At 38.7% G+C, this 288,358-nt stretch overlaps 1 protein-coding gene and 1 long non-coding RNA gene across 2 annotated transcripts; both read left to right on the forward strand.

Moving 5' to 3' along the window:
- The first annotated feature begins 67,819 nt into the window (after nucleotides 1-67,819).
- On the forward strand, nucleotides 67,820-187,304 carry LOC124162455 (nose resistant to fluoxetine protein 6-like). The gene is made up of 13 exons (XM_046538995.1): nucleotides 67,820-69,391; nucleotides 128,416-128,657; nucleotides 134,577-134,803; nucleotides 139,155-139,240; nucleotides 140,011-140,213; nucleotides 141,202-141,362; nucleotides 143,034-143,202; nucleotides 144,647-144,840; nucleotides 146,800-146,941; nucleotides 151,156-151,345; nucleotides 178,290-178,432; nucleotides 180,333-180,442; nucleotides 185,729-187,304. The coding sequence occupies exons 1-13, from the start codon at nucleotides 69,160-69,162 to the stop codon at nucleotides 185,802-185,804; spliced, it is 2,175 nt and encodes a 724-aa protein (XP_046394951.1). The 5' UTR covers nucleotides 67,820-69,159; the 3' UTR covers nucleotides 185,805-187,304.
- A 72,498-nt stretch (nucleotides 187,305-259,802) lies between these two features.
- LOC124162360 lies at nucleotides 259,803-262,338 on the forward strand. The gene is made up of 3 exons (XR_006865544.1): nucleotides 259,803-259,844; nucleotides 259,949-260,019; nucleotides 262,076-262,338. It is a non-coding gene; the product is annotated as an uncharacterized LOC124162360 (long non-coding RNA).
- Nucleotides 262,339-288,358: the final 26,020 nt, after the last annotated feature.

Consider the following 288,358-nt stretch of genomic DNA (forward strand, 5'->3'; position numbering starts at 1 on the left):
TTCTTTGAAACATGATCTGATTTTGGTACTTACCCGTGACGCCAGAAAAAATATCACAAAAAAAACTATTTTCGATACATGGTCGGGTTCTTTCTGTTTTATTGGTATCCTTTTTAATCATGTTTACGTATTAAATATTCAATTGATTTTTTTCATCACAATTTTGGAAGACAGATGAGGTCAAGATTTTGAGGTATTTCAAATGAAGCTATCATTTGCATGATGATGAATGAAGACTGGAAGTATTAAATGTGGTAAATTTTAATTGTAATCTGAAAAAAACTGGAAAATTCATGATGGGACTAAGAGCGAGCACTCGAATAATGCCGGCACTCTGCTTGAACGAGCACTGATGAAGCTACTCCCACCACAAACACTCCTCTGAGAGCACGGCAACTCGGCAATAGAACACCAAAATAGACTGTATAAGCAGCCATGGGGGCTATTCCATACCTCTAACGACGAATATTACAATGGAGGATCCTCAAGTAGGCCTCATAATGTGTCGTCGTCCACCACGCATTTAAATGGGTTTACAGAAGTCGCCACTCGCGTCGCTGACGGACTAATTGATCTGAGTTTCACGGGGAAATAAGGTATAATAGTGGTTGTTATTCGAAAAGTACATTCGTGATGATGTTATTTGTCAAATTCATAACTCTTCAATGCTATACCTTGCCATTAAAAACATTGCACTGTAAAATAATGGAAAAAAGTGGATCGCATTGCACTCTTCACCGCTCTGCGGACATTTTTGGAAACCGATTAAAATAAAATCTAAGTGGCAACAAACATTAAACTCTATGCAGTCGCATTGCCTCTCACGCTATATCGTTCGCTCCAATCACTTTCGACTTTTTTCTTAAATAGTTGGCTGTCTCCCCGCGAGCATTGTGCTACGCCCAACGCCACAGAACTGCTCACTATGAAAAAAATTCGCCTGAATCGAGATGGGCCAATGGAGGAAGTACCGCAAAAGCACCGAATAATACCGCGATATTTTTCTAATAAACCTTAACTCAAGGAAATTACCTTACTATGAGAGGGATTTAAAAAAAATCATCTACAAGATTTAAAAATTATCTTCACATTTTTCTTGGGTTTCCTTTCACAAAAAATACAGATATCAAACCATTTCCGGAGTATCTTTTTTCTAACGCTCAAAATAATGTTTTACTGACATATTCTGCTCATGCCCTTTTGTAAAACCCCAAAATTTATTTTCTACATAGTTAATCATGAATTTATGAACTGTCATATAATTCATTATTGCCATTCCAGGACATAATTTTTACCATGATATAAATATTCGATTTGGTTCACCTGCCACACGCGGAGCATGCAGGCAAAAGGAAACAGTTGAATTTATAAATGCGTGCTCCTTGTATACTTTTTTGCGTTAGTTTAGAAGCTTATAGATTTCTTACACTCCGATCTATGAATTATTGCGAATAATTTAAATATTGTTTTTATCTTTTATTACTACATTTTAGAAACAGTGATACTTTTGCATTCAATTTCTCATACATTTTATCTACCTTTAACAACCTTAAAGTACCGCAGTAATTAGCCTGAAATAAATGTTGCTGAAATTAATTGCGACGCAACGATCAATGCTAGAATTGTATGATAAAAGGGATGAAAAAATGGTCAAAGACGAGGATAATGAAGTTTATAAATGAGTAAAGATAAGGGTTGAATATAAAGGGCTCAAATAAATCCTTCAAAATATTCCATAAATATGTTGAAAAAATATAAAATCCGAGTCGGAAAGTAGTACATTAATCTCTCGTTAACATTCTATGCTACGACAAGTCAGCAAAGCCGAGAACGAGTGCTATCTACGAGGTCATAACTACGTCAAAAAACATCAACAGTAACAACCTAAGCACTGAAGTCGTTTTGAAGACATTTATAACGTTACGATATATCTTGATAATGAATAATGATGGCAACGCTTGCATTTTCCTTCTATCGACCATCGTTAACACGAATCCACTTACAGCTAAACGGAGACGTTTTTTGCATAATGTGGAATATTCCTCGCGCTCGCGGCTTCAAAGAACCACCTGACGCTTTAAAGATCATCCGATGCCATTGGCGGATAAGTTTGACTTCGACGACTACTCCGGAGAAAATCTATCCCGGCAAAAATATGTTATCACCAAGTGTCTCACTTTCTAAACCTGCACTCCTTCATGCTTTTATGTTCCGGTTGCTCACAATGCCGAGAATCTTTTCCGTTACAAACATCATGACGTGAAGTGACTCATCGTACCAATCTCTCACCTGTTGACTGCTCAAAATTGTGAGAGTATAAATCTTTTTTGCTTAATCCGTGTTTTTTTTTTTGACGAAGGTATTATGCATTTTCTTAAAACCTTTCATAATCATTATGAAATTTTTACTTTATATGGAAAATTTCCTCATCAACATTTTCCTGTGCGTTATTAACAGTGGCGCCGACTCCATGGGGCCTGAGGGGGCCCGAGCCCCCCCAAAAATTCGTTGTGGGTGTGAGAAAAAAATGTGTCAGGTTTGTCGATTTTCCCCGGAGTGTTCGGATATCGAGATTCGAGTTATCAGGGTTCTAATGCTGATCATATGACTCTTCTAAAATGCTTAAAAAACTTAAAACTCACTTCTATAAAATATCCCGGGGCAATATCCCCGGTTTGGGCCCCCCCAATATTTTTTGTAAGTCGGCGCCTGGCGTTATATATGAAAAACCGTGCCCGAGAATTGTCTCAAATATTTTCTAATGTTAAGAAGAGGCAAGTGAGTGATTGGATTCTTTAGCAAATTGAGTCACGAGAATTATGAACAAATTTACCGGAAAAATACGCTTTTTGGGTTGGAATATGATTCATCACCGGTATTGATTTTTCACAACCCATTTTCCCTTTGCGTTGTCATATTTTTTGTTACTTTTCTAACCGGCCACGTTGACGATGGTGAAATTCACAAGAATTCCCCTTTTATAAATTCCCCTGCGCCGGAAATCGAATCACGGACCTTTGGATTTCTGGTCCGTTGCGGAGACTACTATGCTATAGCTTCAGTCGGATCCGTGGCTCCATACCCAGTACAGGGGAATTTTTTCTCATGGCAACTCTAGTGAATGCCACCCTTGTTAGACGGCAAACCTAGAGCAATGAATCTCTTTAAATTGCCATGCGATGCATGAAAAATAGCCCGGAAAGCAAAATGACACAGGATAGATTAACAGATCAGTGAATTTTTTTACCATGCCAATACCCTTTCACTCAGACCCAAAAACTCAATTTAATAAGACAATTTATTTTCTGTACAAATAATGAGACAGAAATGATGCATTCTTCAATGAATAAAATAAATTTTCCCAAAAATCAGTTACAAATTTTTTTATGTTACATCCGAAAATAAAGCTTTCATCGTAAAAAGTACGCATTTGAAAGTTGAAACGTCTACAATTATTCGGAATCCGTTGTTAAAATAAGCAACGATTATCTTTATGGATAGCATAAAACGAACGAAAAATATCTCAAGCATAATCAGCAAAAGATTCGGATCCCTTCCATCTCTGCACGTTACTATATTCAGTTTTTTTTTCATTCATGGTAACTGCAAAGTGCAACCAACAAAATGTTTGCATTGCCATAGCTCAGTAACTAAGGAATTGCGACCCCATGTTTATAGGTGAAAAAATTCTTAAAATTGTCTCCCATACCACCTCCTAAAGCATGCAGATTCCCCCTGAAACACCCTGTATGATAAGATAATTCGGTAGATAAATAGGAAATATGAGTTATAACGAAAAGAGTCGTTCCCACTCAACCATTTTCTCATAATTTAAAAATGAAGAAATACAACACCTTTCTGCCCATTTCATGAGTAAGTGATGCATTCTCACGGCTGAGCTTTGTGCCACCGATTGCGTGCAATGGCTTGCGGATGCTAGGTTGAACTCTAGATGTAGCGGTTGGCTACGAACAGGGGCGCCGACTTATAAAAAATATTGGGGGGGCCCATATCCGAGGTCTTGCCCCAGGAAGAGGTTAAATTCAAAGTGTGTCGCAGCACCGAAACACTATCATGATTCACACCACCTAATTCAGTCAACCTGCTTCACCTTATAATTAATTGTTTTAACACATTGTTGAATTTATTTTAAAAGGTAACTATCGTCAACCACGGGAAATAAAAATTACCAAAATATTTTTGTGATTTCACAAACCATAATATAACTTAATTATTTTCTTGAAATATTGAGGGGGCTCCGCCCCCCCAAACGAATCTTTGAGGGGGCTCGGGCCCCCTCAGGCCCCATGGAGTCGGCGCCACTGGCTACGAAGTAAGAGAGCCTGCTCGTCTGAAAAACAGTCGTGAACAAAAGGCAACGGCAATCTGAGGGGTTATTGGTTTATACGTAACATAACGGTAATCTTAAGATTATTGACTTTCCTATGATGATGAGTGACGTCGTTAAAGTTCGTCGTAATTACATCGCTCAGAAGGATGTGATTATTGACGGAAGGAATCGCTAATTAGGTTGTTTATTACAAGGAAACAAGTGAGAAGAATACGCGAGGAGGAGAAGTTGCGGAACAGTAGTGAGCCGCTCGGAAAGAGTCAGTGACGTCATGAACTTATCAGCGAACTGGGTCAGTGCGTAGATACATCGACGCAAATAGCTCGAGAAGTAGGTGACGGACCGAAAAAGGGAAAAGAACGATACTCTATTTTTTCAGCTCTATCGTAATCGACAATAACCGAAAAATGGCGAACGAGCAAAATTTGACCAACAATGACGAGGAAGATTCTAGAAATACGGCAAAAGTAATTGCTATTATTATCATCATCATCTTTTTTCCCTCTTGCTATCTTGAAAGATTTCTTTACAGTCTAGACTAGGTCAAGTTCAACTGTGTTTTGTCCAGTTATTCTACGGAAAGGAAGCGTCGGACAATATGACAGGTGCCCAGGATGACTGATTTTTTTTGTATTTTTGGTAGCATGCTATCCAGGTTTAGTTTTTTGAATTGATGTAGCGCTACACATGGTGTGATTCCTATTGTTGTTGTGACTATAGGGCATAAATTCACTGACTACATTTTCATAGCGCACACGCATGGGCACAATATCTGCAGCAAATTCTGCATATTTATTAATGTTGGAGGAGTGTGCATTCTGCACATTGGTTTTGAGTGCCAGCCGATTTTATAGGTACTACGCTAAAAGTGCCGAGGCATTTTTGCTGATTTTGCAGTAGGTTAGGAAAAAATTGCACCTCAAAAACTACCAAAGGGATATATTAAAAAAACTTTAGGAAATATTTATTATAAGTGGTTTCACCTTTTTAATGTATTATTTGACGAGTTTTTGTTAATTTAAAAGAAAATAGTTTATGTTAAAATAAAATGAATGTTGACTTCTGAATGATTAGTGAACTACCAGCATCTAAGATTGACATTGCAGGAGGAGCGCTATCGTGCTCCTGGCACTTTTTGCGAGAGAGATGGCGCTACCCAGCACTCTAAGGGTTAATGAGATAGTTACGTCTATGAGCGTAGTGTCGCTCTGTTTTGTCTGTTAAGACTATACCCGGTCTATTGCTTCGATTTGCTCGGTCAGTTCTGATTTCAGCATCCCAGATTGGTACAAACAAAAGAGGAACGACAGACCGTTCGATAGGTTACGAAACACTAAGTAAATTCTATCAAACCAAATTTGCATAACAATGTAGAGTTTGATAGTTTTTACCAAACAAGCAAGCACCTTCGTAAAATTAATCATAACTTCGATAAAAGTTACCAAACTCTGATCGTACCGAATTAATTCAGTTATTTTTACCAAACTCTTTCTTACAATTGACCAAATTATGAAATATCAAAATGTTTGATGATATATATCAAGAGCGTTTGGTAAAATAAATCAAGTGCTTGATAATTTATATCAAAGTTTAAGTATACTTAACAAAAATACTCCCTCTCACACCAGTTTGATAGTTTTAACCAAATCTTTTTTTTCCGTGTAGGTGGGTGGTATTTTCAGTAGGGTGTATCGGTGTCCAGGAGTACATCTTTATTTACTATTATTATTATACGGTATGTCGTCCAATTGATACACCAATTTTCTGTTCATATGTCCCTAATCGCCTCGCATTCTTCTTCCGCAGTTGCTCAAGTCCACGGGAGAGACGGTGTTCACCTTTATCATGGCTCTGGCCCTGTACTTGATGGTCGAGGCGCCTTTCCGGGACATCGGCCGTCTCTTCGTGCTCGCCGCCAACACCAGGTCAGGGTCGATTCGCCATCCACGGATCTCCACGACAAACCACCGCGGTTCTGACGCAACCGCCGCCGATCAAACAGCACAGGTTGCAATCGATTAAACGTGCTATCAGCCATCGCAATTTTTAGGGTCCCACAGATTCATAGGTATAGACATTTCAAGATGAAAAATGGCTGCCTACACTATGATGGAACACTTAAGTTCCATTCAAGTATTCTATGACGCTAAAATCCCTGTAAATTCATCCATCACGGATGCTTTGTGGAAAATGAAAGGATACAATTTGTTAGTTTCACTAATATATTTGAAAAAGCCCGACCCGGGTTTCGTAACATACTTGAAACCTGAAGATGACGATAATCTGAAAGATAACCTGACCGATAACATGAACGATGGACCTTACAATTTAAGCATGTAATGAAACCCGGGTCGTGCTTTTTTCAAAATATTAGTGAGCCTAACAAAGTTTATTCTTTCATTTGCACACTGGAAAGGTGTCACAGAGTTAAGCCTGAATTCGACAGTTATATTATTTACACTTCAGTAAAAGGGTGTTTATTTCACATCATGACCCTCATTATCCAGTATGGGGGAAACAATTTCACTTCTAGTCATCAGAGGGCAAAAATTAATGGGTCTCAGTGGCGTAACTAGGAGTTGTCTTTGGAAGGGATGGGTCCGATTGAATAACAAGCCAAACCGGAGTGCTATTTTATCTGATCCTGTCCTGGGTATTAATTAAAGAAACTTGTTTGAATCCGTTATCTATGGGAATAAACTACTAATTTTAATACATTAGAGAGAGAAAATTAAAACAACAACATATAATTACTGTATTTAAAACAAGTAGGAGTGCTGCGAAATTAATATTATTTATTTTAGATTTCTGGGGAAGAGTTACATCCTCCTTAACCTCCCATAGTTACGACGCAGATGGTACCGTGAAAATAATCAGGTTAAAATAATATATTAAGTCTAAACTTAATACACCTCTTTTGTCCAGTTTTAGGATTTGCATCCCACGTATGACCTAGTCAGCTCTTCTTTAAAGATAATCTGCTCACTTTAAATTCATTACCTAGGAGCTTAATCGAAATGAATTTTCGCTTCAGATCCCGAAAGATATCTTCTAATTTAAAAATCACGGAAATTTTATTATAAACGTAGGGAACATGATGGTCTTAAAAGCACATAACATTTTCAACGCTGCCAATTAGCTCAAATATTTCCATAGGCCGTAAATTTTCTTCTTATGTGCGACATAAATGCAAGGATATTCATTAGCAAAATTATTCACTGGGCGCGAGCAACAATCAATCTCTTAGCTTTATTGCTTGAAGATTATCATAAAGAAGTTATCCATGAAAGCGGGAAGTGCGGAAAACTAATAATTGCTTGTAAAATAGCATCTTTATATGATGACTCGAAGTAATTCACCAGCTAGATAGTGATTTTTTTGAAATAATTTCTAGAACACCGTATGAAGTAAACATCTTTAATAAGTGACGGAAGTGTTAGAAATTAATATGAATATCGACATTTCAGTTTCACGCATCTTAAGTATGACGTGCAACAAGCAAAATAATTTAATCGTTAAAGCTTTCGCGGGTCAATACTGCTGTAAATGATGCTGTTAATGTGTGCCCCGCGCACTTGTTGCGTTTCTTACCCGTCGTTTCGTGACCGTTGCTGGCCGCTTTTTCTGAGGAAATAAGGATAGTTTTTCGCAAAGGATTTTTTTTAGGTGTTCGTGAAGGGAAGGAGGTTGAAAGGGCTGAAGGAGTTGTCATTTTATTGTTGCACGATACGTATTACTTCAGCACAGGATCCCACGTGAGGCTTATTTCGAAGCCACAGTCCCTATTGAAGTCTTGGTCTCGTTTCCGAATTCCCGACGCCTCGCACATTAGCCGGGTTGTGAAGCTTTTCACCTTGGTGACTACTTCAGCATATTGAAAGTTAATCGCATGTCCCGACTTCATTTATTAGGAAAAATAGTGTCACTTGCGGCATTGGCTATCCATTGAAAAATTCATATTCATCATCATTGTCGTCATCGATAGTCATATATTTTAAAGCCCTGATGACACTACCTAATTTATTGGTCAATCTATTGGATATTGGATTGTGGTCCAACTGACACACACCAATTTCCAGTCAAATATCCTTTTCACAATATTGGACACAATTTCTTGCCCAATTTGTAGTTTGGAACAAGTTCTATTTTCTCGCAGCCAATCTCCAATCAGAAGTCAGTTATGTTGACTCGTATTGACCAAAACAAGAACCTTTCGGCAAAACATCAGGTTTGGCCGTAAAACATTTTTTTTTTCAAAACTTCGCTTGGAAATCTAAAATATGGATGGAAGAAGTTGTTTCACTATTGATTGAAGCATACAAATCACACGAATGCTTATGCAACGTAAAATTATCGAAATACAATGGCGTTCTCTAGCGGGACATTAGAACACTATTTCGGTCAATATATATGCAAACATTGATACGATTCGTAACGCCCAACATTTTAAACAATATTGTATGCCAATTTATTGGCCAATAAATTGGAAAGTGTGATTCGGGCTTAAGATTGATTTGACCAAGTTCTTCATTCAATCATCCTATCAGCGTACCTTTCAACACCTAAATAATTCTTCTTTTTTACATCCTCTATCAACCTGCTTTATGCATCTCATCCGTGACTTACCATTGCTGTTTTTCCCTTCCGCCATATCGTGAAGTAACGGATATGCCTTTTTTTTTTAGCGATTAAAGCATGTTAATTAACATTTAATCTTTCATTTCTATCATTAAAGGAATGGTTTCACAGCATTAAAAAAATGAAAAGTGCATACAATTGCAAACAAAAAGATGTAGGTATTCAGTATATGAACGTATTCTTCATTTTTCAAATGCGTAGTAAAAAAATCGAGGTTATGAATAAGATGTAAATATGATGACGTAAAATTTTAAGGTAATACGGAGCACTTAAAGACAGAGGCCTTCGATTGCCTCACGAGTCCCATAGATTGTCAACAACGACACGGTTTAGTCCATAAGCTGTTTGAAATAGTTTCATTAAAATTGCAAATTAATCTCATAAAACATTCCATTATTATGATTTCACTTGAGCGATTAAAGAATACCACCGACGCGCACAGAAAATGTTATGTGATTTGCTAATGAACTGGTGATTTTGCAACACGCTGCACTTAAATATTCCCTCAAGTGTTATTCTGTGATAGCTTTGTCTGAGCACTTATGCGACGGCAAGATAAGGCCAAACCGCAATCGCACCACAGTCATGGAATTCGTTGAAAGATGAATCAGTGTTATAATGAGGAATAAAATTCATTTTGTCGAAGTAAAGATCTTGCGGGTTACCCGCACCACAATAACATGCTTTCAGGAACAAGATAAAAGGTCATTTTTTCGATAGTTAAAAGCAATATGGCTGAAGTATATGGTCTAAAATATCAATTTAAGCTCAAAGTTATACCCCATTGCGTTGCATTATTAACATTTCAAAATTTCAAAATTTTAAGCGAAAATGGTGAAGAGAAGATATTAATTGATTTGGAAAAAATCATATTTGTAAACCCATCCGGGTAGGCAACTTTTGCCGGGTAATACGATTCGCTCCTTAAAAAAGTGGCAAAGCGATGCACTCTATTTGGCATACTTCAATTCAGGTCCGTGTAATGGCGGTCTCAGAATTTTCCTCCAGCATCCTGAAAGTTTTAAAATGTGCGGCTGTACGTCTTAGATAGTTAATTCGTAATTAAACAAGTATTGGATGCGACTGTTTCAGCGCAAGTGTTTTTTTTAACGTTTTTCTAAATTTGATTTTTGTCGTCATGTCCGGATCAAATCTTGCAAATCTATTTAGGTAGCTAATTAGCTAAAATTTTAGGATGACTCAGAACCAGACGACAATGCAATATTCTAACACTTTTTATGATTGGAACTGTGTCTCGATTTAAATTCCAACGAAAGTATTGCATTGTCACCTGGCCGTGAGTTATCCTGAAAATTTCAGCATGATAGCTTATCGGAAAGTGAATTAAAATTGAGTTGCAAGAGTTTACCCGAATATGACGGCCAACGAACAACAAAGCGAGTTTAGAAAAATGTTTTAAAATGTCCACCAAAATCCGATGGCCACGCTGCGATCATTAAAAGATAGGAGAATTCTAGAAAATTGCAACAAATTTGTTTGCATCAAATTTTATTGAAAAATTGATTGAAATAAAAATTTATAAACAATATTATAACTTAAAAATAAATTTATAAAAAAAAGTTTTTCTCGAGAAATAAAAAGAACCAAATAAATTTTCGACGAGCCTGAAGTATTCTTTAGATTCTCTCTTCATATGCTACGAAAAACGTTGGGTGCATGCTCTACTATGACACGAAATTAAGGCTTGACATCAATTAATCCAAATTTATTGTTTCTCTCCTGACCAGACGGAAGCCGCGTTCAGCAGGGGAAGTGCAAACGGCCTCAGCTGGCCACATCGGGCCAGCTGCGACACCTGATGGAGGCACTCAGGACGACGCCTGAAACGTCGTCGTCTCCAGACAGAAGACAAAACACACACTGCACCTACGCAGCGAGTGAGAAGAGAGAACTTTCGTTCGCGATTCCTTTGTGATAAGTGGACTCGGTATAAGTGGACGCAAGCAGAAGATGTGCCAGTCTTGCACGAATGTAACAAAAGAGGATCCTCTAGACGGCCTCTAAATGTGTTGTCACCCACCGCGCATTTAAATGGGTTTACAAAAGTCGCCACACGCGTCGCTGACGGACAAAGTGATCTGAGTTTCACCGTGAAGTAAGGTAAAATTGGGGTTTTAAATTTATATACATGATGTTGTGATCTAAGAAATTCATAAATTTTCCATGATATTCCTTGTAATTGCCAACACTATTCAGCAAAATATTGGAAAAACCGGATCGCAGTCATCACCGACCTTGCGGACATTTTTGAAAACCGATTTAAATGCAACCGAAGTGACAACAGAAATCAGCCTAGTATGTAATGGAGTTGGGCCTCCTCTTCGCAGTCCCCTTTGGGTCTTGTCGCAGTGGCCGTATGGGCATCTTGTCCGTGTAACTTCTATCCCGAGTCTATCCCGGACAAGAAGTGATTTGTGTACATTTTGCTTGCGTTGTGCTAATTAATGCAGGCATTTGTCTCGAGTGAAAATATCATGGATTTGAAGAGAATGCGACCAGGAAGCCATTGGATTGCAAGCCGACAACTTCCGTAATCAGCCAAGCGAGTCAATAATGCGTGACTGTTGCTTAGGGCAATGAAGTAAAACGACTTCAGATAGTTTGAATACTTTTAAGAGAATATTTTCCGTTCCTTGCGGTGGATGGCTGTTAAAAATATATGATTAACGCATAAAGTAAAAACAATACTTCAGAGATGTTTACAGTTAATCTCTTCGCTTACTCCATCACTGAGCACATCCATTTTTCTCACCCAGAAAAGAATGCGGCCCTATTCGGCCTTAAGAGTGGTCGTAAAGTCGCGCTCCTTTTTCAATAAACAAATGAATATTGAAGAGAAGGAGAATCGCATAAAAAGGACGGGATAAATGATAGTTATTCAGAAAATGACTGATTGCGTGGTAATTTTCATAGTCCCTGAAAAGCTATCGCTGAAAATTGTCTGAAGATAAAAAATACGCATTATTTATTTTTCCCCAAGTAGAATTTTACAAACGTTAACTAAGTAAATATTCTTGATTCCTACAAGAGACTCGCTGAAGTGTGTCACTGGTAACAAACATCAAGCAATGGGCAACACTAGCTTTCGACATATTTTTGTGAACTTAAACTTTTCCCCTTGTTCTTATGTGAAAGTGATTTGCACTAAAATTTGGTATTTGGGATATAAAAAGTAACCTTCTGATAGAAAGTGGATTTATCTCACTCTGCATAGCTGCGCAGAGTAAAAGGTACCCCTTAAGGCGACGTGAAATGCGAAATGTTTGGAACCACATTTGATGCGCTGTCCAATGTCTTGATGGTTTTCTTTCGCATGTATCGAAAAACCCTAATTGTAAGACTAGGAGGGGAATTCACCTGTGAATGTTCAAGGAAGAAGATTCCATGGTATCAATTCGAAAGTAGATTATACAAATGTAGATTACACAAATATGCACACTGAATTTCCGATTTTCGTCATCAGCCCATAGATGTTCCTTAACACTTTCCATTAAAATGACGCAAAATAAATACACCACGACGATCGCAGTGCCACTGATGTAGAACTAAAAGCAATTGCTTTTGATTTGTATGCTTCCGTAGGATGCAATTTTCACTCCTCTACCGCCACAAATGCATATCAATCAGTGCAGTTTTGAGCTATTTATTTCTTTTCGATCACACTGCGAAGCGTGATTTAAAAAATGGCGGAGAAGCACCTATAGGCCAAACAGAGTCTTGAGAAAACCTTGGATACATCAATGTTTAAGTGTTGGAAGCTTGGGAATCAGCCGCTCATGCATAAGCCTCCTTCCGAAGAACATGTGATGTTTATGTTAGTGATTCTTGTGGGAAAAATGAATGATTGGTCAAGAACTACCGCAAAGTTTCCCTTGAGTGGAGAGCACCTGGATCCACCTGCGATTTCCACTTCTGCTTCCCTTCGGCTGTTTGATGCCAGCGGCTGATTCCATTTATGTTTCGCCAGCTGATGCCGTGACATTGGTGGCCAATGGAATGCACGCTTATAGGGAGCGAATCGCCCTCATTTCGCCAATCGAGCGATGAAGGCAGCCGTGAATATATGTGGAGCATGGCAGCGTCGATCATTGAGTGGAAAAGCTGGCCAAAACCGTAACTTTTTACATTAATCGCAAACAAAATGGAGCAGTCTGAAAGTGAAATGTCAAATCATTAAGAAACTGTGGTCATTTCATCAGTTATTACACCCATTGGCCCAGAAAAACATTTAAAATCGACATTTTAAATAGTCATTTCTCATAAAATAAAGCTGTCACCCGCCCTCATAAGAAGTTGAGCTGTTTTTTTTGCGGCTTTTGTTGCATATTTTTTACAATTTCACTTTGATAAGTGGTTATAGGAAATTAAAAAGACACTACTATACGGCAAAGTGTTTTTCCATAGAATGAAAAAAATCTTAATAAGGATTACGAAGCTCGCTTGAAAACCATACCTAACGATACGGGAACATATCAACCACGTATTGAAAGGTACAAGTTCTCCCCGAATTTGCTTCCCCCTTATGAGAATGGGACAAATACAAGTCGACAAAGCAGACGCGCATTGTTTACGATAGATATTTGCCTTCATTAGTTTGTAAATATTTACATTTATATTTATAAAGAACATTAATTCCACATTGAAGCAATGGATCCAAATGGGTTATTGATTGATCTGTGAGCATAATTATTCACCTCACAAAAATGCCTTTCAACGTAAGGAAATTTATCTCATTCATGAATGTTTCGTCCATCCCAACTAATTCGAAGCATATATAGACGCCAAAAAATTATCGTTTTCGTGTGGTTCATTCGTCATCGATTGAAATTAATGGCTCAATATATCCTATTTTCTGGATATTAAGTTACTCTCTTCGGCAAGGTGCATTTTTTGAGATCCCCGATAAGACTCCGTAAATTATCAAAGATATGGTAGGTACCTTCGCTCACCTACTTCAACAAAAACTGATTGCAGTTCAATATCATAGTCTGTCCCAAGCTCCGGTTCAGCGACTCATCCGTCGGTGATGCAGTGATCTATTGCTTGCCTTACACTATGGCGAAGGCAATTCAAAATTATAGCGGAAAAAACTAATATCATCGCATCAAAGTGACAAAAAAACAAGAGATTAATAAAAAAATGTGTATGACCATTGTTGAGCAGAAAAAAGAAGAGCTGTGCAGAAGATTTAGAAAGACATAGAGTTTAAGAACTGAATTTTATGTACATAATATGCGATGTAATTGTTCATAACTTAATAATATTTATTGATACTATTTTTTTAGTTTTATTTTTTTCATAATTGGTAATAACCACAAGTAGTTCAAGCATTATGACCGACGTATGAGCAGCCTATGAATTTCAAAGGTGCAAGATGATACCACAGACTAAGGTTATAGTTAATATGACATGTTTTCTATGATATAATAGAGATAACCTTACTAACACATTTAACTAGTTTTAATGCCTGCATTTACGGGAATATTTAGAGTTTTTATGTAATGCAAGGCCGATGCATTATATTTACGCAAAACTCATTCTATGTAATTGTTATGTACTTTATTCTACGTGATTCTAACGCACTTTATTCTATTAAATTTACGTAAATATAATGAATCGCACAGAATTTTGCTAAAAGGTGAGAAACGAAATCGATTAGTGTTACTTTTCTAAATAATTCCTTAATTTATGAGTCAACTTTGGTAAAAATATTTGACTTCTAAACGATTCTGAAGTATCATCGGCATTTTGACAGCCATAGTACAGGAAATTCTTCTTTACACAGGGCTTTTTTTATAGCTTGCTTGATCATGTCTGATTGGTAGAGGGGCTTGGCTATCTAGAAAAGTAGCAACAATTGATTTCATTTCTCTCCATTCTGTAAAAATGGTGTGAAATTGTTTCATTTGCGTGAATAATGTACTGTCATTTCAAAAGATAAAATAATATATTCCTTCAACCCCATGCATATTAAAACTTGAAAAAGTGTGCTTTCTATTATATAAGATATTTATTTACAAAAAAGACAATAATGGCTACCACGTCAAAACAGAGTATTTGCGAAACTGTGGACCGTTTTGACCTTCAATACCATCATCATGTGCAGATTGTCATCCTGACGACGGCGATGGCGGATTTGGCCTTCGAAGCAATGGATATTGCTCTTCTTAGGACGTTAGCTTTAGAGCCCCTGACTTGCATGTACGAATACGACCGACATTCAGTTGATGATTAAGATTTGTCAGAGCTTGAAATAGCAATGAAACTTGATGGGAAACCAGCAGACTTTTCGTATTTCATTATTTCTTAAATGAAACACCTAGTTTTAAAATCCAACCTTCTTCATTTAAATCACTCAATTAGTCAAATGAAGCTCGGTAAAAACTTCTAGGTTATATAGATATTACCTGGGTTATATAGATATAATATACTAGGTTACTAGATATTACCTGTTAAATATGCGCATATTTCACACATAATATTTACTACATAAATATTACGTGTGAATATGCGATGAAAAAATTGATTCACACAGAAAAGTACTGTGACCAATTCACTCATAGATAGTTTTAAAAGAGGGGTATGGATTGAAAGACGACCTCAATTGGCATAATTTTTTTCCATTTACTTTCATCAGCTGAGAATATCCAATCGAAGATGTAAGAGTGCCTGCCATGATGTAAATAAAGCCATTGTTTTAGAATAACAGTCGCGCATTACAGGCAGAGGGCCTATTAGAATCTTCTGAAACTTTTGTTGATTTGATGATGAAGATATGACTTTGTTTAGCTATAGATTGGTCATAACCTCACCTGTTACGAAGCCCACAATCAGGGCCGGATGTACCGTAAGGCGAAATAGGCACGTGCATAGGGGCGTCGCAGTCCAAGGGGCGCCTTCAAGGGCGGCAGTGCATTCAGTTACAGCAGTAAGTAATGCTTTTATTTTTGAAGTTAATCTTCTTTTTGGTTGCATGAATTAAGGATAGACACTATATTTGGAAAGAGTATTCATAAAGTGTTTTAGTTGCATAAAAGTTAAACTGTTTCATGTACATCTACATCTACATAATACCCTGCGAGCCACCTCTAGGGTGTTTGGCAGGAGGTGATATAATCACCTGCATGCAATTGGACTCCAAGTTGTTTTTCTTTAATTGACGATGTTTTTCTTTGATTGTCTATGTTTTCCCTGCGTAATAATTCAAGCATAAACTTATGCTGTCAGCCATATATTTATTTATTTCTTTTTTTCGAACCTTACCTCATGTGAGTGGCTATGCCTTGTCATAAAAATCGGGGAGGGGGGGACTCAAGTGAGGAAGGGCGCTCAATGGAGAGGTGGATAGGGCGTAAATTTGGGTAAATCCAGCCGTGTCCACAATATCAAGGTTAATTTCTTATTCAAGAATATCATAGGTCATATGCGTGAACGGAAATACCATTCATCATTGTGGCAGTTAGTCCGAAAATCTACTTGAGCAAACGACGCCATTTTAAGCGGTTTAATTTTCGCCTGAGGATCCCATTCATGCCATAGTGTTTAGCTACTTCTTTTTGGGGCAACGAGATTCATAAAGCGAGCGACGTTTCTATTTCATAGCAAGCCTCTAATGGCAAGGGCGTACCTATGATCAAAACTGGAGGCGGGCAACCCGTGGCCGTTTATGGTGCGAGGTTTAAGCACAGAAAAGGTTAATGAAACCAAAATTTTAAGGAACTTATGACAGAAATTTATTAGTTTTTATTATTATTTGCTTGGATAAATGATGATTTTTACTTTAATGTCTTACACTTATATCATTTTTCTTCAATAGAAAATTTGTTCGAAACTTTCGATTTGAACTAAATTTATTTTCACCTCTAGGGGGAAAAATATGGAACTTAGTTTTCCATACAAAAACGGTAGGTATTAAAAATGTCACTAGAAAATTAATTAGCGTTAAGAGGGTGAGCATTCAATTTAATGTAAACAAAATTTCCAATCCGAAAAAATACAAGCAACATGAAATCAAGCGTTATTGTCATAGTCAGCCAGCCACACGCATCATTTAATTTTAGATTTTGATATTTCAATCTTGTTCTCATGATCGGAAGCCGATAATCGTTTTTGTTTTCATTGAATATGGTGTGTCCGCCACTAATTGCTCGCTGCGACCAGCGTGAGACGATTGTAGCGGAAACGGCGCATTAAGCAGACAGAGTGGATTACGCGCTCGGAAATAGCCAAGCGAAAGTGAAATTCACGGTCGAGCCGGACACGACTGACGCAATGAGTGCGCAAGAAACACGCCAGAGGGCAGAAAGGTCGTTTCCGTCGTCTTCTCCGCCAGACGGAAAGCCAACGGCTCAGACGAGTTGGCTGCAGGGCGGTGGGTGGAAGGTGGAAAGTGAAGAGCTATTGATGGAAATGTGGGAAATGCCCATCGCCCATACACCCACTACTTTCCCTTTCAAATAGTATAGCATGGCATTTGGAGCACGGATGGCAAGTGAAACGAAAAGAAAATGTTTCGTTTCGACCCGGAGGGAAACGAAAATACGAGGCATAGGTTTAGTTTAGTTCCTGCACGAAATTAAAATCACCAAGGAGATTATTTTCGACCCGGGACGAAACTTAACTCCCAGGAACGAAACTAAATCAATCGAAAATCCGCTGTTCATAGTTAAGTTTCGATCCCAGATGTTGAGTGGAGGGGAATAAGAGGTAATAGTTTCGACCCATTACTTTTGACATACGTGTAGAGAGGCCAAAACATAAAAATATGAGTGCCCCTAGCATCTAATGGCGGTTGGCCGAACCTCTACTTCATTCGACCATACTTCGTACTCGGTGTGTGGGTCGAATCTAAACTCTTCGAAGATAAAGCATGTGGTCCCTCCGGTGCGAAACATTATCTACGTTTCATTTCGTCCCGAAGTAGATCTGACTCCGATTTCGTTTCCATCCTGAGTTTAGCTCCCCGGGTTTAAATCCATTTCGTTTCGTTTCTACATCTCACTCCCGGTAATGAAACCAATGAAATTTTACTTGCATTGACTTTTGTTTAGTTTCGATTGCCATCCCTGATTTGAAAGAGGCGATCGACAGCTTAGATCAGGGGTTCCCAAACTGGACAAATAAATGTGCATATTCATGTAAAGACAAATCTTGCGAATGGTTAGTAATTCCTATAGTTATAAATCCATGTAAGGTTAGGAAAATGCAGTTAAAATTTAAAAAGCATTCAATGAGTCGTCGTAGCGACTGTCGCCGTTAATTCCAATAATTGAGACACCGTTGCTATCCTTTGTAGTACAAGGAAAGAATGATATTTTAAATCTCTCATCTTAATTATCAATCATCAGCATACAGCATGCAAAAGAAATTTCACGTGCATACCATGCGGTCATAAAAATATTACGCATATTAACAAAGTATGCTGCCATATTCTCGCAAAAGCAAAACTTGTAAACTACTTATGAAGGAAATCTGACTATGAAGCTAAAACAGGGGTTCCCAAACTGGGGGGCGTGGAGAAAGTCCAGGGGGGGCGTGAATCCCAAATGAAATAAATTAAAAAAAATTACAAAAATAATTTCCTCAGATCTTTGAAATAAAGTCTTCCTAAGTTTTCATAATTGTTTTTGCAAAGTTTCAACAAAGTTGTAAACTTTATCAAAGGAGGTTACAGTACTGGTTAAAGTACTTAAAAGTTTACCCCAGTGTTTCAGAGAAAGCTGTTCAGATGTACTTGCCTTTTTCAACAACATACATGTGCCAAAAAGCGTTTTCAACTCTTGTGGCGATCAAAACCAAGTACCGCAACTAAATTATATTTTATGTTTTGTTTTTGTAAGTAGGTAGGCCTATTGTTTCACCTTCCTTAAATTGAAAATGTATCTGTGTTACAATGTTAAATTTTGTATCAGTAATTATATTCGTTTTTCATGTAATACTTTTTTTAATTTTCATCATACGTACAATTATTGAATCTTTCCATTATGCGTTACTGCGTTCAACAGTGAACAAAAAAATCTACCTGCTCACCGTATCAAGTAGGCACATACTTGCACGAGTACAAGTACTTGTACAAGTAGGAGTTGATATGTACGGCACCGTGGAAATAGGGTATTGCAAAATGGAAAGATGATCTGTGTAGCGGGGGGGGGGGGGGGAGGGCGTGGTACAAAAAAGTTTGGAAACCCCTGGCTTAGATCATTAGCACCATGAGTGGAGGATGGTGAGAAACCTGACGAAGGAATTATTATTAAAGTATTCTACCGATTAAGCTAGGTTTGCAAGCAGTATTTTAGAAGTATTCCGGCAGCCTCCACTATCTTTCATGCACTTCCCTCTTCAATTCACAATAAATCTAAAAATCCTATTCTCAATAAATCTAAAAATCGTAATCTCTACCTTCCTCTACCTCGTTTACACGACATCGTACCCTCTAACACTGTTTTCAACATCCCCTCCCCGCTAAGTACCTACTCGCTCCATCCATACCTTCTGTCTCCTAATATCGCATTAAAAGCCCTCTCTCTTTCTCCACCATATTCAGCCTTTTGTCCTTTTTTATCCTCTCCGTCCAATTAAACTTCTCCATTCTTGTCCAGACCCTCATCTTGAATGCCTGTTGTCTTTTCTTCCTTCCTATGTATCCATGTTTCTGCACGGTAAAGCGCCACACTCCAGATCAGACTTTCCACGAACCTTTTCAGTAAATCTATGCATAGCTATCTTCTCATAATCTTCTTCCTGTGGCTATGGTATTGCTCGAAACGAGAGGCCAAGGGTACCGCGCTTTAGCATCCCATTGTTGCGACATAGTTCTGTACTTGAAGTAACCTCCGTAAAGCATTCAAACTGGGACTGGGGTAGTCCCTGTAAAAATTTCTGATTCTGCCGAAATTTGAACCCGGCATCACAACAATTATTATTACAACAAAAGCAACTAATTATCAACAACAGGCATATTGTTACTTCAACATTATATTTTTTTAAATATCGACCGGTTTCGGCTGTAACAACATTATCAAGTACAGAAAATATATCTTGACAATGGTCTAACAACCGAAACCGGTCGATATATTTTTAATACGCTGTGGAAGTAACAAAGTCTCTGTTATTGTCAAAGTTGATAATATGGAGCCCTTCCACCACTTACAAGCTTCAAGTTTCGATTTAAAAGCAACTAATCTATCCATTTCAATAAAATTTCTAGGATTGCAGGAGCGAGAGCTCGCCATGATAACAAAAATGGCTGTGCCACCACGTTGCCTCTGAGGTGATCCCAACGCTTCCCAATCGATGATAGTCGCTCTGTCAAGAGAAATGAATGGGAAAGTTTTATTCATATTGAATTTGTACAAAAATTTTTATATTAATTATACATAATTTTTTTATTCATATTAAATTTATACTTCAGGAGATGGAGTTGAAGGAGAGGGAAGTGGGATTAGGTATGGATTAGTGAGGTGGCAGATTTTTTGTATTGCTGGTCGAATAGCTCTCGAGAGGGAAACGTCAAGGATTATGTGCAACAAATATTTATGGCTAAACAACACTGCATGCGTTTTTTTTTGGTTTCTGAATAGCCGTCAATATTTCATGCCGTCGATGCAAAAAGTTAACCCTTACAGGTTTTCATCTATGGCTTTTCTATTTATTATTATTATTATTATTCTTATTCTTAATATTCGAGAGCATAGATCGATATTAGAGTCTTGAAAGCAATATTTGGATATTTAAATTCGATTTAAATCGAGTTCGAATTTTCCATCAATATCTCTGAGCGATCTCTCTCCCCTTAATGCGCCCGCCTGATTCACAGACACTCCGGCTGTCATATCTACTCAAGCACGCGAGGGTTACTTCAACGTTCTTAAACGTTATTATGGAAGCGTGAATCAAGAGATTAACTTCCAAAAGTCTCACGATTTAGTAGGATATTTTGAGCTAACAGATAATTCTTAAGCTCATTTTTAGTCGATTATCTTCCATAATATCGTTCACTGGTCCAAAGGAAAGGTATAACAAGTGGAATGATCAACCTTAGAGATGCTTTCATTAGGAAAAGTAACGTTCCGCTCTTAAATGATCGAAGTTTTGCCTTTTTAACCTAACCTATGATCTGACTTGCAGACTTCTTAAAATTTTCACAGGATAAAACTTCAGCCACCACCTCAAATCGGAATAAAGTTAAAAATATTTTCGATAAATTACTTTTTTTTACCTTTTATAAATCACAAGCAGGAGAAAAATGCGCTTTTGCAGTTCGACAGATATTCTTGATTGTATCACATCAAAGCGATTTGAGGGTGAAAAATATTTTAAAGAAATAAACAAATGCAGAATATGTTGGCTTAAAATACAGGCAAGCAATTTTACTCTAGGAGCATAGGAAAAATACATTTTTTTCAATCTTATGATACACAAAAAGTAGCGACAGTGACTTTCATATTCGGAGAGAAAATAGGAAAGGAGTGTCGGCTTATGATTGGGCTATTAATAAAGAAAACAAATCAATCTGGAATTAAGTAAACATAATTTGAAAGAAAATTCCAATTACTTATATCATTTTTAAATGCGTGATTTGAAATCTAGAAAATTTTTCACTTTTTCCACCGTAATCGTAAATATACGGGTAGATATCGTCCTTTATAAAATTTAAAAGCGAAATTTGGTCACCGTCTAGATGGTTACACTACCTATGGTGCATCATATATACTTAATAAGAACGCCTCGTAGATATTTTTAGGCAATGCTAGGGCGCAATGCGGCTGGGACTTTATCCTGGACGAGTAGTTTTTCGGACGGTCTGCCTCTAGTGCAAAAAAAACTCTAACTACATTATCTTTTTTTTTGAAATGGGAGCTTTGGAAAGATATAAATGAATTACTTGTTGCCTTTTTCTCTTCCACAATCGTACGTGTATTGGCAACGTGCATTAGCAAATAAGTGCGTGAAATTTGGTCACCTTACATACTTGCACCACCTATGGCGCATCACACATGTTAAACGAGAACTCCTCGAAGACATTTTTAGGCAATGGTACTACGCAACGTGACTGGGACTTTCTCTTGGACGAGGAGTAGTTTTCGGGCGGTCTGTCTATCTAATCTGTCTGGCTATTTTCGCTTGTTCCTTGCCTGCGGCACTGACCTTTCCAATTCCGAGAGCTAACCGCTCCACATAACAAAACAAAGGAAACTCGCGGCGGCGCGGCAGCTTCGAAATAGACAGGAAATGCCCCCAGAGGGAATTACGTGCGCGAGGACAGTCACGTCGAATTTAGGAAATACCGGGACTCATTTTCACGGAGGCAATCCCAAAAGCAGTGGGTCAGAACAGGGGACGTCTCAGTCCATCTCGTAGAAGCTCAATTTTTGTCGCCACTTGGGGCGTATTTTAATCTGTTTCCAAATACGTCCGCAGCGCGGCGTTGAACGGATTATCGATCCAATTTTTTTCCTAATATTTGCAGCACAACATTTTAAATCGTGATGAATATTTTTGAAAACTTACGAATTTCATAGATTATATAATCATGAATATACAGGGCGGAAAAAAAGCGCCGCGAAATTTTAACCGTGGATACCTGATGCAAAAATAAGCTCTTATAAAAAAAATTTTTTTAAAAACCAGCCTTTATATTTAGATTACAGGGGATGAGCAACGTTTATATATGACACAAAGCAAAAAAAACTCAGTGACCCCGAAAAACCAAAAGTGACGTATTAAAAAAGTCACTATATTTATTAAATTTTCAGTGAATGGTAAGCCCCCTATGTTTCAAAATGCCACCCCTATGCTTTTAAATGCCTACTATGTGGATATGCCTAAAGTGGATAACTTTTACTGTGGTCGCAAAACACGAAAATCGACCATTTGGAACTTCTTAGATCAAAAACATGTTTTGGGGGGTGGTTAAAGGGGGGTTGGAGAGAAAAAGTTATATTTTCATCTATTGTCATCGGAAATGAAGAAGTGTGCAAAATTTCAGCGTTTTTGCTTCACAGGAAGTGAGTCAAATTTGAGTTACAAGATTTGTACCAGACAAACAGACAGGTTGGTGAGTTGATATAAAGGCTGGAAAAAGGATAAATGGAAAGCTATCAGATGTCAAGTCTAAATACCAGTCTATTCCATCTCCTTTAACTGCTCCCCTCCACGCGAGGGTGGGCATAGTATTTTTTATATTTATTTTAAAGAAATATAACCACATACAGCATATGCCATTTTATAGTGGCCAGGTAACAATACATAAATTAGAGGACGAAGACGCAATATAACATGTAGAAAACAATAATTACATTTACAAAAACAAAAGGACAACAAGAAACTGCAGTGACAGACTACTTCGGTGACAGATAGGATAGGGAAAGGCTTATGAAGGATTTCAATGGAAGTGCAAAGGGGTCGATGTGTGGAGGGAGTGAGTTCAACACAGAAGTAATGCGGTATAAAAACGAACGTTTAGTGAGTGAAAGTCTAGGAATGGGCATGTGGATTAGGGGATGAGAACGGGTAGGGCGGGGTGGAACTTTAAAATTGATCAAAGAGAGCAATGCTGGGCAGTCGATGGTGGAATTGAGAATCTTATAAATAAGTTTTAAATCAGCTGTGAGCCTATGGGTAGTGAGATTAGGGATGAAGAGGGAGGAGAGAATAGCATTAGTGGACATGTTGCGTAAATGCGGTATTCTATTTTTTACTATATTGGTAAAGAAATTGCCGACACAGTCCAGGGATGAGAGGTTGGTTTGTGAAGAGATAGACCAGATGGGACAAGAGTAGGTAAGAATTGGAAGAATGATAGATGAAAAAAAAGTTCGAAGTGCTTGGGGGTCTTTTATTTCAGTGAAACGGAACAGGAGTCCTAAGAGGGACATTGCTTTAGGATTGATGGATTGTATGTGCGGAGAAAAATTTAATTTATCATCAGTGATAATGCCTAGGTCCTTGGATGTTGATACACGTTTCAGCGAGTGATTAAAAATACTGTAGTCAAATTGATGAGTTCTCTTCTTTAGGGAAATGGACATCACACTACATTTATTTGGGTTTAATGCAAGATTCCAGACATTACACCAATTCGATGTCTGACGTAAGGCATCTTGTAGGTCTTGGCAATCAGATGGTTTTTGAATTTCCTTGAACAATTTACAATCGTCAGCATAAAGGAGAGTTTGAGCTTGGGAAGAAGGTAGCAAAGAGGCAAGATCATCAATATACAAGTTAAACAGATAAGGACCAAGGACACTCCCCTGAGGAACCCCAGATGTCAGAGGAGACCAAGGAGAAGATGAGCCAGAAAGAATAACCCTTTGAGTTCGGTTGTTGAGGAAGCTAGTTAGGAGACTTTTGAAATTACCAGAAATATTAAATCGTTCACCTAATTTGTGGAGGAGGAGGCTATGATTGATAGAGTCAAAAGCTTTGGAAAAATCCAGGAAAATGGTGTCTAACTGTGATTTATTATTAATGGAGTTAATGGCATTATGCTGAAAGACGGATAAGTTGGTCATGCATGAGCGGCCCGGAAGAAAACCATGTTGATTATCAGAGAGATGAGGGGAGGTGAAGTAGTATAGTCGATTTAAGATTATTCTTTCACAAACAGAAGAGAGAACTGGAAGTAAGGAGATGGGTCTATAGTTTGATGCAACATTTTTTGGCCCGGATTTATGTATGGGGATAACATTAGCAGTTTTCCATTGTGGTGGAAATATGCCAAGGGAAAAGCATCGGTTTAAAATCAAAGTTAAAGGAATGGAGAGTGATTCAGCACAATGGTGAACAAATATCGGACTCAGGCCATCAGGGCCTGATGAACGTTGAAGGGGAATTTTGCGTAAATATTTAAGAACTTCAAGCGGGTCGGTTCGGATTTCACAGAGGCAATTACTGGAAATGGGTGCAGGGAAGTGATCATGGGTGAGAGGTGGGGAAGAGAGGGGCGTCATGCATTCAGAGAAGAATTTGTGAAAGAGGGTCGTCCTGTTTTCTCCAACGGCATTAGCATTACCGTAAGAAACTATTTCAGGGATTCTAGGTTTACTGCGGCGGCGATTTACAAATGACCAAAAATAATCTTTAACCATAGAAATATATATGTATATGTGGGGGCTCATATTTTTAACTTTGTTCCCCTTATTTCAAAACTTAACAAAGCCAATTGAAATTAATTAATTCATTTATATTCGGATTTTCAAAAAAATAATAAAATATTTTTTTCCGCAAGGTATGCCACATCGCGGCCTGCGGTCTCTTCTTTTCTTCCTTTATCTCCGGGTTTTCTGTCGACCTATCCATCAAGTAGCTGCAAGGAAAATTATAGAAGATTCTTTTTCTTTTCTCTTTCTCCCTTCTTTCTTATCTCTTCTTTTCTTCTTTCTTCTTCTTCAGAGTATCTTCCTTCTCCTATCATCTCACTTCAGGATTTTCTAAATAATATTTTATCAGGAGTCTGTGTGGAGAATGAGTGCATATTGATAGTTGATGCCAGAAGGAGCCAAAGTTACTGACGATATTTTGGTCGAAAATGCACCATTTTTAAACTACAGAAACTTTGAGCTAAATGCTCCGATTGGCAGCGATGTTTCCCTGTAGCCGGATGCTTTGGACGACATATCGCGATCTCCGGCAGGGAAAGCATACTAAGTCATAAGTTGTCCAGTCTATCCGGCAGCAGGGCAAACTCGCGGCCAATCAGGAGCGCTTGGCTCAAAGTTTCTGTGGTTATGTTAGAACGTAGGTTTCCGCGGCGATGGTCTGATATCTGCATTTCTTCAGGGTTTTCTTCCGCGTAAGCTTGTTTGTAGACAACAGTTTCGCTGGCTATCCTGCCAGAGTCTTCAGGTTGAAGGCGTCGGCTGTTGGTTTCTGCCCCGCTTATATACCGTAGGGTGAATGGGAGCTGCTCTCTGATTGGCTCTCTTTTTGATGACTCTTTTCCAAGCGCTGTGAAGGAAGAATCCATCTTCTCTATTGAAATTCAACGGTGTGTTTTTTTTATTTCTATTGCTTCCCTGATTTGTCTAGGGAAGTACCGCCACTCCTTAACTAAAAGTTTATTTTCTCTAAATTGTATGTCGTGGCCAGGTTCCAACCTTGCACGTTCGGCTGTGGTTAAATAATGATGCGTTTTTGACCTCAATATCAATGGAAAATAGAATTTTTAAAAAGTACTTTTTCACCTGTGACTTCCCTGTTTATCACAGTGTTTTTTGTGAAATTTAACATTAAAAACTGAAAATACGCCAACATTCTTCGATTTCTCCAACTATTTCAACAGCTTATCATCAATTTTCTATCGTGCCATTTTAAAATATCTCAAATTGATGAACTAAAAAGAGCAAAAATCTGTAACCTTGGCCCAAGCAGGAAAAATAAACCTTCAGCGAAAACGTGCAACAGATAAAAATTCTCTGGCGATAAAAACGTTTGATATAAAAACTACGGATAAGAAAAATTGGAACAGCCACTCTGAAAAAAAGAACAAGCGATAATTTGTTGTTAGTAGATCGCAAATAGTAGGCAAAAGTAGAGCCCTAAGTAATTCCAAATAGAGGGATAATTAAAAGGATAAGTGGGCTAATAGCTCGTTTCCTATGCGGTCACAAGCATTTGTAATAATTAAAATTATTACTTTTTTCTAGATCTCGCTTTATTTACAAACGAGGTTCGATGGAAGGTATTATGGATATCAGCAATTAAATGAATGTCCTTTTACGGTCTATTTAGTGCGCGTTCAATTGAAATACTTCTCTACCATTAAAACATACCCTTATGAACACACGTAAATTGACTATAAATGCCACACTGACGCAATATTTAGAAGCTAGGAGTCTGCACTTTCAAGGTTTCGCCTAATGGTGGAAAACTACAAAAATGACGACATAGTTTGCGCAGATGCTGCTGAATGAACGATGTAGTTCATGCTTAAGGTCGTTCTACTCTTATTGAACAGCTAAAAGCAAACATTAAACGTATATCGTGTGACAAAAGTTTGACGGCCTGCGTAAATGAAGTCCATTTTATTGTTTTATGCTTTAATGTAAGATTTAAGTTTAGATAAAAACTTAATCAAATGACTGTTACATCGTCACAAGGAGAAAAAATTGACACATAAATTGACAAATATTAACGAACATCTGCATCTTGATAAGCCAAAAGATTGTCACCAGGTGCCACCACATTACATTATAATAAGGTGACAAACGTATCGCGCTAAGACTAACATAAATGTAAGCATTGATATCAAAAATTAAAATAATACTACACGGAATTTTCACAATGTAATGGCGATACCTATTCTAACTTTACTTATTTATTTAACTCCATCGCCCCGAAAACAGCTCATTTAAGGCCATTCACATCGGGGGAAATACCATGTAACAACGACTATCACGCACAACCATGCCCTGATTAGGGGCAACGTATCCAGGCTCGAACCAGCGACCTTCGGTTTGGTATGCGAGGACTTAAACCCGCCGCCGAAGCGTTATGTGATTTTCATATCCATTGAAAACTATCCAAACGGCCACCTCTACTCAATAGCGACCTCCGTGAGCGACCTCTTAATCCTGAAACTAATTTCTGTAATACAAATTCCTCCTCTTTCCAGCGGCCACCCCTTTCAAAGACCAGCGGCCGTATTTTTTATGGCCAACGGCCAATGGGGTAGTTTCCTTCATCACAGAAAATGAAAGGCATTGCTTGCGATTCGTTACCCACCATTAGTGTATTCATAATATACAAATTATTTGGTTTTAGATATACCGGTTTAGACGAATGGCAAGGGTCAATTTTATCCTCATTTGAAAAAGGCCAGATTGGCGCCCATGCGATGCTACCCCACGTGACGGCACAGGGACCTAGTTTCTATACGAGTAGATAGGAGTTTTACATCGTTTGAGGTTACCAATGCATGCATGAGGCACAGAGCTCAGGGAAACATGTCTTAATAATCACTTATTAAAACTGGCTAAGGTCAGAAAGTTTTCTTCGTCTGATAAGGTATTAATAATCCTTATTTTAACCAAGAACTACCAGCTAGCATGGTACTCTGCTACCTGCTAGCATCCTGCGTCGTATCAGCGCTCAGAGCCTCGCCCCAAGGTCACCTCACTTGCGGCAGCGGGAACCAGAACGACGTCACACGGGAGTTTTCCCGGCATTCATACTTATCCGTCGCGTTTTCGCGCGCTTGAAAATTTTCACTTTTCATTTAATCGCGAAAAATAGATATCGTCATTTAAAAATCCAAAAGCGTGAAATACGTACTCCAGGAGTAATAATCTTTCGATTTAGGCAATAAAAAAATAATAGGAAACTACCCTATTCTGAAGCAACCAAACCCCGATTTTTATTCACACAAATTCTTTGGAATATCGATTGAGAAGTGAGGACCAATTTAGGAACACTACTTTTTAAATAGTTTCTTAAGATCGTTTTAGGGGATTGATTTGGTGTGTTGGCTGCACATACCGAGGACCCATGTTCAAATCCCAGCGGAGGCAAAGATTTTTCTGAAGTTGCCCGATCCCGGCATTGCATCCCTTGAGGAGGGTACCTCAAGTTTAGCGCTCCGTACGCCGGATGGGATGTTATGCCGCGGTCTCCTATTGCGCCTCTCGTTGAGAGCAGCCTTATACCGACGCCGGGTTTCTCTCCATCCTTCCCCCACTACCCTTCGCGTGACGTCATGTCACCATCAAATAGAGGTTAAGGACACCACTACCATTATTTCCAGACGTCACAATAAGACTGTTGAGTATGTCATATTTACCACGTTCATTGAGTTCATGTATTCCAGTTGAATGAAAGCGGCGCGAAAATTTACCAAAGACATAGAAACTTGCCCGTGATAATACGTTTGTTGGATAATACGGTTCATATACTGTAGATTCAAAGGCATTTTAGCCCATTTTGAAGCATCACATTAGAAAATAGAATTTTAAAAGCGTATTTAGTACGGTAGGTACAGCCGGCATATGTTTTGAATTTCTTGTTTTTGTATAGAGCACATATAATAGAGCGCAATGCAGGAAAAATAAATTCCATTTTAAGATCTAATTGTGATTGAGGCAAACATTATCACTGTAGTGAATCATATCTGAATTCGCGTTACTTTTACGCGGTGACTCGCAGGTGAGCATATCTGCCAAGTCACCAGTTCCTCTCCAAGATATTTACTCTGCCATCCACAAGCCACTTGTGACGTCAAAAAGAAAAAGAAAATTCCTTAAAGATCCCACAAGCTGTCATTCACAGCATTGCAATCCTTAAATAGGCATATTTCCAGCCCTCCATTTTGCCCTATACCTATCCACGGCGTTTAGTCCTCTGATATTCATATTATTAGTGTCCTTCCTTACCTACCTCAAGCATTCCAAGAGAAACTTTTATACGCAGTCGTAATCGTATTTCGCACATTTTATGACCGTCAAAATGGGTTGGAAATAGGTCCACTAATCCGTAAGTCTATTCCAAAAATGACCAGTAGCTAGTTGCAGGGATGGCAATGGAAAGTCAAAGTCAAAGAAACTCAAAAAGTCAAAACTCAAACTATGCTACTTTTTTCCTAAATTTTTACAACAAACTAAATCATCTGTGAGAAATTTATTGTAAAATTATCTATTGAACAGTATGGACAAGTTTTATACCGAGTAGCAGGAATTGTAACCGAAATCTAGGGTCTCCATAATTTTTGGCTGACTCCTACTAAACTCAATCGAAATATAAAAACAAACAATTAAAAAATCTGTATCCCATTGAATTTATAAATCATAGATAACAGTAATGATAAAACTTTGACCCTTTGCAAAACTGCGGACACCATCGTGCGCCCAAAGGTTTCACGGAAATGCAGGAAATCAATCAAGGTTTTCTGAGAATACGGCACTTGTTAATGTTCTTTATAAAATTTCCGAAAGCCCAAGAGTATTTATTTAAAATTTCGATTGTATTCCCACGACCACGGGTTGGTTCTTCAATGCACGCTTTTTCGCCAAAGGGAAATTACCGGTATCTGAAGGCAATTTGTTGCGGTCATGTGGGTGCCCTTGCGCCGCTCGAAAGGCCAAAAATCTCCGCCAAGGGCGAAGTCAGATGAGTGAGCACAATTGAGACATGACCGCAAACCTTTCGGTGCGAAGCGGGTGGCTCCTCAATTTGTAACACTCGATTTCACGTGCCCACAGTCGAATTCAAAAGTATTGCTACGAATTGAGCGGAGCCACTTTCGCCACAATTCAGGAATGGAGTTTCAGTATTTCCCGTACTTTCGGAAGTAGAGAAATTTGAATAACATTCTCACCTGCCGAAATATTTTTATTGCTATATCACTTAAGGGAAATTTATGAATGAAAGTTTGTTCATTCTCTGAGTTTCCACATAAAGAGCAAATGCAAAGTATAACAATTTCTGCTCAAACAGCAAAAATAAAAAGTACACCTGACTCAATTCTGCTTACAAAAAAGTAAAAAAAATGCATCGAAAGAAGAAATAACCTATGTAATAAACAATGAAAACATACAGAATTGAACAAGGGAAAGATAAGATTTTAAAAAAACTTCAGATAATTGTGACAGCACGCCATAAGAATAAATTTAATTTACTGACGAAGGTATATACAATTTACAACATACAAATATAATTGACGCCATAAAAATAAGTATTATTCTTTGACTCAAGTATTCCCTGAGGTAATAATTAAAAATATTTTCTTTGAAAATGGATATAGAAGAGGAATCTATAATAAATGATGGAAGGGAGTACCAGAGATAAGTGTTTGTCCGGGGTATAGGACTCAGGAGGTGGGAATGCGAATATTTGTGATGTGCGAAATGTTTAATGCTACATGAATTCTGCGGTTAATGCTAGATAAAAAAATCCACCTCCAGAACTTCAATTGGCCGATCCGTCGAGGTATATTTTCCAACCATTAGTGCTGTAATATTTTTGAGACATAGAGAAGATAAAACATATGAAATATCTGCCGCAATATCAATGCAAATATTGCCACAGCGTGTTACAATTAAGTTTGATTTTGTGACACTAGAAAACTGGTGAGTTCGCTGTTTAGTGCCCGTAGAACGACTTGAGAAAATTCTTAATGAGACCTTACCAGTTGTAGTGAGCCATGCGTACTTCACATAAAGGAGAGCTAACGCAAAGACGGAATGAATACGTGCGCATTGCGGTTTGTTAAATTTTCTGCTTTATTGTAGGCATTAATTCTAGGATGGATCGGTGGTAGTGGGTAGCGTGTTTGACTTCTATTCCGAAGGTTGCATACTTAAATTCTTACGATGAAATGTTTGAGCACAAATATTTCATTAGAGAATTCTTAAGTCCGCCGCTAAAAGTGTTGTCGCTCCGCACGCATTCAAATCAGATTACAAAATCGCCACTGGCGGCGCTACCAGTCATCGACACCCACTTTTCACGAAGAAATACACGGTGGTAATATGTAACTGAGCTTATAGATGTAATAATATAGAGAAAAACTAGATGACTCTAGTGTGCACTCACTTAGAATATATCGCAAGCGTGTAGAACCCTAACGAAGTTGGACAGACAGCTGAATTCAATGGACTACATGGTAGGGCCGCCAGGTGCGTGATGAGATGTTACGATAAAATGTACAGCGTTTCCAAAAATGTTAAGTGAGAAAGGATTGGGATATTTACAAAAGCGTAGATCATAGAATAAGCTAAATTCACTTGATAAATTTGGAGAAGATTTTTCTCAGAAGACGTGAAATATATCATTCGCTTGCCGTCGTGCTATGGTAGACGTGATCACGAGAAGAAAATAAATGAAAAAGGCAGCAAAACAGAGAGATTTATAATGTAAATATTTCCTCGAGCATTCAGGGATAAAAACGGTGTCTCCGTTAATAAAATTAATGGGGTCATCCGATAGGACGACTCATTGCCTGTTCATATGCCTCCATTGTTCTAACCTTTCATGGTTTTGTCATGGGAATAACCAGTCGTTTGCAAGTTTTGCCTTAGCATGACTGTGTGCACTTATTTTTTTATTTTGCGCAGCATTTTTATGACCGTGTGGTACGCACGTGGGGAGTGTCTTGCATGCTGTATGTTGGTGATCTGATACCCCCTACCATCCACCCTAGTAGTGGCTTGTAGAGAATGTAGATGTAGATTATGTAGATGTTGATGCAATATGTCCTACCCAGAGATTAGTGGGTCATTTTATCTTCGGAACATTTGCCGTGAAGGATATCGTCATGTCAGTAGAGGATACAGAAGGAACTGAAGGGGGGAGGGCGCAAAGAAATCTTGAGCTATCTTTGCTTTTATCGAAATAAAAAAAATCAAGTCACATGAAAAGTTTGAGAATGTTTTATGTAAACTGATTGTACACATATGCAAGAGAATAACATCTTACGATATGAAAAAGTTAAAATTGTGGTTCTGCAATGTCCGGCAGTGCGGGCGGTCACTCAACGGGGGGGCAATATGTATCCTCCACTGCATCATGTTATACTTTGAAATCAAGGCTATCCCTTTTAAGGGTGGTGATACGTTGCGATTTCCCGTCGCCTTCCACATCGCAGTACCCCAGCCTCTTACAAGGATATCACTCTCGCGTGCTGCGCTGACATTTATTGATATTATGCGTAATATTTTTTCTGACCTTGTAGTGTGCATGTGGGAATTGTTTTGCTTCCTCCATGCTGGTGATCGGTCACCCCGTGTTAGAAAACCTATAGGTGGCTCGCAGGGTATTATGTAGATGTACGGGAGCCGTTTTTTTTTCAAGCTCTGATGAACCATGAACAAGGTACTGAATGAATGAGCGTGGCTGAAGTGCTGGTTTCCCATTCTGCGGGACTGGGTTCTAATCCTTGGTTGGATGGAATTTTTTCGGAGACCGATGAACTCCTGCTTGAGTAATTGTGAAGTACTACTAGTACCAGTGGCGTATAGAGGGGGGTTTTGGGGAATATAAAACCCCCAGAGCTCAGAGAAATTTTAAATTAAAATCCATTTTACTTGATTGCATTAATACTAATTATGTAATAGTGTAAAGATTTATAAAATATCCCTCAGAAATCCATAAACTCACTATTAATCCTAAATTTTTTCTAGGAATGGCCCCCGCACCTCCCGTTTACCCTGGCGGATATTTCATACCCCCAGACACCCCAGTATTAGTTGCGCCTAAAACCCCTCCTAGCCTTAATTCCTAGGTGCGCCCCTGACAAGTACTACATGGTTATTATGACGCCTCTCGTTAAGAGCAGACTAATACCGAAGCCGTGTTTTCCACTCTTCCTTTCCTACCCTTCCCTCATGGTGCAAATGACCTCAGTTGTTGGTCGTCTTCTCTATATACTATACCATTCTCAACTATTGTATTTCGGCAACTTACTCAGCTACCTTCTTGAGTATAATCTGAGGTTTCAGGCGAGATGGAGTGGAAACGTGACATAATGAAAAATGACAAAGCAGAAGCAATTTCCATAAATTTTAAATTTAATAGTACTACCGGTTTCGCTTTACAGCATCATCAGGTACCTGATGATGTAAAGCGAAACCGGTAGTAGTATTAAATTTAAAATTTGTGGAAATTGCTCCTGCTTTGTCATTTTTCATTACCTTCTTGAGGTTCCAATGTATCCATTCTTCTGGTACTACCGCGTCCGTTTTTGGTTTAAGACAACAGTATCGCTGGCACTGCTGCCAGCGTCTTCAGGTCAAAAAGACCTTCTTCAGGGTTGAAGTGATGTGGTTAGGGAATCAGCCTTTATATCTGCAAAATACCCTGCGAGCCGCCTCTAGGCTGTTTGGCCGGGGGTGATCAATCACCAGCATGCAGCATTCAATAGGATACGCTCATGCACACCCCACGGTTATAAAAATATTACGCATATAACAAATTATACCTCCACATGTATGCAATTGCAAAACTTTCCGATTAAGTAAAACTATCTTTGAACGCACTTGACGGTCGTCAGTAAAAATAAAGAGTCAGCAGAATATGTCTGAAACCGTATGATCCCTGCCAACTTGTTTTATCTAATATGGACCCGCAATGTGAAAAATATGAAAAAATGGTGGCTTATGATAAAAATTGTTACAAAATTTAATTCCGTTTTTGATGCGAACGGTACCAATATTGAACGCAAAAAAAGGTTTTCGTATTAAAAGAGCCTATAAATCAATAATTTGACTAATAAATGCATGCCTAAAATGTTTAACTATTTACTAATGAGACTAAAATAACGAGTGTTTGTTTGATTCATGTAAAAAAAATGTATACGTCCTTGATTCCTGTGATGTCATGTCATGCGATAAGTACAAAGCAAAAGGAGAGTCTCCAATGGCCGTCAAATTTGGCACTACCCGTGAAATAAACTATTACTCTGTGGCATTTTACGGGTGTATCGCTTTCTCGCCAGGGACTGCCACGGCCGCAGATACACCACCCGAATGAAACCTTTGCAAGGCTGTAGAGACATCGCTAAGGTAACATTGGGTGATAACCTCGGAGCCTTCGTAGGGCTGATGGAACCCCACCAAGGGTGCCAGGATATTACCACAAACATGCTACATGTGATCCTTCGCAGAGCAAATGGGACCCTGTTAAAGATGGTAAGTAATCACGCAATCACACTCCCACGCACTAAAAACATTCGCACCACCCAAATGAAATCTTTGCAAAGCTGTAAGGACCTCACTAAGGAAACCTTGGGTTGCAACCTGGGAGCCTTTGTGGAGCTGATGGGACCACATGCGAGAAGGTAAAGTTTTAATAGGAAGTTCTCAAGATGGTATGTTCCAGCAAGAGCAATATATGGAATGTCGTAACAGCAATGCTTAACCAAGCAAACTATTTTATAGCAAGCTTGTCCTCATTCATCTAAACTGAAGGTGTCTTTTTAAGTGGCGATCTATGGAATCTGCGCGGTCTACTTTGGAAATTAAAATTATAAAGAATTCTATCAGAGATGGCAGGTGAAACGAAACGAAAATGTTTCGTTTCGATCCGGAGGGAAACAAAAATACGAGGCCTTGGTTAAGTTTCGTTCCCGCACGAAATTAAAATCACCAAGCAGTTTAGTTCCAACCCGGGACGAAACTTTACTCCCCGGAACGAAACTAAATGTATGTATGTATATATATTTCACACAGGTGTGTGTATATAGCTTCAGAAGAGATGCATAATTTATATTTTGTATTTTTTCCCTTGTGTATAATCTTGTATGAATACCTAAGCATGTTTTCACTGTCATGTAATTGGAATTTTGTCTATGTTAACATATGTATACTCCTTTATGAATATCTACGAATGTTTCTATTGGAATGTAATGCACAGGTATGAAATTCAAATAATTGGTATATTGTCCATTTGCAGCACCAAAACTAAAAAAAAGGTTAAATTGTAATCCTGTTCCATAGGACACTAGTCCTCGAACAATAAAATTCTATTCTATTCTAAATTAATCGAAACTCCGCTACTCATACTTAAGTTTCGATTCCGGAAGTTGAGTGAAGGGGGATAAGAGGGTATAGTTTCGACCCATTACGTTTGACATGCGTACAGTGGTTAAAAAATTGAGCATAAAAATCGAGTGGCCAGTTTGCGTTCACCGTTCTCCTGCTAGTGGTAAAACAATGAGTGCCCGATGAATCTAATGGCGGTAGACCGAACCTCTACTTAATTCAACCATATTTCGTACTCGGTGCGTAGGTCGAAACTAAACTGTTTGAAGGTGAAGCACGTGGTCCCTCCGGTGCGAAACATTACCTGCGTTTCGTTTCGTCCCAGAGTTTCAGTTTAGTTTGGACCCGAAGTGGTTTTGACTCCGATTTCGTTTCGACCCTGACTCCCCGGGTTTAAATCCATTTCGTTTCTACATTTTGCTCCCAGGAACAAAACTATTGAAAATTTGCTGGTTCTGACTTCCGTTTAGTTTCGATTTCGATCCCTGGTCTCTTTAGGTGGCGATCTACCGAATCCACGCGGTCTACTTTGGAAATGAGCATTATAAAGAATTCTATGCAGGATGAAAAATTTTCTAAAATTCACGATAATCTCTTATCGTCCAGCACACTAGTTTTAAACTTTCAGGGTCAAGAATGAATCATGCACTAGAGGAGGGATTATATTCAAGGACGTTGAGTGGGAAAGGCGAAGGACATTTTTCTGAATGGATGAGCATATATCGCTGGACGTTCGTCGAGAGCGACAAGAGACGCGCTTCCGGGAGGCATTTGTTTTCTCGAGGGCGCCACTCGAAATGTGGAATGCTGACGATGTTGGCGGATGCTTACTCACGCCCATAGAGTTTATATTACTTCTGTATTTATGATCACGCCGTTTGGCCGGGAAGGGTCATACACATAGGCTTCGAAGACTTCAATTACGTTTCGAAATTAAATCGTCAACTCACTTTTAATGAAATGGCCACGAGATAATTGGATAATGTGGTAGTAAGTTCAACCATCTGTGTAGCTTATATTATTAACTTTATTGAAAAATTGTTGCAAGCAGTCTATGACATAAAGAAAATAGCCCCTCTTTTCCCAGCTACCCTGCCTCCAAAACACTCGAACTACAGCTAACAATACTTCCATGACCGCTGTTGGTCACCTTCTCCAAGAACAATACATTGTATCTACACCTACATAATACGCTGCGAGCTATCTCTAGGGTGTTTCGCAAGTAGTGACCAATCAGGTGATCAATCAGCATGCAAGACGATTCCCACAACCCACACACAAGACGATACCGCACGGACATTTAGCATATTACAAATTCATGCAAATGCAAAACTTTCTGTTTTCTCCCTTTATCCTATTCTCTTGTCATACTTTTAAGAAATGAAGACGTAGATAATCAGCGGTCGATTCTTGCTACATTTTGCACTGTACCGAAAGAGGACTCACAAGTTTCTCGCTAATTGTTTCGTTTTGTAAAAATATTTTGATTAATGAGTCCACGAAACTCAATCATGGCTACGTTGATGCGGAGGAAATTGGCCGAAAATTTGCTGTTCAAGATTAAGGGGATACGTCACATCCGCTAAATCGGTCTTCTTTCGCGACAAATTAAAACTTATGCTATCATCTTAAAAATTCTCAGAGAATATACACTAGACACTTTTCAACATTTTCCTATATGCTTATGTGGAAAAATTCACCCCAACGTTTTCTTAGATGCAAAATTCCCGTTTTGGAATACACGCGAATTTTGATTAAGTATTACTCCACATGTCCTGAAAGTTTTAACTCGTTACGTCGTTTCAGGAGTGAATTTAGTAATCATAATAAAAAAATACTGATGATAATATTAGTGGAATCATTTTAGTGGCTTCCAAATACTATTTGCACCAATCTAGTAACTGATATCAAAGTCACAGATTGTTGGACTTAGCAGCATTAGTAGCTAAGTGCTTTTATTCAAACAAAATAGTAATTTTTGGTAATCATTAATACAAAGTGAATCGAAAATCCACGCCTAAGCAAATTTTGGAGAGTTTTTATACAATTTGTAAATATATATCCTCGCTTCACGTGATTAAACTTTGAAGACATAATTTTCTGCGAATTTTCTGTGTATCTTTCGTCCACTGGTGAGTTTTTTTTTTCTGGGCAAATGCAATCCAAGGGTTGTAATACGCGTATGTGAAAATGCAGACGGTGAGAGAAGACCAAGGCCAGCATCAACCTTGGAAAACGAAGAAAAGAGTCGAAAGAATTCGGTTACCTGGGGATACCAGTTATTGGTGATGGGTGAAGCTAGGCGGAAATATCCGGTTTATTCCAGTCAATGGGGAACTTACCTAAGAAGAGGAATCGGCTCACGGATGGGAATGAAAGTGCTAAAGTAACGTCAAGACTGACGTGGTAATAGGCAAAAGATGCACATAGCCCAGTCAAAATAGACACTGATCCTTGCATAGATTCCAAACAAGCTTAAAATTTACAGGAACGTTAGAAATACCACTCTAATGAAATCCCGAAAAGTCCCTATCGATCTCGAGCGTACAGAAAATTTTATTCAAGGCCAAAGGTCACAAAAATGGGTTTTTTGCATTTTTTGACCAAACGGTTAGTTTTTCGATAAAAATTGCTCCACCAAAGTTGTAGATCAGGAAATTACCTACAAAATTGTAATCGTATATTTTTCTCTAAGGTTTACCATTTCTGAAAAAAAGCCATTCGAAAGTCAGCTGGAGCTGTCCAATAAAGTTCGGAGAGCGCAACAACATAGTCATTCGAATGGGTTTTTATCAGAAATGGTAAATCTTAGAGAAAAAATTTCAATCACAATTTTGCAGAAAAATTTTTGATCTACAATTTAGGTCAGAAAACTTTTTATCTTAAAAATAACTGTTTGGCCAAAAATACAAAAAACCTATTTTTGTGACCTTAAACCTTGAATAAAATTTTTTGCACACACGGAATCGATGGGGACTATTCAGAATTTCATAAGAGTGGTATTCCTGGTGTTCCTATAAATTTTCAGCTTGTTGGGTATTTATACAAGGGTACCCCTATTTTTTGGGATAATTTGACCGGGCTAACAAGGTTTAAATAAATTCTTTTCTTCTTTTAAACCAAGTAACCAGAAATGGAAGATTAAGCAAATAAAAAGGTAGTAAAATATCGAAAAATTCGAAAAGAATATTCTAAGAAATAAATATTTAATCAGCAGAGGGAACTCATGGAAGAAGTAAGGACATCATAGATTAGGGCTCATATCTGGAGTATTCGTCATAATTACCTTGAGGCATGGGTATTAGCACCATCAGTAAAGTCAAGAGTAGGAGCATTCAAAATGTGGTGTCACAGAATAATGAGGAAGGAAAAATGGATTCACTGTGTTAATTACGAGGAAGTTCCAATGAGAGCGGTAGAAAAAAGGAGGTCTTTTGAACACCAGTGCACCACCACCACCTGCTAAATCGGCCGCAATGTGAGGTAAGAAGCAAACAAAAGCGCAAAAATCAGTAAAATAATCCTTTTTGGCATTTTTATTGATACTGCATCACGAAATTCACTAAGGAGTGCAGGGATTGAATTCAGCACCCTGAAAAACGTGTGAGGAGGAAGAAAATATTAACCCTTTGCGTGGTAACCGATTTTAAAGGTACTATATGCTATTACTGCCGAGGCTTTTTTTGCTGATTTTGCTGTAGTTAAGGAAGAAAACTGTCTCAAATACAAGTGAAAATATTCAAAAACTCAAGGAATACTTGATTGTATACGGTTTCTCCTTTATAGTATATTATTTTTTTAAATTACATAAAAAACCACAGGTTGGGCAGAATCACAGTTCACAAAAAATATAAAAAAACACTCACAGTAAGTACTAAATTTTCGGTGGCGTATTACCACCCTCCTCAGAGTTAGGTAGGAGACTGTAGGTAAAGGATAGCTGAGGGAAGGGGAAGAATTTTTTAAAATTATGTATTCATCAATAACAAAAAATACAAAACGCTAAAATAAAATTATTATCAGCTTGCAGGAGGAGCGCTATCACACACCTGGCACTTTTCGCTAGAAAGAGGAGCACGACAGCCCTTATTCATCGCTTGTTCGTGAGTTTTTTTTTGCCAAAAACAATACTCTAACGATGTCCCAGCCTCCATATTCGCCAGATATCCCTACGTGTGACTTTTTCCTGTTTCCAAAAGTAAACAAAACCTTAAAGGGCCGTCGTTGTACCAGCATAGATGACATTGAAAAAAATCGCTGAAAGACCTAAAGGATATCCTAAAGATCGAGTTTTGAGAAGTGTTTCGTGAGTCGGAAGAAGCTCTGGCACCGACACTCTAAAGTCACTCCGCAACAATTCCGGTGAAGGAACATTTTGATTGGACCAATTCCAGCGATTAAGTGACGTGACGCAATCCGCTCTGATGCGCGGTTTTACGTAACCACCGTTGGCCCCCTTCTTCGATGACGTCAGAGTTTCTTTCGACCGCAGGTGAGGTCTTGGCTGAGACGCATTCCAATTGGGGGGGATTCCCTCTGATTCCCTCTCCCAGCCCGAAATTGCTGCGGATCACGATATCAACCAGGGTTGGAACAAAGGTGGGGCCCAAGGGGCGCGGGCCCTGGACCACCCACACGGAAAAAAAGATTTGATTATAACTATCAAACTGGTGCCATAGGGAGTATTTTTGTTAAATATACTTAAACGTTGACGTAAATTATTGAGCACTTGCTTTATTTTATCAAACGCTCTTGATATATTTCATCGAACATTGTAATATTTCCTATTTTGTTGCTACCACGCGGGGGGCCCACGTTCACTGCTTCCTGCAGGCGTGTTTTTTTCCACTTTTTTTTAATTTCTTTTGCAGAAACTTACGTTAAACTCCTAATTTTATGATGACAATGAGAACAATGTTTTTCTAGGTGGAAAATCTTTCATATGTGCAGCCTCAAAGGTACAAGCACCTGTAACAAGACTGCTTTCCGTCAATATCTATATGATATTGGTGATATTGTCATGCAAAAGCTGAAACTTTCCTAATTTATGCGAGTTTGTGAACAAGGATAAATATATGCTTTTTCATGACACATCAAGCTATATTATATAAGAAATTAACATGCTATCTACAATTAGTAAAATGACATGAGTTACGAATCTAATACAAAATTTAGATTTTATTTATGATTAGTATCCATTCCTTCAGAAGCTTTAGATTTTTTCTTTTGTTTTTGAAAATTTTAAATACCCACTAAATAAAAAAAAATAGATTTTAGATGGTTTATCATTTAATAGTTTAGGTCCTAAGCAAACAAAGGAACTCTTAAATTATGGTAGGCTTGGTAAGTAATAATCATGAAGTAACATCTGGAGCGCCAGTGATGCCATGAGAGAGGCAGCCTACTTCATCAGTTGCCCCATTTCGACTGCTTCTGAAAAAGCGAGCGAAGGGCAAAAAAAACGATCCTCTGTTAAACGGCATATTCACATATTTAATTGAAAAAGCGTCCTCGCTCCTATTTTTGAAATTTTCCCTAAGAAGGAAAAAAATTGACAATTATTATTTAGAAAGGATGGCCGAGAAGTTGTATATGTCGTGTATATCATGAAAGTCTTGTCCCTCGCCATTGTCTATCAGAGCTAAAATGGTATGTATTATATTAAAGACATCAAGTTCCACCGATGACGAATCGGAATAGTACGCTCGTGTAAAGAATGTCGGAGGAAAAGCCAAAATCGACAATCGAATAGTCTGTTTTCCTCAAAGTCTCACATCATTCAGGATAATATAGCCAATTTTAAAAATATCTCGATACTCAAGTGCATTTCTAGTCATCTATCAATTCCTAAATACCAGTTACTTTCCTTAAGGTACCTAAGATTAAAGATTGGTTGTTACCCCATCATGATGTAAATGTTATTTTTTATGCGTGTTCCTAACACATGTCTGCATAAAAAGCGAAATATTTTTTGTCTATTTTTCAGTTCCTGAAACGAAAATGTAACCAAACGTCTTGCATGCTCTTATTTATCTCTTCTTTTATCTTCATTTCTTCACATGATACGTTTTTTTGCCACGTGTCATATTTAACGATACACGTTTATAATTCATAAAAAAGTAATGTACGGCATAACTAGAATTGCATTAAATTTAAGGATGGTAGTTTCCATACTGGTGTTTTAATCACTGAAGCTATCCTGATGCTACTTCATTTTTTGTTACTATAGTTGTATATTAGAGAATTTTGGAGTAATAAAATTATTATTTATTCAATTGGCCGAATAACTCCCACGAATATCTGAGAGCATTTTTAATTTTGCTTTGCGAATGTCTAAGGTTCCTATTTCAGCCTTTGTTATATATCCACGATGAAAGAATAGCATCGTCCCATTAGAGCTCCGAGGGAAGTTAGGCAGGCAGGTGGTCATGGGAAGGAATGACCCGTAGACCTGGGTTTTTTACGCATATGCACACCCTCACCTATTCAAACCAACCAGGCAACCAATTGATATGCTAAGGAATTGATGCTTGACTGATGAATTACAAGAATTAGTATAATGATAATTTAATGAACGGTATCTTGCCTTGAAGAAAAAACTGATCAAACTTACGCATTGCACTAGAAATAGAATTCATGAAGGAATGAGAAAAATGTCATTTACATAATAAATATCTATACCAACCATGGTAACAATTTTCTTTGTAATGTAAGTGCGTGTAAAGCTACAATTGTGACAGTAAATGGTAGGTTCATGAATTCTACTGGATGATACATTACACATATTTTCAGGAATACTCCACCAAAATTATGGTACTTGAAATATGTTTTAATCAAACATCTGTAATAACTCGAAAGATAATTTAATTCAAATCCACCCAACTATTACTTATAGAAACCAATATGTGTGCTGAAATACGGCATGACTGGCGCTTCACTGATGAATCAGAGATGTTACAGGGATGAATATTAAAACACCTATGATTCATATAATAAAACCAGATGATGGGAAAATAACATAAATTTTGGCAAAATAAATTTACTCTGGCCAAGTACAATGATGATATCCAAAGCATTACTGACATTTCACTCCATCAGATAATTGCTCCATTTCTTTGAGTCGGCGGCAATATACCCCATTAATTGACAAATTTGGCTAGCTGATAAATTTCTCTGTCAGCCATTCATTTCTCTCTGCGGCCTGTCTCACAGTCCCAGGGGTGGAGAATTTTTTCCCTGCTATTGTTTTAAATGACTTTTTTTTTGGGGTTCCTTTCGATTTTTACCCCAAATAACAGTTTTTTACATATTTATATTTGAATTATAGTCGCACATTGATTATGGCCATGAAGAAAATTGCAAAAAACATATACATCGATTATGTTGAATCAATTGCAATTATTTAATATGATGTATCGAGATTTATATCTATTTAATCTTATTTGTGCCGACATCAGGAAGCGCAGTAGCACAGTCGGTAGAACGTTGGACTGCTAATATTAGGGTTTTGGGTTCAAACCCTACGTGAAGCGATTGAACATCCCAAACTATATCCTCAAAGTGTAACGTGCCTCACGAAAAGAAACTGGGCCCTCTAACCTGAATACACGAATTTGACACGTCTGTGTTTTAAGCTGAGGTGATCTCTACCCCTACACATAGGCGGATCCAGGGGGAGGGGGGGGCACGGGGGCACGTGCCCCCCCAGACCCTCAAAAATATGCAAGATTTTTAATACAGTCCCATTATCATTGCATTCGTTTTGTATTACGAGGTATCCTTGTGCCCCACCCAGAACAAAATCCTGGATACGGCCTTCCTTGTGCCCCTCCCAGAAAAAAATCCTGGATCCGCCCCTGCCCCTACATATCCATTTTAACTTCCGGATTGAATCACAGAGCGATAGAATAAACACTACAATCGTCTTTGAATAATTTATTAGATGCATTTATTAAATAATTACAGCCTTTTATCATTTTGTGTTGCGGATAGAAATGTCATGGAATATGCAAAAAAATAACGGCTTCATTTTTGGTAGGACGATATTTATGGTAGCACGTGTATTACAATTGACGGCCCTAAAAAATATAGTTTGGTAAAACGATCGTATCTGAAAATGGGACATAGCGAAAATGTACTTCCATATTTACTGTTGCACAAGGGCAATTTACTAAAAATTATCACAATCATTAAGCAAGTTAAAGTTTGAAAATTCGGGTAATTATTAGTGAGGTTAATCGAAACGCTTCATGATGCTATCAGCTATTGCAATTAAATTAATTTGAACTAAATGGCGGTTGGTTTCTCTTACTAGCCTCGATGCTTATCAAAAGCCGGTGGGAGAGTGCAACAGATATACACAAATGATATCTGAAAGAATATTAAAATTGATGAAGGTAACTGAAGCCGAAAGATAGGAATCGTTTGTGTGAGAGAAAAGAATCAATTCAGAAAGCGTTTGTAATTGCAAACCATTATTTGAATTCACTGAACACATTAATTGGATCGTTGAATGTCATGAAATATTTTCTAGAGGTTTCACAATAAACAGATGAAATCGTATTCGTGAGGAATGTCGCATAAAATTTATTCAGTCCATTTCACATCAATATTAAAAGAAACTATAGTTAACCCTTAAAGGTGACTGAAAGCGTTATCGCGCTCCACCTGTCTCTCGAAGAAAGTGCCACGTGTGCGATGACGCTCCTCCTGCAAGTCAATATCCTTTTTCTTTTAACATCATATACTTTGGAAGTAAGGAAATAAAACTTTGTAAGGTTCACTGTTATTTAATTATGGGCACAACCCGGGTTTCGGGGAACTTGGTTACATCGTCAGGTGACTGATCTTGCATGCATCATACATTTATACACAAAGTACACACGTGACTGTGAGGACATCTATCGGAAAGGAAAAGGACTGGTTGAAAGAGCGGGGGTGAGGGTTAAACTCGGACTGAAATAGGGACCTCTCTAATAACCCTCACCCCCGCTCTTTCAACCAGTCCTTTTCCTTTCCGATAGATGTCCTCACAGTAACTTGTGTAATTTGTGTATAAATGCATGATGCATGCAAGATCAGTCACCTGACGATGTAACCAAGTTACGAAACCCGGGTCGTGCCTATAATTAAATAACAGTGAACCTTTACAAAGTTTTATTTCCTTACTTCCGATATGGAGAGGTTTCTCAAAGTAAAGCTTGAAGTTATTAGTTATATCATATACTTTGACGAGGAAGTGGACTGAGAGGAGGAGGAATGACGAAGATATATGGTGGGTGAGAAGAGGCAGCTTTTAGATGAGATACGGAGGAGACAGAAGGTATGGATGGAGCGCGAACTTAGCGAGGAGGGGATACTGAAAACAGTGTTAGAGGGTAGAATGTTGGGTAAAAAGGTATATGGAAGGAAAAGAGTAAGGTTTTTACATGGAATGAAAGGATGTAGGCCTTTTGTGAATTGAAGAGGAGAGTACTTGAAAAAAATATGACAGAAGCAGGCGAAATGTAGTAGAATGACATCCTATAAGTATTAAAAGAAAATAGAGATGGCACTTTTCCGCAGGTTTGTGGAAAAACCTGTGGAATTTTCTTTTAATAATTATACTTGAAAAAAGGGGAGGCTGATAGAACGCTTCTTAAACACTCCACGGAAACCAACCTTATTCGGTAGAATTCTTGTGATAAAAAATATTTTATTACCATAGAAGTAAGGAAACCGTTTATCAGAACTTACATTCGGAGTATGCTTATCTTAGGATTGTTAACCAGTGATTATGAGAAAAGAGTTTACTGACGAGCTCTCTGATTAAACTTCAAGAAAGTGTTGTGATCGGTAAGGAAATAGGTAGAAGCGATGAAAAATAAATGACGGGTAAGGGCCCAGAGAGGAAAAGTTTGCGAGGAAGCAGATAAGAGGCGAGGAGGAAAGATTCGATGGAACGTGATCACCACACCTCATTCCAGATCATCGCCAGTCCACGCTTTTCCTCTGTCCCGTTCTTCCGTCAGCCAATTAAACGTCACCTCAGCCACTCCACTGCCTCTCTTCCGCTATTCATCATCTCACCCTCTGCTCATCCTCTACGTCATATTTTCCTTTCCCATCATGACAACAACACAGAGATCAAATCATTGACGTAGCCAGGAATTTCTTTCGGGGGGGAAACGAAACCAGGCGGAAAATTTTTGAAAATCGGATATTAAATAATGAGTTTTAAACTAATTTTAACACTGATTAAAAAGAAATTCATTAAAAAGCTAGTCACTTCAGCAGTTGGTCGCGGAACGCCGGGGCAATCTCCATTACGACACGCGGCATACACCCGTATGTTTCTCTTTTTTAATCACCATAGCCGCGAAAGCTTCAATCAAGTAATTTCAACACTTTTCATTATCGAAAAAACTTCATTTGTTAAAGACGTATTTTGTAAAATCATGATTTTTCAATATTATGTTTACTTTTATAAAGTAAAATAATTGTATGTTTGTATTTTATGTCCGGACCCCCCGGACCACCCCCCGGACCACCATGTCGGCTACGCCACTAGATCAAATTGATGAATGTATTCCGAGTTAAGTCCGCGTTGATTCATTTTAGTGGACGACATTTCCGGGCGCATTCCAGTTAACGTCTTTGGGTATTAATGGCCTGCTGAGATTTGATTCCTTTAATACATGGCGCTTCAGGAGGAACCTACAATAATTTAGGAGGTGGTAGGGGGAGGCAAATTTACGCATTTTTTCAACAAATATAAGGTCGCAACACCTTAGTTACTCATGGCAACGAAAAATTTTTTTTTGATTCACTTTAGAATTACCATGAAAACCTTTTTTTTCCTTTGGTATCCAGCCTTGTCGGCATTTTACTTAATTCTCTGCATTTTTAATTCCAAACAATTAATTTCAAAATGGGAGATTTGCGAAATCGTATTGTTGATACTCACAACTCTCGTTTAATTAAGTTCAAAGATGAATTGTTTCAGACAATTATAATCGCAAATATTCGTCCAAATTTAACTATTTAATTCCTTTAAAAATCGAAAGAATTAAATAAAATGTCGAAATGGATAGATGCCCAAGAACAACCGTTTTCATGTTAATCCCAAAGTGTATCAAAAAAATGTTTGCGTTGCCATAGCCCAGTAAATAAGGAGTTGCGACCCCTCGTTAACGGGACAATAAACGCTTAGAATATTCTCGCCAAACAACTCTGGAAGTATTGCAGATTCCTCCTGAAAAACCCTAAATACAATTAGTCAGGCGCGCTCTGATTTGTTCTTTTTACATTCGATTGTTGCAAGAGTAGTGTGAAAACTGAATATAAAAGATAACCCTCCTTACACTTGAAGTTCTCCCTTTGATTTACTATTTCTATTTCCTCCCTTATCAGCTGAGTAAAATATTTATTTTCTCTAGCGATGATTTTTGAACCTTGGAATTTTATTACGCATCCAGTCTCTCACAAAGCATGCTCTGCAACTGCGGAAAAGCAAAATTTAAAAATAAAATGAATATCTTTCCCGGCTTATAAGGAAGGAAATTGATTATTCTGACCATTCTCGCACATTACGCTTCAGATCTTTCAGCCGCAGTGACTCACGGAATGATTCAGCCTGAAATTCAGTTTGGACAGATAAAGTTTGGTTTTGTAGAGGTACCCGGACTAAGTCACAAGCTTGTGACTTTGCACTGAATCAAGATTTGGGTGTTAATTCCTTTCCCTGGGCAATTTCACACCTCCAATATTTATTTATTTCCAAAGGATTACTTCATTTTAAAATACTGATTAACTGAATAAAGCATCAAGATGACAAAAAAATAAACAAAAACTTAATGTACAATATGTAATTACTTCACAAAATCAAGTCTACAATAATCAAGTGACTCCATGCAAGGCAAATGAGTGCTCGATGGCTGTAATTAGATGGATAGCATGAGACATAAAAAAATTGATGCAAAGTTTACAATCTTTCTGATTTTCAGTGATGAGTTACGATACATGATTTTGAGCCAACATCTGCTAATATCCCATCCTTTCTTCTGAATGGAGCAGCATATTCGTGGAATAAAACCCGGCGCGTAGCAGCAACGCTGCCAGTTTTGAGAGGACGGCAGTGCACGCTGCGAGGGCGTACCCAGGAGCAACACTAGCGGGGGACGTGGTCGTTCAAGTTGTAACATTTTAGCAAAGAAAGGGTGAATGAAACCGAATTTTTAAAAAAATAATGACAGCAATTTATCAGTTTTGGTAATTATTTGCTTGAAAAATAATGATTTTTATATCAGTTCCCTGTCTTAGTACACAATTATATCATTTTTCTTTAAAAGAAAATTTGTTCGAAACTTTCGTTTTGAACTAAATTTATTTTCGCTTCTAGGGGTGGGGGAGGGGCAGCTGGCCCCTCCTTCCCCCCCTGCTGGGTACACCCATGGCAGGCTGTATTATTAGTTGTTTGTTTTGTCCACTGGAAAGCTTCGCTAGGGACCCTTCTATTATTAGCCGAAAACTCTCCTCCCTGGACCACCTTTCTGCCGCCAGCTTTCCTCGCAGACTCAATTGACTTATCCGAACCACTTAGCATTCCGCTGAGTCACTCTGCACATCTCATTCACCCGTTTGCTTTGGCGGTCTTCTGCGGTGACGACAACGGCCAGATGCGGAACTGGATCGGAAAACTGCCAACGTCATGCTGAATTGAAAAAAAATCTGATATTTTTCAGCACGTACGTGGGTTTTCAGATTTTTATTTCCGGCCAGAAAGAGAAAATTGTTTCCTAGGCTGATTTTGCTTGGGAACCATACCGAAATATACTTTGAGCGAGTCTGAAAACACTTTCTACGCGTGATGTCAAAAGGAAATGTGAGATGATTCAGTACCAGGCGCGATAGTTGAAATGACCTCGGATTGATAATTGGTAAGCCGATTTGTTTTTAAAATATGGATACTACTTATTTAGTTCTAGATTATAATTGCATATGCAAAAATTTCCATTCTTGACTTAAGAGAAGTCTAAAGTGGAAGCATTCGAAATGTGGTGCTACCGAAGAATGATGAAGATAAAATGGATTGACCGTGTGAGTAACCAGGAAGTGCAAAGGAGAGTGGGAGAAAAGAGAAGCCTCATAAAACCATTAAGCAGAAGAAGGGACAACTTAGTTGGCCACATTTTGAGGCACGATGGTCTGATGAAGACAATCGTTGAAGGACAAGTGGAAGGGAAAAAGGGCAAGGGACGGCCCCGAATGAGTTATATAGGACAAGCTATAAAGGATGTAAAAGAGAATAAATATGTAGCTATGAAGAGGTTAGCGGATAGGAGAGAGAAATGGAGAGCTGCGTCAAACCAATCTTAGGATTGTTGACTAATGATGATGATGATGCAAAAATTTAGGGAAAGGCTTCAAAAATATTAGTAAGCCAAAAAAAAGATTCATAAAATTCAAATAAAAGCTCACATTGCACTTTTAAAAGAAAGTTCAACTTAGCATAAGTGCCATTACATTGATCTGATAATAATTTTAATACTGGCCATAGGACCGACTATGACACGTTCCAGAGCATTTGATTACGATGGCGTTCGTATACCCCGCATGTCCAGAGAGTATATTGTCCAAAGAAGGGGTTAATTGCACACTCGGAAAGTTTAAAATCATTCAAGTCAGGAGTAGAGCTGAAAGTAGGTTTTCTGAAAACGCTTATCTTAATTCAGAATAGAGTGTTAAAAATTTGCAGAAAACTTTCAATATGAAAAGTGGATACTACTGATAAATATTTTACATTAAAAAAATCAGTTCCCGGAATCAATGCATTTGAGCCATCAAAATATTCCTTTATTGTCTTCAATAGTTGTTAAAAACATTTTACTCTACTGACGACATTTTTTTCTTGGTCCGAAATTACTCTTATCGGCTCTTGTAGCGATTATTCTCTGTGCATAGAAAAATTTGCATTTAAGCAGAAAAAAATGTAGCCAACTTTAAGTGCAAAAACTCCGAAGGTTAACTCAAACTTATTCATTCAACCTAATTATGATAGGCGAGTCGTCTTTTGAAATGTTGGTGATATACAGCTATTTAAACCTTTCAGTCAAATTGTCCATTAAAATGAACATGAATTTTAGAGGATTTTAACCACTCAATGTGCATATTTGTCCATAATTATACCCATAGACCTTATTTACCTCACAAAAAATATTCAATCCCTTTTGCAGAGTGTTCATGACACCATTATTAACGTTATATAGCGAAAATAATAATAATTTCCATCAACACGGAGAAAAAATATCTGACTCAAAAGGTTAATTCGGTGGAAATCCCGAAAAGATTTCACACAAATAATTCTTAGAGAATGAATGACGTCACATTATGTCATAACTACCATGTAGTGAATCTTTATTCGAAAACCTAACTTCGACTCCTTGGCCTCAATCTATTTAATGTACAGTCAAAACCTGCCTTTTGGATGAGTCAAAATATATAAATTAAACGAAAATGGAGGAAACTCGTCTCGCATTTTGGGGAAGAGACTATAAATAACCAATATATTTTACTTCCCTTTTATGATTCTTGACATCGTAAATGTCGGATGGAAAATCAGCTTTTAAAAAAAAATATTTACAAATATTCTGGATTCCTCACGTATATGGAATCCCAAAGCCTCGGCTGAACCTTCTTCAAGCCACTGAATCGATATAGGTTTGTGGATTTAAAATGAATTATTCACTTAATTTGCGGGTAAGTACGAGGATCATTCAATAAGTAATGCCCCTAATTTTTTTCTCAGAACATATTCATAGTAAAGAGTCAGAATTCGGTAACAAAATGCATCAACATGTCTTGCCCATGCCCTATTTTTCTACGTAGTACCCATTACGTTCTAAGGCCTAGCGTCAAAATTTTGGGGGAGCATGTATTCCCTAGTGGTAAAAGCTCTTGTCTTGTAGGCGTTGCCATGCCGAGCGTGGCTGATCATGGTGCTCTGTTTATGAATCTCCTGAGGCTGTAATATTCTTTACCCATCGCCCATCTTCACTACTACCAACTGCAACGTTGCCATATACTGTACACAAACGTCTATGGACGTTCACCACGTCTTCTTTTTCTGTACAAACATCTGTTCAATAACAGCACGCTGCTTCTAACGTGAGTCATATGTAGACGCCATTTTGTACGGTTCTGTTGTACCATACGGTTCCGCTATCTGCTAGAACGGTGTCAAATTTCGTCAGCGTAGAGAACAAACATCAATTGTGAAGCACCGACAAGGACATTGATCTATGCACATCAATGGCTTTTTTAAAAAGTGTGGGGCATTACTTATCGAACGACCCTCGTATAATCCAATTATTAAAAAAATAGCCCAGTTATTCATTTCATTTGAATATATAAATGCAATAAAATTAACAATCTCCTTAAAAAAAAAGCTTATTTTACACTATTTGCATAAGTGGAATGGCCTTGTAAAGTGATTATCATTGTTACTCGACGATCGATTCGCTGAAACCACAGTAATGATTCATAAAACGAAAAACGCGCTACACTCACACGATGACTGGCTGTAATGGTAAACATTTTCCCGTTGGCTTGGCGTAATTGCCGTGAAATGAAGAATGCCCTGTTGCGGTGGCGCTTTTTGGAACGCAAATCACTTCCCGTTGCCTTCCACGCAGGCCGCATGAACGCACACCTTAACTCTTTTTCGCGCGTCGACCACTTCCTCCTTCCTTCAACAGGCACTCTCCGCGTAGAAGATCTCTTTTTCAGCACCTCTCTGTCGGAAAGAATACATTTCAAACAGTTTAAAGCATACTTTCTGGCAAATATATTGGTATCAGTTTGAGCGAAAACTCCTCAAGTGAAACGGAAATAAAATTAATAAAATTTTAAGCTCAAGGAGCTATGAACTTAAAGTAAGATTATTATACAAAAAACTGATCTGTCACGTTCTTTTTCATGGATGCCAATCATGGAGCACAGACCTGAATCTCTAAGCGATATCTGAAAGAAGATTGCTAAGGAAGGTTTTTGGCCCGATCCTTGATTTAGAAACAGTAGAATGGAGAAGACGACATAATGAAGAATTATGCAATCTGTATCAAGAACCGAACATTACAGGAGTCTTAAGGAGTAGGAGATTGGATTGGGCTGGACATGTGGTTAGAATGAGGGGGGAAGATTTCTAGGATAGCTATGAATACGACGATAGAATGAAGGAGACCAGTGGAGAGACCTCGCAAGAGATGGATAGATGGAGTAGGAAAAGACTTGCAACGGCTAGTAACCTGGCGGAACATAGCAGAAGACTGAAGAGAATTGGAAGCCTTAACCAGTCTGTAAAGAAATGCAAGACACCCTAGTTTGAGGAGCTCTAGCGTCTGAACGAAGCAATCAATTTCAATTCAACGAAAAACATTCGAAAGAGAATTTATTTATACGTTAGATCATGTGCTTTTTAAAATCTTCGACTCCATAGTATTTCCTTTACTTAACTTTTCCTCAAAAAGTACCCGTCATTTGCGCGTAAAATCAAGTTGCCCAACTTTGAGCGCTTGGTATTCCCGTCGTTTTTGTTCCAGTAACTTGCAATTTTGATATGAGAAAGTCAGATTTAGTATAAATAGTTATCAGAAAACAAATTAGTCGTTGTATCATCGCGCCGTCCTCTGGGCCTAATCGCGTACAGTAAGTACTTTCTGGCATTACTTGGTGGAACTTCTTATTTAAGCACATGGCGATTCAAGAGGAATCTGCAATACTTCAGGAGGTGATAGGGGTTACAAAGTTAAGTATTTAATGTCCTATAAACATGGGCTTGCAACTCATTAGTTACTAAGCTATGGTAACGCAAAAAATTTTTGGAAAGTACTTTTCAGTTACCATGAAAACTGTTTTTTTTAATGGTATCTAGCCTTTTCGAAATTTTATTTAATACTCAGGATCAAAATGGGTGGTGTTGTTGATATTCGCTCAAATATCTCGTTTTAATAAGCTAAAATATTCATTTCATTATCCATACAGCTGCAAAAACAAGTTTGATGCCGTGTAGGAAAACAAAAACCAGCAAATCCAAAACAGAAAAGTAAAAAAAAAAACATTTGGTTCGGCGATTAATTACTAGTACATTGATGGCACAACTGTCACTATCCCTCATAGTGATAGGAAACGATGACATCTTAAATCTCTCTGTTTTGCAGCCCATTTCTTTTATCTGTCTGATTAGTGCGATATTTCTCCCTATCGTTAGCAGCTTTAATAAATTCCTCTTAGTAAGCGTGTTCTTATCCGGGTACTCAATGTCTAACTTGAATACTTGAATACAATCAGGGTACTCAAATACCGGTATCAAAATCCATTTGGCAAACTTCTACAGCGCCCCTTTGTGCCCGAAGCCCCCCTCGCGCCTTGAATACTTATATACAAACAGTTTTCTTATCATACAACATTTACAGTGATCTCTTATCACAGTGTCAGGGAGGCAGATAACATATATACATCTACATAACCCCCTGTAAGCCACCTCTGAGGTGTTTGGCAGGGGGTGATCAATCACCAACACACAGCGTGCAAGAGGACCGCCACATTCACACCTCACAGTTATAAAATATTATGCATAATCATAAAAATGTAGTGCACATTTATGAAAAGGCAAAATATGCCGATGGTTAGAAATTCTTATAGCAAATCAAAGAAAGAGTAGAACAATGGAAAAATTAAAAATATGCAATCAGTCTATCTAGCGAGTGCCCTACGCCAACAATTCTATTGATCGAGATACTGTTGCTATCCGATACGGTACGAGAGAAAAATGACATTTTAAATATCTGTGTTTAGCAGTCTATTTCATTCTCGTAATCACGTCAACCATAGTACGACGGTACCATCTTGGTGCTCAAATACCGGTATCAAAATTCCACATGGCAAGCTTCTACAGTCCCCATTAGTGCCCGAAGTGCCCCTCGCGCCTTGTTTACGTATAATCAAGCGAGCAGTTCTCCTGTGGTACAGCACTTACGAAGATCACTCGTCACAGTGTCAGGGAGGCAGAGGATACAATGCGGTCCTCTTCCATGGTCGACGATATCGCCGATGAATTTATGTGCCCCATTTTCCTCGCGGATCCACGCGAGAGTTTTGGTTGAAGTTGAGTGATATAAAACAGGTGATGCAGGATGAAACTGGATTTATTCGGCGAGGTCAGCAAGAATAAGCAGCGCATCCTTCGAAAGGTTGTTGGCCCCGGGATATCGCAGGTGGTCATGAAAGGCGGAGACTCGAATTCCTAAATTGCAAATGATGATCTTTCAATCATTGTATTACAATAAAAAATAAATATACTGCAGACCTCTAATTATCTCGACCTCAAGCTATTTCTTTCAGTTGCGTGATGTAATCCCTCCTTATTTTCCTTCTTAAACTGCATCAGGTACTGGAGAACCAACCATCAATTTTCTCCTTCGTAATACCTTCGCGTGATGGTATAGATTTATCATGAGGACTATCATCATCACTGGTAAACAACCCTTACATTGGTTCGACGCATATTTCCACTCACTTTTTCTATCAGCTTATCTTATCATACCTGCGTATTTCTTCTCTTACACATTACTCTTTACCTGTTACATGTACCTATTATATCCGCACTCTTCCTTTCCCGTTCTTGCCATCTACTTGTCCCTCGAGGCTTGTCTTCATCAGGCCATCGTGTCTCAAGATAGGTTCTATAAGGTTGTTCCGACTTCTTGTCAAGGTTTTCATTAGGCCTCTCTCAATTTTAACCACTCGATCGATCCATTTGATCCTCATCATTCTTCTGTGGCACCACATTTCGAAGGCCTCCACCCTCGATTTCTTCGCTGCTGTCATTGTTAATGCCTCAATTCCGTGGAGAAATATACTTCATAATATGAATTTCCGCTGACGGCATAACGCGAGAATTTAAGTAATAGTTGAATCTCATAGAAAAATTAGTATTTTTCGGCACTTAGCGTATTATATAGATTTCAAGTATTAACTATAGTTTTTCACTATGCTCTGAAATAGAAAAAATTAAGAGCAGAAGGCACCAAGATTAATCAATATAGATTCCATAAAAATTCACCCAGAAATACCAAGAGGATTGTTCGTGTGAAATTATAACAGGGCTATAGTTTTCTTCGAAAGATCATGGATCCCATGAGTTGAAAAACAATGGAATATCACAATCGTGAGTACCTGGGCCGAACTTTCCTCATCCTCTGGCATGAATCTATCGATTTATTTTTACATTAAGTGGCATTTACAATTTAATGTAGGTAATGTTGAGCTTATTTTTGAGAAATAACCTTTAAATTGTGGATTGATGTCCATGAAGTGAGAGGATAGTGCGAGAATACTTAGTAAATAACCCATGAAAATATATCTGAATCGGTAAAATACATATTCTGATAAATTTAATAAGTTTAATTCTAATAAATGTTTTAATAAGCTGAATATCAAAGATTTCCACCGCATCACGCCGGAAACTGTATCTTTTATTCTGATAAACTGTTTCCTCACTTTTATGTTCAACTTTCCCGCTGTAAGTAGATCATGAAAACTATACGGCGTCGATTAATTGGTTCGATCGATTGCGCTTGATTGCTTTGCAACAGTAACTGACAAGCACCACGCAAATATGCTTTCGAATTAATTGAAGGGCCGATGTCAATCGATGGATATCGGTGGCTCACCCTATCGAATTGTGTTAACAACTAAATCTACATATTACGACGCAAGCCCCCTCCATAGGCGCATGGCGGGGGGTGTTAGAAAACCAACCGTTAACAAATAAATGGGGTAATGCTCGTACGAAATTAGCCCAGAATTTATTAAAGGCCTTTAATGTACGAGTGAAAACACTATTTCCTACCCCAATCCTTTCGGTTAAATATCTCTCTTCATTTTCCGTTTCTGTCAGACCTGGATACATAGTGTGGCTATAATATCGTGTTCTCCATATCGCCCTAAAAGATATCTGTTCTTTATTGCTCCAGCAGTCTAAATATAACGCATAGGTATAAAATCGTTTCAGGCTTGATTTTGTGGTATATATTGCTATATCCATGATAAAAACAAAAATGGTAATTTCCACACTATTTAATTCACCTCTCAACGATCGACCATCGATCGACGAATCGATCGATGGTTTCAACACGTTGTGTCATTTTCATGTTCAATTTTTTAAATCATGGACGTAACGCGTAGCTTTTGAGTCTCCAGCGGCTCCCAGCCTAATTCGTTTAACATCTGTGTCACGCTTTCTGTACGCCCCAGCAATTTTTTACGAATTGCACAGTTTTTTTTACTAAGTTCACGGATTAAATCTTTCTTTGAGCACATTAAGTGCAATCGTCTTGAGCGGGAAACAGCTAGAGGCCTGCAAGCGAACGTAAAACCTTAACTCTCTCCATTCAGACCCTCTGAGTTCGAGTTCGGAGGTAACCTGATAAAGGAGGTAGCCGAACGCGGTCGTATATGTATACATGCTCATTTCGTCCCTGGAACACTGTTAGCACTACCAAACCCTAAAGCAGTTTTTCACCTCAGCGCTAAACGTAACAATTGGACCCTTTAACAAATTGAACTGCTTCAAGGGCAATTTTGTGAAATTTTTCAATGATGGGAATAATTAAAACTTGTATATTTCACTTATTACTTTTAATTACGACAAATCCAAACCCGGTTGGTATGATAATTAAAATAAATAAGCGCAATTTGCAAGTTTTATTACATTTATTTTAGTATTTTTAAAATTTTATTTTAGTATTCTTATATGTAATGACCTGCTAAGGGGATTTTCCCTAGAGCTAATGCTAATCTCCTTATAGACTGCTTGGCGGTCACGCGGAATATCGCCTCAGTTCGTCAGAATACGATATCTGAGGCATTCGGAAACTTTCGGAAATATTCGTGAAATACCTGTGGGAATGCCTTAAATAATAATCCCGGTTCGGATTTTGCATTCGCCTCCACGTCTCCAGACCAATCTCATACTGATGGGACCATATTTGACTTAGTAGGCGATTTCCGGCTTCTACTAATACGGTCGAGATTGCATTGACAAAATTCCAGATCATATTATCCCTCTTATTGGATTGGATGATTCCGGCATCATTTATTTTGATTGCAACTAATGTTTCCATTAAATTTAACGCTCACAAAAGAAGCATAATTTTATATAATTTCAGTAAAATTTCTTTAAAAGCATTAAAGGCGCTGCCTCTTCTTCTGTCCCCACAATAGTATTGAAGGCGGATATTTCGAGGTTGGCAATCGTGTGGCTACCTTGAGCGCTGTATTTATGTTTACCATGAACGTCTGATATGACCGAGGCACCTTACTCAACACAACTCATTGACAATAGCCCATCGCCGAGTGAGGACGAAACAGATGTTGAATGTTTAGAAGACGTTGTGCCTCTCACGGATGGCCTTCAAGAAAGAGCGGCATTGTACTCATGCAAAATTCATAAACATTCATAGCATTTTTCTCCAGATTAGATTATTGATTCGAAGTTTTTGCGAAATCCTACAATCAAAAACGTGCTCAGAAACCTGACTGTATACAAAGGTACCATTTAGGTACATGGAGGGGATCGGGTTGGTGCGGTGGCTAGTGTTGGCTTCCCACCCCGTGGGCTCAGGTTCAAACCCCGGCGGAGGTAGGGAAATTCCAGAAACTGCCCGATCACTGCTTGCATATCGTGTGGAGAACATTTCAAGCGCAACATCCCGTCCGTCGGATGGGACGTTAACCCGCGGTCCCTTTGGCGCCTTTCGTTAAGAGCAGGCTAATTCCGACGCCGGGTTTCTCTCCACCCTTCCATACCTACCCTACTCTCATGGCGTAAATGACCTAAGCTGTTGGCCCCCTCCTTCAAATACCATACCATACCTTGGTAGAAAATAACCTGTGGCTTCTTTCTTTTGCCTCGATAAATGTCTTCAGCGCTAATTTTTGTCCACTTATTAAATAACGATTTTATTTGATTATACAATAGTAATCTCTCGTGATTTTATAATTTATTTGGGAACGTTGAGCCGTGGTATCCTTGGCATCCCCCAGGCTAATGCCGACGCCGGGTTTCTCTCCACCCTTCCTTCCATACCCTTCCCTCGTGGCGCAAACGACCTCAATTGTCAATCGTCTCCTCCAAATATCATGCCATATCAGGTACAGGAATACTGGTATGCAAATACGTTTGGCACACTTCTAGGGCTGAGGGCCTAACGGATGACCCGGAATGCGGCCTGACGACGCATATCGGTCCAGAGACACTGAAAATAAGGAATGGACGAAAATATAAACAATAAACTCAGGTTTAGTTTGGCGGAATTTTTCAATCACGATGAAAGAAGAGCGCAAAGACATTTGTAATTTCCACACTTTCATTTGTAATTTTCACACCGACCTCTGTTTCAAGGATAAGCATTCCAACCTTGAGAATGTACATTCGGAATAGGTATTCTGAATGAAAGCCAATTTTATGATGACGTAGGCGGCGAAGCCGAGGGGAAGACTCAGCGGTACCGCAATTCCGCCGTAGTCGGCATGATAATGGTCTAGATGGACGGCTTAGTCTCCGAGATATACGACACGGAACATCCCAATTTCGATTGTAATCTATTTGAAATTATAAGGCCTGTTTTTGTGCTTATCATTATGGAAATACCATGAGTATTTTCTGAAATAACGTTATTTGGGCAGCTAATGCTTGGTTAATACAGTACATTTCTATATAATAAATTATCGTAGCTAATTTGCAATCGCTAATGATGGCTCATTAGGTGTTTTATACCATATTCATCCAATATACATTAGCTATATCATTTAAAGAAGTACGTTTATCGGAAGGTTTCTTTACTTACTATTTGTCTGGTTAATTTTTTCTACAAAGTAATTCATTGATGTTTTAAATGACAGAGAAGCAGCCTGTAAAATAAGCCGAATCAGTATGTATACTTGTTCACGTTTCTCAAACTCTGCTACGACGGGATAACTAGATGACAAAACAGGGACGCGAATACTCCGAAATTGTACGACTAGGAATACTTAATGCCGGAAATTCGTAAACGAGTGCTAACAAATAAACTTCACTGTTTACTTAGAAAAAAGTGACCCTTGTTTTTAAGGAACGGGAAGTTGCTAAGGTTCTGCACGTCTATTCCTAATGTGTGTTTTTTTACCCTATGGTAGGAAGCTAAGAAACTTTTTTTCTGGTATTAATCAGTGGTGTCATGGTGCCGGAATGCGCCGGAACGCCATTCCGGCACTGGTTAGCAAAAGAAATAATAGCCAAATAGCACATTTATCAATTTTGTTGCCTCAAAAATTCTAAAATACACCAAAACAAAAAAGTAATAAAATGTAAATAATAACTTGTGATAAAAACACATAATATTAATTCACTTCTAAAAAAAGTTACGGAAAGTGCGTTCCGGCACTGCTAATTTTAAGAAAGAACATTTAAGTGCTCACAAAAATAATAAAGATGAAAAAATTTTGCTAAACACTTAATATGCAACTGCCATAGGAGCGATTTTTAAATTAATTTTTTAAAATTATGCAATGACCGCCGTGAATTGGACTCCAGAGAGCAGTTAGAAATTACTGAAAAAAAATAAAAAAGTTAAAAATTACTGAAAGCCAGGACAGTACTCTGATAAATGAATATCTTTACTCATCCTTTTCCCCTATTCTAGCGTCCCTTTTAAAATTCATCAGGTAACTAGGTAACAAGAATAAGATATATCATAATTTGCGCCTGAAGATTATGATAATCCATCGAAATTCGGGTCGCGCTATTTAAAAAAGAAGTGGTACAAGTAATAACGTAATATACTAGGAAACTTACCGCTAATTTTGCCATTACGTCACTGGTAATAACTGCATAGTATATTCCGTCTTAATTACTGATAATAGTTCCCCTGGTGCAAATAATTCAAACGAGTTTCACTCAGCACATAAAATGAGGTGTGCGACAAGAAAAAGTATTTAAACTTCATCGCACTATGACGTGAGAATACCATTTGAGGCGCATTTCCCGCGAAGGCTGTTGGAATGAAAGTGGTGAAGGGTAGTGTTCCGGCCTGCGCATGTCGGAGACTAACAGCATTTAGCATTGCGGGTGCTTAGAAATATGGCTATAGTTGAGCACGGCTGGCTGTTTCATCCCGCACCTAGTTAACCACATCTCACATACGCCAACATACTACGAAGTAGGTGAGATTTAAAAAAATAAAATAAGAGAGACAGACTGTAAAACAGATAGATTTATAATTTATTTTTTTCCGCAATGACGGCAGTGGTTGAGCAAGGAGTTAGTTTACTGTCGGTGTAACTCGCTAGCTCATGTATTCCTTAATGCATGCTTATGAATTTTCCTTGTGTTTCTTAAGTCCGTTTTATGCGGGACACGTCATCTACATCTGCATCTACATAATACCTTGCGAGCCACCTCAAGGGTGTTTGGCAGGGGGTGATCAATCACCAGCGCAATCTGACGTATGCACTATGGCGCAGTCAAAATTGCGTCTTGTAAAGCGAAAAATTGCCAGAACGCATGCTAGAATGCATGGATACGAGATGGTAAAATAGCCCCTGTTTTAAATTTATGTTCAGGGCTAACCAACGCAATGACGAGCCCCGTGTAAAACGGGCTTGACAGCATGTTTCGCATGGTCTAAATTCACAGGCAAATAGCCTTCATGAGTAGGATAAAAATTTATGCAATAGCTAACATGTCGTACGTAGAATACATTTATTTATTTATTTCACCACCAAAAACGGCACAAAGGCGTTAATATTGGCTATTTACGTAAATAAATAATAGCTAAAAGATAACAAACAATAACAGAATAAGTGAAAACTAGCAGAAAACAAAATTTTTGAACAAAAAGATAACACAATAAATAATAACTAACAGAATTTTTTTAAACAATAAGAATGGGCACCATGGATTAGACAGCGGTGAATTATTCAAATGGCATTTTAAGGAGGATTTGTGAGTAGTGGCAGAGGAAAAGAGGTCGAGGGAAGGAATTTTTGAAGCCATGGAGGAGTTAAGTTAGGACGGGATTCGGTAGAACAGAGAGCGTTGAGAGATGGAAAGACGGAATAACCTAAATATATTGCGTAATGTTAGTGGAAGTATATTTAAACCCTCTAGAGCATGATGGTGATGGTTCAACCCCTGCCAAACTCCTCTGCAGGTGGTTCGCAGAGTAATATGTAGATGTAGCTGTCTATCTGCCCCGAGGGGAAGAAATTCTGCGACTGCGACTAATAATAGCACCGCATGAGCACTCAGTTGACCTTAGAGAGCGAGAACCAGAAGTGAAACACCCAACTCTCCGTTTCTATGACTATGAGGATGAGGACGGTTGGTGTGGTGACTGGAGGGGTGACGGGAGATCACATGACCTGCTCAGAGCCGTCGCTGAGGAGTGCGCGGAAAATTAAAAAAACAGTCAATGGAAGTACGTAAACACGCGCGGGTTACTGGATGACGAAATAGTATATTGCTATTAAGTATTGATATATGTAATGTATTTTAGCAGGTGAATTGTATACGATCAGTAATTTTACTTTGCTATCTTATTTATCTACGAGTAATAACGCTTTTATTTTGCTTTTTTGCGCCAATATTTTGCTCAATTATGCTGAATAATCCACCACTGATCTGTCGGCATAAATGCGAAAAGTGAAAGGCTCCATAGAGCGTGCCAAAACAAAAAGCTACTATTAGCGCCAAGGGACTATGCCACCTAGTGGCTGGCAGATATGAAAAAAACCTAGCGCTCTGTCTATCAGATTCATTGCGCCCGACGGAAGGCTAAATATTATGCATTCGTAGGAGTTTAATTCAGCGTAACGAGGCATTTTGTCGGACAAAATAAATTACCATGCGGAAAAAGCCAATTTTTTATTCCTTCAACGCCTACGATATAGGATTTCCACCAAGTTACGCCCTCTACTATTAATTATATTATGCTTTCAATAATTGCTGTGTAATATAATAATGGAACGCCCTGACAAGCTTTATGGTTTCGAATGACCAAGTTAGTAAAAATCCAAATGAAGAAATTCTCTCATTAAAAAAATGAGACCCTTGTTTTCAAGGAGTAGAAAGTTGGTAGGCTTCCCTAGGTCCATTCCTACGGCGTTTTTTAGTTACCAGATGCCATCACGAAACGTGGTCGATGAGGAAAAAGAAATGTCTGGGAGCGTTTGACATGTGTGTATAGAGGATAATGGAGAATTTTAGACAGCCGGAGAGGAGAAGGAACGCGAAAGTGCTGGAATTAGAAAGGAAACTTCCGGAGGAAATTCGTAGAGATTTGGAAGGAGGGAGGACTTAGCGGGGATGTAGAAAACCGAGTTAGAGGGAATGCTATTAGGTAAGCGGAGTTGGGGAGGTAAAGAATAAGGATTTTGTATAAAGAAAATAGAATAGGTCTGATCGTGAAATGAAGAGTGTAGTTCAATAGGGTAGTTTCCTTCATCAAAGAAAACGAAAGGCATTGATTGCGATTCGATACCCACCATTAGTGTAATTATAATATAAAAATTATTTGGTCTTAGTAATCCCAGTTTAGACAAATGTTAATGGTCAATTTTAACCTCATTTGAAAAAGTCCAGATTGGTGCCCATGCGATGTCACTCCACGTGACGTCACAGGGACCTAGTTCCTATACGAGTAGATAGGAGTTTTACATCGTCTGAGATTACTAATGCATGCATGAGGCACAGAGCTCAGGGAAACATCTCTTAATAATCACCTATTAAAACTGCCTATGGTCGGAAAGTTTCCTTCGTTTGATAGGGGAATAATAATCCTTATTTAAGCCAAGCGCTACCTGCTAGCAGGGTACTCAGCTACCTGCTAGCAGCCGGCGTCGTATCAGCGCTCAAGCCTCTCCTCAATGTCACCTCACACGCCGACAGCTGGAACCAGAATGACGTCACACGGACTTTTTCCCATCATTCCTACTTAGCCGTCGCGTTTTCGCGCGCTTGAAATTTTTCACTTTTCGTTTAATCGCGAAAAATAGATATCGTCATTCGAAAATCTAAGAGCGTGAAATGCGCACTCCAGGAGTAATAATCTTTCGATTCAGGCAATAAAAAAATGATAGGAAACCACCCTATTGTTGGGACGAAAACCGGGAGAGAAAGGCAGGTGGAAATCTTAAAATGCTCCATGTAAACCTCCTGTAAGCATGTAAAAACTCTTCTCGGGATACCGCGCGGGTAAGATTATATGAGAGCGCCGACGTTTCGCGTTTCGGCAATTTAGCCTTGAGAATGGATATCGAGTCGGTACCCGAAACGTCGGCGCTCTCATACAATCTTACCCGCGCGGTATCCCGAGAAGAGTTTTTACATGTTGTTCGCCGGGAAAGTGTTAAATCATGCATCTCCTGTAAGCATTTAGATAAAAGCAAAAATAACAACTACGAACTAATCTTCTCTTTTTAGGAGACGTTTTGCTTAAACAAGGAGACAATGCGTTGAAAAAGGACATTTTTCAATTCACAAAAAACTGTATAGCGTCCAAACGCAATTGGAAACTGCTCTTATCTTTTACTGAAAATATTGATAAAAAACAAAAGATTGGTAATTTTTCTCGTCTTACAGGTCATTTTTGGATTGATACAAATCAACCCTTGGCCTCGGAAAGGAAGTGGAAGGTAAGGAAGGTAAGTAAAGGAAGAATTGTGTACAAAATTTTCGATTTCGATCGTCACAGAGAACCCTAGACCGCGAAGCTTGCTAAATAATTCTTCTCTCGGCGAATAAACAGAAAAACTTCAGTTCTGATTTTAACAGATACATATACATTTCCCAAGCAAATCTTTAGTTTAAAGCTCGTGTTTTAGAAACCAGTGCTGCCAGTGTTAGTGAACAGCTCTCTTCTTAGACCACTATTGAAAAATCCGAAGTTTTTTAATAACTGAATTCTATTAAAGAGCGTAGCAATTAAAATTCGGGGGAAGTTATAGAGAGGGTAACATTTGGTGAGGTTTGAACTGAAGGGGTAACACTCGAGGCATCCTCAAAACATTTTGTGGGCAGGATTGAAACCCTTATATTCCTTGCGATCGCTGTGAAATATATCTTTTCCGATGAAAAATATGATAACACTAACAATTATCCGAGAACGAGTAAAATTTATTTACATCATTATGATGGTAAATTCAACCAATGAATACTGATTACTTTTATATACAATGGCAGTATAAATATTGGTATAAAATAATCGAGGAGAGTATTGGTACGGCAGCTGTTCAGACAAAAAATTATAAAATAAAACATTATATTATCAACCAATTTTCACAAACATTTATTATTTATACCATACGTCCTAAGTCTTCCACATTAATTTTGATTATTTCACTTCTTTTGAAAATGTAAATGTATTTCCAAGCGTCCTGCATTGAGTGTGATTTTTTTTACAAAATACAAATTACAATAACTGAAAGAGCAATTAAATAACAGGTCTTCCGGTGAAGTGATGCTCGGTAATGATAATCAGCACTTAAAAAGTGGTTGGCGATGAATGACGGAGATGTATATAACGATAGCTTACACAAATACTGAATTTTATCAGTTAAAGAGAGTAAAATGAAAGGAAATTTCAGCCTTAGTTTTCCTGAAGTAGAGGACTTTATGAGCAAGTGAAATATCGATTCATAATCTAACTAATGATGTTGTTTCCAAGTAGGCTTCCGCGGAGATTATGATGATATCTGGTGATTTTTTCGGGTATTCTTCCGCGTTTATCCATTTTGTAGGACACAAAATGGATAAACGCGGAAGAATACCCGGAAAAATCACCAGATATTAACTAATGATGTTGTCTGAGTCGTCATATTAGGCTCGGAAGTTGTTCTTCCGTCTATTTTGATGATTTCACTTTGTATCATTTAACAAGAATCATCGTTACGTGAGCATTAAACCGGTTTTGACACCTATGAGTCACACATATACACTCCAAAAATGGCAAATGAATAGGAAAAACCTTTGCATCTCATGATTGAAAAAATATGCGACATAGCATTGGCAGGTTATCGGAAATTACTAATAATAATAATAATAATAAATAAGAAAAGCAGACCTTTATAATAGAAATAGCAGTTCCGGCTGACCACAACCTTAAGAAGAAATACGAGGAAAAGAAACAAAAATATCAAGACCTCGCAAGGCAAATAAAAAATATCTGGAAACAGGACGTGGTCACCATCATCCCCATAGTAATATCATCAACAGGAATAATACATTCATCACTAAATTTTGGAATTGAACAATTAAAAATTAAAAGAAACACAATATATAACATTCAAAAATCTGTAATACTGGATACATGTAGAACAGTTAGATTGTTTTTAAATGAATTGTAACTTGAGGCAGCGTCTTGGCAAGGCCCGACGCTGGCAGACCTCCAAGTAAATCTTGTGGAATAAAGAATAATAATAATAATAATAATAATAAATTCGTTTATTTCGTGGGCCTCGTGGCCCATGAAAAAATTATTGTACAACTTTTACAAGTTCAGCATGGCATTACAATCATAAAAGAAAAGAAAAAATTAAAAGAAATACAAAAGATTCACTCGTTGCAGACCGCCGTTAACATACAGACAATTCGGCAAAACAATATTAACGCAAGGAAAAATATCATACTGCGGAATAACCGACTAATTATTGCAAGAAATTAAGGCGACAATTTATTATGACAATAGTGTCACGCAAACAATATTTTCAAAAAAAATAAATGACAGATTGGTATAACACTCTAATTCAACACAATTTTAAACTCACAATCAGTTTTCTGCAACAATATGTTTGAGCCAAGAATATGTTTGAGAAGATTATTGTACAACTTATACAATTTCAGCGTGACATTACATTCATAAAAGAAAAGAAAAAATGAAAAGAAATACAAAAGATTCACTCGTTGCATCCCGCCGTTATAATAAGTCGGTTAGTCATTCATATGAGATTTTACGCTAACGATGAGGAATGTCCTAAAGAATCTGTCATCCTGGCCATATTGGAAAATGATTTGGCAACATTTTTGCATCATTTGATTGAAAAATCATGCACTATTTACATCTAGATAATACATTGAGATCCACCTTAAGGGTGTTTTGCAGAGGGTATACACATCAACATGTAGTATATAATACGCTATGTCTTCGTATTAATCGAGAAAAAATGGCCAAAGCAAATGCATATGCCAGCAGCGGTGTGAGCTCTCACCGATCATGCAATGATCCATGCAAGCTGACTCCAACCATGCAAGAAATAGAAAATTATTTAAAGAGTAAATATCCAAGCAGCTGCATAAAAATATACCTACATAATATCCGACGAGCCACCTCTAGAGTGGTCATAATAACTAAACACACCACTCGGTCACAAAAATGCTACACATTCTAACTAATTATAATTCCATATTCATGCAAAGGCGGAACTTGCCAATTAATTATCAAGGCAATCTACCTCTGAAACTAATACATGCTGTTAGAAATAGTAGGAAAATTAAAAAAACATGCCTCAAGAAGTAGGTAAGCTGCACTACCAGTCAACAAACCTATTTCAAAGTCAAAACACTGCAGTTATAGCCTCTCATCGATCGCGGAAAAATGAAATTCCAACTATATCTGTTCTACAGTGAATCTCTCTTATTTTATTTTTATGACCTGATTGACCGATAGCAAATATATGACTGATAGCTGAAATGAATCGAGTGAAGCGCAGGGCGGCCAGATTTGTGATGAGTTGTTACGACAAAAAGTGCAGCGTTTCCAGTATGTTGCACGAGTTAGAATGGGAATTTTTACAGAAGGGTAGATTGAAATATAGGCTAAATTTACTTTGTAATTTCGAAGAAGATATTTTCTCAGACGACGTGAAATATATCCTTTTTTACCGTTGTACTATGGCAGACGTGATCACGAGAAGAAAATAAAAGAAATACACTGCAAAACAGAGAGATTTAAAATGTCATTCTTCCCTTGTACTATTAAGGATAGCACCCTTGTCTGGGTTTATAAGAATAAAGACGTCACTCGCTAAGATGACTCATTGCATGTGATTTTTTCCATAGTTCTATAACCTTGCATGTATTTGCTATAGGAATTACTAACTATTGGCAACTTTCGTCTTATGAATATGCATGTATATTTTGCTATTATGCATAATATTTCTATGACCGTGCAGTGTGCATGTGGCGGTCCTCTTGCATGCTGCATGTTGGTGATTGGTCTCCCTCTGCCAAACAACCTAGAGGTGCCTCGCAGGGTATTATGTAGATGTAGATTAGCGTAGTTTACTGGCATTCGTAAGAAGTGGCTAATTTCTTCGGAAAATAAACTGCTCTAGGATTTACATAATAGGTTAACCCTAGTTTCCAATCTACGGTCTAACAGAGACTCCCATCCGAGTTGTTCTCATCGACCATTAACACTATAGCATGACTATCGTTAACGACTTGGTAACCTGGCCACTCTTTTCTGTACGCGTTCTCTGTTTTCAAGCCTATTTCATGAGAATCCCAAACACTAGCATTGTATTCCAAATGGGGTCTAACGAGGGAGAAGTACGTATTTTCTCTCGTTTTGTCGTCGCATTTTCCCAGTATCCTTTTATCAAAACACAAGTTACAATTAACTTGACCCCGATTATATCCCAAATTGTTTATTCCAAGATAGATAAAAAATTGAGTCCAAGTCCTAGGTATTTTACTCATTCTACAGTCTCCAATTGGGGACGCCGAGTTTTTCTAAGTGGTCAGTAACACCAGCATGACTACCGTAACGAATTTTCACATACCTGGCAGCTCTTCTCTGTACTCGTTTTAAATCTTTTTTTAAGCCTAGGTCGGTGCCTAGGTAGATGCGGCTATAACATCTTCCGCATTCAGGATTGTATATACGAAACGACTAATATGACGATTATTCAATTTAGGCATACTGATGAGACTGAGGAAGCGTGAAAGCCTAGTGAACATGCGACCGCACAGCCAGACCTAAATAGCGTTTTCATGTCGGTCCGGCTGGGAGTGACGTCACACAAGCCGCTGCGCCCACACTCAGCGGTGACGATGAGTGCCCGGATGCAAACGAGAAAACTTCCCCCCCTTCCGCCCTTCCACACTCCTTTGTTTTCTGCCCTCCACACCCCCTCCTCTTCTTCCTCGTTCCCCTCTCTAGCGAATAGGAGGAGGAAAGGGAAGGGGGCGTGCCGTCAAGGAACTCATCACCAACCCCCTCCTTCCTCATCCCCTAGAGCGAGAGAGAGGGCATAGCATCGATGCAGGGCGAGGAACAGACCAGTCCGTGAACTCGAACACACAGAACACTCGCCACTGCCAGCACAACCATCCTTGCGACTAGTTCCGTCCCGACCAACGGCGAATTTAGCAGCGGGAGAAAATCACCCCACGGAACATCGCGGGAATTCGGCAGCTGAGCGGAGACAGGTTTCCTGACCGCCGGTGTGAATTCCTCGCATCCCGAGCTCTGTGTTCTCTGAAGAAAATGCAACCAAACGTCCCAGTGCTTGGTTCTTGACAGGAGAAACGGACCTGGAGATGATCTAGGGGACGGAATTTGACGCGCGGAGTCTTCTGTTCATCATTCGTGTGATTTTATTTGGAAAAAGTTACCGTCTTAGTTTCCCGCGACCTACATCCTAGGTCGTTTGGGTTTATTCACCGTTAGGTACCGATGGAGTAGTGACGAGAGTATCGTGCATAAGAAGACTTCTCTCCTTCATCATTCAAGAGTGTATTTTCAGAGGAATAATATCCGTCTTCACCGAAAATACTCTCGAAATATCTCCATAGTGCTAAAGGTCAATGCGAATTCTCACAGTTGAGGGGTAAGATTTGTGCGCAAGAGAGCCTTTTGCGCGCTAAAAAATTCAATGGTATTTTTTAAAAGAAATATCATTCACTCCCACATTTATAGCGACTGATCTTCAGGGTGGTTTGAGCTCATCCCCAGCGAGCAGCAACCGCTGAACGTGCGACGGAAGAAGGCATACAGCCTCCGCTGGGTCACCGTTCCATCGGCACCGCTGGAGAAGATCGCGGAAGGAGACGAGGGTGAAAGATAACGTCGCACTCCCAGTGCGTCGACGAGGCAGAGTTCTCCCACAGATGGCGCTCGCATTTGCCCCACATGCTGGCTGCTAGTGGACGGGAGGCGGTCGAACTTTCAATTCAGTGCTGACATTGAACCTGCTCCGCTATAAGTGTTCAGGAAACATCTCCCATCCATTTAGGTGCTCCGAGGGGATATTGAATTTTGAATTTTCTTCGCAGGAGGCATAAACAACGAAAAGATTAGGGAGTTGATGAAATTTGTTCCTCGGACAAGAAAGAACATCAAAAGGACTGATATCTCCCGGGGAACTTAAGAAAATTGTGAAAATAGTAAATCATCTTACAACTCTGTTACAAGTATAAGTTTCTTAACATCTTTCTACGCTGGAGATCTCAACGATCGAAAGGAAGACGCACAGAGAATAGAGACATTATTTGGACGAGTTCTTCCTGAGGGAATTGAGGAAAATCGTGCCAAAATCAATATTTTTGGCTCACATTACAGAAAGTAGTGTCACAGAGCCTTGGGACAGTAGCCGTGGTTCACCATGTCTGCCGGGAGATTCTTCTGGGTGTTTGCCGTGGTGGTGTTGTTGTGCGCCGGGTTTCCATCCGGAGGCTGGTGCTCTCAGGTGCCATCTGACAACCATGTGGAGATGGGAAAATTGGTGGAGCGGGCCTTCGGTGAGGCCCTGTCTGCGTTGGACACGCCACTTTGCCGTAACCACTCCCTGATCTTCCGTCAGCACCTGAGGAACTTCACCCTCTGGGCAGTGCAAAGTGAGTACTCGCTAACACATCAAGAACTCCTTTCATGATTCAAAACATTCACTACATATCTACACTATATAGGGTATCCGATAATGAATTGAGAGCGGTATTTGGCCGATTTAGTAGTCACTATCACGTATCAAGACATCTGCATCTCTTGGGAATCATAGACTGAGACAGATGCAGGTGTAGTGAGGAGGGGTATGATTCAACGGACCTGTCTGTAATGTGGGTTTTCCGCAGCCATGATTCTGAATAGGCACCTGGGCTCACATTTATTGGAGTCTCTGGAGGGTTCGCATTAAGGGGAAATATAAAGGAGGGGATACATAAAGGAGGAGCCAGTCGATCCCCTGTAAGCTTGATTTCTTTTGCCACTTGGAGTGCATTTAATCAGTTATAAAAAATGACCGCTACGCGCCAATGAGGTGAGAACGATCCATTTATTCCCAATATTTACCATAAGCTTTTTTCACTGTCAAGGAAAAACATTTAAAAGTTATGAATTTGATAGATCTCTAGGTTAAATTATCTTAATTCGTTGCGTACCTGGGCATTTTAATGTAGAGGAACGACGTCCCTGGGTATAAGTATTGAAATTGAAAATATGTATGCGCAATTTGGGCGAATTGCCTTTGGTTTAAACATGGTTCAAAATCTAAAGTTTAAAATATAACTTTACATTATCAAAAATTACGATACGTCCATGTATGATGAGTAACGAACAACAATTAAAAATTCACTTCCAAACACCTATAGAAGGTTTAAAATTGTTTAAGTTGACGCGCTTAAATGGCGAGAATCTTTGTCATCCGCCCCGAGCGCTCGGGAAAAAGAATGCCGAGAATCCTCACCATCCATACAAAACTTGTCAGCGTAAATAAGTTTAGGCTACCAGTCTAATTATAGCAAATTTCTCCGTAAATTTGGGATCGTTCCACCCGTTAGAGACGCAAGTTGCGTCTTTTGGAAACCCAATGAAATGCGCGGTGAGAGACAGCATATTTTGTGGTCGGCTGAACTATCCTCTTTAGTAATTAAATGGTCATGATTTATCCGTTTGGCACCAATTGGACTTAATAAGGACATCAGTCTCTATAGGTATCATCTCTTTTGATTTATGCTAATGCGAATTTTCGCGATTTCATTATTTTTCAGTTTTTATATGATATCAAAAGGTCTAAGCATCTTTAAAAATCGTGGAAAAATCTTAAATGGCGCTGTAAATACTAAACACAGTATGATACCAGCAAAATTAAGCAAACCACACTGGAAAAAAGTTTAGTGAGAAATATCGAATTCTGATGAAATTTATCAAACTTTTCCGTCCGTATGGAACATTGAAAAATTCGATAACAATTACCAAACCAGTTTGATAATTTCTATCAAGCTAGCTTGATAATTTCTATCAAACTGGAGTGGTAATCGTTACCGAACTAGCCAAGCAGTTTCATAAAAAATACTAAAATCAAAAGGATAATAAAACCGACGTATCGTGCATAAATGAAAGATTTTACACACAGAAAAACATTGCTCTGATTGAGAATCATAAAATTAGGAGTTTGACGTAAGTTTCAGCAAAATAAATACAAAAAAAGTGAAGAGAAATACTCCTGCAAATGAATGTAAGCAAAATTAAAACGTTATCGCCAGAACAAATACTGAAAATAAAATCATGTCTACCAACTTATCTTTTAAGTAAGTCCTATTTAAGAATCTTTCAACTGCAATTGTGTATTGGTATAAACAAAAGAGGAACGGAAAGTCGTTCGATAGATTACGAAACACGATTAGTAAATTATATCACACCAAATTAGGTTAACAATATAGAGTTTGATGATTGTTACCAAACAAGCAAGCACCTTCGTAAAATTAATCATAACTTCGATGGAAGTTAACTCTGAATCGTATGGATGTAATTCAGTTACATTTTACCAAACACTTTGGTAAAATTAACTCAATTTTGAAATATCAAAATGTTCGATGAAATATATGAAGAACGTTTGATAAAATAAATCAAGTTCTTAATAATTTACGTCAAAGTGTAAGTATATTTAACAAAAAACTCCCTATCACGCCAGTTTGATAGTTTTAATGAAATCTTTTTTTTCCGTGCACCAAAATTTGTTTGTGAAAATCAAGGAACTATGGTGATCATCCTTTGAAGGCTGGCATGCAGGATCCTTGTGAATCCGAATTTCCTTGATAGCTCAACTACCCCACTTCTAGAACTATATATCTACCTATCTAGAGAATCCGCCCGCCTTAATTGGGAAAAGTGATGGTAATTTTTCGATGCAGAAAAACCCGGGAATATTACAAAAACACCTGAAAAATCTCACTAGATACTCATACCGAAGAAAACCTCAAAGTAATACTTCATCTCCTATGCACATCATGAAATATTCTGCTTTCATTGATACTTCATGCTATGCATAGCAAGAGACTTTCAGGAATAAATCCATCCTTACATTTTTGATTTGCTGTAGTCATACAAATGTTAAATCTTACCTAAAAATTCGGAAAACCTGGAAAAGTTAGCATAGTAATCCAATTTGGAAAAACTAGGGATTATGCTAAAATTTCAGGAAATTTATCTGATACAATAAAGGGGAATAAAGGTAAAATTCCAAATTACTTAGGATTTGTATGGAATTCAGGCGTAGCTGCGCTTAGTGCTGTGATAAGAAGCTTTGCTCCATCTTTATTTTATTTGATAGAGCCAATAGTTGAAAAGTTTTTACCTTCTTTATTTGAAAAAGTGAGGTAAAACGATGGCGAAACAAGGTCAACGACGAAACGGTAGAGTCTCCCATTTAGTCACAGACCGAAGATATCTTTTTCGATTTTGCTGCTTTCGCTACAAAGAGAAGTTCATCTTTATGCAAAACATTTTCTTTGGAAATTAAATAAAACAATTCCAAGAGTTTTAAAATGGCAAAAGATTTTGTCTCTCAAATCGTGGAAAATAGTCATCGATTTAAAAAATTGAAAAATGCTTCAAAAGTTTTCATCAAGGAAATTTAGTATTTCCTTACTCTGCCTTGCAAGAAGCCATGAAGATGAGACTCTCCCAGCGGCAATGAAAAATAAACTTTTGCTCAACTTCTAAAAATTGATTACATGGCTGATACACTGGGATTTCATTTTCAAGACGACTGATCCGCTCGATTTAATAGCTCAATTAATATATATTCATCAACAACTCGCCATTATTCTTTGCCAAATAACTTGTGCATCATTACATGAGGCGTATTCATAAAGTGAGGGCGGTTTGGTTGCAAGAAAAACGTACTCATATGAAGCGCATTTTATTGGCACTTTTAGTTGCCTACAAACCTACTTTACCTCCCTACACAATCGCCGTTCGCTTTTAAGCATTTTTTGTACGGCTGCACCAGCTTCTTTAACCCCTATGCAGAGAAGCTCGCCGCCTGAGAGTTGAACAACGCCGTTCTTGAGTTCGTCTTCGGTATCGTAACGTTGTCCACCGCACCACTGTTTCAAGTGCAAGGTGTGGAACCCGTCGCTAGGTGCAAAGTCAGGACAGTACGGTGGGTGGTCGAAGAATTCCCATCGAAAAACCTCTCGCGTACAAGAATCGTATGTCGTATCGATTTGCCGGCCTCGGTGGCGGCAGGGTAACGTTCTCGCCTGCCAAGCAAGAGGTCGCGGGTTCGATTCCCGCCTGGGTAGATTACCCCGATCCAGGGCATGGTCGTTTGTGTACGTTTAATTGTTACATTTGTTGAACACCCCGGTGTAAAATGGCCAATACGAGCTGTATCCGGTGGTTTGAGAATAAAATAAAAAATGACAGAGCGCACTTCACAGCTTTCGGGATCAACGTCTGTCGCGGACATCGTTTTTTTGCATGCACGGGCAAGCAAACGACTTCTGAAACAAAACAAATGCTTCTATACCTTCCCAATGGATCAGTGGATGACGCTGAAGGAGTAAAACTGTGTTCTTAAGCGCCAATATTTAAATATAAGCAAACGGCCCTTGCTTTATGAATCTGCCTCGTGAAATTACTAAAGGTTTCGCGGTCCATGTTTGTAGATTTATGGTTTTTTGGGAATATCCCGCGTCTGGTTATTAAAATGGCCGACGTTTCTTCTCCTATGCCGGAGACCTCATCAGGGCAAATGACCGTGTTGTCTTTATTTCGCATCAATTTATATAAATATTAAAAAAAATAATTTTATAAATTGATGCGAAATAAAGACAACACGGTCATATGCCCTGATGAGGTCTCCGGCATAGGAGAAGAAACGTCGGCTATTTTAATAACCTGACGCGGGATATTCCCAAAAAACCATAAATCTATGCCTCTTAATTTATAAAAAAGAGACTCATCAGCAGAGCAGTACACATATGCCTATCTTTGCATCTCTTCAGTAAATATCAGGTACACAAACTGAAGGAAATAAGATATTTAGTATACTTAAGATACCGGACTAAGGAAAACTTTAATCGTTAGCGGAAAAATGCTTGAGAAGTATTGGTCATACTTGTACCGACGATAAATCCAGATTTTAAAGACGTCATTTATCTAAATTATTTATCAATCTGAATGCTTGTTCTCATTAAGGTCTAAATAATGTGTTGATTTTTAACTATTGTCTGTGATTATTCTTTATAAAAATAGGAGTGAGGGATAGATTAGATAATTGCTTATGCTAAAATATATGTTAATAGTATGATTAAATAACATTCTACTGACAAGACACTTATCCCTAAAGAAACTTTATTATTTTCTGAGTTTTAAATAAAATGAAACATTCATCTACATCCAATACTATCCCTCATGCCAAATCAATAAGCGAATTGCGGAGGGATATAGGTCACCATGTGCTAACAAAACGACAAATCAAACGAAAGGAGAAATGTGTATTGGGTCCAACCAAGAATTTATCGAAGTCCTTCATTGTTCGAGGGGAAAACCAATTCCCATACCTAGTTATTCGAAAATATATCTCTCTTAATTTGTGTCTATCAAACCTAGAAATATATTGAGGTTCTAAGATGCTGTTCTCCACCTGAGAGATATCCATTCATAATTGTGTGGCGTTACGTCTTTAAATCTTGCACATTCGTAACGTAAGCCCCAGAAACAGGGAACTCCGATCGTCTGTCACTAGCTGGATGAGGAAAAGACTCCACAAACAATAATAATCAGCAGTCAAAGAAACAAATACCACACAATTACGAGTCATTTTCAATCAAAATCTATTCCAAATAGAAATATTCAAAATCAAAATTATTACATAAAACAACGATGATAACTAATAATGTCATAAGAAACATTACCAATACTTGAAAGAAAAAAACTTTGCAAAGAAAAACTAAGTACAAAACTAAGTTTTCCTGCCACCACCAAAAATAATTTTTAAGAAATCACTCTCTCAGTTGACCGAAGAGTTCGTCGCGACCGCCGAAAAGCAAGAGAGCTGTCCGACCCCCGAACAGTGGCAGAGTGGAGGGGGGGAATTTTTCAAAGGAGTGGGGGGCATACAGCGATGTCCAAGTTAGCTGCATCGGTATTTAACTCCCAATAGGCGCCCGTGATGACTGGGACCTCTGGAAAACGTCTCGTCATCCAAGCAAGGGTTGGGGGAAAACAGCGTACCGCCGGGTTTCCTCTCCTCTATCTCCTGGGTTGGAGATATAGCCAAGTGATGCGATGGTTGGTAGGGGCAAGCCATTGGAATTCAAGGAGGGGAAAGACATAGTAGGATGAGGTGTTGGAGGGAGAGAGAGTTAGGACATGATAGGACGAAGTGGAGTACTTCTCACTCCAAACTGCATTCTTATGCCTCAGCACCCACTTCCCCTATATTGCCAGGAGTAGGTATTCCTCCGCCGTGCTAGCTATATAAGTCTTGATCTCTAGGTGGGCTTGGTCGGCGGGCTGGCTTAGAAGGGCAGCGTCGAAGGTCAGCTTCGAAGGACAGAGTTCGAAGGACAGAGCCTCCGAGCCTTTGAGTCGAAGGGCCTTTGGCGAAAACCCTTTGCGCGAAAAACCTTAGCGGGAGAAGTTCTGCGGATAAGTTCGGAGGAAGTTCGATTGAATTCGGAGGAATTTCCGGGGGGGTACCAGAAATTTGGGGAGGGGGTACACTAAAAAAATGCCACAATTACTCAAGCAATATAAGCTAAGAACGTGTAGTTCGAGTGTCTAACGGCTCCCAAACAAATTCTTTTGAAATGCATGTAACGCTTTTTATGCGCCCGTGGAAGTTTTTGACGGGTCGTGCAGCTTTCCTTGGCATTTTTTAAGTCCAGTCTTTCTGCGTCGTATCCCCTATACATATTCTAGGTGTGGCCTCACGAGGGCAAAATAACACATCTCTTTCATTTTTTTCATTCGTAAACTTCTTCGTAAGCTATTCAATACAGAGAACATAGAAAGTCACTAAAAATGCGAATTTGGTAACCACGTTAGAAGTAAAAATCTTCTGTATACTCTATTATTATACTTACTTCTTAAGGGAAATTAGGGCAGGGTGAACGCTATTGCCTTCAGGTATACTTCTGAGAGTGAATTGCATCGCTAAACGTAAGGTCTTTAACCGCCTACCATAGACACGTTTTTTATTACTGAGCGGCCACGAGCTAGGATAGAATTGAACCTTAGAAGTACACCTCTGCACTTATTGCCGGTGAGCAACTTCAAATTCATCTTTCTGCAACATTATTTGATAAAGTGTAAAACACTTTCATAGAGAAGTATCATATTAGACATATCCCGTGAACCTTTACTGCCCCACTAATTTGGAAATGTTAGAGCTAATATTCCTCTAATGAACGAACACAAAATTTGCTTTGGTATCGGCCATTTAAGTAACAAAAATATTGAAACAAAGTCCAGAAACCTTGGGAACTGAAGTAGTCGGGCTTCCTTCTTAGATCAATTTATGCAGAACGATTCAGCTTGTCACTATGGGTGAAGTAAATATATACTGAAACAAATTTTTGGTATACAAGGCGTTATAAAAAAAAGATTAATTATCAATATCCCTAGAAATCTGCTTTTATTTATTTTTAAAACATACTCCAGAAATCCACCGAGGAAAATACAAGAAACCGAAAAGGTGTAGATGGCTGAACTTTTCGATTTCAACCTCTTAATGAATTTGAATATGATCGGCTGATAGACATTGCCTGGTGTTGATATTGACGATTGCCTTAATTTGCTGACGCATTTTTATTCATTTTTTTTCAAATAATACCGTCACAAAAACTCATGCAATGGGGGCTCCTATTATCAAGGTACGCAATAAATTTTATTCAGCTAGGGCAAAAAAAACTTCAAAATGCAAACTTTAAAAACAATCCTCTCTCAGTTTATTCAAGCCAGGAGCAATTTTTCATCAATTTTATTGCACGACCCCAATATGGGCTCCCATTATAATACAAGGTGTTTATAAATGAATATCGGGGTTTTGAAGCTTTATAATATTTATTACATTACACTTACAGTAATAAATTATATGTCAAATGAAAGAGCAACTCAAACAGTTTTGTTTTTTAGCAACAATGCATATGTGTGTGAAATGTTTCCGCCGCGATTCGCTAGAAATCGGTAGTAGCAAAGATGGCGTCTAGTGAACAGAAAGCGTTTTGTATTTTACAGTTTGCAAAGATTGAATTTGTACAACGTGCGTTCCGCATTAAATTCGGTTTCGATCCTCTGAGAGACAATAGCATCCGTAGATGGCATCAAGAGTTTGAAGATACAGGCTGCCTTTGTAAAGGGAAGCGCACGGGACGATCAAATGTTAGCGAAGAGACTGTTGAGCGAGTGGGAGAGTCGTTCACTCGTAGCCCAAAGAAATCAGTCCGGAAGGATAGTTGTGAATTAGAAACTCCTGTGTGGACTGCTTGGAAAGTTTTAAGGAAACGCTTACAACTACGTCCTCACCGTTTACAGTTATTACAGGCTCTAAAGCCTACAGACCACGGATTACCTACCAACTTCACAATGGAAATGTTGTTTCATTACGATGATGATTTTCTGGATCATGTTGTATTCAGTGATGAATCGACTTTTCACCTCAGTAGACATGTAAACACTCATAATGTGCGGATCTGGGGATACTGTGCGACACACGTTGCACAGTAACGACAGATTCAGTCTTCGCAAACTGTAAAATACAAAACGCTTTCTGTTCACTAGTCGCCATCTTTGCTACTACCGCTTTCTAGCGGATCGCGACGGAAACATTTCACACACGCGTCATTGTTGCAAAAAAAAAAACTGTTTGAGTTGTTCTTTCATTTGACATATAATTTATAACTGTAAGTAAGTGTAATGTAATAAATATTATAAAGCTTTAAAACCCCGATATTCATTTATAAACACCCTGTATATTGTCATGAAGAAATATTCAAAATTATTCCGCTAGAAAACTACGTTGAAGACGACGCGACGTTCCTCATTAATTTCCGCTCACGCATTTTTTTCTTGTTTGGTGGCTACTTTTATTATTTTTATTTATTTCCAACTTCCCTGTAAACAGCACATATAGGCCTTTACAACGGAGTATTTAACGAAGGACGACAAGAAACATCCATTCCCTGAATAGGGACCACCTATCTAGGCGGGTTTCGAACCCGCGAACTACGGTATAGCAGGCGAGGACTTAACGCCACCACCGTGGCCGACGAAGTGTTCCTCAGCCGGAGATGTTCTCCATGGGCGTTCATGGCTTTGCACTCCTCCTTCCTATCTTCTTTGACCATCGGTCATCCTGTCCTTCTCCTAAATACCAACCTCTCTTCTCTCTTCCGCGCGCCGCATGCGCCCACCCATATTTCTCTTTTTGTTGACCTCCACTTCCCGAATCCGGTTTAGGAGCCAATACTTCACCGGCCATTCGTTCCAGGCATTTTCCATTTTTTTTTTTACCAGCCGCACCTTGGTGGTCGAGAGATTCTTCAGGTTATGTTGACTGTTGATTGTTGTATCTACCGATTCAATCGATGGATTTTTCTTCCTCATAGAATGATCTTCCAAGGTCGTTAAAACATTAATTGCGTTTCGCTTGGTTTCGCTGTTAGTAGGGCCCGCCCGCATTTGTGACGGTGCAGGATTCCTCGTCCCCTCCCTTCCTTTCCTATCCGTCCCCTGGAGGTGTCGTCGGGCTCTCATCGCGGCGATGCCTCCCATCCTTATCCTTCCCCTGTCCTCCCCCTCTCGAGTGGCACAGGCGTATAAGTCTCGGAACTTAGTTCCCGGCCCTCGAGAGCGTACTATCCTTTGCGGGGCCCGCCCTGGGACCCCCGAATCCACTGTTGATTGTTGTATTTATTTGGAAACCGTTAATAAGTTAGCTAGACATTTTTCATTTAACACAATGAAGGTACTTGTCTATTTCCACACTCGCTAATTTCAACCAACGGAGGTTTAGGTACATTTTCGCGGTTGCCTTAAAAATGGCATTATGAGCCGAAACTTGGGTCGGTTTAAATAAAGAAACGTGGAAATAGAAAAGTACCTTCACTATCATTGTTTATAGTATTCTACAGTGTAGGTAGGTTTCCGTTAAATATCAAAGATTTTCATCAAATTACGCCGGAAACTATTTTTGGAAGACTTTTCGTCGGCACTATCAGTGATTTTTTGCACATTTAATTTGCACACATTTGCGAATTTAATTTCATTTTTATTTCCTCAAAAGAAGGTAAGGGTTCATAGAAATAAAATAGAATCACAAGTATAAACGGCAGTTAACATTTGAATTATTTTATTTTTTGGGAATCGGTCACTAATCCCAATAACTTCACCATAAACATGACAGGAATAAAAATAATTCTATCATATTGCCTACACAAATTTCGAAGTATCCATTTTAAGCGCGGGTATCAGAATCAATACGTTTGGAGAGTAAAGTAAATAAAAGTGTCCAATGTAAAACCATTTCTGCTTGCAATTGTGAAGATATTTAGTCACGTTGTACCCATATCCGTCTTTAGCAATCTAGTGAAATATTCTCGTGACTTGTTTATAAGATGCATTGTCAGCGCAAGCATATTCTTGGACGAAGGAAAGTGAAAATTTTTGTGCACAATGACATTTCGTGCTTAATTGCTCGTAATTTACAGAGAGTAGGTATTCGTATTGAATTTCCGTTTCGTCAGTAGCGGATACATATGGGATACATCGCCCCCCACCCCTCGCGGGTGGCCCGCATTGGCGAACATTTCAGAACCACAATTTTAACTTTTCATTATTTTTATTTATTTCCAACTGCTCCGTAAACACCACATAATGGCCTTTACGACGGGGGATTAAGAAAGAACAACACAGACATCCATGCCCTGGATAGGGACCGACTACCAAGGCGGGATTCGAACCCACGGCCTACGGTTTGGCATGCGAGGTCTTTACCCCACCGCCACCGAGGCCGGCAATATATTTTTTCTATGGTAAGATGGTACTGTCTTGTACATGCGTATAATCAGTTTAGACGAAACTTTGTTAAACTTTGCATGCGACTTGATTATTTACTTTTATTACGATAAAATTAAAGGCCGATCAAGGAAGCTTTTGCGCCCCCCCCCCCCCACCTTGAGTTTTTTCTGTAGCCGTTACTTCGTTTCATGCCTGCATCTTTCTCTCAGTGGGCTTATTTCGACCGGTTTCTGTAGCAAACTAATTAGTTATTGCAATCTTCAGCAACTCAATTATGACAATTCGACAACAAGAAGAAGTGCGGGTTTTCTTCAAGATCCTCATATGCTTAAAATGGTAGTATACATATATAGCTATATGGCTACGGTGGGCGGAAATAGATTATGCTGCACCTCAAAGTAACCAACAAATAGTTCCGTTTCACCCGTGATAAATGTCCATACATTGTTTTTATTGGGATCATATAAAATAACAAACGATTCCTAACATCAAAATTTGTTCCCAAGTGTCTTTATTTGATAAACGTCAATTTTTCATCTTCAATCACATTGTTATTCAAATGATTGCTTTAATCTAGCTGAAAACGAAAACTTAACTCTTGTTCGTTAGAATTTATTTTTTCTATTTTTCCTGACAGTTTTTCCAAGTGCTAAGACGTAGTAAATTTGCCTCACCATCAATAGGAATGCACACGAAATAAGTTAGAGCCTCCAAAAAATTTCATGTTTTTTGGAGGTAAAATACGGCGACTGAGTTTTTCTACTCTTACAAACGTAAGACGTCCTCGAGTTAATGGTTTAACACCCATTAACTCAACAGACGGAGTTCCAGACTTGACATTCCCTCAGCACTGTTCTTAAGAAAGGATCGCGTATTCTATGGAAATAATTTTCCATTTGAAGCTGAAACTACAGGTAAGGGGAAAAGATATGATGTTTTCCCCTAGAATAATGCGGGTAAACTTCCCTCGGGTTTCCCACCGGGTTAAAAACTCCATATCTTTAGACGTTTTGAGCTCCTACTCGGAGCTCATCGTCAGGGCAGATGAATTCGTTCCGGTGGGGAAGCTTGCAGTGCAGCCAATACAATACCAAATCCTCTGATCTTAGAAATGGGAAATTGTTACACTTCATCGCAAACTATATCCACACTCATTTCTCGAGACTTATTAACCAGAAGAATGAAAAGCAAATCTTGCAACCAATGACCACTTGAATTGTGCTGACGCTGACTGCGCTATCTTCACGGGAATCCCTGCCCGTGTCAACATTGCATTCAAGATCGTAAAAGTGCTTTCTGAGTTTCAGCCAGGCTAAACACGCACGTTTTCCCCCACCCTGTTCTTTTTTCCAGTATGGTCTTCATTCTCATTGTGAGGACATTTGCAAACGTCATTACTTTAACTCTCATGAATAATTCCATTCGTTATTTGAGTTCCATTATGCATAAAAATTGCGTGCTTTGTAAGTTCTACTCGTGCCGTTAAGGAATTAGTTTTCCAAGTCAATGATGGACAAAGTTTTAGACATTATTATCCTACCTAAGAAAACTGCACGTAATTCATTTCAAAAAGCGAGTTTTGAAATCTTTATCCGGGGAACTTTTATTAATATTGTTAAAAATGTCATATAGATAAAGAATGAACCAATCATATGCCATTTTATATTTCACCACGTTGTTATTACGTTTTTTCTCGCTCTACTCTTCAAAAATTCTATTAAAAACAACATTTTTATTTTAATAAGACATTACAATTCTTTCAGTAACGTCATGATTTCGTCATCAAGAGCTATATTTCACCGCCGAAATATGGACTCGATTTCAATATTTTACCAGCCACCGTGGTAACTTCAATCCGGCAAGTCTCTATATTGAATTATATAGACGAAGTTAAGATTGAAGTTGGGCTTACATTTAATAAGTGAATGAATTAATGAAAGTTAATTCAGTTCTACTCAGGAAAAAACGCCACGTTAGTAATATATTCAATATCAGTGATAGAAAGAGGTTTAAATAAATTGAAACTAGTAGCCATAGGAATGAAATGTTTTGACAACAATACAACACAATATTATATATAAGTAATACAAAAATATGGGTTTTATAGTTTAAAGAAATCGTAAAGAACTCATTGAAGAATATAAAGTTTTGACAGCACCAAAAAAGAAAAACTTGAATCGGGTCTTCATATCATAGTATTATCTTTCTTTTAAGGATTGAAGGGACTGTAAAGATTAGATGTTTAGCGGTAAGTCGAAAATATTAATTGTGTAATCAAGAAAAGACATCATTCAGCGTGACACAGAAGATTTCATTACCCCATCACATTCTCAAACACCTCTAGAATAGACTTGTGTGTGATGGATGTGATATATGTGTATAATGCTCACGCATTAGCCATATATAATGAAAGTTTCATTACCGGTGAAGTTAGGTTTTCAAACAGCATTCAGGGAATCTTACCGATGATTCCCCTCCAAAATAGAACTTTCCTCCATGATAATATACTAGACAGTAATAGAAATTTCCGCAGTTTAATTCACGACTCCACTACGCCCATGGTTTCGAAACATCAAGGTCGAAAAAGTGTCGAAACCATGGTTGGTGGTGGAGTTGTGTATGCTTGAGTGGAAATTACTATTAGTGTTTTATATTTTCTGATGATTATATCGTATTTCCACTTCGTCAGACCTGAAACGATTTCGTAGACCTTTCCTCTTCATAGTCCAGTTAGGGCTCTTCCATTCTATCTTTAAGTGCCCCGTTTTTGCATGCCCCATAGTTCCGCACAGCTACAGTTCAGAAATCATTTACTGTTGTTGCCTCAAAGCTGTGGAACGATTTGCCGAAACAGGTAAAAGACAGTGCATCACAGGAAATATAAAAAAAAAGGATTTTCACCCACTTACTTTCTGGCAACCCATGAATAATGACCATGTAATTCATTTATCTGCTCATTGATGTGACTAATGTCCATTTTTGTGTGAGAAGTAGAAATTTTGTTCTTTTTTCATTTGTTAAGCTAAATTTCCTTTTTTAAAGTTGCGTTATTTGGTTATTGGTATGTTTAATGTTCGTTTTTCTGTTAGAAAAAGAAATTCAGTTCTTATCCAGTTCATTGTTAAATGTTAACATTGCATATGTCTATTGATAGCAATGCATATGACCACTTCCCTCATTTGTTTTCTGATTGGTTTATTACCATAGTAATTGTCTTGCGCTCCACCGTATATAATTTCTATTTTCCAAAGGAGTTCACTGCTAGAACAATAAATGAGTTGATTATTATTATTAAATCCTAATATTTTCCCTTCGTTCGCGGTATATATAACGCTTACTCTTCCCGCTCAATACTCGCTCCATCCGAATCTTCCGTCTTCTCTGAATCTCATCTAGAATGTAATTTAAATATAGTGAATGACTCTTGGTTTAACATAACGTAGAAATTGTGCATGGATGAGTGGTCAAACGTGGAATTTCAATCGATGCAAGAATTGTTCATGCGTTATGAGGTAATCGCGCGAAATATTTCAAATCCGCCTCCATTGAAACCTGAACTCAATACTTTTATGCATCCCCTCCATTTAACTCATCGAGTTTAAACCACCATGGCCAACACTTTATTGTTCCATATCCTATCTACCGATTCGATCGATGGATTATTCTTCCTCATAGGAAAATCCACTAGGATTGGTAGTATATTAATTGCGTTTCGCTTGGTTTCGCTGTTAGTAGGGCCCGCCCGCCTTTGTGACAATGCGGGATTCCTCATCCCTTCCCTTCCTTCCCTATCCCCTCCCCGGAGGCGTCGTCGGGCTCTCATCGCGGCGGCGCCTCCTTCCTTGTTCCTTCCCGTCCTTCCCCTCCTACGGGCAGAGGAAAAAAGCTAGCGCTTAGAATCCCTGCCCCAGGAGTGTAACCCGCGAGCCCGCCCTAGGTGTCTTGTCTCCATTGTTCCATATCCTCTCAGTCCATTTAATTCCTTGCGGAATCCGCTGGACACTTGTCTCGAACGCCTCCTGTCTTTTCTTGTTTTCTTTCCTCAGCATCAAATACAAATAAATACTATTTATATTTAATAAGTCAATATGTGATACAACCATTAATTCTAGGCACGATAATATTAAAATGATATGATATCGTAAGAGCTGGACCCAGGAGAAAGCGGACAATATTTCGAAGCCAAAGTAATCTTTCTACTACGGATCTTAAAGCCTACTTTACAACTTCTAAACGTGACGTGGCTCGGTGTAACTTTGTAGTTGGGGAATTGTGAAGAGCATTGCTAGTTCATAGCAACTTAAGGGGGAGTTGGGCGAGGTGACGTAACCAGTAGGTTAAGAACAACTCGACCTAATGAAAGCTAATAGCAAGGAAGGTAACAACGTCAGTAGATATTCCTGAAAAAAATATCAAAAGTTCTCAGAAATCATTATCATCATTTATGTGCGGTCCGAGAAATGATTGGTTGATTATTTCAGTTATTATTCAGGGCTACTCTGAACCATATTACCCTTGGTTAAGTTGTTGAACTTAAGAGAACGCTTCTCTTGATGAATCCGCCCTTTCTTGTGACATATAACTTACTTAAAGCATCGAAGAACTTTTAACTTATTGAGGGTTCTGGCGCGTCTTTCTAATTTTTTGGACCGGAGACCCACAAAAACCCACAAAGGAACTGCTAAAAAGCTTCAAATATTATCTAGAAATTTGGAGAGAGCACAGAAAGATCAAAATTTGTCAATATATCTGGTATTGTTGCCTCAGATGTAAAATGCTTATGCTGAGGATACCGGGAAATGTTAAAAATGCGAAGCAACTCTTCACATCCAAAAATTTCAAAGACGATAAATATAGTTTTAAACAATCATAACAAGTCATTAAAGACGACAAAGTAACCGGCCTCTGGCCATGGAACTTAGAGAAAATGGTTGGTTAGACATTTCAAGGTTCTTCTGCCTGCTCTGGCATTCAGAAGATGTTAAGTTTTCCTTGATCTTCCCCACCTGCTGAGAGACTAGGGATCTAATTTCCACAGCGAAAAGGTCAACTGTCTCTAGTTCTAAGATTGACAAGCGGTTGGCGCATTATTGCCTTTGACCAAGTGTCAGGAATTAAAAAAATATAATAAAAAAGCTGTTAAAATTAATAAAATTAGTTTCAATTTATTTGCATGACCTCTAAATTTAACATTAAATCAATCATGGAGCGTAGGCCTTGAAAAATTGAATTGAAATTTTGCTAGCGTTTCGACTGATTTTTAAAACCTTCATCGGAGCTTAAAAATCCCATCTTTAAGAGCAATTTTTTGCCTTCTTTTACTATAAGTGAACTAAATTATAGAGCATTTTTGTTATGCTCTCCAGTCATTGAATTTATGAGGTAATCCTTATACCCCCAAAAGGCTAGATATTCTGTCATGGAATCATTAGCCCGGTGGTAGCTTTCTTCGGACTTTAGTCTTCTCAATAATTTCTTCTTTACAGAAGGTAAGTAATTCACAAAATCTACTTTTTCTCTAAAATACAGTCTAACATCGTGGTACACAGCTGATTTGGGAAGCGATACAATGAAATTTGCTAGTGTAACTCCCTTAGCATCAAATCTGTATTGCCTTGGTAAACCTGAAAACAAGTAAAGTAGCGGTATGCGCTCTAATCCAGACAGTGATTTTACTGATTTTATGGCAGCTTTCCAAATCAAACGCGTTTTCCTACATGGAATATATATGTATAAAAATCGCGCGAAATATTTCAAATCCGCCTTCGAGAAATCTCCCCTCCATTCCAGTCAGCGGGTTTAACCCAACAACCCCTCCCCTCCATTTCCCCCTCCACTTCCCCCTCCTCTTGCCCCACTCTCCCCCACTCCACTCCTTTCCACCTCAGGGATCCTTTCTTTTTTATCTTTATCCCTCGCTCTTGACATCGACCTTGATCGCCGAACGCGGCCCGGGGTCACGACTTTATGTTTCTCCCGCTTTCTCGTACGCACACCTTTATCTTGTAAAAGTTGTAACAAATCTAATCTGTAAAGGCCACATTTACGCGGAGAACGTACTTGCACAATCTGACGTGTGTGTGTGAAGGCGCAGTGAAAATTGCGTCGTGTAAAGCGGTGAATTGCTAGAGCACATGCGAGAATGCGTGGTCGTTAGATGGCAAAATAGTCCCTGTTCTAATTTCGTTCATGCAATCGCGCAATTCCACGCCATTTTAGAAATGTACGCAGTTCTAACCGGAGCAATTCCGTGCCCCGTGTAAAATTATCTACCCAGTCCTGTCCTGAGCGACTTGCTGTTCATCCTCAGGACATCAGGAGAAACTTTTCTGCATTTTTTTAAATTTGTTTTTCGTACGAAAAGACAATCACTTTATTTTATTTTTTTGCCAATTTTTACTAAAATTATCAACGTTTTAAAAATCACTAAAAATTTCACTACTGGTATAATTCGTAAGATCGGTAGAACAACAGGATGGTATGGTATTTGGCTGAGGCTACCGACAGCTTAGTTTATTTGCGCCGTTGGGGAGGGTAGAGAAAAACCCGGCGAGAGCATAAGCTTGCTCCACACTGAAGGCACAAAGGAGATCATGGCGCAGAGTAGGGATATATATTAGTAGTAGGGATATATCCCTAATCACTGACCACGGCCTATCGTCCCATCCCATCCAACGGACGGAGCACTCAAGTAGGGACAGGGTAACTTCTGAGAAATGAGAAATTTTTGTCTCCGCCGGGTTTTGAACCAGGGCACGCGGGATGTGAAGCCAAATCCTTAGCCTCCGCACCAACCCCGTCCCCATAAGAAATGTCTTATATATCCAGGCAAGGAATAAATTTGGATTCATAGACTATATCATAGGGATTCACATATATTAACGCGAGAAAAATTTGCCCACGAATCGAACAGAGGACTTTGGTTTTTTTTTTACCACTACGCCATCCAGATTTGTATCAAGGCTCACAGTACCAGATTTTAGGCCCTAGGGGTCCATCAAGGTGCGCAAGGTGAGGGAAACGTGACTTCAATGAAGTCATAACCGGTTAAGAGCCTCAAGCCTGCGCAAAAGCAGCGCATGGCGATTATGCGTAATTTTTCGAGCCTGCCGCGAGAATGGCTGTGAAATTCACATTCATTTCAATGAGCATGAAAGGGAATATGTCTCATAATGAATTGAAGAGGGAAGTTCAAGATAGGAGGGAAGACGGCCGGGGCAGTTCGCAAATTCTCCACACAAGCCTACTTTAACTGATAGAATAATTCAAAACTTTGTGAATCGACAATGGTGGGTAAAATAACTCGCTGGCATGTTATCAATAGAGGTGAGGGATGGACAATGACAGATACGGAGAAATCAAAGATAGAGGCCTCCGAAATATGGTGCTACAGAAGGATGATGAGGATCTAATGGACCGACCGCGTTAGTAATGAGGAAATATTGAGAATAGTAGGAGAGGGAAGAGAAGCATCATGAAAACCTTTTCAAGAAGACGGAACTAACTTATAGGCCACATCTTGAGGATGGTCTCATGAAGATAATCGTCGAGGGACAAGTAGATGGCAGGAACGGAAATGGAATATCTCGAACAAAATATATTGAACAGGTAAAGAAGGATATGAAAGAGAAGAAATACGGAGTGAAAAGATTAGCAGATACATTTCTTACTTCATGCTATACGTTGAAATTACGTTTTGAAAATGTGTATAAAAAATTCTTACCATATTGGATGACGAAGTATGAGGTAATATGCATCTTAAGTTTCGAGCAGCATGTTATTTCGGAAGTGACCAAATGTTTTGAGGCATTGCACTTTGCGCACCTGCACGCAAGATAATTTATTGTTATTAGCTAAAGAATTGAGCAGAGATCTCCGTACACACCAATATCAGGATTGTTGATCAGTATAGGGCGGTTTCCTATTATTTTTTTATTTCCTAAATCGAAATATTAATACTCCTAGAGTACGAATTTCACACTTTTAGATTTTAAAATGACGATAGCTATATTTGGCGATTAAATGAAAAGTGAAAATTATCAAGCGCGCGAAAACGCACCGGCTAATTATGAATGCTGGGAAACCCCGTGTGACGTCATTCTGGTTCCCGCTGTCGCCATGTGAGGTGACCTTGGGGCGAGGCTTTGAGCGCTGATACGATGCAGGATGCTAGCAGGTAGCAGAGTACCCTGCCAGTAGGTAGCGCTTGGCTTAAATAAGGATTATTAATACCCTATCAAACGAAGGAAACTTTCCGACCATAGGCAGTTTTAATAGGTGATTATTAAGAGATGTTTCCATGAGCTCTGTGCCTCATGTATGCATTGGTAATCTCAGACGATGTAATACTCCTATCTACTCGTATAGAACTAGGTCCCTGTGACGTCACGTGGAGTGACATCGCATGGGCGCCAATCTGGACTTTTTCAAATGCGGTGAAAATTGACCATTGCCATTCGTCTAAACTGCGATTTCTAAAACCAAATAATTTTTATATTATAATTACACTAATAGTGGGTATCGAATCGCAATCAATGGCTTTCGTTTTCTTTCATGAAGGAAACTACCCTATTGAAAGAAAAAAATAGTCCATATCCAGCAACCGATTGTGAAATCGTCTGCATTGCATTGCTCGGAAAATAACAATGTAAATTGATTGACGCAACATATGACACGAACGTACTTACGCATACTGCGGAGAAGTCCGTCAGTTCCAGCGGGCACTCGTCGCAGGCATTCATGCCTCGTGACCGAAGAGCCCTCACCGGCCAATTAGCGGAGAAAAAGAGAGACTTTCAATATTTTAAGTAACTCTTATAATCGAATTCACTTAAGCGGAAACATAAATGTCGCCGAAGGAAGTTTGTGATGAAAGCGGCCTTGAGTCACGAAGAGCTTGTTTAGAAAGACAAATTGCAAGAGGGCACCGTAACATACCGACGCGCCGACAATGGATACTTAGAGGATGCCTGGATGGCCTCAGCCAGGAAGGGAAAGCGCGCATCGGTGGACAAATGTAGAGTTGGATCATGGGGCCGAAACAACAATTAGTAGTACACAATATTTGGAGAACGTAGGTATTCTCTGGATATTTTCTTATTTGTGTAATACGACTTAACCCCTTAACGTCCAAGGGACATATATGTCCCAAATTTTTGAAATTCTCTCAAATCCAATTGATACGGTCTATTATTGTATGGATTGGAATTATTGAAGAATAGGATCTTGGCTTCAAGTTTTATATTCTTGTTTTGTGATCCTTTAGATATTGCACTTTTCACATTGTTATAAACTTTCACTTGAAATGCTGTTTACGAAACGGAAATTTGATATTTTATAAAAAATTAATGATGAGATGAATTGGAAAAGGACATTCGGTTTATCCTTTATATGTATCTGGTCTGTGGAACTATAGCCAAAAACTTCGCATTTGTGCTTTAGTTTTGACAAAATTAGTGTTTTTATGCAATGGGACATATATGTCCCTATGGACCATAAGGGAGCCCCTATGGATTATAAGGGAGCGAGACTTGGTATTCTTTCATGAAAACTAGTATATAGTAACTGAATGGCTAACGATGTTAGCACCCCCTGAACGGTAACTGAGGTTGAACACAATGCTCCACATATGGAGAAGGGTTTTAATTTTTGATTTTTTACTGTTCTGGATATGGAAACTTGTTTGCTGTGTCCCAAATAAGAAGTATTGTTTTCAAGTATTTCGACTGTCGCTGGTATGTATTATTATAAACTCCTCTCGGCATCATATTCGCTGGCAGAAGGGAAATGCCTTTATATATATTTAATATATTTTTCCATGTTTTATTTCATGGCGTAGATAGTATTACTATTAATAAAAGTCTAGACGTTGCCCCTTAGAAAAATAGATGTATGCTATACTGACTTGCTGGCGCTGACCCCAACTATCCTCCGTGGTGCAGAACTTCTATGACGTAGTTTGGGAAAGACACATTCGACCAAATAACGCATTAGGCCTGGTATAAGGAGCGAGAAATAGAGGGAGGGTAAAAAAAGTACATTGTAACAGGGGCTTGGGGTTCCTCTGAAGAAAAGGTACACCATACCGCTTTGCTGGTGCCGAATCCCCACTTTCTTCTGTGTCAATAGTTCTCCTCCCACTCTAGTGGGACGGTCAAGGTTCTCGACTTTTAGTCTGCCCCCTGCTGTGTTTTGATGCAGTTCTGTGCATAGAATACCTTCCTACGACGCAACAGCATCTGCTGGTTGAGTGATTCTCTTCGTGTTGCTGTGGCCTGATACTGAGAGTAACAAGGTGAGTAAATATACTTTAAGTATTTATCCCCTTTTGCGAATGTAGTTCATACATTTTACAATAATTGCGGTGCTAATACGCTTGTGGACTGCTTCGTTGCAGTGGTTAGCCAACTGAATAGAATGCCGATAATTGATCGCTTATTCGCCGTATCTGACAATGCTATCGAGCATATTCTGCTTGCTGATGAGAGCGATGATGAAGACAATCTTCCGCTTGACGAAGAAGATTTAGGCTTCCTTGGTGAAGATTCTGATAACGTGGGCGTTGAAATAATCATCGAACGCCCAATTCCAGAATTATCACTTGCTGGTCCCTCTTCTACGCCGCAACCATTCTCATCTGTGAAATCAAAATTGATACCGACTTCTGTCCCACCTGCTATCATTTCAACTTTGCCATCACCTGACGCCCCACCTGAAGCAAAACGAAGCAAACGCCATTCAAAAATAATCCCAAGCAAAGACATTAAATTCACCTGGAAGCCCCGTAAATCACATTTCCAAATGAAAAAAATTGATTATGAATATGGAGCGGTAAACCTAGATGTAGACTTGAGTTTAGAACCCAGTGCTTATGATATATTTAGGAAAGCTTGCGGTTTTGACGAACTGGTTGCTCTGATCGTTCAACAAAGTGAACTTTATATGAAACAAAAGGGGGTATCTTTTCATACCATTGCCGAAGAGATTAGCGCGTTCTTGGGGATGAATTTCGTGATGGGGTATCATGTGGTTCCGAGTTTTAGGGACTACTGGTCCTCTGATCCTGACATGCAAGTGCCGTACATTGCCAATATAATGTCCAGGAGGCGTTTTGAAGTCATTGGGAATGCTTTGCATTTAGCAAATAATGAGGATATGCTTCCCAGAAATCACCCCAATTATGATCGAGCTTTCAAAGTTCGGCCTCTAAACATTTCAATCAATGCTTCCAGAACGCGCGGAAACCATCTAAACAGCAGTCTATAGATGAGCATATGATACGCTTCAAAAGTCACAACATCATGAAGCAGTATATTAAAGGTAAACCTATAAAGTGGGGTTTTAAGATGTGGTGCAGATGTGATTCAAATTCTGGCTATTTGTATCAATTTGACTTGTATACAGGAAAAAAAACTGACCCAGAGTATGGTCTTGGAGAGGGAGTTGTAACGTTGCTGAGTAAATCCCTTGAGTACTTGTGCTGCGAAATATATATTGACAATTTCTTCAACTCACCATTGCTTCAGTTGAGATTACTAGAAAAAAATATATACCTATGTGGCACGGCTCGAAGTGACAGAAAACATATGCCAAAAAACCTCAAGCCAGATAAAGAATTAAAATCTGGAGAAAGCCACATGCTATCAGCAAATGGTGTCACTTGCGTGAAATGGATGGACAACAGATCAGTAATAATGTTGTCAAATTTCATTAATTCAAATAAGTCGAGCACTGTCTCCAGGAGACAACAAAAAATTGCAGAAAAGATACAAATTCCTTGTCCGGAGATAATAATAGCATATAACAAGTTCATGGGTGGGGTCGATCTAATGGATCAAAAAAAATTACATATGAAATTGACAGGAAAGAAAAAATTAAGTTCTACTTGAGAATATTTTTCGATCTATTGGACATTGCAGTGAATAACGCACATTGTTTATACACGCAACTTAATGAGGGCGCAAATCCTGATTATAAGGCAATTTCGCCTCTTCAATACAGACAAATCATTGCGAGGTTCCTCATAGGAAACTATTCTAATAGAAAGAGAGGTGTCCCGGCTGGCCCTGTCCCTAGTAGTAGGAACAGTATGCCTGCACCACAGCCTGAACATAAATTGGTGAAAATGCCAAGCCGGAAAAGGTGCGCAGAATGCGCAAAAAATTAAATTGAAAATTGAACAGCAAATATGTGTGGAATATGCCATGTTTATTTGTGTTATACAACAGATAGAAATTGTGTTATCAGTTACCACTGTGTGTAGGGGGACACAGTCGCAAAAATGATGCATTATGTTTTTTTGTATTTTTGACATGTTTATCTATCAACAAAAATATGTATAAAATAATTTTCTTAATCTCATTAATAAGAACAATATAATGGAAATTTTAATATGTTGGATGTTGATTGATGCCCTGAAAAGCTTCTGAATTCTCATTTTTTCTGTTTTTCTTTTTGTTTATTTGTTATTTTAAATACTTTTTGGACGAAATTTATGTTGCAATAAGTATAAAATGTTAAGATTTAGAATAAGACTTTATTTAAAATACAGGATAACATAATTCACTCGCCAAAATTATGAAAATAAACCATTTCCTAATCAACACACATGATTTTTTCATTTTGAACGAATTTTACCCTTACCGTCCATAGGGACATATATGTCCCAGACGATATCTCATAAAATATTTGAGATATCACTTTGAAATTGATATTTTTGGAATCTACGCACCAATATTAGCCTAAAAACGCAATTTTTGTTTTAATATTATGGCTACATTTCTTATGGACCTTAAAGGGTTAACCCATGAAAACCCAATGTTGCATCTAAGCAACATCAAATAGGTATAAATTTATTTATGCGTTTATATAAGAAAGATAGTTATCCTTGTGTAAATATTTGAAATATCATATTGTAATAATGAATGCAATCGGCAAGATAACAAATAACTGAATGCACAGAAATAAATTTACTTCTCATGTGTGCTAGCACCAGACCTATGTAAAAATTTTCAAATGGTAGCCCCATAACTATTCAATAAGGGGTACCTATATATTCAATAATTATTTAAGTGTTTTCTAATGCAATATTTTTTAATGTAAATGGAATAAAGTTATATTATTATATTATTATTATTTTCTGCTCTATTTAGGAAATATTTAAACTATGCATTATTTTGTGGTGTCAATTGTAATGGCGAAATATTTAGCTGCCACAAATATTATGATCGAGTGAAAAATTTTTCAAGTTCTCAAAATGAAAAATCTTGAAATTTGATTTCTCCCAGAAACAGCTCTGGCTTAGAAAGGGTTAACTACGTTTTGAAAACGTGTAAGAAATTTTCTGGCGATTTTAGGATGATGGAATATGATATAATATGCGTCGTGTGTTTCAAGCAGAAGCATTTTCTTCGGAATTATCCAAATGCTTTAATGAATTACAGTTCTAATACATACATGTATGTTCATTTATCAAGTTACCTAACCTTAAAGATCCAAGAAAACTCGTTACAAAAATTCGGAGGATTCAGAAAGCATGCGAAATTCCACACAGAGGAAAAGTCATTCGCATTGACTGAGATTCAAACCCGGATCCCTCGATTTCCGGCCGAGTGCTTTAGCCAGTTAAGATACCGAGACAAAAATCCAGGAAAGTCTCTGTGATCCCTTCCATTCTTGTCCGATAAAATCCGTGGATTTTTCCTCTGTGGAATTTTACACATTTGTGCGTCGCGGTTGACCACGTATGGTTATCATAGTAAATAGCCCCGTTTTACCAGAATCATTAGAAAATCATGCTTATTTCTGAAAATATATTAAAATCATTTGTCACTAATTTTCGCCAACAGATTATTAAAAATATGCCTGTATCTATGTGATAAACTATGATTGATGAAAACTTAAGCCTTCTAGAAAAAATCCCTCAAGAATGCACGAAGCCCTTAATCTTTATTCTAAATATGAAACGAAAATCTAAAAACATTTCGCCGAAGATGTGCTCAGCGTAATATTTCTCAAATGAATAAACTGCAGGTATGGGAGGTTCAAGCGTTTTTATACCCGAAACCTTACCTTTCCAAAGGATTATTTACAAAGGTGCCAAATTAATTTTGTAATAATAAGACAAGATACAAGTAAAAAAGGGTTTCACCGATGAGAAAAAAATAATTTATAAAGACGCAACAATTAATTTTGAACATTATTCAATTATTACGCACGGAATATAATTTTTACTTTCACAAAAATGAAAAAATAGCCTTTATTTTTATAAATAATTAAGCATAGATAAAAATAACTAACAAACATTTTTCATCAGTAACGCCATCAGTTTCCAAAATGATTCCATCCTTTTGATGAATGGGTCAGCGAAGTACACTGTGTAAAGTACAGGTTTGAAATACTTGCAGAACTTATGAATCATCAAACACTAAAATGGCATTAACATCCTCGTTTCATAATAGGAACTCTAAGAGATTCTATGACTAGATCCTGCGCTGTCATTTGCAGTATGTGTATAATTTTCAAGTCCCTGAGTAAGCAGTATACTTACTTGTATACTCGAACCCTGAGCACCGTCATCCCGTTAAATGACCTTCCTTGATGCTCAAGTGAGAATCGCAAGCAATTTTCACTGGAGGGTAATGATCTTTCTGGTTCCGTTAAACGTCGAAGAATACGGGGGAGGTAAAAAAGACATAACTCCTCGGCAGAAGGTAGGATAAGAAAGAAATTCCATAAGAACCGCAACATTCTACCTCGCGAGCCCCCTACAAATGCGTGTGGCGGGGGGTGTTTGGACACCAGCAATTTAACATAAAAAGCAAACGCTCAAACAAAATTACGACTAGAATTCATTAAAGCCCTTTATGGTTCGGAGGAAAAACGAATTCCAAAATCTATCCGTACGGTAAAATATCTCTCTAAACCGAGTACAGGCATCCCCCGAGTTACGTAAGAGATGCGTTCCGGCAGACTATGCGTAAGTCGAAATTTACGTAAGTCGAACCTTTGCGTTGGCGCTTCAGAGATTGCTGTATAACAAGTTGTATCGTTAAGAAATGAGCGCAACCACATACGCCACCACATCCATCGCTAGAACTGCAAATTTTCACGTTGATTGCTGACTTGGGATTTATAAGCGATTTTTCTACAGAAATTAATGAAATTTCCTTCGAGGAATGACAAAAATGGGTCACTTTGTTATTTTTAGCACGTAAAAAACTCTATAACTATTCGATATTTTTTCTACCATAGGTTGTACGAGCGAATATCTACTTCTTCGCGCTCGCATTCGAAAATTAACGTAATAATTTGAAATACGGTTATCGCTTACGTAAGTACGGATTTACGTAAGTCGAGACATACGTAACTCGGGGGATGCCTGTATTCCCCAGACTGTATGTAGGGCTTTTTACTTCGGTTGTTTCGCATTTACCGATTTATTTTGGCCAAATTAAGATGAATTCCTGGAAAAAAAATATTTTCACCACATAATATATGATTTTTTAAATGCTGCGTACACGCAACGCTGGGAAAACTCCGGTAAATAAATGCAAAAAGAGTAATTAAAAAAAAATAAGGTTATATCATTTATTGTTTATCTTGATTTTTACACTCGAGTTAATCAGTATTCCTTTGGAGGAAATGCCCCCTTCTGCCTTGACGGACATGCTGGGGTATCTCATTTTTCCCAGGGCGTATCGTATGTGCGCATCGATTTTTATGCCAAACGCCATCAGTCATAAAAATACAATTTTATGAATGAAAATGTTGGTGGAAATGACAAAATTAGATATAGATATGCTTAAAAAAAAGTCAGTAAATCGAAGAAAAAATTATTCCGAGGTAGAAACTTGTTCTGAGAATTAGAATTCAATGATGTTGCGTTAACGCAACAATGGGGATTAATGGGTTAATTTATCGATTCTGTCGGACCTGGAACTATGTATAGTGGGGCTCTAATATTTCACCGTGTCGCTCTTGAAAATTCTCAATTGATCAATCGATTTATTAAGCCTAGCTCGCAGTCTCGGAGTCTCTAGCGGCTCCCGGCCTAATTCGCTTAAAATCTAGGTAACACTTTCTGTAGGCCCTCGGCTGTTTTTGACGAAACGCGCAGCTTTCTATTGTATTTTATTCAGCTCACGGATTAAGTATTTCTGCACCGGATCCCATATACTCGCTGCATATTCAAGTTGTGGCCGGACGAGTGCAAAATAGCACCTTTATATTGCTTTCTCATCCGAATACCTTCCCACATACGCTTGACAGTCCTGTGCCACAAATATTCCTTAATGCGTTCCCCACAATAGGTTCGAGGTTAATGTAACTCCCAGGTACTTCACTTTGTTTGTTGTCTTAATACATTAATACCTTCAAAACGCTAATACTTCCACAACTTATTTCCACGATAATAATATGAAGCCGCATCCTTCCACAAATGCATTCCAAGAAAATTCTATTTTCAAGTCTCTTCAACGAGTTGTTTACGCGTAATAGCATTATTCGTCCGTGGATGTGATAAACACGCGATTGTCATTAGCGCGATGACATTTTCTGAAAAACACTAAGAATGATAAACATAGTGAAAAAAAGTCATCAGGACAGTGTTCAAAATTACGACGAAAAATTTGTCACAAATATTTTCATCTCCGATGAGAAGAAAAGCGCTGAAAAACAATCTGAATCGTTTGAGGTATTATAAACTCCTCACCATCAAAAGTCAACAATCCTAAGATTGGTTTGACGAAGCTCTCCTTTCCTCTCTCCCATCCACTAGCCTTTTTATGGCGACGTGTTTCTTCTGTTTTACATTCGAATTATAAATTATTACGTGATAATAAATGGTAGCATTGAAAATTTTACTTTTTTACTTGAATATTCCCTTGAATTTTAGTGAAATGGACCATTGGAAAAAAGTAGACAGAAAAGAATAGAAATATGAGAAACACAGGACTAAAATATTAAAGATTAAATGGATGGACTAAGTGAGAAAGAGCTTTCAAAAAAAAGGAGCAATGGGCGAACGGAGTTTTATTGAGTATCATTTGTCAAAGAAGAAATCGCTGGATAAGCCATGTCAAAACAGACAGCAATGGAGGTTTGAGTAGGAACTCAGGATTGATCAAGACTGAGAGGGGAGTAAGAAAGGCAGGGCAACGATAAAAAATGGCTAAATACTGACGGATATATGACTGGTGCATGGGACAGGGAAAATTAGAGAGTTACTTTAAATCTATCGAACAGATATAATGAAATGCACTCATAGAAAAAATGGCTGTTAACTTAAGAGGACATTAAATCTATATTAGTTAATCCAGAAATATATGATCTAACATAACCAGAGGAAACAGACAATCATTCAGTCTTCAAAGATATTACTGTCATTTGACTTTATGATTTTTCATCGTAAAAGAAGACACTTTGGCCTGTATTAAAGGTGGAGGGCACAGGTTAAAAAAATCAGTAAGTATTTTCTTTTCAGGGTTTCGCAAATCACTCGATACCTTTTTTGTGTCTGCCGCACAGGATGATTGGTTCATAAGCACACGGTCGCGGTTGAAAATCAGGCACTTTTTTCGAGCGCTATTCTCACGACAGAGCACCACATATCAACCAAGGAATCTATTTATAGGCCATTTCATAACAGACCACAATGAAAGGGTACATCGAACAAAAATTCCCTTAAGGAGAGACTCAGGACTGATCAAGACGGATACGGTTATAAGAAACACAGAAAAGCGAGAAGAACATAGTAAAGGACCATCAGAGAGTCGATTTAAATCTATCAAGCGATATCAACAAAATTCAGTCATGGAAAAAATGGCTATAAAATGAAGAGGACATTAAACCTTTAATAGGTCATCCATAAACATACGATCTAGCATAAAGCAAACAACCATTAGGCAGGTAATTTTAATCGTAAAAGAAGGCACTTTGGCCTATATCAAAGGTGGAGACCACAGATTTAAAAAACTGGCAGTATTACCTTTCCAGAGTTTCGCAAATAGCTCGTTACCTTTTGTCTGCCTCCTGTGATGAAAGGTTCGTAGACGCTTGGTCAGGGTCGCAAAGTGAGAACTTTTTTCAAGCGCTATTATCACTGCAGAGCACCATATAGCAGAGATGGAATCCGTGGATAGGCCATGTCGTAACAGACAGCAATGGAGTGGAAAATCAAACGAGAATTCCTTCCATGAGAGTCTAAGGACTGATCAAGACGAATACGGGAATAATAAAGGCAAGAAAGCGAAAAAAAGAATGAAATAGGGAATATTATAGGGCTGCTTAGAATCTATCAAACGATTGTAATTAAATGTACTCAGGGCAGAACGGCCATAAACAGAAGAGAGGTGATCGGGTTGGAGTGGTGGCTAGAGCGTTGGCTTCCCACCCGGTGGGCTCGGGTTCAAATCCCGGCGGAGACAGAGAATTTTCAGAGACTGCCCGATACCTGCATGGATGTTGTGTGGAGGACATTTCAAGCGCAACATTCTATCCGTCGGATGGGACGTTAAGCCGTGGTCCCCTTGGCGCCTTTCGTAAAGAGCAGGCTAATGCCGACGCCGGGTTTCCCTCCACCCTTCCTTACCAACCCCATCCCTCACGGCGCAAATGGCCTCAGCTGTCGGTCGCTTCCTATACCATACCATACCAACAAAAGAGAGCATTATACATATTTAGCAGTTCATAAACCAAACAGACAATCGTTCTGTCTCGATAGGCTTCTCCGTTTTTTGACCATCCGATCTTTCGTCGCGAAAGAACATTGGCCTATATTAAAGGAAGAGGGCACAAATTAAAAAAATGGCAGTATAAACTTTTCAAGACTTCGTAAATCGCTCTATTTCTCTTCTTTTGCCTGCCTCATGGCGATGATTGGTTCACTGGGACTCGGTCAGGGTCGCAAAGCAGGCACTTTTTTCGAGCGTTATTTTCACCATCATTTTAATTGCGAGCCAGTTGGAGTAAGGCTGTGCCCCAATCGGACCATGGCACATTTTGTCACTCTTGGAGCGTGGTATAAAGAATAAAATTGTTACTCGTAAGCTATTTCTTTGACTAAAGATTTGCAATTAAAAAGATTCTATAAAAAAAAAACTTTTTCACCCCGTTTTGAAGGCTTTCATCTAAAAAGTTGTTCGTGGTTACTTGTGGTCAAGTACTGGTTTTTACTCATAAGTGACCACAATAAAGCTTAATATTAAAGCCAATATGATGGAAAAATTAATTTCTGAAATTTTGATCTTAAGTATTTTTATTTAATAAAAAATGAATGACATCTATTCAAAAATAGTGTTCAAATATAATTAAAAGTAGGTAAATTAGAAAACTCATTCTACTGAGTAAGGAAGTACTTCTTCGACGGAAAGACTCAACACTTCGTCACGGCTATTGCTGAAACGCTTATTTCCAATGCAGATTTTATTTAATAGTTAATTTATAAACGGTAAAAATAATGGAAGTAAAAAGTTTTTGATTTTCAGGATGAGGAAATGAATCATATAAGAGATGATGAAACTTTTTAATGTGTGATTTCAACCACGTCGATTCATATTAAAACGACAGTTTCTATTAACTAACTGACCTCCTACCTGACTGCTAACCTGATTTCTTAAAGTGGCGTCTCACCTGGAGATTGATGAAACGGCGGCTGCTCGAAGCCTCGCTTCAATAGAGAAACATACTCCATATGTATCGGATCGGATGAATTGTTACCTCACTTCTGTTCTTGTATTTTCACCTGTAAGTAGATTCCTCTTTTTGTAGAGAGCCCTCTTCGCCTGCGCTATTCTACTGATTAATTCTTCCTTGCTTCGTCCATCGTTGATAATTTGGCTTCCAGGTAAAAAGCTATTTCACCTCTTCCATATTTTTTCCTTGTTTAATGCTTGTCTTTATTCACTTCTCCTTTTCTACATATTTATACCTTAGTCTTCTTTTTGTTAATTTTCAGCTGATAGCTGGCCAATGTCCTTTCACGTTTCATGGATAGTATGATGAATAATATGAGACAGTCATTGCCATATGGAATTGATGACGTAACTTTTGGTCCCATTTTGCGAAATGTGGTACACGTTGCTGTCGGCCTGCGATCGGACCCAACTTTTGGGAAAAAGCCATGGCCAAACTTTTTGGTCATCTCCGAAACGGAAGTTGCTACATCGTCGGAGAATTTCAAGGGCTACGCGTCCGTGAAAATGCTATCGTTTTGGAAAAGCTTTCACTTTAAAAAAATAATTGATTTCCCACTCCGATCAGAATCTCAAGTTACACTCCTACAATTCCTTGTTCTTGAGTCTATTTCGTTGTCCCTGAAGTCTGCTCAAAACTTATTTTTGCGGTCTTCCCGAACATACCTGCAACTTTCGATTACCATCCACCAGGTGGCCTCCGAATTAGTAACCTTTACTCAAAATATACCAAAATCCCAATCGTCAAAGAGCCTTGAATATTGCTGACACCAATTCCTTTATATTTGTCTTTCAATCAATTGTTAATAAATTATAAGAACTCGCCAAACTTTGGTGTCAAAACTAATAATAGTAGATACTCTTATCATTACCACTACGCCTAGTCTTCTTAACGATTGTAACCCGGAGGCTGATTTCGTTAGATGAGGTGAAAAATAAAGTGTAAAGGAAAGTTTTTGGACCCGCAAGAAAAAATGGACCATGGAAAATAAAACATAATAGGAAACTCAGGGATATTTTTAACTCGCCAGACGTAATAGTTGAAGCCTACAGGTGGAGATCGTGATGGGCAGGCCACATCATGAGACGAGAACAAGACACCCTATCAAACAAGTTTGGAGAGTAAACCCTGGTGGAAGACGAGTTCAGGTACAACTGTTAATGAAGCCTTTAAATAAGCATGTAAGAATGAATTTTCCAACTTAAAGTGAAAATTTAACATTTTTTAGCACCGAAAAACTGTGGTACCTAGAATAAGTCACACACATGGCGTTTTCCATTTTAAAAGAAAAGCTTCGATAAATGCTCGAGTTTCGTGTGCCGGTGACCATACAAAGTTTCCCACTCACCGTTAGAGCTTTCTGCTGTCGCCGCCTCGAGCGATTCATTTGTTTGGAAATCGGCAGAACCGGAACTCCGTTCCGACATGACGTCCGCGGACGAGTTGGATGTGGACACATTTTAAACGTCTGCTCACGTAGATTCCAAAAATTCTTATTACGCAAAGCCAACGGAAATGCATGATACAGAAAAAAACCTTGCCCACGAGTGTCAAAATAATTACTCAAAAATCGTTATTTAACCTCAGAACCACCAAAGTTACTGATTCGTCATTCTCCCCGATGAGATTTTTTTTACTAATTTCTACCTGCTAGTCAGACTTGTTTATTTAAATGAAGTGAATCCTGGGAGTTTACGGAATTCAGTCCCAGCGAAAGTCTATGGTACTGTGCAGTAGGTGATCTCAGGACTGGAAGAGTCTATCACATTTAAAAAACCGGTTCTTGCGGTTCGACAGGTAGTATCGGCACGGCGGAAGGGACTTAGGATCTTCGTGTTAGCTGAGGTGGTGTTTGATGGTGGCCACTATTATATTAATTTTGAAAATCGTCAGGAATAAATTGAATAATTCGATCGGCTACGAGTCAGAAGGGTAAACATTACAATTATTGGTTTCCAGCCAAGATAAACACAAAAAAAGAGAGCATCAAAGTGAGTTGAGAAAAAGAAACTATTTTTTTAATACTGACACCTCCATTAATGATATTTCCTCGTCTCTCCATCTCTGGATTATTCCGGTAGATACTCAGGAGACCCATGCATAGATGCATAGACACATCAGGAGACTAATAATGGCACAAAAAAGGTAGAACGCTGAACCTTAACTTCTTGCACGGAATTCTCCCGAAGGTCCATAAGGTCGTGTCATATATCGTTTTACTCATTGTTTATTCAGCTACATCAATTAATCATTAAAAATCGTTTAAGTGGAAACGTTTTGCGTCAACGGTCGAAAGAGTGAAGAAGAACACGCGAAAAAAAAATGAAAACGGTGAAACGGTCTTCTTCTTCATCTTGTCACGGGCAAAATATTTTATTTGTGCATTTGAATGTATTTTTTATAGAGAAAACAACATCTTCGTATAATAAAAAGAATTTTAAAATTAAATTTTACCCATTTCTTGATTTTTAAAATGGCCGAAAAATACATTTGAATTTCCGAGGTTTAGAAGAGTGCGTGAATATCGAAGTTACGTATGCTATATGCAAAAACTATTTATAAACTGTTCATGTAAGGAAATGTTTATTTTGTTCCTCTTACTTAAAATATACCTCAAAAACGAAAATCGCCCCGCGGAAATGTACGCTATCAAAATGGCGATTTTCGTCTTCGTGGGTTATTTTAAAGAATTTATTTATTTATTATGTTTTATGTTCACCCAACATATACATAATTATAGGGCTAATAGGACTAATAAATAGGGTTAGGACTAGGAATAATACTAACATTTCGTTATATGAAAAGTTTATAAATATTTTTTGCATATATAGCACACGTAACTTCGATATCCATGCACTCTTCTAACCTCGGAAAATTTAAATCTACCTTTCGGCCATTTTAAAAATCAAGGAATGGCTAAAATTTAATTTTAAAAAGCTCTTTATTATGTGAAAATGTTGTTCTCTCTATAAAAAATATATTGAAATGCACAAATCAAATATTTTGCCCCTGATAAGATGAAGAAGACGACCGTTTAACCGTTTTCATTGTTTTTCGCGCGTTCTTCTTCACTCTTTCCACCGTAGACGCTTAAAGTTTCCGTTTAAACTATTTTTAATGATTTATTGTTGTAGCCGAATATACAATAAGTAGAACGATATATGATACGGCCTTATGGGGCTTCGGAAGAATTTCGTGCAAGCGGTTAAAGTTCAGCGTTCTACCTTTCTTGCGCCGATAGTGGTCTTTCGGCGCCCAAGAATCACGCTAATGTGGATAAAAGCGAATGCTATGTAGTTGCGTTGGGAATCCACTGCAGGGAAAACTATAAAGCCCTTTTTTCCCAAGGCGAGTAATTACATAACTTAATGCACGTACAAACGCGCGTTAAGACGTTTGATGAACGCGTTAAGACTTGAATTGTATGAATAAATGAGAATATCCATGATGGAATGTTGGAAAAATAGCCACTGATCCAAATGTTAAATGATTGCACGCCCTACTGAGAAAAATATACTGCTTGAAGATGTGGAATTTTGTGCCCCGCATTAAACAGGTTTTGAACCTTAAAAACACTTCAACGCAATACGCTCCGATGAAAATGATGTGAAATGCCTTTTCCTCGGCTTAATTAAAATGATTGAATGGATTATTAGCCTCATTTACGTAACAAATATTATATTGAAATCAATTAGGGCATCTACATCTCTCATATTACCCTAAAACTTTGCCAGCGGAAGTCAGATGACGCAAGTTGGGTATGGAATATATCAGGCCACGCGTCCGAAATGACGTCTATAGGAGGATGAAACACGTTTTCGCATATTCGAGGAAACTGCCGTGCTCCCATTCACGGAACTTAATTTCGGAAATGCCTTTTATTACGGCAGGGGATGAAAAATCGTTTCGAGATGACGACACCCCAGCTACATTGACCATCATGCTGAACGGTAACATTATTTCACTATCACATAAGGGGCACATCAAGGAGGAAGAGACTAGTTCACCAATGTAAGATTGCGATTATTATTAAACTATTCAACCGATTAAGGTAGGTTTCCATGGAGTACTAAAGAAGCAATCTGGGAGCCTCTCTTTCCTTCCATCACTGCCTTCTTCAATTCACTGTAAGGCCTACTCCCTTTCATCCTATCTAAAAATCCTATTCTGTTCCTTCCTCTCCCTCGTTTGCCCAACATTCGATCCTCTAACACTGTTTTCAACATCCCCTCCCCGCTAAGTTCTCGCTCCATCCAAACCGTCTGTGTCCTCCGTATCTCGACGAAAAGCTGCCTCTCCTCACCCACCATATTCATCTCTTCATCGCTCCTCCTCCTCTCTGTCCACTTCACTTTCAAAGTATATGATGTTACTCCCACCATCCATAGCTTACGCTTTTTTTCCGTATCGCATCTAGAAGTTAGAACGCGAGCAAAGAAGAGCTGCCAGGTATGTGAAAGGTCGTTACGATAGTCTTGCTAGTGTAACTGACCTCTTAGATAAACTCGGATGGGAATCTATGTCGGACCGTAGATTGAAAAATAGACTAAACCTTTTAGATAAATTCAAGAGCAGTGTCTTTTTGACGAAGTTAACCAAATCTTACGGACGCCAACATACTACGGAAGATCAGATCATATAAATAAAATAAGAGAGATAGATTGTAGAACAGACAGATTCCGAATGTCATTTTTTCCACGATCAATAAGAGATTATAACGGCAGCAATAGAACTCGTAAATAGATTGCATGACTTGTAGTGTAGCCTACTAACCTATGTAAAAATTAATGCATGTTTCTTAATTCAATTATTATTTCTAACAGCATATCGTAGTATAGTTTGTTAGTATACGGGACGTTTTTTGGACGATGTGGTGTGCATGTGGGAGTCCAAATGCATGCTGCATGCTGGTGATTGATCACCCCTGCCAAACACCCTAGAGGTGGCTCGCAGGGTATTATGTAGATGTAGAAGCTGCCTCCTTCACCAGTGACGCCATGGCAAAATTGGCAGTGCCTGAACGCACTTTCCTTAACTTTCTTTAGAAGTGAAATATTCCTACGTGTTTTTTTTTACTACAAGTTATTAATTACATTTTATTGATAAATTTTTTGTCTTGGTTACGAATGTATATACTAGAAATTTTGAGGCAACAATATTGACGAGCATGTCTTTCGTTAACCAGTGCCGGAACGGCGTTCCAGCGCGTTCGGGCACCATGACACCACTGCTCCTCATACACAATTTCCAGCATTCGCTGTTCCTCCTCCTCAAGGGGATGGCATAGAGGGGGTCCAATTCCATCCCACATAAGGTTGATTTCTATTGACTCTACGGTCGCATTTTGTTGATCGGTTTTCAAAAATATCCGCAGCGCGGTGATGAGTGCAATACGATCCACTTTTTTCCTATAATTTGTGGTATAACGCGTGCAATTGCGAGGAATACCATTGAAGATTTATGAATTTGATAAATAACGTCATTTATCACAACACATGCAAATTTCGGTTGTCACCCCAAATTATTATACCATAATTCCCCGTGGAACTTGGATCAATTTGTCCGTCAGCGACGCGAGTGGCGACTTCTGTAAACCCATTTAAATGCGCAGTGGGCAACAACACATTTCGAGGCCGACTTGAGGATCCTCTATTTTAATATTCCTTCTCCTCCTCTCCGTCCACTTCACCTTCTCCATTATTTTCGGTGCCCACGTCTCGAACTCCTACAGTCTTCTCCCGTCCTCCTTTCTAAGTGTCCGCGTTGTCCTAAGGGTCCTCCTTCCTATGTTTCAGCGTGTATAATGGAGGGATCGACTCCTGGTTTTTGGAATAATATCTTTTTTGCTCCTCACGCTTTCCATGGAAGCTATTCGTGTTACTCTGAGCACCTAATGACGTATATACTTGCGATGTAAACTTTTGTTTCACTGCGCCTTGTCCCCGGCGTGGGCTTAATGCTTAGGAATAATATACAGAAATCAAGAACCCTGACGTTTTCTCAAAGGCGCATCTTAATTTTCCTTACGGCTATCGTTCTGTAAAGATACCACGATTTCCACGAAATTATCCCCTTATTCAACCATTTATCCTCTTTCAACGACTGCTTTATGGTAATAAAGAAGTAATTTCACATTTTTCGCTCACTTGAGAAGACCTACTCAATTAGCATAACGACAATTATGTGTTGAACCGGTTGGGTTAAAATAAAAAGGTAGATTATCTTATAAAAATATTAATTTATGGTTTTATTTTATTGAGTTCCACGAAATATATTTAGAAGCGATGAAATTAATGCGTTAAATTTGATCGAAATCACCATTTTTTAGATTAATTAGAGATTATTATGCGGTTGGTGAGAGGCAAAAAATGTTCATTTTTAGTTGAACGACGGACGAGTCTGGAAATGAAACTGCTTTCCAGGAGATGATTTCCACATCAGGCCGCTTTTTTTTCGGGGTGGATGCCTTCAAGGAGATGACCTTGGATTTCAAATGCATGCATGTAACCCGCCGGCCCATCCAGCCCCCGTTTCGATACAATTAAATAACACTCACAAGTGTCAGAATTTTTGCCCCTTTTTCATTTATTTCCCCCTTTAATTGGTGGGGCTGTGGCAGCGTTCCATCCGCCGCAAGGGCAACATGACCTTCCACGATCGCTCCTCTCAAATTCTTGGAGATGGGTTTTCCACAGGGGGGTTGGCCATGCGGGTGAACCTTACTACATGCTACATAGCTGTGTTGAAACTTATCTGCCCTATTGTCGTCTTTGCAAAAATCATCCGCTAGATGACAGCACGGAAAGTCGCCTATAGAAATAATAGCAAGCATACGAATAGGGTGGTTTCCTAATATTTTTTTATTGCCTAAATCGAAAGATTATTACTCCTGGAGTACGTATTTCACGCTTTTAGATTTTTAAATGACGATATCTATTTTTCGCGATTAAATGAAAAGGGAAAAATTTCAAGCGCGCAAAAACGCGACGGCTAAGTATGAATGCCGGGAAATCTCCGTGTGACGTCGTTCTGGTTCCCGCTTCCGCAAGTGAGGTGACCTTGGGGCGAGGCTTTGAGCGCTGATACGACGCAGGATGGTAGCAGGTAGCCAAGTACCCTGCTAGCTGGTAGCGCTTGTCTTAAATAAGGATTATTAATACCCTATCAAACGAAGAAAACTTTCCGACGTTGGGCAGTTTTAATAGGTGATTATTTAGAGATGTTTCCCTGAGCTCTGTGCCTCATGCATGCATTGGTAATCTCAGACGATGTAATACTCCTATCTACTCGTATAGAAACTAGGTCCCTGTGACGTCACGTGGAGTGACATCGCATGGGCGTCAATCTGGCCTTTTTCAAATGCGGTTAAAATTGACCATTGCCATTCGTCTAAACTGCGATTTCTAAAACCAAATAATTTTTATATTATAATTACACTAATGGTGGGTATCGAATCGCAATCAATGGCTTTCGTTTTCTTTGATGAAGGAAACTACCCTATTCAACGGGAAAATACATATTTTTTCAATTCATTTTATACTTTCGCGGGAGAAAGGAATATCACATACTTTATCTCATACTATTCCTTGTTACAAAAGAAATGTCAACTAATTGTAAAACTTCCATCATCACTACCAGCCAACAATCCTAAGCTTGGTTTGACCCTTTCACTCAAATCTCCATTCTTCTATCCTAGCCGCTAGCCTCTCGTAACGTCATATTTCTTCTCTTTTACATCCTTTATAACCTTTTTTACAGGGGCGTCCCTTGCCCTTCTTCCTTTCCTACTGCCCTTCAACTATTGCTTTCATTAGACCATCATACCTTATGATGTGGATAACTAAGATGTCCCGTCTATTTCTTTAAGTTTTTAGAAGACTTCTTTATTAGCATTTTTATCCATGCTCTAATGACAGTGATTGCCAAAGCACAGAAAAATGCTAAGAACTGTTGGAAACATTGACACATTTTCAGACTTCGTCAAGGACATTTTAGGAGTCTTCTTATACCACGGTAGCTGGAATAGTGGAAACACATCTGAGAAAATGTACACGAGGTCGAAGAGAGAACTCAAGAACGATAATAAACCTCAACAAAATTCACTACGATGTGATACATGGTGATGATTTTTTAAATGCTCTAAGTGGTTGGAAAACATAAAAAATATGTTTTTTGCAATGATTATAGTACCTTGACCTTTATTTGTTTTTGCCACGAGTCAATATCCTTTCCCTGAATTCTGCGAACGGCCGATAGAGGCCGATGGAGTGAGTATGGTATTCGAAGGCTGGGGGCACTCGTGATGACGGGTTACGCGCGATAATAGTAGCGGGAATCCACTTGATTGTTGCAGTTTACATCGGCAGCAATCGTACTACTCACGATGTCATTCCCACACGCGGTCCTGGTCTTATGAATGTCGGCTGGTTAACATTGAAATACTTCCAGCATCTTTTAACTTTCACATTTTACTCAGATTGCACAACTTTATAGTCGCAGGCTTCGTAATCACCCAACTGAGGCTGGATAGCTACGGCCTCGCATGTGAGACTCTACATACTCCTGCTTCTAAACCTGTTTTTGCCATCTCTATTTTCCTGACTGACCGCTGTGCCGGCGCCACCATCGAATCGAGCAGGCGAGGTCAACGACGTATCTTGAACACCGTTTTTCAGTCTAGTTCCAGCCAACTCAACCGGGATATATGATGTTCAAAACCACAAACTGGGTATGAAAATGTCTATCTGATTGTGGTATCTCAGTACCTTTCATCTGGTTTTTCCAACATCTAAGGATAGAAGGAAAGGTTTGAGTAAGCATTTAGGCATAGATACAAGTTCATTTGTTTTCTGTATCGCATCCTCTTCATCAGATGATTGCCCGATTCCATAAAAAAATCAGAATATTCTCCTCCTTTGGCTATGGCTTGTTCACTTAATTATTAAACCTGAAGGTTGGATTTGTAATGGTGAATCTCAACCCTAACTAGTCGAAGACGTGTAAGGTTCACGCATTAGGGGTCCGGTGACCAGTACTTTTCCTTTGGTCGCCGGCACTTCGAGAATATTTTTAGGGATGCAGAAAAGTTTCTCGGGTTTTCCACCGGTTGATGTCGTCCATGTCTCCCGACGTTTCGATCCGCGACTTGCTGATCATCCTCAGGGGATCTTCCGAATGCCGTTGACGAGTTAGATAGACATTTTATACCCAGTTTGTGGTTTTGAACATCATATATCCCGGTTGAGTTGGCTGACGAGTTTATAGAAGACTATAGGAAGATCCCCTGAGGATGATCAGCAAGTCGCGGATCGAAACGTCGGGAGACATGGACGACAACAAACCGGTGGAAAACCCGAGAAACTTTTCTGCAACTGATACGCCGGGAAAACCTAAGATCATACATTTTTAGGGATGCTCGATAGTTTCAGTCTCCTATGCCATGTTAATGGTATTTAATTTCATCCAATTATTTTTCCTCTCAATATCTATATAAAATTCCCTAATTGAGGAGCAAAAACAATTCAGAGGGCAGTGATTTTGATAATTCGTTTTCAAGCCGTAGTTTTCGATCAATCGATCGGATTCAGATGGCATTACTACGTTATTTTTTTGCCAAAAGTATTTCACGCGTAGCTACCCTTATGTTCTTTTGTGAGATGAGATTTCCGGGAAAAAATTTTCGTTTCCATTGATCATTTAGGGACTTTTTCGACGATTGAAAAGATAATTGTAGCGGACGAGTTTATAAAAGACTATGTGGCTGAAATTTTGTAGACTAGAGGAAATGAAAGGCTGACAAGTCTGTGATAATCTTCTCGAATAATGTAGGGAACAAACGATGATCAAGAAGGCAGTGTTTGCGGGTGAGTTCATGCTGGTCTGTGTACCTGAAAACTTGTACACTGAAGGAATGGAAAAGTTGAAGAGTTTATAGCTATTTCCCCGGATCAAGTAGCGACTCTTTCAATTATGTGAAAGGAAGTTTTGCGGACCAGTTTACGAGGTGTGCTCAGATAATAACGAGAATTTTTTAATTTCGCGGGTTTAGAGTCTGGGGAGTCTAATTCTCAATTTTTATATTATGTTGATATACATTATACATGGCCCTGATGTATGACAAAATTTTCAGAGCTCGGCGATTTTCGGCTAACAATTCATTGCTTGTTTGCGAAATTTTGGCAAAAACAATACTGTAACGATGCTCCAGCCTCCATATTAGAAAGACATGGCTTTCTATGACTTTTTCGTGTTTCAAAAAATAGATAGAAACTTAAAGGGCTGTCATTTTACAAGCGTAGATGCCATCGAAAGAAATAGCTGACAGATGTAAAGGCTTTCAGAAAGATCGAGCTTCAGATGTGTTTCGAGGATTGGAAGAAACGATGGCACAGTTATATAATATCTAATTGGGGCTATTTTGAAGGTGGCAACATTTGTGTAGACAAACACATAATTGGGGAATTGTATTTTTGCCAAAAAAATACAATTTCCCTTATTTTCTGAACCAGCCTCGTAAACAAGCCACCGTCTCCCGAACGTATTCTGTCTCAGTTCGGGTACATTTCATCTACATCAACATATTAACCTGAAAGCCACCTACAAGGATGTTTGGCAGGGGTGAACTATCACCAACATGTTCCAGAGGATTAAAATGTATTGCCATTAATATGCACTACACAACGTGCACGCTACATTAGACAGACAGGCTATGGAATTATTCTGCATCCTGTAGGAGCACTGGCACAAGTGGATAATATCTATTGGGTACACATTGGGGACTAGAGTGAAGGCGGAAACATTAATGTAGAATTAATTAGTATATTTTTTCAAAAAACTAAATTTCCCGTAATTTTTACAGAGTACCTCGTTTGTGTACCTGAAATATTGAGACTGTAGGAGAGAAAAGGTGAAATCATAAAAGAGTGCTGTTTTACAAGCATAAGTGATATTCAAAGAAAACATTTACTGAGCTAGAGGCTATTCCAAAGATCGTGTTTGAGAAGTGCTTCGAGGATTCGAATAAGCGCTGGGTAAAGTAAATAATATCTAATTGGGACTATTTTGAAGGCGAAAATATGAAATAATACCGACGGATACGAGTTTTTTCGTTTCGGGGCAATCGGAAAAAATACAGTAACTACTACCAATCGCGGATGGTCCAACGAAACGTGCTGCTCCGCTGCAGCAAGCTGACCTCACCGCAGAGACAACCTTCTCTTTCCGTGAAGCACGATAAACTCCTCTCTCCAACCTTCGCGCTCACCGCAACATCACTCTTCCTTAGTGAATGACTTCCTTTTACGCAAAGAATGCGGCTCGACAACTAACCGCAGAGACGCAGTGCATCCTTTTATCCAAATACAAAGCTGTGAATCACTGGAGTGGTTAAAATGCCAAACCATCGCTAAAAGCAAACCGATATTGAATAGGTACTGTTGTTGAGGAGATAGAAGTGTGATGAATTCGGAACTAATTGGAATACCGTCATCATTTTAACGCATGATTACTATTCTATTCTTCATATTGTATTAAAAATCAAGTATATTGGTCCAATATTTTCAATAATAGGGTAGTTTCCTTCATCAAAGAAAACGAAAGGCATTGATTGCGATTCGTTACCCACCATTAGTGTATTCATAACATACAAATTATTTGGTTTTAGAAATCCCAGTTTAGGCGAATGGCAATGGTCAATTGTAACCGCATTTGAAAAGGGCCAGATTGACGCCCATGCGATGTCACTCCACGTGACGTCACAGGGACCTAGTTTCTATACGAGTAGATAGGAGTATTACATCGCCTGAGATTACCAATGCACGCATGCGGCACAGAGCTCAGGGAAACATCTCTTAATAATCACCTATTAAAACTGCCTATGGTCGGAAAGGTTTCCTCGTTTGATAAGGTATTAATAATCCTTATTTAAGCCAAGCGCTACCATCTAGCAGGGTACTCAGCTACCTGCTAGCAGCCTGCGTCGTATCAGCGCTCAAGCCTCGCCCCAAAGTCACTTCACAGGCCGACAGCTGGAACCAGAAATACGTCACACGGACTTTTCCCAGCATTCCTTCTTAGCCGTCACGTTTTCGCGCACTTGAAAATTTTCACTTTTCGTTTAATCGCGAAAAATAGATATCGCCATTCGAAAATCTAACAGCGTGAAATTTGTACTCCAGGAGTTATAATCTTTCGATTTAGGCAATTAAAAAATAATAGGAAACCACCCTATTGCCAAATCAGTCGAAGTCTCGATCCTTTCAGCCAATAATCCTTTGCGCAGATATTTCCCCCCACCTTCCCACTTCCTCCAGTCGATGATTTTGTAGCTCGTCCCGTTAACGTCCACCTTCACTGTGCTGCCCATACCCTCTCCTCCGCTACCCACAGCCAACAGCACGCCATGGACCGGTTTTGTGTCTCGCGAAGGCCACGGAGCCACCGGAGAGGCGGAAAGTGAGCGCTAAAATCGCCGCCCGATCATTTTTTGTTTTCCTCCCGCGGCGACGGCCGTTTTCTCGGAACAAAAGACGAGCGGATAGCACATAAAAAAAGTGCAGTGTACCATTCTTCCTCGTCATTTTTGTGCGGGGCAGCGAACTGTTTGATGAACGTATCTCGAAAGGGAAGAATCAATTTGCGGGCATTCATCGCTCATGACAGATACCATGGTACAGTAATTATATGATAACAAATGACTGCAGTTGGATAATGGCTTCTTAATGGTCGCTTCCTCAGGTGTCAAGTTTTGCAGGCGCCAATTAATTGTTAGACTTCATGGTCATTCAGCTCAAAATCGTATCGCATACATTATATTAGCGAAGTGTTGGATTTTGTGAATCTTTTTAATATTAACACTTTATGTTCAAGCTCCATTGTCTGCTATTTTAACAGAATACACCTCTATCTCTGTCCAAAGGTCGTTTTTTATCTTAATTTCTCGAAGCACTGCTTGTTTAACAAACAAATTGTTATCTTCAAATTTTGTTGATCAAGAGTGTTGATCCGATCAATAATCACTTGTATTTAAAATAGGGTACGTTTAACACTGTAAAGTTAGCTAGGCAAAACTTTCATGTTTAATGTGTAGAAAAATATTGACTAGGATCGAAAATGTGCATTCACAAACTTTTTAGGCAATAGAATAAGTTTTAAAGAAGTTATGTCAAGAAATGAAAACAAAATGCTACCTGTGGGGCGGGAGTCAAGCGTTTTCTTAACGTAAAAGTATGACTGAAGATCAGAGAGGAAGGAAATTGTTATTAATTACCTGATATCCGTTTACATGTCAGTTAATTACCGATAAACGGCACAAAATGGTGTCCTTATCTCTAAAATTTTATGAGACATCTATGAAGATAGGAAGGAATTGAGGAAATAGGGAGGATGGGAGGAAACATGGATGTTATGAAGCCTTCACTGGTAAAGGCGTGGGAAGCTTGTAAAGCCCCTCACCATTAACACTCAAACGAATTGGGTCCAACTCCACATTCTTCTCGCTTTCTTTCAAGAGTGGGTTTTTATTGATTTGGCGTTCTGATTTTAAAAGTCATATTTTCTCGTCACTTTGCTTTAGATTCTCTCCTTTCGATAAGGTTTACGAATTTCAGTTTTTGATTTACGAGAAGTGACCATCCAACGATTTGATCGATGGATTTTCCTCATTTATAGGGAAATTCTCCATAATCGTTGGCATATTAATGGCTTTGCCTGGTTTCGCTAATAGTACCTAACCTCTCGATGAAAGGATGTACTGCACCTCTGCGGTTAGTTGTCAAGCCGCATTCATTAGCAATTACGTTGGCTATGATATTTTAAAATACTCTAGCAGCAATAGGGTGGTTTCCTATTATTTTTTTATTGCCTAAATCGGAAGATTATTACTCCTGGAGTACGCATTTTACGCTTTTAGATTTTTAAATGACGATATCTATTTTTCGCGATTTAATGAAAAGTGAAAATTTCAAGCGCGCGAAAACGCGACGGGTAAGTAGGAATGATGGGAAAAAGTCCGTGTGACGCATTTCTGGTTCCCCCTCCGCCTTGTGAGGTGTCCTTGGGGGGAGGCTTGAGCGCTGATACGACGCAGGTTGCTAGCAGGTAGCTGAGTACCCTGCTAGATGGTAGCGCTTGGCTGAAATAAGGATTATTATTCCCCTATCAAACGAAGGAAACTTTCCGACCATAGGCAGTTTTAATAGGTGATTATTAAGACATGTTTCCCTGAGCTCTGTGCCTCATGCATGCATTCGTAATCTCAGACGATGTAAAACTCCTATCTACTCGTATAGAAACTAGGTCCCTGTGACGTCACGTGGAGTGGAATCGCATGGGCGCCAATCTGGCCCTTTTCAAATGAGGTTAAAATTGACCATTAACATTCGTCTAACCTGGGATTTCTAAAACTAAATAATTTTTATATTATGAATGCACTAATGTTGGGTAACGAATCGCAATCAATGCCTTTCGTTTTCTTTGATGACGGAAACTACCCTATTGGGAATTTTCGACCCTATGAAATTTTCTGCCCATGATTACGTAAAGGTCTGGTTACACAACAAATTGACAATGAACACAAAAAGTAACTTGTAATGAAACCAACGTGTACGATTTAATTAAATAACACCTATTCTTATTTATTCATGCATTTGTTTCAGCTCCTTTTTGTTCCGTCAAAATCTGGAGTGCAAAATAGATTACTCGTACAAAAGATGAAGGATTTATCTTGAGGATTTCCTGCACAAATAAATTCACACAAAATGAGAAATTGTATGAAGTTTGAGAAATTCAACATATTACTCATCTTCAACTTCATCAATCCGCGCAAGATCTTATGGAGGAGGCAGTAATATATCGAAGGGAGGCTCTTTAATACTCGCATATAAGTGATAAAACTATAAATGAGAAAACAAATTCAATATGTCAAAGTGAAACCATAACTTTACTATTTACTATTTGAGAGTAAAAACATCCAAAAATGGCAAAAGAATCTACAGTGAAAATTTAAGTTTTTACAAAAAAAAATTAGAACAAAAATTTTACCTTAGCACAATGGAAGAAAACTGTTCACCATTAAAAAAAACTTGCAATCCGTCATAGACGTCAATTCATGTACTACATTAAGAAACGAAGAGCCACCAAAAGAAAGTGAGCGAACCTGAAATGAATATTAATGCATTTACTAAAATTAGACCAAAAATTTTATCTTAGCACAACATAAGAATACTGTTCACTATAAAAAAACTTTCAATCCATCACAGATGTTCATTTATATACAACATTTAGGAACATAGAGAAAATGAGAATGTATATTGCACGATACTGCAAACGGTCGTACAGTCTTCTTATAATTTTGGTTGCCTGGGAAGATTTCAACAATTTGATTTATTTGGGAAGCCAATGGTGAAAACCAGTTTGCTTATCCAACATAGGTAGAGAAATGGGAGCCACCAGCTGCCAGGAAATATGTTTGTCCCCGGTGGAGATGAGAATTAGGAAGGAGTGGGTTCGTGTATCCAGTTCCATTTGCCTTCCTATGACCTTCCAACATATCCCATCCCCTCAACTCCCATCGCTCCTCTTTAAGAAGCAAAGGAATGTTTAGTTCCTTTCCAACGTTAACGAGGAGTCGAGAGCTAGAATAAGCATCTGATAATGCTCGACTGATAATAATCGACGCATCGGCGGAGCGTTAAATCCTAAAGAGATCAAATTTCACGTAATTCAGTTCAAGTATATGGAAGTACACTGTATGGAGGTATGGAAGAAACCGATGTCTATCTGCAGTATCATACAAACTACTGCGAGATAATTCATGCGAACAATTTTCTCACGGGGTTTCTTCCGCGTCAATTTGCTTATGGACAATAGTCTTCAATTCTTCCAATTCATCACCTTCCAGCGAAAATGTTGTCCTCAAGCCAACCAACGCGGAAGGAAACCCAGTGCGTTAGCAGCTGAAACAAAAACTACACCTCATGGGTATCCATTTGCTATCACCTATCAAAGTTTGAAAAATAAAACGAGAGATGGTGGTGATACTTGAGGGACTCTCCTTTTTAGCTCGATTGCCAACCTAAGTGCATCGCGGGTAATCAAGTGGCCCCTGCGTAATGCGTCATTACAGCACTCAGTAAGTTTCCAAACGCCATCCCTGCCGATCGCGCAATGAGATCGTCGATTGTTCCCGCACTTCCCACGACAAGCTTTCTCTCCGCCCACTCACCTGTTCGACGCGACCTCTGGAGCCTCAAGTCCACCGTCACCGGGGCAACGAACCACGCACTGTCGACGCAATTACTAGTAGAATGTTCTTCAGCGCAGAGATCGAATATCGAGAAGCGGGCGAACCAGTTTGACGGGATCGAATGGTTTGAGAGACTACATTTCGAAATATGAATATGTGCGTAACATCGTCGCCGAAAAATGACCGCCAAGTCCAAGCGAGAGAAGCGGGCTGCGTCGTGACCTTCACACAGATCTTGACCCTGATCACTGAGGTCCACTTGGGGCTCAAGTTCGCGGCCATGCGATTACGAACGCACTGTACGTTCGCCGGATGAGAGCATTGCGTTAAAGCGGAATACAGTGGAACTTGGTTATAACGGCATCGGCTGTAACGTCAACTCGGGTTTAACGACACATTTTATACAGACCAATCAAAATTGAACATTTTATGTTGTACGAAAACCCGTTTATATCGTCAACAAATATTGCAACGCTCGGGTAAAGCGTCAAAAATTTTGCTATTCTTAAGTTGCAAAAGTGGTAGTGTGATTGTATTATGTCCCAAAGTTCATAGAAACCATGTGTAGAAACATCAAAAGCAAAAACAGGTCACAAGCTGGACGTTAGGCTGGTGACGGGATGCAACTCTTTTGTTTAATTGGTGTCTGGAGGGAGCGGGGGCTGTCCCGCATACCTGGGTCTTGTCCCTTCCTACCCCTACATTCTACAAGGTCACTGACACAGGCACACTGTATTGTATTGTATTCACTCAGATTTAAGGCTGCTTTTTTTATAACGTCACTCGGATATAACGTTAAAAATCTTCTGGTCCCTTTGATGACGTTATAACCAAGTTCCACTGCATTATCAACCTCTTATACGTTTACCAGGGGCAGGAGTGAATTCAGCATCAAATTTATGGGGATTCGGGTAGTACGGGAGAGAGAAGCAATGAATGCAAATAAAAATTTTCTCACATTTGGGACTTGTAGCCATGAATTTGTATATGCACACCCCTTATTTCTTTACAAGCATACAAAAACTATTAAACTAATGAAAGTTAAATATTTTTGATAAAATCTGGGGGATCACGAACCCTGCGAACCCTGAGGTACATTTAAAGCTGAAGTTCGAAACTTTACTCACAGGAACGGAACTAAATTAATCGAAACTCCGCTGCTCATAATTAAGTTGCGATCCCAGAAATTGAGTGGAGAGGGATAAGAGGGAATAGTTTCGAACCATTACGTTTGACAAACGTGTAGAGAGGTTAAAACTAAGAGCTTAAAAATCGAATGGACATTTTTTGTTCATCGTTCTCCTGCTAATGGTCAAAATATGAGTGCCATATGAATTTAATGGCGGTAGGCCGAACATCTACTTCATTCAACCATACTTCTCTTTCCTCCCATTCTTCTTAGCAACTCCTCATTACTAACTAGGTCTACCCATTTTATCTTCATCATTCTTCGGTAGAATCACATTTCGAATGCATAATAATAATTTTTTTCAGTCCCAAAATCGACTATTGCGCACTGTTAATAAACTTCGCAAGCACTTTCCATCGCTTGCCCTATACACTGAGCCTACATTCCCTAGTAGTTGTATTTGGGGATGGAAACCGGGAGTAAAGGTTATTTGCGCCAAAGGATGTGCACGTATGGCTTTTATTTCGATGACTACTAAGACGTAGCGTATTACATGCAGGGATGGCGAACGAAAATGTTTCGTTTCGACCTAGAGAGAAACGAAAATACGAGGCCTAGATTTAGTTTCGTTCCTGCACGAAATTAGCATCACCAAGGAGTTTAGTTTCGACCCGGGACGAATCTTTACTCCCAGGAACGAAACTAAATTAATCGAAACTCCGCTGCTCATAATTAGTTTCGATTCCAGAAGTTGAGTGTTCGGGGATAAGAAAGAACTCTCGACACACTACGTGTGACATACGTGTAGAGAGGTTAAAACATTGAGCTTAAAAATCGAATGGCTACTTTGCGTTCGCCGTTCTGCTAGTGGTTAAAATGTGAGTGCCCGATGAATCTAATGGCGGTAGGCCGAACCTCTACTTCATTCAACCATACTTCGTACTCGGTGTGAGGGTCGAAACTAACCTCTGCGAAGGTGAATCACGTGGTCCCTCCGGTGTAAAGCATAATCAGTGTTTCGTTTCGTCGCAGAGTTTTAGTTTATTTTCGATCCGAAGTTGTTTTGACTCCGATTTCGTTTCGACCCTGAGTTTAGCTCCCCGGGTTTAAATCCATTTCGTAGCGTTTCTACATTTCGCTCCCGGGAACGAAACTATTGAAAGTTTACTGGTTTTCACTTTCGTTTAGTTCCGATTGCCATCCCCGCATACGATATATCCGTAGGCGATATATCGGCATATAAATCCGCCACTGACCATGTGTACCTCAAGATCTGTGTCCAACATAATATATCAGGCACTCCTGTGATCTTATGTGTCCGCTGCTTCTCGGATACACCGGGTTGCAGTATCCATTTTGCCAGCGTTTCAATTGTGTTGAAACTTTGTCTACTTCCCCATCTAAAGTCATTTGTTGTGGAACATGATACGTTCGGTTCCTCAATGAGTTTTCGGTTTCTTCGGCCGTGTTTCTTGACTTATACGGGCAACAATTGATGTAGATGAGAGTGCTACTAATATCGGAGTTATATTATCCCCTCTATTGGTTATACTCTTTGATGGGACGGTAAAATGGTTATCATTTATTATCCATCGCGAATTTTACTTTGAAATAAAAAAGGAGTGATTTGCGTGAAATGCTTTTCCTACAAAGGCTATTTTACACGGGGCACGTAATTGCGCAGGTTAGAGCTGAATTTCTTTCTCAACATGGCGTTGGAATTGAACGAAATTAGACCAGGGGCTATTTTCCCATATCACGCCCATGCATTTTCGCATGCGTTCAAGCAATTAACCATTTTACACGACGCAATCTTGACTGAGCGTTCGTTTACATGTGTCAGATTGCGTAAGTGCGTGGCCCATGCAAAACGGCCCTAAGTGACTTCTCCAAATTGTTAATACTTTATCTTCAACATCTCAGGGCGAGGTGAGTTAGGCGACATATTATTGAATATCCATCTCCGAAAGGGTATTTACAATCAGGGAAATAGTTTTGTGGAACAGAGGGAATATATATTATTAAATAGTATAGGAATTAGATTTCCTCAGGAATAGTGAAGGACTTCAATATATGCTGCGATGAACTTTGGAAAAACCTCTCACAACTCGCTCCTTAAATTTCTATTTATATCTAACAGGTTTTCGGCTGGTGCCCTAACACCTCCCAGCACAAGCTTCAGTGAGGCGGATCGCGAGGTAGAATGTAGATGAACAGTTTTGAAAAACATTCTAATTTCGTCATCAGATCGAACATGAAAGAAATAAAGTAGGACGGTTAAATAAACCTTTTTCCAATGCAACACGTTTTATTGCAGAACAAATATTTACAAATCTGTTAACTAAAACGCAGAATTACTCAGAAATACTTATGCACGAAAGTTTTCTCAGGTTTTCACAATGTAATACATGATTTTGGGCTGCCCTCCGACCCCATTAGTCGACTCGTTGTTTATATTATACTTAGATTTTTCTCATACTCGTAGGCAAGCCAGAGCTTCCCATGGTTATGTATGAAAAATTTGTAAATATTTCTTCTTTGAAGCTCTCTTGGGTCATTGTGGTTGTTGGTGATGTTTTTTTCGGGTGTTCCCCGCGTATTTATTTTACACGGGGCACGTAATTGAGCAGGTTAGAGCTGAATTTCTTTCTCAATATGGCGATGGAATTGAGCGAATGCATGAACGAAATTAGACCAGGGGCTATTTTCCCATATCACGCCCATGCATTCTCGCATGCAGTCGCCCGATGTTTCATGGCTGTTGTTGGCCACTTTTTCCGATGGACATTCCCTCTGGGTAGCCTATATGAAAAATTTAAGTGTACTATAAAGTATTTGTCGAAAATCGAGCGATGGAGAACCCGGAATCTCTAAATAGTCATTTATTACGTCGTAGAAACCTACGGAATCTTTCTTGCATCAGTATTTTCGCGAAATTCTGCCTTTTCGTATAATGGCAAAGGTGTTTTATAGGTAATGCAGGCCTTGTATCCAGATGTTATCTAAACGCCAACAACAGCCCTGTAAACGGACTTCGTAATAATTATAAAACTTCGTCGAATAATCAGTGGAAGAATATTAGAATGGCGATATATACTGAGAATTCGATTTGGTTTAGTCAGAATAATGAAACTCCACTAAAATCCATGGAAAAACTTTAGGAATGAATGAATTGCTCTTAGTCTAGCGCTCCTCGCATATTAAAAAAAAACCGATTGAAAATCGCAAAAGTGACAGCCGAAATCAGGCTTTTCCAAGACGGACGCGGGCCTCCTTTATATAATCACCTAGATCCAGGGTTTGATTTCATGATCGCGCCGTAGCGACTGGAGAGACATCGGCGGAGAATGAAGGAAACACCTTCCACGCACTTTTGCTTCCAACGACTTCCTAACGCAATAACATGATATCATCGTCAATGAGTCTGGACCTGCAATAATCGTCCAATGATTCCTCCCATTTGCATATCTGCTGCGGTAATGTATGCTCAGGGAACGGTAAAATGGAGCCGGGCAGTGATATAAGCATGACAGTTAGACGAAAGCGGGAAATAAAGTCTATTATATTGGCATGCAACCAAACCTGTTTTTGTCTATGTGATAGGAGAATGCATTAAGCGTCGAAGAAATTAAGAGCGGTGAGAAGGTCATTCAAGAGGACGATAAAATAACTATCACGAAGAATCAAAGAAAATAAACAAGTTCGAAAATGCGATGGTGGTTTGCGTAACATGGTGAAACTCCTTCATCATCAAGTTCGAAAATGTAGAAGAAGGATACAGAATGCCAACATTGTGAATAGGAGGAATGTTCTTTGAGTAAGGAATGACTAAAATATTGACACGATCAGGCCATAATTATACCAAAGTTGATAAGAAAGATATAAAGTTAAAGATAGATATATTTTAATTCTTACTTCTCTGCATATCATAGATACAGTTTCTGACACTGTGTGGAAAACTGTTAAAACATGACATTTGACTATACTGGAATTTTTTATTTTAATGTATTCATCTGCAGGCTGAAAAATTGTCCGCCTAAAGTAAACTGTTTAATTCTAAACAATTTTCCAGTATTAAAAATGGTTAAAATTGTATTTCCATGTGCTTCGCGGTCAATATTCCAATGATTTTACTCCAACTGCGCTCATGCGGTCTATAGTACCTTTTATCGATTGTTTCTATGACGGAGGGAGAGATTTGTTGAGGTAAGGTGTAAAAATAACGAGGGCTAGTGATTGTTATTCCCGATTAAAATCACTTTCATCGAAATTATAATACCAACCATTAGATATAGACTACCTTACAATTTTGACGAACTGAATAGTTGCTACCTATATGAGGAACTTACCACCACTGTCCAGATAAGCATACGAAGAAATTTACCGTCTTCAGAAAAAGCTCCTCCGGTTTGGAAAGACGCAATGGAATTTTGGCTTCCTAAGCCCTACGTAGACCGATTTTCTCTTCAGGCATCCCTGATGGACCACAAGGGTGTGAGATCCATCTGGGTGAAATTTCGTGAAATTGTATTCGGAATCAAAAATCATCTATTGCTTGCAAGAAATTGAGGTGTTAATGGTCCATGGTTCGACTATAATCCCATGTTACGTACTTTTTCTCGGGAAAATATATATTTCACCGTCGTCGTGCAGCTGGCTCGAAGTCAAACACCTCAAATATTTACATTACCAATAGAAGTAATTCGCGATTGCAATACCTAGTTCATAAATCCTGATCAATCCATTTTAAAAGAATGAAAATTTTATTTGATGTACTGCATCAAAAACGCAAACTTCCCCGCCTTTATAAAGTTATCTTACTCAGAAAGACTCTGAGGAGTACATTCCCGTATATTTTGGGCTGTTTATGAAAGTACCCATGGTGCAATCTTCTCTTCGTGGATTAACTTAACGTCAAATAAAGATGAAAAGAAGCCATAAAAACTCCGGTAGGAACTTAAGGCCCTTTTAATGAGTGATTATTTATTTATGCAGTGAAGATGACAATGTTGAAATTTCGTAAACGGTCCAATTTATGATACGCATCTTTTTTGATTGCATCTATTTAAACTTATCATTTTGAAATTTTCAGGGAATACGAAATGGACACTTGTTAACATTTTCTTGTAGCTCTAATTTGATTTGCCGACACATTTTCATATATTTATTTTTAAAACGTATTTGTAATTGAATATTTAGTTCGGAATCAAAGATCATTCATTGTATGCATTAAATTGAGGTCAAAATGGCCAATGATTCGATTATCATACCATCATAAGTTTTTTTATCGGTAAAAGATAAAAGAAAATATCTCATTCGAATATTAACCACAAAGCACTAAGGAAAGAAATACATTCTTAGCAATTTTTAATATTGAACCATTGTTTGGAAAAATATAGTTTATTTTCTTCCGACAAGTTCTCTACCTGCTGGTGAATATGTAAGCATTCACAATACAAGTGCAGTCACAGGTTTTAGTCGGTGTAGTCAAAGGTTGACTACCGTTTGAAATTTTAATTTAAGGTAGAGGTATATCTTTACAAGGGGCAACTCTAAATAGTGAATGAAAATTTCAAGGTAATAAATTGAGTGTTAAACGAGTAAGTTATCATAATTCTTCGGTAAAACTTTCGCGTTAAAACTTTTTGAGCTGTTTCAATTGAGTTGAAACAGAAGAATTCAATCAACAGAACAATTTCAACAGGGACAGCAGCATTAAAATTAGCCGTACTTGACAACCCGTAGTGAGAAAAAACAATCAGAAACCCACTCCTCCAACCTCCCGCTCCCCCCCCCACCACCTGACAGAGATACCTATATATAAGAATTTGAATTCCCAACTCTTCAGAATCCTTTGAGAAAGCGATCAGCATCGGTCGGGAAACGTTGGGGCCACCCAAGAATTGACACGGCGACATAGCCCAAAAGTTTTTATTCTTAATGTTCTCCAAAAGTTTGATCCAAAAGTTTTTATTGATAATGAGTAAGTCATCTCCAATTAAGACAACATACAACCAGTTGAGAGGGATTCATGCACCCTTTAAAGTAAGGATGGGGCACTTCCCGCCCAAAGATAGTGCTCTAACCCCTTATTCGTAGTGTCGGCGTCCACCGCAACCAGATTGGCGCGACACGCACGATATACCCTCAAGGTCAATTTTAACGAACCCGATTTTCGGATTTTGTGCACGTCGGCAAGGTTCCAATGGCCAGATACAATGTCACGTGATATGTCTGCATTCAACCTCTGCGTTTCTGGGAAGATCGCCCATTAGCTGATTCTGACTATAAGGTGTTTTATTACAGCGTGTTTTTTGTTTCGTTGGGCGAAACCGGTTGTACACTCAGAATTCAAATTACTGTGTAAGGTAGAAAATTATCATTTATTTTCCTAATTACGCCTGACTTTCAACTAGAAAGGCCTGAAGCCAATGATTTCGTAAATGTGTAAGTCAGAATGACGGAATTAAATTTCATCCTTATGTCAAACAGATTATATCAGCCGACAATTGTAGATCTCGCGTTTGAAAAAAACAATAATCACACTTTTACTGAAATCTCAACAGCGGCGTAACTATGGGGGGATGAGGAGATAAATCCTCCCCAACACCTCAGATAAATAAATAAATTATTTAAAACTATTCTATAGTTTTGGGATATTATAACTAGGGATGTGCGAGAAGTGCTTTTTGATCTCGAGTCGAGTTGAAAAGTACTCGCGAGTATCGAGTCGAGTCGAGTATGGCAATTGCGAACATGGCAATACTGTAATGCATGCTTTAACATATTCTCATATATCCTATATCCTAGTGAATTTACTATTCTGAATGCTTAGATTGATGTAAAAAGGAAATCAAAATGAGAAAAGTTGCTGGAAATTGTGTCAGAAATATGAGACGAATGATAAGTAATGTGTCTCGTCTCGTTTAACCCAATAACCCCAAAAAATTAGAGGAATATAGGTAGATGACAAAACTGTCATAGATAGAAAATTTAGTGCTTCATAATTTTCCAAGGATTTTAGACGATTTGAAGTTAGATTTTATGACCTTTTTTTCGTATCTTGTCTCGTTCACCTCAAACATTTGTATGAGGGAGTGAGTCAGTGGGCGGTCGGAAGTGGATTTTATAATAAATAAACTACGCTTTATGGTTCAATATTAAAGTCAGCATTAAAATGACCTGAAGGGGGAGAACGCCCCCAGGCAAGGGGAGGTCAGGGAAAATTTTTGAAATATGGCGTGCCTGGAAATACAGTTATATTTGGTGCTTTTTATTTTTAATTAATTTAACTTTAAGCTATTTTATATCAGAACTACACAATAGTTAGAAAATTATTATTTCTCTGAGACTTTAGGGGGCGATCCATACTTACGCTACTGGTCGGGATTAATTAATGGTATCACAAGTTCAAGTCTGAATTATTACCGATTATATAACGAATCGGCACGAACTCGTGACGTAACTTGGGATGAGCACAATCGTAGTTCCGTCTTCCTCCTCATGGCGGCGCCCAGTGAGCGGCGCACCTGGCAGTGACGTAATGCGCCGAACATTTAGGATCACGTTTAATATGCTCTTTAAAGGAATGATCGATAGCCGTCCACGTTCTCTTTTTTTCATGGGTTAGGGGGTGTGGAGGTCGACCTTGAAGCAAAACGCCTATGCCTCCGGATGCAACCCGATTATCACGACTGCACAGTTTATTGCATATCCCCGAGGAAGTTGCCTCTGATGAAGCGTAAACATCTTGATTTATGTGGGATTGGGCGCTAGACTAAAAACTAAGTATCCCATTGAATATAGGAAATAAAAATGTCCAGCACAATTGATGGAACGTCGGGGTAGTTATTGATCCGATATGGATTTGCAAGTGAAAGTAACCTTCGCGTATGAATCAATGAAGAGTATTTACCACTCATAGGTAACGACTTTACGGGGGCATAGCCAACGCCACCTAGAGTCTACTCTAGGTGGCGTTAACATAACTCAGTCGATATCAATTGCGCAACAATCAAAGTCATGTTGGTGAACTTTTCTCGGGATTCCTACCGGGTTAAATTTTCCATTTTATGCAACGTTTCGAGCTACGATTCTGGGCTCATCCTCAGGGCTGCTGAATATCGTTTTAATTAACCCGGTGGGTATCCCGAGAGAGTTTTACTCACATTATTCCTCCTGAAAGTATAAAATCTTGTTAATTGACGCCATGTTTGCTATTTTCTCATCACACTTTTCTCGGAAATAACTGGATGGTTGAAAGTAGACGACAAATATTTGCTGGAGTATTTTCTATTAATTGTCTAGCTTCGCTGCTTTTTACCATAACAAATGATCTTATGTTACAAAAATTAAAAAATACAATTTTCCTTATTTAATAATGAAAGGAATCTTTAAAAAATGAAATATAAAATGGACAAAATGTTGCTTGATCTAACCAACTTCACATGAGGACAATGATCATTATCCGTAATAGATGGACTGTCATCATAGACTTCTTTTCAGTTCAGATTTTATTCAATAGCACTTAAGTACTACAACAATGTCTTCCATACTTGTATAAACTGAATAGAAAGAGGCATGATTTTAGAATAATTTTGCATATTATAGTGTGATCGCTCTTTTTAATGCCTGTGTATTAATCCAGTACTCTTTTTATCACAACGCGTGAAGACGAATCAGTTAACACATGAAAACAAGTATGAATGCAGACGTTCGAACCAGCCTAATGCCACTATACGACGGTAACTTTTACGATGGAAAGAAGAGCTTATCAGATTAGCTTTCAAGCAGAGACTTTCAATAGGCCTCTTTTTTCAACTGAATACCAATACATTACACAATCATAGCCTATCCCCAATTGCTTCACTTTAATTGACATTTATCTCAGCAGTCGTGCCAATATAGCTTGGCTAGCGTATTTCAAGATATTATTATATAATTTTCTTCACTAATAGCTTTCTAAATTAGTTGCGATATCTCACTAATAAATCAAATAGTTATTAAGACGCAGATCGCGATGAAGGACAGATACGTTGTCTATGGAGAGAACTGAAGCAAAAAATTACATGCGTCGTTCTTCTAGTTGCTCAAGCTGCCTTAAGTGCTTCTTTAGGAGCTTTATAAACCCTTCATACGAAGGATGCTATTTATGTATCCGGGATAATAAATAAAAACAATAATTTGTAATTGAAAATAGAATTGTTGTTTTTAAATAATAATATTTTCAACAATTTCACTATTTTCTACATCATAAAATTCTCTTCAATGAACGACACTCTTTCGAATACCAATTTTTGTAGTAGTGTTTCCTCTTCGATTGACATATCTCCAAAACATGCATTTTGAACGTATCAATAGCTTCTTCTGGCGTTGAAAATCGTTGACCAGCACCTCAATTATGTAAATGTGACAGCGACGACGGCGATAGATGACCATCACGTTCTCCTATCACGTTCCGCTGTATCGCGCGATCATGTAAGCCACCGTCATCGCGCGTATCATATTGGTACGAGCGCGTGAGGTTGGTATCATTGAGAAATCTGAAGAGCCAATGAAATCCTTCGACACATCTTTGTCCGAGAATGCGTCGTCTGCGGAGTCTTTGAAATAACAATAACAAACAACGAAAACATAAAATGGATGCAATTCAAAGCTAAGTACTTCGCTTCGCCAATAGATAATAGTATGATAAAGTACTCGTACAATGGTAAAGTCATTGGAAAAGTGTAGTATTACTTTCAGATGTGTGATAACGTAATCCATTATGCTAATGCTCGCCGGGAGATGCTGCAGTCATTATATTTACTATATCGTAGAGAATGGCCGAAAAGTCGTGACCTTGGATTGAAACTAATTAATGTTGAAATGATAATGGAAGTGTAATCGCGCTAGCGATTTGAATGTAAGTAGTTAATAGTTGATTTATGATGATTAAAAAATCGAAAAGGAGTTTAACGATTTTCATGGTGAAACAAAACTCAGTACTATTCCACAAACTTTTATTTTAACAGCCTACTACTTTCGACGTTTATACCGTCATTATCAAGACTAACCTGACTGTTAAAATAAAAGTTTGTGGAATAGTTCTGAGTTTTGTTTCACCATGAACATTTCAACGATCCAAGAAGTAACGCCCAAATCAGTTGAGTTTAACGATGTTGACATGTTGGAGAACGTACTTGGCAAATGTTGATAATTAAACTGCGATATAAAGTAATTGACGTTTGAATCACGGATGTACTTCAATTAGCAGTACTTTCCAAGTTGTTGTGTGGAAATAAAGCAGCTCAATAGAGTTCACTACCGTGCGCACATAACAATTGAACAACGTGGACAACTAATAATGTCAAGAGAGCACTCCAGTAGAAATAATTAAGGATTTCATTGGTTTTTAATCGATTATGGGGCATTTTTAAATTAAATAAACAATAATTTTTTCCTAATATATGCATTTCGTGCTCGTTTTTATGTCAGCATATGCTTGTCACCATGGGTTTCGAACGTGATAGGCCGATGACGCTGGCAGCGTGATAAAGAGAGCGATCACGGTTTCATAATCGCTGCTATCACCTTCCGTCGTGGGAATCGCGTTGCCCCTGGCAACGACATCGCTCTCACCCTTCTCACAGTTACATAATTAGGGTGCAGGTAGTTTATTCTTCACGGATGGAAACAAAAATAAATCTTTGGGTCTAATCATGACTGTATGGTGGATGACCTATATATTCGATGTTTTTAAATATAAATTTGTTTGGGCCGATCTGTGAGAGATCGCATTATCATGGTGAAGGATGATTCTATTTCGCTGGTTGTTTTCTCCTCAAAGTCTTTGCGCAAAAGAATTGTTGTATAATATTCAGAATTTACCACATTACCATTCTCTAATGAAAGTAGCCACATGCCCGTTTATCCCAAAAAAGCAGGCGACCATTTGCCTCGAAGCGCTTCTGGCGCGAACAACTTTTGTTTTGGCTTGGATCATCTTTGAAGGCCCATACAGTCGATTTCTGTTTACCTTCGGGCTCATTTGCATGACTATAATATTTGCCTCCTGTGCAAATATTATACACGACTTTTAACGCACCATGATAGTATTTTTTTGAGCATTTATTTGCGCCAATTGACACGAGAATTGTTTTGAGCGATGGTAAAATTATGTGCAATCCGACGCGCAAAACTTTTTTTCACGGCCTTTTCGAATAAAATCTTGTGTATGGTTGTCATACTAATGCCCAAGAATGCCTTAATCCCACGGTGACGATATTGCTTTATCACTTCGTGCACAGCATCGATGTGTTCTGGTACTACAGTCGATTTTGGACGACCGTTTTTAAGTGAACAACTGCCACAATTGAATTCACTAAACCAGTGATTACACTGGTTTCAGATGGTACAAAATCTTGATACTGTAATAGTATGTTTACTGCTTCTAAAAGGGCAAACCATAAAAAAACATACTTTTAATGCAATTTTCTAATTAATTCTTATCTTATGATTTTTTTACAATATAAAATATTAAAATTATCAATTTCTTCCTTCATTTCCAGTGTTCGATGCGTCTGCTAAGTTTCCCCGAGGCGTTGTCTCCGGAAACGTGTACAACATGGGTGACTTTGACGAGTGCCTGGCTGTGAGGGGCCCCGTGGGGATCAAGGGGCAGTACTGCTTGGCGCGCGTGGACGTGGAGGAGGAGGGGGCGCTGAAGGAGGCGAGGCAGAGCGTCCAGGGGACCGCGGACCCCTTCACCCTCGAATACTCACCCTTGGCCTCTGCGTGGGAGAAGGTTGAGGTGAGTGGGGGATGGCGTCAAGGGAGTTATTCAAGAATACTTCATCTCTCGGGTTCCTCACAGGGTCTATTAGACTCGCGCATCGAAACGCGTAATTTGGAACACCTAACCCGAAAAGAATTCCTGCTTCTTCAGGTCGACTATCGAAACGACGCGCAGTGGACTAGAATCCCTCTGCAAGTGATAGTGCATTTCAATGGAAATAAGAGAATATGCCGGCGAAAATACCAGCAAAAAAAAACATTCGCCTGTATCTTTTCGGCAGACCTCTAAATAGGTATGGAGAGTGGGAAGTGGAGACTATGAATCATGAACGGGTCTTGCCTGGAAAGAGAGTTTGTTTTTTAATAAAAGAGTCAGTTTCCCTACGTTAAGCACACGATTTAAGTCCATTCTTCGTAGTAGTATGTGGAATGCAAGTGAAGTCAGGGATGCAAGCTGGTGCAGGATTTTACTTTTGATTCACAATGTAAAAGCTTCATAAAACGGCATGGCATAAGTCACTTGGTGGAAGTCGGCGGAAGAATCTACTTTTACTCCACGTTTATGCAAAAAATGGCTGAAAACAGGCTCCGTCATTTTGTTATTTATGTTTGGTTAATGATGAAAAAAATCTTTAAAAACCCTCAAAATAGAAGAATACAAAGTGTTAATTAAGATGAAATAAAATCTTTGTCAATAATGCTATTCATGAAACAACTGCACGAGGATAAACTTGGCTATCTTCAGAAAAAAAAGAGGGTGTTCTTTTTTCGCTAAATTTGTTCAACTTTGACCTCAAATACATTGTTATCGTGAAATTACAGGAAATAAATAATATGGCACGTTATGAAAAATTTATTTGATCATATATATTCGAAGTTTCAACGTTCTAACAAGAAAATTCGTTTTGGAGGTTTTGGCCAGCTTTTTTCGACTCTAGCTCACTGTGCACAGCGGGCGGAAATCGGAAAAAAACAGGACAAAATTACAAAATGGCTTTTTTTAGTTATCAACTTGAAACCTCGCAGGTATAGTGAAAACTGATTGAATTTTATGGATGTATACTTCATTTGACATAGATCTTACCCTTTACTGAAATACAGAGGCTAAAACGTGAGAAATTTTCCATAAAAACTCCCGTCTTCAATTTTCTCTTAAAATCTTCCGAAGAAAGTAGATGGTGGAGTTATAGATGGATTCTTACGAAAAAAAAATCAAATAATCTGTTGCCATGATGTTTTTTCTTTAATATTCCAAAACATTATAGAATATAATCGATAAATTCCCACTATGCAGTTACAATATGGCGGACACTGTTTTTCGACAAAGGTTTACATTTAGGTAGAGTTTCAAATGAGTTTTCGGCGAAGTCACGCAAAGTAACTTACATGAGAAAATTATTTTTAGATTTCTTGAGGTGTACATGCAGTTCTCTTTGAAATAAGTTTGCGACGCCAGAAATTACGTTGATTTTTCAATCGCGCGGCGGGGTTCGTTCGCGACGGATGGGAAATTCTGACCCAGTGGAAAACCCAAGATAATTAGTTGCAACTGCAAGGCGAGCATTGAAATAATAGCCAGGAAAAAGAAGACGAGGTGAAGAGCTTGAAATGAATTCTTGAAACTACGTGGCAAGCATCGACGCGTTGGCTATGGAAAATCTTACCCAGTGGTTAAACCGAGAAGAAAACCCACTACTTCGATTCGAGCATCGAAACGTCGGCTGGGGAAAACCTGATCCTGTGGATACCCCGAGAATAAATCCTGAATCTGTGAGTCGAGCAATCGAAACGTTGAAACCATCGGCGAATGAAAACTTGACCCAGTGTTGAACCCGAGATGAATTCTTTCCGAATGCAGCATATAAATATAATAATAATAATAATACATCAATGACCTCAATCAACCATACATAGATAAAATCTCATTTTAAAAAATGGTTGCGATTGGGTGAAGTTTATGGAGAAACCGAGGGGTACATGATTGCAATGCAAGACCAGGTTGTCCGCACTAAAAATTATGCAAAGTACATCCTGGGTGATAAAAGCAAAGCAGATGACAAATGTAGACGATGTTTTCCAGTGCCAGAAACAATCCAACACAATATATCTGGTTGTAAGATGTTAGCTAATACAGAATATTTAACTAGGCATAATCAAGTTGCAAAAAGCATCCACCATAAACTGGCCTACCAACACAAGTTAATAGATACCACGACCCCATACTATGAATACCACCCCGAAACAGTGCTTGAAAACAGCGCATTTAAACTTTACTACGATTTTCCGACCTAAACAGATAAAACTATAGTCAATAATAGACCAAACAAAGTTGATTGACAAGAAATAAAGAACTTGTTACATAGCTGATATTGCTGTCCAACTATCGCATAACATCGAAAATTAAATAGCCGGAAAGATAAATAAGTACCAAGGATTGGCAATAGAAATAAAAAGAATATGGAATAGAGAACAGGTTTTTTTATAGCTCCAATAGGGTAGTTTCCTTCATCAAAGAAACCGAAAGGCATTGATTGCGATTTGTTACCCACCATTACTGTATTCATAATATACAAATTTAGAAATACCGGTTTAGACGAATGGCAATGGTCCATTTTTATCCTCATTTGAAAAGGGCCAGATTGGCGCCCATGCAATGCCACTCCACGTGACGTCACAGGGACCTAGTTTCTATAGGAGAAGATAGGAGTTATACATCGTCTGAGATTACCAGTGCATGCATGAGGCGCAGAGCTCAGGGAAACATGTCTTAATAATCACCTATTAAAACTGGCTAAGGTCGGAAAGTTTTCTTCGTTTGATAAGGTATTAATAAACCTTTTTTAAGCCAAGCGCTACCAGCCAGCAAGGTACTCAGCTACCCGCTAGGATCCTGCGTCCTATCAGCGCTCAGGGCCTCGATCAAGGTCACCTCACAAGGCGGGAGGGGAACCAGAAATACGTCACACGGAGAGATTTCCTTACCCGTCGCGTTTTCGCGCGCTTGAAAATTTTCACTTTTCATTTAATCGCGAAAAATAGATATCGTCATTTAAAAATCTAAAAGCGTGAAATACGTACTCCAGGAGTAATAATCTTCCGATATAGGCAATAAAAAAATAAAAGGAAACCACCCTATTACCATCTCTGCTATCAGTATCATCCCAAAACATACACGAAATGGTTTCAAATACTCAACCTTCATCCAAATACATTCATTAAATTGCAAAAGGCTGTAATAATTTCAATCTGCCATATCACGAGAAAATTTCTCAGAGTAACCTTGGTGAAAACCCGTGCTCTTTACAATAAAAAAACACAGTGAAAACTGAAGAAAATTAAATGAAAAAGTAATAATAATAAGATGTTTTTATTCGGGCGAGGTTGAGACTAATAAGTCCCCTCTTCCATCTAACCCCTATAACGGTACTATGCTGTGTTCGGAACCTTGAGAATGACGGTTATTCCTCGAAACCTGGATCGTTGCTTATTTCATTTAAGTTTGGAAAATTACTAAGCTATTGTTTTTCCTCCATACCTACATACATAATATTTCAATCCTAAGAATGGTACATTTCAGCTCTCTAATTTCTCCCTACACCGAGCTAATTCTTTTACCTCCTTTGTTAAGTCTTACCAGGAATGCTCGAAGGGTTGTCGGCGACATAATGGGAGCCAGTGTGGGTAAATGGGCCAGGAAGCGCTATCGTGCTCCTCCTGTATCTCGCCAAAAGTGCCGCGCGATAGCGCTCTTCCTGCAATGTCACTCTTAGATGCTGATAGTTCACTAATCATTCAATAGTCAATATTCATTTTGTTTTAGCATTGACTATTTTCTTTAAATTATAAAAATTAACTCATATTACCAAAAATTCGTTAAATAATACATTAAAAAGGCGAAACCACATATAATAAAGAATTCCTAAAGTTTTTGAATATATGCCTTTAGTTGTTTTTGAGATCTAATTTTTTTCCTAACCTACTGCGGACGCTGGGAGGACCCCACTTATCCTCCGCAAGCGGTCTCCGGAAGTAACTTTATGGTCTAAGGCAGTAGTCTTCAAAATACGGCCCGCGGAGGGCTTTCATCCGGCCCGAGCACTCGTTTCAAGTAGCGCGTGATTCTCGCTCGTTTAACTCTGTGAGACGCCGCTAGTAGCATTGCAGCGCTGTACTGCACGTCAAAGTCGCCTTCAACTGTTCGTAAATAAGAAATACGCCACCGGATACTTCAGTAGACGTTGTAATCTAATACTTCAGTCATCGGCAAATTTGCTATCCGGCCCGCGGGGCGATTCGGAACTTGGAATGTGGCCCTCGTGGCCTAGTAAATTGGAGACCCATGGTCTAAGGAAGCAACTAAAAAGAAAAAAAAAACAGTGGGTGCTCCCAAGCGCCAGCATAAAAAAAACCTCACACCTTGGTGCCCTTCTGCTCCTTATCCTCTTTTACAAGTCCTTGGTACTAATCCTTCAGCCTTCCTCCGAGCACTTTTCCATCAATTTTTCCATCCGTTTTGTTTCCCAATTAGCTTCTACGAGGCCAATCCACCGTGGTCTTCTTTGGCGAAAAGTGATCTATAGTGTTCTTTGTTCCCCTATTCTTCCATATATCTACTCATTTGTCACCCTATTCGTCCATATTTCTTCCATCATAAAAGTTATTACTCGTAACTTAACCCATTTCCACCCAGAAAAATGTCTGTATGCGATTTTGATGATACATAAGTGTTCCGCTCCCGTGTTCGTCTTAAGTAATCGTTTTGAAAATTATGTTGATGCATTAATCGAACAGTTTTCTCAGACCACATAACTACCTTAGTTACGGTGTCAAAATCAAATGTGATTCATTTTCTACCGGCATAAAGAAAGGATTAAATCTTCAGTGAAAGAATAGTCTTGGATAAAGAAAAGTTAAAATCGTCTTTCCAATGTCCTTTTTAATTCTATTATACTTGCATGATATTTACAGAAAGTACGCGTACACATTAAAATTCCGATTTGCATGTGTCACTTTTAGGAAGTCGTATTATATAATAAAGTAAAAGCACTTTGTACTTTCCACATAATTTTGCGACCGGTTTCGACGTGTTCTGCGTCATTTTCAAGCCAGACTGCCTTCTCCAAACAAGTCAAAGTTCTTTTGCATTGCAAGGGGGGAAGAGGGGAAATAGGTAAGATGGATAAGGAGGTTGGGTGGGGTGGTGGTTTGAGTGGTGAAGGTCACGTACTATTGGGATCCGGGTGTGGAATCAATATCCTTGATGGAGGGGGAAGGTTAACGCTGATTTCTTACCACAGAGTTTTGAATATGACGCAATTTCAAAATTTTCTAAAAAGTCCAGTTTTTTTCCTCTTTCACAAGTGTGTTAAATACAAGGATCAAAGTTAGCTTTGTTTAGCATGTCACATAGATGTTTGGCAAAAACAGATTTATTGTCACAGTTTCAAAACAAATTTGAATAGTTCATTCATAGCATATCCAGGCTCTTTAATAACCATAGCTCATGATACTTGGTGTTCCTACATAGCGTAGCGTAGTGGTCTGCGCAGTGGCCCGGAAGGCCGAAGGTCCGTGCTTCGATTCCCGATCCAGAGGAATTTTTCCTCACGTAAATTCTTATATATTTCACCGCCGTTCACGCGGCAGGATCAGAAATATTACACATACCATATGCAACATATTTTTTACTATTTAAAAACAAAATAGTGCGTAGTTTTTCATCAAGAAACTCATTTCCCCACCAGGATAGGGACTGTAGATACATGGCTACGGTGAGTGGTAATGGGTTAATGATCCCCCTTGATTAATTTCTTCCCGTGAATGATGACTCCTTCTAATGCACGATATTTAAAATAAGTAGGACCATGAAAATGATAAGCTGTTACTTTTTTAATGACCTAAGTACCAATGTTTCTTTCCTTTTCGACACCCGCAGTACAAGGGCGACCGATCCAAGCATCGTCGAGACCAGATCTTCTGGGCTGTCTGCTCCCCCGCCTCCTGCTCCACTGAGGACGTCAGGGCGGCACTGGATGCCGTGGTGCGGCCACTCGCCAGGGCCTACGGAGCCAACGCCTCCGTCGTTGTGGACGAGAAGTTGTGCGAGGGCCCGGCCCTGAACCAGGGCCAAAGGGATTGGACGCCAATAGACTGTGTCTTCGTGTGAGTCACTCACCTCGCATGCGCATATATTACGATTTTTCCAAATTCAAAGTTCTTTCTTACTTTTTAATAGGAGTCAATCCCCTCAAAATAAAGGGCTGCTTCTTTTTTAATCGGATGACTGAAGAAAAGATTTTTTAAATTTTTTTATCGAATCTCACTCCCGGATTTTTAGCTGATATATCTTTCATATTTCTCTGCGATCGCTAACATTTCATTTAAATCTATTGATAAAAATAATGCATTGTAGTTGTGAAAATAATTAGGAATTGTTTAATATGTTTGAAACAGTGTGGGTAAGTGTAGTAGCATTTAGAAAATTGTCGTTTGTGCAGTGTTGAGTAAAGGGCATTCTTAAGAATAAATGTTCCAATTATGATCAATATTTATACCAAAGGAATAGAAATATGTACAGGCCTATCAGCGTCTATTGGATTTTGCTAGTTGAACAAAAGACTCACAAAGGTGAGTGGCTAGCGGGGTGGTAAGTGACTTTTGAATTTATTTGATTGACGAATTTTTTCCAGAGTCAATATCGATATCATTTAGAGTCCGCAAGATTGCAATGTCGGCCTCAGATTTCTGTTAATAAGAAACCAAGCCAAGTAATCTTGCCTACATGTTGATAATGAATAGCTTGGACTTCCAGGTTATGTATAATATATTTGATCAACCATGTTTGGCACATAACTATGTGTTTCCCTGTTGGTGACGATCCAATTCATAATCATGTTCTATCAAATAAATAATGTTGAATTAGGAAGTCTTTGCTCTTCATTTACAATGATTATCAAATTCCAACAAGTCAGGCCCGATACTACTAATTTGCTTACAGTTACCAAGGGGTCTAATTCTACACCGGAAATGTTTACGCCATAGCACGGAGCCTGATTCGGATGTCCAATATGGAGGTATCGTAAATGTCTAGGATCTGGATATGCGGAATACTTGTCAATCTTGGCCGGCGGGAAAACAACGCGTGCTAGTGCGTGATCAGGCGTGATGCGAGAAGGTAAGCGCACGGCAGAAACGACAACACGGCCTCACGCAAGGACAAACGCTCTCAACTCAACCCGTTGGCCGGACAACGCAGCCAGAGGGGATGCAAAAAAAAGTAAATTGGCACTCAGAAGAACATTCCACATGAAAATTATCTCTAGATAAAAACATCAATCGCTGCAATTACCTAAGCTCGTCCAATTATTAATTTACGTCCATGTTCAATGCTAGAAATTAATAAACCAGTTTTTAAGCATAGTAAAAACTAGAAGGAAAATAACAATTTATTCAAGAACCATTCTATTTACTGTGGGAATGGAATTTTTGGTAGGTGAGCGTAAACTACCGTTTTAATTATCATTAACGCCGAGAAACTATGCACTAATTAGCCGAGTGACTGTTATTAAACAACATTTAAAAGTAATAAGCTAGTTCATTCCATGGGAAAGAGAGAGAATCAACAATAAACACTATTCCCACAAAATCAGATCAGATGAACATACTTACCAATCCAAAAGAGAGCTAACTTTTCAACTTCGATCGGAATAAATTGGTAATGTGTGGTAGATTGTGGCTTCCACACAGCACAATAAGTATTCATGCTAAATTTAATATCGTTTAAAGACAGGTAAAGTGTTCATCTCTCTTGTTGTTATTGAAGCATGTAGTTACTAGGTATCAATTCTATATTATAGTTAGAATACAGGTGCACATTAAAAAATTCTAGTTGGAATGTCTGAGTGACGCAAATATACACCCACTGATTTTATTCCAAGTAACGACCATGTCCTGTATGGATTTTTCTCATTGACGTCGTTTTAATCGGCTGAAATTTAATCCTGTGCAGCAAAATATTTAACGACTGAATATCATCAAGATATAAAATAAAATTTACTTACAACAACTGAAAAATTAAATGAGCCTGGGCGAATTGTAAGTCTAGACTTTGGGGTGATTAAAGTACTGTCTCTGGTTATAGATTAAAAAAAAGTCGGTTAAGGCGCTGGAAACTACGCTAAAAAGTGGAGATGCTTTTGTGGTGTCCAATCACATTAACGGCCATTGAGTTTCCATTAGAGACCATGGATACGAGGACCATTGTTAGACCATTCGATACGAAGGCACTCAAGGCACTATCGGTATACAGAAAGCGGCTCGCAGATTTTAATTGAATTAGGCTGGTAACCGCTAGAGATTCGGAGGCTGCGAGCTACGCTTAGTTTGATTGAGTAATTACGAATGGATATCTTTGAGACCGACATGGACATCATATTAGAACCAGAACCAGCACTATTGGGGGTTATTATTTTATCAACTGTAAATTGGATAGCCCAGGGGGGGTGCTATAGCCCCCCCTAGTCTCAGGATCCGCCACTGATTAAAATCACACTTTATTTCCAGGTCCGACCGAAACGATAAATTAAGAGAGATATTTTGCCAGAACGGATAGGTATATGAACTCATTTTTCCCCCAAACAATAAAGACATTAAAATGCCATGCGGATATTTGTTAGAGCATTTCATTTTCATATGAAAACGGCTAGTGTTCCCCACGTTACCCGTCTATTGAGGCGGCTTTCGGTGTAGTTTGTAGATATAGATGAATGGTATTCGCTTTATTCCATACACCTTGGCCCAATCGCCATTTCGACATAATTAGCTCCCCAAAATTAATGTATCGACATCAATTTCTGAGAATATCGAAGGACTCCTCGCCGTATAAATGAGACCCCAATGTGGGCCTCCAGAATTACAATCTCGCAGCTGGACCGGAAATATTTTTCGACAGTAGGTCACTCTTTGGATATCCCCAAGTCTGCAGCGGCGAGGATGAAAGCGGCTGACCTTCTTAGAGACCCTGGTCGCCAAGTGGTTAATTTATTACGAGAAAAATGAAGGTCCCTGTCCAAAATAGCCCATTCAAGCCGTGCTACTTTAAACTCCTTCGCAGCCACACCACAGTTTCGCAACACACTAGAATACTTTACCTCAAACTCAATGGTTAATCTAATAAACTTATTAAACAATCAAAATCACTAATTAAAAATTAATAATCATAACTTTAATTACTATTATTTTTAATTTCCATAACTGTCGGTAGTGGATTTATACATAAAATTGTGTAAATTATCATTTCTTGTTTACATATTATATCGGATATATAATATTTCCTCCCCGTCAAGCCTGAAACGATTCCATACGTGCATTTACGGTTGTAGGTGTAATGATCGCGGAAAATATTATATGTATCAGCGAAAAATCCGATAAAACGTTAAAATATGAATTATTGAAATCGAAATTAGGAGCTGGGACTTCCTAGTTCAACATCATGCATTCAATCACCCATATTTGATAGTGATGCATGATAGGGACCCAGTTGTCCAAGTGATTGATTTATTACGAGAAAAAAGAAGGCCCCTGTCTCCAGCAGCTCATTTAAGCTGTTATACATGTATCATGTAGCTCATTCAAGCTGTGATCCACATCCAACCTGAGCAGATCATTAGAGTGATACCCTTCAAATTTACAAAAAATACCAATCTATGTCACAAAAACAAATTTTTCTTATTTTCACTACTGGCTGTAGGTGAAATTCTCGCGGAGAAATATATGAGACTTATCAGCTAAAAATACGTTTCGCGTTGAGATAAGAAGTGCAATCGGATATGCTTTGAAAAATTATAATTTGGAAATTTCCGTAATCAAGAGGGTTCGCACTGCTTAACTTGCAGTTATGTATCTATTTACGGGAATTCTGGTAAAATGAATGTACTTTTCGGGGTGATTAACGAAATCAGTAAAGAGCATAAACTTTCCCAACAACAATATGAAATGCTATTCGAATATCCATGCTTCAAGTTCAAGTTGCGGACACGAATAGTTTAGAATAACCAACTTGGGCTTAGATAATTCAAGAAGGTGAGAGCAAACCTCTTCTTCAGTGTTACACGCATGATATCACTTTAATTTCAGATTCGATCAACCCAGTTATATGAGGTGATTATTCAAACGGGTGAATGGAGAGATTAACGTTTTGTACAGAAAATAAAGGGCCAAAATGAAAGTTTAAATTCGATGCAAATAATCAAAATCTCTCCGTAGTAAGTTCTATCACGTTCACGGGCACTTTCCTGGCATTTCTTGCTACAAGTCCTAGAGGTGGCTTATAGCGGGGTCGCAAGTGGATGGGCTCCTCTCGGAGGCTGTGTCGCAAGGATCGCAATCAGTCATTCACTCTTACCTTTCAAGATTGCGTTGCAAACCTTGAAAGGATGGAGTAATGACTGATATTTGATCCTATGGAAGTTCATGCACGCCTCAGGCTAACATATTTTTATTTTATTAATTCCAGAATCATTTGTGCGCTGATAATACTGTGGTCCATCTCAGCAACTGCTTACGACTTTAAGAGGACAGAAACTAAGGGAGAAAAACCAGGTATTTATGCCGCAAATGACCCAAAAGTAACCTATCAATAAGCTCGATTTGATAGATCGAATCATTATCTTCCCGAGTGACATAGAGATCGCGGGTTCGAATCCCGTCTGGGTGGGTCAACCATCACCCAGGGCATGGCTGTGTGTGATTGTTGAACAAGTAAATTTTAAGCAAGGACTGAATTAAATTTGCTTGAAATAAGAATGAAATTATTATTATAATTAATCATTTTCTTCCTAGGGGTTTTGCATTATCAACACTGATTTTTAGCGATGATATTCCGGACTTTCCGGTGAATTATACACATTAATGACTTTTGTTTCAATTTGTTTCATATGAGACAAGAGGAAAAATAATTTTTCCTTAAACGGGTTCCGTACTCATACCTTCCATATACTCGCGCAAGGTGGTCAACTACCTGAACTAACACGGCATCATCTTACTCTTCACCATTTACTTGAGATGAAACTCCTAACTGAGAAATTGCATAATGTATTAAGAGATAATTATTGGTGACCTTAAGTTCGTGAGCTATTAAAATAATATTTAATGTAAAAGCTGAGAAAAGAGCGGCCTATGACAGAGTTGGAAAAAGGAATATCTAAGAAAACGACGAAATAGAGGAATATTTATGGGGTAATGCTGGAATTTAATACAATTTGTGATTTCTAATGGTGATAAATGATTGTTTTTTATTATAATTCTTGTTACGGTTACAACACTTCAAAAAACGAGACAAACATATTGATCTCATGTATTCTATTCCGCAGGCAAAGATCCGATCCTTAAGGCGCTCTTCCTTTGTTTCTCCGCCAAGAAGTCGTTCACCAAACTGCCGCATTTGACGTCGAACGCCGACGGACTCAAAGTGATCTTCGGTCTCAAAGTTCTCTCGATGTTCGTCGTCATTCTCGGGCACAAGTACGGCACGTCCATCGGAGGTGCTGCCACCAACGTCGACTCCATCGAAGAGGTAAATCGCTCCTTTCAAACCTAATCGCTAAAAAGCATATTCACAGTAAATTTGGATGGAAATGAAATTTTAATGACTGGCATTAATATGGTAAATTACAGAGAGAGAGGCAGGCAGGGTAAAGATTTTGAGAGATAAAGGTGTTTTTTAATTTTTTCCCTACGTCTCAATTTCTAGATAAAAGGAATAAGAGAATATTCAAGATTTATAAAAATAACAACCTCCATAACTTGATGTGTATGTTCTAATTGAGAAAACATTTTGCATGTATTTATGGTACGTATACTTTATATGTGTAGTATATATATAGTATGTACATTTTATAGCGTGCATGTAGCGGTTTCTACACAGTGCGCCATCATCTATCAGATGAACTACCGCTAAAAAAATATCAGTGGTTCAAACTTGCGAATGCGTGCGAAACTTGCAAAGTTTTTTTTTTCGCCAAGTTACAAGTCATTGAAGGTGGTATCAAAGTCCCTCCCCCCCAAAAAGAACTGCATGAATATTTAAAAACACGAGGCTCTTCTTTACGCGGTCAAACTTTAAAATGACGAAGTTAACAAATCCTGATCGTCAAATAATTATTAACAGGATATATTCGCATAATTTCGACTTGATTAAACGTAAAACTGTAAGATTACCTAAAAATTGGAAGTAAATAAATATAAAATTTAACACAAATGATAACCATTCTCATATCTTGAGGTCCCAAAAGCTCTTCATTTGGTTCGTGATTCTAGGTACATGTCTCACATTGTCAACACTTCAAGGAAGTTTATCCTACCTTCTACCTTGTGTATATATCCACCTCCGTTCCCAAGTAATCCTCTCCTCTACTTATACGCGTATGAATAAATTTCTCCATACATATATTTCAGCTCGCATCTTTTACTCTTTTTAACGATCATTTTTTTCTCCTATTCATCCTGCCATCTTCTTCTCAACTGCGTCACTTGCTGAACAACCAACGCCCTCCCCAACAAAGTCGAATAGAGTAGTTCTTCACATGCTGACAATGCACGCGGACCTCGTGGTGGACACATTCTTCTGCCTCGGCGCTTTCCTGCTGGCATACGCGACCATGAGACACAGCGAGCAATACGGCAGCCCACCCGTCGCCGTCATGGTTTTCTTCAGATACGTCAGGTAAGAACGAAGAAAGATGCTCAACATAGTCGAATATTTAAGCATTCGGAATTTGCAATTAAAAAAAACAATCTTCTTCTTCTTCCTTCCAGAATTAGGCTACTAAGCCTGTTCCGGCTCCACATTACCATCTTTTCCTTGGTCTTCCTATACTTCTCTTGCCAAATGGTTGATATTCCATTGCTTGTTTTGGAATTCTTTCATTTGGCATTCGAAGTAGATGTTCCTTCCATCTATGTTTGTAGTCTTGTAGTTTGTCAGTGACTGCCTGGACACCCAGTTCATCTCTTATTTGAGTGTTTCTTATTTCATTCAATCTTGTGCAGCCTTTTACTGATCTTAAAAATTTCATTTCCGATGATTCTATCTGCCTTAATTCATTATTTTTTGGCCCCCAACATTCTGATCCGTAGAGTACAGTAGGGACTGCCATCACTTTGTAAAATTTTATTTGTGTTTCTTTTCTTGTTTTGTTTTTTAGAGTTCTTCTAATTGTTCCACATATTCTCTGGAAAGTGTTGACCTTATTTATAATATCTTTTTCCTCGTCATATGTTATATAGCATCCTAAGTACTGGAAGTGCGACACTTGCTCCAAGACTTGATCCTCAATAACAATTTTTGTTCGCATCGGGTTGCTTCCTAAAAATGCCATAGTCTTTGTTTTGGTTTTTGAAATTCTCAGGTTGTATAGTTAAAACAAACAGATACAAAACAATACATGCCCAATTTCATGTCCCTCGTTACAGTTATGTATTTTTTGAGGATATAAACAATAAAAATTGACTGGTAAGGTAGACTCTTCGGTACTTTTGAAATTATCTGTGAAAGACTCGGATGGACTCCGATATCTGTGAAAGACTTTGCCGGCCTCGGTGGCGGTGGGGTAAAGTCCTCGTCTGCCGAACCGTAGTTCGCGGGTTCGAATCCCGCCTGGGCAGGTGGTCCCTATCCCGGGCATGGATGTAGCTTGTGCCGTGCTTTGTTAATTCCTCCGTTTTAAAGGCATCTATGTGCTATTTACGGGGAAGTTGAAACTTAAATAAATAACTAAAATACTTCAATACCTTATACTTGCCATTAAAATGCATGACGTCAGTTGTCTTTCATAGATGTCTTTCTGCGCACAGGTGTTGACGCGCTCGATGTACAGAATAATTAAAGAAATAACCGGGGAGTACCAAGAAGCAATTGCTATAATTCTTGGCGACTCTAACATGGTTTACCGCTGGCTATATTTTGTTTGGAGACCTTAGAAGCGAAAGATTACAAGTGCATTTTTTATAATTTTTGAGTTCAGTGCAGGTTTATGCTGGTGGGGTACACAATTTTTTTGGAAAAGGGATACAAGTAAATCACTGAGTCTATATAAATAGATATACTCACCAGTGATTCACCTGTTCACAACAATATTGTGTACCCCACCAACCATTATCTGCACTTATCTCCGAAATTATTAAAATTTCACTTGTCTTCCCTTCTAGGGTTCTCATTTCGTTCGACTCGGTGGCTGTTAACCCAGCCTTTCTGGTCAGCACACATTGTCTCATCTACAGGAGGCTAATATCAAACGTAAAGTTTCCGCATAATTATCTCCTTTAGAGGTCTAATTAGTGTACTAGATACAGCAGGCTAAAATTGAGCACAATATAAATTACATTATTTTTACAGGTTGACTCCGGCCTATGCGCTCGTCATCTTTTTCTACGCATGTGTGCTTAACAAACTCGGCTCGGGACCGCTGTGGAACTCGACGGTGGCACTCGACGCACAGGCCTGCGCAGACAACTGGTGGACCAACCTACTCTACGTCAGCAACTACGTCAAAACCAACGAAATGGTAGGAACTCTTATCTCTTATCTTAACTCTTATAAATTTAAATAAAGCAATGCATGCCCAATTTCTTGTCACTGGTTGAAAATAATGTTTTTTATGATCATAACATTAAAAATCTGCTGGCAGCATTAATTCTGATCTGATCTTTCCTCATTTTGATTATCAATATATCTGTTTAATTAGTTTAGTTGTGTGATTACTTTTCATTTAAAAACTTGCTAAATGTTCTCCACCTTATGAAGAATATTACAGTCTAATACGTTGTCATTGCTGAGGTAAGGTTGCCTTCATTTTCGTTTGTCATTGATATTCAGTACATTGGAGTAGATTTAAATAAACGTTATTTATAAATATTAAATAATTTGATCAATTGTGCGTGCAGTTTTCGTACGGCATTAAAATCTGTGTCTTTTTTTGTTGAAATAAAAAGTGCTCTGTATTTGAGGTTGCAATATTTAAAATAGATAGCAATGAAATCTATAAATTAATAGCAGATGGAAATGGAAAATGGTTTAAAAGACAATAATAATTTTTCAAGCTGATATTGTATACTTGTCAATATAGATATAATCTAATTGCCAATTTTAATAGTTTATAGACAAAATAATGTAAATTGTTTTATGGAACGTATGTTAACACTTAAAACATGTAGAAAAGTTTAATTGTTACGAACCGTTATATTATAATAATTTGGGCATGTGCTCAGCGTAAGTTATTCAGCGTAGTTTTCTAATACTCAATGTGTATTTTTGGTGTTTTTCGAATGAATAATAAACATTTTTTGTATTTTTTTTAAAGAACCATTGAAATTTTTCGATTAATCGATGCTTCAAATTTTAATTTTTGTTAAAAAGTCGAGCTTACCATTTTGCCTCCTTCATATTACGATTGTCCGAGCGATCGTCCTAACGATAGTTGGCCAAACTAGCCGTGTGAATGCATATCCAGACAATAGTTACTGTAGTTCCAAACGTTGCCACTTTACGATGGTTAGGCGCCGCGAAACCAGAAGAGGAAGTGACAAGAGAAAGACGATAAGTTCATAAAGCTCCCTACGCTCTATTTTTTCATGGATTTGTCCAAGGAAGGAAGAATATGGGTGGAAGAAAAATTATTCGTTAAATACACGTTGAACAAAGCAATATCTTGACCCTGAATTCCTCAACAGCTTTGCTAACCGTCGATTTCTCCTTCACATTAGATGTCAGCACTAGAGGGCAGCAGAGATTTTAACCATCGTTATGTGAATGCACGATAGTTCCTACGATTGCTGGAACAATCGTAATCTGAACGAGGCATTTCGGTCGAAAATCGATTTCAATCGACATTTTTCCGTCACTGAGCCGAGGGTTTCTTCTCGTCTAAATCCGGCCCTGAAGACGATGAGACAGTGATATTTAATTCTGTGATATGTCCTCACGAATCTTCTCCATTCCTCTCCTTATAGTGCATGGTCCAGTCGTGGTACCTTCCGTGCGACACGCACTTCTTCGTGATCGGCGCGCTGCTCATGTCTCTGCTCCACCGGAGGCCCCGGGTGGGCTTCGCCGCTCTCGCCCTCACCACTGCCGCATCCATCGCTGCACCCTTCGCACTCACGCTGCACAACAAGCACGACGCCACCGTCCTCTTCTACAGAGAGTGAGTACACAGCAGCAGGGGCGCAGCTAGGAATTAAGGTTTGCGGGGGGGGGGGTTTAGGTGCAACTAATACCGGTGTTTGTGGAGGTATGGAATATGCACCAGGATAAGCGGTAGGTGCGATATTGATAAATTGCGGAGGTTTAAGATAAATGATTCAAAATGGTGAGTTTCACGTCATTCTGAGGGATATTTTATTAATCCTTACCCTATCTATTAGTAATATCAATCCAATTAAGTATAATGGATTAAACTTAAAAATTTCTCTGAGCTCTGGGGGGGTTTTATCCCCCAAAACCCACCCTCGCTGCGCCATTGCACAGCAGTCCACTAATTCAAATCCACGTGCATTCTATTAACGCAGTAAAAAATCTTGTGGAAAAGTGCTACGATCTTTTGTCTATTTAAATACGTTTTATTATACTCACTTTCTTGTTTGGTTTTGTGTTGATCGATATTACTGTTATCGGAGCTGGTTGAGAGAAGTTAGGAAATGCTGGTTCGATACTCCATTCGGGTATCGGGTTGGTGTGATGGCTATAGTGTTGGCTTCCCACCCCGTGGGCTCGGATTCAAGTCCCGGCGGTGGCAGATAATTTTCAGAGACTTGGATGTTAAGTGGAGTACATTTCAAGCGCAACACTCCGTCCGTCGGATGGGACGTTAAGCCGTGGGACACTTGGCGCCTTTCGTTAAGAGCAGGCAAACGCATACGCCGGGTTTCTCTGTATCCTTCCTATCAATCCCTTCCCTCATGGCGCAAATGAATTCAGCTGTCTGTCGCCTTCTTCAAATACCATACCCCGGTTTGGTGGACTCTAATCATCAAATTAGGCTTGTAATTCAATTTTTACACCGTGATGCTATACTTGGCATTCTGACCGCTCTGTGCTCACCGTAAAGCGGCCGTGACGTCACACATGATTCATTAAAATAAGTTAGATTCACAAGTAGGTCCATATTATTTTATTTTCCTCATTTTGATAGTAGAGAAGAGAGGCGGTTCCTCCTAAGGCCCCACTTGTACACACCCCATTTCCTAAACCATACCTTTTCTTATTATCTTGCCGGCCTTGTCAGCGGAGGGGTAAAATCCTCACCCTCTAATCCATAATTCGCGGTTTCGAATCCTACCTAGGTGGATTTTCTCCCAGCGTGGGTATGGATGCGTGAGCATGTCTGCATCTATCAATTAAATCGTTATAAAGTAATGTATAGTCCTGAATTACCTAGATATACTAATAAAACATAATTATTATTTTTATAAATTTTTATTAAATTTTCTCGAGTTTTCCCAAAGTTTTTTCATAGTATGAGTTCTCACCAAAGTAACTCCTCACTTATCTGTCGAGTTCAGAAATCTTCTCGTGATGCGGCAAATTGAAATTATTATGGCCTTTTGCAGTTTGATGTATGTATTTGGATTAAATGGATGGAGAATTTTGTAAGTATGTTTTATTTGTTTTGGGAATGATCTGGTAGCAGAGATATAGGCGTTTTAAAAATTTGTTCTATATTAGTTTTATTTCTTTTGACAATTCTTGGTACTTGTTTTTTCGATGTTATGTGAGAGTGGTACTGCAACAAAAACAATATAACAAGTTCTATTTATCTTTTTTATCAACATAATATCTGATCTATTATTGACAATGGTTTTATCTGTTTGGAAAATCGTAATGTAGTTTACCAAGCACAGTTTCAGGGTGGTATTCGTAGTATGGGGTCTTGATATCTATTAATTTGTGCTGGTAAGAGATTTTGGAGAATAATTTTTGCAACCTGAAAATGTCTATTAAGGTATTCTGTATTGCCTAGTATCTTACTACAAGTTTTTATTATTATTGCTATTATTATTATTATTATTACCTTTATCACCTTGCCATCACTATCGACTTACATATCAACCATTATCTTTTTCCCCTCTCTGATTATCTGCCACCTGGTGGTTGAACCCGGCAGCTTCCTGTTTGACCCCCGTGCCTCCGCCTATTTCAACGACGTGTACATCAAGAGCCACATGCGCGCCGGGCCTTACTTCGCCGGAATCATCGGCGGATACCTCTTCTACAGATTCCGACTCTACGAGAGGAAGATACCCAAGGTGAGTGCGATTTGACATTGGACAAAAAGGGTCAGTTCCCTCGCCCCATCTTATAATTACTGCCAATGGATTCATGCCGTTTGTAAATCATAGCTTCATTTCAAGCATTGATATTCTAGTGCATTTTATATTACATCCAAGTCCCATCCCGTAGTAGTTATCTTTAAACAAGAACACCAGATGGCCTGTTCTCCTTCATCACTTAACCTCCCAAATCTCTTGATTGATTTTAGAATACCGGGACAGGCCACGATGAAAAAAATTCGGAGTAATTCACAATGCACCATAGTGCGAAATTTTACGGAGGAAAAATCATTTTCTCTGCCTGGAAATCGAACCGGGAATCCCCCGGGGATTTTAAGCCGGATAAACCCGGCTCACTAATCTCGCCTTCATTGCAACTGAGGTTGCGTACCATTTAAATTCTCATAAGAACGTTTAGAAAAAATTAATGTTGACTTTACTCCTTGCATAAGAAATAGTTTAGGCCAAAAAGATGAGTAAGGTCTGGGAGAGAATAATAGAAGAGATAGAAAAACATTTTACGTCTTTATCTCAGCCACCAGTATACACTGACATGTAAGTTTCCCACAGCTGAAGGGCAAGTCTGGCCTAGGTATCTATTCTCTGCATCTTTACCTACCGTATCCTATGAGTCACCTATTGCATCGCTGCTCCCACCTTTCTTCACCTTTTCCCTAACTCATCCCTATTTCTAAGCACCATCTATTACACCTTGACTTCCATTATCAGGGATCTTATATCAACTGAATGTATCATTGGCCTTCGTCTGTGGATTCCCCGATCCATTTTCCACTAATACTTTTGCCATCGCAGCTCGTCACTACTTGTTTATTTCTTTCTCAAGCGAAATGCAATTACCTCCTCGCCTCGTCTTTTTTCCGTTCCCGACACTAATCGCCGATTTCCTGAGGCATAAATCTCTCCCATTACGGCATCAACTCCAATACAACGCAGCCAAGTATCTCAGAGAAACTGTCCGCAAGAAATAATACCGCAGCTTTTAAAGGTATCTCCCATCATTCTTCTGTCATTACGTAGTTGACTTGTATGTAACAATGGTCATTCCGCGGGGCAGAACTGTTACCATCATGGATGGCAATCGAAACTAAATGAATGTCAAAACCAGTAATATTTCAATAGTTTCGTTCCCGGGAGCGAAATGTAGAAACGAAATGGATTTAAGCCCGGAGAGCTAAGCTCAGGATCAAAACGAAATCGGAGTCAAAACTACTTCGGGTCGAAACAAAACTGAAACTCTGTAACGAAACGAAACGTGGATAATGTTTCTCACCGGAGGGACCGGATGGAGGGATTGCTTCACCTTCGAACGATTTAGTTTCGACCCAGACACCGAGTACGAAGTATGGTTGAATGTATGGCTTACCGCCATTAGATTCATGGGGCACTCACATTTAGACCACTAACAGGAGAACGGTGAACACAAACTGGCCATTCGATTTTTAAGCTCGATGTTTCCACCTCTCTACACGCATGTCAAACGTAATGGGTCGAAACAACTCTCTCATATCCCCCTCACACTCAACTTTTGGGATCGAAACTTAACTATGAGCAGTGGAGTTTAGATTAATTTAGTTTCGTTCCCGGGAGTAAAGTTTCGTCCCGGGTCGAAACTAAACTCGTTGGTGATTTTAACTTCGTGCGGGAACGAAATTAAACCTAGGCCTCGTATTTTCGTTTCCCTCCGGGTCGTAATTAACGTAATGCCGTAATACCGATTCACTTGCCATCCCTGGTTACCATACATGATGAAGACGAAAGATACCTAGAGTAGGAAAAACATCGATTTTGCTCTCTCAAAAATTGTGTTTTTAAATATTAAATAATCTGTGGTCAACTCGGGCTCTCGTTCAATGCTTCATGAGTGATTTTAAAGTTTTAGTGTTTTTAGAAAATATCGGGAGTTTTAAATGTCGTGGTTTTAAAGAGTCCAACTGTCAATATTTTTATTATGTTGGTAAATATGCTCTTGAATAGTGATAAAAAATTTCAATTTGAATTATTATTTACTACGTCTGTGGCAGGCGCCAAGGTTAGGCGTGTTTTTTTAAGCTCAGTGGTTTTTTTGCTCACCCTTCAGTATTTATTTGTGAATTTTTGGCCAATAATAATACAGTAACGATACCCCAGCCAGACATGGCTTCATGTGACTTTTTCATATTTCCAATGGTAAAGAGAACCTTATATAGCCTAAATTTACATTAAATTAACATGCATTAAATGAAATCGCTGAAAGATAGAAAGGCTATTCCTGAGATCGAATTTTAAAAGTGTTTCGAAGGCTGGAAGAAGCACTGGCACAAGCGCTTGATATTTATTGGGGACTATTCTGACGTCGACAACATTAATGCAGACTAATGAATAATTACTCTTTTATTAAAACTGAAATTCCCGTTGTTCTGTGAATTCATCATCATCATCATCATTAGTCAACAATCCTAAGATTGGTTTGACGCAGCTCTCCATTTCTCTCTCCTATTCGCTAATCTTTTCATAGCTACATATTTCTTCTCTTTCACATCCTTTATAACCTGTCCTGTATAACTCATTCGGGGCCGTCCCATGCCCTTCTTCCCTTCCACTAGTCCTTCAACGATTGTCTTCATCAGACCATCGTGCCTCAAAATGTGGCCAACTAAGTTGTCCCCTCTTCTGCATAAGGTTTTTAGGAGGTTTCTCTTTTCTCCCACTCTTCTTAGCACTTCCTCGTTACTCACACGGTCAATCCATTTTATCTTCATCATTCTTCGGTTGCACCACATTTCGAATGCTTCCACTATTGACTTCTCTGCTTCTGTCAACGTCCAAGCCTCGCTTCCATAGAGAAACATACTCCATATGTAGCATCTGATGAATTGTTTCCTTACTGCTATGCTGGTATTTTCAACTGTAAGAAGATTCTTCTTTTTGTAGAAAGCCCTCTTCGCCTGCGCTATTCTACTTTGTATTTCTTTCTTGCTCCGTCCATCGCTGGTAATTCGGCTTCCCAGGTAAGAAAACTCGTTCACCTCTTCAAGTTTATGCTTTCCTAGGTTGATTTTTGTTTTAGCCTCCTCTCTTTTGCTGCAAACTAATATCTTAGTCTTCTTTTTGTTTATTTTCAGCTGATATCTGGCCATTGTCCTTTCCATCTTTGTCAACGTCTTCTTCAAATCCTTCTCTGTCTCGGCTATGACTGCTATGTCGAAAGCAAATCGCAGCATGCTTATTTTTTTCCGTGGATATTGACACCCGAAGCTTTCTCCTTGATTTCATTGATGGCTTTCTCCATGTAAACATTAAAAATTAAGGGGGAAAGCGCACAACCCCTTTTCTTATTCTTGCTTCTGCACCGTTTGGTCCACATTTGATCACAGCTACTTGGTTTTTATACAAACTATGAATAATTCTACGATCATTGTAGAGTACGCCGATTTCTTTCAGAATTCTAAGCATTGAATTCCATTCCACGTTATCAAATGCCTTCTCTAAATCGACAAATACTATGACAGTCGGTTTGTTTTTCTCCAATCTCTTCTCTATGAGCATCCTAAGTGCCAAAATTGCTTCCCTTGTGCCCCTGCTTTTCCTAAATCCGAATTGGTCCCTATCCAGGAATTCTTCTGCTCTTCGTTCTATTCTCCTGTAAATGATTCTTGTCAGAATCTTCGACGCGTGTGTCCTCAGGCTTATGGTCCTAAATTCTTCGCACTTCTCAGCTCTCTTCTTTTTGGGTATGGGAATGATGATGCTCTTCTCGAAGTCATTAGGTAAATCTCCTGTTGAGTACATATCGCAGATAGTTTTATACAGTTGAGTTAAGATCTTTTCTCCTGCATTTTTTATTAGCTCTGCTGGAATGTCATCTATTCCTGGGGCCTTATTTTTTCGCAGATAAAGTTCACATAATACCAATCATTATCTCTGCCACAGGAGTAGTGCCTCATTCAATCCATCAAGGTCTTCAAACTATTGGACTGCTGAAAAACTTATTTACTTTTTATTTTTTACTGTTTATTACAATACAAAAAGCAGCAATTTTAAATACTTGCCGGATTTTCAGAAAATTTTTCAACACAGAGTAAAAAGACGAGAGTACTTGGTGATACCCGTACCTCGCCTAAAACCAGCAAAAATTCTGTGAAAATTTATTAAATAATAATAATATAAATTCTTTTTTCTGCCCATGATAGCTGTGGGCGTGGCTTCTGTTTCTGCTGGCCACCTGTCTACTGAACGCCGTCATGTTCTCTGGCGCCATCTTCTACATGCCGGGCAGACCTGACACCCCCTTGGAGGACGCCACATACGCCGCGCTTCAGAGGTTCGTCTGGGGAGGCGCTACCTGCATGCTCCTCATCGCCCTCGCATCGGGACGGATACGTAAGTGCTGACAAAGTAATATTCATGATTTCAATGGAGGATTCTCCGGTCGGCCACTAAATGTGAAGCCACCCACCGCGCATTTAAATGCATTTCATGGGGTGGGGGCAAGAAATAACTGTTCACGTTATAATACAAAGTATGGAAAAGGTGAATGAAACCAACATTTTAAGAAAACTATAGCAGCGCTGAATTCGGTTTTTAACAGTATTTGCCTGAAAAAATATTTTAATTACAGATCTTTTACTAATATCATTTATCGTGGGTTTAAAGTTTTTTTTTGAAAACTTTCGTGTTAACCCAGTCCTGATTTTCATTCACCCTTTATAACCTAATGTTGCTTCTAAGCAACATCAAAAATGTTTAAATTTTCAGCTCAAATTAGGAGATATCTACACAAAATATTATTTTGTAGTGTAAATTTTAATGACGAAATATTTAGCTACCAGGATAATTATCATTGAGTAAAATTTTCAAGTTTTCAAAATGAAAAATCTTGAAATTTGATTTCTCCCAGAAACAGCTCTCGGTTAGAAAGGGTTAAAAACTTATTAATTTTGCTTCTGGGGGGGGCAACTGCGCCCTCCTGCCCCTCGCTGGGTACGCCCATGGCTCGGTGGTTGTGATGCTTCGAAACCTGGAAACACCAAATCAATGCTAAAGAATGCGTTTGATGATTAAAAAACTTATTATCAATGCAATACACGCGAGTATAGTCAAAGGAAAATTCAAAGATGACGGAAAAATACGGAAAAACTGCCTTCGACATAAAAACCATTAGAGACGATATTTCTCCATCTTAGCTAGTATCAAATTTTATGTATATTCAATATTTTCAATTATAAGGTCAGCTAATCCTTATTACAAGGTCTGGGATTTCAATAGTTGTTTCATCTTCAAAGGCCAAACTGTGTGAAAACTTCTAGTTCTTCTTAGGGATAACTACAAAGAGAGCTATGTATGATCTTAGGTTTTCCCGGCGTATCAGTTGCAGAAAAAATTTTCCAGCATATATACACTCCATCCGAGTTCAGGTGTAACCTGATTGGTTCACGCTTGTTGAGGTTTTCCCGCCATTTTTGTCGTATATAATGGACTTCATTATTGGTCTTCAAGCATTGCTGATTTGGAAACCAGTGTCCCTGTTGAAGTTGTTGCGGTTGATGCGGATATGAATGGCTTCCTTGACAAGGCGGTCCCAGTAGCCATGTGCTCGGCATAGCAGTTTCGTCTCCTTCCATTGCATGGCATGGTCTTCATTTATGCTATGCTCCGCCACTGCAGACTGGCCCAACCGGAAAACATATATACTGGAAAATTTTTGAAGAACGGCATTCGGAAGATCCCCTGAGGATGATCAGCAAGTCGCGGATCGAAACGTCGGGACACATGGACGACATCAACCGGTGTAAAACCCGAGAAACTTCTCTACAAAGAGAGCGTTTTCTTTCGTGACGTTCATTTCGATAGGAAGTTAATTTTCATGGAGAAAAAGAATGTAAGGATCGGAATATAATCTATTATCATTTGAATATTTTAATCTCCTGTTTCCAAATCTAAAATGAGCAATACCTCGTAGGAGCTATATTATACAAATTCATCCTCACCTAACAATATTCTGAAAAATTTTGCGCCGTAATTATGCTTTTCCTAAGCAAGGTCAATTTACGGAATTAGAAATCGTGAAGGTGAAGAGCGTCACTATTCGCCGAGGTAATGACCCCTAAAATGACTCCATTTATTACTCTTATTGAGATGTCAGAACTTCATAAAGATTCTCTTCGCATTAAGGCCCTGATGGATAACCTTAAATATGGGCCATTTGTCTTAAGTCAGTTCCATGATCACAGAGCGTAAAATTTGGGCTCCTAATCATCTAAATCTTTTGGCACTTGGCCATTAGAGACTTTTTAATCCTCAAACCGTCTATATACGTGAAAGGGCCGCATTGAGACAAATATTCCATGGTGACAACGATAAGTAGTATTTAGAGTAAAGAGGCGCTATTCCCACAGTAACAAATTAATGTGCTCCAAAGTCTTTGCTTAGCATTTCCGGTTTAGCTCTAGATAAAAGATACGCTCGAATATAGTATGGAATTATGCATTTCTATTCAACTTTTTTCTTTTAAAATGAATTAATACGTGCTGCAGTATTTCCAAATTAATTTAGCAATATCTGTTGCCTACTCCGGAGAATATAGTTTAAAAGGCAACAAAAGAGATCCTATTTTTTTGAGGATGAGAATGGTCTTTTTTGCGAAGGAAAAGGGAATAAAACATGCTCTAATTTCCAACGCATCATCATTCGCCGATTTTTCCGATTCATACGGTGAACGTGCAAGTTCATTTCGTAAAAACTTGCATAAGAATTTGACCGAAAATATTTTGAGAATGAGTAGTAATTGGTTGTTGTTAGCTGGCAGCAATACCCTTCCGCGATCGACTTGCAGAAACAATTTTTTTGGCTATTTATAACGGAGGCCGGTTACAGCAAGTAACTAATTGCATTAAATATCATTTTACTGGTTGAAATTTAACATCGCAGGAATACTAGTGTCGATAAAAAAGGCGTTCACTTTGATACAATCGATTCTTACCTGTATCTACAAAGACATAGGCAGACAAATGCCTCTATAATCGAGTGGATACCGATAACCTTCGACCATGAGAATAAATAACACACAGATCCTTCAGAAAGCCAGTCGGAAAGCGCCACTTTGCATGCTGTGAAAGAAGACAAATGAGTCTTTACTAATGACCATTTCCACTAAGTGAATGCTTCAATCAAGATTAGTCAGCACAGTCTGAGGTCAAACTCGTTTTCTTCCCTCAAGCAAAAAAAAACGATTCATTTTACGCTACGTCCATCTCGGTCCATCTATCCCCAATACGTAAATTTTCGTCAATTTTTCATCTCCTTCGAAAAGCCTATAGATCAAAAATAGACTGGTTAACTTGAAGAAAGGAGGCTATGGACCAACCGTGACTACCCATTTACTCACTATGACAACCCATTAAAAATAGAATAAAGAACATGATTTTTCCAAAAATAGTATACAATGAATAAAAATTATAAAAAATAAGCTTTTCCTCACTCGGAGAATTAAGCATGGGTGCTAATTAGGTTTATCAATAGTGAGTGTAACAAAACTTGATTGGCGAGTAAGGATTGGGACGTAATCATAATATTTAAATCTAATAAACACCCACGCTGTATTCATGATGAAAACATTTTAACATTGTTTTTGGAAAAAGCGTGCTTTATTAAAAATTTACATGACAATCAGATTATTTTATTTCATAAAATTTTAAATATAATGGCATATTGAGTACTTATTTTCCGGGTTTTCTACCCGAAAAGTCAGAGCTTACCCGATGCTCAGTCTCACTGCGCGCCACTAATACAGCTGTTCCTCTCTCTACTCAACGTGGTGGGAGAAAAAATAGGTAATAATTCCCGCGTAATTTTTTTTTTTATTTAAGAAAACCGATTTTGACGTTCTGACATCATAATTTCGGGTAGTTACCAAAATATCCTTTCCCTTGGGCTACAACCTTGTCGCGGTGGAAAGGCTTGCGCGCTCCTATGACCCCTAGAGCTGCACTGGCGGGATTAATTCTAAATTATTCCCGGTAGGGCCACCCATGCCAGATAGGTCGAAGGGTAGGAGCCAGACGAAAGGTAGTCCGCGTGATGGTGTCACGTAAAAAACACTGTTGGAATGGAAGTGGGAAACCCTACCAACTATCTCTTCCCTGAACACATGGAGTACAACCAAATGAGCCTCGGAATCTCATCGCCCGGGACCCGTCCGCAAAGGGCGGGTGTCGGGCACGGCAACGAGGTCGGCAAGGTCCTCGGGGTCGCCAACATGCGAAATCCTTGCAGAGACTTATCATCATCAACATCAGTGGCAGCAGCAATGAAGAAAGAAGAAAAGAAGACCAAGAAGATGGAGAAGAAGAAGTCTGCTATAAATGTGGGGACGTGGAATGTGAGGACTATGATGAGGGCGGGAAAGTTAGAAAATATCAAAAGGGAAATGGATAAAGGGAGGATAGATATCTTAGGATTATGCGAGGTGAGGTGGAGGGATGGGGGGGATTATTGGAGTGATGGGTATGGGGTTATATATAGTGGAGGGGAAGAAAGCCAGCGAGGGGTAGCTTTAGTATTAAACGGGAAGATGGGTAAGCGTGTGGTAGGTATAGACCAGGTAAGCGATAGGATTCTGGTGGTAGAAATTGAGGCGCGGCCCACCAACCTTGTGGTGGTCCAGGTTTACATGCCCACTAGCAATCATAGGGAGGAAGAAGTAGACGAGGTGTATGAACAGCTCGAGGAAATAATTAGAGACACACCGGGTAAGAAAAATCTGGTAGTGATGGGGGACTGGAACGCCTCAGTCGGGGAAGGGAGGAATGGAAACGAAATAGGAGATTTTGGTCTAGGAATACGGAACGACAGGGGAGAGAAAGCAGCAGAATTTTGTAGGAGAAACAAATTATTCATCACAAACACGTGGTTCAACCATCATAAAGGGCGAAGGTACACGTGGAAAAGTCCAGGGGATGCGGGGAGATATCAAATAGACTACATTATGGTAAGACAGAGGTTTAGGAACAGTGTGAAAAACTCGCGCAGCTTCCCTGCAGCGGATGCGGATTCGGACCACAATCTAGTGCTCATGAAATGCAACGTAAGATTCAAAAGACTTATGAAAGTTAGGAAGGCGAAGAAATGGAACGTAGAAGCCCTGAAGGGGAGTATGAGGAGAGAATATCAGGAACTAGTGGACATTAGTATACGGGAGATTGAAAGTACCAAGACGGTAGAGGAAAGATGGGATAATATAAAAACGGGAATAGTCAAAGCGGCGGAGAAGTCAATTGGTTACGTTGACAGTAGAAGGATAAAGAAGCCGTGGATAACGGAGGCAATGGTTAATGAAATGGAGGAGAGGAGGAAGTGGAAGAACGTGGACACAGAACAGGGCAAAAGAATGTATAGGGAATTGAATAATCGATTACGACGTGAAACTAAGAGGGCAAGGGAGGCTTGGTGGAAAAGACAGTGCGAGGAAATGGAAAAGTTCCAGAAGGATGGAGAAGTAGGCGCGTTGTACGCCAAAGTTAAGTCGCTATCGGGCGGCAAAAGAGGACAAGCCATGTCTAAAATTAAGGCTAAAGATGGGAGGATGCTAACCGAGCGGGAAGAGGTACAGGGTAGGTGGAAGGAATACGTGGAGGACCTGTATGACGGAACGAACAGACCAGAGAGATTGACTCTAGAGGAGGAAAGTGCAGTGGAGGAGGATAATCTTGGGCCGGAGATATTAGATTCAGAAATAGAGAGAGCACTCCGTGATATGAAGGCTAGGAAAGCAGTAGGCGTGGACAACATCCCGTGTGAGCTTCTGAAGAATCTAGGGAAGGAAGGTAAGAAAAGGTTTTTCGAACTAGTGCGCAAGATCTATGAGGAGGGATGTTGGCCGGAGGATTTCGTGAAGACGGTTTTAATTCCGCTTCCGAAAAAGAAGAAAGCTGTGGAATGCGGAGATTATAGGACTATCAGCCTAATATCCCATGCGGCTAAAGTAGTGCTGAGGATATTGAACAGACGAATGGAGGCGAGGGCAAACGAGTATTTGGGCGAAGATCAGTTTGGTTTCAGAAAAGGGAAGTCAACTCGTGATGCAATAGCAATAATGAGGTCCCTCGTGGAGAGGAACCTAGAATATGAGCAGGACGTATATGTGTGTTTCGTGGATTTTGAAAAAGCGTTTGATAGGGTGAACTGGGTAAAGTTAATGGATATTCTCAAGAGAATAGGTGTTGACTGGAGGGATAGACGACTGATTTGTAATCTGTATATGGCCCAGACTGCGCAAGTGAGGATAGCGGACGGAGAATCTGGGTGGGCAAGCATTGGCCGAGGTGTGAGGCAAGGCTGTCCTCTATCGCCACTGCTCTTTAACGTGTATGCTGAAGAGATGGTAAGGGAAGCGTGGGATGAGTTAGAAGCTGGGATAAAAGTGGGAGGAATGATGTTCAAGTCAGTGAGATTCGCGGATGACCAGGCGTTGATCAGTCAGTCAGCAAGGGGGCTTCAGGCCCTAGTGGATGCGTTATACGAACGTTGCGAGGAGTTTGGGATGAGGATTAATCACAAGAAAACTAAGGTAATGCGGTTCTGTAAAGCATCACGAGCGAGGAATGTGAGACTCAAGATAAAGGTGGGTGGTGAAAAACTTGAGCAGGTTGAGCAATTCAACTATTTAGGCAGTACGTTAGAGGAAAACGGATACAGTAGTAAGGACATAAGGAAGAGAATCGCATTAGCGAAGGAGGCATTCATGAACAGGAAGGAGCTTCTTAGAGGATCGTTGTGTAAGAGTTTAAAGAAAAGGTTAGTGAAGAGTTTGATCTGGAGTGTAGCTCTCTACGGTGCGGAAACGTGGACTCTGAGGAAAGAAGACGAGAGAAGATTGGAGGCGTTCGAGATGTGGGTATGGAGAAGAATGGAGAGGGTGAAATGGACGGAGAGGAAAAGGAACGACGAAGTGCTGGATATGGTTGGCGAGGAGAGAAAGCTTTTAGATGAGATACGCAGGAGACAGAAGGTTTGGATGGAGTTAGTGCTTAGCGGTGAGGGGATGTTGAAAATGGTGTTGGAGGGTAGAATGTTGGGGAAACGAGGGAGGGGAAGGAAAAGAATAGGATTTTTAGATAGATTGAAAGAGAGTAGGCCTTACAGTGAATTAAAGAAGGCAGTGCTGGAAGGAAAGGGAGGCTCCCAGATCACCTCTTTAGTACTCCATGGAAACCTACCTTAATCGGTAGAATACTATAATAATACCAAAATATTTATTGTACTATGGTTGAATTTTTATGCGTTTTGTATATTCTGAATTGTACGCACCTTAGATGTACCCTTGAGTATTGATGTACCCTCGCAGAGTTCACATGTACCCTTGATGATGACACAAGAGCGTTTAAAAACACAATGGGTTCCTTTAAAAGCATTGCTTGGATTTACTGGTGCTTTAGTCTACCAGTATGATAATAATTTACTTAGACCTACGCAGGTTATATGCGGGGAAAGCAAGAGAATTTTATCGCATGTACATCAATTATATATTAAAGGTGGAAGCTGCTTTTGGTTACTGCTTAGAACTATCATTTGACTGGTTGGTACCAGACATTTTAAAGAACAATTAAAGATTCATATCGTAGTCAGCGATTATTTTTCTTAACGAATGGAATATTTGAAACTGAAAGGTATGGACCACACGAAAAATATTCACTTTGACTCACAATAAAAGCAAAGACGAGTAAAGAAGCAATTGACATCCGTCGTTTCCCGGGAAAGTTATCTTCGATACGAAAACAAATAACATATTTACATAAAATCGGGTCATCAGTGACAAATGTTATAGGTACTTAAATAGTAACTCATGAGATGGCTTTGTCATCATTTTTTTCACCTAGAGACGCAATTGATAAAGTCATAAGCACCTTCGAACACGACTTCAGGCCTGAGGCCTAAGCTATTTCCACAACTGATATAGAATTTCTCGAAAATTACGTTATCAATAGCCACCTCAGAACTTAGGTAGCTTCTGAGAGGCGCACTCCATTTGTGAGACTCATTTTACCCGCATGAACTTACGTATACCTACTCACTAATCTACTAGCGTCTCGGCCGAAGCATAAATTTCAGCCGATTTATTTGGCAAACGAAAACGGAAAAAAATTCTGCCTCGCATCAACTATGTCCACGTAAATATAAACCACCCGACGTCAAGAGTAGGGCGTAATATTAATATTAGGTGGAGGAGGGGACTTCTTAGTCTCAACCTCGCCCGAATAAAGGCATTTTATTATTAATATTGTCCGCCTGAGTATCGGGGAAGACATCGTAATGTCAACTCGTAACTTTCAGAAACCCACTTGAAATGGCATTTATCTATCTATAATAGAATTTTTAATGTTCTCACCTAAGATAATGTTCTAACATAAGATTCTATAAAGCTAATCCCCGCCAATTAGCCGTAATCATGTCCTCTCCAGAACATATTTACGTTCAAAGAGACCACTATCCCGCCATCCAGCGCATGTAGTTTACCAAAGCTCTGGTAGAGGTCTCTCAAACCGGTTTTCACTCCCGCTTGCAAGGACCAGCCGTTTTGCCGCGAAGCCGCGAAGGGCATTTGCGAGGCGCTGCGGACAATCATTGAACTAAGTCGTATCCTTCATCTCAATTGGCGCGGGATATTTGGTCCGAAAAGATAGCTTTGGAGTAAACTTCATTCGCTACTGGAGTAAACTTCATTCGATAATATCTGATTTGATACAAAGACCTTTCCACAGCGCATTCCGATATCTGTTAAAAATTCTAAAAAAAACATTCAAGTAGTAAATGAGATGAATTGATTGCGAAGAGTATTTAAACTGAAATTAGCAAAAAATTACGACCCGTCGCAACGGAAGTCTTTGGAATGATAATATCTTCTTGTTATTTTAAATATTTATTTAAAAAATTATTCATAATTTTTTAAGCTAATTTTTATTTTTTAATATTTTTATGAAAAAGAGGCATGCGTTACTAATCACTGCATTATAGAGAAATATTTCAAATGCTAAATTTTATTTATCGCGTAACTTGAAATAACAGTCATTTTCATGTGATTAGAATCTTAATTAAAATTTGGTTACTGCCAACTCAGAGCCGTGCCAACATGATTGGATGCCTTGGACTCAATACAATATGGGATAATTACCGGTAAAATCAGTAAAATCACCATTTAAATCAGGTCAGCAGTGAGGTTTTTGTGGGGAATAGTGTATTGGCTCCCTATCCAGAGGCTGAAAGAAACTGTGAAGAATAGGAAAGTATAAAATGGGATACAAAAACGGAAAAACTACTGACTTGGGTCAAGTTGCGCGTCCATGTGAACGTTAACCACCTGATTGCATGATTTGATCATAATGGAACCTCTTTACGTTGAGGAGAAAACGTCCTATTACCCGCATGTCCAAATCAAAGGTTCCTTTTTACATGGGGCACGTCATTACGCAGGTTATCACTAAAAAGAAATGCTGAAATTGCGAGAATGCGAGCTTGGAATTAGTGCAGGCTATTTTTCCATATCGTGTCCATACATTCTCGCATGTGTTCTAGCGATTCATACTACCATAACTTTGCGTTTTAAGGGCAATTATCGCCCAATAAAGTAGCCTCCTCGTTTTTTTGGATTATTTAGAAATGGCAAGCGTGATCAGTGTGCATCAGGATGAATAAAATACTTCTATCTCATTAAGAATTCAAGAAATAGCGTAAAATGCGATGCGATGGTGCTCTTTTGGTTTAATAGCGTCTTCAAACGATGGCTTTATTGCCACTAAGTCGTAACTTAATCGTGAAAAATGGTTTCTCTCCCATCCATTAGCATTACGGGCTCGTAGGACTTTAGCATACGAACTTCGGAAAATGCCACATTATCTTCCTTAAATTACACTAATGAGTGAAAACAACTGTTGACGTTAGCAAGCAAGGATACTGACGCATCAAGTGAAAACAATATAATTAATCTTAACACACAGATTAAAATGGGAGAAAGGACAAGATAAAAACAAACGAAAGAGAACCAGCGCATGAGCACAAGTTAAATTCTGTGACTCTGTATGAGGTCTAATGAGGAATAAACAATCAGAAAAGTCAATCATGGGTTTCATATAGGCATGACAATCAGTCTCGAGGAAAATTTCGTTGCTAACTATGGAAGACGGTTATATAAACTTCCCTCGAAATCCCATTATTTCAAATAGAACAATTTGATTTTCATCCTGGATATTTTGTCATAGTGCTGGTAAAAAATAGCTTAAATCTAGTCCAATAATCATAGAATTCCAATCCTAGTGTTACATACTTTATTCCTCCATTCCTTCCTATCTCAAACAGTTCATTTAATTTCCTGACGTTGTTGCTTCTTGTTTCCTTCTTTATTTGCCACAAGTGCTCACTGATATCTTGGCCTTTTTTGGGAGACATTTCCGTCATTTTTTTCTCCATTATATTTCTCTCGTTTTCACTGCGACCCGTGTTTGAGTTTTTAAACGGAAAATAAAGGATGCTTCAAGGTTTATGATAGTTTGTGTCTGTGGATTATTTACAAGTGGCAAGTGAGATCAGTGTACATTGGGATGAATAAAATACTCCTATACCACAATGAACAGGAGAAACAATGTACAAGGCGATGATGCGCTTCGTGTTGAATAGCGTCTTCAAATTTTCGCCTCATTGACATTGGGGGATTTAAGTCAATGCTGAAAAAGGTTTCTCTCCCATCATTTCGTATTACTACGGCTTATCTAACGCATCCTTCTATGGTTGATAATAATAAATTGTCCTCTTTCTTCCCCTATCCATCTGTATAACGCCTATTTTTTCACCCCATCCGTTTGTTCGATATTTAACATTCTTCTAACGCATAGTTTTCCAATACTTACTCATTTTCTGATCAGATTTTCCCATTGTCCATTCTTCTGATCTATGGAGTGACATTGCCCGCACTTCTTGCAAACTGTTTCCATGCCTCCATCCTAAATCTCCGAAAGCTTAGCAGCATCCTTTTCTTCATGGATTCCGTCATAGTTTGGGCTACACGACGCTTTATGTATGTTGTATTTCCACCATCACTTATGTGCCAAATAGCTGGAAACGGGTGAAGATCTGGAAGAACTTGAAAAAATGAACCCGAGCAATTAATTAACCTTGAAAATATCATCCCTTCAGACGATTTAATAATTATCTAAAGGCAATAGGAACCCATAGAAGCCCCAAGGTCTTATACTGCTATGATGTTGAACTGATTAAATATATTTTGATCGACAATAACACTGAAAATACTAAAGGATATAAAGAAAAACATGCATTGCCAACTATTTTCGCAGACTTCGAATACCCATAAAGCTACATATTTAATAAGGATGTGAAGTATGGTTAGCTATGAGGAGCAAAGCACATATTGGCGGCAATTTGCGAATTAAAATACTTTGGCACTTTTCCTAAAATACAGCAACTTCCCTTTTACGATCGGATTTAATAGATTTTTTTTTTATTATCTTAAGGGTTTGAAATCAACTAAGACCGGTCGAGAAATGAAATTGTAGTATTGATGGAAAATTTCCGGTACCTAACTTTTAATTAAAAAACAGGCCATAAGTAATTCCTCCGGATTAAGACTTATATAATAGCGAATGATTATTGAACAACAAACAGAAAGGCGTATTGAAGACTGAACACGTTAATGGCAAAGTCGATAACGAGACGATAGAAACAAACTCTGACGGGGAAAATCTGTACAAAAGAAGATTGGACCAAAAAATTATTAAATATACAGTATTTTTAAGAGCTTCCTGATTCTTGAAATATTTAATCCATTATTACGATAGAAAATTAATTTTTATAAATAAACAGAGTTTTTCTCGCGACAATTTTTGAAGAAATTTGATACAAACAAATTTTTTGTTGTGATCGTGTATAATTTTTCTTCCTTTTTAATGACCCCAGCGCTGTCATCGGAATTTGGTGGGAATTTTTTCAAACAAAGCTCCATGTTTACTTTTAAATCCTGAATGAAACTCGAGGTACAATACCAATTATAATTAAAAGTTGAAAGAAAAAAGAATTTTATTTTGGTCATGAATCATCCTGAAATTTTCAGATTAATTGCTAATCTGTAAGCGGGTTAAAATCCAGTCGCTAGATTTGACCCGCACAAGAAGACAAACATAAAAGCGAGTTTATGAAAGCGTTCTAACATAGGCTGAAATTACTAGAAGGACATGCCCGTATAAACTCAATCACTCAGAAGGATAAAATGAGCTTATCACGAAGAACAGGACAGGCAATTGCTTAGCCAAGAAATAAAACCAATCTGAACGAGACAGTTAAGAAAGCACCCTGTCCTAACGCTGAGGTCATCTTGAATACTATACTTACTCTGCCCCAAATATCAGCTCTAAAGTATGATGATATGATATAATGATTCTACCAATATTAATGAACCAATGTAATCACTTTCTCTCGGACTCAATAACCTTTCGAGGAATTTAGATTTTCTATGCTCTTCACACAGTCAAAAGACTGTAGAAAGTCAATGAAGAAGGTATATATTTTTAAGATACCGCTAGCGAGAATAAGCTTTGTTAAAAACAGCTGATAATATTGTGCACTCAATGATGAACTACGCATAAAATATTTAAATCTCTGAAGATATTGAGATTCTCTGATGTCCAAAATTACAGAAGTCAGAGAGAAAGTAGAAAGACGGGTAAAGTATGCTTCGGGCGAATTAGATATGAGCAAAGAAGATTTGGTAAGATGAGATAGACGCTGAGAAAAACCAACAAAGGTATTCATGACATCCTCTGAGAAAAGAGAAAATCTTTTGGGAGACTAATTGCCATTCTAATGAAAAAGATGGGAGCGCGCGCAGGTAAATTTAAGGTAGATTCGACAAATTAATTAACACCTCGAATATATAGCAGCAATTAGGATTTAAAAAAATCTCCATAAATCGTTTAAATATTAGATATGATCATTTTAAAATGGGTGAAAAATTTGTTGTCGACGAAGAAATTCTGAAAGATATCGCGTACTACGGCTGATAAGACATTACATATTAAATTAGGGAAATAGATTCATGAAAGAACAGATTCCGAGGTTGATTCTTCCCAAGAACGATAAAATACCTCAACAGAATTCACCGCAATCAATGCGAATCTGAATTAAAAATATAAAAATTCTCAATTGTACAATTGCGGTATTGCACACTACCAAAATGAAGATTTTTGTCTTTATGGTTTATTTTAAGTAAGAGTAACAAAATAAATATTTCATCCTTGCATGGAAAGTTTGGAAATAATTTTTACATATAGCATAAGTAACTTTGATATTAATATACTCTTCCAACCCTCGGAAACTGAAAACTACCTTTCGGCGATTTAAAAGTATAAAATAATTGGTAAAATTTAATTTAAAAAGCTATTTGCAATATGAAGATGTCGATCTCTATATAAAAAACAATAAAGTGCAACTATCAAACATTTTTTCCCGTGACGAGATAATAAAGACGACCGTTTCGCCGTCCTAATAGTTTTTCGCGTGTTCTTTTTCACTCTTTCTACCACAGAAGCAAAACGCCTACGTTTAAACTCTGTTTAATGATTCATCGTTGTAGTCGAATAACCAATGAGTAAAACTATATGTTTCAAGACCCTATGGAGGTTCGGAAGAATTTCATACAAATGTTTAAAGATCAGCGTTCTATCTTCTTGGCGCCGATAGCAGTCATAAAATAGTACTCAGCTATCTGGGAGCTATTATTTTGCTCTGTTTTTCTGGGAGATGTTTGCTCTCGAATAATTTAAGTATACCGGTATTGAGTATACTCATTCATTACATTACATTTTGAATGGTATCGAGTATACTCATTCATTATATTACATTACATTTTGAATGGTATCGAGTATACTTATTCATTATATTACATTACATTTTGAATGGTATCGAGTATACTTATTCAATATATTACATTACATTTTGAATGGTATCGAGTATACTTATTCATTATATTACATTACATTTTGAATGGTATCGAGTATACTCATTCATTATATTACATTACATTTTGAATGGTATCGAGTATACTCATTCATTATATTACATTACATTTTGAATGGTATCGAGTATACCCATTCATTATATCACATTACATTTTAAATTAATATAAATTCGTGGGTGCGGCATCATTCTTTCGGCGGGCATTCAAAACGCTCTCTTCCGTTATGCGTCTACGGGTTGAGAACTGAGAGAGGAGAGGTCAGTGCCGAAGCGCGGTTACCCACCAAAAAAATAAAAAAACCCACTCACAGTGACCTCCACCACCAAAGCGTATCCAAACAGGTTCCACACTAATTCCCTCCTATCTCCACTCTCGATCAGATTGAGGCATTCCTTTCCGAGGAAGTCAAGCAACGTATGTAGGCTTCAGTCCGGATTTCACCTCGTTTCCACTCTCGAACGTCCCACTTCCGCCAATCGCATGGAAGACAGACAGAAGAATGCGTACATGTACCCATAAAAATGGTAGCATTCACTTTCGATCGAATTCCGCGTGTTGATGGTAATGCCTGTCGACGCCACGGAATAAATATTATGCAGTGGAGGCCACAGGGCGTCCCGCGGAGAGGCTTGATTTATGGCATTTATTTATTTTATTTATACTTCGCGCGCTTTTAAATCAAATTAACGAATGCTCGCGACACTGGCGCATTCTAGGGATAGGGACCAAAGGGGTCATGACCCCTCCCCAAATCTTAGCAAAATTTTTAAATTTTTATTAGTTCAATAGTTTTTGTGCACTTGAGGAGGAGAACAGGGAGCGTATATGCAAATGCATGGCTACAAGTCCCAAACGTGAGAGAAATTTGAACTGTATTTATCGTAGAGTATGGCGCTCCCTGCAAAACATTTTACAGAGAACGCCCATCTCTTCCGGGGGGTGGTCGATACTCCCTAATCGATACTGGCGAGATGTAGAGGAAGGACATTCTGAGGTGATGAAAAAAGCTGCATTTTTCCACAAATTGATATAGTGACAACTCGTTTCGACCGTTACATTCTTAAGAACTGGTGCACACTAACGAATAATTACCAAACGGTCGAAACCCGTATTACGTTACGAGATAAATTTGGAAAAGTACTATATTTTTTCTGATTTTTCCTCTTCTATTCTTGACCTTGTTTAATACATTTTATGATATTTCTTGGAGTTCAGGTCAATGTAAAACAAGTTATAACCAACGTTTCGATTTATTTAAAATCATCCTCAGGGCTATGAAAGAGAAAACATTAACAACATAAAAAAAACGCAAAAGAAAATACATAACGCAAAATACATGTATAAAAAACGCGATCGTAAGATTTTTATGTAAAAATATTGTATATCGTTGTCATCTTTGTATTTTATATTGTTCATGTTTTCTCTTTCATAGCCCTGGGGATGATTTTAAATAAATCGAAACGTTGGCTATAACTTGTTTTACATTGACCTAAACTCCAAGAAATATCATAAAATATATTTTTTCTATAACTACACGTTATTCATTCAGTAACTTACAACGCATTTCCACCGTTAAGTCATTCTCAAGTACTATTGCACGCTAATGAAGAATTACCTAGAGGTCAAAACGCGTTGTACGTTACGAAATAAATTTGTTGATAAGTCCTATCTTTTTACATTAACTCTGCATTTAAACAGTCGTCAAAAATATCCGCAGCGAGCAATGAGCTAAGGGCATCCATTTTCCCAATGCTTGCAAACAAGTGATTGCAGCTACGAGAATTTTCATTCAGATGTTATGAATTCGATAGAGTATCCTGCCACGAATATAAATTCCAGTCAACGGCCCGGCGTTCAAACACGTATTTGGGACAGATTGAATAAACACATCAATGTAAAAACTAAATTATTTTCCTGGAACATCGAAAAACATTAATTTTTGCTCATATAAATAGAAAACGTGTAAAGGATTTTTCTGGGATAGAAACCGTGGTGCAAAATGCAGTTATCGGCACTTCGACCTGAATACGCTTCGTGGAATCCAGGCGAAACTATCGTCACCCTGTGACAAACAACGCGGCGAAAACCGAAAAGATGGAGAGATCTACGAATAAAGAACGCCACGGTAGACTACGGTATACTAAAGTGCACGCTATCATATTCGATGAAATTGACACCAAGAATCGACATTGAGGGCTAAATTACATAAAATTAAAAAAACAATCAATTGACCGCTTGCGGTCTTTATAGGTAAAAGCTGACAATTCTCTTGACATGAATTTCCCCCCTCCCCAAAAAGACTTCATTTTCACATTGTTTGTTCTAAAACATTTCAAGTCAAAAACTCTCAGCGTCATTGATCGGAAAATAACGAAATGGTGCGCGAAATAAAAACGCAAACGGTCATTTGATCGCTCCCGGCCATTCTAGTGTTAATGAATTCCGAAACTTATGAGTAAAGGTTGCCTCATTCGCGACTCGGGCTCCCATTGGCTTGACATCACTGTAGACCCAACTTCCAGCGCCATTTCAAATTCTAGCCTTTCCGCGGGCGTAACTGCTTACCGCAGCGAGTTCTTGAAGTTACCCTCTATCGAACACTATAAGCCGAATTTTAAATTGAATGCCGATTTATGAAAATAATGATGTTAAGATTTAAAAAAAGATAAATTCGTGTATTCAGACGATGTAATTTCCTGATGAAGTGATGAAAGGTGTGCGAGTTAATTCCGTGTCCATACTTCCTTCCTGTAACTCTCAAAACACTGTTTTCCTTGCCACTTCCGCAATATAATTTAAACTTAGATTGATATGGCTGGGAGGAAAATACGCAAAAAACGAATTAGTCATTAGAATTAGAATTCCGCCACTTTTTAAAAATAAATTATGCTCGTTTTCATTCCTCTCCTGGCTTTGAAAATATGTAAGATAAAGAAAATTATGCAAGAGGACATTGAAATCCTTTACTTCAATTGGAAGAAAAAAATAAGCATATAGAGTGAAAAGAGTTGTAAATTTACCGTTATTACCATTTTCAAATCATTCGTAATAGGAATTCAAAGTGATTATACGTTAAGCAAAAAATCATACAGATGAAACGGAACTAACTTCAATATTATGCTGAGAGAAATAAGAATTGCCCGGTAAAATAATTTCTAGATATGGAAAATGAACCACCAACAATTGCCGTTATCAAAACAGCACCATAGTTGCCCACTTGAGTGGAGAACAGCCTTCCAATCAGAGAACTCTTCTCTATCTTATATCCTACAGAAAGTTTCCACTGTAGCCTTTGGTCAAAAAACCCAAAACAAAAATGTTTCATGGCACCAAAAAGCACTGCAGGAAACAAATTCGATAATTTTCAGTGATAATTGCTGAAACAAAAACTTAGAATAATGCATATCAGCTATTTGGTCGATCATAAGTCTGTTGTAGAAATTTAGCTCCACCGTCAAGGTTCATTTTGAAGAGGGTATAAATAATAAGACTCAAGAATTTGTGTAAAAGGATTTACTGAACAATTTTTTAAATCTATTTAGTGGCACTACCAAAGTTGCTCTTCCTTGTTGTATTTTTTTGTTCAAACATTCTATTCTTGTGAAGACCCTCTGCTTGGCGTAACATTTAATAATTGCTTTGTCCAAGTTGGAGACACAGCACAGAACATTGGTAATTTGTTGAATTAGTCCCAATTAGAGGGTAGAGTCTACTTCATTACAGTTTGCAGGTAAATATAAACGCGAAAGAGTACATAAAAATATTATATGGTTTGACTCAAGTCAACATTTATAAGTTTATAAAGGCTATTCTTAACCAATTTATTAGTTCGAGAGAAAATATTATGATTAAAATTAACGTAAGTTTCTTTTTATGTGAACTACGATTTAACTCTTGATTCCTGATAAATATTTTTATACACGCTAAAACTTTTCTGTCCTTTAATTCCCTAAATTAATAAACAATTTTGCGCAACCGTGGCCTCGAAAATTTCTCAATAGCTCTCAAAGGCATACGAAAGGACTCAAATTTACGGAATTAGTACTAGAAATTTGTTTACCTGATATCTTACCATTGGCTTACGATGTTACTCATAGCATACAAGGTAAACGATGCATTTGCAAAATAGTCCCTGCATGAATGAGTGCGCAAAATATTAAGCTCAATTTGCCTTTAAAGGGAAGAATTCCTGATTTTCCATTGCAATAGGAGCATCTAAGTTCTTGATTACGAAATCTTTAGCATATCCAATTAGTTTGTCTGACTGATTCACTTTCACCACTTTTTTCACATGTGTGGGGGGCGAGACACGGTCAATGATTCGATTAGTTAATATATACAATAAAAAGATTTTTCAATTTAAGCATCCGCCTGTGATATGAGACATTACGTCCAGCTTTCTTCGTTTTCGACAAGCTGTTGGAGCACGTTGCCACAGTACAACGGGAGCCTGGCATATCCGACGATTAAAGGCGCTCTTCACCCACAAAAAGTTCGTCTTACGAGTAGTGGATTACAAAGACGATTTCCAGTGAAATTGCAGGATAGGTGTTCAGATTCGCGTGAAACGCAAGGCGGCGCAAGGTCTCAGGAACTTCTATCTCAATTTCTAGCGTGCAAACAATGTAAATGCTAGGATCAGCTAGGATACAGGGTCGTCAGTGACGTAACGGGACTTCTGCTGGCGCATGCGCAGTTACGAATGAGGCAACCTTACAGTCTAAAAACCTTGCTCTATAGGAATCCTTGTGGACACACTGTGGGGTAACTTTGCCACTGCTGGAAACTCAATATGCTCAAAATTTCCGCTAAAATATATTGTTTCTATTAATTTGAATTGGTATATCGTTTCGTGGAAAATGATAAATAATATTTATGACGATTTTTCGAAACGAGTTTGACAAAAATATCTATATGAGTTGAATAATCATTGGATGTGGTGCTATATGGATACAGATTAAAGATTTGGAACGGAGAGTACCTTCTGGGAAGCGGAGGGAATACCCAGAATTGGGTGCTAAACTGAGAGCTTTAGGTCTCTGGCCTTAGTATTTCGTATTTTTGCCCTCCTAGTAGTTTTATGCAAGGGATATATCCGGCGTTACATCCAAAACTTGCTATAGCTTTCAGTCGGTTTAGTTATTGTTACCTTCATTAAAACGCCATCTCTTGGATTTTAACACGCTGCGTACCGTGGTATTTAAATGTAGAAGAACGACGAACCTGGGCAGAGGTGTTGAGATTGAAAATATGTGCCAATTTTTGGCAACTGCCTTTGGTTTAAAACATGGCTAAAAATCTAGTGTTTGAAATATAACCATACTTAACCAAACATTACGATACGCCCATTCAATCTAAGTAACGGACAAGAACTGGAAACGTACTGCCAATTACCTACAGCATGTTTTAAAATTGTTTAAGCTGGCGAGCCTAAATGACGAGAATCTTCGTCATCCTTCCGGAACGCTCGGGGAAAATTTATGAGAATTCTAGCCATCCGCACGTAACGTGTTAAAAGGAAATGGCCCGTTCTTCAGGGGCTCCAAAAAGATAGGCCCTCCCCCTACACGATAAAATACCCGTGAGCATAATTTGATTAAACTCTCCATGAAGTACTCCCGTCATGACAGGAGTACTTCATGGATAGAGACACGTCGAGCCTATTGCTTTAATTAAAATGAAACTTACGGCTTTCCAGCTCTCCAGTTCTAAAGATAACTTGAAACTTCTCCTTTGATCTATAATACTAGAGTTTGTGCTATATAATTAGACCTTCCACTTATTTCTTGCTCTTTTTATCTATAATTGATTGCCCTTCCAAAGTTGATCCAGCTATGTGGTTTCACTATTCAATATAACTAAACGTCTCTCGCCTTTCCATATCTTGGCTAAATAGCATCTCTTCTGGCATTTGGATCACTTTTTCTCTCGCTAAAAATTACGTTAACTTTCCCGTTGGAGCACAACAGCATCGTATTAGTCAAGCCTTCTAAGGAATTCTTCTCCACCGATTTTTTGAGCAGCTGTTTCCGACTTACACCTATATCATTTAACACTGTTTCCGTCTCAGGGGTATTAATTTCTTGGCTGCTCTGTCTTCCCTAACTTACTAGGGCTTTTGCCCGAAACCTCAAGCAAGCCTGCCAATTTTCTCATTAGATTGATGCCTCTTTCCAATACTGATCAACATCAATAACATAAGGAATAACACCTCAGATGACGAAGGAGAGATTAATGGTTGAGGAGGAGAGGTGATCTGAATCAGAATTGGCGCTTTTCCGGCGAACAGACTGCGTGAAGTGTTATCGGGATCGCCACCGCGTCAAAAACTACATCTCTGCAGACGTTTCGATGTGCGACACGGCCATCTTCCTCAGGGCTGAGTATCGAGAGAGAATCTTTTGACCTCCTTACATACAGTCAGATTTCAAGTTAATGAATCAGATTTGCAGGCAACATGATAGTGGCTATTGTGGCTAAGGCCGTTATTGTGGCTAAGGCCGTATTACGCTATGCATTTAAGTGCACACGCTGATGCATGCAGTCCTTCGCAGAGCTCAGCGCGCTATAGAAAAAATTGGAATTGGCTATTAACTAGGGTAGCGTTTGCGTATCTCTAGTAGCAACCTGTTACATTGCCAGGTGAAATTATCGCGACGCATCATCTCAATAAATTAGAAAAATTATAATGTACTTGGAGGTACTTTACGTAAAATAGCCGAGAAACGCTGAAATAAAAAAGGTAAAACAATGATGAACAAGGAAGGAAAGAAAGATAATCGTAAGAGATGAAATTCTTGGAAAACAAATGGAATGAGGGTGCATATGAATATTACGATTAAAGAGAGGAGTATCCAACAAAAAGTGGCCGCAGATGTTTCAATAGAGAGAGAAGGACTAGTCAAGCGCTTTTAGCGGAGCGCCATAATTTAATGGATTCGAAAAATGGACCATCAAGGAAAAGATATTAGGATAGAATTTAAGCGTTTGAAATAGCTATGCAGAGGGGATTATAGAAAATCCCAAAGAATAAAGAAGTGCAGAAAAAGGTTGAAGAGGGTAGCTGACTAAGTATTTGATGTCATTCGCAAGAAAAAATTAATTTTCTATGGGCGTTTGCGGCTATATCAATGGAAAAGGTCCCCAACCAAGAATGTTAATTACGAAGTTACCTAATGCAATCTATATTTTTAAATTAAGTGAGACTAGGTGTTTAAAATTCAACAGTAACGAAATAGTTATCGCGGGAAAAAAGCTATGGCCAGAATAATAGCATTCATTCTTTTCTGTAATTCACTGGGAATATTACTACCGAAAAATGCTGGCTAAACTAATTTAAAAGAGTGCACATAGAAAGCTTTGAATAGATCCCTGGCTCCAAAAGAATAAAAAAATGTGTAGCTTAGGAGCACGCCCAATGCGAGATTTGGCTAGGATGCATGCATTTCATTGGTAGCTATTCGTTTCCTATAATAACGCCGAGATTTGAGTTTCAACGTTGGACTCTGCAGTTTTTTACTTCGCGCTGCCTAGCCACCTTGAGCGCTCTTGCATATAATATGTATAACCGTTATATAAAGTTACATATATTAGTTTAAAACGCACTGAACTTATATTTTTTTCATGTTCCTGCCTTGTACAGTAATTCGGCGTCATAATCTGGACATTGATCGACATTCGTGTCATCTACTTTATGTTTTTTAATATACTAGGTGATAGAACGCAGGATATTTTCAGTTTCCATTGCCCGAGGGCAAAGTCGATGCTCGTTTCGAGTAATTGGCTCCTCTGAGAGCAGAACAGAAAACGGATATCATGATAGATACTCCACGCTGCGCGTAAGGTCCTAAACACACGCGTCAGACAATGTGGAAAGGCCTCACGTGAGAATCAACCCTATCCATTCGCTTTTCGCCACTGGCAACAAATTTCACTTAAAAATAAACTTTCTTCGCATCGGTCCAGTGGTGCACAACAACCAAGGGCCCTGGAACCTGGTTCTAGTCTTGTTAGGAGCCCCGAGGGCGCGCTTGAGAGAGGCCAGGAAAGTGATTCAGAATGTCAAACAGTCGCTGAGATAAAATTAGCGCGTGAGAAAAGAGCGAATACAGTAATCGAGAGCCGTAAACGTTCGCTTTCGAGAGGAGCTGCAGGCGAAAGAAATGGCCATGCAAGCAGAATCACTCTCGAATTAAGTGGTTTCAAGCGCTGTACAAAAATTGCCCAAAAAACAGAGAGTAATCAAGCGGAAAATACTCCAAAGAGGAGAATTTAACGAGCTATTATGTTGGGTGGAGTTGTTAAGGCGTGAGAAATCATACTTACACGTGTTTCATTTCTAGATCGCTCACTTAGCGATTCAACCCAAAAGTTGTTTTGGATTATTGACCCAACCCCGGACCAAACCATATCGATACATCCACTGCACATACACTCAACAATCGCGTCCACCGAATCAAATCCGCTCCTCTAGTACTAATAGGGCTACTATATGAGCGGATTTGATTCGGTGGGCGATTGTTGAGCGCTTGTGAAGCGGAGCTATCTAAATCACCATCAACAATCATCAATCCTAGGAAAAGTGTGATGTATAATAACTCTCCACTTAATTCCTTCTTCGACTAATCTCTTAAAACTAACATAATTCTTCAGATTTCAATCATTCATCACCCCCCATCGATCATCAATGTTGAGATTAGTGTGATGCAGCTCTCGACTCAATTCTACTATCCGCTAAACTCTTAAAACTAACATAATTATTCTGATTTCAGTCATTCATAACCTGCCATCAATCATCAACCCTAAGAATAGTGTGATGCAGCTCTTCACCCAATGCTACTATCCGATAAACTCTTATCACTAGCATAATTCTTCTGATTTCAAGCCTTTATCGTCTGCTTAATGCATCCCAACCGTGGGGTAACTCTACCCTTCTTCCTTTCTCATGCCCTCCCTTTACAAAGGTAACAGACGACGTGAAGTATCTGGGAGCAGGGGCGCAGCTAGGAATTAAGGCTAGGGGGGGTTTTAGGCGCAACTAATACTTACGAGAGTGGGGGTGTTGCTTACCGTGGGGGTACCTGCTTACCGTGGGGGTATTGCATACCCACCACGGTAAGCAGGAGTTGCGGGGGCCCTTCTCCAGAAAAATTTTAAGAATAATTGTTCAAAATGGCTAGTTTTACGTCTTTCTGAGGGATATTTGATAAATCCTAACACTATTCTATAAGTAATACTGATCCAAATAAGTAAAATGGATTAAACTTAAAAAATTCTCTGAGCGCTGGGGGGGGGGGGTTTATCCCCCAAAACCCCCCCTCGCTGCGCCACTGTCTGAGAGTTATGATAACTCCGAGCCTATCTTGGGGAACACATATTAGGAATATTTGTGGGAAAGCTCTGAAGAGCTTTGGATTCGTCAAGCGTATTGAGGGAAGATTTTCGGATGAGAAAGTACAAGAAAAGTGCTATTTCACACTCATCCGAACACACCTTGAATATGCACTGAGCGTATGGGATCCGGTTTAGAAAGATTTAATCCGTTAACTGAATAAAATACAAAGGAATGCGGCGCGATTCGTCAAAAATTGCTACGGGGGTACAGAAAGCGTTACCCAGATGCCAAGTGAATTAGGCTGGGAGCCACTAGAGACTCGGAGGCTACGCTCTAGGCTTACATTGTTGAGCAATTGAGAATAGATAGTCTTAAAGAGCAACATAGATAACGTCATATTAGAACACCACTAGATTTCCAGGTCCAAAAGAAGCGATAAATTAAGAGAGATATTTTGGCGAACGTATAGATATGGGAATTCTTTTTTCCCCCGAACGATAAAGGAGTTTAAAAAAAAGGTAGTCGTAATTTTGTTTGCGCATTTGCTTTTTATATGTAGACGGCTGGTATCCAAACCCCACCTAACCTACGCCTTTTTAGGCGGATTGCGGGGTAGTGTGTAGATGTAGATGATAATTTTCATTAGATCATCGTATCTTATAATGTGACCGATTATACTGTTACGTCTACTTCCCAGGGCTTTTTCAAAACTACTCTTCTTAGAACTTCCGCATTACTCACAAGATCCATCCATTTGACCTTAATCATTCGTCTATAAAGCCACAGGCCTGTGGATTTCGTAAATTCAGGATGTAGAGGCGGCACCCTCCTCTAGGGCGCCTCGCATTGTGCGGACATTTATTTTGGGATGCTCGATCGTCACGCCGATAATATATCTCTCTACCGCGCGGAAATAGAAGCAATTAAAGTTGCGAGTTCTCGGCTGGTGGCCAGGGGAAAGGAACTACCCACTCATCCGCATTGTATAATTACCAAAATTAATGCGTGAAGCAAATAAAAATACAAAAGAGAGTTGAGCGAATCCTCAGAAACTACAAGGAGCGAACGGAAAGCGTTATACAACTTTTAAACGAATTAATCTGGGAGCCGCTAGAGATTCGAAGGCTACGTGATAGGCTTCGAGGTAGTATGCTGATTTAGATGCACATCTAGTCTGCAGATATAGATACACGTATAGTCTGGAGCTATATGCTCCCCTATCTAAACGATCCAAGAGTTGAATATCTGAGTGAGGGAATCAGAGCAGAGGATTGTAAGATAAAGATAGAGATAAGATAAAGAAATGTTAATTGTTCTTGGACCCTTGGTCCACTAAGAACATAAGATATACATTAGTATCAGAGCTCGGGTACACAGAAAAAATGGATGCATGCAATTAATGCTATAATAATGGTAACAGAAAATACAAGCATATCAGTAAAATTAATTTTTTTCTTATGATAGCATTTTATTGAACAGGACATTTTTGAATGACATCAGTGATTAGGAGTTTTTGATGAGTTCAGGAGTACTATTCCATATCCTTGTCCCAACAACAAAAAAGGATTTATTAAATGTAGTTATTCGATGTAGTGGGACGATTAAAAAATCTGGTGGCATTCGAGTTGCAACATTTCGATTTTCTCTTTGAACTGAAAAAATTGCATTACATATTCAGGAGGTATACAATTGAAAAGTTTATATAAAAGGAGGCAAGCATGTACTCCCCCCTTGTTTTAGCTTTATGCCATTCTAACTTAGAGATATAAGGGGATATATGTTCATCTTTTTTAAGATCATAAATGAACCTGACACACATATTTAATTGCCGTTGAATCAGGGCGTTAATATCTACAAATGGGCCATGACACACAAGACAGCAGTAATCAATATGGGGGAATATTAGCGAGGATACAAGTTGTTTGCGGGAATGAAAGGGCAAAAGGTTTTAATGAGCTTTTAGCTGAAACAGGATCATGTTAATCTTATTGCTGATGGCTTGAACATGGTTTTGCCGAAACAAATTAAATCCAACGGAGCTTGCATATGACATTTCAGCATCACCAACAATAATCATTGGCAAAAAAACAAAATGAACATGTTTGAATAGTTTTCAGGTAGGTACCGAATAACATCGACTTTGTTTTTCTGGGGTTAAGCACAAAGTTATTGTCTACAGCCCATGAATTGATGGCTTAAACGTCCTGATTGACTTTGGAAATTGCATCATTCAGCTCATGCAAATGGCCGTGAAGATAAATCTGTAGGTCATCAGCATATAAAAGGTATTTACAGTTTATGACACACTTGGGCTGATCAAGGATATACAAGGAAGGTAGGAGGGAACCAAGAACTGACCCTTGGGGGACCCCGAAATGGACAGTGGTCCATTGCGATGTATCCCCATATTGCATCCTTGACTACCTGTTGACGATCTTTTAGATAGGAGTAAAACCAGTTAAGTGACGAATAGGGAAAGTTAAGGGTTTTCAATTAGTGGAGAAGTTTGGCGTGATTAAGAAGATCAGAAGCATTGGTGAAATCAAATAGAATCATAATTGTAACCATCCGTTTATTAATTCCTCGACGTACATAATCCGTCGATTTGAGTAGCGCTCTTTGTGTGGAGAAGTTTTTCCGAAATCCAGATTGATATGGATCATGCAACTCGTATATGGATCGGTATGGATCATGCATCAATTGTAGGAGAAGTTGGGGCAAGGGTGCTATGGAAAGTATGTTTTTTTTATCCTCAAGTAGTGTTTTCGGGTCTATATGACCCGATAGGTTTTTTTTAATGAATTAAATTCTCATTCAGTTAAATATTTTAGCCATTTCCGTTCCATGTATTTTCATTTTTCATTTCAAGTACTTTCTTTCCATGCCATTTTTGTGTCCGCATATGTGCATTATGTGTCATAATTTAGCATTTTGACCCGATGCGAGTGTTTCAGCCTTGAAGAATACTGCTCTACGACTCGTCGCGAGCGTTTGTAATACAAATTTGATTTACGGAGACAGTACTTGCAAATTATCTGTAAAAGTATGCATTTGACCTCAGAATATTTCGTAAATTTTATCTTTTTATTATATTTTATTATTTTATAGAATGTTAATTTAGATTTCGCTACGGGTATATTTCTGTCAGTATTTTCCAAATATTTTGAAGATATTTTTGATTCAGCAGGTCCTCCCTTACTGTTGCCTAGAGTAATTCCGATTTCACGGATTTCCACAGATAAAAATACCCATCCTTTTTCCATCTTTGTACACATCCATTTTTTCGTCCCATTCCGTTCGGAATATATCAGGAAAGATTTAATACTGCATTGGACCTTCAATGGAACGGTAGTGGTTAGAGAAAATTGTGTGCGAAGAGACTGAAAAATATACAGGTGATCCAAACTATAATAGCTAAAACCATCATTTACGTGGTATCATTAAGCTATCGCTTAAGTAATTTCTGAGAAAAGTGGACGGAAAAAGTGGCTGTGCGATGTTTGACTTTCTGCAGACCGTACCGAATCATCTACTAATGTATATCGAGCAGTAATATATCATAACAATTAGTCTATTAAATTTTATATGATATTATTTGCATTCAAAAAACACAAAGTTGACCATAGGCACTCCTGTGCTGAAATAATCAGGTTTGAAGTTGCAACCTTTAGGTTGACGTGCAAAACATCTGACTCTTGCGTCCAAAGCTGTAAGATTGGTATAAGATAAATTTTAAGAGTCATAAACATTTTAATTGTACGATCAGTAGGAAACAAACTAAAGCTATGTAAACGTCAAAAACTAACAAATGCAATGAATACCATCACACGCTGGAGTATCTTCTAACACAAAAAAAAACAGGATATCGTTATGTATAGGAACTCACCAATTGTGCTTAATGTACTTATAAGCTATATTTTTAACTATGGTTTTCTATATATTCTATTATGGAAACTAACTGTTTCTTTCTTTTGCAGCTATCGTATCGAGGATTCTTGAGTGGACTCCGTTCGTGATTCTGGGGAAACTCACTTACTGCGCCTACCTCGTGCACTTCATCTTCCAACTGTTCGTGCTGGGAGGTGACCGAAACCCTAAATACATCACCAACTACTACATGGTGAGTGCATCAATTTTAATTGAAAACTATTGTTTTACCCTACATATTTATATTCCCCTTACTGTCGGGCTAAAACCTTGTCGCAGTGGAAATGCTTGCGCGTTACAGGAATCCGTAGAGCTGCCCTGGACGGAATATTTGTCAATTAGGTACTTCCTGTAGAGCCATCAATGCCAAATGATACTGCGAGGGTTGCCCAGAAATTAATGCATCATATTTTTTTATTAACGTTTATTTATTGCACGCAATGAGAATTACACACGCGAAAGAATGATGTTGCAGCTACACACCCAAATTTCCACGTGATCTCCGTCCCTTTCTATAGTCGTCAAGCAGCGTGAAGCAAGGGTGTGTGTGCCTTGTTGGTACCGATCCTTTTTCTGACCACGGAGCCATTTCTTCACGGAGTGAATCACCTCCTCGTCATCCTGAAAATGTCCTCCACGAATGGCTTCCTTTAGTGGCCCAAAGAAGTGGAAGTCTGAGGAAGCCAGATCAGGGCAGTGAAGTGGATGGGGTGACACTGTCCAGCCCTCTTTTGCCATGTGTTCAGCAGTCCTCAAACTTGCGTGGGGCCGGGCGTTATCGTGTTGAATCAAAAGATACCTAGGGCTGGTATGGTGACGAGGTCGCTGGTAGCATCAATTTCCTCTGCTGATTAAGGGATTTAGCGCTAACTGCCGAGTCGTAATGCGTATTAATTGCTGCAACATGCCAGGTGTGACACCGGCGGATAGTCTCCCCGAACGCTATAAATCTTGGAGCAGCGCCAAATGGCCTTTTGCTGTCCTCTGAGCCCAGGGATTAAATGTACTCCTGTTGACAGGAGATTCTCCATAGTATTTTCTCAAACGATTGCGAATATTTCCCATAGTTTCTTTCTCTTCTATGAGAAATTGGATGGCAGCACTCTACTTGTTACGTAAATCACTTATAGACGCCATTTTGAAACGGTCCTACGGCTATGCTATAAATCGGAAGAGCCAGAAGATTTGCATGCGCATTCATGAAACTTCAGATAATGCATATGTAACGTTTCGAAAACGCACCATTGTGCATCTACATCTACATGCTACCCCGCAAGTCGCCTAAAAGGCTTCTGGCAGGGGGTGTCAGACCAGCCATTTGCACATAAAATGGAAACGCTAAAAAGAAATTACGACCGGCATTTGTTAAAGTCCTTAATTGGTTCGGGAGAAAAAGGAATTCGCATTTCTAACCATTCGACAATATATCTCTCTTAATTTATCGCTTCTGTCGGACCCGGAAATATAGTGGGGCTCTGATGCTATATTCTCCGTGTCGCTCTTAAAGATATCAATTCTCAATTGTTCAAACAATCTAAGGCTAGCGCACAGCCTCCGAGTCTCCAGCGGCTCCTAGCCTAATTCGCTTAACATCTGGGTAACGCTGCCTGTACTCTTGTAGCAGTTTTTGACGAACCGCGCAGCCTTCTTTTGTATTTTATTAAGTTTGCGGATTAAGTCTTTCTGTACCGGATCCTGGTAGTTGACGACTGGGAAAAAAATGTGGTGCATAAATTCCTGGGCAACCCTCGAATTTTTTTAGTTAATGCCTGATTTTTTTAACCGGACCGGAACATATGCGAATGCATGATTCAAATTAGAACAGGTTCCATATCATTTTTCATGCAGTCGCAGAAGTTTGGTTGTTACACGGTGCATTTTGGCGTTCATTTTCGCGTTTATACGTTAACTTATATGAGCTAATGTCAGAATACAGGCCTTAACGGTAGCAACCATACGAAAGATAGTCTGCATGATGACGCAACGTTAAAACATCCCGGTAAAAAGGATAGGGAATATCCTAACCAATTAAAACGTTCCCTGAAAACATGGCAAGATGAAAGTAGATGAAAACCAAAAAATTTTCGTTACAGTTCCTGTTGAGTGCTGGAGAGATTGTGTTTGTCTTCTTCTTCGCCTTGCTGCTGTATCTGCTGGTCGAGGCGCCCTTCAGGGACATAGCAAAGCTAATCATCTTCAAAGGGTAAGTTATATTATCAATGTGATGGGGAGCAGGAATCAAGAGACTTTTTAATATTTTTATAACAAAAATATATGTATATAATTTTTTTATAACAGCCCTTTTCTTTCTCTTTTCCAAGAAGTTGGTGTAAAATTTAGAAATACAATCCCGAAAGCCAATTAAAATTGAATTTTAACTCTCCCAAATCGGTGTTTCGGCTGACTAGGCAGCCATTATCGGGGAGGAGAATGTGTCTTACGTCGTCCCCTTGCAGGTTACGACGCATTCTCCTCCCGTGGGCCTGAGTTCGAATCTCGGCTGTGGAAGACAATTTTATGTGAATGGATCCCTGCTTATATGTTGTGCGGAGGACACTTCAAGCGCATAACGCCATCCGTAGGAAGAGACGTTTAACTGGGATTCCCTTGGCGTCTATCGCTAAGAGCAGGGTAATGCCGACGCCGGGTTTCTCTCTATACTTTTTCCCAAGTATCCTCAATACAATGTGTTAGTCTAACTTGAATCGGGTAAATGTTAAAGAATTTTCTAGGAACATGGTATCGAATGTAACAGGCAATAAAAATAAACCTCAATAAAATTCTTATTTTATAGATCTAGGATAGCTAAAAATGTCGAGTCTCTTATTATTCGTTCCACAAACCTGGATGGCAGTTCTCCTGCCTCCAAGCGTAGAGGAAAGGGTCGGAAGGCAATCATAAAGGTTTTTCACCTGATCTGTCCCTCCCGGCGGAAAGAGAGCCAGACCTACGAATAGTTCTCGCACCCACTGGAAGACTTATGATCAAGCTGACAAAACTGAATTTTTAATCACTAGATGCGAGCTAGAGACCTGCCCAGCAAAAAAACTAGTTGTAGCGAATGAAATATTCTATTAAAAATATTTTCAAGCATATTTTCACCGAAAACAGCACTTTCCCATTACATTTACCGTTTTCAAAAAGTAAACACTTAAATATACTTACCCGAACATTCATGCCCTGGATACGGACAACCTACCCAGGAGAGACTTGAACCTGCGACCTCTTCTGTAACATTTTCAATTTAGAAAATAAAAAATGTACTTTCTTAGTAATGTACAATGTACTACACTAGTCTACATGAACCGGATTTGATAATAAAATAAAGATTTCATTGCCTAAGATTTAACCTGTGTTAAAAATTGGAAGAGAGGTGATCAATGAAAGGTCAATGTTATGCGACATTACTTACTAGATTGTGGATTGAAAGCATCGTATTATAAGTGTATTACTTCAAGTTTCACTAAACATTTCACCATTTTAGTATTTTTATGCAATTTGAAGTGATGAAGTAAGCTTGATTTTCGGAAATTGAAGTTGAAATAAAGATGAAGCCATAAAACTACATTTCATTTTAAGAGAATATTTGTGAACTCTGTCATAATTTATTAGTAAAACATTTTTTTTAACTCAATTCTGTACGTGTAATTTCATAGAGGATTCACGCATTATGCAAGTAATTTCAGTCGACAATTTTGATTGAACAATTTATGAAAAATATGAAGAAGCTATGTAATCTATGAAAAATAGCATCGTGCTAAACTTAACTGGTTCAAAAAACAAGAATTGAATCAATCAGCTAAAATTAGAAAAGGTAGTGCTGCCTTAAGTCATATCCTTACTACAAGGTTACATTCAGCACTTACTACATTATTTCTCACTGCAAACTTCATTTTCTACAAGTTTAATGAAAATCTTCTGCTCTCAAAAGAGAAAAAAGTAAAATGAAAGAGGTTAGCTAATTTGCAGTGGTTAGACCACATTTCCGCGTTGCCACGGGCGTTAGGAGTCTTGGAAATACTTCGGTGGAAAGTTCGAATTTTTTCTATAAAATGCTGCGATAGAATAGAAAGTGTTTCGCAGCTTTGATAATTATAAGGCCAAAAACACTCTAGGGACTGGAATCAACACGAATGACGCAAATAGTAGATGCAGGCACGCTTTCGAGTCACTTAAAGAACCAAAATCACTTGGATTTTGGGCTACATCTCTTTGTTCCAATCGCAAAAAGCACTTCTCCTAGCAATTAAAAACACTTCGTTTCTTCCACGATCTATGTACTTTATAATGACGTGACGTACGAAACCGGTAGTCATTTTGAATTAAATTTTTGAAGTAACGACTGTGTTTTTCATTCATGATATGAAGCCCTTCCACTCACAAGCTTCAAGTGTCCATTTAAGCTCTTCTTTTCCTGATAATATTATTAATGAGTCCATTTTGCCCATGCCCTCATAGGATATACCACGCAGAGTAAATCAAATAATTGAAAAAAAATGTCCATCACGGAATTATCCTGACCCAGTTTGCAACCAGAGAACGTTCATTGAATGCTTACTTTAAAATACCGGGAGTTTCAAAATGAGAATTGGGGTTTTAAAGATTTCTAACAGTTATTACACTAATTTTACGGTTATATTTAAATCATATACCAAATGGAAGAGTAACTTAATACTAGAACCGCGGACGGGACTTTTTTGTCCCATCGCCCTTTGCAAATGTTTACCATTCATGTACTAGTGATTTGATCCCTTTAAAATTTACTGACTTATACTCATTTTTATGCTCTTTCGAATGGTTATATTGAAAATATTGTACAATGTTTGGTTTGCGAGAAAAATGACGATTTACCTAGAACCGCGGGATAGGACTTTTTTTGTCTCAAATGGGGAAAACATACAATTTCAGTTTCTTTCTGTACACTTATTTTGTGTTTAGCATAATAAAAGTTTATTACGAAGGGGATCGATGCACAGATACCGTTATTCTACCAGTTAGAAGCGCAGAAGGGTGCACTGCGCCGGCCGCCTACTCACGCAGCGCCGACCGCGTCACCTCTGCCCGGCGCGTCTACAGGTCTGAGCTTGCAACCAACACGTCAAAATAAGTTTACTGTATTCCAAGTTATACATAATAAAACGTTTTAAACATTACCTAAACACGTGTTTTGTTCACACAAACCACAAAAAAAACCGTCAATTATACTTAAACATGACAGGATCAATGTATTTTGTCAATGGGACTAAAAAGTCCCATGCCGCGGTTTTGGTGGGGTTGGAAAGTTCAGCGGTTCTAGTGTTAAACAGTTTCACAAAAAAGCCCGCAAGTGTTCAATGTGAGAACCATTCGTGACACGGCGCACGTTAATACAATGTGCGAGTTCTTCCCAAAAGATGATTAGCGTCTTTCGAGTAGTAATTGCAGCAACAGCTGCTTCAATCATGTTTCAGCTGGTAGTGGAGGCACAGATGTTATTATTATTGGAGGATCAAAGCCGGACATAATACGGAACGCACGCTACGCGGTTACTATAGATTCCTTCTTTGCAAACTGTTAAACAAAAAACTTTCGGTTAACTAGTCGCCATCTTTGCTACTAGAGCTCTCGAAGGAATTGAGGCGGAAACATTGAGCGCGCATGCGCATTGTTGCGAACAAACGAAACTGTGGGCACTCTCATTTGATGCATAATTTATATCTGTTAGTTAAGTATAATAAATATTAGAAAGCTTTAAAATCCCGCAATCCATTCGAGACATCGCCTGTGCGTGTCCAGTCCATAAAATATCATTCAAATTCATGCCTAATTGACTATTTGACTGGGAGCATTCAGCAAAATAGGGTAGGGCTACTAATTGGCGGAAATAAAGTTTAAAAAAGACTCTCCCAAAGCCAATTAAAATAGAAATAAACTGATAACTAAAAATGGACAATGGTGGCCTCAGAAACCGAAAAAACAGTATCTATTCAAAAATTAATTCCTTTTTAAATCAGTTTAGAACATATACATCCTACTTTCATTTGACTGGCAATATGTAGCCACCATAGTATTTTTACTTTTAACAATTTACATTGTGAATTTATAATAACATACTCGTTCTGCCGTCCCAGAATTTTTTAGATACCTTACAAATTATTTCAATAGTAAAAGGGTGAAAAAATAAGAATCAGTAATACTTGCTTAGTTTGACCTCAGTCACGTGATGATTTAAACATAAGAAATGAAATAAAAAACAAAGAATAACAATTTTTTAAAATCCTTCATGGTTAAAATTTTATCCATTCAAAAATGTTCAGTCGCTATTTATCTTCGAGGAAAACTCTTTGACATTATACTTATGACGAAATACAGTGAATAATCTTTTCACGATATGTCATTTAAACATTCATTATAATTCCTTCTCGAATGATCTTTTGTACCCCCCCCCCCCCCAGAACAAAATCCTGGTTACGGCCTTGCTTGTGACCCCCCCCCCCCCAGAACAAAATCCTGAATCCCCCCTGATGGTATGGTATCATTTTTTAAAGGGAATCGTAAGACTTGAGTATACAAGGTATACACAAGTCATGCGATTCACTTTAACGTAATTGTTGCACCTTCGGCATATCAACATAAATGAAATGTTTTTAGATTAAAAAATGGACTGTATTTAGTTGTTTAATTTCGTCGTTACAAGTGTTTTTGAATTTTTCGTATGGTGTAGAATATGCACCTTCCACCGACCGTCGCTCTCTTGTGACTGCCCTCTTGTGCAGTCGTCCCTTTCATAACACTGTCTCCTCTCCCTTCCCCTTCCGAGGTACTCCTTACAATACAATCCCCTGCCCGGGCACCCCAAACGGGGTCCATCCCCTTCTGGGGCACCACTCAGTCACTCACGTCCATTTCCAACCATTTCATTGCCGCAACAGTAATATTAACGCAATTTAAGGGTATAAAACGATCAATATATACTATACATCGGTCGGTTATTATACCTTTTCAAAATTGGTTATTTTCATCACCCCTGTAGTGAGTAAGCAGTTTATTCGATATTTTCCTCCACACTCGCTCTCAGGCGAAAAATGCTCATCAATTCAAAAGATCAGTGCGTATTACGTTGTTAAAACTTAGTTTTTTGGCCAAGTCTATATTTATTTTTCAAGCACTAGCAGCATTTTTTGGCGTGTTCCCATTTGGGAACATTGTTGAAAACGCATTTAAAACTTTTTTTCGGGCTTTCTTTCATAATATCTCTTAATTAGTTGTAAAATAAATGGTTTATGAAAAAAATATAACAATCAGTTCGTAAGGTTGTTCGGTCTTAAAAGGGTGGAAATACAAAGTTCAAGTTTAATTCATCCAAAATTATAACTAGACGTTAGCCAGGTTCGCCTTCAAGGCTGGCTAAAATTACTCTACATTCTCAATTGAAATGTAATTTTTTGTGCGTAGTAATAAAAATTATTTTTAAAATTATTAAAAAATATCTTCTTGGTCCTTTACATAGCGGCGAGTTCCCGAGCAAGAAGACAACGGACAAGAACGAGCCAGCAGCAGTGGCGGCGCCTGCCGACGGCGTCTGAAAGCAGCAAGAGACGCCAGGGGTTCCTCAAGGGTGAAGAGCAAAACGAATGCAAAGATGGAGACACTATGGTTGGCAGAATGCGGATGAGGAAGTACTCCGACTGTTCATAGATGGCACTGCTGTGAATTCATTAATGTGCACGACTGTTCCGAGGGGACGAAAACGGATACTTGCGGAGTGAGAAAGGAATACGTCATTTCAATGAGTACTTCATAAGAAATGAAATATCAGACTAAGATTTTTCGAATGACTTAGGAAACCATCTTTGGGGAGGAAATTTAGATTTCGACCCAACGAAAGTTCAGAACCTGTCAGTAGATGGTTTTCATCAACTTAAATTTGCCCATCAAATTTGTCGATGATGACTTTGGATGCTGGTGACTTTTTTGAAGTGCGGAACTTGGGCAGAAATGGAAGAGTTGGAGTATATAACATCAAAAATCCTACGCTGAAACCATACACCACGAACGCAAGATATTTTACTCGTAGGGTTAGCAATAAACTCCTCCCCGTAGTTTGTATGATTCAATGGTGTCTAAAATGTTTTTTTTCTATTCCAAGTGGCGCCCGCAATACTGGCATTTCCCCTCGTATTTCAATTCAGGCCAAGGAGATGCTCAGTGTATTTTCTGCTGAATGTGCAATCAAGTGCAATGAACCAGTGCAAAATGATGAGCCTGAGGACTTTCAGGCGTTTATAAGTTGTATTAAAGTCAGTAAGGTGAAACATAGTTCCTAAAAGGACTGTGATTGGAAAAACTAAGGCGACGATTACATTTCCCATCCCCGTAGTAATTTTAACTATGTCCATTAGTTTTTTTCTTTCTAGGAGGGAAATGAGACTTCAGTGGACGTAAAACATGTGTGATATGAACATTGCACAAAAACGAAGTGTTATGCAAGAGATGAAGAAATGCAAACTACTTGATTTATTCTTCTACAAATGTGATGCTCATTATAAAAGTGATATTTGTCGAGTTACTACTGCTTTATCGTGATATAATAGCAAACGGTTACATTGTGAATACGGACTGCATTGTTCTTGCAATCCTCTCATTAGAGGACTGCGATTGCAGAAATATTTTCATCATTAAATCCATCAATCCTGAAGGAGGAGATGATAACTATGCAACATTAAGAATGTTCCTTTACCATATTATCGTGAAAACTTGTGATCAACTAAATCGAGCGTACCTAAATATCAGGAAATATTTCTTGATATGGGTGAATAGCCATTGCTAGCGGAGAATGAGCTAGTCTTGGCTCTTATTCTTAGTAAAAACCCAAAGAAGATTCGAAAATTGTTTAGCCGTCCAAAGGCTTCAGGTTACCCGCAGGAAAACGCACCAAAGGAGATCTTTAAGTTTTACTTACATTCCAGCGAGGCATGGCGTCGTTATCCCGTTTCAGGATAAAAACTTGAATACGAAACGACCATCAACGTGCCATTACCATTTTATGCCATGTACACATTTACCAATAAATGATTTTCTTACAAGCTGATGCCTTTTTTTGACCTCAAGTGTATTTATACAGCCTAGTAATTGGATTTCCAAAGACAAAAATATTTACGCATCTCATCTCTGCTTTGGAAAATTATATGTGTTCATTTTTTCCATTATTTTGGAGGTTTATCATCGTTTTGCAATAACACATTGAGCTAATCTACGGTTTCTTCCAATGTACTTAACGTTCTTGGAAAATGTGAAACAGCAGAAAGAATTTCATTCCTCAGTCAATGGAAATTGTGATAAATTGTTGTCACAAATTCATTATTATTATAACGCACAAAAAATTAACTTAAATCCGAATTTTATTTTTTTCTGTGGAGTTATTCAATGCAGTTTTAACATGCAGTCTAATGAAGTGTGATACAAATTTTCCTGTAAGTCGATTGCGGAATCTCACACCGTTTCCTAAGGAATATTTTATATCGGTATATGAATAACGATTGAAAAACTTTCCAAGAAAAATTAAGAAATCTTTCAGATAATAATATAACGAAAGAATGTTTCTTAAATTAACATCTTTGATCACTTCATCGGGCAGTAGTAAGCAGAATCACGTTTGAAAGAAGACAACAATTTAAGATTATGTTCTCCGAGGCTTTCCCTGCTCGGAGATGACTAATTTATTAATTCTACTTATCTGCCCAGTCATGAACACGTAATTAAATATTTTGGGCGTAGTTATTGATTTGGGCTCTCATTGCCCAGCGATTACTGTTTCAGATAACTGGGTTCAGAGCCTGGGGTGACGACTGCCTTCCACTCCCAACGCAGCTAACATGATTGAGACCGTTTACTTGTCGCTTGAATTTGGGTGCCGGATGCAACCGAAGGCGAAGCAGTCACGAGCCTCAATTATTCTCATGGCAAAAAACAGGATTCTGTGATATGGAACTTTCCTCTTGCACATGAGCAAAGCAGCCCTCTGCTATCGGTGTCGATCTGCTGAATTCGTTCCGAATATTTATTTACTTTCTTTCATCAAACCTTTAACGATACATTTGTCTCGCGTTAATCTGATTGGAAAAAATCAGCAAGACAAATGGACAGAGCAATATTTTGAGGAGGCGGTAAGTGAAATAATCTTGATTCACGGCAAAAGAAACGTCAAATGATAAAATCAATAATAGTTCCAGGCTCATGCTCATACATTTCCGTTTGCAAACATATAATTTGATGTTCAACAACATAACTTTGTTGATGTCAAATATTTAATTTCACACAACCGGTTTCGTCGCGATGCGATATCATCCTGGGGTAAGCAGATACAGGAAATACCAATTCATAAATGCATCCGTGTAGTGGGGGTGGAAGGATAAACATTTCCACAGGCGCCCAGAGAGCGTTTCACAAATGTTAAACAAGTTAGGCAGGGAGCCGCTGGAGACTCGGACGCTACGCGCTAGAGTTGGATTGCTTGAGCAATTGAGATTGGATATCCATCAGAGCGACTCGGAGAATCACAGTTTCAGGCATATACTTTCACATTTTCATTTGCAAATATATAGTTTCATTTCTAATAGAAATAACGTTGTCAATTTCACATATTTGATTTCACACGACCGGTTTTATTGCGGTGCGGCATCATCTGGGGTAGATACACGAACCACCCACTCAGAAATACACAGGGATGGTTCGGGTGAAGGATAAAACAGGTACGGCCGCACAGAAAGTATTTCACAGACGTTAAACAAATTAGTCTGGAAGCTGCTAGAGACTTGGAGGCTACGCGCTAGGCTTAGACTACTTGTGCAATTGAGAATAGATACCTTTAAGAGAGGCATAGAGAACATCACATTAGAACACCACCATATTCCTAGGCCAGACAGAAACTATAAATTAAGTGAGATATTTTGCCGAAAGGATAGGTTTTTTCGGATAGGTGAATTCGTTTTTCTCACAAACAGTAAAGGACTTTAATAAATGATGGGCGTGATTTCTTTAGAACATATCCTTTCAATTTGTGAACGACCAGTGTCCTTACAACCTCTGCCACGTGCCTATTGATCCGGCTTGCGGGGTAGTATGTGGATGTAGATGACAGTGGCAAAATATGGGGGAAGGTTGTGAGAAGGGAAAAGACACTTAGAGTGTATAATAGGAGCATGCATTCTTGAACCCATCAAATTACCTCCAAAAGGGTTAAGATCGTCGATTTTTATGCCACAAATAGTTCATTGAAGAAAGTGATGAGTCAAAATAGTGCAAACAACTACGGGCCAAGCTAGGTCGTTGCACGAAGCCCACAAATAGCTGAGAAGCGGAAACTGCCTCGGCATGACGTTAGTGACGTCATCAACTTAATTCCGAAAGATTGGGGTGAGGTCGTCGGTTTTTTCCACGAGTCCGAGAATCAGAAATGCAAAGTGCATTCCTCATCATATTGACAATTTAAGACAGTAGGGTTGAGGTTGAGTTGGGCGGCTGGAGTAAGTAGGAGGGAAAATTATTAAGTTGCTGAATGCTTGGGAGATGGGTATGGTCTGCCTGTGAATCACACCACGTCGCCAGGTGAAGGAGAGTGAGGGTTCGGGGTATGGAGTTTGAGTAAGGAGGAATGGAATAGCAATAGAACATCATTGAATACAACTCCTTTGGCACAGTTTACAGCGATTTACAGTGTTGAGACAATAGGGAGTGCCAAGCTCTAGGATAAATAAAACTCAAACTTCTCACTTCGCCGTCTCCCATTTTTTTATAAACTTAACCTCATTTCACAATCGAGAAAAATTGGCAAATGAACGCATTGAAATGGACAGTAAGGGATCCGCTAAAGCCAATAAGCTCTTGGAAGTGCGGTCTTTTTTTTAATAAATTTTATGGGTGAAATGATCGATTAAGACCAAAGTCCTCCACTGAGGCGCAGGTCTAAAGAGGACAGGCCAAATTGAAACATGAGTTTCTCAACAGAATGTGTTGCATACTTCCTCATCGCATGGTTTCAGTAACATTCTTGCCAAAGTCAATCATTACCCTTTCGCCAATAAAGTCATAAAATATAATTGCGTCCGCGACCGCTGAATACAGACTCCTCCTTTTGGCCACAGAATTTCTTCTCCTTCGGGCATTCTAAAGCGTATTCCCCATTCTAGAACGTGGTTGCATAACCAAGGGGACTGCGTAGATGAGGTCCCGGTCCTTCCCGGAAACAAAATGGTATTAATTTTGCCAGTTTGAACTAGTTTTTGTCGGATTTAAAAAATATCTCCAACGCGGAGACAAGTGCAAAGCCATCCATTTATTCTCAATAAATACATTTTAGTAACTGTTATCGACAAATATATGATCCAATATTTATGAATTTGATAGATTATATAATTATGAATGTAACTAATCGGTTAATAATTTAAGTTTACCGGGACTAGGCGCGGTGATGAATACAACAGAGTTACCCGCAATACACGAATTTTGCGAAAATTCCGCAGAGGAAAAAAATCATTCGCCATGACCGGTATAGGAAACTGGATCCCCCGATATCCGGTCGAAAGCTTTAGCCAGCTAAGCTACCGAGACACTATTCTTCCCCGTGAAAATATGTGGACTTAACTGGACAGGGGTGCACTTAACTAGCCTCTGTGATAAATTTACGGAGTCACCCGCAATGCACAAAATGTTAGAAAATTCCGTAGAGAAAAAATCGTTCGCCTAGAGCGAGGTTCGAAGCCGGATCCCCCATTTTCCGGCCGAGTCCGCAAATGCACCGTGATCCATATTGTGCGGTATGAACTAAATATTTAGCTTAACTAGTTAAAGTACTCCTCCGAAATTCGGGGGAGCTGAGTTCGAATCCTGGTCAAGGCGAATTAATTTTTTCTCTGTGGAATGTTTGCAAATAACGGTGAATAGCCTTATTTAGAGCTTATTTCTCCATGAAATTTTCAGCGACGCCGGTTTTGACATTTGGAAACCCATTTTTACCCTTTAGTCGTCGCGTGAGATAAAGTTTCGAAACTACTCACGTTGGGTCATATTGACCAATAATTTTAACCTTTAAAGTTACATGATATGAAATATATTTGGGTTTAAAGGAGCAAAAAAATGAAACTATTTAAAGGATTTTATATTGTTTCCAAGATGATTCAGTGCCTTTATGCATAGTTTTACAGATAATTCACACGTACTATGTTCGTATGAAAAATTTATTTAGATATATACCGTTCGCGACGAGTAACAGAGCGGTATTTTTGAAGACACAAACACTCGCGTCGGGTCATTACGCTACATTACGATACATAATGATTGCATCCATAAATATAGCATCGAAAAAAGAAAAAAATTACGTCATGAGATTACGACATGGAACCCAAATTGCAAAAATATTAAACTCACTGTCAGTTTAATTCATAAAAAAACCTCTCAGGTCATATAGACCGGATGCGACTGCTTAAAGTTTAATGTGCAGTGAGTGACAACTCACCTAGAAGCCCACTGGAGAATTCTTAATTGTAACATTCGTATGCGCCACGCTCATTCTCATAATCTCTTCCGCAAAATAACTGTATCACTTTTTAATATCACTGAGTTGGCATGTGGAGAAGGAGACCGACAGGCAGTCGAGGTCATTTGCTCCATGGCAGAAGGATAGGAAACGAAAGGGAAGGAAGCAGCGATGGGTCCTAAAAGTACCCAGCTGCCACTACTAACTGTTCACAGGAATGCAATGTGGGACTGTAGTGTGCAGTGGCGAAGCGGAAAGGGGAGTTGGGGGGACAGCCCCCTCCACAGAGGTAAAAAAAAAATATATTTTAATAAAATAATTTTAACGTGGCAAATTTTGTAACTAATATAATCTGAGGTTTCAGGCAAGATGGAGTGGAAACGGAACATAATGAAGAAGCAGGAGCAATTTCCACAAATTTTATATTTATTTTACGACCGGTTTCGCTTACAGCAGCTTCAGGTACAGTCGGATTCAAAAGTATTGCAACAAATGGAGCGGCGCCACTTTCGCCGCAGTTTGGAAATCGAGTTTCGGCATTTTCTATTGTACCAGTGGGAGGGAAATTTGAACAGCATTCCCACCTCCCGTAGTATTTTTATAACAACATCGTTAAAGGGAAATGTATGCGGAATATGTACAATGTTTAATACCAAATAATTTATGCAGCATCTGCTAGATAATACATCTACGTTCAGAACGTCAATTTACCTTATCTCGTAAGTTGGCCGATCCGTCGAAGTATATTGTTCTACAATTAACGCTGAAGCTATTCGATCAGCGATAGCGAATATAACATACATATAAAATATCCGCCGCAATATCACAGTAAATATTGCCAGTGAGTGTTTAAAATCAGCTTGATTTAGTGACACTAGAAGACCGGTTCATTCCTTGCCTGACAAAGCTCGCAATGAATCCACATTGAAGTCAACGTGTGAGATGGACTAGTGGTTAAGGGGAAGACTTACCACGGCAGCAATCCCAAGTCGGCAGTTCGAACCTCTGCGGATCAATTTTTTTCAGTTACATAGTATAGCAGTAACATTTTTTTCCACTTTAACTCATATTAACTTAATTAAAAACTGCTGCCGTATTAAAATTTTGAATAGAGAAAATTTTCTTTTTGCTTTCCGCGGATATAATTTACGTTTTTACCGAAATATCAGTGCACCAATAATATGGAAAATATTTCAATCATGTAAACCGCTCCATCAAGTCCTTTTTCGTATTACCCGAATATTCTATCGTTTTCAATAATATGTAGACACTCACGAGACCCGCTTAATTGTGGGGCCGGGTCGGAGTAAACTTGGAAGGTTGGCACATGAAGCAACCTGCATTCGTTGCCCTCGCGGCGAGCCGGCGAGGACGGACACGGACGCGACTGAGCAACTGAACCTGGAGTCAAACTCCAGAAGCAAGTGCCCAATCGAAATTAAGATTAGCGGATGGAATGTATTGAGGTAGTTCGCGTCCCCACAGACGTTGGGCTGTCTGTGTGTTTTCTTTCGTTCTCCGTGGCGAGGTTTTTCCTGTCTTTGGATTCATATTCGGACTCACCGTTCACCTCTCATCACTACCTACGTGGCTCCGTGGTGGAGTGGGTCTATACTGAGTGCTGTAATTTCGTTAAAATTCTTGCGAAGGATCGAGTCGGACGTAATCATACCTTTTTTCACGTTTTAAAAGAAGTATTCTTAATATCAACATAATCTATGCAGGTGTCTCGAGAAAAATTCAGTAGTGAATTTTTTAAACGATTAAAGCCATCTAACTAAATGTAGCCTCCGAAGTAGTCCACATTGCGAAAATCCTTACATCACATGAAGTAAACTTAGGAGAAGTAATTCCCAGTAAATAACGATAATTCCAAAGGTCCTACTCCACAGAAAGCGATTATATCTAAATTAATTAGAACATTCAGAGTGATACACTCATTTATACACATTAGCGAACAAAAGAACCAACCGAAAGGCAAAAAAATATGACATTAACTTTGTCGCAATTTATTGTCATAGCGTTATAAACGAGAGTGCTAAAATGGAGTAAATATTTCAGGACGTAGACATGGTCATAGTAACAGAGAATTAACTTACGAAGGATATAAGCGACAGCGAAGTTTTACCTTCAGTGTATAACATCTACAATTGCGATCGACGCGATGGAATAGGTGGTGGAATTTTCTAGCAGTTAAAATACACAGCGCCTTAACTTATATTAAATTAGATAGTTTTTGGTGCTCAATTAATCAACGAAACAATATTATTTTCCGATTAGGAAATCAAGTGTCTGCATTTACTTTTTCAATCCCACGTCTATAATTTTGGATTTTTACACTCTAAACCCTAAATCAAGGAATATATAAATATCCGAAATCTTAGTAAACGCACTAATAAATCACTCACTTGCACAAGTAGTAGATAAGCTTGCTAGAGAAAATAAAAATTAGATCATTGATCAGCACGCCGTCCTAAGATGATAAAACAGATTGATTTCATAGACGGTATATGTGATCACAGGGTAAACATTTTTGCCTTAAAAATTGGAATATAGTCATCTGTAAAACCAAAACGGAATATTTAATTTCGGGCATTTTTTGGGGTAAACGAAAAGGCAACAAATGAAGTGAAGTATCTAGGAGTTACGATTTCTTCGAACCTATTGCTGGGAACACACAAAAACAAATATTTTTTAAGAGCCCTGAAGAAGTTAGCATTCGTCAAGCGTAATAAGAGAAGATTTTCGGACGATAAATGAAAAGAGAGGTTCTATTACGCAATCGTCCGACCATATCTTAAATATGCAACGAGGATATGGGATGCGGTGTAGGAAGACTTAATTGTTTAACTTAATAATACACAAAGACAAACTGTGAGATTAGTCAAAAACTACCACGGGTGTTCAGGAAGCTTTACATATATGTTTAGCGCATTAGGTTAGCAGCTGCACGAGACCCGAAGACTAAGAGCGAAGCTTATATTGCTTGAGCAAATGAGAATGGATATCTTTAACAGTGACACTGAGAACATGATATTAGAAGGCCACTACATTTCTGGGTCCGAAAGAAACAACAAATTAAGAGAGGTATTTTGCCGAACGGATAGGTGTGAGAATTCGTTTTTCACCCGCGCGGTAAAGGCATTTTTATATGGAAGCGGCTGGTGTTCCAATTCTTCCCGCCGTTCGCCTATTAAGGCGGCTTGATGGGTATTAATAGCAATAATAGGAGGTGTATTAAAATGATGAAGATATACTGTTAATATAATACGCTAATGGCCAAAATTGATGCATCCACATCTTCAAACTTATTAATAATGCTCACCCGTGATTAGATTTGATGCATTTAGGTGAGAGAAATGAGCCGGCCGTGGTGTTTCTTTTAAGTTGCCAGGAATGAAATCCGAAGGCAAGGGCAATAGATTTCCCAATAAATATCAATATTTCGGTATGATAACTTAAAATTTATTTAAAAGTTGGAAATATGGATAATATTCATTCGGTATTATATGAAAAGTACTTATGGACGTAGGATATTTAAGTGAAAGAGTTAAAATACTAATTTTTTTCTACCTGTCACTAATATCAAATTAGAGTCATTAATTTAATACCTTTATTCGTCTAAAAATTCATTGCTGATTTTTTCTTCAGCCACCTGCATAGATTATGTTGATATTAAGAATACATCTTATAAAAATGGAAAAACGTATGATTACGTCCGACTCGATCCTTCGCAAGAATTTTAACGAAATTACAGCACTCAGTATAGACCCACTCCACCACGGAGCCACGTAGGTAGTGATGAGAGGTGAACGGTGAGTCCGAATATGAATCCAAAGACAGGAAAAACCTCGCCACGGAGAACGAAAGAAAACACACAGACAGCCCAACGTCTGTGGGGACGCGAACTACCTCAATACATTCCATCCGCTAATCTTAATTTCGATTGGGCACTTGCTTCTGGAGTTTGACTCCAGGTTCAGTTGCTCAGTCGCGTCCGTGTCCGTCCTCGCCGGCTCGCCGCGAGGGCAACGAATGCAGGTTGCTTCATGTGCCAACCTTCCAAGTTTACTCCGACCCGGCCCCACAATTAAGCGGGTCTCGTGAGTGTCTACATATTATTGAAAACGATAGAATATTCGGGTAATACGAAAAAGGACTTGATGGAGCGGTTTACCTGATTGAAATATTTTCCATATTATTGGTGCACTGATATTTCGGTAAAAACGTAAATTATATCCGCGGAAAGCAAAAAGAAAATTTTCTCTATTCAAAATTTTAATACGGCAGCAGTTTTTAATTAAGTTAATATGAGTTAAAGTGGAAAAAAATGTTACTGCTATACTATGTAACTGAAAAAAATTGATCCGCAGAGGTTCGAACTGCCGACTTGGGATTTCTGCCGTGGTAAGTCTTCGCCTTAACCACTAGTCCATCTCACACGTTGACATCAATGTGGATTCATTGCGAGCTTTGTCAGGCAAGGAATGAACCGGTCTTCTAGTGTCACTAAATCAAGCTGATTTTAAACACTCACTGGCAATATTTACTGTGATATTGCGGCGGATATTTTATATGTATGTTATATTCGCTATCGCTGATCGAATAGCTTCAGCGTTAATTGTAGTACAATATACTTCGACGGATCGGCCAACTTACGAGATAAGGTAAATTGACGTTCTGAACGTAGATGTATTATCTAGCAGATGCTGCATAAATTATTTGGTATTAAACATTGTACATATTCCGCATACATTTCCCTTTAACGATGTTGTTATAAAAATAATACGGGAGGTGGGAATACTGTTCAAATTTCCCTCCCAATGGTACAATAGAAAATGCCGAAACTCGATTTCCAAACTGCGGCGAAAGTGGCGCCGCTCCATTTGTTGCAATACTTTTGAATCCGACTGTACATATAACAAGGTGTGCAAAGGCTTAAATAGGAAGGAAGGATGGGGGTGGTAAGACGGGAAGACGGAGGAAGGGGAAGAAGGGAAGGGTGTACAGTGTACACTGTACATTCTTGCTTCTTCATTTTGTGACTAATGTTAGGGGGACAGATGACTAACAAGCAAAATATCAAACTATTCACAGAACCAAATTTTCTGTCTATTATATTATTATTATAAAATACTTTAACTTCAATCCATTTTCCTTAATAGCATTAATATAAATTATAGACTGGTGTCATGGTTAATTAAATATCCCTCAGAAAGTCGTAAAACTCAGGATATTGAACCATTTATCTTGAATTTTTTTATTTGGGAGGGGTCCCCGCATCTCCTGCTTACCCTGGCGGGTATTCCAAAGCCCCTCTCGTCTTAATTTCTGGCTGTGCCCCTGGTCGTTTGGGTCGTCCGACCCTATACCAGCGTCAGTACGTACAAGGTATTAAAGCCCGCAGTTTTAAATAATATTCCCGCGAAATATTTTTAACCACTTCTGTTACCAACGGAAAATAAAGTTAGTTATTTTTACCTTTTAACTTCACCTCGTGATAATTTGATTCTGCCTGAGCCTTATCATTATAAGGAGGTCTTAAGTCCTCACTTGGAAGTCTTAAGAAGATTATAAAAAAGGGATCTCTAAAAAGAATCTGAGAAAAAGATGAAACTATTAAACCGGCCACACCATGATGAATGATGGAAGCGAAGGGCATTGAGGAAGTAGAGGAAAATATATACGTCAATATGACAAGATTATGAGAATTAAGCGGTGAGCTCCATCATATTATTCCAATGAACGATTAAAAATGGTTATGACCTCATTGCGGTCAAATAAGTGAAAATTTCTGAATGTAATCAAATATCCTCCGCTTATACGCGCCTGGTTTCTCTGCAATTTTTCATTTATTTCCATGAAGTAACATTGTATGCTGCTATGTCGTCGCCCTCATATCATGAATAACGTGAACCTGACAAGAGGGAAATGCCTCTGTACCAATGGAATTTCAGTCAATTCTTAAATGCGTTTTTTCAGATACAGATTAAAAAATTGATGCCATTGAAACGGTCCTCAGAGAACGCAACGATCCCGTTTGACTGGTATTTTTTGATTAATTATGACTCGTTTAAACATTAGATTATAATCTTGAAATATTCAGAGATAGTAAATAAGACCGTTGCCAACAGTTACTTCAAACTTAAATTCATAATATTTACCTCATTTTTTATCAGATGCTAAGTTTTTAAAAATTTGATATACAAGCAAAATATTCAGTTGTATAGTGCATGAGTCCTTCAAATTTCAAGGTGGCAACTTCATTTTTTAAATACGTCATATTAGCATAAAAATGTGACCAGTCGCAAGGGAGCAATGCCCTCTCATGATTCATTCACCGTTCTATCTTATGGTTATCCAACTATTCACTTTCGTCATCCGATTTTCTAAAGCCACAAAACCAGGCAGTGAAAAACTTTCGCCGAATCGGCAAACATGATCCAATGATCACATTATTTATTTTCTACGAGTCAACTGTTGTAATATGGAGAGGTTTTCCATCATGTATGTACTAAGCAGGTTCGCCCACCCCAGCAATTCATTGTTGGCATGTGGTCAAAACACTTGATAGACGTATACTTGTGGTGACCAGTTTGCGATAAGATAAATCTATAACAGGCAGGGTTAGAATGACAGAAGCAGAAGGGGCTTATAAAATCCAGGGATGGCAATTGGAACAATACTAAAGTCAAAACCAGCAAAAATTTAATAGTTTCGTTCCCGGGAGCGAAGTGTGGAAAAGAAACGAAATAGATTCAAACCCGGGGAGCTAAACTCAGGGTCGAAACGAAATCGGAATCAAAACAACTTAGGGTCGAAAAGAGATGGAGAACCTTATCCGGTGGGAAACCCGAAATAACTTCAACAACATCATACGCCGGGAAAACCTCAGATCTTTCTTTAAAACGAAACGAAGATTACGTTTCGTACCAAAGGGACCACGTGTTTCACCCTCGAGCAGTTTAGTTTCGACCCACACACCGAGTATGAAGTATGGTTTAATGGAGTAGGGGTTCGCCTACCGCCTCTAGATACATAGGGAAATATTCCACTCATAATTCACAACGCAGTATTCAGTCACAATATGACGAAGGTAAATGCTTTGACCTCTCTACATTCTGTCATGAAATCGGTCGAATGTATTCTATCTTATCCCCCTCCACTCAACTTCTGGGGTCGAAACTTTATCATGAGCCGCAGGGTTTCGATTAATTTAGTTTCGTTCCTGGGAGTTAAGTTTCGTCCCGGGTCGAAACTAAACCCTTTCTGATTTTAATTTCGTGCGGGAACGAAACTAAACTAAAATAGGCCTTGTATTTTCGTTTCCCTCCGGGTCGAAACGAAACATTTTAGTTCCGTTTCACTTGCCATCCCCAGTAAAAACACTGTAATCCAATACGTCGATATTGGCCTCAAGTTTAATTTTGAATAAATATCTTTATTAGCGACACGGACAATATCATATTTTAACCCAACCACATTTCCAGGTCCGACAGAGACGATAAATTATAAGAGATATTTTGGCCGAAAGGATGGGTTTGGGAATTCGTTTTTTTCCCGAGCAGTAAGGTATTTTAATAATTTGCTAGTTGTTATTTCGTTTGAGAATTTGCCTTTTATATGTTAACTACTGGTATCGCAACACCGCACGCCTTTTTAGGCGGTATGTGGGATAGCATATAGATGTAAATCAAGGTGAAAAGAGGCGTATACCGAAGAAATATTTTTCAAACTTGTCATGCTGATATTATACCATTCATTGCCAAGCCAATGCATTCACGTTTGGGTCAAGGGCCAATGCATTCAAGCTTGGGTCAAGGGCCAATGCATTCAAGCTTGGGTACACCAAGCATGGGTCGTGCAACATCCATAATTTGGGGTGTAACAAGCATTTTTCGGCGAATCTCTTACAATTAGTACATTGGGGCTTTCTATGACGAGATTACAAGTTTCTCCTGTGAAACCCATCGCAATACTCTTTCAATATTCCCCCGCACCAAACGGACCAGCGGACAGGAAATCCAAAAGTATGATAAATAATTAATTCTGTTGAATGATCAACTTTATAGTCATTATGTATGTACAATAATCAAAATACAAAACTTATAGATGAATAAATTATCCACTAAAAAATTTGCAAGATGCTTATTTAGTGCTATCAATTTAAATGCACAGTGAAAAATTATTACCAACGCGTTGCTATCGTAAATTATGAACTGAGGACTGAAATTAATGCAGTGATTGCCTTAGTTTTGGATGCATGTGCTAAAATCGCTATATATTTAAATATTATTAGTATAAAGCCATCTCTAGCTTTAACCCTTTCGCTGCTGCTCAATCTCCGAAAACCTTCTCCTCACATGCGGCGGAAAGGTTAAAATGCGTTTCGTGGGCCCATGGAGCAGGTACTTCAATAATGGGCGTGGTACACCCTCCAATGGCCCGCTGATCCGGGGCCATATCCTTGACGAGCTCACCCACGCAGGACCGTCTCATCGACCCTAACAGCCTCCCTCCCGAAAAGTGACCGCTCTGACTGCAAGTTGAAAATCAATCAACCAATCCCATCATCAAAAAATGATTGTTTGCATCGCACTCCTGCCAATCAAGCAATCAAGTACGTCTTTGAACCGTGTTTCTGCGATGAAAAATAACGATTTGTAAATTTTGCTAAAATGACCATTTTCCGGTGGCCCGCAGCCACGTTTTTAGCAAAGTTAACAAAATCGTTATTTTTCATCGCAGAAACACGGTTCAAAGACGTACTTGATTGCTTGATTGGCAGGACTGCGATGAAAACAATAATTTTTTGATGATCGGATTGATTGATTGATTTTCAAAATGCAGTCACAGCGGTCACTTTTCGGGAGGGAGGCTGGTAGGGTCGATGAGACGGTCTTTCGTGGGTGAGCTCGTCGAGGAAAGGGACCTGGATTAGGGTCCCTTCAAAGTGCTTTTGCGAAAGTGCAAGGCAGGGAGGAAGAAAAAGTATGCCGTGCGAACATACCAAGTACGTTCACAACAGTGAAAGGGTTAATTGAACACATACCATTTAAAGTTGGTGTATTACTTATTTAGGGTGATAAAGGGTAAACTTCGTATCCTCCTATTGGCTCAATACCAGAATTAATGGACAATTACATGACAATATGTTAAAACTCTTTACTTTTATATTTTTAACAAAAATAAGATAGGAAAAATTGCAAAACTTATTATATACAAAACATCAAAGCAAATTCGCGAAAGGAATGTGTTAACCAATAATTTTATATGCTTCGTGTGCCGTTTTCCTCCTTCTCAAAAAAGGCAAAACTTCCGCACCAAATCGTTTCGAACTAAAAAAATTATTTTTTTCCCGCCCAAATGTATAAAGCTCTTCGCTATCCGAAACTACGAGTGGCTATTGCTCCGTAGAGCTGACCTAAAGCTTTCAAAATAAAAACAAAACGCGCTTGTGGGGTGGGCCATTTAAGCAGCCTTCCGGGTAACTTAAGTGCTAATGATGACGTGTATCTCCTTCGGCGCCTCAATGGACCGCGATCGAATGTCATTACCGTGAGCGTTCGTCCATGCCATCGCAAAACTCGTTTCAGAGGTTGAAAATCCGGCTAGCGCGCTCGGTGGGGCCACTTTAAGTGGACACCGTCCAGACGAGAGTAAAAAAAAGCAGGTTCTCTCCGAAATAGTTAGTTGGACAGTCAAATATATATTTTTAGTGCTGCAATGACCACAAACTTGAGAACGTGGTACTCTACATCTAGATAATATCCCGCGAGCCACCTGGCTTAGATTGCTTGAACAATTGAGAATGGATATCTTTAAGAGAGACACAGAGAACATAATATTAGAGCCACACTATATCTCCAGGTCCGATAGAAGCGATAAATTAAGAGAGATGTTTTGTCGAACGGATAGATATGGGAATTCGTTTTTCCCCCGAACCATTAAGGACTTTAATAAACGCTAGTCCCAACCTCGTTAGAGCACTTTTTTTATAGTTGTAAACGGCTGGTGTCCTAACACCCCCTGCCACACGCCTTTTAGGCGGCTCGCGGGGTATTATGTAGAAGTAGATGTAGGGCTGTTCATGTGCAAATGGCTGGTGTCCTAACACCCCCTGCCACACGCCTTTTAAGCGGCATGCGGGGTAGTATGTAGATGTAGGGTGTTTGGCAGGGGGTGATAAATCAATAGCATTAACATGCAAGAGGATTCCCACATGCACACCAGACGGTCATAAAAATCTTACGCCTGCTAACAAATGCCGGATTTTTCTAAGCCCTATGGCCGACCTCGGTGGCGGTGGGGTAAAGTCCTCGCCTAAAAATCCGTAGGTTGTGGGTTCGAATCTCGCATGGGTAGGTCTACTCCCCGGGCATGGATGTTTGTGTTGTCCTTCGTTATATGTATGTGTCGGGTTAAAGTGTCGGGGAAATTGGCGGGAATTATGGAGAGATTCAACGTTCAGGCCATCCACAAACCACCACAAAAGATCCGGGACATGCTCGTTAAAGCCAAATATCCGGTAGGATTGAAGACACCTGGCCTTTACCTAGTCCCATGTGAGTGCGAGAAGATATAAGCCGTGTCCCAACTCGTTAGCCATTAGGCATCATGTATTTAGCCAGCCAGATTCTGGGCAGCCAACCACAAGGGAGCATGAATTGGGACATCCTTACGCAGGTGCTGCCATCTACTGGGCTCTTGGCCAATGCAAAACAAGAGATATTCGGAATTATTTCAACAAATGATGAAAAATCCACCCAAAATTGTTAAAATGTGATTAGTCAAGTAATTTTGAGTATTAGATGTCGGAGAAGAGTATTTTATCATAATTTCAGTATCTTAGACAACCTTTTTGTTTTTGTAATAGTAAAGTAGGGGTATACTTTCAGATTCGTATTTTTAGTTCCGTATGGTTTTGTTAAAGAGGTTTTAGCTAAGTTTGTGGCGAAATGTTAGCGTATATTCCTTTTAATTGGTTTGTAATATTTCAATCGTCTCTCAACCAAGTAGTTTTTCGAATTTCTTATATTTTAGCAATTTAATTTCTAGTTTTGTATTATTAAGAACAAGTCTATTTAGTCTATTCAAACGTGTACCGTCTGACTTGGGAATTATTTTCAAAATCTATTTAAAGTATGGTTTACGTACATAAATCAGGTTTCGGTATCATCTTATAATCACTATAGATTTTAATTTTTGTTACTTATTCCGATTCCAATTACGGGACTTTGTCCAATAACATATAATAATAATTGTTTATTCGGCTGTTAACCTAATGTACAAAAACGTGTTACATAAATAAGAATTTAGACATAGTGTTACATAATTAAGTATATATTAGAAGCATATAAACATCAATAAGCATTATTTCACTCGTTAAAAAAGTAAAGGGTAGCAAAAGATAACATGTGATCGGTATAAAAAGTTATAAAATAACATATACACATATAAGAAGCATAGAAACATTAATTAGCTTTAAAATTAACGCCGCCTTCTCTTTAACTAATTTCTCCGTAATTCTTACATTTCTATTAACGCAACTTCATTATTATAAACAAAATAAAAATTAATAATTATTCGAACAAGTCTCAAAATATCAACACTACTTGCAAACAAGTACTATCCCTTGTTGACAGCCATGGAGAATACATTATATAGGAGATTAAAGAGACTGCCACTAGGTGTTGCCATGAGCATCCCGAGCTAACGAAGTGTTGCCAAATGTCGCAGTGTTGCCTATTCTGCAATGACGGGTCGCTGCATGGGGAAACGTATAGTTTTAAAGGGCAATAGGACGGACAGAAAACCGAATTAACCTTTCGACTTGACCACTACCCGTTAATAAATACATTTCAACGAATCACTGAACAACAAATCGTCCTTTTGTCAATTTCCCGCTAACTCCATGACCAGCAGACGACGTATTCCGTAATATATACGACGCCTCTCACAGTGCACAATTACCTGCTTAACATGTCAGAACATCGCCACTTCTGGATTCCCCTACTCTAAGTATTGCGATGTATATCGGTAATGTTATCGGAGTATGACATTAACTTTAGTTGTCATAAGGCACAACGAAGAAAACAACAGAATAATTAAGCGTACCCAGACGGCACAGAACCCTCCGTATCTAATTCGTATGTACATAGTACCCATTGACTAAGGGGATACTATGCCGCTTCGTCGCTTTTCGTCAATGGATAATTTCCGTTCGCGGCCTGTCGACGAAGCGCGTACGCAGCATGTGAATGTCCGCTACTAAGCACGTACGATTGGATACGAAGCGCGCAGGAACACGGCACTCAGGCTAATCTCAATCGATTAGGTCGACATTAGATATATCGTAACTCGCACGATCGAAAAATGTATCGAACGCAACACAATCGATAGCTACCGACCGTAGCGAGAACCTTGATACGAATCATTATGAATTGTAAGTTCTCAATAGGTAAATAACACCATATCATGAATTCTAATTACCATGAAAGACTCACGACCGACAAAGTTTTGTCGGTTGTGAGTTTTTCATGGTAATTAGAATTCATGATATAGTATTATTTACCCATTGAGAACTTACAAAACTTACTCGGCCACTTAAATAACTCTGCGAAAAATGAGATTCTCATGGCTAATTCACGCACCCCCAGCATCCAGCATTGTCAAGTGGCTCGTACTTACTTGGAAACCTTGAGATGTTAATGAGAGTAAATTCTTATTAATTTTGACACTAAATAAGACATCACATAGCCCACGAGCATTAAAAAGCTTACCCTAAAGCCTGACGAAATAAAATTTTTAAATAAAAATTGCCGATGAAACAGGATTTCTGACACATCTGCTATTAGTATGATCGAATTCATCAAAATGCAAGCAAAAATTAACGTATAGTTCAGTCTCAGCTACTAAAACTTACCCATATCAGGCGCTAAAGTATTTGAAAAATTATTTGGGATGAGTAAAAGTCCCTAGGTCACTGCAGTAAATGTATCACCCTATTAAAAATATGAAAGTCCTGCCAAATCACCAGCATAAACACTTGTAAAATAAAACATGTTATCTCTTAGATCACACCTCCGATTTTATACTTACTTTGCATGAAGTCACCACCGCAAGAAATTTTAAAGAGGCAGGAAAGAAAAAACCCACAGAAATACAATACATATATTATGTATTTTCTATTGTCAACCACAATAATATTTCCAATTTTCTCTTCTATCCCACATCTAATTTAGCGAAACAATTACTCTTATTCTCTTTCGAACAGAAAATTATTTAAAAGAGGACTGGTCGATACATACAAACTATCGTCAATACTTTCTCCGATGAACGTCCACTATCACTGCACCAACTTGCACAAATCAAATCCACATCCACAAATATGTCACTTCTGCCACAATGTCTGTCTTCTTGGCGACAGGTAACAGTGAAGCAATGGTACCTTCCTCCAATCTGGGCACCTCCAATTCAGCAAGAATTTTCTCCTCGTCTTCTCGTCCAAGGCCACAGATTATTTTCTGATATCACAAGGTGCGATGTGAAGCTCAGACACCTTAAATTAATAAATAATAAAATACCATGTAACTTATTAGGTCAAATCATTTCCAATTTTTGGTATTTCTGCATGAGAAATCAAATTATTAGGCTCGTAAATATAGTAAATATTTTTATGCCTGATATTTTTATTGTTTTAAACTATAGCATAAGATAATTTGAAATGATGAAAGCCGACGTGTAATATACCATAGGGCAAGCTAAGAAGCAATATTCGAACCTATAAACTTGGCAGCTTATTCCTAGTTTCTCCTTTAACCACACGTTTACCGAATGAATTAATACAAAAAAGACAACTAAAATGCAAGAATTTTCAAAAGAATTGCTGCTACAATATTTTGAATCACCATTTTTAGTACTGAATAGTACTATAGTACTTCAGTACTGAATAGTTCGGGATGTTGATGCATCAACATCCCGAAGCCACTTCTAACTTAAAATTACATCCAAATAATTACAGCGAGAAAGAGTACATACCTCACAGCTTTTCGTAGGGGTGAAATGTTTTCTTCTTATCGCCCAAATGCACTTCTTCTTCAACTCAGGATCTTTTGGAAAGCTAAAACCTTGAACCATGTCCCGGAGTTTCCATTACGTCATCCCGACAATAAACACACGAAAGGCATTTTTAACAAAAATATCTCACAAACACGTTTCTGAAGCCCAGTGAATGAGATTAAAGAATAAGGGAAACTTCACTATTACCAGACACTCTATTTTTCACAAACTTAACCACAAAAATCCCTGAAATGTGGTAAGACGTTACGTAAACGACGCGATCTCCAACGCCTTGTGCTAGCTTGTGAAGACATGTGATCTTTCTAGGAGGATATGGCACGATGGCACCAGATGGCACCACCCGCGAAAGAAAATAGTCCCAGACCGAATACAGTTTCATCGATGAGATACAATTTTATCGATGCATATGAATTTGCCAGTCCTCTTGCATCTATTTTCGTCATTAAAGGAAATAAAGAAACAAAACCTTCTAAGTAACTTCCTAAGCGCGATTTTTGTATCTTGATTGTCCACCCTCGTATTTAGGTACGAAAACTTCCTGTGCCGTCTGGGTAAATAAGTATGACTTTTAGAAAGTATTTGCACGAGAGGGATCAGTGAAAGTTTAGAAATCGATCTTAAACAAATACAAACACATTTCTCTTATCAACGGAAAGAGCGATTGGTACAGATAAAGCTCAAAACCATGGCCAACATGCTCAAAACCCACTAAGCCCCGAACTCTTTTGATTTCAAAAGGAACGAGAAAAAAAGGCCCCGAACACAACCACAAACAACATTTCGGACGTGATGCATCATAAAGCGTTGAAGATATGGCAATTAATGTAACAATGCTCATGGCATTTGCAACGGATGTCACAGTGCAAGATTAAGAATGAAGAATGCCATTGACTAAAAAGCGCTACCCTATCTAACAGTTGTCCTTCACAGAATTGAAATTTGGCATTTTATTATGACTATAACACAAAACTCACCTGTGCATGGATTTGCAAATACTTGCCTCTGATGGGGTGGCACTCACATTAACTGTAACACACATTAGAAATCATGCAATTTGCAGCTTTTACGGGAAACGTGGACCGGACGTCATGTAGACTTAAATAATTATATCCCAATTATTGTTCACAATCACATCAAACAGAAATTTATTGCCAAAATGGTAACTTACATAGAAATGTAGTTTCAAATGTAAAACAGAAATCTCTTTAGTCCAATATCAAACCATAGCTATTCACTGTGTGAGTCACACACCACGTAAAATAACTTTCCTTTTATAAACAGTTTAAACTTAAGATGATTAAGCACAGCGAAAAAATAATGAAACAACACTGAGAACAGTTGATACAAAAATTCAAGCCTTGTATCGTTGAAATCACTTGCACTACACTAACCTAATTGCACTATGATAACACTGACTGCTCCAGAATAGTATTAATTGCACTTCACTTTCACTAATTTAACTTCGCTCCCACCAATTGCACTACTCCAGCGGTCGTTTCTGGCCCAGCATCCTTGCAATCGAAACAGCAAAACCACGGCAATACTCCACCTAAAAGGCAGAAAACAGATGATGTAAGAAAACTGATTTAAAGGATGAAACACAAGGATCGACAATACAGCACACTACAAGAAATAGTTTAACACTCATTACAAATGTTAGAACATTTTCTAGTTACCGATCAGTGAAAGTTTAGAACTCTATCATAAAAAAATACAAACATATCTCTTATCAACGGAAAGAGCGATTTCATGTTTCAAACGGAAAGAGAACTCACTTTACAAAACGAAAAGATATCAAATTAATTCGACGATGCCCTATTTTCACAACGCATTCACTGGCGCGGACATAAATTCGTAGGCATTGAGAAGAGGTTCCTATTCCGCCATTGCGTCAGCGCGTCAATCCGCGAGACATATGCATCATCTAAATAGAAGCATATGGCAGATTAAATTGATCTCTTCACATGTCAACAATTCTGCCTTGAAGTCATTACACTACATCGATTTTCCCTCATTTAAATCCCACTTATTTAGAAGACAAATAGAAAGCTTTCAGTCCAGAGAAGAACATTCATGTATAAATGCCAATAAGGACGCCAAAATGGAGTCGCCCGCGATATCCCCACGATGTGTAAAAAAGGCGATTAATTGCTTACCGGCCGACTTTAAAATATTTTATTCGGATGTAAACAGCAAACATGTGTACTCTAAAAACTTTGGATCTTATTTTTTAATGGTCTTTAGCCAACTTGCATATAGAAGTTGCATTGCTGGCGGGAAGTAACAGCAGCACATTTTCCTCCCCAGTGCTCACTTTCCTCCCACGGCGAATGATAACCAATTGTTATCTCATCACAAGATATGTATATTAACGTCTAATAACAGACAATTTAAAAATATCGGCCAAAGTTGATCAATCCCTCTTACCAACTAAAATGGTACTCACCGTAGCCACACCATGCCATAGCCTTGGACCTGCTTTCTTCCAGATATCCACCGAAGTGTTAAATTTTTGCGTCTTCTTGTAAGCGGTCGTGCATCCCCACACATAACAAGATCGAGAATTGCAAATATTTTCCAAAGAAAATCTCACAAATTGATGAATTCCGGAGCTCTGCACACAAGCGTCCGTTGCCTTGCGTTGGAATGTTATGACTAAGCAACCCAGAGAATAATTTTGTCGCGACAAGTGGCAAAAGAGGGGAACTAATAGACGCGGGAGTCGGACCACAGCGCTTTCGGATTACAACGGGTAGCAAGACAACTAACCTGTGTAATGTATTAATCATGTTGACAGCCATGATGCCCTTTCTCCTGAAGACGCTTTGCACGCTTTGAATCATGGGAAAAGTGGGGCGAAGGATGCACTCCTCGATGCCTAAATCTGGCGGCCGCGTTAGCTGCCTAAATTCCCTCCCTTATGCTGGCTAACGAGTTGGGACATCCTTCCAAGATGGCGTCATGGCTAAATCCTGGAATTGGCATAGCCAAAAGGCCAATTGGGACACGGCTATACATTGGTGAGACGGACCGCACTATAGACACGCAGCTCAAAGAACACAAGCGCCACCTCCGCTTAGGGCAGCCCAAAAAGATCGCAGAGCATTAGATGGAATGGAGAAATACAATCGAGTTCGACAACACCAAGATGCTCTGCCGATCCCATGGTTTTTGGGATCGACTTATCAAAGAGTTAATAGAAATTAGACTGGCATAAAATACACTCAACAGAGATTCCGGATATTCATTGAGCAACACTTGGAAACCTGTGCTCAAAACAATTAAAATGGCTAGGCAAAATCATCACCAACACGCCAGCCAATCAGAGCCACTAATGACAGCCAATCAGCAGTCACCTGACCACGAGTGTCTATATAAAAGCAAGGTAAAATATTATTGTTAAGTTACCACCGTAATCTACCTTGGCACGTTGGTGACTATTTTGTTGAGTTTATTATATATATATTTTATTTGAACCGTGGTGGTCTGACGGTGGTTTTACGGGTTTCCCACCTCCTTAGGGCCAATGCCGGGCCAACACCACTCCCGTACCATTGACAAATCCCCAGCAATGCTGAAGAGGCGCAAGCCTATAACAGCTTCACGAGCTGTTGTTATGTTGTTGTTGTTGTTAAAATGTTATGTACCTGTTAACATTTGCTCGTGAAATAAACAATCTTTGAACTTGAACTTGTTGAGCTTCTCCTCAACAGACTATGCCGGCTACGAAGCAACGCCGCAGGGAGGATCGCAGAGCAAAACCCGCGGCTTTTCAACATCATGTTTCCTGAGAACGGAGTCCTCACCAGATCCATCAAACGGAAGCTCTACTCCGCCCCGAGATTCATCAGCGACCACCTACATCTGTTCCACCCCAATATAAAACTGCCTCCGTCGTCATCAATCATACCAATGATTCCCGCCCCCCCGTCGATGACCATCACCCCCGGACGCCCGCTAAGGCGGAAATACCAAAGGCAGAAGCGGAACAAATCAATGAATCCCCACCCCCAACCCAGTGAGGACGACAGCGTCCTAGTTCCCCCCTAACTCCCCAGTGATACCAGTGAAAGACTATTTATTTATTTATTTAAATTATCTATCAATACCAGTGAAGGAGAAGTAGAGACTATTTATTTATATCAATACAAGTGAAGGAGGAGCAGAGACTATTTATTTATTTATTAGTTATTTGTGAATGTGTCTGTCCTTGTTACTATATTAACGTCGTTTATCCTTGGCACATTAATATTTCAAATTTTATTTTACCGTGGTGGCCTGACGGCGGTTTTACGGGTTTCCCGTCATCCTTAGGGTAAATGCCACGCTAATACCACTCCCGTACCAGTGTTCAACCCCAGTAGCTTCGCGAGATATATATTGTTATTTTGTTATCCTGTTACCTGTTATATTTGATGCATTGTTAATCTCGCGAAATAAACCTTGTTGAACTTGAACACTCGACACTCACAGCCCGGAGGACGATGGCCTAGTCGGACATCGAAACATCGGCAGTTATGCAGTTCCTGACCCGGTGGCGATCCCGAGAACATTTTACGAAGTCTATTCGCCGGGAAAGCACTAAATCTTTCTTCACCACCATGTAGTGTTTACGGGGAAATTGGAAATGAATAAATAAATTATATTTCAAAAAATGACCAGATTTGCCAACTACTTATGAAGGAAATTTGCCTATAAGGCTTGAACAGGCAAAACCTGCTGATAGGGAAATTCTTAAACAAGCACACATAAGTTAGAGAGCTATACCACCAGTCAACTTACCTATTCCTAAGTTATAAAACTACCGTTATGGTATGTTATTGATAGCGGAAAAAACGACATTTAAAGTCTATCTGTCCTGCAGTTTATCTCTCTCTGATTTTTTTAATGATCTGATCTACCATGGCATGTTGGCGCTCATAAGATATGGTTAACTTCTTCGGAAAATAAACTGCTCTTGAATTTACATGATAAGTCTAGTCTAGTTTTCAGTCTAGCATCTGACAGAGATTCCCCTCCAAGTTGTTCTAAGAAATTCTAGCCCACTGGGTACAGTCAGAGGCATCAGCAGTGCCAAGAGGAATGCTTAGAGGATTCGGTCCTTCCCTTAGAAACTGGATTCAAGTTGTCACTTTGGTGCATTTTAATCGAATTTCAAAACTGTCCATAACAGCGATGTGTGCAGTGATATAATTTTAATCTAAATATTTGCAATAATGTATTATCAATCGCTACAAATATCATGGAAAAGTTATGAATTAAGTACATTATATCATCTCGAAGATTACTTTCGATTGTCATTTCTAACAAGCAAATTTCACCAACTCATTATTAACTTTGTGGTAGTCCATTATAAGTTTTATTGGTTATTTCACTATAACTTGTACCGCTACTATGTGGGGTAGGCAGGAAGAAGCTTCGAAGTTAGAATTAAAGAACATTTAAGTGCTTACAAAAATAACAAAGATGATAAAAGTAAATTTGCTTAACAATTATGCAACAGCCATAGGAGCTATTTTAAAATTATGCAACGACCGCGGAAATTTAAAAAATTATTGAAAGTCAGGACAGCACTCTGATAAACGAATATCTTTAACATCCTTTTCTCCTATTCTGTCGTCCGTTCTAAAATTCACCTCTTCCTCCTTTAGGTAGCTAGGTAACAATAAAAAGATAAATACATCATAATTTTCAAAATCGCTTTTTTTTCATTCGAGCAGTCAATACTGACCTGACTTCAACTTCAATCCTCGCGTTTGGATTCACTTATTCTGCCTACAGAAGCGTTATTTCTCCGGTGAATCCGGCGTTAGCACTGTACCATCTAACAACGTCACTACCGCTCACAGGACACGGTCATGTAGTACCTCGTTACGGCACGACGTCAGATTGCCACCGAGAGTCTTGGAGTACAGTATTCGCAGAGCTAATTAAAACCCTGATTACCGACAAAAACACCAAAAATAGGTTTGCAGCTTGATAAGAGAACTATTGATTTCACATTCACATCACTCGAATTAGAAAAGAAAAGTTTTGGAAGCAATATTCAATGCCTACATGAAGATATCAGGTAAAATTTAAAGTGACGATAGAAATTATAGGATGGATTATATTTATGATAAAAATAGAACAAAAATCAACATTAAATAACTCAATTTTGAAAACAGATAACTTGAAAAAAAAGTAGTTAAAAAAGCTATTAGCAAAAAAGCAGTGGTGTAAGAAATAGTGTAATATCCAAGAAACCTTACTTCTAACATGCGTTTATTTTCCCTATTTTCCCGAAAAACTTGGATTGTGCAGTCGATCCGCGTCCCAAGTGGTGACTTCTGTAAACCCATTTAAATGTAAGGGCCTCGGAGGCAGGGATGGAAAGTGAAACGAAACATTGTTTCGTTGCGACCCGGAGGGAAACGAAAATACGAGGCCTAGGTTTAGTTTCGTTCCCGCACGATATTAAAATCACCAACCAGTTTAATTTCGACTCGGGACGAAACTTTACTCCCGGGAACGAAACTAAATTAATCGAAACTCCGCTGCTCGTGGTTAAGTTTCGATCCCAGAAGTTGAGTGGAGGGGGATAAGAGGGAATAGTTTCGACCCATTACATTTGACATGCGTGTGGAGAGGTTAAAACATTGAGCTTAAAAATCGAATGGCCAGTTTGCGTTTATCGTTCTCATGTTAGTGGTAAAAATATGAGTGCCCCATGCATATAATGGCGGTAACCAAGCCTCTACTTCATTCAACCATACTTCGTACTCGGTGTGTGGGTCGAAACTAAACTGTTCGAAGGTGAAGCACGTGGTCCCTCCGGTGCGAAACATTATCTACTTTTCATTTCGTCCCAGATTTTTAGCTAAGTTTCGATCGGAAATAGTCTTGACTCGACTACGTTCGACCCTGAGTTTAGCTCCACGGGTTTATATCCATTTCGTTTCGTTCCTGCATTTCGCTCCCGCAAACGAAACTACTGAAATTTTATTGGTTTTGACTTTCATTTAGTTTCTAGTGCCCCTGCTCGGTGGCCAGCTCTGCCTCTTGACAAACCGGTTCCAGTCCCACCTAGGTAGGTAGCCTCTCTAGGAAATTAATTGTTGAATATTATCCGTCGTAAAAGGTCACTTTTTTGCTGTTTTTGGGACATATGAATATTTATTTTAAAAACCGTGATGCGAACGTTTTTGAAAATCTATAAAAATTCGCCCAAATTGCCAACATAAACTACATTTTTAACGGCTTTATTATTTCCGGGGAATGTATTGAATTTCAAAATTGAATTATCTGGAATATTGTAGAAAAATACTGGATTTTGTGAGCAAGATTAGCGTCAGTATTTCAAACCACGGGGAAGACACTGAATTAAGTTACGCCATAGAAATATTTCCTGGCTATCCCAATAACACTCTTGTGGAATAAACTAAGGGAATAGATGATTTAATAAATTACTTATATCGTAGTTAATTGTATGATAAAATTCTTGTTATATGTATAAGGGAATATAGTTGATAATATTATAAAACAAATTCTATTTAAAAAAAACTATGCGCGTGCATTGTTGAATATTCCCCCACGTAAAAAGCCTTATTTCTGTTGTTAACGGGGAAAATGGGTGTTATATCATGAGTGAGCCGAAAGTAATAGCTTCAGAATGAGGAATGAGAAAAACTGCATGATATCAATCTTAGAATTTCAATACTATGAATGAATACCCACAAGCTCCTAACGGATGAAATTCTTATTCGCTCCAGTGGATCACGAAAATCGGTAGGTTTCGCATTGGTGTCAGCAACCCTGTAATTATGTAATCGTACTCATATTCATAGATTAAAATTGTAAAGTTTTTCCTTACAGTATTATTAACAGGAATTTCGGCAGATGGCCCTAATTATAGCTCATATCTGCGTGAAAATCGGATCGGCCTGCGATGATAATTGGTACGTCTTTATACCCATTTAAACACGTGGAGAGTGAAAACACATCCAGAAGGCGACTGAAATCTCTTCTAATGTCTGTTTTTCGCTTTTTGCGGCGAGCTGATATATCTATAACCTTTTTATATGTTTCGAGGTCCTCGCTAATTAGCCATGGATAATAAGCAGATTTCTTATAACTGAGCGGCTAAGGTGGCGTCCATGGCAAAGAGTCTTCCACTATGCATCGTACAGGATAAGACTAGAGGTCAGAAAACAGTGTGTGAAAATATATTTGAATTAATTTTAATTTCTTTTAATAGCATTGCAAATATTTCGACATTCTCGCTAATTAGCTGAGCATTATAAGCAGATTTATTTTTCTTTGAACCGCTAAGGTGACGTCCATAGCAAAGAGGCCGCTACAAAGACAAATATAATACAAGAGACTAGAAAACAGTACATGAAAATATTCTAGAGGTCACTAGCACTCAATGATTCATAAGCTTGGACCATCGAAAAAAAATATCAGAGGTGAGCAGAGGCCTTCGAGACCTACTCAGTGCTGGAGAAGAATGGTGAAGATGAAATAGGCGGATTGGGTGAGAAAGGCGGGGCGGAGAATAATCGTGCCACGAAGTTTTAATCATCGATAGCTGTTAACAGAGATATCAGGACACCTAGGTGGGTCTTCTGAGGGTTACAACGCACCGGGGCCGGGAACCAAGTCAGAGACTTATACGCCCGTGCTCCCGGGGAGGGGTTTGGATGGGAAGGAACAAGGAAAGAGGCTTCCCCGCGATAGGAGACGGTCGACGCCTCTGGGATAGGGTTGGAAGGGAGGGACGGGGTGAACACCTCACCGCTACAGAAGCGGAAAGGGCCCACTAAATAGCGAAATCAGGCATCAGCCATTAATGTGCCAACGATTTTGGTGAATTTTCCTATTAAAGAGAAAAATCCATCGATCAAATAGTTGGATAGCTGATAACAGTAGGAACCAAAATTACCGATTATGTTTTAGGTTGAAAACGCACCATTTTGAACTACTGAAACTTAGACCCAAGCACTCCGATTGGCCGCGAGCTTGCCCTCTTGCCGGATGCCTTGGATAAAACGCCATCTCCGGCAGGCAAAGGCACGAATATTACAAAAGAGGATCCTCAAGCCTGAATCCTAAATGAGTTGTCAACGACCGCGCATTTAAATGGGATTACAAAAGTAGCCACTCGCGGACGGAAACGGAGACAGAAAAATTGATCCGAGTTTAATGGGGAAATAACGTATAATCAGTGGTTTTAAACGAATTTTATATACATGGTGACGTGTTCTATCAAATTCGTATAAGCCTAATGCTATTCATCAAAATTACAAACATGATATTGAAAAATATAGGAAAAAAGTGGATCGCATTGCACTCATAACAGCGCCGCGGACATTTTTGAGAGCTAATTAAAATGCGATCGAAGTGGCAGCAGAAAACAGCCTTCTATGGGATGGAATTGCGCCTCCTATATGCAGTCCCCTGGGATAAAGCATTCCAAGCCATGAGTTGTCCAGAGCATCTGGAAACAGGCCAAACTCGCCGCCATTCGGAACGCTTGGCTCATAATATCTATAGTTTAAAAATTTTGAGTCATTGATTAAACATCGTCAGTTATGCGCGTATGTTAACGCGTGCCTAGAAGAGCTGCCAGGTATGTGATAGGTCGTTACGATAGTCTTGTTAGTGTAACTGACCTCTTAGATAAACACGGATGGGAATGTCTGTCAGATCGTACATTGTGAAATAGACTAAAACTTTTAGATAAATTCAAGAGCAGTGTCTTTTCTAACGAAGTTAGCCATATCCTGCGGACGCCAACATACTAAGGAAAATCAGATCATGTAAATAAAATAAGAGAGATTGACTGTAGAACAGACAGATTTAGAATGTCTTTTTTACCACGATCAATAAAAGATTATAACGGCAGGGATAGAACTCATAAATAGATTAGATGATTTGTAGTGTAGTCTACTAACTTATGTAAAACTTAATGCATCTTTTTAATTTTATTATTATTTCTAACAGCATATGGTGGTATACTTTTTTAGTATGCGTGACGTTTTTTGGACTGTGTGGTGTGCATGTGGGAGTCCATTTGCATGCTGCATGCTGGTGATTGATCGCCCCCTGCCAAACACCTTAGAGGCTCTCAAGGTATTATATAGATGTAGATGTAGAAGTAATTGTGGCTCCTACTCTCATCAGCTATCCAGGATTAAAATTTCGTGACACAATTTTTCTTCACAGTGTACAGAAGAATAGACATAAGAAATTGCACTATGGATCACTGGACCCGAACGCGGCTGGTGCCGGAACGCCGATCCGGCCCTGGTTAACAAAAGACATAATCGTAAGATAGTACTTTCATCAATTTTGTGGCCTCAAAATTTTTAATATATGCATTTATAATCAAAACAAAAAACTAGTAATAAAATGTAAATCATGACTTGTAATAAAAAACACACATTTCACTTCTAAAGAAAGTTAAGGAAATTGATTTCCGACACTGCTAATTTTGCCATGACGTCACCGGATAAAATGATGGGAAAGTCCCCAGTGAAAGACCAAGGACAAGTGCCTAGAATATATAAAGGAAGAATCAGGGAAGAAAAATGTTAGGGAGGTAAAAGAATTTGCTTGGAATAGGAAAAAAATGGAGGGCTGCAGTATCCTTATCTTACAAGGGGAGTGTCCGAAATCGAGGCTTCAATTGTAAGAATATGAGTCCGCAATATAAAAGGAAACCAAATACGTATCGCAAAAATGTGTCGTGTTGCGACACGGTCGTGACATAATTCAAACTATGCTTTCGTTTGAAAAAAATGGGAAAAACATCACTCGCTAAATGTGAACTAAAATTTCCTTCCAAAGAAAAAAATTTCGAAGAAACCATGATAATGATGTCTCCATGTTTCTGGGCTCCACCGCGTGGATTTTCTTTTTGACGACAGTTTCTCCAGTATTCCAACCGGCGTCTTCAGGTCGAACCTGAAGACGCTGGTTGGAATACTGGAGTAACTGTCGTCAAAAAGAAAATCCACGCGGTGAAACCCAGAAACATGGAGGCATCATCTAGACAACGCCGCGGAAAACTACGCATCAAAAACCATTATAATTATCGCGAATAGTAGGCTTCTATGGTATACGGTAAATGAAAAAGTAGAAAAAAAAGATGAAAAACAGTGTCACAAACGGTACTCGATCTAGGGATCCTAACATGGGAATTGAACATCGTAACCACTGGACCACAGTAGCACGAAAATACATTTTACCTGTAAGTTTTTAAATTCTTATTTTGTTTAAACAATTTGTTATATAACCCATTTGGTGGTAATTCGAGGATAGCGCCCAATGAATTACAACACAGCAAAGTTTGATTGAATACTGAGAATCGGATTTCGGACATTTCCCTTGCTAGAAATAATGAGCAGAATTTCTCACAATGACTTCAGGCTCATTCAGGAGCAAAACGTTGGGAATTCGTATTCAATCCGGTAACATCTGAAATGAAAATACTCTCTGAATTTGGCGGCAATCTTATATTTTAAAACCGATTATATTCTCAGTAATTAAGTGCAAATTTTATTCTTTTAGTGATAATAGCTACAGAGGTCAGAAAAATGGGAATTTAATAATCATTTCTGAGTTCAAAATTTCATGCCAAAAGCGTTAAAATTTATAATTGTTCGCAAAAAAACATGCGTTGCATCCATAATTAAGTTAGCTGAAAATTCTCAATTTTGCAACGGCTGTACAATGTGTACATGCATCAAATATGACTTTTAAAAAGCAATCTTTTCGGAAACATGTATATATAAATAAACTATTTACTTAAAATATGCTTATCAATTAAAAACTCCCACAATCCCATTAAATTATATTAAGTACCTAACAGTAAAGGTACAGCCACTTTCAAAAGTTTTAGGGCAAAGTTTGTGGCGCCACTTCTGCTTTTCGAGAAATTTTAGTTTCCCTTACTCTTTTAGTTTCCTTGGTTACTCACTAAAAATATTTCGTTGGTGCATGAAGATATATATCCTCTGAGGGAGATGTTACTTGCAAATTTATCATTAAGTTTTGATTTATGTTGGATTTAATGATTATTTCGTGTGCATTTACAGAGTACTTGCCCAGGTTATATATCGATATTGGTTAATTTACCTTTTAGTGCATCATCATAAGATGTATTAGTTGAGATAGCCTTCATGATCAGCACATACTACATCACTAGGGTTTCGCGTTGAATGATATCTCTGGTTCTCTATTAATGCAACGATCCAACTAGTCTCTCAGGACGAATTCGTTCAATTAATCGGTGGGCTGAAAAAAACTTGTTGATGTTATACCCTATTGTGAATGAAAAACCTAGAAATTCCAATGATCTCATCTCGTATTGTAGAGGCTCACCTTCATATCATAGTTGCTGGAATAAATTTTGTAAAATAATCATAATTCTTATTTTCAATAAGGAAATTAATAAGCATGATTCTTTTAATAATTAATTAAGATTATTACTCGTTGAACTGAATTTACGAGGCACAACTAAATTGAAAAAATAGAGTAAGCTTTATTTTTAACTTACCCGGAACATAGTGCGGTAAAAAAATGAGAGGGAAAGAGTGACTCTTTCCCGTCGGTCTTTCACGGGTACATATACGCCGAGGCCAGGCTAATATCCTATCATTACCACCGACTAGCCCTCGGTGCTCAAAAACATCGTGCTCAACACGGTGATTTTTTACAGAAAATCTTAAAAAGCAACAGCAATCGAAACCGATTGTTAAATTTGCAATAATCAACTCATATGCACGACCCTTTGTCGCCAGTCTTAAACAATTATGTTAACACCGACGCCGTGTTCTTATTCTCCCTTAACCTGTCGGCTAACCCTCTTTTCTGATCCCTTGTCATTTAAATATTGCCTTGCCTGTTCCAGAGAATTTAAAATGATTTGAAACCTATAAAGAAAGACAAAACAAGTAAACGAGTAAAACAATGTAAGCAAAATTTCCGCATCGGAGATTCGAACGAGAGACAACCACCTTCACAGTCAAACGTTATCTCTACTAGACCACCACAACAGCTTCCAGGTGAAGTCTTATAATGCGTAAAATATAAACCAACGAGGAAAACCGGAGAAAGTACGGAATAAAAGCACACGAAATAGTCATTAAATCCGACATTAATCGATACAGAATGATCAATTTGCAAGTAGCATCTCCCTCTGACTGAATATATTTTCATGCGCAAACGAAATATTTTTAGTGAGTAACCAAGGAAAACTAAAAGAGTAAGGAAACTAAAATTTCTCGAGAAGCAGAAGTGGCGCCACAAACATTGTCCTAAAACTTTTGAAAGTTACTATGCGTTTAGTATTGCAGTACGAGCAGGTAACATATGATACCACTAGGAGTTATCGGGTTAATACGACGTAGTAGTACACCCCAGAATGATTTATACTGGAGAATTCTTGAATATCGAGAATCGAAACAAATGAGATGCCAACTTTCGGCCGAATTTGGAAGTAGAGCTCCCGAGGATATATAGCAATTACCATAGAAACCATGTTGACAAATCATTGGCATAGTTGGATAATTTCTGATTTCTCTCGTCACTTTGCCAGTATTAAGCTACCATAATGTCGTAAGTAATATATTAAATGCATTCCTATCAATGTAAATAAACCCTCAATCTTTAGTCTCCTCGTTTGAAAATTACTGAACATCGGACTGAGCGCTTACTGTCTGTAAAAAAAGCAAGAAACCCAAGTTTGAGGGACGCTATCGTATAAACGAGGAAATCAATTACAATGCAACAAAAAAAATACGAAATTAAATTTATTACTACGCTGAATCATATATTTCAAAAACATTCCCGCCCCATAGCATTTCCTGTACTTAATTCTTTCTATAAAAAAAAGTACCCGTTTTTTGCGCGTAAAATCAAGTTGACCAACTTTGAGCGCTGGGTATTCCCGTTGTTTTCGTTTCAATAACTTGGAATTTTTATAAACGAAAGCCAGATCTATTATTGACAATTTAAGGAAAAAAATTGTTTGTACCACGAAAATTGATAGATTTGTTGCAAACAACGAAAACATTTGCTAACTTTGAAACCAATGGATCAATTGAAAATTGATAGTAGGTGCCACTTTAGCTTGGAGCTCAACCCGGTCACGTACTTTGCTTATCGCTTAAACAGGCCATTTTGATCACACTATCATCCATAAATACTCTAGAAATATAAACTCCATTAAGGACCATGATAAACTCTATGCTATCATCAATGCGTCGGTCATATTGGAATATTACGCCAGCGCCTTCAGCTCCACCGGTGAATTGAGTGTCGATTTGTAATATTCCCGGCTGCACCCTCACTAATCCCCTCCTCGCCAACCTCCTTCCACTTTATTTGTATCCCTCTCCCATTGGAAACCCGGAATAATGCCCGCCCATATTTACGCTCGTTCACCCACTGCGTCGCGACATTTGGGAAACCGGTATGGGCCGAAGGAACGGATTACGACGTCACTGAAAAAACGACAATGAATTCCCGCTTAGCACACGCGGAACGGAAAAGAACGACGCAATATTTTTGTGACGCCGGAGGGTCACCACAGCGCGGTTACCCAGCGAAAAATGGAAAGGTTAGCCGGCGCGGTTGACTATAAAAATATCGGTTGCGTGTACAGACCTCGATTTTTTCCCGCGTCCCGACCGCTAATTCCTCACTCTACACGTGACCTGCTCTTTTTGATTCGGCATTAGGGTACAACGCGGGCCTGTCCCCATTCTCCGAATACGGGTATCGTTGAGTCTTTTCCTCATTCTTTTCTCGCGTCTCGTTCTTGCAACATGCACGAGCATGACAATAAGGAAATAGTTGAACATAAGTTAAATTTATAGTATGCTTCTACAAGGAAGTGTGGCGTGCACAATGACAGCAGCGGAGAAATTAAGGATGGGCGGGGTCTTACGAAATGAGGTGCTAAAGAAAAATTGCGAAAATCAAATGGATCAACCGAACAAGTGATTAGCATTAAATCGAAACTTGAAGCTTGTACGCGGAGGAAGGGCTCCATATAATCAATAAAAGACACTCTGCATTTCTTCAGGGTTTTCCTCCGCGTCAGCTGGTTTGTGGACAACAGTTTCGCTGGCTATCCTGGCTGTTGGCAGCCGACTATAAACTGTTGGCAGCCGACACCTTCGACCTGAAGACGCTGGCAGGATAGCCAGCTAAACTGTTGTCCACAAACAAGCTGACGCGGAAGAAAACCCTGAAGAAATGCAGAGATCAAAACATTGGCCGCGGAAACCAACGTTTTAACAATAAAAGACACTTTGTTACCTCCACAAAATAGTCATAAAATAGAAATTATTATAAATACTTTGTGGGAGTAACAAAGTGCCTGTTTTTGATAAAATAGTGATTATTAGGTCCTCAGAATTGTTGGAAAGAAGAGAAGCCTTACGAAACCATAATAAAAAGGAAACAACTTCATTGGTCATATTTTGAGAAATGATGAAGACAATCGTTGAGGTATTAAGACATGGCAAGAATGAAAAAGGAAATCCTATAATAAATGGATCAGCTTATAAAATACAATGAACAGGTTACGATTGACGTGAAAGAGAAGAAATAGGTTGGTGTGAAGAGAACAGGTGACAGGAGAATTGCGCGTAGAGCAGCGTAAAACCAATCTCAGGACTGTTGACCAGAGAAGATGATGATGAATATAACAATAGCTCTATTCTTGGTATACGTGGTAATCGGTAAAATGTCCATTTCCATTAAATAGAAAATACATTAAATATATACCAAAGGTATGAGTTATGGAATTATCAACTACTAAATGGCCATTTCTATTTGTCTACTGCACCAAAAAAATAAATACGGCATTCAAATCGCGGAATCAGTGTTTTTAACCACCACTTTCAAGTGATTCAACCGTGAATCGGTCATATCAGCCCTGAGTTTTACGGTTAGTTTGTATAGCTGAAGGTTGAGGTAAATCCACACTAATCGTAAGCCTTACTCCTGTGAAATTCACATATTCATCGTCGGGGGCACGCATTTCCCAGGGATCGCCTCCTACTTCAAGTATTGACTGAGTAAATTTCTTACCGGAGATCACAACCTTTCAAATTTCGTAGGTAAGGAAAGGAAGGGATAAGACCACATAATAGAAAATGGACAAGGAAAATGGTGCTCATGTAGATGGAAAAGGCCATAAATCAAAAACATTTCTCACTTCTCCTCCTCCATCCCTCACCTGTACCACTAGTAATGTAATTTATATCCGATTACGCAATTCTTGCCACGCCTTTTTCATCGGTCTAACCACCACTTTACTCAACCTCCAGGTTAATAACCATCGAGCTTCTTGCAATCCAAACTCTCCATCTGCCTCACTTCCTATCCCCACCTACGCCTTAACCTACAATTTGGATTTTGATGATTGTTTCAGTCTAGGAGTATTTGCCTCCCTTCCACCATCCGCCTCACCGCTAGAATTGAAAACCTCGGAGCCATCATGCAAATGACTACACCAAGCGGTCAACCCTCCTGATCTTAACAGAGCCCACTATTAAATACACCAAAGGATGAAGTTCGCCATGAAAAAATATTTGACTTAGCCGGGATTCGAACCCGGATCTCCCGATTGCCGGTCAGGCGTGCTACCAGTTACACCACCAAGCCTTTTTCTCAGTGCAAACTTCGGGATGGGTTTTACCGAACAAGATGTTGACGTCACAAGTCCACACTGTGGCACATGTGGCGAGGGTCGTGCTTACTAAGCCACTGTCGGGGTGAAAAACAGTATGTTAAACAGTTATGCAGTTAGTGAGCCCTTCCCTCGCCACACGTGCTACAACGTGGACTTGTGACGTCAACATATTGTTCCGTAAAACCCATCCCGAAGTTCGCTCTGAGAAAATGGCTTGTTGGAGTAACTGGTAGCACGCCTGACCGGCAATCGGGAGATCCGGGTTCGAATCCCGGCTAAGTCAAATATTTTTACATGGGTAACTTCATCCTTTGGTGTATTTAACTTTGCACCCGTGCGCGTGACTACGTACAAAGTCACTTGTTCCTGCAGTGCTTTAGAGCCCACTATTACGTATAACCCTCTCCTCTTTCCCCTCCCTCTTCCCACCACTCATAAGTCATAGTACGCATTATTCAGGGGCCGATTATAATCTTGACAAACTGCATAATTTCTTTGAGCATTTTTGTATATTTCTCTAGCATATTTCCAACATTATGACGGATCTAAGGCTTAGCTATAATTAGGTTAAAAACTATTAAATCAATATATTAATTATTATTATTAATACTTATTATTTATTCTTTTATTATTATTTAATATTTCTTAGCGATTTCGAAATGTGAACTGTTTCATAATGGTAAAAAGATGGCCTCATACATACTAAATAAAATATTTTACACACAAAAAATGGAAGATGCATAAATTACAATTGGTTAGGTCATGGAGAAAATGAAGTGTCAAAAATATCAATGATTGATTTGTTTACACTAGAAAATGTGAATTATATCTTCAATCAGTCATGCAGCCATAGAAAATTTCTTTGTAAAATACTACTTGGAAATATCAGAGGCATAAAAGCACTGGACGAAAAATGGCGATAAGAGAAGCTGTGATAGTTGGAGAGAAAAATCGCATTCAAGAACAGTCAATTAGATGAGAAAATAACCATCCTACCAGAAACCGTCATAAAACTAGGTTAAATGATGCAGTTTGCCAAGGAGACTGGCAAAAATTCGAGTACGGAGTAGATTTTATCGGAGAATAACACGGAAAAGTCGTACTGCTGCGTGAAGTCAAGGTTGTTTAACATGATCTCGTTTTTCCTATAATTATATTTCAATTTTCCATTCTCTTTCGAAAGTCAAGATCTTTTAGCCGAAAAAAGGTTCATTCGCATTGCGTGCGAGTAACCACCCAAGGCCGTCTCCAATTTTCGAGACTTTGGCAAATGAGCGACTTGCGTGGCGTGCTGATCCGCTCCGGGGCATTCGATTACCAGCAATCAAGGGCTTAGCCGTGAAAAAAAGTATTGCCAAGGGTAAACAGCCGAGCGGAATGCATCCGAAAAAATTAGTGCCGTCGATTCCGTACTTCTCTTATAAGAAGTGCTTCCGCGAGAGATCTTACAACGATAAATCCGGTTTCAAATATTTGATTGATTATGTATCCACTCCGTGATTCAACTCGGAGGTTGTTCGGTTGAGGAAAACATTATTTTTATGATTAGTGGTCATTAGCTTGAGTTAGGTTGATTTAATTGTAATTCATCGCTGAAAAGTTGGTGATCAAATGCTTTTTGGGCACATTGTGACGGCAAAATTGCTCAAAAAACTTTTAACTACCTTGGTATAATTTTGTTTACGTATATAGTATATATAAAAGACAACTCAGGGAAAATTCCATTTCTACATTCTTCTTATCCCGTGTCGAGCTAAGGTTAAGACATTTTACAATATAAATATCATTATTTCCTTTGCAAAAAACGTACAGTTGCATTAAAAACAGGTTTCACTAATAGTTTCGAAAATAAAACAACGTAGAATTACTAATACTTCTTCGTCAGTTCCATCAACAGTGAAATTTATTCGAAGAAAATTTAACTAAACGCTATTTTTCCTTGTGCTGATGAACAACACTCTTCGGCTACCAAGCCTTTGATTTGCTCCTGTTGTTACAAAAATGGTAAATTCACAACAATGACGTCACGACTGGCTAAGCAGCGCAGTATCCAGTCGCAATATGACGAATATGAGTCGATTTTTAAGCTCAATGTTTCAACCTCTCTACATTCTGTCATGGAATAGGTCGAAACTATTCACTCTTCTCCTCCTCCACTCAACTTCTGGGATCGAAACAGTGAGCCGCGGAGTTTCGATAAATTTAGTTTCGTTCCCGGGCGTAAAATTTTTCTCAGTTCGAAACTAAATAATAATAATAATTAATAATTAAGAAAATGTAAAAGTATCAAGAACTTAAAAATGAAATTAAGAGATTGTAGAAATCAGATAAAGTGTACATAATACCTATCATTATCTCCGCCACAGGAGTAGTGCCTCATTCACTCCATCAAGGTCTTCAAACTATTGGACTGCCGAAAAACTTGTTTATTACAATACAAAAAGCAGCAATTTTAAATACTTGCCGGATTGTCAGAAAAGTTTTCAAAACAGAGTAAAGAGACGAGAGTTCTTGGTGATACCCGTACCTCGCCTAAAACCAGCAAAAATGCTGTGAAAATATATCAACAAAAAAAAATAATAATAAAAATGAATTCGTTTATTTCGTGGGCTTTGTGGCCCATGAGAAAATTATTGTACAACTTTTACAAGTTCAGCATGACATTACATTCATAAAAGAAAAGAAAAAATGAAAAGAAATACTAAACTCCTTTGTGATTTTAATTTCGTGCGGAAACGAAACTATGCCTGGGTCTCGTCTTTTCGTTTCGCTCCGAGTCGAAACGAAACATTTTCATTTCGTTTTATTTGCCATCCTTGGTTGAACGAGACCTGCCGTCAGCGCCTTAAATCTAATGGGCCCGCTATCGAAATCCTGTTCATCAAAGTCGATGTTCCGATGCCATAGGAACAAGTTCTTCCACCTTGTACAATAAAATAACAGAATCGCTTTGACTCGCTGAGGGGTGAGGTCTGCACCCCAGACTCCCCTGGAAATAGCCTGCGGCCTTTTCTGTTCAATATGCCAATTCTTACCATTTTTGTTGAACCAAAGGACTGCGTGAAGCTAACTTTACATGCCGTCACGCGCACAGGTGCAAATTTATATACACTTAAGGATGAAGTTCGCCACGAACCCTATCGCTGATATTTTTAGGAATCGCCGGTAATTTGTTGAACCCTATGACGCAACACCGTATCTCCCTCCGTTGCTGAAATAACAATTCACGAATTAGTGAAATTCCACGATTTTATCAAAATTAAAAGGGCTCCGATCGTAATGAAAATTTGTTTCTCGACGAATCACGCGGTCTAGATTCTAAAAAATGGAATTTTTGAAGGCTAATTTTTTACCCTTAATTTCCCCCAAAAGATAGATTCATAGAGGTAGTTGGCAACAATGTAACAGAGAGAAAATTTTGTGCTTCGATAATTTTCAGAGGAATGTAGAGGGGGTCGATTTTATGACTCTTTGTCGTATCTCGTCTCGTTAACCCCAAACAATTGTATAGATTAGTCAGTAAGTGGTCGGAAGTGGATTTTCTAGTATTCAGATACATCGCTGCCTATGCATATTAATCCCCAAGGTCTCATGGTCCTCCGCCTTCTCCATCCCTTGTGACTTCAATTTCATTATCATTGCTAAGGCTCACTATGGTTATTTAGTTTACATCGACGCAGAAAATGACGATGTAAGAATTGTCTGCAAACGTAAATCATTTTCGGGAGGCTCAAAAAAATGAAAATTAGCAAAGAAAATGTGCATTTCAATTGAAAATGTATTTTTCAAGATAGAAGAACTTTTTCCACAGCCTCCAATAATAATATTTAGATGCTAATGACTATTTAACAGCAACGAACTATACATTAAAATCAATGCGGAAATTCATACAATTTATTTGGTGATAAAGCTTCTCTACCATAGGCCTAAATCAACATCTTGTATTTGAATGGAACTGAATTATAATGTGACTATAACTAATAATGAATGGCTTTGTAAGAAACTTCACTCCTGCAGTGATTGTTTTGTAATATCCTAAGATAAAAATGAAATAATTATTTCTTACATCGTATTTCGTACAAATTTAGATCATAAATAACATGGAGAATGACAAAATAGCTTGCAAATCAATTATGAATGTACCAATATTCTTATAAGGAATGCCAAGTGTATGTAAAATAAATACAGAATCCCAGAAAAAATCAAGAAACCTCACCAATTTAATGTATAAAAAAACATCTTTCCATTATTTTTGATCGCATCGCTGTACAGTAATAGACCGAATCATAATCAGTCTCGCCGCGCCGGGAGTCTCGTCCCGACAATGCCGAGGAATGAAATTCTCGACTCGACCGCCGAGACGAGACTCTCGTACAGCACTACTCATAAGGCGTGTGTAGGTGGGGCTCCAGGGTAAGCTGCTCATGACCCATTACTAAAAGGTACTTATTATTTTTGGGCCCTCAGGGTAATTATGAACGAGAGCGATTTCTCGCTCCTACGCATGGCATCAAGATTGAAATGGTTAAGTCGGAGATCGCGTGTTGAGTCTGATACGGCTAAATTGGCTAAATGCGATGGTAGCATTTGTTTTCACGTTTTTTTCCGGTTGGGAATGTTTTTTTTCTTACAAATCGAATCCCCAGAAATGAAGGGATATTATAAGGGTTCAAATAAAATTTATTTAGAAGTATTTTATAGGATAACTTCGTCCATTTTCATTATTAATATTGAAACTGCAGTTTCAACCATGGCCACACCTTCTGGCTACTGCACATTCTCCTTGAGCGCCCTTGTCCGAAATATTGCCAATTGAGGAGATATTTAGCCATAGAGTTTATATTACTACATGAAGACCCACTATTCTCCACTCCTGTGACTCCATTGATAGCCATAGATCACCGTAAATAGTGGCGCTCCAGTCGGTAGGATACTAGTCAATATAAGCCTGCAAGAGGTACGCTACTCGGCGAATCAAATCATTGCTTAAAATAAAGCACGTTTCAACTACCTACGAGCATATTACCACAAATAAAAATTCGTCGCGTAGCGTATCTGTTGTGGGCAAATGATTATATTGACTTGTATCCTAGCGACTGGAGCTTCACTATTAACGGCGATCGACGGGAATCAATGGAGTCTCGAGGGTGGAGAATCCTGTATAAAATACGTATGTATCTAGCAATCATCGCCGAGTTAAAAAATATGAGTATCGAATATTCCATTTTAAATAGGAATCACATTACCAAAGTCATTAACGCGGCAATGACCTCTAGATGTCACCTCCGTTGGAGTATTGGAGTAAATTGTCATATGAGATCGTTGTCCTTCGTTATCGAGTGAACTCGAGATCAAGTTAACTTAATTATTGGCCCCTCTAAAAGGCCCTTATTCGGCGTTATTATCACCAAGGTCGGTACCCCGGTAACAACCTTACAACAAACGTGCATTTACACAGCCGTGGTGAATCTGTGCTGCCCACGAGGGCAGCACAGATTCACCACGGCTGGAATTTAAAACTCTTCTGGATATGAATTATCTCTGGAAAATATTAATTTATCTGCAATAAACTTCACTTCTATTTCTTGAAAATCGCCTCGGCTCAATAGAAGCTTCTCCTTCGATATATTTTCGTTCTCTAGGCCTCCAAATGATCATGTTATCATTCTTCACTTCATGCAAACGCTGACCGCGGTCAAATGGCAGCGTTGGAACTTTTTCTTAAAACTTATGAGATTGACTGTACGTACCGCAGTAGCCCTTAACCATCGTCTTAAGGCGCGTTGGTTACTGTTAGTATTAGTAGTTAATTAGTAGTTGGTTACGCTGATTTTTAAACGCTAATGAGTCATATAAAATGAAGGAAAAGAGCAAGGCTCGGTTTATCCTTCATTAATGGTCCTATAATACTTATGATACAAACCAACAGTGAAAACTGGGGCAAGTACGCAGTAAATGCACAAAAACTAATCATTAAAACTAACATAAATCGAAAGAGAATGATAAATTTGCGAGTAACTTCTCCCTCTAAGTGTATATTTCTTCACGCGCAAACGAAATATTTGCGGTGCGTAGCTAGCGACAACAAAAGTATTTAGAGAAACTAAATTTCCTCGAGGAGCAGTAGTATTGCCATAAACTTTGTCCTAAAACTTTTGATAGCGACTGTACCTCGGTGATGACCGAGGTTATGTGAATTCTGTGGGACTTTACTCAGAGGTTGGGGTCAATATTTTCCCCCAGCAACGCATAGACTGTTTACATAATCGATGGCTTGCATCGCCAGCAGACTGGCCATCGCTCCCTCAAAAAAAAAAATTTTCTAGCGCTCTGCATGTGTTAGGCACGCTGAGACTAAAGTAGGCTGTCTTCCATTATAATCGAGAAAGTCGCCAGACGACACACAGCGTTGCATAATGCGAGAAGATACTCGAGGGAGGAAATGGTGTGAGATAGGGAAAAGAAAACTTATACCTATCTATGCATGAGTTTCAATTTTTCCCCCACCCGCGAACACATTGAGTCATCAGGCGCTGCCAATATGTGGTGGTCGCGTGTATGTGGTTTCCCAAGGAGGGGTCCCGCCATTTGGTCTTTTATTTTTTTCATTTTTTCCCTCGGTGGGGTGAAGACAGCATTAACCCACATTTTGGATGGCCGAGATTCGACGCCGTGTGTGACGTACCCGGAAGAGTGTGTGGCTGGATGTTGGGAAACCGTGAATGGAGAACCGGTTATCCCGCCGTCAGCACATGCATTAATCCGGATCCGTGACGTTCCGCCCGCTTGGAAATTCGGTCAACAGCAAAAAAAAAAAGTTAAAAAAAAAAACAGGTTGGTTAAGTGGGATGGGTTGACGGCGCCCGTGGCCTGCTAGAGGGCATGGCAATTTACCCGTCATGCTCAAGGTGTTGCGAGGGTGGAATTTTCTGCGTTAACCATACGAGATGGATGCGGGAAAACGAAAGTGGCTGTGTAACCCTTAAAAGATATAAGTACACCCTCCGAACTCGTTGTGTGGAATTATAAATAAAACTGGAATCGCCACTCATTTTTTAGCATTGGGGATCGCATAACTACCATTTTATATTTGTAAAATGTTCTCCGGTCAAGTACCGCGTGAGGCTGTTGGAGAGCGACATTTGGACAACTGGTTTGTGGTAATCGTGAAAAGATTTTGATTTGGCATGGCCTTTGATGCTAAGAACTGGTTGGTACTGTGAAGAGTGAGGAACAATAGAAGCATTCGAAAGGCCCTAATAAGTAGACAGGAAAATATATTAAATTAAATATATTCCGGCTACATTTCTCGCATGGCGTCATCAAATATCAATGCATTATTCAATTTCCTCGAACTCTGCCAAGAGAATACTTCAGGATTCATCGAAACTGTTTATTGTTTTCCTGTTATTTCGGACAACTGGTTTGTAGTAATCGTGAAAAGGATTTGATTTGGCATGCTCGTTGATGCTAAGAATTTGGAACTGAGAACAATGAGGAAAAATAGAAGCATTCGAAAAATCCTAATGAGTACAGGGAAAAATATATTAAATCAAATATATTAAATTAAATACATTCTGGCCACATTTATAGCATTGCGTCATCAAACATCAATGCATTATTTAATTGTTACCCGTAAACTGCCGAGAGAATACTTTAGGATTCGTCGAAACTGGTAAATGTTTTCCTGTCATAATTGAAAAAAATGGTCTTGAGCAAAACAAATGTTTTCTCTAGAGCATAATTTTTTTAAATGAAATTGAATTGCTGCATAAATTGAGGAGTGTGATAAGGCATAAAAAGTTAAACGTAATTGAAATTTGCCCTGAGAATATACAATGGGAAGCGCATGTCACGTATGCCATTTTAAAAGGAGTGGGGGAGACAGTGTTCCGGCCTGGGAGACTGCGGCCTAGACAGTCGATTGTTGCGAACGGAACGTGCGTAGCGTATTAAAAACAACTACTGGGAAAGGAGGAAACCAGATATCGTGATTTAGATCGATAGGGAAAGCATGAAATTGAATCGGTTGATACAGAGCTCCGCGTGAATATTCTCAGGAATTTCTTGGTGAACGCATCACCGGAACCGGATAGATTCGTGGGAAACGAGAATGGAAAGATGGCTGCCAGATATGAAATAGGAGTGATCAGAAAATAACGGGAGTTTTTTTAATTTCACAGGTTTAGAATCCGACCGATTTTGGAATCTGGAGAGTCCAATTATCAAGAGTACTTTTAATATGTTGTTATACATGGCATGGAGTATGGTAAAATTTTCTGCCTGTATTCATCCTTAATTTGTCTGTGGAAGCCTCTAAGGTTAGACATGTTTTTTATGAGCCCGGCAATTTGCAGTCCGACAGTCAATTTTTTTTTTAATTTGCTGGTATCCATAATTTCCCTGATATACCAGTGATATTTCACCCAAAACATGGTGTGTTTAATTATTAAATAATATATGTGGTAAAAAAATATGTAAATACATTTCTACTTCTCGTTCCGTTTCACGAGTGCTTTCACAGTTTAATTACGAGATGTATTCAGAAAATAACGGAAATTTTAAATGTCGTAGATTAGGAATTTGCAGAATCCGATTATCAGAAGTACTTATAATATGTTGGTATACATAGCCCTGAAGTATGGTAAATTTTTTCACTGCATTCATCGTCTACTTTGTTTGTGGAAGCCTTTAAGGTTAGACATATTTTTATGAGCCCGGCTATTTTCGGTTCACACTCCATTGCTGGTTCGTGAATTTTTGGCCAAAAACAATATTGTAAAGATGCCTCAGCTCCTATATTCTCCTGACATGGCTCCGTGTGACTCTTTCTGTACCCAAAATATAAATAATTACAGAGGGCTTGTTTTACAGTCACAGATGATATTTAAAGCGAATCACTGAAAGTGATACAGGCTATCCCAAAGATCAAGTTTTAGAAGTGTTTCAAGGATTGAAAGTGAACTCTCACAAGTGCTTAACATCTAATAAGGACTATTTTGAAGGCAGCAACATTATTTTTAAATATAAAAAATATTTTTTTATAATAATATTTAAACTGATTTCATCCTCATTTATTGGAGGGTCTATAAGGCTACTTCTGGACAATTCTTTGCTTACTTGATGTTTTATTTCTTCAAGTATTGGAACTGGTAAAAGGTTTTTTAATACAATTGCACGTCTCTGGTCAGCTACTCTTTGTTCGGTGACTACACATTCTGGGTAATGCTCTTTAAATTTCTCAAAAATGTATTTTCTATAACTAGTTTTATCTATTTCTAGCCGGGTTATGGTGTAATACGCATGCATGACACATTTATTCATTTCGGGAGTCCATTTCATACGTACACGATTTTTTCCTGCTTTAGTGGTCCCTCGATTTTCTACAGATGTAGATTGGGAAGCATCTAAAGCAGGTGTTTGCAGGTGTTTGGTGGTATTCATTCTATTATCATCGGCTGTGTTTCTTTCGGGTTCCCCGATGGGTGTCCGCCTGTTCAACCTCCCATCACTGACGGCTTGCATGCTGTCACGTCCAGCGTCAGCTCCAGACGTGCCCTGGCGAACCCCAGGCAGCGACCTTTCTCCGAGGCATCTCATACTCCGAGTCTCCATCTTTGATGGGGGATTTGCATTTTATACCTACTGCCAGGTCTTTAGAACAGCCGCCCCTGACATGGGGACAGACGCTGACCAGGACGCCGCCCAATGTGGGAACAGACACGCCTGGATTTCGGTTTCCGTTTTGGTCCGCGGGTGGTATTTTATTTCCCACCTACCCTGCATATCTGCCGAGCATTCCCCTATCCGCCACCTGGGGACGCGCCCGATGGGGGACGGAAAACCCCTCGACGAGTTATTATTATTATTTTCATTATTCCCTCTTGCTATCTTACAAGGATTTTTCACAGTGAACGGACCAAGTCAAGTTCAGCTGTGTTTTGTTATTACTTCCGTAATTATTCTATTGAAAGGAACCGTCGGACAATATGACAGGTGTCCAGGATGACTGACTTTTGTATTTTTGGTAGAGTTTTCTCCAAGTATAGCTTTTTTAGCTGGTGTAGAACTTCGCACGGTGTGATTCCTGTTGTTGTTATCACTATTGGGCATATATCTACTGACTGCATCTTCCACAAGGCTTTGATCTCTGCTGCAAGTTCTGCATATTTGTTAATTTTGGTGGATTGTGCTTTCTGTACATTATGGTTTAAGGGAATTGTCACGTCTATGAGGGTAGTGTGCCGTTTTATTTTGTCTATTATAACTATGTCCGGTCTATTGCTTTTAATTGCTCGGTCAGTTTTTATTTCTGCATTCCAGTATAGTTTGCACTCATTGTTTTCCAAAACATCAGGTGGGTGGTATTTGTAGTATGGTTCATTGGTGTCCAGGATTCTATTTTTTCTTGCCAGTTCTTGGTGCATGATTTTAGCTACATTGTCATGTCTACTGGTATATTCATTTGCTGCTAGAGCCGTGCAACTTCCCATAATATGCTCTATTGTCTCAGATTGGTTCTTGCATCTTCTGCACTGATCGCTGTTTATGTTTTCTTTTAATATGAACTTTCTGTAGTTCCTCGTCAATATTATGCGATCTTGAATGGCCCTCATGAATCCGATTGTTTCCCCATATATATTCCCTTGTTTCAACCATATATTTGAAGCCTCTTTATCTATGTGTGGCATGTTTAACTGATGAGGATGGTGCCCATGAAGCTCTTTACTTTTCCATTGATTGATTAGTTGTTCTGTAGTTTGATTCGGGATGTCTAGTTCACGGTTGCTTAGATGAAGTGGTGTGTAGTGAGTGTCTGTTTTACATACTATTTCGAAAAGTTTGCATTTGACTCCTTTGCCATAGAAGTATTGTCTTAGATCAGCAATTTGCTTATAGTGAAGCTGTACAGCATCAAGAATACCAAGTCCTCCTTCCTATTATTATTATTATTATTATTATTATTATTTTCATTTTTCCCTCTTGCTATCTTACAAGGATTTTTCACAGTGAACGGACCAAGTCAAGTTCAGCTGTGTTTTGTTATTACTTCCGTAATTATTCTATTGAAAGGAACCGTCGGACAATATGACAGGTGTCCAGGATGACTGACTTTTGTATTTTTGGTAGAGTTTTCTCCAATTTTAGCTTTTTTAGCTGGTGTAGAACTTCGCACGGTGTGATTCCTGTTGTTGTTATCACTATTGGGCATATATCTACTGACTGCATCTTCCACAAGGCTTTGATCTCTGCTGCAAGTTCTGCATATTTGTTAATTTTGGTGGATTGTGCTTTCTGTACATTATGGTTTAAGGGAATTGTCACGTCTATGAGGGTAGTGTGCCGTTTTATTTTGTCTATTATAACTATGTCCGGTCTATTGCTTTTAATTGCTCGGTCAGTTTTTATTTCTGCATTCCAGTATAGTTTGCACTCATTGTTTTCCAAAACATCAGGTGGGTGGTATTTGTAGTATGGTTCATTGGTGTCCAGGATTCTATTTTTTCTTGCCAGTTCTTGGTGCATGATTTTAGCTACATTGTCATGTCTACTGGTATATTCATTTGCTGCTAGAGCCGTGCAACTTCCCATAATATGCTCTATTGTCTCAGATTGGTTCTTGCATCTTCTGCACTGATCGCTGTTTATGTTTTCTTTTAATATGAACTTTCTGTAGTTCCTCGTCAATATTATGCGATCTTGAATGGCCCTCATGAATCCGATTGTTTCCCCATATATATTCCCTTGTTTCAACCATATATTTGAAGCCTCTTTATCTATGTGTGGCATGTTTAACTGATGAGGATGGTGCCCATGAAGCTCTTTACTTTTCCATTGATTGATTAGTTGTTCTGTAGTTTGATTCGGGATGTCTAGTTCACGGTTGCTTAGATGAAGTGGTGTGTAGTGAGTGTCTGTTTTACATACTATTTCGAAAAGTTTGCATTTGACTCCTTTGCCATAGAAGTATTGTCTTAGATCAGCAATTTGCTTATAGTGAAGCTGTACAGCATCAAGAATACCAAGTCCTCCTTCATGTGTGGGAAGTATTACTCTTTCTATGGAGCTCTTTGGGTGGTGTAAACGGTGTTTTGTAAGAAGGGTTCTCACAATTCTGTTTATTTCATTAAGATCGGTCAAGGTCCATTTGATAATTCCAAAGGTATAGAGAAGGATTGGTATTGCAAAAGTATTGATGGCTTTTACTTTATTCCGCCCGTGAAGTTCCGTTTTCAGGATATTTTCTATTCTGCTGCTAAGTTCTTTCTTTATGTTGTCTTTTAACTGTGTATGGGGTATGCCCATTAGTTGGGCAATGCCTAGATATCGGTAACTTTCGGTTTCTTTAAGGTTTTCTATTAAAGTATTTTCATCGAGGGTATAACCATCTGTGGCTGTTAGTTTTCCCCTCTGTAGATGAATGGATTTGCATTTGTCTATACCGAATTCCATTCTGACGCCTTTAGTAAAATTGTTAGTTATGGTTAGCAGTTTTTGTAACTGCATGGGCGTGTTCCCGTACAGCTTCAAGTCATCCATGTATAACAGATGATTTAGGGTGTAGTTGTTGTTTTTCGGGCTTGTGGCTATCTTAAACCCATAACCTGTATGGTTCAGTGTTTTACTTAGAGGGTTTAGACACATACAAAACCATAGAGCACTGAGGGAGTCGCCTTGGAATATCCCTTTGCGGAAGTATATTGTTCTAGACTGCTGCGTTCCATTTGTTGTGTTCAATTTAATTGTTGTTGACCATTTTTGCATTATCAGTTCAAGGAAGGCTAATATATTTGGGGCAATTTTATATATTTTAAGTACCTCCAGTAAGTAAGAGTGAGGTATCGAGTCAAAAGCTTTTTTATAGTCTATGTAAGTTATGCTTAAGTTTCGCTGTTTCTTCAGGGCCTGTTGCGTTACTATGGAGTCTATTATTAATTGGTCTTTGCATCCTTTTGAAAATTTGTAGCAGCCTTTTTGCTCTTCTGTCATTATTTTTTGCGCATCGAGGTGAGCTTGGATTTTATTGGCGAGTATTGAAGTAAGTAGTTTGTACATGGTTGGTAGGCAGGTTATTGGTCGGTAGTTTGCAGGATCTGTTTTTGCATCGTTTTTGGGAAGGAGAAAAGTGCATCCTCTAACCAAAAACTCAGGAGTATCTATTGGTTTCTGTAATATATGGCAAAATATTCTTGCTATGGTGGCATGCAAAGCAGTGAATTTTTTAATCCAGAAGTTCTGAAGTTTGTCCGGGCCAGGTGATTTCCAGTTTAGTGTTTTGCTAATGGCTTCCTGAACGTCGTGTTCTGTTATTCTGACTGATGGCATATCTTTTACATCAGCGACCCTGTTTCGTTCTTCACAGAGTGTCTCGGTGTTGTTGTCGTGTGTATCTGTTTTTTCCCATAAATTAGACCAATATTCTGTTAAGTGTGCTATGGGGGGATATTCGGTTTGCGTTTTACTTTTTGCGTTCATTAAATTTCTATAGAAGCGCTTTTCGTTCTTTTGGAAGAGGTTATTTTGGCGCTTCCGCTCTGTACATTTTTTGTATCTCCTTAGCCTTTTAGAGTAGACGGCCAGTTGCTGCGAGTACTTATCTATTACCTCTGTGATCTTCTGAGCAGAAAGATCTTCCTCACGAGCAGGATAAATTATCTGTTTGACTTTTTTGAGCAGTTTTCTTGTATGTGTTCCTCTTTTATATTGTGTTAGCTGGCCCAGTATCTTCCGTATGTTTTCAATCCGATTCGTTAATCTTTTCTCCCATGGGGGAGCTGACTCAGTCTTCGGCTTACGTCTTCCATTGAAAGTGTCCACCTTCATGTTTAGTGATGTGACTGTGCATATTGCAGCACAGTACAAAAGCAGTTGAAGTTCTTCTATGCTATTGCAGTTCGAAGCTTGATTTGGAAGTATGTTATTATTGATGTATTCCATTATTCGAATCGCTTTATTAGATGTTGTGATCTTTGGAATGTAGGGTCTAAGTGTGGGATCGGTTCCAAAGTATTTCTCCTTTGTTTCATAAAAATTGCGCAAGATAATTTTTTCTTCCTCATTATCACTTCCCTTATCCTGTAATGTAACTGGATCCATCTCTGAAGTTATTTCTCTTTCTTGTTCGATCAAGGTGTTGATACCTTCTGTTGTGCTCACGTTTTCCTGGTTCGCGTTATCACTTTCGATTTGTGCTTTGATTCTATTCAGCTCAAGATTGGAGAGAAGGTTGCGCGTGACTACTGCTCTTCTCCTATCTGCAAGGTTCTGTTCCGAGATTCTACCGGCCAATTCAGAGTGTGCATTTATAAATAACTGTAGCATCCTGGGTCTATATCTTATCAAATCGGTCTCCATTTTAGTACTGATGTAGTAGCAACGCATGACTTCTTCATTGAGGCTAGTAGTCCATTCAATACGTTGCCTCGGTCTACCTGCTTTTGTGGTTGCTTGAGTTTTATCAGGCAAAGCACGTTCAGCAGGAGAGGTAAGTGGTTGTTGGTTTCCCTCAATTTCAGTGGCAGTAGTATTTTCGGGTGTCCCGATGAGTGCCTGCCACAGCGCATTCTCATCACTGGTGGTCCGTATGCTGTCAGGTCCAGCACCAGCTCCAGACCTGCCCTGGCGATCCCCAGGCAGCGACCCTTTCCGAGGCAAATTAATATTCTCCATATCCAAAATGTATGGGTGTAGCTTTTTATACCTACAGCCAGGTTTATAATGCAGCCGGTCCTCACATGGACAACAGACGCTGACCAGGACGCCGCCCAATGTGGGAACAGACACGCCTGGATTTTGGGTTCCGTTTTGGTCCGCGGGTGGTATTTTATTTCCCACCTACCCTGCATATCTGCCGAGCATTCCCCTATCCGCCACCTGGGGACGCGCCCGATGGGGGACGGAAAACCCCACACGGGTTATTATTATTATTATTATTATTATTATTTTCTTCTTTATTCCACAAGATTTACTTGGAGGTCTGCCAGCGTCGGGCCTTGCCAAGACGCTGCCTCAAGTTACAATTCATTTAAATACAATCTAACTGTTCTACATGTATCCAGTATTACAGATTTTTGAATGTTATATATTATTATTATTATTTTCATTTTTTCCCTCTTGCTATCTTACAAGGATTTTTCACAGTGAACGGACCAAGTCAAGTTCAGCTGTGTTTTGTTATTACTTCCGTAATTATTCTATTGAAAGGAACCGTCGGACAATATGACAGGTGTCCAGGATGACTGACTTTTGTATTTTTGGTAGAGTTTTCTCCAAGTATAGCTTTTTTAGCTGGTGTAGAACTTCGCACGGTGTGATTCCTGTTGTTGTTATCACTATTGGGCATATATCTACTGACTGCATCTTCCATAAGGCTTTGATCTCTGCTGCTAGTTCTGCATATTTGTTAATTTTGGTGGATTGTGCTTTCTGTACATTATGGTTTAAGGGAATATTATTATTAAGGAATTATTATTATTATTTTCATTTTTCCCTCTTGCTATCTTACAAGGATTTTTCACAGTGAACGGACAAAGTCAAGTTCAGCTGTGTTTTGTTATTACTTCCGTAATTATTCTATTGAAAGGAACCGTCGGACAATATGACAGGTGTCCAGGATGACTGACTTTTGTATTTTTGGTAGAGTTTTCTCCAATTTTAGCTTTTTTAGCTGGTGTAGAACTTCGCACGGTGTGATTCCTGTTGTTGTTATCACTATTGGGCATATATCTACTGACTGCATCTTCCACAAGGCTTTGATCTCTGCTGCAAGTTCTGCATATTTGTTAATTTTGGTGGATTGTGCTTTCTGTACATTATGGTTTAAGGGAATTGTCACGTCTATGAGGGTAGTGTGCCGTTTTATTTTGTCTATTATAACTATGTCCGGTCTATTGTTTTTAATTGCTCGGTCAGTTTTTATTTCTGCATTCCAGTATAGTTTGCACTCATTGTTTTCCATAACATCAGGTGGATGGTATTTGTAGTATGGTTCATCGGTGTCCAGGATTCTATTTTTTCTTGCCAGTTCTTGGTGCATGATTTTAGCTACATTGTCATGTCTACTGGTATATTCATTTGCTGCTAGAGCCGTGCAACTTCCCATAATATGCTCTATTGTCTCAGATTGGTTCTTACATCTTCTGCACTGATCGCTGTTTATGTTTTCTTTTAATATGAACTTTCTGTAGTTCCTCGTCAATATTATGCGATCTTGAATGGCCCTCATGAATCCGATTGTTTCCCCATATATATTCCCTTGTTTCAACCATATATTTGAAGCCTCTTTATCTATGTGTGGCATGTTTAACTGATGAGGATGGTGCCCATGAAGCTCTTTACTTTTCCATTGATTGATTAGTTGTTCTGTAGTTTGATAAGGGATGTCTAGTTCACGGTTGCTTAGATGAAGTGGTGTGTTATTATTATTATTATTATTTTAAATTTTTTTTATGTTTTCACAGCATTTTTGCTGGTTGTAGGCGAGGTACGGGTATCACCAAGTACTCTCGTCTCTTTACTCTATTTTGAAAAATTTTCTGACAATCCGGCAAGTATTTAAAATTGCTGCTTTTTGTATGGTAATAAACAAGTTTTTCGGCAGTCCAATAGTTTGAAGACCTTGATGGAGTGAATGAGGCACTACTCCTGTGGCGGAGATAATGATGGGTATTATGTGTACTTTATCTGATTTCCACAATCTCTTGATTTCATTTTTAAGTTCTTCATACTTTCCATTTTGCTGGTGTAGGCTGTTGTGATATTATGCGAATTAGGTACGGTAATGTCTATCAAGTACGTTTCATTGTGAGTTTTATCTTGTACTACTAGATCAGGTCTATTGCTATGGACTGTTTTATCGGTAATAATTGAACGGTCATAATTATTATTATTATTATTATTCTTTATTCCACAAGATTTACTTGGAGGTCTGCCAGCGTCGGGCCTTGCCAAGACGCTGCCTCAAGTTACAATTCATTTAAAAACAATCTAACTGTTCTACATGTATCCAGTACTACAGATTTTTGAATGTTATATATTGTGTTTCTTTTAATTTTTAATTTTTCAATTCCAAAATTGAGTGATGAATGTATTATTCCTGTTGATGATATTACTATGGGGATGATGGTGACCACGTCCTGTTTCCAGATAGTTTTTATTTGCCTTGCGAGGTCTTGATATTTTTGTTTCTTTTCCTCGTATTTCTTCTTAAGGTTGTGGTCAGCCGGAACTGCTATTTCAATTATAAAGGTCTGCTTTTCTTTTTTTTTAATCCAGATTATGTCCGGTCTGTTATGCTGGACAGGTTTGTCTGTGTAAATTGTGTTGTCCCAGTATAATTTGTAATTTTCATTTTCTAGCACTGTAACAGGGGTGAAAAGGTAATATGGTTCATGATCCACTTTTAATCCGGTAACATACGCTATTTCTAAATAAATAATTTTGCATACATTATTGTGTCTTTTGGTGTATTCATTACCTACTAGATTCGTACATTCGCTAATTATGTGTTCTATCGTCTCACTCTTTGCATTACATTTGCGACATAAGTCATTTAATACACTTCCGTCTTTGATTATATATTTCCTATAATTCTTCGTACCAATTACTCTGTCCTGAATGGCTACCATTGTCCCCTCCGTTTCCTTATATAGCTCACCTCTTTGTAACCAGGCATTTGATAGTGAGGTGTCTACGCATTCCTGATGAAGAAATTTGTGATGTATGCCATGTACTTGCTTGCTTCTCCATGTGTCTTCTAGCTCCTCTATTTTTTCTTCATCTATTGAATTGTCTCTGACATTAAGCTGGAGTGGTGTTGCTTTATCATCATTTTTTACGACTGACTTATAGAGGTTAGTCGTCTCGCCTTTCTGGAAAAAGTAATTTCGAAATTTATCTATAATTCTGTAATGTAGGCTCTTAATGCGTATTAAACCTCTACCACCATTTTTTCTTTTAATGTATAACCTTTCGACAGCAGCATTTGGATGATGTGATTTGTAATTTGTTAATGCTTTCCTTGTCAATCTATCTAGGTCTTCTAAATCCGTATTAGTCCAATGAATTACACCAAATGTATACGTTAAAGTTGGAACAGCAAATGTATTTATGGCTTTTGTTGTATTCCTGCTATTTAACTGCGTTTTAAGTATAAGTTGAAGCCTATTTTTATATTCTCTTGTGACTTTTTCCTTAATTTCTTTCTGTGGGATTTGAGTGTTCTGCAGTATGCCAAGATATTTATATTTTTCATGTTCTTCCATGTTTTCGATTTTTCCGCTATCTAAAAGAATATCTTGCCCTTTAACGTATCTCCCTTTATTAATTTCTAATTTTCTGCATTTATCTATTCCAAACTTCATACATATGTCATTACTAAAGCTCTCCGTTAATTTCAACATATTTATTATTATTATTATTATTATTACAGTATTCTACCGATTAAGGTAGGTTTCCATGGAGTACCAAAGAAGTGATCTGGGAGTCTCCCTTTCCTTATTATCACATGAAAAATAAATTGTACATTGGACCAACAATTTAAGTTCCACATTGTAACATATATTGATCTTTTGAATAAATGAGCATTTGTTACTGGATAGCGAGTGTAGACAAAATTATCGAATAAACCGCATATTCACTGCTGAATTGATGAAAATAACCATTTTGAAAATGAATCATTCACATCCAATGTACACACAAGTCATGCGATTTACTTTAAAAAATACTTCTATGGTTTATTTACATAACAAAAGCTATGAGAATAATCACAGATACGAAATATGATTTTCATGAGTTAAAAAAAACCTGTTCTCAAATGGGACTATACACATTTAGGACTGTACACGGCTAATGGTGCAAGTGAATAGGTGTCGTCACCTATTCACTTGTACCATTAAAGGTTTGGTAAAAGCAAACCTAAAAGGTTTGCTATTACCAAGAGTTTCAGCCTAAAACTTCATTTCGCAAATTTTTATATTTCCCTAGCGACGTATTTATTACTCTTTTTGTACTTTAAACCTTTCAGGAAATATGTACTCACTGTCCCTTGATAATCAATTTTTTCGTCATGAAGGACTTCAGGAATTAATATAATGCGATTGGCCGATGACTCAGTGTTCATAGTAGCTACGGAGGAGGATTTGAACACGATTCTTGTAAATTTGGTAAGGAAAATGGCCACATATGAGCTGGAAATAAATATAATAGGTAAGTGAAAACTAACATATTGCCATGTAGAAGAAGAAATGATAACAACACTGAAAAATACCTGAATTCAACTTAGGAAAACAATAATATGAACAGGCAAATATATTCTGTTGTCTGGGAAGCCAAATAACCAGCAATTGAAAAAGGAGGACAAGAAATGTCTATGGAATCGGCCAGGGACGAGGGAATTCCGAAAAAAGGATATACATACCGCAGAACTTTAAAGAATAAAGCATATGAAAATACATATTAGGAAATAACATCTATTAGTTTAATTCTGGGTTATCGACAATAGAACAGAAACGAAATTAATTGTCTTTGAAAATAAAGTGTTAACGAAAGTTTGTGGACCAATAATTGGAACCTAGAGAATAAAACCACAGCAGGGAAATCAAAGACCTTTTCGACTCGCCAGACTTAGTAGCTGAAGCAAAGAGTCGCAGATTGCAACGGGAAGGGCACATAATACGAAGAGAGCAAGAGGCCCTATTAAGACAAGTCTGGGCAGAAAACCCTGATCGAAGACAACCTCTAGGAAGACCGAGAAAAAGATGGAAGGATGAGGTAATGATTGATATTGGGAAAATGGGAGTCGGCGAGGCGGGTACAGAAGTTAGAAAGTGTTGGAGGCAGACAGTTGGCGAGGCTAAGTACCATTTAGGGTATCAATGGCTATGGGAGTAAGTGAGTGAGTTTAATTCCGTATCGCGGTGAGACTTGGGCGATAACAGCAGCAGAGATTTCTGAGGAAGAAGTATAATTCTGCTGCAGATGAATGATAGAAATCAAAGATATCGACCGAAAGAGGGAATTTAGAGATTGCAGAGACGAGGACGTAATAAGAGGGGTTGAATTCTTTCCCGGCGATTGGTGGATATGAATGTTTGTCGGGCTTCCCACCGGGTTAGGCACTCAATTACTGCCGAATTTCCGATGAAATGCCCACTACTTTTTCATCGTCCTCATGGCCGGTGGACTTTTTTACACGGAACTAATCTACAAATATGCGTTTCTACGCCAAAATTCACAGTAATTTCGAATTTTATTATTGTCCATTCTTCATTTAGGGAGTCACGTCATCAACCAGCCCTGAAGACGATGAAAAACTATTCCTCAGAAACGTCGGCAGAAATGGAGAGCCTAACTCGGTTGAAAGCACGAGAAAAATTCATAGCCAAGACGTAATAACTTTAGCATTTAACAAAATTTACATTAATTTCGGATTTTATTATTGTCCAGGCTTCATTTAGGGAATCACGTCATCAACCAGCCCTGAAGACGATGAAAAAGTAATCCACCGGAACGTCGGCAGAAATGGAGAGCCTAACCCGGTTGAAAGCACGAGAAAAATTCATGGCCAAGACGTAATAACTTTAGCGGCAATATCATGGTACACAAAAGCTAATGTATGCTATCGTTGAAGGAATAGATGCAGGGAACATTAATGATGGACTGCGGATAAAAATATCTGGTAATAAACTGTATGAACCATCCCAGAAAGGAAGTATAAGCTTATCTCATGAGAGAAATGAGTTTAAATCTGTCTTTGGAGAATAATCTACAGGCGATCTCCTCTAGTATCATTATCTAGTATCTCATGTTACGTAAGCAGTAGTTCGTGACGCCCCAAATGACGGCGTTAGATTATCCTATCCCAAATCTTCCGAACCTATCCTAACCTTAGTCAGACGTCGAGCCCATAACGGTAAATTCCCTTCCCCAAATTGTAGTCCATTAAGGGAGCAGGATAGAAAGCATATTGACTGATAGAAACGGCCTCTGAAGCGCAACCCGTAGAAGCCAGGAGACATCGAATCCGTTGCGTGAAGATCTTCGGTAAACCCATCTTAAGGTTGTTAGAGAGGCAACGGTGATGTACTTGGACTACCTATTATTTACGCAAAAGAGTGGCAAAAATTTAAACAAATGAAAATATACGGGCTCAGTCCCGCCAGTTGTGGTTGACTGATGATGGTGAAAATCTGAAAACTCCAACTAGCCCTCCGCGCAGATTGCATTCATAGGTAACTCATTCCGACCGTGTCCGGAGGTATATTTGGCGCCGCGCCGGTGGTCTCTAGAGCATTAATTGATCTCTCATAATTGAAATTTGAGCCTCGAGTGTTAAGAAGAGCGAAAAAATTTAGTATAGAAATCATCATAATTAGTCAACATTCCTAATATTGGTTTGACGAAGCTCTCCGTTCCTCTCCCCTATCTGCTAGCCTTTTCATAGAGTCACATTTCTTTTCTTTTACATGCTTTATAGCCAGTCCAACGTAACCCAATCGTGGCCTTACCCATCTTCTCTTCCCCTTGCCCTTCCATGATTATTATCATAAGGCCATCATATCTAATTATGTGGCCAACTAAGTTTGCCTTCTGCCTAAGGTATTTAGAAGACTTCTATTTTCTCCAAGGAGGTCGTAAATATCTGGAGGGGGCACCACTGCTTTCGGACGTGGAGCAAAGTGTTGCCGGAATGATGGTGCTTGGGTAGGATCATAGATCTCTTAAGATCTATGGGTAAGACAAGCCACGCCCACTTTGACCAAAGCATTGACAATCCCATAAGGATCAATGCTTACTATTTGGTGATATTTTTGGTCATAACTCGATAATACATTAAAATAAACTTTGGAACGCACAATTTAAACAATTTTTTCTTACTTCATTGGTAGGCTTCGCGAATTTATGACTCAAACATCTTTTCCCAGTGAAAAAAACATAATCAACCACCACGGTTACGTTCTACAACAAGCTCAGACGAAAATAAAATATTACAAGAGTTAACTAGTCATTTACCTGCACTTATACTCGTGTTGAATTTTATTATAGCCCAAGGAAATTAACATATACAGTAATAAACTATATCTTCAAGGATATCCCCACCGGTAAAGTGGCTAACAGAAACAGAGTTTATACATTAATAGAAGTATCCCGAATGATGAAAAAATCCTATGACAATCACGATTATGGTAGCATTTTTCACTTAATTTATTTCATTTTTAGAACAAAACCTCAAAATATCAGTCGGAGACTAGAGTCCAAAAATTGTCAAACTAAGATGGCGGACCTTTGACCACGTCAAAAACTCGGAAACAGCGCCTCCAGTTATTCACAATCTCCTTGATTTTCTCCCGCTCTTCTCAGCACTTCCTCACTACCTACACGGTCGATCCATTTTTATCCTCATCACTTCTCGGTAGCACCACATTTCAAATATTTCCAATCTTGACACGTTTGCTGCTGTCAACGCCAAGGCCTCGCTAACACAGAGAAGCATGCTCAATAGCTGAGTTTTTTCCTTGCTTCTACGCTGGTATTGTAGATACCCGAGCGTTAGGATGAGCAAAAAAAATTTAATACTGAGAAAGCACAAGAATGTTGAGCTAAGTTTGGGAGACTAGCGTTTTACAGTCAAGGATACTCGACACTGGACGAGTTGGTGGTGTTCCGGCTCAAAGGCCCACCTACAGTATACGGGACCTCTGCGATTTCACTGCTTCTAATCCGAAACATTTTAGGGCGTGGCTAAGATACGCACTAAGATCTCTCATTATTACGCAGGAGTCGTGCGCTTTTTTCGCTTTGTCACGCTATGCGCTCGATAATTCCCTCTGTTCTCTCTCTAGAATTTTTCCTCTCCTCTCCTAGTGGACTCTAGACTAACTAAAAAGAAACAGACTAACCTCATAATGATCACGAACCGAGGATAAGTGGCAAAAAATCTATAATTGGGTTGGTAGAACTCCGCAGCTATTGGACTTCAGGACGTGGCCGGCGGCGCGGTTAGAACGATAGTCTTGGCCCATACTTTTGTATTCTACGTCTGCTCTCATAAGGAAGGACTATTTGGAAATTAGTTCACAAATCCAACATTACATCATGGCTGGAAAATATCGAGTAATCAATTTTGGTCATCGAATGAGCCACTGAATTCGAGCCTCACAAGGAAGCCAACATTCACTGAATGGGTCGGATTTAGAATGTAAGAAACTGGTTCCATTGTTAGATAAGGAAATGCTACCGTGTACAATCTAATTCTCTATGGGTTTTGTGTTTCTGTTTGTATCAAGCTAATGGTAAATAATAATACACACCTTTTCGATCAATCTCAAACCTCGATCAAACCTCGGGAATGTACAGCGACCCATGTGATTGCGATCTCGTCTACTCTGAGTAAACTGGCCGTACAATCGAATAACGGCTGACGGAGCAAGGAAGATGCATACGCTTGTTTTACCCACTGAAACCGGCGCGGCGGTAGCGTAGCATAGCTTGGACCTCGGTAATAGTACTATTATCACAGTATTCTACCGATTAAGGTAGGTTTTCACGGAGTAGGTACTTCAGAAGCATTTTGGGAAAATCCCTTTTCTTCAAGCACTTCCCCCTTCAATTCAGAATAAGGCCTATTCCCTTTCATTCTATCTAAAAATCCTATTCTCTTCCACCCTCTCCCTCGTTTACCTAACATTCTACCCTCTAACACTATTTTCAACATCCCCGCCCCGCTAAGTACTCGCTCCATTCATGCGTTCTGTCTCATATGTATCTCAACTATACGCTGCCTCTCCTCACCCACCATGTCCAAAACTTCGTCGTTTCTCCTCCTCTCCGTCCATTTAACCTTCTCCATTCTTCTCCCACCCACACCTCGAATGCCCCCAGTCTTCTCTCGTCCTCCTTCCGAGGTGTCCACATTTCCGCACCGTAAAGAGCTACATTCCAGGTCAAACTCTTCTCTAACCTTTTCATTAAACTCTTACATAACGTGGAATGGATTTCAAAAATACGAAGGTTCTGTGCCGTTCGAAGGATTATTGGGATCGCATTGCAAAAAAGGGGATTGAAATTAGCCTAGAGGAGAAGATCATAAATAGAGACAAAGGCTTCCAACTAAACAATACGTGGATTACCATAATTAATCCCTATATGCGTAAACAAAATCAGGGCAACCAAGGATATACATAAATAAACGAAACACCGCAAATATTTTACCCCCGGAGACGATGGCAGACTCAGCCGTTGAAACTTGAAACGCCATACCCGGTGGAAACCCGAAAAATTTTCCTTCAAGCTTTGCCATGTTTTCACGCAAATATATTGATAATGGTGAATTTACATGGCAAATGATATCCCGCTAATTTATTATCAACTAATTCTAAATATTGTTTTAATGTTGCGAAGTTTCAGATTCCTACCTCGAATAACGATATTTTCTAAGTTTGTCCACTTCTTTTCACATTAGCCCACGGCGCGACGCAAGAAAACGCTATACCATACCATATCATACAACTAGTCCAGGAAATGAAGCATTTTGGCTTGCAATTTTTTCTAACTGAATCGATTTTCTTGAAATTTTCATAATAAGTAGGGAATATACCAAGAATCAAAATCTATATCATGCCGACGGGCGCTTTTACCCTGGGGGTGGTTTCCACCCCATCTCGGGGGTGGAAATCTTAAATTATATTTTAACCACAGGAATCGATAGAAAAATATATTCTAAGAATAAAATGTTATTTCCATTTTTTGCGTAAAATTAATATTTTTTGAGTTATTTGCGATTGAAAGTAACAGTTTTTTGACGAAAAAATCAACGATTTTAATCGATTATAGGCAAATAACTTGAAAAGTATTAATTTTATTAGGAAATTGTGAATTACAAAACTGTAGCTTGTAAAAAATTAAATAAAAATCTTATTTTATATTTCCTTTATGACCAATTCGGACCGAGCTACAACTTGTTGATGGTTATCTATTGTTTGTCACACGCTAAATTTGAAAGATTCAATACTAACTAGCGGGAAAAATGTAATTTTCGAGGAAAAATTATCTGATCTGTTTTTAAGTGTTTTTTAAAAACATTCTTATAATGAGAAAAAATATTTTTTATCATGAAATTTGAGCGAGTTATGATTAAAAATAAGATCAGTCCCTACTTTTTTGTATGAAAAAATCAGTGAAAACAACTCCTTATTGCCACACTAGACAAAATTGATCAATACCCATCAGTATTTCTCTTTATTTAAGTATTTTTAATTGATTCTAGAAGTTTTTTTAATTTACAACTCAAAATTTTGAAAAAATTGAAGGAAAAAGTGAAAAGTCATTTTTTACAATTTCGTTAAAAATGCTCTTTTTTTTCAAAATAACTCCAAAAAAACTGGAGATATGAAAAAATGCAAGAGTGACAAATTGTAGCTCCTTTATTTTCAAATATTTTGGTGTGTTTAAATTTTCTATATAATAAATATTTGGTGAGATATTGATAATTAAAACCTCTATTTCCAAGGGAGCTCCACCTTATTTAAACCCTTAAATCCCTCCCCTTTCAAAATTAATGACTCGAAAAAAATTTAATTCGCATGACCTTGTAGTCAGTAAAATCCCTACAAAATACAATTTAAATGAACTTTCTATCATAAAAAATAAAGGAGCTATGTTTGAAATACCAATCAAATTTATTTTCGAAAAATTCGAAATCCACAATTCAGAGCATAATATTCCTCATAATCAGCATATACTTCGTGTATTTTACGTTAGAAGCTAACGATACACTCAAATTTTCCACAAAATAAACACACATACCCATAAGATGTATATATACATACACATATGTATGTGTGCTCTCGCTCACAATGACCTGTGAGCATGCATGTGGTGGGAAGACTGGAAGCCATACTGTCTCCGTTTGATTGTGTTTCATGTAATGTCTACATAAATGTTCATTTATTTGTTTATGTTACCATTACGAAGTTTGTTCTGTTTATCCTATTGTTATACCTTTTCTGTGCTGTGATTAAAATCATGAGAGAAAAAAGTGAAAATGAAAGGAGTAAGAAAGTGAATAACAAGATACAATGTGATAAATAATTTTTATTTTTAGGGTAAATAATTTTTTTTACATTAACCCCCAATAAGGGTTGATGATTATGGGTTTAAACGCCTTAAAATTATTTTCCAAACAAAAAAAATAATTGTACAAATAATTTAAACAAAATTTTACCCGTATTTAGCTTTAAAATATAATTTTTTTAAGTTCCAGCTTTTAGGGGTAGTTTTCACCCCTAAAAAATTAAACGCGCCCTTCGGCATAGTATAGATTTTGAAGAACGGGGTATGATTAGTCTAATCCCAAATATTTATGCAAATCGATTCGAAAAAACTTTTTAAAGGAGGTATGATTAGTATAAACACAAATTTTATGCAAATCGATTCAGTTTGAAAATTCTTTTTTACATTAACCCCCAATAAGGGTTGATTATTATGGGTTGAAACACCTTAAAATTATTTTCCAAACATAAAAAAATAATTATACCTTTGATTTGAACTAAATTTTACACGTATTTAGCTTTAAAAAATAATTTTTTAAGTTCCAGCTTTTAGGGGTAGTTTTCACCCCTAAAAAATAAAAAGCGCCCTTCGGCATAATATAGATTTTGAAGTAGGGGATATAATTAGTCTAATTCCAAATTTTGGTGCAAATCGATTCAGTTTGAAAAAATTGCAAGGTTTTTCACTTTTATGAGCTTCATTTCCTGGACTAAACCTCGGACGTTGCTTCGGTAACAACTAAATTTCTTTACACAACCGAGATAACTTTGTGTTGACCTCGTGTGCCGAGGTTTTAAAACTCGTCTGAATATAAATAAACATGCGGAAAATATTCTCGTTTGTATAGAATTAACTTCACTTAAATTTCTTGAAAATCGCCTCCACTCAAAAGAAGCTTCTTCTTCGATATATATTCATTCTCCAAGCCTCCAAATGATAACAGTATCATCATTTTCTTTGTGCTTCAATGTTTTTGTTTCGACCACGCCCGCAGCGCTGATCACAATCATGTGGTAGCATTGGAACTTTTTCTTAAAACTTTTAAAAGTGAGTGTAGGTACGACAGTAGCCCTTAATCATCGTCTTAAGGCACGTTGGTAACTGTTAGTATTAGTAGTTATATCAGCAGTTGGTTACGCTGATTTTTAAACGCTAATGAGTCTAATAAAATTAAGGAATAGAGCAAGGCTCGGTTTATCCTTTATTAATGGTCCCACAATACTTATGATACAAACCAACAGTGAAAACCGGGGCAAATACACAGTAAATGCACACGAATTAATCATTAAATCTAACATAAATCGAAAGAGAATGATAAATTTGCGTGTAATTTCTCCCTCTGAGAGTATATTTCTTCACGCGCAAACGAAATATTTGCGATGCGCAGTCAATGACAGCACAATGTACTTCACTTACATCTCTTGAAAATCGTCTCCACTCCACTGTAGCTTCATTTTTTATCCATTTTCGCTCTTAATTATTTCAGCTGGAACTTTTATTTATATGAAAATGAATCTCCAAAAATGAAGGAGGAGTTCAAGAATTCAAATGAACTATATTTAGCAGTATTTAATGAGCTAACTTCATCCATTTCCATTGATGATACTGAAGCTGGAGTTTCATCTATGGCCTCGTCCTCTGAAAACCACGCAGAGACCTTAAGCGCCCTTGTAAAATTCAGAGCGTTTTCGAAATCGCCAATAATCAAGTTAACTTGATTTTGAGTTTACTAGATGACGTATAATAACGATCCGCTAAGACATTTTACGAAGGAGGAGATATCTAGGCGCCTAGTTTACAAAAGAGAATCAAATACCCAAATATCAAATGGAGTCCATAGCACCGAAGTCATTAATGCGGCGATGACCGCTAGGTGTCACCGTTGTTGGAGATAGTTTGCGGATTATCATATGAGATCGTTGCGTGGGCGTACCCAGCGAGGGGCAGGAGGGGCAGCAAAAATCGTAAAAGTCTTTACGCAAAATCAGTATTGAATTGAAACGAAAGTATTCGACAAATTTTCTTTAAACCCGCGAAAAATGATATGTATTAGTATAAGATATTTAACTAAAATAAAACTATTTTTTCAAGAAAATAATCTCACAAACTAATAAAGCGCTGTTAAAACTTCTCAAAATGTTGGTTTTATTCACCTTTTCCATGCTAAAATGTCACAACTTGGCTTTCCCCCCTTAGATCATGGCTTGCCTCCCCCCCCCCCCCTAGTTATAATCCTGGGTACGCTCTTGGAACGTTGCTCTTCATTATCGAGTGAACTCGATATCAAGTTAACTTTCTCATTGCCCCCTCAAAAACGTCATTATTCCGCGTTCATATGATCTCGGTCAGTACCTCGGTAACCAACCGACGTGCATTCTTACGACCGTAGTAACCTATTCGTGCCTTCGTGCACCTAAATTTTGAATCTTGTCTGAATATATATGTGATTAGTGGAAAAAATAAAAGCCTCCACTCCACTGTAGCTTCTTCCCCGATCCATTTTCTCTCACAATTACTCAAAATGATCATATCGTTTTCCTCTTCACAATTCTTTTTTTCAAATTTCTATCACTCCAGCATCTCTGACCACGGTTAGGAGGCAACGTCAAGAGCTTATGATATTTCGGTAACCATCGAGCATTCAAACAATTTTTGTATGCTAACACGGTACGAACCGCGGTTACGACCGTGGTTGTGTGAACGGGCCAATATCAATAAAGGTCTGTCATGTCTGGCTCCTTCCATACCCAAAATACTTCGTCCCAGTGATTCTCTGAAGACAACAGTCGGAATGAAGAGGCTGTCAAAGAGAAAACGGAGAAAACTCGAGGGGGAAAGGGTCGCCCAGGGCAATGTAAGACGCCAAGGGGCTATCAAGAGTAGATTAGGTTCACCTAAAATAGCAATTTGCTCCGCCAACTGGTCAGACGCAAGCGTGAAACAGAATCTTCGGTGGTAATTAACATTTAAGAATCCCCACCACTCATTAGCAAAAAAAATATCAAGCCACAAAATTGCCTAAATCTGCGAGATAGAAGTCCGGTCTGAAATCCAATTTCCGAAGGAACGATTCATTGAACGAGTCGAGTATCTGCGAGATCCGTTAAAGTGAAAACAGCTTCTCAGATGTTTCATTTTAAGAGGCCATGAAAGGCAAGAAGAGGTCATACAAGTTGTACATGCATATCATCTGAATGATCGAAGAAGCTAACGGCGACTGTTTTGGTCACGATGATGATAAATTCACCATCACAGAACATAATCTCCTCTAAAAAGTTTACTCTTTCACGCTGTCAATCAATTTCATTTATCTCGTTACATTTTTATCGCCCAATATATTTTCGATCCCTCTGAAAGTTAAATATTTCCCCTGTCTTCTGATTTATTCGTTGTTGATTTTTATATTATTATCGTATATTTGTCAATTTAAATGTTTTTTTACGTTTCATTGTAAACTGGAGCTACTGCTGTGAGTGGAGAATATTTAAAATTAAAGATAAACGACACTTTAAACCGTGGTAAATACAAATAGGTAAAACCAAAAGGTCAAAATCTCTAAACTGAATTTAATGAACATTCCTGAAGTGTCCTGACATTTGATTTCTCGGAACTGAGGTTAAGATTTACATTGGGGTTAAAGCAATGTTTAGATAAATGCGATTGCCAGATGATGATACGCTGTGTCGAAACCGGTCGCAAATATATTTTATTTTGTGAATCAGCTAAGTCTTTTCTTAACCTTTGTGCATCAATGTTTAGAATTGCTTATGGTAGCCTTCTCAGGCGTGAATGTCAGAAGTGACCTGAAAGAACCATCTGCAATGCCGACGACCCTGGTGAAAATGGCCACAGACGGCCACACAAAGTCGTGGTTATTTGGTCATCATGTGTGGCCGTTAGTCTGTCATTAGTGGCCATCTGTGGCCGTGTGTGACCATCTACGGCCGTGTGTCGCCACCTGTGGCCGTCTGCGGTCGTGTGTGGCCAACTGCGGCCATCTGTGGGCACCTAAATGAATGTGTGGCCGGTATATCATCTCCCACTCATATCCCCATGGTTTGGACTGAAGTACTACCATATACACAAACAGTCCTGAATGGGAAAATGAAAAACTGTAGAGGCCGATAGGGACCTATATCCGTTAACGTTCAGAGCAATAAGCGAAGACTACTTAAACAAAATATGGTAATGACTGATAATGACATTCGTATGGAGTACTACTTTAAGGATATGGAACACACCACTGTAATCCTTTGCACATGTGACAAACACAACTAGATTCCTATACTTCGAAAATTGAAAATGTCGCCAAGACTAGCTATACCTGTGCTCACATGTGCTCTCTGTAACGGCGGGCGAAACTATAAACAAATGAATAAGGGAGGACAGTAGTATTACAAGTTACGCGGCCATGGCCACAGGTTCCTCCTGTGGTCACAGGGTACTATGTCCATGGCCACAGAGGATACAGACTGGACACAGAGCCCACAGGATGGCCACAAACGGCCGCAAATTGGCCAAAAAGAATTTCTGTGGCCGTCTGAGGCCATTTTCACCTGGGATAGAACTGTTTTCTACGTAGATGAACACACTAGGCGCATATTCCGTACACCTCTCCCTGAACTTCATTAAATTCGGTTGAAAAGCGACCGAGGTGGCAACTGAAATCAACCACGAATAGAATGGAATGATGCATCATCCGCTATATACCCCCTTTGATCTTGACAGGCGTAGGGTATATCAGGCAGAGATGGCAAAATAAATTAAACAAAAATGTTTCATTTCAACCCGCAGGGTAACGAAAATACGAGGCTTAGGTATAGTTTCGTTCCCGCATGAAATTAAAATAGCCAATAAGGCTAGTTTCGAACCGGGACGAAACTTCATTCCCGGGAACGAAACTAAATTAATCAAAACTCCGCTGCTCTTAGTTGACTTTCGGTCTCAGAATTTGAGTGGAGGGCGATAAGAGTGAATAGTTTCCACACATTACATTTGACATGCGTGTAGAGAAGTTAAAGCATTGAGATTAAAAATCGAATGGCCAGTTTGCGTTCAACGTTCTCCTGCTAGCGGTCAAAATATGAGTGCCCCATGAATCTGATGGCGGTAGGCCGAACCTCTACCTCATCCAACCATACTTCGTACTCAGTGTATGGGTCGAAACTAAACCGTTCGAAGGCGAGGCACGTGGCCTCTCCGGTGCGAAACATTACATTTGTTTCGTTTCGTCCCGTAGTTTCAACCCGGGACGAAACTTTACTCCCAGGAACGAAACTAAATTAATCGAAACTCCGCTGCTCATAGTTAAGTTTCGACCCCAAAAGTTGAGTGGAGGGGGGGAAGAGGGAACTGTTTCGACCCATTACGTTTGACATACGTGTAGAGAGGTTTAAACATTTAGCTTAAAAATCGAATGGTTAGTTTGCGTTTACCATTCTCCTGTTGATGGTAAAAATATGAGTGCCCCATGCATCTAATGGCGGTAGGCCAAACTTCCACTTCACTCAACCATATTTCGTACTCGGTGTGTGGGTCGAAACTAAACTGTTCGAGGGTGAAGCACGTGGTCCTCTGGTGCGAAAAATTATCTTCATTTCGTTTCGTCCCAGATTTTTAGCTTAGTTTCGACCCGAAGTAGTTTTGACTCCGATTTCGTTTCGACCCTGAGTTTATATCCCCGAGTTTAAATCCATTTCGTTTCGTTTCCACATTTCGCTCCCGGAAAGGAAACTATTGAAATTTTACTGGTTTTGACATTCGTTTAGTTTCGATTATCATCCCTGAAATCAGGGAGAGACGCCGCATACGGGATACTGCGCACTCCCCTTAGTTTCGGAATTTCTTGACAGATTGCGGGCAAATGCCCAATGCAGAGACGGAGTAAATGCCAGGGAATAAAAGAGGATGTCCCGTGTTTTTAAAATTGGTTTTGCAGATTTTAAAGCGAAAATACTGAGATAAGCCTGGTATTTTGCTTTCAAATTTTTCCTCCCATGCATTAAATTCGTATCGGACGTTGAAATACTACTATATTATGATTTTTTGAGGTTTGTAGCAACAGTAAGTTCTGCTCGGAATGTTTTCAGTCTATAGTTTTTTTATAGTTACGCCATATTGGCCTTAAAGGCCATAGAGCCACGAGGGTCTCACTCGGAGAGAAAAGGAGAGACGCCACACTGAACTTTGGTACACATGCCACATTTATGTCAAGCGGGATATACGCCGCACAGAATGAAAAATGATTTCAAATGAATTATAACACGTTTGGGCAACGTCGTAACTGTTTTAATATGTATAATAGAGCTAAAAATTGTTTTTTAGTTGTGTAGTATTAAATTATTTGACTGAATATTTTTCAAATTACTATGGAATTATGTAGGCAACACAAGTTTTAATTTAAGCAAGATATAACTTAAATTAATTGCTTAAATTTATTTTTCAATTTGTTTTTTGGAATTCCAGAAAAAGCTCCTAAATTATGTCTCTGTTAACTGAATTTCTTTGGTTCAACTTGTTTACCCCGAAAAAAATAAAACTGTTAAAAAGACTTTTCAATTAATTTTTTATATACGTGATTAATATACAGCATAAAGTATACATGGATACCATGCGCCGGGTTGAACTATTGCTGCGTTGCCATGTTTTGCGCGCGCAACTCAGAAAGAATATTCGGGTGAACTGCGACTGAAATATTTGCGTTTGAACTTCAGTAAGCTTCGTGACGTTCAATACATCAAACCATTGAGTGAATCAATCATGAATGCTTAATTGCTTAATTTATCCATCTAGTAAAGTGGCCCTCTTTTCATCAGTTTAAGAATTTTTCATTAGGTAAAACGAATGTGACCGAAAAACGATATTCTAAAGATTTTTCCTTGCGTTTACTTATCTACCTCTGGAGTACCGCGAGACATTATTCAAGGCACCATGATCAGCAAATCACTCCATAAGTTAGCAAACTGAATATTTCATACATGTACTCAAACATTTATTCTCACACAACTTGTCGTTTTCACATCCGATAGTTATTTACAGGTAGAAATTAGGGGCATTTTTTCTCAGTTCACTAGAATTTTCTGAATAATATTCATGGTTACCTCCGCAACGTCTATCGGAAAAAAAATTGTTGAAATTGCGAGAATTCGAGCTCAGAATTAGAGCAGGGGCTATTTTTGCCATCTCACGTCCACGCATTCTCGCATTTCTTCTTGCAATTCGCCGCTTTACACGACACAATTTTGACTGCACCTTCGTACACACGTCAGAATGCGCAATTCCGGGCCCCTTGTAAAACGGCCTTTAAGGCAGGTTAGCACTGCATTCATTTCTAAAGTGGCATAGAATTGCGCAAATGCATAAACGAAATTAAAACAGGGGCTATTTTGCCATCTCACTTCCACGCATTCTCGCATGTGTTCTTGCAGTTCACCGCTGTACACGACGCAATTTTGACTGCGCCTTCGTACACGTCGTCAGATTGTGCAATTACGTGCCCAGTGTAAAACGGTCTTTAAAGTTTACAGGGACGAAATCTTTAGTTACTGTGCAGCCTGGTTCCGTATTAGGTTCGGCTGTGATCCTCCAGGTGATAATAACATCCGTGTCTCCACTACCAGCTGACCTTTCCGAAATAAGAAACATCATTTAAGCAGCTGTTGCAACAATTACTCGAGAAACAGCAATCAACGTTTTGGGAAGAACTTGCATACCGTCTTGACGTGCAACGCCTGGTGCTAACATTGATTACTGGCAAGCTTTTATGTAAAACGTATTGTATTCGAGTTTTCCTATCATTTGATGCATGATTCATGGATGTAATTATGGTGCAATAAATATTGGATGGCGTTAAAACCCCGCTATTCATTATGAAACACCCGGTACTTGGAACAGATAAAGAAGTATAATAGGGAAAAGAATATCAGGGAACTGAAGGAACTTGCTATATGGAAAGGGCCGCAGTATATCTATATTGGGACTGAAGCACAAATATTAATAAATTGCCCCATTGCCAACCCATTTTGTCTCTTTTCCCACGGCGCATAGTGGGGTCAAATCGAAAAAAGCTGGCCAAAAGTCATTTTTTCGACTTTTTATGAGGAAGTTTTGAATTACGTATTACAATATTTTGTACCTGATAGGTCTGTGTGATTATTATGTTGACCTGTGTAACCCGTCAAACATGGTTCAGCCTAAAACGCCCGACGCGTAGAAATAGTCGATTTTAGGGAAATTCAACTTAATAAATGACTATTTTAATTTCATGGGATTTATCTGTCAATAATAATAATAATAATGTCTGTGGTAATACGGGGCATTTGTATATTTTTACACAATATTATGGTAAACTTTCTTTGTTTCGGAATTTATTATAACGATATTCAATTATTTATAATGTTAGCGATTTTTGGGCCTATTTTTAGTAAAATGTATCGATATAGTTTTGTGCTCCTCCGTGCTCCTCGACGATTCTTATGCAGAATCTTTGGGAATAGTATATACAACAAGATGGAGAAAAAAAATCCTGCCTATACTTGCCTATCTGACATCTAGAGGGTTTTAAGTTGAGCGGTGCACCACTCCGCTGAGGGCGGCTGGCCGGCGGCCGGCGGAAGACCGAATGGCATTATCGCTCAAATATTTCTGTATTGGTGGTCGAACTTGCATGGTGTATACTAAGAATAATTCTACATCTTGTGAGATTACATACATCAAGTGTTTCAAGCCTATCGTATGCACACTTCTCGTTTGTACTCCAGTGGCGCCGACTCCATGGCGCCTGACGGAGCCCGAGCCCCCTCAAAAATTGGTTATGGGTGTGACGAAAAAATGTGCCAGGCTTGTCGATTTTCCCCTGAGTGTCCAGATATCAGGATTCGAGTTATCAGGGTTCTGATGCTGATCATATGACTCTTCTAAAATGCTTAAAAAACTAAAAACTCACTACTTAAAAAATTTCCTGGGGCAGATCCCCGGTATGGGCCCCCCCAATATTTTTTCTAAGTCGGCACCCCTGTTGTACTCTCACCTTCAAATATTCATGAAAGCAATGAAAGCCGGTTGTCATGCTCTTAATGAGAAAAATTATGAGTGATCAAAAGCGACTACATAAGCCACTATGCGAGAAAACTTACAGTAACCAATAAATGCTTTTTTCTGCAAAACTTTCCTTATATTTTTATAGAGAAATGATCCCTTACATGTTGTACAGCGTTGTCAGCACGTTATTCCGCAATATGGTCTTGAAGCTAGGAGAAATAAATGCTCCCTAATCCCCTTGCCGCCCCATTGCCGCCAAGAATAGTTCGCAGGATCATTTCTACAGCCCGTAGAAGTAGATAGGATGAAATGCGGAGGGAAATATTCGTCTAAACCAGCCCAGTGCAACTCCCGAACCCTGGTAATGCCAAGCGATGTCGTCCTTAATGTCTCCCGGCGATGGTTTCAAACATAGATGGCAGCACCAAAGCTCGTCCGTGTGCTCCTATTCATTTACCTTGTTAGGACTTAGCGGAAAAGGCTCTCAATATGAATTTATATCTTTTAAATACTGACATTAGCACTGAAACTTATTTTCACAATTAAAAATCTTTGTTCTATGAAATAAATGGGTGGAGAACCATGAAATAAACCCCCCGAACATGTCATTCTCTACCTCATTGCATTCCGTCCGCTAGGCTTCAAACAGATCAATCAACGGCGTCAATCATGCACAAACTCTACAGAATAGGATTATAGCTAATACTTATCGCAAAATCTCATCAGTGGAATTCAAATTCCTGAGTTATAAGCACGTAATTCCGATTCAAGGAGATTGTATCATGCTATGAAACAGTCCCAAAAACAAACAACAAATTTAGATCCTTTAAATATCGAATCAAGCCCTGAATAGCATTTTTAACACACTTTATTTCTTTCCTGCGATAGAAATGTGGAAAAACCTAAGTGTAGGCCCCCGAACTTCACATTTAGTGTATCATTAAATATCATCTGCTAGGATTTCATTAGGTCAATCAACAAAGTAAAATAGTGAACTGTAAAAACTGCATGGATAAACAGTTAATACTTATCTCAAAAGTTTATCAGTGAAATTCAGCTTCTAAGTAGTGAACAGGTAACTCCGTTTCATAGCATATGTGATGCTACGAAAGTGAATGCTAGACTGGAAATTATTGCACGTCATGGTTGTTTTACTAATCGAGGCGGAAGGAACAAGATAAAGTGATAAGACCCTATCTAACATACTAGCTTAAAGTGCCCTATTTCAACAGGAATAGCGGCTTCCAATAAACATTTCCACTGTGTTGTGGTCGAAAAGTTTGAGGCTGAAAATCTTAAGGGATAGACATGGAAATGTCAACGAAGTCAATTCTACTGCAAGGAATTCGTCCTTTCCCTCGAAAGAGTCAAAAAACTTCATCGAGAAAAATTTCCTTATACATCGCACTTGGTATCTCAAGAAAATTGATCGTTCTTAAATAGCTTCTATATTCGAAAGTTTGCTGAAAAAAGATCACTCCTGTACAATCACCATACAACTCCCTAGATGTTTCAGGCGAGCTACAGTGCTGCTATCTATGAGAATAATTTCTCGTAAGCGACAATAGCGACGACAGATGAAGCTTTAAGTGCCCAGTCCTGATTATTCTAATGCCCCGTTCACATTACGATCGTCCGAGCCGTCGTCCCTACGATAGTTGACCGAACTAGCCGTGTGAATGCAAGTTCTGACTATAGTTGACGTAGTTCCGAACGTTGCCACTTTACTATGGTTAGGCGCTGGGAGACCGGAAACGGAAGCAACAAGAGAAGGACGAAAAGCTCGTTAAGCTCTATTATTTTCATGGATTTGTCCTAGGAAGGAAGAATATGAGCGGAAGAAAAATTATTCGGTAAATACACGTTGAAAACAGTAACATCTTGTCAATGCAAACTTCAACAGCTTTGCTAATCATCAATTTCCCGTTCACTTTAGATGTCAGCACTAGAGAGCAGCACAGGTTTCAACCATCGTAATGTGAATGCACGATAGTTCCGACGACGGCTCGGACGATCGTAATGTGAACGAGGCATAAGTCCGTGGTCTAAACCATAGAGCATCTGGAGAGGGCGTTAGGTGAAAAAAGTGAAGCCAGCAGAAAGCTGTTTACCCGATGCGCTTTTGTTCGTCCGCCATATTCCATTACCCCGCTCGCTCGTTTTCCAATAAAGGTACGTGTTAAGAAAATCACCTAATTTTCAGTATACCGAGGCTGCTGAAGCATTCTGAAGGTATGCTGATTTTCTAGAATTCATCTTAATACTGGTATATTATTATCTCCTTTAAAAAGTGAGTATTTAATCTAGAAAACGACATGTTTATTCAACCTTCGCAGATGGTTTGCTGCGCGGCTTACGGGTGCAGTAATTGCCCCGGTAAAAAGATACGTGGACTCACATTCCACCGGTAAGTGGCAAAATGGTCAATTATTAGTAATATCTATATCATTGGCTTGAAGTGCATGGTCAACCTTGTTAATTGTCTATGTATGTGCCGCGTGCAGCAGGTGGACTCATGTGCGGCAGTGTACTGGTTATTTGTTACTTATCCTTGTCAGTGCTAAAATTGTATTATACTATGTTGAATTTTGTCATGAGTGATAATGCTTATCGTAATGAAGTAAGATATTTAAAAATATCCGTTCTTTTTCGGAACTCTTTTCATCCCTGCGTACCATCGCTGGTGAACATTTTTGTGTATTGACATAATGGTACAAAAATTTGTGTGCCAATTCGCGGTACAAGTTGTGCGATGTGAGTGAATTTCGTGCTTCATTGAACACTTGGTGTTCAGATATTAGGTCTATTTAGAGCGGAGATACGCATGGCACTCTTAGCCACCGAAATTCGACATTAGTTAAAAATCATAACACATGTACAGGAATTTGTGGTTCTCAACCAAGCATTGGCAAATTAATGTTGTTTTCTACAAATTGTGGAAATTAGATCTAAAATGCAAAATTGTTAAGTTATTATACTGGCCTTACGTCTGGCCTGGCGTCTCATGTTGTGAAAGGAATGCTTAGCAATAATTCAATTATCGACCGAAAAGTTATTATGATCATTAGCGATGACCAGTAACAGCACTTTCTCAGCAAAAAAAGAACACGACCTTCTTCCTCTGTTGATGGGTTGACATACACCTTAATTGATCTTATTTAGAAATAAAATGCTTAGTCATAAAAATATTGTTGTAAAAGCATAAGTTGATATGTATTAATGAACCACTTTACATGCCCAGAATGTGTTATTTCTTGTTTCATAGCCCATTCATGTCAACTAATCTCATAGAAAGTGGAGGGAACATTCTAATTAGTTTTTGCTGAGTTACAGAAATCTCTGGTTAATATCATTTTTCATTTTGCTCTTGTTCATTTTTTTTGCTCGTAGGTGTTTTTTATATTTGTTTTTGTGATTACAACTTTGCTGAAGCAACAGCTCCTTGCTATGCTGTGATTATGCTATGATCTATGCTATGATCAAGTTGGTGCCTCTTTCATTTTTTTTTCAAGTTAGTGCCCCTTTCATTGCTTCTTTGTGAATGTATTCATCATGATCAATCATGTGTTCGTCTTTTTTGCAATTTGAAAAAAATAAGTAATTACCCTGTATAAGGCGATGAAAGTTTGTGGCACATATGGTGGTTTCCTACTAACTACTCGCCCAGAACTCATGATCTGTCAATGAATTTCCCCCTTTGACTCAACATATCTGTCTTTCGTTACAATTATCACTTCAATTTTAATCAATGTGAATAACACTCATTAAGGTTATTGCTTACGATACAATAAACAATTTTTTAGGCTATATGTACACTAGGTGCACGCATATGTCACACCACTACAATACATAGCAAACAAAAGTATGCACCTATTTTGTACCACACATGTGCACCATAATGTCAAGTTACTCAAATACTAGCTTGCAAAAATTCAATTTCATTACTTTCATTGTTTTGGCATTAAAGGGTGACAAAAATATTGCATATTTTAGACAACATTAAATGGAATAGGATTATTTTGTATATGTGTAATAAATTGTTCCCAATTTGATAAGGACCAACTCTGTTTACCACCAGTGTGGAAGTGCGGTGGCCTAGTGGATAGACCATTGGGCTACTGCTTGAAGTGTGACACCTTTTGACACATCCAACAGGAATTCATGCATTTTGTGGTGGTCAAAGAAAGTAATCAGCCCTCCTATTCTGAATATCTTGCATTCAATCACTTGTTTAATTAGCGACGAACTTCAAAATGAACTCGAAATTGAAATTTCTCGTTCATTGTTCTCCTGATGAAGTAGAAACTTAAGTGATAGCATTTTTCATAAATATCTAGAGGTTTATCTTGATTGGTGATGCTAAGCATTTGATATATCACACAGATTCTGCCCATTGAAATTGTCAAATAATTCCTATTTAGGCTTAATATAGCTAAAGAATTTATGCATATTTTTAATTGCAGGTTCAGCTAATCCAGTAGCCGATGTAATTGAGGCTGTATGAATGTACAAACATTGGAAATAATCCCGGAGGTGTGGCGGCCTTCATCATGTATTCATAATTCTCTTGCCAATCTGAATATATCTTAATAGAATTTTACATCATGTCTGCCTGAGATTTATTGTGAATTTGGTTACTTTGCATTGATTGTATAAATAATCAGTTTCAATAGCATTGTTTAATCATTCTGCAAATCTGAAAATGTAACATTTGATGGGTGTGTACATTATATAAGTTGGAAAATGGGAATTTTTTCTTTTTTAATACCTCCTACAACGATTCCATTTAACACAGCTGTTACCCACTGTGCATGTTCGTCTGATTTCGGGGAAGGAAAATAATTTCTGATTTGTCAGCACTTGAAATTCATCAGACCCATCCTCAATTTCTTAACACAGTATTGCTTTCATGGCAGTTTACTCGGAATTGTAAGCGAAATCTCTTTCGAGCTTGTCTCTTAGATGACATTTTACTTTCCTAATGCTCAAATTTTTCCTTTGATGAGGAAGCCCTTTTGATTAATGGCCATGAGGTTATTAACAGTAGTTTCGGAAATGATTTACACTGTGTAACACTTAGATATTGAAGTTACATATCCGAAAAAAATGTCCGGCGCCAAGAATTGAAGCTTGACTTCGCTGTGTTTAAAATTTTCTCATCAATACTTTTTGTAGAGCATTCATAAGTAATGGTAGGCATGATTCCCGATGTAATGTTTTAAGTCTTGCTAAACCATATTATTTTCCTTGAATCACGATTTATGTATATTTTTGACGGATTGTTAGCCAAATAAAATCTTGTAGTGCACGCAATAGCAATTAAACGTGATTATTATCGTAGCAGTCAGTGTCCTCCCATTCCTCTCTCGTCCATTTATCCTTTTATATTTACTTTCATAATTGAATTTGGTTTAAAACATTCTATTGTAAATATCAGAAGTTATATACTTTAAGGGTTCACATGAATTCATCAGATATTTTTCAGCTTACAGCCGAAAATTAGTTGCTATTGTCGCAAGTGACTTGTCGTGCGTCATATTTTTAATTTGCCGCACCGTGGTTGAATCGTCTATTTCATCCAAAAGATTTTATTTATTTAAAAGATCCGGTTTTATATTCAACAAATAATCTTCGCTCATCGGTGGGAACGGGTTTTTCCGGCTGTCAGTTGGGAAAATATTGAATTTCCTTTGACGAATATCCCATAAGGAACCATGTATTTCTGCTTCACCCGGGGTAAAGGAATATGGCGGACGGGCTGAAGTGCCACGCCCCCCTGGCTTCACTTTCCTACCGTGGGAGGGGTAGCTAACGCCCTCTCCAGATGCTCTATGGTCTAAACACACCAAGGTTGAGTGCGTGCGTGCATCTTGCAAGTGCATTTTTTAATAATAACGGAATAAGGATGACGGCCACCCTCACCATGACCATTGCATGGATGTGGTGAATATTTCCCACTGAGTTTTACTTAATGATTTTCTTAGTGAACAAGTGGTGTGCTCGAAACTGTGTTAACATTGCTAACTCGAGAAACTTCTCCTGTCCAGGTAATTAAAGCACTTGGTTTGCCTATGTTTGGCATTCAAATTTCAGGATACGCCAGAAACTCAGGGGCAAGTCTACATTAGCTTTTATATCTTTTATTCAAGATTAACTCATAATTTCCTGTTTTTGATTGGTTGAAAATAGAATATTTTTTAAAATCAAATTCATCGTTTCAGCCGTAAATACACCTGTTAAATTTGAATTATGGATGCCGCAAATTTTTCGTACCTTGCGGTGTGCAATAAAAATATAGAGAGAGAGGAGGATTCATAAGCAAAGAAGAAGGAATATGTCGTGGAATATTTGTAAACAAGATTTCGACTGAATGAAATCAATCATGCCAAAAATATTTTCACGCGCTTTATGCGAAGAATTTTTTTCCAAAATACCTGAGAAAGTGGAATCAAAGCTCGAGGACAGATGAGCATTTCAAAGACACGTTTAGAAGCTGGTTGCAGAAGGAATTAAATTCCCCCCAGAAGTATATAAATATCTTCCTATCACATCTACGGAGTGCAAATGATTACCATGCATGCATGCACAGTCGGCGATATATGAAGTATGTAAAAATGATCATTCATTAATCTCAATCATCATGCATTTAACGGCGGAGTTTTAATTCAGGATTTCATTCCAGGCAAGATGGAATTACGTGTATGCTTAAAATTATTATAAATTAGCACGAAATATTGGACCTATTTCCATAATTTTCAAAAATCTACGAACAGATGCTTTGGATACATCAAATGCAATTATTAATGTGATTGCAATTTTCATGGCAGGTATCGATGAAAGACTTATCTATCGACTTAAAGTGATAAAAATCCCTGTCCTACGGCTGAGTTAAATAATGAAGCCTTCAGCCAATATTGCATGGACATAGCGGAGCTGTACATCGAGCTTTATGGTTGGCATTACATGCTCCTCATGATACAAGAAGTGCTGATTCATGGAACAGCAATTGCCAAATAATCCTTTCTTACAATTGAAGTTTTAACGGAGCATTGGAGGCAAGGAACATAGACATGAGGACATTCCGAGAGCACCGTGCAGGAAAACCCTCAAGGTTGTTAAATAATAAAGATATCTTTCGAAGGGTCCTTTTAATATCTGAACAATACATTTTAATTACACCAGAAGTTTAAAAAAAAACGAGGTCGGCCTATCAGGTGAGGTGAAAATCTGCAAATTTTAAGTGATTCGCATAGCGTCAAAGAGTCAGGTGGGGTGACATCGGACAACGATTATTCTAAAATTCGTTTTATTAGGGATACGTAAAAGTGGTTTTATTAAAATTTGAACATTACTATCCTCAATTTCCTTAATATCAGTCACTTTTTTTTAATCTAATGTGACTTTTCAAATACATGGAAGCCAAAAATGTATAAGTGTGAATAGTTTTTTTCCGATTTCGGTATCTTGCCGACTACGCTAATGGTCGCGGGTTGAAATCTCGACTATTTCATGTCGTAAGTTCTATCATAGCTTTTAACTACAATTGATATATCTTTTACTATAAAATTATATTGTTTTAAGTTCTCCATGAACAGCACGTCATCGCCAATCGCAATGACAATCTATATCGATAATTTTCTAAAAATTGTTTAACTAATAGCATCTCAAAAAATGCTAAAAATGAAGAGATAGCGTAAAAATAATGCGAAAATCAGGTTCAGCCGATCAAAATCAGCATAGAAATTCCATTTTTGTTTCTCATTTAGATAAAATTACGACGCCATTAATTTTGGCCAGCTTTTTTCGATTTGGGACCACTGTGCGGCGTGAGTGAACAACCTAATCAGAGAGAGATTGCGATATATAATAGAAGTTGAATAAAAATTTGAATAAGGAAATCCATGAAAAAATTCGGCGATTTCATAATAACTCGTTCCTTCATAATGATCTCCTTAGAAATACTACTCATTCTCGAAATTAATCGGCACATCTTGTGAAACACACATGTGTCTATCTTTTAATCTCTCTTTCAGCCATACGAAGCGGAGAACGAAGTTATTTTTCCTGACTTTTGGTGATGCGATGTATATTTCTGATGATTTCGCGCGGCTGCTGACGGTTAGAAAGCGTGGACGAGTTTTGAATAGATTTTTGATGAAATCGCTTAGATATATTCATATTACATGCCGTGGATTGTTCATGTGTGTGAAGGCAGGTGAGTAGCGCTCGGCAAGAAGGGCCTAAAGGCACTTCCCTTAAAAGTAAAACCACAAGAACTAAGATCGAATCAAACAGCGATTCAACCGAGCAAGTCATATCCCTCTACACGATAATCTAATCAACCTTTACGATGGCTCTAAAGGGAGACCGGTTGCTCATTTGTCACCGAAAAGGCAGAGAGATATATTCTCCCTATGCAGGACCAGAGTTAGGTGAAAAGATGCCCTAGGCTATTCCAATTAAGAGACCCTTTCACCTCCCATTTTGAAGTTTGTAATTTACGTCAGAGGCAAAAAAAGTATATCATTACTGCGACACACAGTAAGGAGACAAACTGTATCACGAAATTTTAACCGTGGATAGCTGATGTCAGCAGGAAGCGAAATTACGAATTATGTCTAGGTTGAAAACGATTTTGAAACTACGGAAACTTTGCGCCCGGATTGGTCGCGAGTTTGCCCTGTTGCCGGATGCATTATATTCGTCGCCATCTCCGGCAGGGAAAGCTTTCGAAGTCAAGATTTTTCCAGAACATCCGGCAATAGAGCAAGCACGCGGCAAATCGGAGCGCTTGGCTCGGAGTTTCAGTAGTTTAAAAATGGTGCGTTTTCGACCCCAACGTCATCGGTAATATTGGTTCCTGGTGGCATCAGCTATCCAAGGTTAAAATATCGCGACACAGTTTTTCTTTACCTTGAATACCAATATATTACATGAAAGATACAGTGATTGTAACTAACTTTTACAAAAATACTGTCTGACCCGGCAAAACGTTGTTTTCCCATGTAAATTATTTTTATGGAGTTTTTTGATGGTCAATTAAAAAATAACAAACTTATTGTAAATGCGTGGGGATGTGATATATTACTGAAAGTAGAATGGCGCGCTGTGAACGATGACGACCTTAAAAAAATAACACACACCAAACATTCATTTTTTTAATTCATTGTACTTTTACTATATTAATCAATAAATTTTAAAGTACATCTCTATCACAAATTATGACAAAAAAGAAGCATTTTCAGTTTCAAATGATTCTCAAAAAATTTTCACGCATGTGTATTATAGTGTTAAAAAATGGCCGAAAAAAGATTAAGGCCCTAAACTTTAGTGAGTGAGAGAAAGCTTTTTGAACTTATTAACGACTATAATAGAGTATTTATTTGGTAACTAAACGTAGAAAGACATGTCAAACAAAATAAAACAATACTGACGGTCGTAAATGGGGACAGTAAGCCAAAAAAGCTAAAATTTCACGATTTTTAGGAATATGTTTTTCAAAATTCATTTGAAATCACTTGAAAACCGAAAATAAAATGAAAGAATAAGATTGTGTTTTAATTTCTCTTCACAATGGTATATGTTTCAACTATATGTGACCCTTATCATTAATTAAAAGATGCAAAAAAAAGGTCTGCAGTCATTAAAAACGAAGTTTACATGTATTTTTTATGGAAATGACTCAGGACTCATTCCAAATCCTCACGGGACCTGGAGAAGAATGAGAAAAAGTTTACAACATATTCGCAGTCCTACTGAACATAAACACCAAATTTCATAGGAATCGGTCCAGGCGTTTCGGTGGAGTTTGGCTACAGAATACCGTGACACGAGAATGTCATATAGTAGATTATATAGAAAGATAGATTAGAAGATGACACTGATAGTAAATTTTAAAAAGTTGAGAATGTAGAGTAATTGTAGGCCCCTCTTGATGTTGAGGCCCTAGGCTGCAGTCTAGTTAGCCTATAGTAAAATGCAGGCCTGTCTATATAGATCCATTCCTTCAATGTCCTCTCATTCCCCAATACATCTACTTAGAAAAATATGCATAAAATGTATATTTGCGAGGCAATATTAAAGAAAATATGGGAGAAGATCAATTTGGATTTAGAAAGGGTAAAGGGACTCGTGATGCAATAGGATGCTTGAGGATGATAGGAGAAAGAATGATGGAAGTGAATAGAGATTTGTACATTTGCTTTATTGATTGGGAAAAGGCATTTGATAAGGTTAATTGGAATGTGTTATTGAAAATTTTGAAAGACATTGGCATTGATTGGAAAGATAGGAGATTAATAAAGGAGATGTATTGTAGGCAGGTAGTAGTTATAAAAATTGGAGATGATGAAACAGAAGAAATTGGCATAGGAAGAGGAGTGAGGCAAGGGTGCTGCCTTTCTCCAGAGCTCTTCAATGTTTATGCAGAAAAAATGATGGAGAAAGCTTTAGAAAAAGCTAGAGGAGTTGTAATAGGAGGAGAAAGAATAAAAACAATTAAATATGCAGATGATCAGGCAGTGCTGGCAGAAAGTGAAGAAGATTTGCAACAAGTGATGGATGATATAATGGATGTGGGGAGGGAATTTGGAATGAACTTAAACATAAATAAAACCAAGGTGATGAGAATCAGCAGAAAAGAAGGTTGTGTTTGTATATCCTTAGAAGGAAATATCATACAGCAAGTACAGACTTTCCAATATTTGGGAAGTCTGGTAAGATGGAATGGAAGTTGTACTGAGGAAATAAGAAGAAGGATATCAATAGGTAAAGGAGCGTATGGAAAGGTAAAAGCATTGTTAACAGCAAAAAGAATTCCAATAGAGATGAGGAAGAGGTTTATGAAATGTTTTGTGTGGAGTGTAGTGTTGTACGGATGTGAATCATGGACTGTTAAAAAGAAGGAGGAGAGATATTTAGAAAGTTTTGAAATGTGGGTATGGAGACGAATGTTGAAAGTGAAGTGGACTGACAGAGTGAAGAATGAGGAAGTTCTAAGAAGAATAGGAGAGGAAAGAAAATTAATATATATGATTCATAAGAGGAAGGCAAGTTGGTTAGGGCATATATTAAGAAGGAATTGTTTGGAACGGAGAATAATAGAAGGGAAGATAGAAGGAAAGAGAGGAAGAGGAAGAAGGAGGATGGGAATGTTGGATGATATAAGAAGAGGAAGAAAATACAAAGACCTAAAGGAGGATGCTCAGGATAGAGAAAGATGGAGAGAAGTCCAGTGGAAACCTGTCTAAGGACAGTAATCACTGATGATGATGATGATGATGATAGGTAGGTTTATAGTCTGAGGTTTCAGGCGAGATGGAGTGGAAACGTGATATAATGAAAAATGAAAAAGCAGGAGCAATTTCCACAATTTTACATTTATTAATACTACCGGTTTCGCTTTTCAGCATCATCAGGTACCTAAATATAATTAAAATCAGTATTAATAAATGCAAAATTGTGGAAATTGCACCTGCTTTTTCATTTTTCATGGGTAGGTTTACCTGGAACAAAACAGATTCATCATAAAAATTGCCTTCCTGTTCACACTCCGCGATCCATTCATCAAATAAGTATAAGGCCTTGTACATTGCAATAATATTGAAAATGATATTAAGATTTAAAGACAGTTTATGTAAACAATACGAAAACAACTGTAGAAGAACAGGTGCATGAGAAGAATGGTAAGGGTCGTCCCAAAATGAGGTACATAGGACAGGTTATAAAGGATGTAAAAGAGAAGAAATACGTCGCTATGAAAAGGTTAGCGGATAGGAGAGAGAAATAGAGAGCTGTATCAAATCAATCTTAGGATTGTTGACTAATGATGATTATGAAAATTTAGATCAAATTTTTCTTCTAAAGCGCCTGGTCTTCTAGTGATTTCATTCATGGGTGCAACCTTAGACCATATAAGTAAGACCTTAGACAATATAACCATACTTATATGGTCTAAGGGTGCAACCTAATAAAATTGAAGGCCATTTGTAGGAAATTATACAAACTTTACGAAGTCACATAGAAAACCATTAATTCTGTGCGATCCATTTCTCTGTATTCTATCCATGAATCTTTAGAATATTTTTCACATGAACCACTGGCCATGTTTTCATCGAAACCATTCTCATTTCATCAAAAGAAAGGGATTTCCATAAGCTGTAACCTTTCCTTCAACTCAACGTTTTTCCCTCAGAAACGTTTTATTATATTATTCGATTATTACACATTAATATGATATACCCATTATTACTCATGCCGACAGCCAACCTTCTTTGCTCGTGCCAAAAACCACATTCATTGCGATCGGGGAAACTATTGACCGTCTACATTCTGGAAAATCAAAATCCATGAAACATTTTCTCTTCCTACTCCTTCCCATCTCATCTAACATCCATCATCAATACGTATAAGTGCTATTATTGCAAGAGAACTACATGGTAATTTTAGATTCAAAATGACATTCATACAAGGATACACCACAGTCCGTATCCCTTCCCATATTGAATTTAACTCAAAAATTCGCAGTAAGGCCGTCAAAGTCAAATACCATCCATAAACCCTGTTCTACTCCGTCCACTTACTCGCTTACTCAACATCTTTCACAAAACTCTATTCACAGGAACGCTTCTTTTTATTTTAATATACGATTATTACACATTATTATATTATAATTATAGTTATTCAGCCCTCACTCAACCTTGTATCCTCTTGCCATAAACATTCATTGCGATTAAGGAAACGATTGGCGATCTACATCTGGAAAATTGACATAATTCTGGAAGGGAACCTGTTCCAAACAAATGTTTCCCTGATATCATTCTCGTTTCATCAAAAGAAAGGAATTTTTCGAAGGCTGTAAACTGACGTATCTTTTAAAGGAGAGGAGGTGGGAATGCTATGGTTGAGTAATCTGCGAAGGATCTTTCCACCCTTTGAATCAACAAATGCGTCACACACATAGTATATGAGAAAACGCTCTGTTCTCCTGGGCGGTCCACAATCAAGGTACTGCAATACCTGTTCCCTTACTGACTTCCAGCAATTGCGCAATCCATAATCCAAGGTATTACAGTAGCTGCTCCCTTAGTGAAGCCCAGAAATTACGCATCTGGCCATCTTGTGGACCTGGAAAATCACCCAAATATGAAGATTATTTTCCTCAGCTCGTATCATTCGGATTGAACTGTGACTTGTAGTAAATAAAATTATGACAGTCCATAAGGACTGACCGATGAAGTTAATACTGGAGTTTATTTCAAAATATTACGCAAATATTTTTCTCAATTTCATCTATTTAATATAAAAGGCCCAAAGAAATCGATTTCCCTAAGTAAAAAATTACAAATAGTTATGCAAATTTTCAAAAGTAAAATCTCTCCTGTATGACCTTATACGCAATTAGTTAGAAATAAAAGACGACGAGCATAAAACTACCTATAGTTATGGAAGATAGATACATCTTTCTCTTTTCGTGTTGAATAATATCTTTCTAAGAATAATGACGTTGAAATAACTGATTTTTTAGATTGAAAAACTCTCTGAAACAATCTTGTAAGTGGATCTATGTGGTAAGTAAGTTGTCTTCCTATTAATGACCGCAGTTTTGAACGTAGGTTTTCGCAGCGAGAGGCATCGTTGCTAACTGCTTCCGGGTGAAGCTGCGAGTTGCGCTTTGTCGTGCAAGCTTTCGCGACCGTTACAGGGCGCATCATCAGGCGATGAATGAAAAAACGGAATAGGTTTTCAATTAATATACTCGTCCACCTCCCCCACTACTCCGGTGGATGGGGGAGGTGGACGAGTATATTAATTGAAAACCTATTCCGTTTTTTCATTCATCGCCTGATGATGCGCCCTGTAACGGTCGCGAAAGCTTGCACGACAAAGCGCAACTCGCGGCTGCACCCGGTAGCCGTTAGCAACAATGACCGCAGTTTTCAAAGCAAAAATAAAGGGATACTCCAGTATGAAATTTTTTCGAAAAACGGTGACAAGCGTCTCACGAACAAATTATGAGAAAGGGATCTACATCTAGAAGCTGCTTTTTGGCAATTTACACTCATGAAGGTAGTTGATGGTGGGTGCAAAGTAACTTTGTGGAAGTTCTGCATACGACGAGGGTGCATTGAAAAGTAAGGTCTCCAACGACGCTATTTCCGAACGTGAGTCACTTGGCAGAATTTGACTACAGCTTGGCATTCCTTGGTTCTTATGCTAAAATTTAAATCACTCACATTACCTAAGGTCACTCAGTCGCTGTGTAGCAGTCGTTAAGGATGAAGCTCCCGCTTCGCTCGCCAGCCAGATGCGAACTACGCTACGTAATTCTATTTTTGGAAGCAGTAATGTTTTCTCCGATAGAAATTCGTCACCAAATAGTGAACGTACACGGTGAGAAGTGTATGGCATTCAAAAACGTGCGGAAATGGTGCTGGGAGTTTTCTGATGGACGGGAAAACGTCCATGATGAGCAGCGGTCGGGGAGGCCGAGTTTGTCAGAATCAACGGCGCATATGGGGCTAAAATCGAAAAAAGCTGGACGAAAACTCAAAATCGATTTTTTTGAGTGCGGGAATTGAAACTTTACACAGTTTTTGTCAATACTTTAGTGCATTTTTTGACGCAAACCGTTTCTCATAGCTAAATTTTTTAAACAAATTAATTGGCCTCAAAGTTGAACAAATTTCACAAAAAAGTCCTCATTGAATTTTTTCGAAATTCAGCATGTTAAAACTAATGCCACATCTTCTGTAGCAATTCAACAGAAACAAAAATTTACAATATTATTATGCGGTTTATTGTTGTTAATTCTCAGCAACTTTCACGACTCAGTTGCATTATTTGTGGCCGATACGATACAAAATGGCGGACCCTGTTTTTCATCGAAATTTTGTGTTCGTGTAGGATTATAAAAAAAGGATCACCGAGTTACCTCGAGATATTTACACCGCTTATACTGCAAAACATATAGAGTGTGATACCAGAAGGACAGCTGCGACCACCTGCGACGCCGAAATTAAGATCAATTTTTCAAACTTGCGGCACAGCTCGCAGCTCGCTGTTGCCCACGGGGAATATCGTGCTCGACAGATGTTGGACCTTGAATCTTTTAAAGCAGATTAATTGTATAAACGCTATAATATCATAGTACCACATTTCATTTCCATTTCTAAAAACCTAATTTCTTCGCTGTCTTGCGATATTTATAGTCTATACGATACAAAATGGTGGACCAGTTTTTCGTCGAAATTTTGTGTTCGTGTAGGATTATAAAAAAAGGATCAACGAGTTACCTCGATATATTTACACCACATAAACAACACAACCTATAGAGTATGATACCAGAAGGAAAATTGCGACCACCTGCGACGCCGAAATTAAGATCGATTTCTCGAACCTGCGGCACAGTTCGGAGCTTGCTGCAGGCCACGGGGTTTACCGTGCTCGACGGACGTTGGAAAGTGAATCTTTTCGCAAGTGAATTGTGCATAAGATATAATTTATTTAGTGCCACATTTATTTTGCATTACTTATAGCTTAATTTCTTCGCTGTCATGCGATATTTGTCGTTGATACGATACAAATTGGAAGACTGTTTTTCGTCGAAATGTTGTGTTCATGCACGATAAAAAAAATATAACCGAGTTACCTCGAGATATTTCGTTGAATTACATCAAACTTTTTAGAGTGTTCATCCAAAAAAATCAACTACGACCCTTAGCATCAATCAAAATAAAAACTGCCGCGGCGCACAGTGGGCTGAAATCGAAAAAAACTGGACAAAACCTCGAAAATAGTTTTGTTGAGTATGGAAGTTGAAACTTTGCACAGTTGTTGCCAATACATTATTGCATTTTTTGACGCAAAATTTTTTTCATAGGCTAATTTTTTATATAAAATACATAGCCTCAAAGTTGAACAAATTTGGCGCAAATTGCCCGCTTTGAATTTTTGTCGAAATTCCGCATGTTTAAACTAATGTCACACCTTTAGTAGTAATTCAATAGCAACAAAAATTCATAAAATTGTTAAACGGTTTGTTAGTATTGATTACCATCAACTTTCACAACTTAGCTGTTGTATTTGTGATCAATACGTTACAAAATGGCGGATCCTGTTTTTCGTCGAATTTTTGTGTTTATGTAGGATTTTAAAAAAGTATCACCGAGTTACCTCGAGATATTTACACCACATATACAACAAAGTATATAGATTATGATAACAGGAAGTACAGCTGCGACCACCTGCGACGCCGAAATTAAGATCGATTTTTCGAACGTGCGGCACCGCCCCGAGCTGGCTTCTGGCCACGGGAATTGCCGTACTCGACGGATGTTGGATAGTGAATCATTTTAAGCAAATTGACTGTATAAAAGCTATGATATATTATTACTACATTAATTTTCCTTTTGTTGTAACCTGATTTCTTTACTGTCTTGTAACATTTATCGTCGATGCGGTACAAAATGGCGGACGCTAATTTCAGTGACATTTTTGTCCGTGTGTGGCTGTATAAAAAGGAGGACACCGAGTTGAACTCAGGTATTTACATCGTAATTGCATCAAGCCTTTTAGAGTCTTCATCCACAGAAATAATCTGCGACCGTTCCCAACAAACAAAATAAAACCGATGTTTTTACCGTGCCGCGCAGTCCGCGGCTGCTCCCTGGACGCATGGAATGTCGTGACCAGCGTACATCATAAAGCGCTATGAAGTCTCTGCTGTGGATATGTTTTATTCCAACATAATTATTACTATTTCATTTCAAGTTGGTTTGTTGTCACTTTAGGTAAATGAATTCGCTCCCTTATCCATTTTACTGACTAGTGACTATTTACCAAATTCCCGAATGCAAACTAGCTGACTTGAAACTCTGACAATTCCGCTCGTGCATTTTACCCCTTGGATGGGTAAAACGGCTCTATTAGCCTGCTTCTAACCTCAAAGACAAAATACATTTTACAACTAGCCGACCAGCCCGCAACTGGTTGGTATTTCCCCGTCCGACCCCTGCGGTAGTCGCGAAAAGGGTCTTTTTATGACCACACGTTGCTCGTGTGCGGTCCCTTTTACCTTTTTCGGAAATTCCGTTTCCAGAAAGAAATGCATATATGAATTTAGTTTTGAATATACAGTGAAAGAGGTTAGTTGTGCTGTGGTGATTTTGGATGCACTCGGATACACACGCTTTGGATATTGAGAACTCCGGGGAATCTCATCGGTTTTTTGCTTTAACTGAATTGGCGGTGTCAATCACTCATTCACCATGCATCTATCATCCAAACTGGTAAGAGATTTTCATTTGTAGTTCTTTAAATTTTGCCTCGTGCTATAAGCAATTTCCCTTTCTTATTTACCATTAACGCCTCTAGAATTGACCCTTTCTTTAATTTTCATGTACGTTACTTGTTATTGGTAACTCGTTCGCCTGAAATAGAACCAGTGTTGAATTGAACAACAAATTTGGAGCAATTATAAAAATGTCTGGTCTCGAGGTAACTCGTCTATTGCTTCATAAAAAAGTTGTCAAATCCGGATGTAAATCCTTTGCGGAGAGATATGAATTTTTAATGTAATATCTGACGAAAAAATTTCACACGCAAGGTAATATTGAAGTTATTAAGGGCCTTAGTGACTCTCTTAAACGATATTTTTTGATTCGCTACCAAAGCAAATTGGAAGCATCCAGTAGAAACAATTAAAGATTTATGAGGAGAAATATTAAGTGGCTGACAGCCTTATATGTACCAGAAAACGTTCTAGAATTGAGAAGAACTTCTAATTCTTCGGGTAAGTATATGCGATTAATAAGTGACCTGAGTTGCATTATCTCAATAGATTTAAGGGCGATTTTTTACTCATTTTGATCCCATTATAATCTGGTGGACGCCGGGAAAAAATGTGACGAAATTAGCGAAAGAACTAAGAGGAAGAAGACTGAAAGTCTTAAATCTTCTCACTCGGCGGCAACTTTATCATTCGCAGCATCGATGACATTAAGAGCGGAAGGAGATGAGGCGGCCTCCAAATTAGTGAAGGAAATTACAACGATCAGTCCAACCAGAGCAAGGAGAGTCCTAGCTAAATGGAAGACACCCATCGCAGGTTCCTCCATGATGTCAGAAGACGAGGCTCTTTCTGTTATCATATCGATGCTACTAACAAAAAACCGGTACATGGGTCTTCGGAAAATAGCTGAAAGCCATGGTCATAAATTATACCCGAACTATGTAAGAGTGTGGCTCGCTAAAAATTTTACGTACCCGGATGGCATAGAGATTATAGAATTATCGTGCGAAGTAAATGTACAAAGTCTCCTCTCGCACACTGCCTCACGGATTCTAGCTTCTAGAGTAATAATATATCATAGCTTTTATACAGTCAATTTGCTTAAAATGATTCACTATCCAACATCCGTTGAGTACGGCAATTCCCGTGGCCAGAACTCGGTGATACTTTTTTTAAATCCTACGTAAACACAAAAATTCGACGAAAAACAGGGTCCGCCATTTTGTATCGTATTGATCACAAATACTACAGCTAAGTTGTGAAAGTTGATGGTAATCAATACTAACAAACCGTTTAACAATTTTATGAATTTTTGTTGCTATTGAATTACTACTAAAGGTGTGACATTAGTTTAAACATGCGGAATTTCGACAAAAATTCAAAGCGGGCAATTTGCGCCAAATTTGTTCAACTTTGAGGCTATGTATTTTATATAAAAAATTAGCCTATGAAAAACATTTTGCGTCAAAAAATGCACTAATGTATTGGCAAAGTTTCAACTTCCATACTCAAAAAAACCATTTTCGAGGTTTTGTCCAGCTTTTTTCGATTTCAGCTTACTGTACGGCGGTTTGAATTGACGAGATGGTACGCAATAACGGGATAATAACCCTTCATGAGATAAAGGAAGGTCATCATGAAGGGTGTGGCAACTTCTCCGTGTAGAATATTGTGTGGGAGGTCCTCCGTTACTACACGATGCCTCCTATGTAGGTCCCTAAGCAGCTCACCGATGGACACAAAGAAAGCGCGTCCACATGTGTCACATCAAACGATCTGAACCATAACCAATGAATTCGGCTGGGATATCTTCGACCACACTCCTTACAGCCCAAAAGTTGCCCCGAGGAACTACCACCTTTTTTCCCGCTTTCGAAAAACTCTTCGGGAGACAGATTCAAGTCACACGAGGAAATGCGAGACGCAGTCGTCATTTGGCTTCGCAACGCGGCGGGAGAGTGGTACGACGCCAGTATTAAAAAGCTGGTTACAAGGATACAAAATGTAATTAATCATCAAGGCACTATGTAGAAAAATAACTAAATTCTCAGCTTTTCCAATCATATACGCAAAGTTGAGGATAAATTTATTTTCCATTTAAGAAAAATTGGAGACCTTACTTTTCAATACCCCCTCGTACAATAAAAGACATTTAGTACTTTCCTCAGTTATTTTAATACTTTCCATACTTTGTTTTACTGTGCAGCTGCGCTTGAGAATGACGTAGAATACGTCGAAACCGGTTGCTGTGTGTTAAAATATGTATGGAAAGAACCAAGTGATTCTTACATTACAATTAAAACTCATGACTACAATAATACAAATGCATTCATGGTAGAGCCATTGATCTGAGGTTGATTTTTCGAGAAACGTCCCAAATCATCGGGAATTCATTATTGCCACTTCCATTTCGTTTCCAATGCAGAAATATTGAGTTCCTTCACAGCTAAAAAGCATAAAATAAATTAACGATATTTGTATTCGGTTTATGAATGTAATTATTTTTTTTTAATAGAAAATTTTTCCCCTCAAAATCTGAGAACAGTACCAGAATGAGCATGGGTACATGCAGCAAATTTTTTTGCAAACTTTCTCAATGACGAGCCTCAAACAAATCTCACCCATTTCAATTTCAAATTATAATGCTAAATAACCGAGAGTAAGCAAATCGTGGCGAGAAAACTGCAATGATCGAACTATATGGTGTGAATATTATATTCCTCTCATTCTCATCCTTATTGATAAGTACAGTGAATTTTTTACCGCTTGGCTAACAATGGAATGAAATTTTACTGTAAAAACGCTTGGTTGTATTTTTTTCATGTATAATAATAGATTTTTTTTTCCTTTTTCTTCACCAGTGAATCGCTAATTCCACTTACTCCTAATCTTTAAACTGCTTCATGATAAATATGTCGAAAAAGTCGTGTGATATGATAATTTTCCTCCTCTCAACGTGAGGGTAAAAGAGTACATTTTAAAAATTCAAATTAAAAAGGAAAATTTTTGAGACTTTTGATTGACTCATTAGGTGTGATAACTTTCCTTAGCTCAAAAAGGAACCCCAATTAGCGAATTCAATGGAGGAAGTTGTTTTTAACTGGGGAGTTAGCTTCCGACTCGTGGATTTAAAATCAACCCATGAGAAAGCACTGCTTCCGCAGGCTCCAAATTTCTAAAACAAAAGATTTTAAAAGCGGCCACATTCTCCAGTTCCGACACGCATCGCAAGCATTCACTCCATTCGCGATTACATACGTGTGATCTTTAACTGATCACCTCACGCGATAACAACTTCGCCAAAAATAAGTGCTATCCCCCCTCACCTTTCACCTCCTGCCCGATAATAAGATACATTACCCATGTTCTAAAACTGCCATCGCGATGCAACAGAGGGAAAAGCGATGTAGATTTTGAAAGCAGCATAGCCTAAGAAGGAGTTCAGCGCATAATCAAAGATTTCTCTCCTTTCTTTCGGATTAAATAAAAATAAATAACCTCAGCCATGGTCTAACGGTTCAGCTGACAATTTCTTGACCCCAGAGAATCGGGCGAGAAATTTGTAAAGATACAGAACAAGATGATTTCAAAGACGTAACTGACTTTCACGAAGAAACATGTGTTTAGTAATGGGAATATGGGAGGGGTTTCTAGAAAGTAAGAGTGCTGACTTTTTCTAGTTTATTATAAGTACTTTATTTTAAAAAACAACAAGATATCGAAAGCGCATAAGTTGTTTTTTTCACAATAACGCCTTTAGGGAGGTAAATGTTTTGGGACGTTTTTGTCTTTCGTTATAATTTTTTAATTAAGTTATTTCGAGAAAATACGTGCGTCGTCGTTTATTGCTAAATCATTGAGTATAAGGTCATACTAGAGAGAGATTCCTTATTAAAATTTGCAAATTTGCCATTTATATTTTAAATAGATAAAAATGAGAAAAATATTTGCGTCATCTTTTGATATTTACTCCAGTATTAACTTCCATCGGTAAGTCCTTAAGGACACTCATATTTTTATTCACCTCAAGTCACAGTTCAATCCGAATGATACGATCTGAGTAAAAAAAATCTTCGTATTCGGGAGATTTTCCAGGATCTCAAGATGGCCAGATGAGCAATTGCTGGGAGTCACTAAGGGAGCATGTACTCCAATACCTTGGATTATGAACCGCCAGAACAGAGCGTTTTCTCATATTATGCGTGTGACGTAATTGTTGATTCAAAGAGTGGATAGATCCTGCGGAGGGCGGTGATATGGTATGGTATGGTATTTTGAAGGAGGCGACCGACAGCTGAGGTGATTTGCGCCATGAGGGAAGGGTAGGTAAGAAAGGGTGGAGAGAAACCCGGTGTCGGCATTAGCCTGCTCTAAAGGAAAGGCGCCACGGGGACCGCGGCTTACCGTCCCATCCGACGGACGGGGTGTTGTCCTTGAAATGTCCTCCACACAACATCCATACAGGGGTCGGGCAGTCTCCGAAAATTCTCTGCCACCGCCGGGATTTGAACCTGAACCGCGGTGATATGATTCTAGCCGATAACCTTAGAGAAAAGATTCGTAGATTGCGGGTAGCCAGTAAATATAGGCACCCATCGAATGTATCGCGTGACGTGGGAACCCAAAAATCAATGTGCCCGGAAAAAATCAAGGAATCGAAATGTATCAAAATATTTTTAGCTTTACTCGCCTATCTGGTCACTGAATTATATTCTTTTACAATCTTTAATGGCATCCAAATGCACGCCAGCAGTGCACCATATCGCCAATCGCTCGCGTGTCACGTGACACATAACCACGTTACCATTGAGTCGCTCCAAACATGCCAGGACCACGGCAATGACGTCAACCGTCCGTTGTAGTTTATCATTTCTATACATAGAAAAGAAGATGTCTGTTTGTCTGTCCGCTATGCGTTTCCACACGGCTTCGCGAATTGCGACCAGCGTACGGTGGGCTGAAATCGAGAAAAGCTGGCCAAAAATCAAAATATCGATTTTTTTCATTTCGCACTGGGAGTAGTATATTATCATTTTAGAATGTCCAGGGCGTGTAAAACTGAAGTTAATATTTTTTCAAAACAATTTGTTTTATTCATATAGCTGACCAAAAATCAATAAAAATCTCTGAAATCTTGAGTGCGCGATGTTTACGAAAAAGTTCAACGTTTGTTCCCCAAGCCATGAAATAGAATTAATAATTCGGAATTTTTGAGGATATTCATTAATCGTAATATTCTTTTAATTAATTATCAGTGAAGTTTTGTTAGAATCAATATTTATTTTATTAATTTTATGAACGCTGCAGCGTTAGTACAGTGGCGGAAAAAATTAACGCAAAGCTCATTGGCGCCTGAAAGCGGCCAGTTCAGGAACTACTTGTCTTCCAAAATTTTGCCCTTGTAATGCTCTCATACAACCGGGAATTTTACATACTATGTTCCCCTTATACCGGGGAAATTCTCATATACATCGCATTATGACAACGCGCAATAGATAAACATTTCCCCAGAATAAGGGGAATACAATTTTTTTTAATTCCCGGTTGTATGAGAGCATTACGAGGGCAAACTTTTGGGGCACTAGTGGTTCCTGAACTGGCCGCTTTCAGACGCCAACGAGCTGTGCGTTAATTTTTCCCGCCCCTGTACTTAGGTGCTTCTCATGCTTCCAAAGCCTGTCATACCAACTTTAGTTGCGTTCTTAGCGTCGTTTTCTCATATAAATTTGTTACGTTACGTCACATAGCTTCCGCGGTTGGACATACTGCCGGATAGACACACCTCTTGATACACTTAAAGGGAAAATATTACACTAAGGATTCTGCAATTAATATTAATTCTGTCGGTGCAAACCTTTCTGCTAGGGTATGCGTTCACACAACGTTTTTGGTCTACTTACGGACGAGAACACATAATAATTGATGTTGTGGAGCGGGGAATGGCCTGATCCCGTGCGAGGTATATGGAAATCGTTTTTTCACTGTTTGCTGCTACAAATGCATACCATCATCATACCTGCTTTGTTCATTGACCTAAAAATCCTGTCATGGGACGCTTTCAGACGGGATGACTTTTCGCCGGCCGCCGCCCACGGCACGGCGCCGTGCTTTTAAGTAACCATAGTTTTCTATGGATTCCTTCAAACGAGTCGAATCGCGCCGTTGACGGCACGGCGCTGCGGACGGCGGCCGTGGTCTCCGCGGCACCCATTACAATCCGGCACGGCGCACAGTGGGCTGAAATCGAAAAAAGCTGGACAAAACCTCGAAAATGGTTTTTTTGAGTATGGAAGTTGAAACTTTGCACAGTTGTTGCCAACACATTAGTGCATTTTTTGACGCAAAATATTTTTCTTAGGCTAATTTTTTATATAAAATACATAGCCTCAAAGTTGAACAAATTTGGCGGAAATTGCCCGCTTTGAATTATTTTCGAAATTCAGCATGTTTAAACTAATGTCACACCTTTAGTAGTAATTTAATAGCAACAAAAATTTATAAATTTGTTAAACGGTTTGTTATCATCGATTAACATCAACTTTCACGACTTAGTTGTTGTATTTGTGACCAATACGATACAAAATGGCGGACCCTGTTTTTCGTCGAATTTATGTGTTTATGTAGGATTTTAAAAAAAGGATCACCGAGTTACCTCGAGATATTTACACCACATATACAACAAAGTATATAGATTATGATAATCGGAAGTACAGCTGCGACCACCTGCGACGCCGAAATTAAGATCGATTTTTCGAACGTGCGGCACCGCCCGGAGCTGGCTGCTGGCCACGGGAATTGCCGTACTCGACGGATGTTGGATAGTGAATCATTTTAAATAAATTTATTGAATAAAAGCTATGATATATTATTACTACATTTATTTTCCATTTTGTTGTAACCCGATTTCTTTACTGTCTTGTCATATTTATCACCGATGCAGTACAAAATGGCGGACGCTAATTTCAGTAACATTTTTGCCCGTGTGTGGCTGTATAAAAAGGAGGACACCGAGTTGCTCTCAGATATTTACATCGTAATTGTATCAAGCCTTTTAGAGTCTTCATCCACGGAAATAATCTGCGACCGTTGGCATCAAACTAAATAAAATCGATGTTTTTACCGTGCCGCGCAGTCCGCGGCTGCTCCCTGGGTGGTGAGACTACGTTTCGCCGGCCGCCGTTCACGGCACGGGGCGTGAAATTGAGACCGCTTCTAAACGAGACACGGCGCCGGGCAGTGAACGGCGACCGGCGAAAAGTCGACTCCTCTGAAAGCGGCACCATGAATAGGGAAATTGCATACTTTTTATAAACAGTATGCTGATATACTACAGTAAACACTTAGTACCGCAATATACTTTTTTCCGCTTAAAATTCAGTTTATACACTAGAAAATGACTCCCAAAAGTCTCCCGAGTTTCGCGGGCTAAAAAATACCGCCCCCACTAATCTTTGGCCGTGACGTCATAGTTCAGTAGAAGTCCAAGATCCAAGCCCAAACTGCAGGTTTGGAAGAGCCACGTTGCGTTTAAAGGAGAACATGGGTGAAGTAAGGAAAAATTACAAGTGGTGCATTGTTCCTCTGTGCAATAACACCCCAGAAAAAATTTTCGTCATTCCCACGGAGGAAATTAGAAGAAAAGCCTCGATGTATGCCGTCTGTCGGGATGAGCGTTACGGAAAAATAAGAGTATAACAAACGGAATGATAAACCCGTGTGCTATGTGAGCGAAGATAACTTTAATATAAGTAATATTTCCATATTTCATTGACTGAATAACTTGAAACTGAGATTTTTCGATAATTCGGCCGCCGTAGAATAAAAACTCAACTTCACAACAAAAATCGAGATAGGTGTTTCTCGATGGTTACGATGGACTCAAATTATTTATGGCACTTGTTCAATTTCAGTTACGGAAGGACATAGAAAATTCCATGATGTTTAAAATCAAGGGAGGAAATATGAAAATATAGAGCAGCGTTGATCCTCATGCATTCGAGTGCCAGCCAAGAAGACAGCGTTTTCTTCTACTGTCGGCGTCAAAATGATGTGCCGCTGTACTTTGCAAATTTATATCCTGGCTTCACTGCATGCTATAATAATGAACTATACGTCATTTTAAAAGACATTTTATCCTAAATTCTGATTTATTTTATTACAAAAAAATTGAAAAATGTAGACACGGCCAGTGCAATAAATGACTCCGCGCACCGAAAAATTAGCCGTTTTGTCAACTTCGTGAAATTTGCAACTCAACCTAAGGAAAACTACTACGTCTACAGCATTCATCTTCCACATTAATTTACACTCATCAGTGCGGATTAATAAAATGGCTTTTGGGTATTTTTAGAACTTATATTTTGTTATAAGTTAATGAAAATATTTAAACATTATCTTGTCCCATAGTTTACCCCGAAAGATAAAGGAAGTTGTAGATGGAAAAAGAATGGAATCCAGAGGTGTTCACAAAAAATGAATCGTAGCATTCTTTGATTTTATTCTACGCCGTTGCTTGCTTTTCAGAAAAAGTTGAGTCACAAGAGGAATGTTCCGCGACCCTTGATTTGGAAACTGTGGCGATAGAGGAAGACGTGTGGATCAGCAATTTCCATTTAGTTGGTTGTCAGGATAAACCAAGGATCCATTTAAAGGTTGTCAGGCCATCGAAAAAAAATAGGACTGATGTGCACCACAGGGGAAATGGGGTGTTTGAGGGAGAGTCAAACTCAAAGTTGCTCAAAGAATGTGCAGTTCTATATGTTGCTCTTTCCCCAGTTAAAACCAAATAGAAATTGGATTGGGATGATATTTTCACCACGGGTTCCAGTGATAGTGAGAGTGCAGGTGATCACGGTCATCGTCGAAGGTCATCCTGGTCATCCCTCTAGGATTTCCGATACGAAATTTTTAAGTGACAACTGGTGACAACCGATCGCAACGACGATGAGCTCGCCTTTAGAGTAGGTTTCAGATATATCGTGAGAAAAGCTCCCAAAATGAATTAAAGACTCTGTTTGGAAAACATTCACATTTTTATGCTACTTTAGGAAGGCTTTCATTACAAAAGTAAATTCTTAACACCTGAAGACGTTGTGTTTATTATATTGATCGAAGTGCGATTGACCTATTCTTTCTGCAGAATAGGAAGTGGCTTCGGGGTTTTTGAGTCACATGATGGTACATTGTGTTGGAAGTTCGTCTATATTATCGCTACTAAATTGAAACATTGATAGTCTGGCTTCCTCAGAGCTTCCTGCCGCCCTCCAGGCAAGGTATTTTTAAGTTGAAAGTATCATCGACAGCTTCGAGGTGGAAATAAGTTCACCATAAGACTCTCTACCGGACTGCCAAAAGAATACACATTTCACATGAGTATACGCTTTCGTCAATATTATACGCAAGTCTCACTTTGTTATTAACTATAAAACATTTCAGATGCACATCAGCTACTTTTCCATTTCTCGGCATCGACTTTCGGCGCCGACGAAGTCTACAGTTTCACTAAAATACCCTGTTATCATGATGGAATCAGTAACAGGAAGCTTGCTAGGATCAGCATAAGAATAGCCATATTCCTTCATCTTTACGCAATCTATCGCTTTCAATGGAGGAGAAATAGATCAAATAATGGCCCTGAAGTCACAATGAACAACTCCGATATGTCTGCACTTCAATAAATGAGTCATAACCACGCCGTCGCATGTATTCAAGTATGCAACCTCTACTATGGCCGTGCCTCCTCGTACTGAACTATGACGTCACTTTTCTACCAGCCAATCATCGGGCGTTTTCGCTTCTCACTTGCATTTGAAAATTCTCGTGAACTTTGATGCATTAAATATCGCAAACCACGTCATAAAATAATAAAAAAAACTTTCACCGAGGTATGCAAACATATATTTTTTTATAATTTTGGGGCTATTGATTATATCTGAAATATATGCAAGTTCCCTATTCCAAGTTCCAAGTTTCAAACTTCTGTGGGTTGATATCCATCCCAGGCAACGCCGGGTGGCCTGCTAGTTGACAAATAAAAGGGAAATGCACAAATCTCGGTCTAGCCAGCCCTTTCTTTATCACCGCTGCGCTGCGCACAAGTGGTAACAAAAATCAACTTTCTATGGAATGGAATGTTACACCCTCTATCCAACAGTCCAAGTACCTCACACCTTCTCTTGCACACGGAAAAGGCCCGGCGATCCACTTGGAGTCCAAATCCGCTTCCGCGATCTTTTTATTTTTTGTTAGAGAGGATGGGTAGGGAAAAATGCGAGGATAATTCAGCAGGAAAGTAAAAGAGATCGTTTCAAAGGAAATAAATTCGGTACATGTGTTGCGCCACCATTCAGATGACCAGCTTATTTCTACACTGAGGCCAGGAAAAGTTGAGGGCATTCCGTCTCCGACTTACTCAGTGAAATGAGGAAAACGAGGCGACGTCTTTGAATTGTCCTCATCAAGATTCAGGCCAAATAATTATATGATCTCAGGCATGGCATAGCTCTTGGAAGATGCGACCGGCGCACATCTTAAATGCCTGGTAAGCTATTGCTATCTAGAATTAAAATAATAACTGTCATTTGTACATAATAACGAAGTATTTTTAATTTTTATCGCTATAATATTTCCCCCATTCTGCCTTGTAATCTAGAATTATACAGACGTAGTCAGAGGTAATCGGAATGGGGCTTGAAAACCCAAAGTTTATGGTTTCAGCCATGCAAATTTATAATAACATTAAAATTACATAATTATTCAATTACATTTCACAAGAGGTGTGTTCAGAAAATAACCGGAGTTTTAGTTTTGTTAACATTTATTTATTCGTCTACAAATTATTGAAATTATTGGGGATGTGCGAGTACTTGTCGAGTCGAGTAGCTAGTACTCGGTTCGAGTTCTTCGAATAGTGTTGCGAATGTCGAGTGGAGTAGTTTCGGTTACAGAGCAGTCGAGGACAGTAAGTTCAGAAAACTGCCGACAGTAGGCGCTATCATGAATCATGTGTCAGAGTCCTCTGGATGGCAGTTCTCTACACTACTCCCTCATAGGGTCTTTGTAGTGTATCATCAACAATCCAGAGGACTCTGACATGCGTAATAAAATCGTTTTTAAAGTCGATACGTCGTTCTAATGCCTTGGCCTTGACATCCTCGACATTGGAAGGAGCCTCGGACTCTGAAAATACATGCTTTATGCCGATGATCTCCAGATTTATTTTCATTCCTATCCAAATGAATTTGCAACCGCGATCTACCTCGTATTCCTCCGAAACACTGGCAATTATTTTTGGTAGCTTCGAAATACTTGGAAGAATTAAATTTTCCCTTTCCCTCACAATAAATTCGGGAACGCCGACATTGGATTTAGTAGTAAAATCTTAAACCAACAACCGACGCGGTAGCACTGGAAGAATGGAGACATTGGAGCCTCGACACCAACGGAAACCTACGTAGTCACTTAGTAACACTGTTAGAAACCTTGGTGCTACTCTTACCCTAAATCACTCGTGGAGTCATCACATACATGGAATATCTAACAAGGTCAATAAAATCTGATTTATATCAGATGAAATTGAAAAAATCGCTTCTTCCTATTGGTATGGTATGGTATGGTATTTGGAGGAGGCGACCGACGGCTGAGGTCATTTGCGCCATGAGGGAAGGGTAGGTGAGGAAGGGTGGAGAGATACCCGGCGTCGGCATTAGCCTGCTCTTAACGAAAGGCAACAAGAGGACCACGGCTTAACGTACCATCCGACGGACGGAGTATTGCGCTTGAAATGTCCTTCACACAACATTCAAGCAGGGATCGTGTAGTCTGAAAATTCTCTGCCATCTTCCTATCACTATTCGTAAATGCTAATTTCAACGCCTGTTTTCCCCTAATTTGATAACTTCGCCTAGGTCTATGATGACCTTCCATTAAAATTGGGGAATAAACTTCAGCGGCTCTTAAATTCCTGCGCTAGATTTGCCCTTGGCCTCCGTAAAGATGATCTTATCTTCCAACATCTTAGAACCTCTTCTCGTAGGAAGTATTTACACGGGTCATTTCTTTTCGACCTCTTTAAGACTGAATACCCAGTAACATTTTTCCATCTTTAAAACAAAATCAGTCTATGATTCTAGAACTACTAGAACTGACCTTTTCTACCTCCTGCGTCCTATACCCTAGATACACACTTGTCCCAATTCTTTTCTCATATTTAGTTGTAATCTCTGGATTTCCTTTCCGTCATTTATATAAGATTACTCTTCCTTATCCATTTTCAAAGAAAATCTTTTCATTTATTACCTCAGAGTGAACTTCCGGTGGTACGTTATATTTATTGTTATGGTGCCAATTATATTTATATAATTGTACTTTATGAGTGTAAATTAAATTTTACGTCATTTAATTGTATCTATTTTTATGGTTTTCTTTTACAAGTGATCTGGAGTTTTTTTCTGAATTTTCTCTTCCTCCTGTTCGATACTGTGTGTTTTTATTGTTGATCTTAGTTTTTTTCGCTTTCCATGCATTGTTTTTGATTTTTGTTGCAAGTAATTATGTGCCGCGTGAATTTACTTTTATGGTGTCAATTATTAATATATGTTATAAATTTACATTTTTATTTCTTTCGTTTGTGCAAAATTTATTGTATTTTGTATCAGTTCTGATGGGAAAACCCAGAGCAGCATGAATAAACGCTAATTCATAATTACTGAATGGTAATTCACAATCTAAGTCTGACATACTGTGCCAAAACTACCGAGGCTCAAACTTGTGACCTAATTCAAATTAGGAGGTTTCACTAAGAAATGAAGTCAATTTCACTCTCGTAAAAATATGCACTTCTATTTATACAATATCGACTGTGACCCAAGTAGTGTGGAAACTTCTTCCTCGTGTCTACACACCAACAGATCGCGTTGGAGATTACAATCTGAGCGATGAGTAACCCACCGCTGAGGAGTGGCGATGATTTTTGGACCCAAACTCTTCCGTCTAGCATTTCGAGTGTGTGTTCTCCTCTGATGGCGACAGCGATAATTCTCTCGTTCGCACATGGCTACGAGTATTACATCAGCTTCATCGCGTCAGCGCTCCAGGTGATTTTAAGCAGCGCGGAACGAACACATGGTGAGACAACCAATCGAGGGCCAAAAGGTGGTGGAGAGATAGCCTCGTCGCTTGCTGCGAGTTCCATAACCTTCCCGAGCCGCCGCGATTTCCGTGTTTCTTATATCGTCCTCACGAATGTGTGAAATATGATTACTGACCCAAGTGGGCTCCCGGAGACTTCTGTTAAGAGGTTGGCAACAATTTTTATTGCAGATCAAAGATTGCTGATACTGCGCAATGCGAAAAGAAAACATTTATTCAAGCTTTTGGCACGTATTGCGAAATTACAATGCTTCTCTGATTTCATTCATCCGATGATAATTAAAATTAAAAAGTAGGCCGCGTTGTA

Source organism: Ischnura elegans, chromosome 7, assembly GCF_921293095.1.
Source record: "Ischnura elegans chromosome 7, ioIscEleg1.1, whole genome shotgun sequence".
Taxonomy (NCBI): Eukaryota; Metazoa; Arthropoda; class Insecta; order Odonata; family Coenagrionidae; genus Ischnura; species Ischnura elegans.

Bases quoted from the DNA above. Each gene is read 5' to 3' on its own strand.
- LOC124162455 (XM_046538995.1), top strand. From the start codon at position 69,160: ATGTCTGCCGGGAGATTCTTCTGGGTGTTTGCCGTGGTGGTGTTGTTG. The intron at 141,363-143,033 runs GTAAGAACGAAG...TTATTTTTACAG, and splicing joins GTTTTCTTCAGATACGTCAG to GTTGACTCCGGCCTATGCGC. The intron at 180,443-185,728 runs GTAAGTTATATT...TCCTTTACATAG, and splicing joins AAGCTAATCATCTTCAAAGG to CGGCGAGTTCCCGAGCAAGA.